General features: G+C 40.7%; 2 protein-coding genes and 1 long non-coding RNA gene across 3 annotated transcripts; 2 read left to right on the plus strand and 1 right to left on the minus strand.

Moving 5' to 3' along the window:
• Positions 1-24597: 24597 nt before the first annotated feature.
• LOC126988833 (uncharacterized) lies at positions 24598-25592 on the minus strand. Its single transcript, XR_007742568.1, has 3 exons — positions 25042-25592; positions 24877-24948; positions 24598-24787 (listed from the first exon to the last, which is right to left on the minus strand). It is a non-coding gene; the product is annotated as an uncharacterized LOC126988833 (long non-coding RNA).
• Positions 25593-26851: 1259 nt separating this feature from the next.
• On the plus strand, positions 26852-28364 carry LOC126988850 (uncharacterized). The gene is made up of 3 exons (XM_050847260.1): positions 26852-26930; positions 27616-27902; positions 28302-28364. Exons 1-3 carry the CDS (start codon positions 26852-26854, stop codon positions 28362-28364), a joined length of 429 nt encoding a protein of 142 aa, XP_050703217.1.
• A 242017-nt stretch (positions 28365-270381) lies between these two features.
• LOC126988859 (uncharacterized) lies at positions 270382-273176 on the plus strand. The gene is made up of 2 exons (XM_050847266.1): positions 270382-271222; positions 271651-273176. The coding sequence occupies exon 2, from the start codon at positions 271701-271703 to the stop codon at positions 272856-272858; it is 1158 nt and encodes a 385-aa protein (XP_050703223.1). The 5' UTR covers positions 270382-271222; positions 271651-271700; the 3' UTR covers positions 272859-273176.
• The last annotated feature ends 15182 nt before the right edge of the window (positions 273177-288358 follow it).

Below are 288358 nucleotides of genomic sequence, written 5' to 3' on the forward strand. Positions count from 1 at the left end.
ATATCACATAATCAGACGCTCAGTAATACTAAAACACACATTCACTTCGATAGAGTTTAGACAACATTCAAATGTCATCTAACCTTAACCGAAGTGAATGTGTGTTTTAGTCTTCTGGAGCTTCAGATTATGTTAACACTCCAATTAAGAATTGGATGCAACATAACAGAAAAACACACATTTGCCTTAAGGGATCGAAGTGAATGTGTGTTTTAGTCTTCCGGAGCTTCAGATTCTGTTAACACTCCCATTAAGAATTGGATGCAACATAGCAGAAAAACACACATTCGCCTTAAGGGATCAAAGTGAATGTGTGTTTTAGTCTTCCGGAGCTTCAGATTCTGTTCACACTCCAATTAAGAATTGGATGCATTATAACTGAAAAACACACATTCGCCTTAAGGGATCAAAGTGAATGTGTGTTTTAGTCTTCCGAAGCTTCAGATTCTGTTCACACTCCAATTAAGAATTGGATGCATCATAACTCAAAAACACACATTCGCCTTAAGGGATCAAAGTGAATGTGTGTTTTAGTCTTCCGAAGCTTCAGATATTGAAGGGTAAAAAAAAATTCATTAACAAATTGTGTATTTAATTTATAATAATAAAAAATCTATATCTATCTCTTAATATTATTTAAACTATGCTTTGGCTTTGTTTCATTTTGAACTATGTTTTGGTTTGGGTTTGAATTGTGGTTACACATGAATCGCCTCCACTCTTTACATGGTCATATTGCGTTCAGGAAGAGGCGGTGGTGTAATGCATGATGATGAAGCATTGGGTGCAGAACTGCTAATGTAATTATTCATGGACATGTAATGATCCTCCTCTTTATTCTCCTCATCCTCTTCTTCAAGGGTTACATTGTTGAATAAAACAGGTGGGGGTGGGTGACGGGGCAATTCGTAGACATGTGAGTGTGAGAGTATCTGCGGCTGCAGCTTACAAATTATGTGAGAATGACTGCTAGATGGAATTGACCATGAAACTCGTCCGGATTTCAGGTCGATGGTTGGATTTTTGAGTGGTTCTACAGGAATGTTCATAAGGGTGAATCTGGAACACTTCCCAACCCTTCTTTTTGAGGGACGGTGTAAGTGGAGAGTCTATGAGTGAATATGGATGTGGCAAAGTAGGAAATCACGTCTCTACTGCCTTCGACATGTGGATTGAACATCCCAACGTTCAGAGTCGAAGGAGACGTGCCTGTTGCGTTCTCCATCATATCGATTAGTCGACGAGAAACCGAACCGTCTTGACCATCCATAACCGCCTTATTGTGAATCTGGTCGACAAGATTGTCTCCTAGAGATGGATTGTAAATATCATTGATGCTATTTTTGTTATAGACTGATTTAGGAGGTATGTCTGCAGCGTGCCCGTTGTGTGCACCCATGGTCTTTGCGGACCTATTGAATCTCGTGGGCTTCCATAATTTCTCGTCGTTGAGATAATTAGCAGGTCTGTTGAGAAGTCGACACGAATAAGGAGTGAATGCCACGTTACTGCTTTTGGCGGACCACACATTAGCCGTGAACGGAACCTTCGTGTTGAGGTCCCAGCCCGTGTTGATGTTGAGATGATCGAGGTTGATCCGAGACCCTTGACGGTCGGTACGCCCAATGCTGTTCATAACATGTAAGTCACCAGCCTGTAACTTCAAGAGAGTGTATGTCAAACTGAGATCATTGACATGAGCAGAAATTGACTGTGTCTATTTCCGCGACTGGGTATGATGAAGCCGCGAGTGTAGTTGCTGATAGCTGATGCGTTAACGCGGGCCATGTATTCAATTTCTCCTTGAAAGTAACGTTCGATCCGTCTAGGTACTCTCATTGTGATGTTCGGAATTAATTCGAGGAAGACACTGTAAGACTCTGAAAGTTTGTTACTGGGTGCAATGGACTCGCACGATCTCATGAACGTATCGAAAAAGAGGACGGGTGTGTAATGTTCTAAATTGATTTTTTGAGCCGTCTGAGAGAAAATAATCTTGCCCGTTCTTATTTCTGAATTTAACGCGCCCTCGTTTGAAGCCAACAGACAACGATTTACATTCTGGTAATGTCTCATGACATGTTCTTGGACCAAGTTGCGTTCTTTAATTGTCTCCATATCTTCTTGTCCGGATCGTTGATTTCGGTATGTCTGTCACTTAACAAGTCTCGTATTTCGGATTCGATCACTTGACTCAATACTTGATTGTTCTTTGCTCTGTCGTAAGCTAAAGTTAAGACATTTGTTGGACTCTCTTCGTCATTCTCTGTTTCAGTTTGAGCGCCGCCTAGACTCGATTTCATTTTTTGGCGTTTGGTATTTTTACTTCGCGCAATAAAAAGGTCCTTGACATTGTTGTCATTTAATCTCCTCTTCAATAATTCAATAATTATATTTTGAAATTTCACTCTGTAGCGTTTATTCAAATGATTCTTAAATCTACCGGTGATGGGTGACGTTCCCTGTCCAACCTTGTTACAATATACACATCGCTCCAACGCATTGGAATTAACGGTTAAGTAGCTTTCGCCTGTACGGACATCCGAGCGTCTGCACTTGGTAGAAAGCCACTCTATTTTTTCGCAAGAACACATAACTAATTCTTTCATTGAAGCTAGAATATAAATTATTCTTTGGTAAAACATGATTACCTTTTTACCAACAGATGATACTTTAAATTTAGATTTCATCATTTCCAATAACGAAACCACAAAAGAATGCACTACGTTATGAACCAATATCATATTTTTTAAAATCCAAGATACAGAGTCAATCCCATACTTCATGAGTTTTCCCATGTCTTTCCTTCTGCTAGTGTCATCTACCAAGATTGTGAGTAACTCCACCGCTGGGTAAGAACCTAAGACACAACTGAGGTTATTCAGGTTACCATTGTCTTCGTTTATAGACGGAGTTTTATTTAACTTGGCATTTTTTAAGATTAAGGTTGTAGAGTATAAACTAGAGATGCGTTTATCATTTTCACTGATTAAGTTCTCCTGAGTAAGAACATCACTTTCGTACATAAAATATATTCCAGCTCGGTTGTAATCGATAGAAGCACCTATCACATCGACGTTGTCTGTTATCAATTTAGGGTTAGCTTTAAAACTCGGACGCAACAATTTTATTCTATCCTCCAATGATTTGGGTTGTTCAATTTCCATTTTTTCTTCGCTGGGTTGTTCAACTTCCATTTTTTCTTCCCGTAGTTCTTCTTCGCCTCTTGTAGCGCTAGTTGATAGTGGTGGTGGTGGAGGAGGCTCCTCTCGTGGGGGATCTTCTGGTGCACTATCTACCTCTGCATCTCCCACAATCATTGCTACCTCTGCATCTCCCACAATCATTGGTGCAGGCTCTTCTGGTGTTTGATATCCTGGTATTGTATCTACCACAATCATTGATGTAGGATCTAATGCTGCAGGTGTAGGCTCTCCTGGTGGTGAAAGTGGTGGTGGTGGTGGTAGCGGTGATAGTGGTGGTGGCGGTGGCATTGGTTGCAACGGTAGCGGTGGTGGTGATGGTGGCGGTGGTAGCGGTGGCATTGGTTGCAAAGGTAGCGGTGGTGGTGATGCTGGATCATTTAGGCTTTCTTCCATTTCCATTTGTATCGAATTATTTTCAACATTCGAGCTTTCTTCTATGGTGTCATTGCTAACCGGCTCATTTAAAATGGCTTCTTCTGTGCTTTCTGTTATTGAATCGCTCATTCAGGATGGAAAAGGACAACAACAACGACAGTAGCTTTAAGTCAGTTGCTTCTGCTACGTTGAAGGAATTGAATTATTATTATAAAACTTTAAAACAATGTATATCGTCACAACCAGAAATACGAAAACATCAGAATTGGACGCAATATAGTACAAAGTCACACATTCACCTCAATGGAGTTGAGACGACATTCAATGAAACTCTAAACTCTGTTAAGGTGAATGTGTGTTTGACTTATTAAGCGTCCGATTCTGATGTCTAATAAAGTTAGAATTGGACGCTACATAGTACAAAGTCACACATTCACCTCAATGGAGTTGAGACGACATTCAATGAGACTCTAAACTCTGTTAAGGTGAATGTGTGTTTTTGACTTACTGAGCGTTCGATTCTGATATCTATCAAAGTTAGAATTGGACGCTACATAGTACAAAGTCACACATTCACCTCAATGGAGTTGAGACGACATTCAATGAGAATCTAAACTCTGTTAAGGTGAATGTGTGTGTTTGACTTACTGAGCGTCCGATTCTGATGTCTATCAAAGTTAGAATTGGACGCTACATAGTACAAAGTCACACATTCACCTCAATGGAGTTGAGACGACATTCAATGAGACTCATTCACCTCAATGGAGTTGAGACGACATTCAATGAGAATCTAAACTCTGTTAAGGTGAATGTGTGTTTGACTTACTGAGCGTCCGATTCTGATGTATATCAAAGTTAGAATTGGACGCTACATAGTACAAAGTCACACATTCACCTCAATGGAGTTGAGACGACATTCAATGAGACTCATTCACCTCAATGGAGTTGAGACGACACTCAATGAGAATCTAAACTCTGTTAAGGTGAATGTGTGTTTGACTTACTGAGCGTCCGATTCTGATGTCTATCAAAGTTAGAATTGGACGCTACATAGTACAAAGTCACACATTCACCTCAATGGAGTTGAGACGACATTCTAAACTCTGTTAAGGTGAATGTGTGTATTTGACTTACTGAGCGTCCGATTCTGATATCTATCAAAGTTAGAATTGGACGCTACATAGTAAAAGTCACATTCACCTCAATGGAGTTGAGACGACATTCAATGAGAATCTAAACTCCATTAAGGTGAATGTGTGTTTGTCTGTTGTGATGCATCAAATTCTTAATACGAGTGTTAATAGAATCGGATGCTCTGGAAGACTAAAACACACATTCACCTCGGTTAAGGTTAGATGACATTTGAATGTCGTCTAAACTCCATTAAGGTGAATGTGTGTTTGTTCTGTGATGCATCCAATTCTTAATACGAGTGTTAACAGAATCGGAAGCTCTGGAAGACTAAAACACACATTCACCTCGGTTAAGGTTAGATGACATTTGAATGTCGTCTAAACTCCATTAATTAAGGTGAATGTGTGTTTGTCTGTTGTGATGCATCCAATTCTTAATACGAGTGTTAACAGAATCGGAAGCTCTGGAAGATTAAAACACACATTCACCTCGGTTAAGGTTAGATGACATTTGAATGTCGTCTAAACTCCATTAAGGTGAATGTGTGTTTTTCAGTTGTGATGCATCCAATTCTTAATACGAGTGTTAACAGAATCGGAAGCTCTGGAAGACTAAAACACACATTCACCTCGGTTAAGGTTAGATGACATTTGAATGTCGTCTAAACTCCATTAAGGTGAATGTGTGTTTGTCTGTTGTGATGCATCCAATTCTTAATACGAGTCTTAACAGAATCGGAAGCTCTGGAAGACTAAAACACACATTCACCTCGGTTAAGGTTAGATGACATTTGAATGTCGTCTAAACTCCATTAAGGTGAATGTGTGTTTGCCTGTTGTGATGTATCCAATTCTTAATACGAGTGTTAACAGAATCGGAAGCTCTGGAAGACTAAAACACACATTCATTGCGGTTAAGGTTAGATGACATTTGAATGTCGTCTAAACTCCATTAAGGTGAATGTGTGTTTGTCTGTTGTGATGCATCCAATTCTTAATACGAGTATTAACAGAATCGGAAGCTCTGGAAGACTAAATCTCGGTTAAGGTTAGATGACATTTGAATGTCGTCTAAACTCCATTAAGGTGAATGTGTGTTTGTCTGTTGTGATGCATCCAATTCTTAATTTGAGTGTTAAGCAACTATTACATAGTATGTAACATTATTGTCAAAATCGGAAGCTCCGGAAGACTAAAACACACATTCACTTCGATTCCTTAAGGCTAATGTGTGTTTTTCTGTTGTGATGCATCCAATTCTTAATTGGAGTGTTAACAGAATCAGAAGCTCCGAAAGATTAATACACACATTCACCTCGATCGAGGTTAGATGACATTTGCACTCTTGTACTTTGTGAGTCCTGGTGAATGTTATTTAAGCTTTTGTCTTGTGAACTTACAATATCGTCTTAACTCTATTGAGGTGAATGTGTGTTTTATCTTAGGAAGCTTACAATGTATAACTCAATCAGTGTTACTCATTTCGGGTGTTTAAAACCAAAGCTAAATCTACATTTTTATTGTTAACCTTTTTTTTTAAATGTACAAAATAATGTCTTACTCTTTCAAGTGCACTTGGTTATACATGACTTCCATTAATAACCAAATGTAATAAGAAAGTCACCAAGTTAGATTTAACAGCAGCAAGCATAGTGTCAAGTGTGTCTGCATCCTTGCAACGAATTCCGATTTTCTGCACTGTCAATGTAGCGCTAGTTATATCAGACGTCGTCTCGTTGATTGCTTTCCGGTCAAACGACGGAATGGTTACGGTGTGTCGTTACTTGCTTGTGATTTGTGTGAGTCGTTTTAAATGTGGATGTCGGACCTGTGTGAAGCACGACATGATGTGCTGACAAGTGTTCAGCGTCCTTGTCCGCTGCAACCACAAAAGCCGACACGTCACTAACGTTGGTGTTACCTATGCCGAAGACAAAATTTAATTTAATCGTTGGACAACCTTGTTTTTTCATCCTGGATAATATTTGATTTTCAACATCACTAGCTTTTAAACTCCTAAGGATGTTGCGGTCTGATCGTTGACCGGCTTCAACCTGAGCTAAGATGGACATAACCGCTGATACTAACACAGCACCTGAATACTGATCGAAATCGTAATACACTTGAAAGCAGAATCATTACATAAATTAAAAAGCAAGCAGTCAACGCTCTTAAGAGAAGTGGAACTCTTGTGTGACAAATATGAGAAAACCGACACTATGTGAAAACGGACAACAACGCTAGTGTTAGCGTGGACTATAGAGAAGAGTACATATTACGCGTCAAATTGGGTGTTTATTTCATACCTACTTTGGGTAAGGTGTACAAGTTCCTAGACAGTGCAGATAAATTCATCGAATACCTGACAGAGGTAAGCGTCGGATTGCGGTTGAAAGAATGCATACAGAGCGTTGTTGGTGTCGAACGTGTCTGTCCTGAGCATTTCTGTTACGAGTTGCAATATGTGGGACCGGGATTGGATGTGGTGCTCCAAGCAGATGAGAGTATTATTCTAGACACTAGATATCGAGAAATGTGTGTATACAACATGGTGATGTTAAAACATTGTATAGCTGTTGAGGATCAACATCTTTATGATGGATTGTGGTCTTTAGAAAACACCTGTGATTTAGCATGTGTTGATAAGAGATACTACGTCACCATTAGTAGTACGGTGTGGGTGTGTGTGTGGGTGTGGGTGTGTGGCCCTGCTAAACTGGGTCCAGATTTACCTGATATATTTGCATTTTATATACATTGTTGAAATTATTGCGGAACTAAACAGGGGTGTGTGGGGGTGTGGGTGGGTGGGTGGTCGTGGCGGCGGCGGCTTAGTAGTAGTAGTAGGAGGCTTAAGGCGGGTGTGAGTGAGTGAGTCACCACCTAAACCACCACCACCACCTAACCTAACCTAAACCACCACCACCTAAACCACCACCTACACAGCTGTCACAACCACCCTCTCCCCATTCTCGTGGCAAAATTAATTTCGGACGGATTACGAATCACTATATGTCATGACCCCCCTGCAGATCTGGACCCCACTTGGAAAACAAGAGGGAGGGGTGTGGGTGGTAGGGTGGCTCAAACTAGGAGGAGGAGGAGGGAGGGAGGCTACAGATTAGCAGCAGTGGGGTGGGGTGTTGTGGACAAGTTAAAGAACTACGATTATAATATCCGTCTGCGTTATTTTCACTTCAGTTGTCAACCATGTGAGAATTTAGAATCAACCCTTCTAGAACTTGGAAATGAAAGTATCAGACAAATTTGTAATTCTCCTTATGTTACAATTCTTCATGTGTCTACTAATAAGAAGAGGACCAGTCTTGTTGATTTCCATCAGTTTGTTAAGGTTAATTTACCTGCCTCCTTAAAATTATATTTTCTGTCAGCACTAGAAATCATATTTTAGTTTCATTAATAAAAGTTTTATCATTTCTTCGAATGTGTTCCATTGTGACATATTTCCATCCAATAGGGTACTTCCTGTGTTAGGTAAGAACGGAATAAATGAAGTTTTATTTGGATGTAATTGTGATAACGGGATACAAGGATAATAAAAAAGGAAGGAATATTGGTTATATATACAAAAATTAAATCAATGATTTTATTATTCTATAAAATACGGATGGGGGTTCACTTTGTACACTCTTGATGAGTTTCATCCAAGGTGGAAAGTAGTAAATGCCCATTTTATTAGGTATCTTCATCTTAATAAATCTAAAACCTAAAAATTCGGTGGTTATATTTGTACTCATGTTTTCTAATAGAAAACATGTCCACAACAACACTAAGAACAAGTCATCTAACAACATTCATCCATTTTTTAATTTAAAATTCGATAAATTAGAATTGTCTAAGTCAGTTCGTCGAAATAATTTTTTGAAGAATTACATTCAGGTTGTAAGAGATTTTAAATTGGGTATTCTACCTGCTGACATATCCAGAGAAATAGAAATCGTTTCTTTGAATGACTCGAATGTAGCTTGCGTCGTGACACCATTAGGTCTTCATGTCGCATTGGTGGCTAGTAAACTTATAGTTTACCCGCGTCAGTACCAATTCGAAAACGTGTTCTGTTCGGAGGGAAAACAACATAGCCTTGTTTTTAATCCTAGTACGTCCAAGTGGAGTAGCGGTAGCATCAACTTTAACATCTTTAAAATCCAACAGTCTTATGGCCGAAGAAAATTTCTATCGCTGAAGGACATATACATTGTAGGAGAAGATCCGACGTTATCTTTGATCAAATATCTCTTTGAGATCAAATGGACAGGACACGGGACGGAACAACACCCTTCACCTGCGGTGATTTTAAAGAGACACATGTTCTTTCTGAACGACGAGCTTTGAGTCTGGTGTTTCTCTTTGGTTTGATGATATTGTTTCTTTTGTTTTTAATAAGGCTAGATGTTGATGTCAAAGTAGATCATGTCAACAGGTACATGAAGATCGTTGAAAAAACACCTCCTGTTTTTTTTAAATATTGTCGGGAGTGCTTCAGATGGATTCAAAGACCTTCCTTTTTCCTCAAAGAGAAATATTGACGAATATGTCTACTACCAACAACATCCAGGGCAACTTCTACAGGTTTTGATGTAATTGGTATTTGTCTAATAAAATCATACTATATTCTAGTGTTATTTTTATTTTCCTTACAGCTTATGTTACATTTAATGTTGAAAATATCATCATAGTTTAACACGGTTTCTTCGGGTTAGAATTAATATTGAAAATATTATCATAATTCAACACGGTTTCTTCGGGAATGTAGTCACCCAACATAGAGTCGTAAACAATCTTCGATGCATTGTATACTTCAGGTTTGTAACTTTCCAAAGCTGCTGCATCCGATGTATTAAAAAAACTGCACAAATTCAGATTGCATTCCAAGATAAAATTGGAGAGTTAATCTGCAAACGTTAGCCTTTACCATTGAAAAGACACTAGGACAGAGCAACAACACATCGATATTCCATCCCTTCGATTTTAAAAAGTTCTTATACAGAATGTAAAACAAATACAGAGTCGAAAAGGTTGCATTCTCGTTAGTGTGGAAACTCTTATTTAAATTTAATTTGATTTGAGATAAATAATCATACATCAATATTGCATTAGTGGTAAATTTTTTGTAGTATCCTTTCCAAAGAAGAGATCGAGTACATTGTTTGGTTCAAGCGTTTCTAACCGATACATCGGATTAAATTTAGATTTCATCATTTCCAATAACGAAACCACAAAAGAATGCATTACGTTATGAACCGATATCATATTTTTTTAAATCCAAGATACAGAGTCAATCCCATACTTCATGAGTTTTCCCATGTCTTTCCTTCTGCTAGTGTCATCTACCAAGATTGTGAGTAACTCCACCGCTGGGTAAGAACCTAAGACACAACTGAGGTTATTCAGGTTACCATTGTCTTCGTTTATAGACGGAGTTTTATTTAACTTAGCATTTTTTTTAAATTAAGGTTGTAGAGTATAAACTAGAGATGCGTTTATCATTTTCACTGATTAAGTTCTCCTGAGTAAGAACATCACTTTCGTACATAAAATAATTTCCAGCTCGGTTGTATTCGATAGAAGCACCTATCACATCGACGTTGTCTGTTATCAATTTAGGGTTAGCTTTAAAACTCGGACGCAACAATTTTATTCTATCCTCCAATGATTTGGGTTGTTCAATTTCCATTTTTCTTCGCTGGGTTGTTCAACTTCCATTTTTCTTCCCGTAGTTCTTCTTCGCCTCTTGTAGCGCTAGTTGATAGTGGTGGTGGTGGAGGAGGCTCCTCTCGTGGGGATCTTCTGGTGCACTATCTACCTCTGCATCTCCCACAATCATTGCTACCTCTGCATCTCCCACAATCATTGGTGCAGGCTCTTCTGGTGTTTGATATCCTGGTATTGTATCTACCACAATCATTGATGTAGGATCTAATGCTGCAGGTGTAGGCTCTCTTGGTGGTGAAAGTGGTGGTGGTGGTGGTAGCGGTGATAGTGGTGGTGGCGGTGGCATTGGTTGCAAAGGTAGCGGTGGTGGTGATGGTGGCGGTGGTAGCGGTGGCATTGGTTGCAAAGGTAGCGGTGGTGGTGATGCTGGATCATTTAGGCTTTCTTCCATTTCCATTTGTATCGAATTATTTTCAACATTCGAGCTTTCTTCTATGGTGTCATTGCTAACCGGCTCATTTAAAAGGGCTTCTTCTGTGCTTTCTGTTATTGAATCGCTCATTCAGGATGGAAAAGGACAACAACAACGACAGTAGCTTTAAGTCAGTTGCTTCTGCTACGTTGAAGGAATTGAATTATTATAAAACTTTAAAACAATGTATATCGTCACAACCAGAAATACGAAAACATTGTTATAACAATCAGGTGAATCACAAAGGTCAGGTTCTCGGTTGTTCTCACTGTCAACAGAGTTACAATAGTCATCTGGATGATGAAGAAGATTCAGACCGCACGCAAGATATACTTACAACAGCTGCGTTCTATGGCTTGATTCTCTCTACTGGATCGCTAACCAATTCAAATTTAGTTTCTTTGTGTTCTAGGTTGCAGAAACACGATAGGAGTCTTGCGTCGTTAAATTACGACAGTTTTGTCGACGTTGTATATAGTGATTTTGATCCGCTCGAGGTGGATCTCTTGAATCAACATCAACAGCAACAACCACATCAGCAGCATCAAGACAACCGCAACGACAAGAAAAGGATGAATCCGTACTTGAGACAATTGAAGTCGGTGATGATTGCCCCTTACTCGGCGACACCTTCGTGAGAGAGAGTGTTGAACGACCAACTGTCGACTCTATACCACGCGTTAGAGTTGTACGATCAAAATCTCGACGGTGAGAAATATTTATCTTCAAATACAGCTTCGGATGCTAACATCATTACATGCACTATGTTTTCAGAAACACCCATGACCAGAGACATGTTACCCGGACAGTACAACTCTAACATGTTAAAGTTAGTCGCCTCAAGCGGATCTGTTGTACCAGTGCGAGGATTACACAGTCGTCCGGTCACTTGCAGTATAACTGCGACACCAGTGTTAATCAGCAACTCTTTCTTGTTAAAGTTTTTTGTGGACAAGGCTATGTATAATAGAATGTTAGTCTTCAATCTCGAAACTGACTTCACTACTGTTAATAAAAACATCAATGTGGAAATCGGAGAACGAATGATTGCGGCTTGGATGAAAGTGTGTCACGCTCGTCACATCATGCGTCTCTATCCTGAGTTGTCCTCATCCGTGTTGATGAACGATTGTGTTAATGATTGGATTTGCGTTTCTGGTCGTAAAGATGTCACCGACCCAGAACAAATCATTACTCTTTTTTCAACAGTATTTCTCAAGCATGTTAAAACTAAAAAAGTGCTCAAATTAAGTGAGAATAGTAATGTTGTTAAGTTAAACGAATCAGCTAATTCTTTCTTGCATGCTTACGGATCTCTTCTCTTGGCGTCTCGACCTAGTCCTGTTGTTGTTCAGAACGGACGACAATCGCTACCGAGATGTTCGCCAAGGTTGGTGGATTTTCGATCTAGTCCTGTTGTTATTCAGAATCGACGACAATCGATGACGAGAAGTAATAGCTGCTCACCATCTTCACCCAAAGTAGCGGCAAGTTCTCCTCTGGAGAGAGTCATCATATATTCGGTAGGTCAAGCCGTCTCACTTATTAATGTGTTCCTTAACATTGCACATTTTCTTCAGAAAACGGATGTCGATAACACTTTAGATGCATTGAAGAGTGAAATTGAGAAAGTTCGTTTACCGTATTTAGACTTGGCACAAATTAGAAATATTTTAGAAAAAACTGACATGTCTGTTCTTACTAATGATCCTCACGGATTCTTGAACACTGTGACGTAGTCTCTAGCAAAAATAGTAGTGATGTAACAATACTGTGACGTAGTCTAATAATAACACGAGGGTGATAATCACCTGCAAAAACACGAGGGTGTTAATTGCACATATAGTAGTGACGTAATAACACTGTGACGTAGTCTAATAATAACACGAGGGTGATAATCACCTGCAAAAAACACGAGGGTGGTGTGAACAACGTTCAAAACTTTTTTAATCAGGAAAGGAAACTAGTAAACAACAATGAAGCAGCAGCAGCAGCAGCGATCGACTTTACCAGTAAAGGACCGAAGGATCTTCCGATTTCGGATATCCTATCTTTTCTCAAAAACGATTTTGAAAATATTATGAAATGTATAATAAGTCGTTTAATGGTAGTGGTAAGCGAAAAAGAATTTGAAATTATTGCCGATCTTTGTAAAGAAATAATTAAAATTATGGTTGATAGTATACACGTGGCTGTCAATCCCCCCAAAAAATTTAGAGAATGTAAGCACTAAAGTTATACTCGAGAGCAATGCCACAGGGGTGTACATAGACGGGGATGGCTTGATCTCACATCTGTCCGATGTTCAAAGACCAGATCAAACCTTAAAGACATCAGACACAATTTGATAAGAAATCTACTTAACATTATCAAAGCCTATAAAATCAACACGTATCTCACCAATAATTCACTCAAAGAAACTATGTATGAAAATATCTTCACGGCTGCTATTCCGTTCTCTTCTGTGTTCGCAAGGTTCTTGTATGACGACATCGAAGGTTATGGTGCACACCTACAAGCTGTGTTAGCAGAATTAAAACTTTGATTCAATAAAATATATATTTATAACTAACATGTCTTAATAGCCAAAAGTGGGGTCCGGTATTTTACGTCTCCGTGCAAGACAAAAGCAATGACTTATGCTTTAATTTCGCAACATGTGGATGAGGATACACGAACTAAACTACATGGCATGTGAGGTAAACAAAGTGTATACACAAGGTATCGACAGGGTGGGGTCCGGATCTACATAGGGGTATACACAAGGTATCGACAGAGTGGGGTCCGGATCTACATAGGGGTATACACAAGCTTCTTTGACGACACTTCGCCCGAAGGCACTTCTCTGAGCGTAATCCGTTAACCCTACGCGAGGTAGATCATTGGGATGGTCAACACAACTTGAAATCAAATCGTCAATAGTGATGGAATCCGAGTTGATAGACTTCATGAAGACAATGTTACATAGACGTTGGATACAATCGCTCTTATCTTCCGTCAATAATCGTTTGATGAAAGCAGCAGGTCTAGAAGCGAGGAAAGCTCTTCGACCCAATAGAAAGGAGATGAAGTGTTTTTCGATAAACTCGTTCCAATTCCTTGTATCGAAACCATTGAAATCAAATCCTTCTGTTATGGTGGACATGATGTTTTCATAAAATTCATCGTTAGTACCCAACATCCCCAGCATGTAAGCTGTGTAAGTGTAGAAAAAGGTAGTGTCTTCTTCAATATCAAAGAAACGTCCTTCCCTCTCACATCTTGAGAAATAGGAATTGGATGTGGGTAATACTGCTGAAGATTTCCAAGACCGACTGACAATGTAGAGACTCGTGATGAACGGGAGTAGTCTCTTGGCGTCGTCTCCATTCGTCCCATTGAGTGCATAAATTTCACAATTTTCAATGCACAACCTGAACACAATACAAGACATTAACACTCTGGTAAAAGTAAAAGTCTCTCTGTTAGTGGCTTCCAGAGACATTAGAAATGTTACCCTCTCATCAACAGTGAGATCTGCTTCATCATTCCAACGCGAAAACCTTATGTTTTCATTTTGAGTTTCTTTCAAATTGATTTTAGAAGCTGTGTCGTTACTAGAGAGGAATTCGCTACAATTAATAAAGTTTTCGGTTGAACGCGAATCGTCGGCATTCATGATCGTTTCGTAAGCTCACAGTAGCTCAAGTGGGGTCTAAAATTTGTCAATTTTGTCTCATAAGTAGGTCCTACACATCACCTAAAAAATTGAAAGGTTGACTGAGGGGTAGAGAAAATGGGATTATAGAGTTTAGAAATATAAAAAAAAAAGCCTTTAATCTTTCATCTACTTTATTTGAATACAGAGGTGAGTAATTCTTCAACCAGTAGAGTTTGATTTATTCTTCAACCAGAAGAGATATGGGTTGAGTTAGAGACAAGACAGGTCTGTCAGGTATACCTAATAATTGTAGTTCGTCAAGATCTTCTTTACTTGCTTTATTCAATTTGTTTTTCAGAAACAACAGATAGGGAGTCACAACGTCTTCTATACTCTTCGCCAACAAAGATGGGACGGTGATTGATTGTTGTACATCTGATGCATCTCTCAAACGGTTGTAAGCGTTAGCAGCAGCGAAGTAGGCAAACTGCGTCCAGCCTGGAGTGTCTGTACACAAGCCGTGACGAAAACGTTGACATTGTTTCACCAAACCCGCGAACACCACATATTCATTGGGGGATAACCACATATCTCTGACTCTTCCCGTCTTTGGCTCCAAGAATGACACCGGTAGAAACTTTGAATTGAAATGTTGGTCGCTTTGCTTGTTGTATAATTTCATTCGAAATGTATGACGTATGGTCAAAGCAACCAGTAGAACGATTAACATTAAAATGCTGAACACACCCAACACGTGAGACCAATTTAAATAGCGCAATTCAGTCATTGTTTTGTTAATATGTCTCTGTTTTAGTTTCATGTTCCATGCCTCTTCAAGATTTTTCACAGACATTATTGATTCTGAAAACACTACTTCTGAATTGTCGATTTCATGCACATGTAAATAACCTTGTTTAATGAAATTGATATTAATTTCATATTTTTGAAGATTTTCATTGGTTTGGAATAAGTTATTATTTAACGTGGCATGAACTTTAAAATCGTCAATGATAGGTTTGTTGTTATTGATTGGAAGAGTCATGTTTTTACGAAAATTAAGAAATGCAAGGAGATCATTGTTGTTGAGTAAATCGATGAATCCGTGAGGATTATCGGTTATTTTGAAATTCATGCCTAACGCTCTCGGCATGACGTATTCAATGATTGTGTTCGTCTCATTGTTAAATTTAGAAGAGGGTGTGGCGAGAGCAACAGCGGCGGCGGCTTTGCGTTTACGGCGAAGTGCTGCCGCTGCCGCACTCGGATCTGTTATGATAATCTCTACCCCGCCATTCAATAGAGTGTTGGGTAGAGTCACCTTCATGACAGCGTCCATCTGCAATTCTGAATTTAATTTTTATAGTTAAAACAAAATGCGATATAAGTAACGTCATAATATGCACTGACACACTCACAACTGTAGAGTCAGAATTGGACACTCCATAAGACAAGGTTACACATTCACCTCAATACAGTTTAGTTGACATTCAGTGCGATTAGACATTGTGTATTGAATGTCGTCTACCTTTAATTGAAGTGAATGTGTGTCTTTGTCTTCCGATACTTCCGATTCTGAATTTAGTTTTTATAGTTAAAACAAAATGCGATGCAAGTAACGTCATAATATGCACAGACACACTCACAACTGTAGAGTCAGAATTGGACACTCCATAAGACAAGGTTACACATTCACCTCAATACAGTTTAGTTGACATTCAATGCGATTAGACATTAGTGTCTTTGTCTTCCGAAGCTTCCGATTCTGAATTTAGTTCGTACTGAATGTCGTCTAACCTTGAGTGAGGTGAATGTGTGTCTTTGTCTTCCTAAGCTTCCGATTCTGAATTTAGTTCGTACTGAATGTCGTCTAACCTTGTGTGAGGTGAATGTGTGTCTTTGTCTTCCGAAGCTTCCGATTCTGAATTTAGTTCGTACTGAATGTCGTCTAACCTTGTGTGAGGTGAATGTGTGTCTTTGTCTTCCGAAGCTTCCGATTCTGAATTTAGTTCGTACTGAATGTCGTCTAACCTTGTGTGAGGTGAATGTGTGTCTTTGTCTTCCGAAGCTTCCGATTCTGAATTTAGTTCGTACTGAATGTCGTCTAACCTTGTGTGAGGTGAATGTGTGTCTTTGTCTTCCGAAGCTTCCGATTCTGAATTTAGTTCGTACTGAATGTCGTCTAACCTTGTGTGAGGTGAATGTGTCTTTGTCTTCCGAAGCTTCCGATTCTGAATTTAGTTCGTACTGAATGTCGTCTAACCTTGTGTGAGGTGAATGTGTATCTTTGTCTTCCGAAGCTTCCGATTCTGAATTTAGTTCGTACTGAATGTCGTCTAACCTTGTGTGAGGTGAATGTGTGTCTTTGTCTTCCGAAGCTTCCGATTCTGAGTTTAGTTCGTACTGAATGTCGTCTAACCTTATGTGAGTTGAATGTGTGTCTTTATCTTCTGAAGCTTCCGATTCTGAATTTAGTTCGTACTGAATGTCGTCTAACCTTATGTGAGTTGAATGTGTGTCTTTATCTTCTGAAGCTTCCGATTCTGAATTTAGTTCGTACTGAATGTCGTCTAACCTTGTGTGAGTTGAATGTGTGTCTTTGTCTTCCGAAGTTTCCGATTCTGAATTTAGTTCGTACTGAATGTCGTCTAACCTTGTGTGAGTTGAATGTGTGTCTTTGTCTTCCGAAGCTTCCGATTCTGAATTTAGTTCGTACTGAATATCGTCTAACCTTATGTGAGGTGAATGTGTGTCTTTGTCTTCCGAAGCTGCGATTCTGATTTTTAGTTCGTACTGAATGTCGTCTACCTTTGATTGAAGTGAATGTGTGTTTTTATAGTTTTTATAGTTAAAACAAAATGCGATGCAAGTAACGTCATGGATTTTAAAGATGTTAAAGTTGATGCTACACCCGCTACTCCACTTGGACGTACTAGGATTAAAAACAAGGCTATGTTGTTTTCCCTCCGAACAGAACACGTTTTCGAATTGGTACTGACGCGGGTAAACTATAAGTTTACTAGCCACCAATGCGACATGAAGACCTAATGGTGTCACGACGCAAGCTACATTCGAGTCATTCAAAGAAACGATTTCTATTTCTCTGGATATGTCAGCAGGTAGAATACCCAATTTAAAATTTCTTACAACCTGAATGTAATTCTTCAAAAAATTATTTCGACGAACTGACTTAGACAATTCTAATTTATCGAATTTTAAATTCAAAAATGGATGAATGTTGTTAGATGACTTGTTCTTGGTGTTGTTGTGGAGAGACGCCACCGCCGTTACTCGTAACGGAAGGTCAGAGACGGTATCCAAATTATCTAATGATGTTGCTGCTGCTGTTGAAGTTTCATCAGAAGATCCTGTGAGAATGGGCACAGCAGGTTTTAACACCATCCCACCAAATTTTCTCGTTTCTAAATCGAGATGCTGTGAAATCAAACCGTTGATGTAATTTTGTCCTACTTGTGTAACCATCTCTCGCTAACACTTTATGATTAGCTTCAAAAAGAAACCTCTCGACGATCTTAACAATCAAATCAAATTCGTTCTGCAAGGTGGCAGGAGGATAGATGTTAACCATTTTGTCAATGTAGCATGTCACGTAACCCAAGAACCTACCATTGTCAACTCTATTAATTCCTTGTCCAAAAGTTGCTTCGTTCAACAGCGATTGACTACCAATCCCATTCGGTCCCAGCATTTCGAGTTTAGGAAATTCGGAGAATTTCAAAAGCGTTGCACGGTACTTTCATGTTACCCATGCGCGTTACAATTCGTTTGGTCGGACATCTCTCCACTCTTGAACCGTCCATCTGTACACCGCCATATGGTATATATTTCTCGTGGTTACGTACTGACCTCAAATTACTCAACCCTACTCCTCCACCTTTGCCTCCTTTGTTACACAATCTACTTCCACTGGAAAGCAGGTTCAATTTTGATTTCAATCTAGCTTCCATCTCGTTTAAAGATTGCCAAGAATAATTTTTGAAGTACGTATGATCAATCAAGGATAGGATGGGTATGATACTGCTGTTGTTACCATCGTTCTGTTCGACTCTCCAAGCTCTGAAGGCACACTCGGTCGTGAAGGGCGCGGACATTATGACCACGGGAGGTAACCCGTCACATATGCTGAGAATGCACCCTCATCGGATTGTGAAGCAGCGTTTTCAAACGGATAGAACATTAACTCGGCCGACTTGTAAAGAAAACGAATGATAAGCACGTAGATTATCAAATTAATCGGATCGGCAGACCTGTTAGTGTATCTTGAGAAAAAGAGAAAGCAGTATATCATGATGATCATACCGCGATCCTCTAACTGTAATTCAGATTCCTTGAACCTGCCTAGGACGTCTTTCAACGGAAAGCGGATCACATCCGAGCGCACTGGGTTCACCTGACGACGATACAGACCGTTTTTCAAAATCGACGGTGATTCATACACATTAAAAATAAAACGATAAGTTCAGTGGGTGACTGAGAAGTTAAGTTCATCTGCTTTAACGTGTGACACTTGCAGTTTGTCGTTTGACATTCAATTAACCAAACTTCATCGTCAAGAAACAAAGGATTGAAAGAATCTAACGTTTCGGGTATACGCATCAGACAAGCGTCCACGTTCTTCTGAATCAAAACCAAAATGAAAAAGAAGAATTGCAATCTGCTCTTAAAAATATTAAGGAAATACTTGCAAAAGAAAAAGAATCTTTTCGAATTTGTATGAGTAAGCAAGAAAAAATCAAAATGGAAAGAGATGAAATACATAGTCAATTAGAGTCACTTAAAGAAACTAGTAAAATGTCTTTATTGGATTTGAATGTCAAAACAACAGAATATGAGAAAAAAATATCAGAATATGAGAAAAAAATATCAGAACATGAGAAACAAATATCAGAATATGATGAAATAATCAAAAAAGAAAAATTAAAGATTGAAGAAAAGGACAAAATAATTCAAAGTTTAAGAAATGAACAAAGTTATTTAAAGAATATATTACAAGATAAAGAGCAAAAATTAAACACATGCAATGCTCAACCTTAATAGAGTTTATACGACATTCAAATGTCATCTAACCTTAACCGAGGTGAATGTGTGTTTTAGTCTTCCGGAGCTTCCGATTCTGTTAACACTCAAGTTAAGAATTGGATGCATCTCAAGAGAAAAACACACATTCACCTTAATAGAGTTTAGACGACATTCAAATGTCATCTAACCTTAACCGAGGTGAATGTGTGTTTTAGTCTTCCGGAGCTTCCGATTCTGTTAACACTCAAGTTAAGAATTGGATGCATCTCAAGAGAAAAACACACATTCACCTTAATAGAGTTTAGACGACATTCAAATGTCATCTAACCTTAACCGAGGTGAATGTGTGTTTTAGTCTTCCGGAGCTTCCGATTCTGTTAACACTCAAGTTAAGAATTGGATACATCTCAAGAGAAAAACACATTCACCTTAATAGAGTTTAGACGACATTCAAATGTCATCTAACCTTAGACGATATTGAAATGTCGTCTAACCTTAACCGAGGTACTGAATGTCGTCTAACCTTGTATGAGGTGAATGTGTATCTTTATCTTCCGAAGCTTTCGATTCTGAATCTAGTTCGTACTGAATGTCATCTAACCTTGTGTGAGGTGAATGTATATCTTTGTCTTCTGAAGCTTCCGATTCTGAATTTAGTTCGTACTGAATCCGGAGCTTCCGATTCTGTTAACACTCAAGTTAAGAATTGGATGCATCTCAAGAGAAAAACAAACATTCACCTTAATGGATTTTAGACGACATTCAAATGTCATCTAACCTTAGACGATATTCAAATGTTGTCTAACCTTAACTGAGGTGAATATGTGTTTTAGTCTTCCGGAGCTTCCGATTCTGTTTGAAAGTCTTTTTTCAACGGCGTACTTCATTTACTTGAACGGACAAGGTTCTACCTATAAAGTTTCCAAGACTGGAACATTGGTTTCTAACAGTCACGCCACATAAATCTTTGATACACAAAACGTGGGATACGTAGATGAAATTTTAGTATTAACCATGACTGTTATGAAATAAGAAGAAGAGATAGATAAGGAAGAGAAATATGTAGGTAAACAATAAAAATAATTGACCAAATATTTTTTTTCAAATCATCCTTAAAGTGTATGTGTTGCAATGTTGCAAGTAAAGAAGAGGCCCAACAACATACACACACACCACACACAACTTTACACGCACTGTAGTAGAGTCTATTACTCTTTGGAATTCGATAACTTAATTAAAAAGTTTATCTCTTGCACTATCTGTCAACACATCTACAGTTTTCTTAGTTTTACACTGAGAACAGGTGCAGCAGTTAATGCGAGAGTTGCTGCTGCTGCTGCTGCTGCTGCTGGTTAAGGTAGGCACACCTAACCGACGCCACGTGCCCACCATGGTTGACGGGTTCACACCCATGCCGTTGTAGGTGAACATGAGTGTCTTAGCTAGGGCGAGGGCTGCATCGTCATGGGGTTGTTTATCAAGACAGTCTCCGATCTTTGCAGCATCTTCCTAATGTGTTTTCACATAGTAAATTCAATAGAGACACGTGCCTAATATCTAAATAAAATACAATTTACAATGGTCTAAAATAGGAGGTTTGTAGTAAATTAATTATCCACCTAAATTAATTATCACCAAAAAAATTATGGAAGTAAGAAACGAACGATAACCGTCAACGATCAACATGTCACATAACCGTCAACGATCAACATGTCACCAGGTGAAAAATTCATATTAAGAATTGGATGCATCTCAAGAGAAAAACACACATTCACCTTAATGGAGTTTAGACGACATTCAAATGTCATCTAAACTTAAAAGAATTGAATGTGTGTTTTAGTCTTCATGAGCTTACGATTCTGTTCGTTTCTTACTTCCATAAATTTTTTGGTGATAATTAATTTAAGTGGATAAATCAACATGTCACCAGGTGAAAAATTCATATTAAGAATTGGATGCGTCTCAAGACAAAAACACACATTCACCTTAATGGAGTTTAGATGACATTCAAATGTCGTCTAACCTTAACCGAGGTGAATGTGTGTTTTAACCGAAGTGAATGTGTGTTTTAGTCTTCCGGAGCTTCCGATTCTGTTAACACTCAAATTAAGAATTGGATGCAGTTCAAGGAAAACACACATTCACCTTAATGGAGTTTAGATGACATTCAAATGTCGTCTAACCTTAACCGAAGTGAATGTGTGTTTTAGTCTTCCGAGGCTCTGTTAACACTCAAATTAAGAATTGGATGCATTTCAAGGGAAAACACACATTCACCTTAATGGAGTTTAGATGACATTCAAATGTCGTCTAACCTTAACCGAGGTGAATATGTGTTTTAGTCTTCGGAGCTTCAGATTTTAACAATACTGTTACATAGTATAATTGCATCACAAGAGAAAACACCTCAATAAAGTTTAGACAACATTCATTTATATTTACATGTACAAATTATAAATATCTTATTGTCAAAAAGAGGGGTCCATTATTTTACGTCTCCGTGCAAGACATCTTCACTGACTTGTGCATAAATTTCGCAACATGTGGGTGAGGGATACACGAACTAAACAGAACCGGGTCCGGATTTACATGGGGGTGTACACAAGAGTGCCAATATTATCTTACCTCGATCGAATTGAATGTGTGTGGATACACGATCTAAACAGAGTCGGGTCCGGATTTACATGGGGGTGTACACAAGAGTGCCAATATCATCTTACCTCGATCGAATTGAATGTGTGTGGATACACGATCTAAACAGAGTCGGGTCCGGATTTACATGGGGGTGTACTGCCAATATCATCTTACCTCGATCGAATTGAATGGATACACGAACTAAACAGAGTTGGGTTCGGATTTACATGGGTGTGTATACAGAGTGCCAATATCATCTTACCTCGATCGAATTGAATGTGTCCTAATCTTCCGGAACTTCCGATTTTGTTTAACCTTGTGTGAGGTGAATGTGTATTTGTTTTGCGAAGCTTCCAATTCTAAATCTAGTTCGTACTGAATGTCGTCTAACCTTGTGTGAGGTGAATGTGTGTATTTGTTTTGCGAGGCTTCCAATTCTGAATGTGTGAGGTGAATGTGTGTTTTTGTATTCCGATGCCTCCGATTCTGAATTTAGTTCGTACTGAATGTCGTCGTCTAACCTTATGTGAGGTGATACTGAATGTAGTCTAACCTTGTGTGAGGTGAATGTGTGTCTTTGTCTTGCGAAGCTTCCAATTCTGAATTTAGTTCGTACTAAATGTAGTTTAACCTTGTGTGAGGTGAATGTGTGTTTTTATCTTCCGATGCTTTCGATTCTGAAAATGTCACGATTCTGAATTCAGTTCGTACTAAATGTCGTCTAACCTTGATTGAGGTGAATATGTGTCTTTGTCTTGCGAAGTATTATGTTAACCACAGAGTGGAGTTAGGATCTACATAGAGATGTACAGATGAGGTATGCAAACCAGTAACACACTGACTTACAATTCTGACTTTAAAGTTCATACTGAATGTCGTCTAACCTTGTGTGAGGTGAATGCGTGTCTTTGTCTTCTGAAGCTTCCGATTCTGAATCTAGTTCGTACTGAATGTCGTCTAACCTTGTATGAGGTGAATGTGTGTCTTTGTCTTGCGAAGCTTCCAATTCTGAATTTAGTTCGTACTGAATGTTGTCTAACCTTGAATGAGGTGAATGTGTGTTTTTCTCTTCCGATGCTTCCGATTCTGAATTTAGTTCGTACTAAATGTGGTCTAACCTTGATTGAGGTGAATATGTGTCTTTGTCTTGCAAGCTTCAATTCTGAATTTAGTTCGTACTAACTGTAATCTAACCTTGTGTGAGGTGAATGTGTGTTTTTATCTTCCGATGCTTCCGATTCTGAATTTAATTCTTACTAAATGTGGTCTAACCTTGATTGAGGTGAATGTGTGTCTTTGTCTTGCAAAGCTTCCAATTCTGAATTTAGTTCGTACTGAATGTTGTCTAACCTTAAGTGAGGTGAATGTGTGTCTTTGTCTTTCGAAGCTTCCGATTCGTTAACACTCCAATTAAGTAAATTAAATGTCAAAGTGTGTCCGTGACTTGTAGTTGTAGTTCGAATTAACTTTTAGTTCTTGCAGTTGATTTGAAAGATCTCAGTGTGGACACGCTACATGTAATGCATAATTTACAATTGATCTGAATGTCGCTTCAAGACTAAAACACATATTCACCCGGAGCCTTCTTAGAAGGTTAAGAACGTGATAGCGTAAATGTCGTCTATACTAGAATGTGTTTCTGTGCACGATACTGACTTATTTCTACAAACTTTGATGAAGATCTTAAGTCACCATTATTCCTTGCTGTCAGTATTGTCTAGATATAGTTGAAGAAGAATTGAGATGCAGAACAACAGTATACTTTTTATTAACTAAAAATATCATAATTATATACATGTGTGTTATGAAACAAATTTAACAGGGACTAGTTAAACTGTGCAAATCTTGAACCCACCTGACAAACTCTGTGCAAATCCTGACCCCAGTTTCTTCTCCGGTTAAACTGTGTGTAGATCCTGCCTGTGACAAACTCTTTGCATATCCTGACCCCAGTTTCTTGCACAAACTATGTGCAAGTTTCATTTCCGTTTAACTTTGTTCAAACACATTTATTATATAACACTTTAAAAACGTTTCGAAAAATATATTTAAAATATTGGACCCTACTTTAGCTAAACCCTATTTACATACATGTGTTACTTAACTCAGAATTTCTTGAGAGTAACAAGAGGTTCTCGAGGTTCCCTTGTGACATGTACAAATGGAATGTGACGATATGGTTTGTTTCTTTTCACCGTACGTAATGATACAGGTTTGTTATCTTTGATTAGGTTTAGTGGCTCTTCTATAGGGTTGTTGTCTTTGATTAGGTTTAGTGGTTCTTCTATAGGATTGTTTTTTTTTTTTTTTTAGTGTTTCCTTTGTCTGTATTTTCTGGGCTTCCTGTTTTTCTTTTCTGAGTTTTCTGGGCTTTCTATTTCTATAATTTCGATGCTTTTCTGCTCACTCCCTGTTTGCTTTCTTCTCTCAAGTTCTTCAGCTTTTCTTTGAGCTTCTTCAGATTATTAGAATACATGTTTCTCATGAGCACATCCTGCTCTTGGTGTACCATCGTGTTTTCGTTTTGTTGACATGGAGCGTCAGGAATGTTCAGGTGGGTGCTGGAGTAAAACTGCATGATCTTCATCATGAACAAGTACAACTGACGTCCAACTACCTAGAATGGGAGATTATGATTAGATAAAATGTAAATGCAACTCGTATAGAAGCTATCTCCACTCCTACTTATTTTTTTTAAATCTTTACCTTAATGTTGTAAACTTCATTTAAGTTGGACACATGAGGCTCTGGGTCAACTAGTTTTGGTATTTTTGCGATCTGAAAATACAAGAAAGAAATTTGAAGATTCGTATAATAATAATAATGTTTCATCTCAATAAAATATAACATTTATCTAGTCTGGACATTTACCTGAGTCTCAGTTGAATATCTTTTGCGTTTTAATCTTCTCTTCTTAGAGTTAGCTTGTTCGTCTGTCTTTAAATCTCGTGTCGGACAAGCACAAATCCGCAAGTGAAACACGTCGCGTCCCAGTACTGTACCATCTGTAACACTAACACAAATACAAATGTACTCAAAGTTACAGGAAATCCTTGGATAACTTTTCCTTGATTCACTCCATGAAATCTTTTATCAGAAATAACATTGGTAATGTAATAGCTATATCCGATCACAAGACGATGAAAGCCAAATCAACGACTGATTGTCTGACGGCGGTGCAGTCTAAGAAGAGAAAATTAGACGAAGAAAATGTTGCAACTAACACAAATACTACGGCTACGGTCGTACCTCCTAGTCTTGTTAATGAACCTAGAACTGCATATTCTGAACAAGCTATGGATGAATTGTCAACATATTACGCTGTGTTACTCTCCAATGTTGACAGATTCAAGCACAAGCACGTAAGATTGGCTTCTCTCATCAAACTGTTAAGTTACTTGAAAAAGAGAATCAACATAACGGACACGCTCAACACCCTGATTCTAACCCCACCTGTAGAAGTGACGATTTCGGAAAACGGATCCATTCAAGAATCTGTGGCAAAACTGTTGACACGACAGAGCGATCGGTTGTACGTTGTTGCAGAAGATGATGATGGTGGTGTAGTAGATATCGATCAGCGTATGCGCGATGTTCTTAACACGCGTCGCAAACTCGAAGAATGTTTGTCGCGTCAACATCTATGCGATATCATGGTGATGGAACAACTCTCTACCCTTTTAGGTGCTATACCATGTTACAGTACCCCGCTGAGGGGAGTTCCTTGCCGTGGTAGCGGGGCTTGAAGCCTGGTCGGCAGCACCACCTACTTAGGTGGTCCGTCCACCTCTGTAGGGCTTGCTGTTTGTCGGCCAGAGTGGACTAAACACTCCCCCGTCACTACTGGTAATGGAGGCTTACCAGTGGTGACGTATGTGCCTGCCCGACTACCATCAAGGGCATGGCTGAGCCTCCCCACGTGTTTGCCGTGCGTGGCGTCCCGTACACTCCCCGCACCCTCTCGTCTGGGAGCTGAGTCCACCGCGGGGCAGGGTGTAGTTCCCTTCGGTGGACAACACGCTCCTTTGGCGGGAGGGTTGGGGTAAGACGGGTGGTCTTGTGTGGCCCCGCTCTATCAATCGGCTGGTCATGCGTTGGCTAGGGTCAAGTGGCTGTTGTCTGGTGGGCACCGCAATGGTCCCGCGGCTGCCGCCTCACACCAGGCAGCTGCCACGTATACTTCCCCCACTACCCCTGAGGCTGCTGTGAGCTCTTGCTCCAGCATTAGCCTCCCCATGTTGGGCTCCGTGGTGGGTGGGGGGGCCCCAAGTGAAATAATTGTCATCCTTTATGGCATCTAAATCCCCGAGTTTACCTCGGCCTACATCCCTACCTGACCTCCGACCGTCCCCGGAAACCTCTTCTCGGCCTTCCCTCATCGCCACCCTGGAGCCGTTTCAGGCTCCGAGTGGCACTAAAGGGGCATCTGCCTCTTCTTTCTTAATCCCCAGACCCGGTGGCTCCCGGACCAAGAGCCGGAAGCAGGGACCAAAGAATGTGCCAGTCTCGCAGAGTTCTCAAGTTGAGGTCCTGCCCGGTCTATTTGAATCTGTATCCTATGACAAATACATCACCGTAAAGTCCCTAGATGGTCGATCTGTTAATGATCTCGACATTTTCGAAGTCCACCGTGAACTTGTCAAGACTTGCGGCAGAGAGCCGAAGATGCTTCCGCAGGAAGATGGCAGCCTTCTTGTGGAAGTCTCTTCTCCTGAAGAGAGTGAAAGACTCCGTGCCCTCACCTCAGTTCCCGGGCTGCAGTATCATGTGCCCCCCATGCTATCATGAACCAATCGCGCGGCGTGGTATTTTCAAGAGACCTCCTTCGTTACTCGGAGGAGCGCCTGGTTAAGGAACTCGAGGAGTATGACGTTGTTGCGGTGAGACGTGTCCACAAGAAAGAAGAAGGAGCACTGACACCCACACCCACACTATTCATAACTTTTAATCGGCTAGAGCTCCCTAGAACTGTAAAATTGGCATGGTTAAACCTCCACGTGAAACCATATGTCCCAAACCCCAGACGTTGTTTCCATTGCCAGTTATATGGACATGTGACTCGGACATGCCGCCGCCTGCAGAATGGTCTCCCTAAAGTATGCGTCACCTGCGGTAGGGATGACCATGGTGAGGAGTGCCCGGGCCCTGTTCGGTGCTACCACTGTGCCGAGCCCCATCCAGCTTCATCGAAAGAGTGTGATCGCCTTAGATTTGAGAGAGAGGTGCTTACCATTCGAAATAAAGAGAAATTGTCTTTTGTAGAGGCAAAGCGACTCGCCCTTACCAGGCTGTCTAGTCCTGGTAGAACCTATCCCTCAGTTCTCCAGTCACACGCTCAACGCCGTCTCAAAACCTCCCAGGATATGTCGTGCCCTGCAGCTCCCGTCGTTTCTGTGTCGACGCCTTTACCTGAAATCACACCAAATCGTGTCCCGCTCCGAACAGAGCCACAACAACAGAAACGTTCACGCAGTGAGGAGTCTCTCGATGAGACTCCCCCTACCAAGCTGCAAACTCCGGCGCCAGTTGTAGGATCGCCGGAGGTACCCCGGGCGTCGGCTGCTGCCGCCGCCCCTGCGCCAGCTGCTCCGGCTGTCTGTGGGCCGGAGTCTGCTGGTGCTCAGGCTTGCGGTGCGTCGCTGCCGGCGCCCGTGGCCTCAACCTCCGGAGAGTCTTCTCCGGGGACCTCCTCTGCTTCCTCCTCCTCTGCTGCTACCTCAGAGTGGCGGACGGTTGGGAGAGGCGGGGGAGGGAAGACGCCGGCAGCAGTCGCGGGCAGGAGGGTAGTTGAATGCCCCCAGCCTGCCAATCGGTCTGCGGTACATATGGTATCGCAACCAGCTACAGCTCGGACCAAGGGTCCTTTAATGAAGGGTGATGGCCCCTTTAAAAGGAACCCAGTAGGTGCAGGGCGATTCCTCTCCGGAAGAGCCCCAAAGCACCTCACTGAGTACTCATCTTCAATATCGTGCAGTGGAACTGCCGTGGTCTGCGTGCCAATTGGGAAGAGTTGCTCAGTCTTATAGCCCGTTATTCCCCAGTATGCATTTGCATTCAGGAGACCATGGTAGGAGAAAGTACTCCTTTTGGGCCTCCTGGTTACCATATTTTATATTCTTATCCTCTACAAGACCAAGGGAATCGTGGCGGCAGTGCCATACTGGTCCGCCGTGATATCCCTTTCTCACGCGTAAGGCTGTCAGCTCCCTTCCAGGCGGTCAGCATCCAGCTCTTTCTCCCACGACAGTACACAGTTTGCAGCTTATACCTTCCTCCAAGCGCTCATGTAGAGAGGAGGGATCTTGATAACTTGATCGCTGATCTTCCTGCCCCTTTCCTCTTACTAGGCGATGTGAATGGCCGTCATCCACTGTGGGGAGACTGCACCACTAACCCTCGAGGCGTGATGCTGGCATCTGTGGTAGAAGATGAGGAACTGGGAGTTCTTAATTCTGGAGATATGACGCACTTCCATAGCCAAACGGGTATTTTTACGGCTATCGATGTGTCTTTGTGTTCCTTTAATATTATTTTAGATTTCAACTGGAAGGTTTTACCGAACTTGCATGGAAGTGACCACTTCCCCATTGTTTTATCGTCAGCCAAGGGCGAACCACGCACTCGCCTCCCACGCTGGCGTATAGATAAAGCAGACTGGCAACTCTTCAAACAGCTAAGTTCCACTGCACGGTCTTTAGATGACTTCAGCAGCACTGGCGAAGCGGTGGCATATTTTACTACCTTACTACACTCGGCAGCCATATTAGCAGTTCCAAAGACGTCTGGTCACTTTCCCAGACGTCCCATGCCTTGGTGGACCCCTGAGTGCGCCGCTTCTGTGAAGGCAAAACGAGCCGCTTTCTCACGCCTCTGCCGACATCGTGGAGATCCACATTACTTAGAAGCCTTCAAACGGGCGCGTGCCCATGCCCGACGGGTCCTTAAAGAGGCCCGTCGTGCTTCGTGGAAGGCATACGTATCCACCCTAAACAAGGAGACGTCCCTAGCGCAGGTATGGAAACGAGTGAGGAAAATCTCTGGGAAATATACCGTCCCTTCCCCTCCTGTCCTGTCAGAAGCAGGCAGGAACGTGGCCGAACCTATTGCAGTTGCTCAAGTCCTTGCCCAACATTTTACAAATGTATCTAGGAAAGACACTACATCTCCTTCGGGACGCCATCGTCGGCGCTTGGAGTCTGCTGGCCTCAGTTTTGCTTCTAATAACGGCGAGTCGTATAATGCCCCTTTTTCTAGTCTTGAACTCCGTTCAGCTCTAAACCAGTGCCATGACTCGTCACCAGGTCCCGATGACATCCCAGACTCTTTTTTACGTCATATTCCTGACGAATCACTTATGTTTTTATTGTCTCTTTTTAATAGAATTTGGTATACCGGTGATTATCCGTCTTCCTGGAGCGTTACCGTTATTATTGCAATCCCTAAGCCTGGAAAGGACCACCGGCAGGCAACAAATTACCGTCCCATATCACTCACTTCATGCCTTTGCAAGGTTATGGAGAAGATGGTGAATGGGCGGCTCATGTGGTACTTAGAGAAAGGGAATATTTTATCACAAGTACAATATGGTTTTCGCAAAATGCGATCCACCTCAGACGCCCTTCTATCTTTGGAGTCATCTATATGTGAGGCCTTCGCCTCCAACCAACACCAAGTTACAGTGTTCTTTGATTTGGAAAAAGCGTATGACACTGCCTGGCGTCATGGCATCTTACTTTCCCTCCATGAGTTTGGTCTTCGTGGCCGGCTCCCGATTTTTATCAAACAGTTTTTATCGAATCGTTTCTTGAGGGTGAGGGTTGGAGACATGCACTCTGATGCTCTTCTTTTAGAAGATGGTGTGCCGCAAGGGAGTATTCTCAGTGTTACTCTCTTCGCCGTGGCCATCAACAGCGTTATTAGTGTACTACCAGAAGGAGTCCGAGGGAGTTTGTATGTCGATGACCTGTCCATCTCAGTCTCTGGATCCAGGATGTCACTGATAGAACGAAAATTACAGCTGGCACTTAACAGGATATCCACGTGGGCTGAAACTCAAGGTTTTCGGTTCTCCCAAACTAAGACTGTGGCCATGCACTTCTGCCGTATTCATGGAGTCCACCCGGACCCAGACCTATACTTCTACGGTCGCAGAATCTCATGTGTGGAGGAGACCCGATTTCTTGGGCTGATATTCGATGCAAGGCTGACCTGGGTCCCTCACCTCCGGTATATCAAGGCAACTTGTTTGAAGGCAATTAACCTCCTTAGAGTTTTAGCCCATACCTCTTGGGGTGCGGATCGCCAGACCCTCCTCATGTTGCACAGATCACTTATACTTCCGAAACTGGAGTATGGGTGCGAGATATATTCATCTGCGTCGGATGCTCGTCTCCGTATGTTGGACTCTGTGCATCATGCTGGGGTCCGTCTTACAACAGGAGCCTTTAGGTCATGTCCGATTGCTAGTATGTTAGTGGATGCCGGCATGCATTCCTTGGACCTGCGCCGGAGGTCTTTAATGCTGAGATGCTGGTATCGGACTCACCGCCTTCCAGATTCTGTGCCTTGTGTTACCGCCTCCCAAGATTCTCGCTCTCGCGTGTATGACGCTCGGCCGAGTTTCCCTAAACCTTTTGGATATAGGGTGCAGTCACTTATGGCAGCCTGGGCAGTTCCTCCATTCACTGTTTGTCCCCACCGCATCCCGAGGGTGGGCTATTGGCAGTTTCCCAGCGTAGAAGTGTGTAGACCTATAACGGACCAAAAGAGCTCCCTCCCCTGTTACGCAGCACAGTCCTTATTTTTAGAGCACTTCTCTTCTCACGAGGGCTCTGTTCCCGTCTATACGGATGGGTCTAAGTCGGACACTGGAGCAGGCTTCAGTGTCGTCTTTCCCACCTTCTGCCGGGGCGTTAGCCTTCCTAGAGTGGCGTCAGTCTTTACGGCTGAAACTTCCGCTATCTTACTAGCTCTCAAAATTATGTTTAGTCTCCCCCAGAACTCCTTTACTGTTTATAGCGACTCTCGTAGCGCACTGGCTGCTATTTTATTTTATCGATTTTAGAATGGCTTTACTTATTAAACCGTCGAGGTAGTCGGGTGGCCTTTTGCTGGGTCCCGGCCCATGTAGGGGTTCAGGGGAACGAGCAGGCCGATCGGCTGGCCTGTCCCTGCTGCTGCACCTCACCTTCGCCCACTTCCCTGCAAAGACTTGTACCCTAACATCCGAGCCACCGCTGATAGCGTGTGCCAGGCCAGATGGGAGGATATGACTGCCACCACCAAGATGGGGGAAGTCACGACCAGGGCAAGACGTCCGTGGTCTTACTCCCACATAAAGTGTCGCAAAACGGAAACCGTTCTGGCCCGCCTGAGGACGGGTCACACACGCTACACACAAGGCTTCCTCATGTCTCGGGGTGTGCAGCCTTACTGCGACGACTGCTTGGTCCCCATGACTGTCCGGCACTTGCTGGTCGAGTGCCCCAGTCTGCAGGACCTGCGTGAGCAGTACCTCTCCCGGTGTCATGTAGATGGAAATTTTTCCCTCTCCCTAATGCTGGGGGAAAAGGTGCTCACCCCGGGATATGACGTCATGGGGTATTTGCGGGAGGTGGGCGTTCTCCATCTCCTGTAGTCTTTTAAACGCTGAAGTTATTCTAATGGACCATTTTAGAACACTTTTTAATACCCCTCAACATACTTTGGTCCATGGATAGATTTTTCTAAACTAAGATTATTTTACTAATTTGCTTTCCATTTTATTACGCACTCCGGCGCCATATGACCCAAGATGTTGCGGCGCCACGAAGGAAATCCCAAATCAATCAATTAATCAACCATGTTACAGTACATACTTACACAAAGCATTCGCGTGGCATTGTAAAGTTGTCATTCGTAACAGACTCGTCGACATGATGCTTTCAGGAGAATCAGACATCACCGACACAGCTAAAGAAATTTATGCTAGTCTGAATTTCTTTATTAACTTCCAAATTGATTCGAGATTGTTGTTTGACAGAAATGTTAACGATAATACTTTAGAGTCAATGTCGTTCCTGATAGACAGATTGAATCAAAGTGAATACGACCTCTGCTCGCCTGGTGCTAAACATGTTTGTTTCATTGACGTCCATTCAGACGCCAGTAAGTTTCCTTTGATGAACACCAAAGGTCATGCGGACTTGTAAGTAAGTGTGGTCAACGCCCCTGGCAGCTTACGTCACCAAAGGTCATGCGGACTTCGAGGTAAGTGTTATGTGCAATCAGCGCTATTGCTTACGTCATTGGTGTCATTATTAACCTTGTCAACAACAATATCCAAATTTGGCATGTGTTAACAACCATCCCTTATTATCAATTGATCGGAAAAATAACAACAAGACTAAAAATCACGCAATGCTTCCTGCCATTTTTAGCATGAGCATAACACTCCTTACGATTTACGTCATCTCAATCAATCGTGCCGAATCCAACAATGTCCAAATTTAGCTTGATTTGGCATACCTTTATTACATGCCAAAATTGGATAACCACGCTTACGTCATTAACAAGTGCGTGATATGCCAAACTACGACTACGTCACAGTATGTATCGATATGAGGTATTGCTTACGTCACTACATGTGTGCGATTATCACCCTCGTGTTAGATAATACGTCACAGTATTGATTGTTAGTGCAATTTATACCCTCGTGTTTTTTGCAGGTGATTATCACCCTTGTGACAACGTCACAGTATTGTTACGTCACTACTATTTTTGCAGGTGATTATCACCCTCGTTATTGTTATAGACTACGTCACAGTATTGTTACGTCACTACTACATGTGCAATTATCACCCTCGTGTTTTTACAGGTGATTATCACCCTCGTGTTATTGTTAGACTACGTCACAGTATTGTTACGTCACTACTATTTTTGCAGGTGAATATCACCCTCGTGACTACGTCACAGTATTGTTACAGGTGATTATCACCCTCGTTATTGTTAGAGACTATGTCACAGTATTGTTACGTCACTAATACATGTGCAATTATCACCCTCGTGTTTTTTTACTGGTGATTATCACCCTCGTGTTATTGTTAGACTACGTCACAGTATTGTTACGTCACTACTATTTTTGCAGGTGATTATCACCCTCGTGACTACGTCACAGTATTGTTACAGGTGATTATCACCCTCGTGTTATTGCTAGACTACGTCACAGTATTGTTACGTCACTACTACATGTGCAATTATCACCCTCGTGTTTTTTACAGGTGATTATCACCCTCGTGTTATTGTTAGACTACGTCAAATCCACTCAACGATTTGATTTGTTTAACAAACATAGCCAAAGATTTATGCAGTAAAATATCGACACCTAATACCACAGGTATGTTACGAGAGTAATCGTACGTGGGAGACACCCAGAAGCGAGTGAAATATATCCAGTATACTCTGAACGGCATTGACGATAAAGTTGCGAACGAATACGTGAATTGACTTAACACCTCTAAGAATACTAGTCAGTATATCGTTGTTGGTTTTGTCGTTGTATTCACTGTTATTGTTTTTACCGGCTATAAAATCAACAAAGGGTTTACTTGGATCGTTAGCCAATGACGACGAGGAGCGCATGATCGTGTCCGTTAAAATCAAACACTCTCTTTCGGTAGGTAATGGTGGTGGGGAAGAATGCTGCGATGGTCGCTTCACATCCCAAAGGAACTTCTTGTAAGCGATAACTAAACCTGCGAACCGCAAGGCAGTGCTAGTGTCACCATTGACACGCTTCAATTTGTCGTGACTCATTACTTCTTTCAAGACGTACGCTCTTATCTTATCGTCTGACAAATTTAAGAGTCAGCTTTCTCACACGATGTAGTTTGGAAAGCCTTGTTCATGACACTAACCCCGTTGAGAATCTCTATTAAATTTGGCTTCGTTTTTGGATACGATGCTGTTTTGGAATAGTATTTCTTTTCAAGAGAGGCGGTCCTCAATTGTTTGTAAGCACCGATGACAGTTTGTGCGATGGCCCAGTCCGCCTGTTGACTCAATTCATCAGGTTTCTCAGTTCCGTATAGTCGTTTAGCCTTGTTGTACCCCATTATATTGAAGTCGATCAGGTTAAACATTTTTTTTTTATCTGTTTCACTTAAAGATGAAATCTTGTTGTCTTTCGAGATACATCTAAAGAGAATGTTGTTCAACACGAACGACACGAATAACCCGCGTTGCATGAGACTCGAGTTTAAAAAGATTTCAATGGAATCGTTTTTAAGGAATTTGCACAATACATTCGCCGCTACGTGCAAATGGGACTTGATTCCATTCGCGGCCAGTAAATAATCGTATGTGATCGAATGAACACTCTTTTGGTTCATTTCTTTAATCGCTAAAAGTTTGGACGCTATGTAAAGATGTCTTTTATCGTATGAGTCTTTGTTTAACTCGTTCATGATTCCAATGTGCACGTCTGACTTACTGTGTTTGTGGGCTTACACTATGGCACGTAATCTCATGTGCTACTATCACAAGTATGATTGTGTGGTGTGCTCAAAGCCCTTCACCCACCGCGAATTGCAACATGGCAGGACCACATTGATCTTCAGACAACACCATCCCTTCGTCATCAGGGAATTCGCACTGTTGGACGATGACATGAACATCATGGATTCACACGTCATCAATAACAAAGCAGCTGCATTCAAAGAAGAGGTTTCACCTGGTGTCTTCAAGTTCATCGATAACAGGTATGATCCAGTCGTTATCAGTGAAAATGTCGATGAGGATGGGTACCCCTTGTACAGTCCGGTTGAAGACGATGACGTAGTCAACGAGGAGGAGGAGGAGGAGGATGACGATGACGACGACGAGGACGATAACGAAGAGGAAGAGGATGACGATAACGAAGAGGAAGAGGAGGAACAGGATGACGAAGAAGACGACAACAACAACGAGGAGGAGGAGGAGGAGGAGGAGGATAATGAGGTGGACATTCCAGTCTACGCACCTGGTGAAGAGGAGGAGGAGGAGGAGGATGTTCCAGAGGAGGAGTCGGTTCCAGTTCCAGAGGAGGAGTCGGTTCCAGTTCCAGAGGAGGAGTCGGTTCCAGTGAAGGAGGAGGAGTCGATTCCAATCGGTAATGAGCTTGTTCCCTTCGTTGAAGAGGAGACGACTGAAAATCAGCTATGGCGTGTTAAGACGAGTGTCCTCATCACCCGCAAATTGGTTGCAGTTCCTGGTAATAAGAAGGCGAATACCAAGCGTCATAATGAGGATACTGACGACTTGCCTGTGCTTGTTTTTGACGTTGCTGCTGCTGATTGTAAATACATTGTTCTTCCGCAAAATCACGAGGGTGTTAATTGCACATATAATAGTGACGTAACAATATTGCGACGTAGTCTCTAGATTCTGCAAACATAGTAGTGATGTAACAATACTGTGACGTAGTCTAGTAATATCATGAGGGTGATAATCACCTGCAAATTCACGAGGGTGTTAATTGCACATATAATAGTGACGTAACAATATTGTGACGTAGTCTCTAGATTCTGCAAAAATAGTAGTGATGTAACAATACTGTGACGTAGTCTAGTAATATCATGAGGGTGATAATCACCTGCAAAATCACGAGGGTGTTAATTGCACATATAGTAATGAAGTATACTGTGACGTAGTCTCTAAATTATCTGCAAAAATAGTAGTGATGTAACAATACTGTGACATAGTCTAGTAATAACACGAGGGTGATAATCACCTGCAAAAACACGAGGGTGTTAATTGCACATATAGTAGTGACATAATAACACTGTGACGTAGTCTAATAATAACACGAGGGTGATAATCACCTGCAAGAAACACGAGGGTGTTAATTACACATATAGTAGTGACGTAACAATATTGTGACGTAGTCAAAATATTGAGGCGAGCGTCCCGCTCGCCTCAAAATCGGGCTACTGGCCAGTCTAAAACACACATTCACTCTTTCGCTCTCAACCCAGCATTCAGCGTCCCGCTCGCCTCAGAATCGGGCTACTGGCGAGTCTAAAACACACATTCACCCTTCCGCTCTTAACTGAGCATTCAGCGTCCCGCTCGCCTCAGAATCGGGCTACTGGCGAGTCTAAAACACACATTCACCCTTCCGCTCTCAACCCAGCATTCAGCTTCCCGCTCGCCTCAGAATTGGGCTACTGGCCAGTCTAAAACACACATTCACTCTTTCGCTCTCAACCCAGTATTCAGCGTCCCGCTCGCCTCAGAATCGGGCTACTGGCGAGTCTAAAACACACATTCACCCTTCCGCTCTCAACCCAGCATTCAGCGTCCCGCTCGCCTCAGAATCGGGCTAGTGGCGAGTCTAAAACACACATTCACCCTTCCGCTCTCAACCCAGCATTCAGCGTCCCGCTCTCGTACATTCTCAACTATAAGAGAAAAAAATTGCTTAGTGTGAATGTAGTGTTTGTTTTCATGATGTGAATGTATATTTTCAGTCTTAACGGGCACCAATTCTACTCGCTTGTGCCGTCCATCTCTCTTCACTGACGTTGCGCGAATTGGTGACGAGTCTCCTTCTCCTCCCTCTTATTGACACATGCTAAATTACAGGGGTGTTAAAGACACACAGGAAGTAACGCGCGAATTGGTGACGTAGTCTCATTCTCCTCCCTCTTATTGACACGTGCTAAATTACAAGGGTGGTAACAGGAAGCAACGCACCAACGCGCGAATTGGTGACGTAGTCTTCTTCCCTCCTTTTATTAAAACATGCTAAATCACAAGGGTGGTAAAGACACACAGGAAACAACGCGCGAATTGGTGACGTAGTCTCCTTCTCCTCCCTCTTATTGACACACGCTAAATTACAGGGGTGTTAAAGACACACAGGAAGTAACACGCGAATTGGTGAGGAAGCAACGCGCGATTTTTAAAGACACACATTAAGCAACGCGCGAATTGGTGACGTAGTCTCCTCCTCCTCCCTCTTATTGACACATGTTAAATAACAGGGGTGTTAAAGACACACAGGAAGTAACGCGCGAATTGGTGACGTAGTCTCCTTCTCCTCCCTCTTATTGAGACATGCTAAATTACAAGGGTGTTAAAGACACAGGAAGCAACACGCGAATTTGTGGGTGGTAAAGATATACAGGAAGCAACGCGCGAATTGGTGACGTTAGTCTCCTCCTATCAATCAGTATCTCTTATTAACACATGCTAAATCACAACGCGAATTGGTGACGTTAGTCTCCTCCTATCAATCAGTATCTCTTATTAACACATGCTAAATCACAAGGGTGGTAAAGACATACAGGAAACAACGCGCGAATTGGTGACGTAGTCTCCTTCTCCTCCCTCTTATTGACACATGCTAAATTACAGGGGTGTTAAAGACACACAGGAAGTAACACGCGAATTGGTGAGGAAGCAACGCGCGATTTTTAAAGACACACATTAAGCAACGCGCGAATTGGTGACGTAGTCTCCTTCTCCTCCCTCTTATTGACACATGCTAAATTACAGGGGTGTTAAAGACACACAGGAAGTAACGCGCGAATTGGTGACGTAGTCTCCTTCTCCTCCCTCTTATTGACACATGCTAAATTACAAGGGTGTTAGGGGTGTTAAAGACACACAGGAAGTAACGCGCGAATTGGTGACGTAGTAGTCTCCTTCTCCTCCCTCTTATTGACACATGCTAAATTACAAGGGTGTTACATCGACACATGCTAAATTACAGGAAGTTAAAGACACAGGAAGCAACACGCGAATTGGTGACGTCTCCTCCCTCTTATCTACACATGCTAAATTACAGGGGTGTTAAACAAATAACGCGCGAATTGGTGTTGTCTCTCCTATCAATCACAGGGGTGTTACCTCCATGAGTTAGATCAGTTGAAGGAACACATCACCACTCTTTTCTGTCCGAGAATCTTAGACTTGTTGGACGATAGAGGCGGAGAGAAATACACCAGTGCCGATGCCATTCACGTGTTGAGTAGAGTGATGCGGTTCGTCCACGACAAGTACAGAGGTGATGGTCGATTACCTAGTATTCGAAACTTACTCATAGACGTCAATATTAACATCCTTGAAAATGCCATAGCCTTTGAGAAGAAGAGCAATAAGAAAGGAGAAGGACATAACAAAAATCAAACCATTGAATCTCAGCGTCGAGAATTAATCAAAGCTTTAAAATCTATCGTTGAACACAAAACGATGAACATGCCCATCCGAGACGAACAAACAGATGATATCGTCTATCTTCCCAATTCCGTTGATGTCTCTAAGTTACCAATAAGTCACGACAACCTGCTAATGTTGACTCGCTATCTCCATTCTATTTTATCACTTGAAAAAATGTCGTTTTTCACAACGGGTATGTTCCAGAGCGCTTATTACTTCATGATGCATTGTCTCTCTCCCACTGGTGGGCTGACTAATCTGCCCCGCAGGCAGCTGACTCGTTAAAAATCGATGGTGGAATTACACCAAGAAAACAGAGGTAGGAGGATTCGGAGACGAAGAACACCAGCGGCCGCGACGCCGGCATGATGACTCTTCAACTTCCGAAGAGGAGGAGGAGGAGGAGGAGAATGACGACGATGATGATGCTAATAGGTGAATGTGTGTCTTTGTCTTCCGAAGCTTCCGATTCTGAATCTAGTTCGTACTGAATGTCGTCTAACCTTGTGTGAGGTGAATGTGTGTCTTTGTCTTCTGAAGCTTCCGATTCTGAATCTAGTTCGTACTGAATGTCATCTAACCTTGTGTGAGTTGAATGTGTGTCTTTATCTTCTGAAGCTTCCGATTATGAATTTAGTTCGTTCGTACTGAATGTCGTCTAACCTTGTGTGAGTTGAATGTGTGTCTTTGTCTTCCGAAGCTTCCAATTCTGAATCTAGTTCGTACTGAATGTCGTCTAACCTTATGTGAGGTGAATGTGTGTCTTAGTCTTCCGAAGCTTCCAATTCTGAATCTAGTTCGTACTGAATGTCGTCTAACCTTGTGTGAGGTGAATGTGTGTCTTTGTCTTCCGAAGCTTCCAATTCTAAATCTAGTTCGTACTGAATGTCGTCAAACCTTGTGTGAGGTGAATGCGTGTCTTTGTCTTTCGAAGCTTCCGATTCTGAATCTAGTTCGTACTGAATGTCGTCTAACCTTGTGTGAGGTGAATGCGTGTCTTTGTCTTTCGAAGCTTCCGATTCTGAATCTAGTTCGTACTGAATGTCTTCTAACCTTGTGTGAGGTGAATGCGTGTCTTTGTCTTCCGAAGCTTTCGATTCTGAATCTAGTTCGTACTGAATGTCGTCTAACCTTGTGTGAGGTGAAGGTGTGTCTTTGTCTTTCGAAGCTTCCGATTCTGAATCTAGTTCGTAGTGAATGTCGTCTAACCTTGTGTGAGGTGAACATGTGTTTGAAAATGCCCGATTCTTAAAATTAAGAGATGCGGGGGGTGGAGGGTAAGCGGGGGTGTAAGGGCTATGCGGGTTTTTTGACGACGACCTCCCCAGCGTTACCAGTGACGGTCCTAAGTCACCTTAGTAGCGCATCTAGCGTGTAGCGAAGTGCCTTGAGCACACCTGTGAACATATAGGGTGACGAGCGCGACCGATTCTGCCTCCCGAATGGTCCAAATCGTCGACCGTCGTGACCGAAACCCATCCGTTAAAATAGTTCAGTTATCCCTACGCTCCAAATCGGGAGGAGGAAGCGTCGCATTCTGACTTTCAGTGGTAACTCACGATATCGGCGCGCTCGCGTCACGCATTTCATCCATAACAGGTGCAGAATCGGGCGGTCCGGTCGCCCGGTTTGAGCCGTAAGTGGACTTTTTAAGGGGGGGAACACCTCATCGGGTCACTCCCGGCCAGTTAGCCGAGAGTTTCTCGGCTCGGGTGTTGGGCGGTGGGGTTCAACACGGTGGGGGGTGAGCTGCTAGCGAGCTGCAGTGGCTCACAGGGTCTCGGCTGACTTTACTCGTTGCTGGCAACGGTGAATTGACAAGTAGCGAAACGCGGTAGCAAACTTCGCTAGATCAGAATCGGACGGAGACCTCGAGATATTTGACGATAACTGATTTCAGAATCGGAAGCTTCGCAAGACAAAGACATACATTCAACTCAATCAAGGTTAGACTACATTCAACTGTAACATAATACAAACTCTATAATGACTTTGTAGTTGATGTAGTTGATGATAATTTGATACAGATCCAGATGTAATAACGTAACTGAGAATAAACTCTATCGAGATGAATGTGTCTTTGACTTTTCTTATTGTCTTTCTCTGCGTTCGGCTTCCCATGGGTGTATTAAATTTATCAAATCAAATCTTCCAATTGGAGTGTTAACAGAATCGGAAGCTCCGGAAGACTAAAACACACATTCACTTCGATCCCTTAAGGCGAATGTGTGTTTTTCAGTTATGATGCATCCAATTCTTAATTGGAGTGTTAACAGAATCTGAAGCTCCGGAAGACTAAAACACACATTCACTTCGATCCCTTAAGGCGAATGTGTGTTTTTCAGTTATGATGCATCCAATTCTTAATTGAAGTGTAAACAGAATCTGAGGCTCCGGAAGACTAAAACACACATTCACTTCGATCCCTTAAGGCGAATGTGTGTTTTTGAGTTATGATGCATCCAATTCTTAATTGGAGTGTTAACAGAATCTGAAGCTCCGGAAGACTAAAACACACATTCACTTCGATCCCTTAAGGCGAATGTGTGTTTTTGAGTTATGATGCATCCAATTCTTAATTGGAGTGTGAACAGAATCTGAAGCTTTGGAAGACTAAAACACACATTCACTTTGATCCCTTAAGGCGAATGTGTGTTTTTGAGTTATGATGCATCCAATTCTTAATTGGAGTGTGAACAGAATCTGAAGCTTCGGAAGACTAAATTTGTTTCTGAGAAAATGATTTCAGAATGTCTCCGCAATACGGTACCTCTCATTCATCTCCGGAACATGCATATTGACATTGCCAAACACCACCATCAACAAGGTGGTGGCGGCGGCGGCGGCTTAGAAAATCTTAACGTGTTGAACGTTGTCAACCCTGAGCTGATCGACAAGGCAATTCTGAGTCGAGAGTTTCTGACCAGTGAATATGATGAGACTGGGTCTTTCACGACAAGTAAGTTCACCAACGGAGCAACGTTTAGCTTCACACCCGGTACAAGCATGGACCTCAGCGATTACCAAACGGATGATGGGTGTGTGACTGTGGACACAGACTATACCGGCCGAGAAGAAGTGTTAGAATTGGATTCAATCAACACGTGTTATGATGAACTGATACATGCATTAAAGTATGGTGTTTTCGACAGTGTGGTTTCCGATGAAGGTTGTGAAAGATCAATAAGATTATATGATAATGATTTAGTCATGAAAACTAGTGGTGATTCTATTCACGTTGTATCCAACAATAAAGGTAGCGAGAACACTATGAAGAACGCTAGAGAAGCATCTCTCAATGATCACAACCACTGTACTACCATTCTCCATTCCGTATACGGCACTCTCACCTCCGCTTACTCTCCCGTCAACGACAATTACAATGCCCGTCATATCCTCATGAACATGCAACATGTGCAACGGACCTCCTCCTCTTCCTCCTCATCTGATGAAGGAACGGTGACGACGACGGGACCGTCACCACCGCCTTTTCGAAAAAAAGTCAATGAATATTCTCTGAGATACCACATGGGTCTGGGAAGAGGTTACGTTATCTATGACGACGAATTCACAGAATGTAAAAACCAATCTTATCTTGTCACTCTCAAGTATTGTTTGAATGTACTGAAAGATAATCTGCCGTATAATATTCTGTTGACCGATTGGACATCGATTGTGTTTGCTTCTAAGATGGAAAAACAACAACAAGTAGACAAAAAGAAATCGCCTTATTCCTACTTGCATGTGTTCACCGAAAAAGAAAGAGAGAGCAAGAATGTCTCCAATGTCGTGCCGTACCTGGCTAACCCGGTCGTCTCTATGAAATGGTATTAAATCTGTGGGATCACCACCTAGTGGATTGACAGTGTCAAGGGTTGCAGTTATATCCTTTGTGGCCACGGAAACGGGTTGACTATCGGAAGCTACTAGCGGTTCTGATTTCAATGAACCTTTCAATTTACTTTTAACAGCGCTCATTTCTTCGGCATATTTTTCGATAGTGTTGACAAAACTATCTTTGAATGATCTGTAATATTTTAGGTCTTTAAAACTATCACTACTATATCTCTCATCTTGTTTCAATATTAGATTCAACGGAACTGGAAAGGAGGGTAGAAACGAATCGTCCATTACGTTGGGACGGACACGCACAGCGTTGCGTAAGGCCCACACTCCCAAAGAACATATTGTGTCTCTGTCTCTCGAAGCCAGACGTTCTTCTTCTTCATTGTTGTTGTTCGGTCTAGTGGAATATACAATTTTGGAAGATACAGTCCAAGTCTGTAACAGACGCATTATATCTTTATCTTCGATAGGGAGAGCATTCAACTGTATGCTGTATAACCGACAGTCCCAGAACCTCACTAGCGTAACGCATCGCGTTGTCTGAGAGGTGATGACTGTATAGATTGTAACTTACAACGCACCAAATATCGCTGTGTCTTGTCTCTTTGACGGTTTGACATGACTGCTGACCACTTCGGATTTCAATTCTAACTTTCGGAACAACGTGTGTAATACAAAGGGAAGTATTTCAATTTCTGGAAATCTACATTTATTTTTTTGGCAATTACATCGATGTTAAATACGACCAACAGGTGATTCCATCTTCGGTGTGAAGGTACGTATGAGTGAGCACCGAACACGCTTGCGCTTCCCGCCGCTCTTGCGATCGGAGGGATACAAGCTTGGCGATTCAGGAAATCAATGTAACGGGCTTCCACTAGACTTTGCATGTACCTGTTGGATGCATCATCATCATAATGCGGCGGTGGCGGGTATTGGATTGGACTGGATGATAAATTTTTGGTCGCCGTCGCGTGCCTTTGGCAGTCGCAACAATAACAGCAGTCTTCTTCTTTTTCCTTTTGTTCATTCTTAGTTTGACCACACGCACCATAATAACGATTCTCCAACTTGAGAACTGAATTCAATTTGATAAGCTGATTGTATTTCAAAGTATCAAGTTGTAAATATTTCATTACCTCTTTTTTTGAAAATTGGCGTTGGTGTATCCTATCATTCTTGCGTCGGTCATTGACTAAAGTCGTGATGACATCCAATGCCTCATTATTGTACATCATTATCATCTGCTGCTTTGGCTGCGAATAAGATTAATAAACGCTTGAAGTGTTTGACACAGTCTGCAAAAGGTCTTAGTTGATTTGAAGTATCTTTGCGAATGATGTTAAGGTAACGTCCTACTCTTTCCGATGAAGATAAACTAGGCCACTGCTCTTCATCTACTTGCATTGCAAAATGATCTTCTATGATCTTTGAATTGCGAAGTAAAGGATCAGTGTCTTGAAACCATTTTGATGTATCCAACAGTTCAGGAGAATGTATACTATACGGTATTTCTCCCATGGAGATTATACTGTTTAAACTCTTTTCTTTAGACATCTTAAAAATGACGGAACCTAAATTTAAATTACACCACGAGACTACTTGAGACATGCCACTTATAATATCAGGAAACTCATGATGTGGTTGTGGTAACGTTAATTCCTCATCATCATCGTCGTCGTCGTCATCATCATCATTGTTGTTATTGTTGTTATTATTAAGATTGGTGTTGTCGTGGTTATTACCAATTACTCGCTGAGACACTCGCGACCACAACCGATAGGCTACCATCCTATTGGCATCAGCAGTTACCCCTGCACCATCAACTGTAGCTTTGACTGTTTTTTTAGCATTGTTATGATTGTACGACCCCTGATACCCGACCTCTTCGATGACGAATATTTGTTTCTTGCCAGCCACATAAGCCAATTTAGCATTAGATGAAGAACAATCACCCTTTCCAACCAGCGCTTCTGCACCCATGTCGGTGTAGGAATCCCACAAAGTATGTTTGGCGATGTTGACAACAGATGATTTTAAGTTGTTTCCTAAACCAACTAAAACAACGACAGTTTTTGGAGTCATGTTTAACCCAATAGATGTTATGGTTTGGACCAGGTGATGAGCCATTTCTCCGTCGCCAGTGCACATATTGTTGATGAAACCCATGAAGTTCATCATGGATCTCAGAAAATACAGACTGTGAAGTCTAGGTAGCCCTGTTTTTTGATCAACTACTTCTCTGTGACGTTTTTGAACTGCTTTAGCAACATGTTTATCTACTTTACTTTTGTTGTTAAGATTTTTGGAGAGATCGAGTGCAAGAGCGTAGAAGATCTCCAGCGAGACGGCGTTCTCGTCGTCCACACAGTAACACACAGGTGCCATTAAGGCCGACGTTACTACGTCAACTTGTTGTCGCTTCTTCGGTGGTGGACCAATCCTGTCTTCTTCCTCCTCGTTAACACACATTGACCAGAAATTCTGTTCGTTGATATCATTGGAAGAGTAGTTCACCAATCTCGAAATGTGTTCAGCCATCATGAGTCCACGTGTTTCAGCGGTGCCTTCAATGCACATACTCAGGAAAGACGATTTTGTGTTAGGATCGAACATCGATTCGAGGACGATCTGTTTTTCAGTTGTTAATTTACCTGCCTCCTTAAAATTATATTTTTCTGTCAGCACTAGAAATCATATTTTTAGTTTCATTAATAAAAGTTTTATCATTTCTTCGAATGTGTTCCATTGTGACATATTTCTTTCCAATAGGGTACTTCCTGTGTTAGGTAAGAACGGAATAAATGAAGTTTTATTTGGATGTAATTGTGATAACGGGATACAAGGATAATAAAAAAGGAAGGAATATTGGGTATATATACAAAAAATTAAATCAATGATTTTATTATTCTATAAAATAGGGATGGGGGTTCACTTTGTACACTCTTGATGAGTTTCATCCAAGGTGGAAAGTAGTAAATGCCCATTTTATTAGATATCTTCATCTTAATAAATCTAAAACCTAAAAATTCGGTGGTTATATTTGTACTCATGTTTTCTAATAGAAAACATGTCCACAACAACACCAAGAACAAGTCATCTAACAACATTCATCCATTTTTGAATTTCAAATTCGATAAATTAGAATTGTCTAATCAGTTCGTCGAAATAATTTTTTGAAGAATTACATTCAGGTTGTAAGAGATTTTAAATTGGGTATTCTACCTGCTGACATATCCAGAGAAATATAAATCGTTTCTTTGAATGACTCGAATGTAGCTTGCGTCGTGACACCATTAGGTCTTCATGTCGCATTGGTGGCTAGTAAACTTATAGTTTACCCGCGTCAGTACCAATTCGAAAACGTGTTCTGTTCGGAGGGAAAACAACATAGCCTTGTTTTTAATCCTAGTACGTCCAAGTGGAGTAGCGGTGTAGCATCAACTTTAACATCTTTAAAATCCAACAGTCTTATGGCCGAAGAAAATTTTTATCGCTGAAGGACATATACATTGTAGGAGAAGATCCGACGTTATCTTTGATCAAATATCTCTTTGAGATCAAATGGACAGGACACGGGACGGAACAACACCCTTCACCTGCGGTGATTTTAAAGAGACACATGTTCTTTCTGAACGACGAGCTTTGAGTCTGGTGTTTCTCTTTGGTTTGATGATATTGTTTCTTTTGTTTTTAATAAGGCTAGATGTTGATGTCAAAGTAGATCATGTCAACAGGTACATGAAGATCGTTGAAAAAACACCTCCTGTTTTTTTAAATACTGTCGTGAGTGCTTTAGATGGATTCAAAGACCTTCCTTTTTCCTCAAAGAGAAATATTGACGAATATGTCTACTACCAACAACATCCAGGGCAACTTCTACAGGTTTTGATGTAATTGGTATTTGTCTAATAAAATCATACTATATTCTAGTGTTATTTTTATTTTCCTTACAGCTTATGTTACATTTAATGTTGAAAATATCATCATAGTTTAACACGGTTTCTTCGGGTTACAATTAATATTGAAAATATTATCATAGTTCAACACGGTTTCTTCGGGAATGTAATCACCCAACATAGAGTCGTAAACAATCTTCGATGCATTGTATACTTCAGGTTTGTAACTTTCCAAAGCTGCTGCATCCGATGTATTAAAAAACTGCACAAATTCAGATTGCATTCCAAGATAAAATTGGAGAGTTAATCTGCAAACGTTAGCCTTTACCATTGAAAAGACACTAGGACAGAGCAACAACACATCGATATTCTTATACAGAATGTAAAACAAATACAGAGTCGAAAAGGTTGCATTCTCGTTAGTGTGGAAACTCTTATTTAAATTTAATTTGATTTGAGATAAATAATCATACATCAATATTGCATTAGTGGTAGATTTTTTTGTAGTATCCTTTCCAAAGAAGAGATCGAGTACATTGTTTGGTTCAAGCGTTTCTAACCGATACATCGGATTAAATTTAGATTTCATCATTTCCAATAACGAAACCACAAAAGAATGCATTACGTTATGAACCGATATCATATTTTTTAAAATCCAAGATACAGAGTCAATCCCATACTTCATGAGTTTTCCCATGTCTTTCCTTCTGCTAGTGTCATCTACCAAGATTGTGAGTAACTCCACCGCTGGGTAAGAACCTAAGACACAACTGAGGTTATTCAGGTTACCATTGTCTTCGTTTATAGACGGAGTTTTATTTAACTTAGCATTTTTTTAAATTAAGGTTGTAGAGTATAAACTAGAGATGCGTTTATCATTTTCACTGATTAAGTTCTCCTGAGTAAGAACATCACTTTCGTACATAAAATAATTTCCAGCTCGGTTGTATTCGATAGAAGCACCTATCACATCGACGTTGTCTGTTATCAATTTAGGGTTAGCTTTAAAACTCGGACGCAACAATTTTATTCTATCCTCCAATGATTTGGGTTGTTCAATTTCCATTTTTTCTTCGCTGGGTTGTTCAACTTCCATTTTTTCTTCCCGTAGTTCTTCTTCGCCTCTTGTAGCGCTAGTTGATAGTGGTGGTGGTGGAGGCTCCTCTCGTGGGGATCTTCTGGTGCACTATCTACCTCTGCATCTCCCACAATCATTGCTACCTCTGCATCTCCCACAATCATTGGTGCAGGCTCTTCTGGTGTTTGATATCCTGGTATTGTATCTACCACAATCATTGATGTAGGATCTAATGCTGCAGGTGTAGGCTCTCCTGGTGGTGAAAGTGGTGGTGGTGGTGGTAGCGGTGATAGTGGTGGTGGCGGTGGCATTGGTTGCAAAGGTAGCGGTGGTGGTGATGGTGGCGGTGGTAGCGGTGGCATTGGTTGCAAAGGTAGCGGTGGTGGTGATGCTGGATCATTTAGGCTTTCTTCCATTTCCATTTGTATCGAATTATTTTCAACATTCGAGCTTTCTTCTATGGTGTCATTGCTAACCGGCTCATTTAAAAGGGCTTCTTCTGTGCTTTCTGTTATTGAATCGCTCATTCAGGATGGAAAAGGACAACAACAACGACAGTAGCTTTAAGTCAGTTGCTTCTGCTACGTTGAAGGAATTGAATTATTATTATAAAACTTTAAAACAATGTATATCGTCACAACCAGAAATACGAAAACATTGTTATAACAATCAGGTGAATCACAAAGGTCAGGTTCTCGGTTGTTCTCACTGTCAACAGAGTTACAATAGTCATCTGGATGATGAAGAAGATTCAGACCGCACGCAAGATATACTTACAACAGCTGCGTTCTATGGCTTGATTCTCTCTACTGGATCGCTAACCAATTCAAATTTAGTTTCTTTGTGTTCTAGGTTGCAGAAACACGATAGGAGTCTTGCGTCGTTAAATTACGACAGTTTTGTCGACGTTGTATATAGTGATTTTGATCCGCTCGAGGTGGATCTCTTGAATCAACATCAACAGCAACAACCACATCAGCAGCATCAAGACAACCGCAACGACAAGAAGAAGGATGAATCCGTACTTGAGACAATTGAAGTCGGTGATGATTGCCCCTTACTCGGCGACACCTTCGTGAGAGAGAGTGTTGAACGACCAACTGTCGACTCTATACCACGCGTTAGAGTTGTACGATCAAAATCTCGACGGTGAGAAATATTTATCTTCAAATACAGCTTCGGATGCTAACATCATTACATGCACTATGTTTTCAGAAACACCCATGACCAGAGACATGTTACCCGGACAGTACAACTCTAACATGTTAAAGTTAGTCGCCTCAAGCGGATCTGTTGTACCAGTGCGAGGATTACACAGTCGTCCGGTCACTTGCAGTATAACTGCGACACCAGTGTTAATCAGCAACTCTTTCTTGTTAAAGTTTTTTGTGGACAAGGCTATGTATAATAGAATGTTAGTCTTCAATCTCGAAACTGACTTCACTACTGTTAATAAAAACATCAATGTGGAAATCGGAGAACGAATGATTGCGGCTTGGATGAAAGTGTGTCACGCTCGTCACATCATGCGTCTCTATCCTGAGTTGTCCTCATCCGTGTTGATGAACGATTGTGTTAATGATTGGATTTGCGTTTCTGGTCGTAAAGATGTCACCGACCCAGAACAAATCATTACTCTTTTTTCAACAGTATTTCTCAAGCATGTTAAAACTAAAAAAGTGCTCAAATTAAGTGAGAATAGTAATGTTGTTAAGTTAAACGAATCAGCTAATTCTTTCTTGCATGCTTACGGATCTCTTCTCTTGGCGTCTCGACCTAGTCCTGTTGTTGTTCAGAACGGACGACAATCGCTACCGAGATGTTCGCCAAGGTTGGTGGATTTTCGACCTAGTCCTGTTGTTATTCAGAATCGACGACAATCGATGACGAGAAGTAATAGCTGCTCACCATCTTCACCCAAAGTAGCGGCAAGTTCTCCTCTGGAGAGAGTCATCATATAAAATTATTCGGTAGGTCAAGCCGTCTCACTTATTAATGTGTTCCTTAACATTGCACATTTTCTTCAGAAAACGGATGTCGATAACAGTTTAGATGCATTGAAGAGTGAAATTGAGAAAGTTCGTTTACCGTATATAGACTTGGCACAAATTAGAAATATTTTAGAAAAAAATGACTTGTCTGTTCTTACTAATCATCCTCACGGATTCTTGAACACTGTGACGTAGTCTCTAGCAAAAATAGTAGTGATGTAACAATACTGTGACGTAGTCTAATAATAACACGAGGATGATAATCACCTGCAAAAACACGAGGGTGTTAATTGCACATATAGTAGTGACGTAATAACACTGTGACGTAGTCTAATAATAACACGAGGGTGATAATCACCTGCAAAAAAACACGAGGGTGGTGTGAACAACGTTCAAAACTAGTAAACTAGTAAACAACAATGAAACAGCAGCAGCAGCAGCGATCGACTTTACCAGTAAAGGACCGAAGGATCTTCCGATTTCGGATATCCTATCTTTTCTCAAAAACGATTTTGAAAATATTATGAAATGTATAATAAGTCGTTTAATGGTATTGGTAAGCGAAAAAGAATTTGAAATTATTGCCGATCTTTGTAAAGAAATAATTAAAATGATGGTTGATAGTATACACGTGGCTGTCAATCCCAAATTTTTTTTAGAGAATGTAAGCACTAAAGTTATACTCGAGAGCAATGCCACAGGGGTGTACATAGACGGGGATGGCTTGATCTCACATCTGTCCGATGTTCAAAGACCAGATCAAACCTTAAAGACATCAGACACAATTTGATAAGAAATCTACTTAACATTATCAAAGCCTATAAAATCAACACGTATCTCACCAATAATTCACTCAAAGAAACTATGTATGAAAATATCTTCACGGCTGCTATTCCGTTCTCTTCTGTGTTTGCAAGGTTCTTGTATGACGACATCGAAGGTTATGGTGCACACCTACAAGCTGTGTTAGCATAATTAAAACTTTGATTCAATAAAATATATATTTATAACTAACATTTCTTAATAGCCAAAAAGTGGGGTCCGGAATTTTACGTCTCCGTGCAAGACAAAAGCAATGACTTATGCTTTAATTTCGCAACATGTGGATGAGGGATACACGAACTAAACTACATGGCATGTGAGGTAAACAAAGTGTATACACAAGGTATCGACAGAGTGGGGTCCGGATCTACATAGGGGTATACACAAGGTATCGACAGAGTGGGGTCCGGATCTACATAGGGGTATACACAAGATATCGACAGAGTGGGGTCCGGATCTACATAGGGGTATACACAAGATATCGACAGAGTGGGGTCCGGATCTACTCTCGTAATGAGAAGGTAAAAAATATTATATATGAATAAGTTTACTTGAGGTAAGTGATTACAGCTAAATCAAAATGTAACATTAACTTTTAAGTCAAAATGAATTTAAATATGATGATGTTGTAACCAAAACACACTACAATGATGTCATTTCCTTGGTATTTAAATGCTCATCAAATCAGTCCGTGTCTCTTAGTCTTACTCCGACACCATGCTCTCTAACTTCCGGAGTTTCGTCCCTACAGTGACTAGGTGCTGAGGTTGACAAATCTAAAGCCAATCGATCTTCGGGTCTCACGTCGCTCTCGTCTGATTTGTTTTTCTCGTATGACTTGTCGCCGCTTAGAAGATCAATCATAATTTCAGAAGATACACCGCGTGCATTGATGACTCGTTTTACACAAACGCTCGACTGTTTCTTAGTATTGTTTACCAGATCATAGGCGTCTTCCATTCCGTACTTAGTGGTGCTCAACACAATCTTGTTACTCTTGATGGTGTGACTCTTAGTACAGTTCATAACTTCCGTCTTAATTATTTTGCTGTTAGTAGGTAACGATTTTGAAAAGAGTAAAAATGACATTGGAATTAGTAGTGTCTTGTGCTTCTCAATGAACTCCAAACACTTTTCTTCGTGAAAGACTAGAAACGCTATATTCAAAACATCTAATTATTTTATGGCAATATCGACTTCTGCTCTTTTGGCCACCTTGTGTATCTGATTTCCAATAGCAGTAGAAGATACTTTGATTAAGTGTTCGTCGATTCCACTAAAATGTTGGTCCTTCACGGAAAAGATAGGACTTATCTCATTTCTTTTAATCACAAGGGTCGTGCGTGACATAATCGCTTCGGCCACCATGGATAATCCCTGTTGGATCTTCAGATCTGCTTGTTTAAGGTCGTCCAGCGGCGGCGGTGGTTCCGGAGTTAAACTCAGAGTAGTGGAAGTAACGCGATTTGTATCGGCTTCGTCGTCGTCATCACTATTTTCATAACAATCAGGGTACGGTTCATCAGGTTCGGGTGGTGGATGTTTAGATAGTTTTCTTGGTATGGTTGTAGGTGGTTCGTGTTTTCTTTTCAGATCATTTAAGCCAGCAAAAGAGGTAAAGTTTTCTCCAAAACACATAGCCATAACGACGTTCGTTTGTTGTGATACTGCCACTGCACGCTGTTCTTCTCATACATTAAAGTTTTCAAATATACTTTTAATATTTATGTAGTGACTCAATTGTAAATTTGATTTCATCGAATATTCGCAAGACTACAATGTCCTTTGTCAAAGGTATCAAACCGGTCATCGCCATCAAGATGTTACCCACACTACAGTTGTCGAAAGTCGAGAAGAAATCGGACAGAGCCAGTTCGAATACTTCCTGCATGGGATTAGCTAGTGAGAGATACGCCTTGATCGTCAACATTTTTGATTTGTTGCTTTCCTCAGGAGCTTATGTCATAGGAACGCTCAACCTAATGTTTTTTGACACTCGTCTTCCTGAGCGATCCTCTAACCGTAAGGCAAGCTGCCCGTTGCACGTGGATCTCATCAACTTGGCGGCGGAATGTTTGAGAAGAAAAACACTATCTAGACTTCAAGAGGGAGTTCCGGCCGATCGAATTATGAACGCAATCGTTGACAATTTCGTCAATGTTTCAAACAAGACCAGAAAAAAACATTCAGGTGCCTTTCGACAAGAACACCCACTGCAGTAGACAATTAATCGATAATTTAAATCAAAGAGGGGTACTAAGCACTTTCTCCAAATTCTGTAATTCAGTTAACAAAAGATTATCGGGTGGTAGTGATGGTAACGATAGTGGCTGCTTCATCGGTGATGATGTGCACACTACAGCAGCATTGCCCAACGGTGTTCGCACTGGATCATATCCGTATGTCACCACTCGCAACTCAGGCGAACATACTCTAGCTTCGTATGTGGTTGGCAGTATTTTAACAGTTCCTTCCCTAATCAAAGCTACCAGTTCGAAAGTCGAGCATGACATACAACCACCAGCAACAGGTTGAATGTGCAGAGGTGAAGGAAATCGATCGAGTGAAGGTGTTTAAGGAAGGGTTAATCGCAACCGGTCTTTTGGAAGATGCTGCAAAGATCGGAAAATGTCTTGATAAACAACCCCATGACGATGCAGCCCTCGCCCTAACTAAGACATTCATGTTCACCTACAACGGCATGGGTGTGAACCCGTCAACCATGGTCAATTATTATACATTATACAGATATTATAAAAACATATGAGTTTAACATATACAAGCTACAGCAACTGCAAAACACTAGAAACTAAAATTTATCAGAAACTACAAAACACTACTTTCATCATTGGTAACAGTCACATCATAAGTACGATTCCGTGATAACAATCGTCGTGTAGTTCTAAATACTACAAAGACAATAGAAGTAACATAAACCAGTAAACAAATAACAATGAAAAATGCCAAGATAGAATAAACGCTGACTCCAGCCTTTAATTCTTCTTTGACATAGACAGTCCTGTTGATGGTAATAACATTCAGTTCAGATTCAATCCTTTCGGATGAAATAGGTACAATGTTAAAACATACATATGCCAGTTAAAAAATAAATTAATAACAGTAGAATGATTGTAGACATTAACACAGATGAGATTGGTGATGCGGTCACGACTCAACACACTTGAAACTTGTTGAAGTGTGTTGTAATTGTGTGTGTCATACAAAGGATAAAACATTAAAGATGAATTCATGAATTTCATGTGACGTTCAGCGTTTGTAATGTACCAGTTAGAATACATCGGTGGAGCGGTCAGATTTTTAATACATCTCCTGTCAAAATTGTCAAATTCTTGAACATCGTACACGATTTTGGAATCGGCTCTTATATTTGCAGAATAATAAAAAAAAATGAAGCGTTTGTATTCAGGTCTAAAAATTGATTTTTGAAATCTTCCGATAAATGGTTCAATTCAATTCTCAAACTAAATCCATGTTCCAATAAGAGGCTAAATACTCCTTTGACACAACTACAATCCTTTTCAACTTCTTTATCAACGGTGAACCATGCGAGTGTATAATCACGAACATTGTCCTCATTGGTAAGTCGAACTGTAATAGTCATTGTATTTCTGGAGCCTTTCCAAAATAAGTCATCGGGTTCGGTTAAAATGATTGTAAACAGTTCTTTATCAAGATCTCTTTCACTTCTTAGTCCTCTTATTCCTCTTTCTTGTGAATCTATCTCTTCTCCGGAACCGTAATCATATGTAGTTGTATTCTCAAACTCTTCCGCGGGATTGGTGGTGACGTCATCTGGCTCTGGAGTAGTAATAGTGGTAGTAGTAGTTTGAATTATTGGACGAGGAGGCACTGTAGCTTCTAATGAAGGATAATTATTGGGTTCCAGAGGAGACTTGATCTGAGTTTCAAAATCCATTTTATCGATGAACTTTTTACAGTTACACGAATGAATCTCCCAGGTTAAAGGTACACTAGCTGGATACTTATCACTAAAGTAATTTTTGTCACTGGAGATATAAGGCAAGTTTTTTGATTCTTCAAAAGCGTTATTCAGAAATCCAACTGGTGTGAAGATGGTCGATGCCAGTATCTTGCCATTTTGAGAAAAGGCAATGGACGGATAAACAACTGAAGAGAACAAGGACAGCGGCGGGTCGCCACCATTGTCAGGGAATTGGACTGTGATGATGGCGAGTAGCAACATCAGCAACAGTTGAAAGATCCCACTTATTTTCATCTTGTCACGTTGTCTCTGTTCTTCTATTCTATCTTTGTCCTCTTCTACTCCAGAAGAAACCAACCGAGTCAGGACTGCCAAGTATGGTCACTCGCCAACACACAGATCCGAGTGTTTGGATGGAGGCCGTCCTCCTTTCTTTTATTAATGACTCGGTAGATGCCTGGCATCGTTAGACAGCTGATTAAAAATTTTAAAAAAATGGGTCCGATTTTTTTCTAAGAAGTGAACCAAGAAATTAAATGTCGTAATGAGTCACAAGACACCGCCCACTGCCGCTACTTCCAACCCAAAAATTGCATGTCATGATGTGTACTTTTAGATGATATATGCGTGACTGAAACACAATAAGATAAATGGACGTTCTTTGTGTTGGTATGTCTCTCACTTTAATGTTTTCTTGGTCAATTCAGATATGGTTGTTCTGTACTTTAATAACATTTTCATGTTTTCTTTATAGTGTTGAAACAGACTGATTGAAAATGGATAGATTCCATAGCCGGTAATAAAACACTCGGTCAGATACTGGTTCGATGGATTTTTGTCTGATTTGTTGTTGTTGTCCGATATAGCAGCAGCAGCAGCAGCAGCAATGTTTATATTCTTACAACCGTTGTGTGATTTCTTGACGATATGAATCAAATGATGGTTCAATTGTGTCTTTCGGTGCTTCCGATTCTGACTTTGTAATTGCTGAATGTGAAGTCTTTGGCTTCCAATTTAGGTAATTTAAAAATTAGTTAATACGCAATACTAAGAGAATTACCCATGTAAAAAAAGTAGATCTTATGAATTTTTTAAACTAAAATACCACATTCGTCCAATCTTGTTATTTAAAACATTGTGATATCTGCAACACAATGAAGAGTTGTTGTTGTTGTATCAATACTAAATTTTGGATAATAAAAATATAATGTCATGATGTTTTGTAATACGTTCATCTACTTCCTAATTCGTGACATTACATTTCTCCCAAGGATCTATATAGGGAGATGTACACATGAGGTATACAAACCAGTAACACACTGACTTAAAGCACCGATTCTGACTTTGTAGTTGCTGAATGTGAAGTCTTTGGCTTCCAATTTAGGTAATTTAAAAATTAGTTAATACACAATGTCAGTACAAACTTATATTGATACATGAATATTGTCTCAAACTGAGCGTAAGATTCTGATAGTACACAACCAACAATGTGGTATGTTACAACTGAATGTCGTCTAAACTCTATCGAGGTGAATGTGTGTCTTTGTCTTCCGAAGCTTCCGATTCTGAATCTAGTTCGTACTGAATGTCGTCTAACCTTGTGTGAGGTGAATGTGTGTCTTTGTCTTCTGAAGCTTCCGATTCTGAATCTAGTTCGTACTGAAAAAAACATCAGTCTTCTTTATTTATTATTATTTCAACTTTATTAGCTTAAAACACTAGAACACAATGTACCTAACAGATCATTCATATTTTTTAATTGCCGACCCAAATGAGAAGAATGGGCGATAATGGTAGCTGGGTACCAATCCTCATTCAAGATAATATTCCTCACTGTATCGTGAAGTTCCAGAGACGAGATGGCATTCGTTCCTGGAATATTATTATTTAGGTTTTCGCGTGCACCCTCTGCAAATCTCCTCTTCTGACTGCCACCGTCACTGGTGGTAGCTCCATCCCAAGCGCTAGCTTTATAGTTAACCCAAACCTAACGCACTTTGTCGTTTGCTGTGCCGTAAACTTTATTCACATCACCTGTATTCTTTAACATCCTTGATATTTCTTGGTCTTGATCGAAGAGTTCATCGTCTTCGTCCGATGATCCTTTAGATGACGGCATCTTACCGAGCATATTGATTGTCTCCTGACACAGTTGTGAAGCTACTCTTTCAATACAGAAATATATTTTAGTAATCAGAACAGCCCATTCTAGATCACGACTCATCAATAATTCCAATTGAGACGCACCCAGAGCATTGATATTCGAAGCTTCGATGTTTGGTCTCTGCCAAGGTAATACCAACATCCCATGTCGAACGGTCATCGCTTCTGTTGATGTCACATTTTGCCAATCATTTTTGGGTAAGTACGTTGTGTCAACCATATCTCTCGCTAACACTTTATGATTAGCTTCAAAAAGAAACCTCTCGACGATCTTAACAATCAAATCAAATTCGTTCTGCAAGGTGGCAGGAGGATAGATGTTAACCATTTTGTCAATGTAGCATGTCACGTAACCCAAGAACCTACCATTGTCAACTCTATTAATTCCTTGTCCAAAAGTTGCTTCGTTCAACAGCGATTGACTACCAATCCCATTCGGTCCCAGCATTTCGAGTTTAGGAAATTCGGAGAGAATTTCAAAAGCGTTGCACGGTACTTTCATGATACCCATGCGCGTTACAATTCGTTTGGTCGGACATCTCTCCACTCTTGAACCGTCCATCTGTACACCCCCATATGGTATATATTTCTCGTGGTTACGTACTGACCTCAAATTACTCAACCCTACTTCTCCACTTTTGCCTCCTTTGTTACACAATCTACTTCCACTGGAAAGCAGGTTCAATTTTGATTTCAATCTAGCTTCCATCTCGTTTAAAGATTGCCAAGAATAATTTTTGAAGTACGTATGATCAATCAAGGATAGGATGGGTATGATACTGCTGTTGTTACCATCGTTCTGTTCGACTCTCCAAGCTCTGAAGGCACACTCGGTCGTGAAGGGCGCGGACATTATGACCACGGGGAGGTAACCCGTCACATATGCTGAGAATGCACCCTCATCGGATTGTGAAGCAGCGTTTTCAAACGGATAGAACATTAACTCGGCCGACTTGTAAAGAAAACGAATGATAAGCACGTAGATTATCAAATTAATCGGATCGGCAGACCTGTTAGTGTATCTTGAGAAAAAGAGAAAGCAGTATATCATGATGATCATACCGCGATCCTCTAACTGTAATTCAGATTCCTTGAACCTCCCTAGGACGTCTTTCAACGGAAAGCGGATCACATCCGAGCGCACTGGGTTCACCTGACGACGATACAGACCGTTTTTCAAAAATCGACGGTGATTCATACACATTAAAAATAAAACGATAAGTTCAGTGGGTGACTGAGAAGTTAAGTTCATCTGCTTTAACGTGTGACACTTGCAGTTTGTCGTTTGACATTCAATTAACCAAACTTCATCGTCAAGAAACAAAGGATTGAAAGAATCTAACGTCTCGGGTATACGCATCAGACAAACGTCCACGTTCTTCTGATCAAAGAGAGTTTCCATTATTTTGGTTGGGTTGAAGGCAGCATTTGTTATTGTAGAGATCAAATTATTTTCGCTGTCAGCGTCAGGTGTATACTGGAAGGATTTAAATATAGTTTTTGAATCGGGATTCAGAATATCTTTAATGACCAAGTTGGTCAGTTCTAAACACTCAGACTTGGCATCGCGCAAGTCGGGTGTGTGTGCCAGTTGAGTAATGCACTTCAGAGCTCTGTGCGACCACTCTTCCACGACTCGTCGTTCGTCAGTATCCATTCTATCGATTCTCTGTTTAATTAAATCGAGGTTGGCGACACACATGCCTGTCTCATCCTTCACACAAGCGTAATTCTGTTCATGCATGATGATGGACAGACGGAAACTCGCGAGGTGGGGCGGGGTGTAAGTATGTTAATCAGATGCTTGATATCGGTCACTAGACGGACGTCGTCGGGTACTGTCCTGTTCACACAGCGAGTGCAGCGTCTTAATTTTTTACATACTGCTGCTCTAGCAACGGTTGCCTATGAAAATGAAACGACCAATGTATGTACTCAGCGACGCTAGTGACGCTAAATACCACTCCGCAGTTGCAAAATCAGAAGGTTTAATCACGGCTATTAGAATGCTGTTAAACGCTAACGATATTAATCCTCCCACCGTTACTGTATCATCTGTAGTTTTTGGCCCGTCGTGGTTCTTGCCTCCAATCAAAGCAGCTAAGGCAAACTTCCGTAACAATCTTAAACGCGGCGTGTCAGTTTACAGCCAATTAATGACACAACGTGCGATAGTAGAATTAAAGCCGACATACTTGCATCCAAAATGGCGTCTAACTGATGAGGCTAAACGACGTCTAACTGATTTCAACTTCTTAAGACAGTTTCCTGTTCTCAACATTCTCAATGGGTACGAGGTAGCCGTCAAGAGTTTTCTCCATTCCGCAACCGTGCTCGGTAATTCACCTCGTCCGTCTAAGCGATCTCTGATAGACACTCATCTAATGTACGAGAAATCTCTGGATACACCCACTCGACTCTTGATCGGTAGGTTAAAGAGGATATCGGCTCTTCTATGTTATGGTTTGATCGATGTACTAATCTGGAAACAAAACATGGTCAGACACAGTAAATTGAGTTTCACGAGCATCCCCGTTGATGTGGACTACCAGGGTATGATCCGACAGATTCACGCGAGATGCATCACCTTTATCAACAGCGAAGAGGTCACTGTGCTCGACCAACATGTCATTCCTTCTCTATCGACGTTCGTCGTTTTATTATCATTGGGTCTAATAGCTGTCGATGATGTGAGTATACTGGGGGTCTTTTATGAGGTCGTATTAGGATTGGATGTGTTAGATAAACTCCAAGTGGTGATTTCAGGCGAGTACAGGTTTTTATTGAACTCGATAAAAGACATGTCAATGAAAGAAAAATACATACGGCAGATTGAGCGCACACCGTCACACTTCACGGAAGAAATCTTGCAACGCTTGGCACAAGAGCGGAGTAGACGCGCATCGCGCACTCCCGAACAAACGGCCATGGAAGATGCGGTACCGTTCGCAATCGACGTGTCGTTATCCGATGAAGATGCCATTCAATATCTGTATCTTAGTCTTAGAGAGGAAGGTTTTCCACAAAATCAAGAAGAGTCAATCCAACGTCTCTTCACTCACTCAAGAAAAAAACAGGTGTTACACAGTAGTTTCGATATATCTTTTTCAAATCCTAATTACGGTTTTTACACCCTATGGAATTGGATGTTCATAACTTCGGGTGCTTTATTCAATTCTCCTACTAATCCCACCACTCGTAACCTAATGGTTAACGTAATGATCAAGGACATGCACGCATTACTCGTCTGTTCGGTGTGTCACAACGGCTTTGTGGCTAAACATAATGACACATACAATATGTTTCAACACGTCTCTGAAAATCAGACACATTTAATATCTGCTATGATCGATGCGTTGTACATGCTTTCGCAGGAGGAAGACGCAACCCGACTAAACCTCGACGAATCCCAACTCTTCGATCTGATAATATCTTATCGAGGTAACACACCTGTTTACGAGTTAGACGAGAAGGCCAACAATCTAAGTCTTAATGAGAAAAGAATTATGTCGATTCGAGGTAAATCTGCATCTCGAGCCTTCGCTGCAATCGGTCTCTACTCATTGTTATACAGCATACAGTTGATTGATATCCCTATCGAAGATAAATATATAATGCGTCTGTTACAGACTTGGACTGTATCTTCCAAAATTGTATATTCCACTAGACCGAACAACAACAATGAAGAAGAAGAACGTCTGGCTTCGAGAGACAGAGACACAATATGTTCTTTGGGAGTGGGCCTTACGCAACGCTGTGCGTGTCCGTCCCAACGTAATGGACGATTCGTTTCTACCCTCCTTTCCAGTTCCGTTGAATCTAATATTGAAACAAGATGAGAGATATAGTAGTGATAGTTTTAAAGACCTAAAATATTACAAATCATTCAAAGATAGTTTTGTCAACACTATCGAAAAATATGCCGAAGAAATGAGCGCTGTTAAAAGTAAATTGAAAGGTTCATTGAAATCAGAACCGCTAGTAGCTTCCGATAGTCAACCCGTACAGTATACTTCATTACTATATGTGCAATTAACACCCTCGTGATTTTGCAGGTGATTATCACCCTCATGATATTACTAGACTACGTCACAGTATTGTTACATCACTACTAATTTTGCAGAATCTAGAGACTACGTCACAATATTGTTACGTCACTATTATATGTGCAATTAACACCCTCGTGATTTTGCAGGTGATTATCACCCTCATGATATTACTAGACTACGTCACAGTATTGTTACATCACTACTATTTTTGCAGAATCTAGAGACTACGTCACAATATTGTTACGTCACTATTATATGTGCAATTAACACCCTCGTGATTTTGCAGGTGATTATCACCCTCATGATATTACTAGACTACGTCACAGTATTGTTACATCATTACTATTTTTGCAGAATCTAGAGACTACGTCACAATATTGTTACGTCACTACTACATGTGCAATTAACACCCTCGTGTTTTTTTGCAGGTGATTATCACCCTCGTGTTATTATTAGACTACGTCACAGTGTTGTTACGTCACTACTATATGTGCATTACTATTTTTGCAGAATCTAGAGACTACGTCACAATATTGTTACGTCACTACTACATGTGCAATTAACACCCTCGTGTTTTCTCACCCTCGTGTTATTATTAGACTACGTCACAGTGTTGTTACGTCACTACTATATGTGCATTACTATTTTTGCAGAATCTAGAGACTACGTCACAATATTGGTACGTCACTACTACATGTGCAATTAACACCCTCGTGTTTTTTTGCAGGTGATGTGTACACCCCTATGCAGATCTGGACCCCACTCTGCACTCTGTTTATTGATGTATACATCCTCATGCAGATCTGCACCCACTTTGTTTTTCATGCAGTTATATAATCTGAAGTTAGTGTGTCCCTCATCCACATGTTGCAAAATTAAAGCACAAGCCACTGAAGTTGTCTTGCACGGAGACGTAAAATATCGGACCCCACTTTTTGGCTTCTTACGGTTGCGGAGCGTTAGATTTTTCCTTCTCCAGTACTCGCTCTACAGACTGTGAGCAGTTTTGGTTTTTGGTTTTAGTCTGTATTTATTCAACATGTTATACTATAAATTATATTTAACGTTGATTTGTAGTTTCAAAAGTAAGTAGCGCAATTTGCGACTTGTAATTCTATTTCAATTTATAAATCTAGAATACACATTGCACATTGGGTACTCACCATTAACTTGAATTAACTTCAGACGGTTACCGCGTTCAGTAAACTATATAAAAAATCATGCTGATTTTAATATTGATAATTTGTTTACCTAAACTACATTTTTTAAGCAGTGAGAAATTGATAATTTTGGTACCTAAACTACATTTTTTAAGCAGTGAGAAATTGATAATTTTGGTACTTAAACTACATTTTTTAAGCAGTGAGAAATTGATAATTTTGTTGAGTATCTAATATTCAAACCTACAAAAAAGGTAGAAAACATTGAGATAACTGGTGAAATATAATCGTGTCCTTGTCTTTCAAAACTTCCAAAACAAAGAAAACTTCCGAAACATGTTAGAGGACGTCGTCTAACCTCTGTTGAGATGAATGTGTGTCTTTGTCTTACAAAGCTACCGGTTCTCAAACATGTGAAATAAAGATAGGGACACACACATTGAATGTCGTCTAACCTCTATTGAGGTGAATGTGTGTTTTTGTCTTGCAAAGCTTCCGATTTTCACATGTGAAATACAATTCAAAATTAGCTAGTAAAGAGTTGATTTGAAGTTTGGACGACATTTATATTACACATCCGAAACATGTTAGTAAGAGTTTGGAAGATAGATATAGTTACAGTTGAATGTCGTCTAACCTCTGTTGAGATGAATGTGTGTCTGTCACACATTGAATGTCGTCTAATCTCTGTTGAGGTGAATGTGTGTTTTTGTCTTGCAAAGCTTCCGTTTTTCACGTGAAATACAATTCAAAATTATCACGGTAGAGATTTGATTTTGAGTTGACGACATTTATTGGTACTATTGGGACACATATTCCTCAGTTAAAGATTACACAGAGTCTGACATAATTATGTCTCGAACTCTGTTTTGTTTCAGTGTATATTGGTGTCACCTGCAGCGATGCAGCGGATAACATTTTTTTTTATTTCGATGCTGTCGTCTAACAAACAATACTGTGTAACAGTATGTTACAGTTTTCGAATCAGAAGTCGCGTTAGTAGTTTTCAAAGACTCTTCAGTCTCTTGTTCATCGTTGATACAAGTGATGGTCTTTAGGATGTCGTGTTGAGCCGCTTCTGCATCAGATGTGTGCCTGGTGGTGAAGAGCGCATCGGATTCTGGAGTAGGTGGGTTGTTTACTTCCTCTAACAACACCGACCATAGTTTTTCGAGTTGAAGGTTTTCAAATTTCATATTGGAAACAATCACCTGGTTATTTGAAATTATAAGTCCTTTGTCTCTCTTGAGATATCTAAATACCATCTGAACGATACCTACGACTTGCAATTTTTTATTCGAGTCGGTGACATTATCGATGTACTTTATCACGTAAAGTATTTTGTTAAATTTTTCGACTAGTCGATTACGATCTTCACGTTTCTTCATTAAGAATATATCTTTGACATGCGAGAGACACCCGTCTATGTCTTTGAGGTAACCCATTGAGTCATCAACGATAAAACTCAAGTGGGATTGAAAGTGTTCATGTTGAATTATTTCGTTGTATAATTTTTTGATTCGGTCAGTTGATTTGTTCTTTATAGGCCGAGGCGGAGGTGGTGTCTGTTGGGACGACCGACCATCACCCACCACTGAGGTGGCTTCTTCTTCATTGTTGTTGATGACTGCGGCGGCAGTTTCGTGTTGGGTCAGAGTGTCGGTGCGAGTCTTGAATCGATCTGAGTTGTTGTTGTCGATAGACACTCCATAACCAGACGTTAGTACTTTGTAACACAATCCGCTGATGTAGTAATCAAAATCAACGAATTCGTGTCGGTTTCGAAATGGCATCTTAGAAGCTATTGGATGAAATAACAAACGTCTTTTCCACTCGTTTGAATCGATCGCGTTGGCGGGACCTTGCGACACACGGGCAGCGAGTTTCATCTTGCTATTGAATTCGTGAATGTAGTACAACCATTCCTTCAACCTCTCAGTTTTCACGACTCCTAAAGTAGTGGCAAGATACTCATTCGAGATTCTAATTTTATTCTCTATAACTTGTAGATGGTGATAAGGATAAGAGAAATCACCAGGTTTGGTGTTAGCAGGAAGACTTAAATTTCGACAACCTTTCGGATCGAGAACCAAATATTGCACCGGTGAGCTAACATTAGTTTTGGTGGTGGATTCTTGTACAGCCGCTACTATGAGAGGCATGTTCTTGATTAACAAGTCAGTCTGGATCGCTAACACCATCTCTAATCTGCCAATATGTTCAGCTTTCGATTCAGGACGCTGAGTTAACACAGTCGGATAGAAGATAACTTTCAATCCTGACATAGTGATATTGGTCTGAAAAGCAACATCAAACATAGGAGAGTTGGCTTGAGCTGACGGGAGCAACAATTTTTTGAGAATTGGATCAACGAAACACGTTCGCTCGTATCTGGAAGTTTCTTGTCTGTAGAGATTGACCAGAGTCACGAGTTCGGAGAATAGAGTCGACTGGGGTACAATCTTGCCGTTGTCCTTGTTAAACATGTTCACCTTATCGTTGATGAGTGACATCAAATCATCATAATCACTGCTGTCATCTGAAGGTTGAAAGGTTTCATTATTTTCACGATTAAATGTATTTGTTTTAATTTGCGAAGGGTTGTTCATAAAGAGGTAGTATGCTCCACTTTCACCTTTCTGTTTCAGATCGTACTCTACGACGAATCTTCCGCTCCAGAGTCGGTTGTGTTGATTAGAGCTAGAAACAGTTTTGTTACCCAGAGACAGAGACAGAGGATGTTTATTGAAAGACATAATAGAGGGATCATATAACCGATTATCAACGGTAAATACCGTCTTCATACCTTCCTCATTATCAATCCGTAACTCAATATTGGAATCAGGAAAAGCTTGGTAACGCATGATGTAGGGCCGCACATCTTGGTTGGCGTGGATGCCTCCATTCATGTCATAGACATCGGCGTTAAACAACGCGTTGTGTGTAAGGTTACTTTGTTTAGCAACATTGGATTCCATTGATGATACTGTGACGGAGGCAATTGTGTACTGTCTCTCTTGTCTTGCATATTTTCTTAAACGCTGCCACCGAACATTTCATCAGTACTTTATCTTCACTGCCTTTTCCAACGCTCATTATTTGAATGGGATCCATCATGTCAAAATTTGATTCTCCGTTATCACATTTCATGTTAGTCGATATCTCTTCTTCTCTGGTTTCCTTCATGTAATTTAAGAGAGTGTCCTGCATACTGCTACTGCTGCTGCTGCTGCTGCTTTTTCTCCTGTGGTCGAGGACCTCATCCTCGTGTGTAATGGGATCAGACAGAGGGAAGATTTCATCGATGCATCTCACAATGGACGACATGGGTGCTTCATCACCCGCATTAGCTGTCAATCTAGCTTCTTTGAAACTTCGTCCTTCGTAACCGTACATAACCATAGGTTGGGCTCCGATTAAATTTTCACGAAGTGTGTACAGACCAATGCAAGAGTCGATAATTTCAATTTCGACGGGAATTAGGTCTTGAAGGTAATTGTGCAGCATGATACCCGCATATGTTTTCTTGTAGTTGGTCTTCAAATAAGCCAAACATTTTTTCACGTTCTGAGAACCGGAGATAAAATATGAAAAGTCCATGTTAGTCCAGTGAACCTGATTAGTCGACGACTGATTCAAGCGAACATCTGCACTAGCATGTAGAGCGCAACTTATAGTGTGATATATCCACAACACCACCTACCTCTGGCAGGGTAATTTCATCTCTGGCCTGCTCAGATGAACATGTGTAACATGCAAACAATTAATGATGATTTTTGCATGTATCTACTAGCAGATCATACAAATCATGATGATGTAATAACCGTTCCTCTATTATGAATTATAATCATGAATTTTTGTTTATATTTTTTATTTATCAAATTATTAGTTTTTACTTTTGACTAATATATATCCTGTTTTTTTTTCAGATTATCAAGACTAAGAAAATTACCCATGTAAAAAAAGTAGATCTTATGAAAATAATTGCAGAAACACCAAATTATCTGATCGATAAATCATTTCAAAATGTGAAAGATTTTTTGGAACATTTAAACCAAAATACCACATTCATCCAATCTTGTTATTTAGAACATTGTATTATCTGCAAGTCAATGTAGAGTTGTTGTGTTGTATTAATACTAAATTTTGGATAATAAAAATCTAATGTGATGATTTTTTTTTTAATACGTTCATCTACTTCCTAATTCGTGACATTACATTTCTCCCAAGACTCAACAATTATTTTTTTTTCCTTTCGTATTTTCTTTTAGAAATAGTTTTAGCAATAGATGTTCTGTAATCCTTATCTCTCTTAATCACATTTCTCAGCGAAGGATTATACCCTAAAGCTTCGCTTAATACATTAGAACGAGCCACACGCCTCGTGTCGCTTTCGGAAGGTAAAATCGACAAAGCAGTTGTCTCCCAGTCACGTTGATGTGACGTACCGACAGGTTCGGTTACCTCATCTCTTTCATCGGCGACGCGGGGTGGGGGTCGTCTTGTGAGTCCCATGGGTATCGGACAGGTTATTTTCCTTGTTGTGCATTCATCGTCAACAGTGTATCCTACTGGTCCAAATCCGGACCCAACTTTACCTACATTTGTGTTGTGTAAGTGTGTGTGTGTGCGGGTGTGTGCGGGGTGGTGTACGAGAAGAGAGGGGATGGGGGTGGGGTGTTCGGCGGCGTTCGGCGGCGCGCGCCTCCTCGAAGATGATGAGCAAACTGACAGATGCCTCCTTTTGTTTACCATCCGTTTAAAAGAAGCGTGCAAGCTAATGTTTAATTTAGTAGGTTCCCAACCCGTACCAGATATTATTGTGTGTACATGACCCAATTATAGCGTCTGTTGGTCTCTCCCAAAGAAGTGCGTGCGTGATTACAAATATTTAAGCTTACATTACATTCTCGCATATGCATTAGCAAGAGTGCATGCACTTATTGTTGATCAGTGATTGTGATTATTATTTTTCTTTTTAATTTTTCAGACTTCAAAATGTGTGACGCAGCGAAAATTGTTTCCAGTCTTGGAACCGCATTTGCTTCTAAAAAACCGAAGAAGAAACCTCTGCGAAACATACTCGAAAAACAACTGGAGGAACACCAGCAGCAAATCTTATTATCAAGTGCCAAAAATATTTCTGTTTTTCAAAAAAAAACCATATGTGACAGAGCCCTGTTCAAATATCTGTTGAATGTCACACCGATTTGCAAAGATAAAAAAAATGCAGAGATGAAGAAATTGTTGACAAAGGCTATCCATAACAAGGCATACGCTGTCAATCTTTATTTCATAACGGTTCAGAGTCGTAATACATCAGCACGTACAAATCCGGACCCCACTCTAACTCTGACTCCTCACATGTATATGTCGTGACCCACGTCCAAATTCAGACTCCTTCTCCTCAATAGATTCCATTTGTTGACAAAACTAACTTATCAGTCTTGATAATCAAATTCAAATATATGCAACCCATATATACCACCCACATCCAAATTCAGATCCCAGTTGAAATTTACACAATTTATACATCTGTCATAATCCCGTCCAAATCCGGACCCAACTTTACCTACATTTGTGTTGTGTAAGTGTGTGTGTGTGGGTGTGTGCGGGTGGTGTACGAGAAGAGAGGGATGGGGTGGGGTGTCAACGGCGTTCGGCGGCGCGCGGCGCGCCCCTCCTCGAAGATGATGAACAAACTGACAGATGCCGCCTTTTGTTTACCATCCGTTTAAAAGAAGCGTGCAAGCTAATGTTTAATTTAGTAGGTTCCCAACCCGTACCAGATATTATTGTGTGTACATGACCCAATTATAGCGTCTGTTGGTCTCTCCCAAAGTTGTGCGTGCGTGATTACAAATATTTAAGCTTACAGTACAGTCTCGCATAAGCATTCACAAGACTGCATGCACTTATTGTTGATCAGTGATTGTGATTATTATTTTTCTTTTTAATTTTTCAGACTTCAAAATGTGTGACGCAGCGAAAATTGTTTCCAGTCTTGGAACCGCATTTGCTTCTAAAAAACCGAAGAAGAAACCTCTGCGAAACATACTCGAAAAACAACTGGAGGAATACCAGCAGCAAATCTTATTATGAAGTGCCAAAAATATTTGTTTTTCAAAAAAAAACCATATGTGACAGAGCCCTGTTCAAATATCTGTTGAATGTCACACCGATTTGCAAAGAGAAAAAAAATGCAGAGATGAAGAAATTGTTGACAAAGGCTATCCATAACAAGGCATACGCTGATACACCCAATGATCGCCTCTACTCCATGGGAGAATGCTACTACACATTGCTGAATTGCACAGACATGCGTAAGTTTTTTAACATTTTTTTTTTTTTTGATATGATTTTTTATTTTATTTAGCTTGTTGATTTTTTTTAAGATTTTAATTTTCTTAACCATTTTTTTTTTCATTTCAGTCGATGCAGGTTCCAAAGAAGGTCTTAAAACATCCATGAAATCAGCACTGAATATAGAATGGCAAAAATGCAAGTCCGCAACTGTCAACCAAGGTGATAGTATCATGAACTTCTGTCATAATGTGAATAACTACTTAAAAGTTTTGATTTGCAAAATTGTGATTTTCGAAATCTGATCCTGAATACGTTCATACGCGAAGATTTCATCCCAGTTCACCGGTTTAATCAGACGATTTCTGAGATGACCTTTGAAACTCTGAAGTCTATTAATATCGATTTACAATTTTGTCAACTGCACGACATCCCAGACAACGTAAAGAACAAACGCCAAATGGCAGACATCGAAAGATCGAACACCTGCAGCAAATGTCAAATGTCATTGAGTGTTATCCGCGCCAAGGAGTGGCTGACCCGAAACATGGACGTCCCCAATCCTAAATTACGATCGCTCTTCATCCAACATGCCTTTACTGAAAATTGGAACCTAAATCAAGAGACTATCCATGCGGCTATGCAGAAAGGAGTCAATGTTGTCATTCAAGAAGTTTTTTGTTCCATCATCAATTTCATGAAATACATGTCCATGATAAGCGAGTCTTCCTCCATGCTCCTGAAAAGCCATGTCAGACAGTAAGAGGGAAAACCAACAACAACAATTATTCTCCAAAGTGTTACATGAAGCGTTGTTACACTCGTACAATCTGGACATGCCCGTCAATGATTCAAAACCACCCCAAAGAAAGATCGAAGTAGTGGAAATATCAATTCCAGTACAGACCACTTCTAGAAAACGCTCCAAATTTTCGATGTCAGAAATTCGGTCCTCCCTATGGTGATCACAGTACCTGCCAAAATTTGATATCTAAAGATGGAGCAACAGCCTTAGGTGAAACGCTTCGCAAGCAATTCGAAGATACTCACGGATCAAACACATTCACCAAAAAGGGTGACCGAAAGAGTAACACCTATCCCAACTTCACCAAAATGTGAGAACACAGACGCCCAGTTGAACGCGCTACGGCACGCGATCATAGCCCAATATCGTTCATGGATGTCGGTAACATCTACTCCCCTTGCGAATCACCTGTATGGTTCCATCATGTCAGTGGATCAGCTCTTCATCAATCATCAGTTTGATAAAGATATCATTGATGTCGACTCGAAAACCATGACCGGTGGTATAATCACCAAGGCGCTGGATGACAGTGGTAAACCCAGTCCAACCTGTTTACCAATGCTACACCTTTTGAAATGTTTGTCCTGAACACCATCATGAACAACATAATACTAGTGGTTCCCTCATGTTTACTACGCATTGCTGTGAAAAACAAGTGCGCTGAAGCGACTCAACCATCACATGAGGTAGTGAGTAGCAACAACAAGAAAAACATATTGGGCAAGCACGAAACAGCGTTAATAAATCTCAACAAAGAAATCCACCTTGCTTTCTCTTTATTACAAGAAATGACAGGATAGTTTTGGAACAACGTCTTTACGTTTCTCAACAGTCACTTCACCCACAACGATTACAAGATCAAGTTGCATCATCTCAACCAAATGATCAGAAATGGAAACCATAAACTACATCTAGACGACTTCGTTCTCATGGGTATCGACATCACCTATTTGCTCTCCCGATTCATTTACATTCACCTGTGCATCAGTAACATGGAGACATCACACCATGAACCTGCACTTCCCTTCATCTGCTACGAACAAATGTATGTGTTCGTGCGCGAAATCGGTCTCGATAGGAGTGAGTTTCTGCAAGAGTTCTTCTTGCTGAACAAGGACGATGCCGCAGAACGGTGCTTAGAATGGGGCCTCTACCGTCTCGGATTTTTGTCGCCTTCTCGTGAGCTTCCACCCATCTTTGAATTAGATGTCAACAAACACCTCTACGGAGTCGATGCAAGCCAAATGACTATCAACAGCATTCCAAAAAACGTTGTCAAATCTGAACCCAGAAAAAAGAAGAAAACACCCGCTGATGTTCATGATAACACAAGTGATGATAATGATGATAAAAACAAGGATGTTCCTACAGTGATTAAAGTAGTCACACGTCCCGAAAAACCCATTCTGTGTGTACTGAATGATGATGATGATGTCTTTGATAAAGACATAGTAATCGGAACGATCGAATCCCAATCACAGCATGACAGGAGTTACAATTCTTCAGATGATGATGATCTGCCTATCAGAAGGATTCAAGATTCAGATCTGCGTGAATTGATCAAACCCAAAATTTCATGGCGTAAATTCATAGAAATATCCAATTCCGAAAAACGAAGTTGCAGCGATTCTTCTTCATCAAAGAGTAAGAGGATCAAAAAAGATTTGAGTGTAAGTCGTCACCGCTCAACTCACAGAGGTTCTAGTGTTAAAAAGGAGCGGTGTGCACATCCCAGTACAGCAGTGACGACGTCCAGAGATTCTGGTGAAAAAAGCGCGTGCATCCCAGTTCAGCAGCAACAGAGGCGACGACATCCAGGGGTTCTGGTGAAAAACAGGAGCGTGTGCATCCCACTTCAGCAGCAGAGGAGGAGGCGAAGACGTCTACATTGCAAGCTGAAGCATCTACATCCAGTACACCAACGCAGCAAGAGTCAGAATTTTTGAAAAATAAAGCCAAAGAATACGTCATGATGCGAGAAGCAATGATGGCGACGACGGTACCCTCCTCCGTTGATATGAGTGCACAGACATCTGAAATAAAAAAAACACACAAGAAAAGAATCATTAAAGAGATGATGATGATGACAACAGACCAAAAAGAAGAGTACATCAACACCACTAAGAAAACTCGAGAAGAGGACGATTACCTACCGGACCTCAATAAAATAATATTTAAACCAACTGAAGAAGATCACACTCGAAAATACAAGAAGAAAAAGAAAAAAGATAGAGACCGAGAAAACGGAGAGAGTGTCAAGGGAGAAAAAAAAGACGAAAAGAAGTAAATGGATATCAACGAGAGCGATCCCAGTCACAAGAGCGAGAGCAACGAAAGCGACCCAAGTCACAAGAGCGAGAGCAACGAGAGCGACCCAAGTCACAAGAGCGAGAGCAACGAGAGCGACCCAAGTCACAAGAGCGAGAGCAACGAGAGCGACCCAAGTCACAAGAGCGAGAGCAACGAGAGCGACCCAAGTCACAAGAGCAAGAGCAACGAAAGCGACCCAAGTCACAAGAGCGAGAGCAACGAGAGCGACCCAAGTCACAAGAGCAACGAGAGCGACCCAAGTCACAAGAGCGAGAGCAACGAAAGCGACCCAAGTCACAAGAGCAACGAGAGCGACCCAAGTCACAAGAGCGAGAGCAACGAAAGCGACCCAAGTCACAAGAGCGAGAGCAACGAAAGCGACCCAAGTCACAAGAGCGAGAGCAACGAGAGCGACCCAAGTCACAAGAGCGAGAGCAACGAGAGCGACCCAAGTCACAAGAGCGAGAGCAACGAAAGCGACCCAAGTCACAAGAGCGAGAGCAACGAAAGCGACCCAAGTCACAAGAGCAACGAGAGCGACCCAAGTCACAAGAGCGAGAGCAACGAGAGCGACCCAAGTCACAAGAGCGAGAGCAACGAGAGCGACCCAAGTCACAAGAGCGAGAGCAACGAGAGCGACCCAAGTCACAAAAGCGAGAGCAACGAGAGCGAAAGCTACGAGCGATCATCATCGACACAAGAGCCAAGCACAACAAGAGAGACAAAAAGACAAAAGTTAGAGCGACAAAAGTTAGAGGAACAAGAGCAACAAAAGTTAGAGGAACAAGCACAACAAGAGAGACAAAAGAGACAAGAGTTAGAGCGTCAAAAGTTAGAGGAACAAGCACAACAAGAGAGACAAAAGAGACAAGAGTTAGAGCGTCAAAAGTTAGAGGAACAAGCACAACAAGAGAGACAAAAGAGACAAGAGTTAGAGCGTCAAAAATTAGAGGAACAAGAGCGTCAAAAGTTAGAGGAACAAGAGCGTCAAAAGTTAGAGAAACAAGCACAACAAAAAAAAAAGTTAGAGGAACTAGAGCAACAAAAGAAACGAGATGAACTAGAGCAACAAAAAAAAAAGTTAGATAAACTAGAGCAACAAAAGAAACGAGATGATCTAGAGCAACAAAAGAAACGAGATGAACTAGAGCAACACAAGAAACGAGATGAACTAGAGCAACAAAAGAAACGAGATGAACTAGAGCAACAAAAGAAACAAGATGAACTAGAGCAACAAAAGAGACGAGATGAACTAGAGCAACAAAAGAGACGAGAGCAGCAAAAGAGACAAGATGAAGAAGAACGCCAAAATGAACAACGAAAAGAGCAAGAACAAGCTGTTAAAAATCTACAGTTAATAAACAGCCAACACAATGATTTTGAAACTATTGAAACACCACCACAACCACATTTCTTCAAAAGATCATCATTACAGCAGAATGAAATATATTCTGTTTGTTTCAACACACCGGGACCGGGTACTCCAATTGGCATCATACCCAGACAGTCATCACCCGTTTACGACGCTTACGATTGTGAATTGAACACACCTATGCCAGTCGAGAATCATACTCCAAAAACTATCTCATTCAGAAATGATGAAGTGATGGAGGAAGAAGACCAACAACTTTTCTCTCATCATTCACTCTCACCCATAGCAGCGTCTGTTGTTCCACCCTCATCGACATATAATACTAAACCTAACATCGACCCATTAGCGGCAGCGCAAGAATTAATATTCGGTTCACCGAACACAGCAGTGGCGCAAAACTTTATTGTAGATTCACCGAACACAAATGACAACAACATCATTCACCAGCAGCCATCGCCTTCCTCTGCAGCATCCAGCAGCGGCGGCGTTGGCGGAAATTGAGTGGTTGTAGTACGTCTCAACCCATCCAATCCGTGCAGGTTTCTCCTTACAATTCATCAGATGCCTCTTCATCATCTTACACTAGATTTAGTGGTGGTGGATCATCCCCTTCTTACACACAATTGACCAATATGTCAAACCAAGTTTATTATATTCCATTTCAACAACAAATAGGATTTATTCATCAACAATCTGTTTCTTCTCATCCTCCTCCTCTTCAACAAAACTCACCCCGTTCTTATTCAACTTTCAATAATACACAACAGCAGTCTCATTCCCCTTTTATTGCTATTGCTCATCAACAACAGTCCCATTCACCTTTTCTACTACTGCTGCTAAACAAAAACAATCTCTTTCACCTTTCAACACTCAACAACAATCACCTTATACCCAACCATCTCCTCCTTACACCCCCCCCCCCCCCCAACCATACTGATGCAGCAGCAGATGTCTCCTCCTACCCACAACAACATGAACATGACACACTCCCACCACTTCCCTACTGCCACCACTACTGCTGCTGCGTCATCAACGACGTCCCCACCGGTGATGCTGATTGCTACTGAACCACCCCCACCCTCATTCGCACCACCTTACCCGACTGAACCTTACATACAACAGCAGCAGCAGCACAATGAGCAAGTGTCTGAGATTGATATGTTAATAAAAAAATTCTTGTAAACCCAATATCATATATTTTGCATCCATGTACATCAATAACCTATGTCTGCCAAAGACATTTCAATATGTACAAATTATCCATGTATATCAATAACCTAAGTCTGCCAAAGGCATTTCAATATGTACAAATTATAATCAAAAGGACCTTTGTATCTATGTATATCAATAACCTAAGTCTGCCAAAGGCATTTCAATATGTACAAATTATAATCAAAAGGACCAAGTCTATTTTTGACACATATCAAAAGGTCCTTCATTTGTCTTAGGTTTAAGCAATGTACAACTATGTTATTAGATAAGAGAGAGAAAGAGTGAGTTTGATGATGAGCTTCCAGTTTACCTTGCTTAGGTGGACATGTTTTCTATTAGAAAACATGAGTATAAATATAACCAATGAATTTTTAGGTTTTAGATTTATTAAGATGAAGATACCTAATAAAATGGGCATTTACTACTTTCCACCTTGGATGAAACTCATCAAGAGTGTACAAAGTGAACCCCCATCCCTATTTTATAGAATAATAAAATCATTGATTTAATTTTTTGTATATATACCCAATATTCCTTCCTTTTTTATTATCCTTGTATCCCGTTATCACAATTACATCCAAATAAAACTTCATTTATTCCGTTCTTACCTAACACAGGAAGTACCCTATTGGATGGAAATATGTCACAATGGAACACATTCGAAGAAATGATAAAACTTTTATTAATGAAACTAAAAATATGATTTCTAGTGCTGACAGAAAAATATAATTTTAAGGAGGCAGGTAAATTAACAACTGAAAAACAGATCGTCCTCGATTCGATGTTCGATCCTAACACAAAATCGGCTTTCCTGAGTATGTGCATTGAAGGCACCGCTGAGACACGTGGACTCATGATGGCTGAACACATTTCGAGATTGGTGAACTACTCTTCCAATGATATCAACGAACATAATTTCTGGTCAATGTGTGTTAACGAGGAGGAAGAAGACAGGATTGGTCCACCACCGAAGAAGCGACAACAAGTTGACGTAGTAACGTCGGCCTTAATGGCACCTGTGTGTTACTGTGTGGACGACGAGAACGCCGTCTCGCTGGAGATCTTCTACGCTCTTGCACTCGATCTCTCCAAAAATCTTAACAACAAAAGTAAAGTAGATAAACATGTTGCTAAAGCAGTTCAAAAATGTTACAGAGAAGTAGTTGATCAAAAAACAGGGCTACCTAGACTTCACAGTCTGTATTTTCTGAGATCCATGATGAACTTCATGGGTTTCATCAACAATATGTGCACTGGCGACGGAGAAATGGCTCATCACCTGGTCCAAACCATAACATCTATTGGGTTAAACATGACTCCAAAAACTGTCGTTGTTTTAGTTGGTTTAGGAAACAACTTAAAATCATCTGTTGTCAACATCGCCAAACATACTTGGTGGGATTCCTACACCGACATGGGTGCAGAAGCGCTGGTTGGAAAGGGTGATTGTTCTTCATCTGATGCTAAATTGGCTTATGTGGCTGGCAAGAAACAAATATTCGTCATCGAAGAGGTCGGGTATCAGGGGTCGTACAATCATAACAATGCTAAAAAAACAGTCAAAGCTACAGTTGATGGTGCAGGGGTAACTGCTGATGCCAATAGGATGGTAGCCTATCGGTTGTGGTCGCGAGTGTCTCAGCGAGTAATTGGTAATAACCACGACAACACCAATCTTAATAATAACAACAATAACAACAATGACGATGATGACGACGACGACGATGATGATGAGGAATTAACGTTACCACAACCACATCATGAGTTTCCTGATATTATAAGTGGCATGTCTCAAGTAGTCATGTGGTGGAATTTAAATTTAGGTTCCGTCATTTTTAAGATGTCTAAAGAAAAGAGTTTAAACAGTATAATCTCCATGGGAGAAATACCGTATAGTATACATTCTCCTGAACTGTTGGATACATCAAAATGGTTTCAAGACACTGATCCTTTACTTCGCAATTCAAAGATCATAGAAGATCATTTTGCAATGCAAGTAGATGAAGAGCAGTGGCCTAGTTTATCTTCATCGGAAAGAGTAGGACGTTACCTTAACATCATTCGCAAAGATACTTCAAATCAACTAAGACCTTTTGCAGACTGTGTCAAACACTTCAAGCGTTTATTAATCTTATTCGCAGCCAAAGCAGCAGATGATAATGATGTACAATAATGAGGCATTGGATGTCATCACGACTTTAGTCAATGACCGACGCAAGAATGATAGGATACACCAACGCCAATTTTCAAAAGAAGAGGTAATGAAATATTTACAACTTGATACTTTGAAATACAATCAGCTAATCAAATTGAATTCAATTCTCAAGTTGGAGAATCGTTATTATGGTGCGTGTGGTCAAACTAAGAATGAACAAAAGGAAAAAGAAGAAGACTGCTGTTATTGTTGCGACTGCCAAAGCCACGCGACGGCGACCAAAAATTTATCATCCAGTCCAATCCAATACCCGCCACCGCCGCATTATGATGATGATGCATCCAACAGGTACATGCAAAGTCTAGTGGAAGCCCGTTACATTGATTTCCTGAATCGCCAAGCTTGTATCCCTCCGATCGCAAGAGCGGCGGAAAGCGCAAGCGTGTTCGGTGCTCACTCATACGTACCTCCACACCGAAGATGGAATCACCTGTTGCCGTTGGTCGTATTTAACATCGATGTAATTGCCAAAAAAAATAAATGTAGATTTCCAGAAATTGAAATACTTCCCTTTGTATTACACACGTTGTTCCGAAAGTTAGAATTGAAATCCGAAGTGGTCAGCAGTCATGTCAAACCGTCAAAGAGACAAGACACAGCGATATTTGGTGCGTTGTAAGTTACAATCTATACAGTCATCACCTCTCAGACAACGCGATGCGTTACGCTAGTGAGGTTCTGGGACTGTCGGTTATACAGCATACAGTTGAATGATCACCCTATCGAAGATAAAGATATAATGCGTCTGTTACAGACTTGGACTGTATCTTCCAAAATTGTATATTCCACTAGACCGAACAACAACAATGAAGAAGAAGAACGTCTGGCTTCGAGAGACAGAGACACAATATGTTCTTTGGGAGTGTGGGCCTTACGCAACGCTGTGCGTGTCCGTCCCAACGTAATGGACGATTCGTTTCTACCCTCCTTTCCAGTTCCGTTGAATCTAATATTGAAACAAGATGAGAGATATAGTAGTGATAGTTTTAAAGACCTAAAATATTACAAATCATTCAAAGATAGTTTTGTCAACACTATCGAAAAATATGCCGAAGAAATGAGCGCTGTTAAAAGTAAATTGAAAGGTTCATTGAAATCAGAACCGCTAGTAGCTTCCGATAGTCAACCCGTTTCCGTGGCCACAAAGGATATAACTGCAACCCTTGACACTGTCAATCCACTAGGTGGTGATCCCACAGATTTAATACTTCTCAGTAAATCCTACCTAAGTGATTTAAATAAACAATCGTATACAAATTTGTCGTATTTTCAGTTGACGTCATACGACAAAATTTAAAGACGTCCGTCAGTTACATCGTCTGAAACTGTGAACGGTTCATGTTAAAATCACGCGCTGAACATCTGAGAAATATAACCAATCATGGATTTTATGAATATGAATACTGTAACTATGTTGGTACTCGCATTGCTAGTAATTGTTGTTGCGGTCATGTTGGTGTCCGGCATGGCAACGAGGCAGACATACATCAAGAAAGCACACATTGATACTTCACCCATCGGGGTTCAAGTGTCCGTCTCCTTCAATGCTAAGGCACCAGTTGTCGTCAAGGATGTATTTGCTTCTCCATTGGGTGAAATCGCCATCCTGTCAACAGATGCTGAAGTCGAAGCTAATAAATCAGATGTTGTATTCCAATTTGTGCCTGTGACACCCGTATATGCTGACACTCTACCTCAAGAATTGTGCATGGTCAAGATTTACAACAGAACCAAACACGATCTTCACTTTTCAGGTGGATACACTGACTTGAACGTCAGCACTGTTGGAATAAATTCAGTTATATCTCCAGCCAATAGTTTGGACAATAACTCATCATTGTCTTCCACTGTCGTCGTCGCTGGAGAGTCAAAAGTAACTTACTTTGCTAGAATTAAGAACGAAACTTTGATCAGCAAACATATTATCGTAATGAACCATTTGTACGTCACTCGTCACATTCATTAACTGTAAAAAGAAAATAAAGAAATATGGATTTAATCTTTCATCTATTTTATTGGTGTGCCTTCAGGATGAGAAAGTAAAGTAGTCACATTTTTTTTTTAAGTTATTCTTTTTTAAAATTTTATTGTCAACATACCTAATATAAATTTCTCTGTGTAGATCCGAACCCCACTCTAAAGATACCTAATGTACATTCCCCTATGTAGATCTGGACCTACCTAATGTACATTACCCTATGTAGATCCGGACCCCACCCCATTCTGAAGTTAATGATCAGGTTGATACCATAGATTTATATCATTGGAAGAGTAGTTCACCAATCTCGAAATGTGTTCAGCCATCATGAGTCCACGTGTCTCAGCGGTGCCTTCAATGCACATACTCAAGAAAGCCGATTTTGTGTTAGGATCGAACATCGATTCGAGGACGATCTGTTTTTCAGTTTGAATCTTACACCTGACATACGTGTCTGATTTAAGATTGATATTTTCTAATCTGCCACCCAACAGAAAATTACCGTCGATAAGAAAAAATCTGTTGTTATCGACGCTTATACACGATGTTTTGGAATTCACCATTTTAAAAACACTTAACAGATTATTGGAAGAACGATGGTTGTTAAGCTGCCTGTGGAAGCGTGCACTCATGAACTTGGACAGACAGGCAACGCCGGTGTTGGTACATGACAATCGTAGATGATGGGCTCGCATGAGGAACCATTTCATAGAGACGACCGGGTTAGCCAGGTACGGCACGACATTGGAGACATTCTTGCTCTCTCTTTCTTTTTCGGTGAACACATGCAAGTAGGAATAAGGCGATTTCTTTTTGTCTACTTGTTGTTGTTTTTCCATCTTAGAAGCAAACACAATCGATGTCCAATCGGTCAACAGAATATTATACGGAAGATTATCTTTCAGTACATTCAAACAATACTTGAGAGTGACAAGATAATATATGAATTTACATTCTGAGAATACGTCGACATAGATCACGTAACATCTTCCCAGACCCAGGAGGTATCTCACAGAATATTCAATGACTTTTTTCGAAAAGGCGGTGGTGACGGTCCCGTCGTCGTCACCGTTCCTTCATCAGATGAGGAGGAAGAGGAGGAGGTCCGTTGCACATGTTGCATGTTCATGAGGATATGACGGGCATTGTAATTGTCGTTGACGGGAGAGTAAGCGGAGGTGAGAGTGCCGTATACGGAATGGAGAATGGTAGTACAGTGGTTGTGATCATTGAGAGATGCTTCTCTAGCGTTCTTCATAGTGTTCTCGCTACCTTTATTGTTGGATACAACGTGAATAGAATCACCACTAGTTTTCATGACTAAATCATTATCATATAATCTTATTGATCTTTCACAACCTTCATCGGAAACCACACTGTCGAAAACACCATACTTTAATGCATGTATCAGTTCATCATAACACGTGTTGATTGAATCCAATTCTAACACTTCTTCTCGGCCGGTATAGTCTGTGTCCACAGTCACACACCCATCATCCGTTTGGTAATCGCTGAGGTCCATGCTTGTACCGGGTGTGAAGCTAAACGTTGCTCCGTTGGTGAACTTACTTGTCGTGAAAGACCCAGTCTCATCATATTCACTGGTCAGAAACTCTCGACTCAGAATTGCCTTGTCGATCAGCTCAGGGTTGACAACGCTCAACACGTTAAGATTTTCTAAGCCGCCGCCGCCGCCACCACCTTGTTGATGGTGGTGTTTGGCAATGTCAATATGCATGTTCCGGAGATGAATGAGAGGTACCGTATTGCGGAGACACTCTGAAATCATTTTCTCAGAAACAAATTTAGTCTTCCGAAGCTTCAGATTCTGTTCACACTCCAATTAAGAATTGGATGCATCATAACTCAAAAACACACATTCGCCTTAAGGGATCAAAGTGAATGTGTGTTTTAGTCTTCCGAAGCTTCAGATTCTGTTCACACTACAATTAAGAATTGGATGCATCATAACTCAAAAACACACATTCGCCTTAAGGGATCGTAGTGAATGTGTGTTTTAGTCTTCCAGAGCCTCAGATTCTGTTAACACTCCAATTAAGAATTGGATGCATCATAACTCAAAAACACACATTCGCCTTAAGGGATCGAAGTGAATGTGTGTTTTAGTCTTCAGGCTTCAGATTCTGTTAACACTCCAATTAAGAATTGGATGCATCATAACTGAAAACACACATTCGCCTTAAGGGATCGAAGTGAATGTGTGTTTTATTCTTGAGTAGCTTCAAATTCTGTTCACACTTCAATTAAGAATTGGATGCATCATAACTGAAAAACACACATTCGCCTTAAGGGATCGAAGTGAATGTGTGTTTTAGTCTTCCGGAGCTTCAGATTCTGTTAACACTCCAATTGGAAGATTTGATTTGATAAATTTAATACACCCATGGGAAGCCGAACGCAGAGAAAGACAATAAGAAAAGTCAAAGACACATTCATCTCGATAGAGTTTATTCTCAGTTACGTTATTACATCTGGATCTGTATCAAATTATCATCAACTACATCAACTACAAAGTCATTATAGAGTTTGTATTATGTTACAGTTGAATGTAGTCTAACCTTGATTGAGTTGAATGTATGTCTTTGTCTTGCGAAGCTTCCGACTCTGAAATCAGTTATCGTCAAATATCTCGAGGTCTCCGTCCGATTCTGATCTAGCGAATTTTGCTACCGCGTTTCGCTACTTGTCAATTCACCGTTGCCAGCAACGAGTAAAGTCAGCCGAGACCCTGTGAGCCACTGCAGCTCGCTAGCAGCTCACCCCCCACCGTGTTGAACCCCACCGCCCAACACCCGAGCCGAGAAACTCTCGGCTAACTGGCCGGGAGTGACCCGATGAGGTGTTCCCCCCCCTAAAAAGTCCACTTACGGCTCAAACCGGGCGACCGGACCGCCCGATTCTGCACCTGTTATGGATGAAATGCGTGACGCGAGCGCGCCGATATCGTGAGTTACCACTGAAAGTCAGAATGCGACGCTTCCTCCTCCCGATTTGGAGCGTAGGGATAACTGAACTATTTTAACGGATGGGTTTCGGTCACGACGGTCGACGATTTGGACCATTCGGGAGGCAGAATCGGTCGCGCTCGTCACCCTATATGTTCACAGGTGTGCTCAAGGCACTTCGCTACACGCTAGATGCGCTACTAAGGTGACTTAGGACCGTCACTGGTAACGCTGGGGAGGTCGTCGTCAAAAAACCCCCATAGCCCTTACACCCCCGCTTACCCTCCACCCCCCGCATCTCTTAATTTTAAGAATCGGGCATTTTCAAACACATGTTCACCTCACACAAGGTTAGACGACATTCAGTACGAACTAGATTCAGAATCGGAAGATTCGGAAGACAAAGACACATTCACCTCACACAAGGTTAGACGACATTCAGTACGAACTAGATTCAGAATCGAAAGCTTCGGAAGACAAAGACACGCATTCACCTCACACAAGGTTAGAAGACATTCAGTACGAACTAGATTCAGAATCGGAAGCTTCGAAAGACAAAGACACGCATTCACCTCACACAAGGTTTGACGACATTCAGTACGAACTAGATTCAGAATTGGAAGCTTCGGAAGACAAAGACACACATTCACCTCACACAAGGTTAGACGACATTCAGTACGAACTAGATTCAGAATTGGAAGCTTCTGGAAGACTAAGACACACATTCACCTCACATAAGGTTAGACGACATTCAGTACGAACTAGATTCAGAATTGGAAGCTTCGGAGAAGACACACACACCACACCAAGCCTCAGGAGTCCTCCCCTGACTGGGGGACCACAATTCCCCAGGAGGATTCCCTTTCTGGCTGCCGACCCGAGAGGTGTCTTGATAACTCCTCGAACCTTTTTCTTCTCAATTTCTGCAACATTCGCGGTCTTCGCTCTAATTTTCATTCTGTGGAACATCATATCTCCTCCTCTAAACCTCACCTTCTCTTCCTTACCGAAACACAGGTTTCTGAGGCTACTGACAGCAATCTCTACTCTGTTCCCTCCTACTATCTCTATCCTAAATTTCAATCCAAAGCTGGATGTTGCGCCTACGTGCGCAACGACATCACTTGCTCTCGTGCCCACGACCTTGACTCTTCTGAATTTTCCACCATCTGGCTAAGACTTCATTGTCATTCTATTACTAAATACATCTGTGCTGTTTATCTATCACCTAACTCTACCAACTATGTAAAATTCTTTGACTATTTGAATTCTAAAGTGGAGCACATCTTGACCCACTCTCCCTTCGCTGAAATCTCCATCCTAGGAGATTTCAATGTTCACCACCAGCTTTGGCTTTCATCCTCTTTCACTGACCATCCTGGTGAACAAGCCTACAACTTTGCTATCCTCAACGACCTAGAGCAGTTGGTCCAGCACCCTACACGTATTCCCGACCGTCTTGGAGATCGGCCCAACATTCTAGACTTCTTCCTTACCTCAAACCCTTCTGCTTATTCTGTCAAACTGTTCTCTCCGTTGGGCTCCTCCGATCACAATCTTATTTCTGCATCCTGTCCTATCGCTCCTGTACACCCTCTGGACCCACCGAAGAGGCGATGCTTCTGGCATTTTGCTTCAGCTCGGTGGGACGACCTGAGGATGTACTTTTCCGATTTCCCGTGGAATGATTATTGCTTCCAGGATAGAGACCCCTCTGTGTGTGCTCAGCGCATCACAGAGGTGATTGTCTCTGGAATGGAGGCATACATTCCTCGTTCTTTCTCTACTCCTCACGCTAAAAAGCCTTGGTTTAATCATGCTTGTTCTCGTGCTGTCAATGATAGAGAGGTAGCTCACAAAAGGTACCAGAGCCTTCAAACTAATGCTAATTATGAACTTTACATTTCTGCCCGAAATCGTGCCAAATCTATTCTCCGACTAACCAAAATTCTTTCATTAATAGAAAATGTCAAAACCTTGCTTTCTCTAACTCTTCCCGTGACTTCTGGCATCTAGCCAAAACATCTCCTCCAACTTCACTTCTTCATCTTTCCCTCCACTCCTCAGTCCTGACGGCAACACTGCCGTCTCATCTATCTCTAAGGCTGAACTCTTCTCTCAAACTTTTTCTAAAAACTCCACTCTGGACGATTCTGGGCATATTCCTCCTACTCATCCCCCCTCTGACTCCTTTATGCCTGTTATAAAGATTCTTCAAAATGATGTTTTATATGCCCACTCTGGCCTCAATCCTTAGAAGGCTTATGAACCTGATGGAGTGCCTCCTATTGTTCTTTAAAACTGTGCCTCCGTGCTGTCACCCTGCCTGGTCAAACTCTTTCGCCTCTGCCTGTCAACATCTACCTTTCCTTCTTGCTGGAAGTATGCCTTCATACAGCCTGTACCTAAGAAGGGTGACCGCTCCAATCCCTCAAACTACCGTCCTATTGCTTTACTTTCTTGTCTATCTAAAGCTTTTGAATCAATCCTTAACCGGAAGATTCAAAAGCACCTTTCCACTTCTGACCTTCTATCTGATCGCCAGTATGGGTTCCGCAAGGGGCGTTCTACTGGTGATCTCCTAGCCTTCTTAACTGACTCTTGGTCATCCTCTCTTAGCCGTTTCGGTGAAACTTTTGCTATTGCGCTGGACATATCAAAAGCTTTTGATAGGGTCTGGCACAAATCTTTGCTTTCTAAACTACCCTCCTACGGTTTCTATCCTTCTCTCTGTACCTTTATCTCCAGTTTCCTTTCTGACCGTTCTATTTCTGCCGTGGTAGACGGTCACTGTTCTTCCCCTAAATCTATTAGCAGTGGTGTCCCACAGGGTTCTGTCCTATCTCCCACTCTTTTTCTGTTGTTCATTGATGATCTTTCCAAAACGAACTGTCCTATCCATTCCTACGCCGATGATTCCACTCTGCATTATTCAACTTCTTTTAATAGAAGACCCACCCTTCAGGAACTTAACGACTCAAGGCTGGAGGCTGCAGAACGCTTAGCCTCAGACCTTACTATTATTTCCGATTGGGGCAAGAAGAACCTGGTGTCCTTCAACGCCTCAAAAACACAGTTTCTCCACCTATCCACTCGACACAATCTTCCAAACAACTATCCCCTATTCTTTGACAACACCCAGCTATCACCTTCCTCAACACTAAACATCCTCGGTCTATCCTTAACTCAAAATCTTAACTGGAAACTTCATATCTCATCTCTTACTAAATCAGCTTCCTCGAGGCTGGGCGTTCTGTACCGTCTCCGCCAGTTCTTCTCCCCTGCACAGTTGCTGTCCATATACAGGGGCCTTGTCCGCCCTCGTATGGAGTATGCATCTCATGTGTGGGGGCTCCACTCACAGCTCTTCTGGACAGAGTGGAGGCTAAGGCTCTTCGTCTCATCAGCTCTCCTCCTCATACTGATAGTCTTCTACCTCTTAAATTCCGCCGCAATGTTGCCTCTCTTTCTATCTTCTATCGATATTTCCACGCTGACTGCTCTTCTGAACTTGCTAACTGCATGCCTCCCCCCCTCCCTCGGCCCCGCTGCACTCGATTTTCTACTCATGCTCATCCCTATACTGTCCAAACCCCTTATGCAAGAGTTAACCAGCATCTTCACTCTTTCATCCCTCACGCTGGTAAACTCTGGAACAATCTTCCTTCATCTGTATTTCCTCCTGCCTACGACTTGAACTCTTTCAAGAGGAGGGTATCAGGACACCTCTCCTCCCGAAATTAACCTCTGATTTTGGACACTCCTTTAACCTCTGTTCGGGAGCAGTGAGTAGCGGGCCTTTTTTTCTTTTTTTTTCTTTGCGCCCTTGAGCTGTCTCCTTAGCTGTAAAAAAAAAAAAAAAAAAAATTCAACTCACACAAGGTTAGACGACATTCAGTACGAACGAACTAAATTCAGAATCGGAAGCTTCAGAAGATAAAGACACACATTCAACTCACACAAGGTTAGATGATATTCAGTGCGAACTAGATTCAGAATCGGAAGCTTCAGAAGACAAAGACACACATTCACCTCACACAAGGTTAGACAACATTCAGTACGAACTAGATTCAGAATCGGAAGCTTCGGAAGACAAAGACACACATTCACCTATTAGCATCATCATCGTCGTCATTCTCCTCCTCCTCCTCCTCCTCTTCGGAAGTTGAAGAGTCATCATGCCGGCGTCGCCGCCGCTGGTGTTCTTCGTCTCCGAATCCTCCTACCTCTTTTTTCTTGGTGTAATTCCACCATCGATTTTTTAACGAGTCAGCTGCCTGCGGGGGCAGATTAGCCACCCCACCAGTGGGAGAGAGACAATGCATCATGAAGTAATAAGCGCTCTGGAACATACCCATTGTGAAAAACGACATTTTTTCAAGTGATAAAATAGAATGGAGATAGCGAGTCAACATTAGCAGGTTGTCGTGACTTATTGGTAACTTAGAGACATCAACGGAATTGGGAAGATAGACGATATCATCTGCTTGTTCGTCTCGGATGGGCATGTTCATCGTTTTGTGCTCAACGATAGATTTTAAAGCTTTGATTAATTCTCGACGCTGAGATTCAATGGTTTGATTTTTGTTATGTCCTTCTCCTTTCTTATTGCTCTTCTTCTCAAAGGCTATGGCATTTTCAAGGATGTTAATATTGACGTCTATGAGTAAGTTTCGAATACTAGGTAATCGACCATCACCTCTGTACTTGTCGTGGACGAACCGCATCACTCTACTCAACACGTGAATGGCATCGGCACTGGTGTATTTCTCTCCGCCTCTATCGTCCAACAAGTCTAAGATTCTCGGACAGAAAAGAGTGGTGATGTGTTCCTTCAACTGATCTAACTCATGGAGGTAACACCCCTGTGATTGATAGGAGAGACAACACCAATTCGCGCGTTATTTGTTTAACACCCCTGTAATTTAGCATGTGTAGATAAGAGGGAGGAGACGTCACCAATTCGCGTGTTACTTCCTGTGTCTTTAACTTCCTGTAATTTAGCATGTGTCGATGTAACACCCTTGTAATTTAGCATGTGTCAATAAGAGGGAGGAGAAGGAGACTACTACGTCACCAATTCGCGCGTTACTTCCTGTGTGTCTTTAACACCCTAACACCCTTGTAATTTAGCATGTGTCAATAAGAGGGAGGAGAAGAGACTACGTCACCAATTCGCGCGTTACTTCCTGTGTGTCTTTAACACCCTGTAATTTAGCATGTGTCAATAAGAGGGAGGAGAAGGAGACTACGTCACCAATTCGCGCGTTGTTTCCTGTATGTCTTTACCACCCTTGTGATTTAGCATGTGTTAATAAGAGATACTGATTGATAGGAGGAGACTAACGTCACCAATTCGCGTTGTGATTTAGCATGTGTTAATAAGAGATACTGATTGATAGGAGGAGACTAACGTCACCAATTCGCCCGTTGCTTCCTGTATATCTTTACCACCCACAAATTCGCGTGTTGCTTCCTGTGTCTTTAACACCCTTGTAATTTAGCATGTCTCAATAAGAGGGAGGAGGAGGAGACTACGTCACCAATTCGCGCGTTACTTCCTGTGTGTCTTTAACACCCCTGTTATTTAGCATGTGTCAATAAGAGGGAGGAGGAGGAGACTACGTCACCAATTCGCGCGTTGCTTAATGTGTGTCTTTAAAAAAATCGCGTTGCTTCCTCACCCATTCCCGTGTTTCTACCTGTGTGTCTTTAACACCCATGTAATTTAGCATGTGTCAATAAGAGGGAGGAGAAGGAGACTACGTCACCAATTCGCGCGTTGTTTCCTGTGTGTCTTTACCACCCTTGTGATTTAGCATGTTTTAATAAAAGGAGAGAAGAAGACTACGTCACCAATTCGCGCGTTGGTGCGTTGCTTCCTGTTACCACCCTTGTAATTTAGCACGTGTCAATAAGAGGGAGGAGAAGGAGACTACGTCACCAATTCGCGCGTTACTTCCTGTGTGTCTTTAACACCCCTGTAATTTAGCATGTGTCAATAAGAGGGAGGAGAAGGAGACTACGTCACCAAATCGCGCGTTACTTCCTGTGTGTCTTTAACACCCCTGTAATTTAGTATGTGTCAATAAGAGGGAGGAGAAGGAGACTCGTCACCAATTCGCGCAACGTCAGTGAAGAGAGATGGACGGCAGAAGCGAGTAGAATTGGTGCCCGTTAAGACTAAAAATATACATTCACATCATGAAAACAAACACTACATTCACACTAAGCAATTTTTTCTCTTATAGTTGAGAATGTACGAGGCAGGACGCTGAATGCTGGGTTGAGAGCGAAAGGGTGAATGTGTGTTTTAGACTCGCCACTAGCCAGATTCTGAGGCGAGCGGGACGCTGAATGCTGGGTTGAGAGCGGAAGGGTGAATGTGTGTTTTAGACTCGCCACTAGCCAGATTCTGAGGCGAGCGGGACGCTGAATGCTGGGTTGAGAGCGGAAGGGTGAATGTGTGTTTTAGACTCGCCAGTAGCCCGATTCTGAGGCGAGCGGGACGCTGAATACTGGGTTGAGAGCGGAAGGGTGAATTGGTGATTTAGACTCTCCAGTAGCCCGATTCGGAGTCGATCGGGACGCTGAATGCTCAGTTAAGAGCGGAAGGGAGAATATGTGTTTTAGACTCGCCAGTAGCCCGATTCTGAGGCGAGCGGGACGCTGAATGCTCAGTTAAGAGCGGAAGGGTGAATGTGTGTTTTAGACTCGCCAGTAGCCCGATTCTGAGGCGAGCGGGACGCTGAATGCTGGGTTGAGAGCGGAAGGGTGAATGTGTGTTTTAGACTCGCCAGTAGCCCGATTCTGAGGCGAGCGGGACGCTGAATGCTCAGTTGAGAGCGGAAGGGTGAATGTGTGTTTTAGACGATCCAGTAGCCCGATTCTGAGGCGAGCGGGACGCTGAATGCTGGGTTGAGAGCGAAAGAGTGAATGTGTGTTTTAGACTGGCCAGTAGCCCGATTCTGAGGCGAGCGGGACGCTCGCCTCAATATTGTGACTACGTCACAATATTGTTACGTCACTACTATATGTGTAATTAACACCCTCGTGTTTCTTGCAGGTGATTATCACCCTCGTGTTATTATTAGACTACGTCACAGTGTTATTATGTCACTACTATATGTGCAATTAACACCCTCGTGTTATTACTAGACTATGTCACAGTATTGTTACATCACTACTATTTTTGCAGATAATTTAGAGACTACGTCACAGTATACTTCATTACTATATGTGCAATTAACACCCTCGTGATTTTGCAAGTGATTATCACCCTCATGATATTACTAGACTACGTCACAGTATTGTTACATCACTACTATTTTTGCAGAATCTAGAGACTACGTCACAATATTGTTACGACACTATTATATGTGCAATTAACACCCTCGTGATTTTGCAGGTGATTATCACCCTCATGATATTACTAGACTACGTCACAGTATTGTTACATCACTACTATTTTTGCAGAATCTAGAGACTACGTCACAATATTGTTACGTCACTATTATATGTGCAATTAACACCCTCGTGATTTTGCGGAAGAACAATGTATTTACAATCAGCAGCAGCAACGTCAAAAACAAGCACAGGCAAGTCGTCAGTATCCTCATTATGACGCTTGGTATTCGCCTTCTTATTACCAGGAACTGCAACCAATTTGCGGGTGATGAGGACACTCGTCTTAACACGCCATAGCTGATTTTCAGTCGTCTCCTCTTCAACGAAGGGAACAAGCTCATTACCGATTGGAATCGACTCCTCCTCCTTCACTGGAACCGACTCCTCCTCTGGAACTGGAACCGACTCCTCCTCTGGAACTGGAACCATCTCCTCCTCTGGATCTGGAACCGACTCCTCCTCTGGAACATCCTCCTCCTCCTCCTCCTCTTCACCAGGTGCGTAGACTGGATTGTCCACCTCATTATCTTCCTCCTCCTCCTCCTCCTCCTCCTCGTTGTTGTTGTCGTATTCTTCGTCATCCTGTTCCTCCTCTTCTTCTTCGTTATCGTCATCCTCCTCCTCTTCGTTATCGTCCTCGTCGTCGTCATCGTCATCCTCCTCCTCCTCCTCCTCCTCGTTGACTACGTCATCGTCTTCAACCGGACTGTACAAGGGGTACCCATCCTCATCGACATTTTCACTGATAACGACTGGATCATACCTGTTATCGATGAACTTGAAGACACCAGGTGAAACCTCTTCTTTGAATGCAGCTGCTTTGTTATTGATGACGTGTGAATCCATGATGTTCATGTCATCGTCCAACAGTGCGAATTCCCTGATGACGAACGGATGGTGTTGTCTGAAGATCAATGTGGTCCTGCCATGTTGCAATTCGCGGTGGGTGAAGGGCTTTGAGCACACCACACAATCATACTTGTGATAGTAGTACATGAGATTACGTGCCATAGTGGAAGCCCACAAACACAGTAAGTCAGACGTGCACATTGGAATCATGAACGAGTTAAGCAAAGACTCATACGATAAAAGACATCTTTACATAGCGTCCAAACTTTTAGCGATTAAAGAAATGAACCAAAAGAGTGTTCATTCGATCACATACGATTATTTACTGGCCGCGAATGGAATCAAGTCCCATTTGCACGTAGCGGCGAATGTATTGTGCAAATTCCTTAACAACGATTCCATTGAAATCTTTTTAAACTCGAGTCTCATGCAACGCGGGTTATTCGTGTCGTTCGTGTTGAACAACATTCTCTTTAGATGTATCTCGAAAGACAACAAGACTTCATCTTTAAGTGAAACAGATAAAAAAATGTTTAACCTGATCGACTTCTGTGTTGAAATTAAAAGGCTTTCAATCTAATGGGGTACAACAAGGCTAAACGACTATACGGAACTGAGAAACCTGATGAATTGAGTCAACAGGCGGACTGGGCCATCGCACAAACTGTCATCGGTGCTTACAAACAATTGAGGACCGCCTCTCTTGAAAAGAAATACTATTCCAAAACAGCATCGTATCCAAAACGAAGCCAAATTTAATAGAGATTCTCAACGGGTTAGTGTCATGAACAAGTATTTCCAAACTACATCTATTGAGAAAGCTAACTCTTAAATTTGTCAGACGATAAGATAAGAGCGTACGTCTTGAAAGAAGTAATGAGTCACGACAAATTGAAGCGTGTCAATGGTGACACTAGCACTGCCTTGCGGTTCGCAGGTTTAGTTATCGCTTACAAGAAGTTCCTTTGGGATGTGAAGCGACCATCGCAGCATTCTTCCCCACCACCATTACCTACCGAAAGAGAGTGTTTGATTTTAACGGACACGATCATGCGCTCCTCGTCGTCATTGGCTAACGATCCAAGTAAACCCTTTGTTGATTTTATAGCCGGTAAAAACAATAACAGTGAATACAACGACAAAACCAACAACGATATACTGACTAGTATTCTTAGAGGTGTTAAGTCAATTCACGTATTCGTTCGCAACTTTATCGTCAATGCCGTTCAGAGTATACTGGATATATTTCACTCTCGCTTCTGGGTGTCTCCCACGTACGATTACTCTCGTAACATACCTGTGGTATTAGGTGTCGATATTTTACTGCATAAATCTTTGGCTATGTTTGTTAAAGAAATCAAATCGTTGAGTGGATTTGACGTAGTCTAACAATAACACGAGGGTGATAATCACCTGTAAAAAAACACGAGGGTGATAATTGCACATGTAGTAGTGACGTAACAATACTGTGACGTAGTCTAGCAATAACACGAGGGTGATAATCACCTGTAACAATACTGTGACGTAGTCACGAGGGTGATAATCACCTGCAAAAATAGTAGTGACGTAACAATAATATTATGTAGTCTAACAATAACACGAGGGTGATAATCACCTGTAAAAAAACACGAGGGTGATAATTGCACATGTATTAGTGACGTAACAATACTGTGACATAGTCTCTAACAATAACGAGGGTGATAATCACCTGTAACAATACTGTGACGTAGTCATGAAGGTGATATTCACCTGCAAAAATAGTAGTGACGTAACAATACTGTGACGTAGTCTAACAATAACACGAGGGTGATAATCACCGGTAAAAACACGAGGGTGATAATTGCACATGTAGTAGTGACGTAACAATACTGTGACGTAGTCTATAACAATAACGAGGGTGATAATCACCTGCAAAAATAGTAGTGACGTAACAATACTGTGACGTAGTCACAAGGGTGATAATCACCTGCAAAAACACGAGGGTATAAATTGCACTAACAATCAATACTGTGAAGTATTCTCTAACACGAGGGTGATAATCGCACACATGTAGTGACGTAAGCAATACCTCCTATCGATACATACTGTGACGTAGTCGTAGTTTGGCATATCACGCACTTGTTAATGACGTAAGCGTGGTTATCCAATTTTGGCATGTAATAAAGGTATGCCAAATCAAGCTAAATTTGGACATTGTTGGATTCGGCACGATTGATTGAGATGACGTAAATCGTAAGGAGTGTTATGCTCATGCTAAAAATGGCAGGAAGCATTGCGTGATTTTTAGTCTTGTTGTTATTTTTCCGATCAATTGATAATAAGGGATGGTTGTTAACACATGCCAAATTTGGATATTGTTGTTGACAAGGTTAATAATGACACCAATGACGTAAGCAATAGCGCTGATTGCACATAACACTTACCTCGAAGTCCGCATGACCTTTGGTGACGTAAGCTGCCAGGGGCGTTGACCACACTTACTTACAAGTCCGCATGACCTTTGGTGTTCATCAAAGGAAACTTACTGGCGTCTGAATGGACGTCAATGAAACAAACATGTTTAGCACCAGGCGAGCAGAGGTCGTATTCACTTTGATTCAATCTGTCTATCAGGAACGACATTGACTCTAAAGTATTATCGTTAACATTTCTGTCAAACAACAATCTCGAATCAATTTGGAAGTTAATAAAGAAATTCAGACTAGCATAAATTTCTTTAGCTGTGTCGGTGATGTCTGATTCTCCTGAAAGCATCATGTCGACGAGTCTGTTACGAATGACAACTTTACAATGCCACGCGAATGCTTTGTGTAAGTATGTACTGTAACATGGTATAGCACCTAAAAGGGTAGAGAGTTGTTCCATCACCATGATATCGCATAGATGTTGACGCGACAAACATTCTTCGAGTTTGCGACGCGTGTTAAGAACATCGCGCATACGCTGATCGATATCTACTACACCACCATCATCATCTTCTGCAACAACGTACAACCGATCGCTCTGACGTGTCAACAGTTTTGCCACATATTCTTGAATGGTTCCGTTTTCCGAAATCGTCACTTCTACAGGTGGGGTTAGAATCAGGGTGTTGAGCGTGTCCGTCCGAACTAAAAATCAGAATCGCAGCTTCGGAAGACAAAGACACACATTCACCTCACATAAGGTTAGACGATATTCAGTACGAACTAAATTCAGAATCGGAAGCTTCGGAAGACAAAGACACACATTCAACTCACACAAGGTTAGACGACATTCAGTACGAACTAAATTCAGAATCGGAAACTTCGGAAGACAAAGACACACATTCAACTCACACAAGGTTAGACGACATTCAGTACGAACTAAATTCAGAATCGGAAGCTTCAGAAGATAAAGACACACATTCAACTCACATAAGGTTAGACGACATTCAGTACGAACTAAATTCAGAATCGGAAGCTTCAGAAGATAAAGACACACATTCAGCTCACACAAGGTAGACGACATTCAGTACGAACTAAAAATCAGAATCGGAAGCTTCGGAAGACAAAGACACACATTCACCTCACACAAGGTTAGATGACATTCAGTACGAACTAAATTCAGAATCGGAAGCTTCGGAAGACAAAGATACACATTCACCTCACACAAGGTTAGACGACATTCAGTACGAACTAAATTCAGAATCGGAAGCTTCGGAAGACAAAGATACACATTCACCTCACACAAGGTTAGACGACATTCAGTACGAACTAAATTCAGAATCGGAAGCTTCGGAAGACAAAGACACACATTCACCTCACACAAGGTTAGACGACATTCAGTACGAACTAAATTCAGAATCGGAAGCTTCGGAAGACAAAGACACACATTCAACTCACACAAGGTTAGACGACATTCAGTACGAACTAAATTCAGAATCGGAAGCTTCGGAAGACAAAGACACTAATGTCTAATCGCATTGAATGTCAACTAAACTGTATTGAGGTGAATGTGTAACCTTGTCTTATGGAGTGTCCAATTCTGACTCTACAGTTGTGAGTGTGTCTGTGCATATTATGACGTTACTTGCATCGCATTTTGTTTTAACTATAAAAACTAAATTCAGAATCGGAAGTATCGGAAGACAAAGACACACATTCACTTCAATTAAAGGTAGACGACATTCAATATCGGAAGTATCGGAAGACAAAGACACACATTCACTTCAAAGGGTAGACGACATTCAGTACGAACTAAATTCAGAATCGGAAGCTTCGGAAGACAAAGATACACATTCAACTCACACAAGGTTAGACGACATTCAGTACGAACTAAATTCAGAATTGGAAGCTTCGGAAGATAAAGACACATTCAACTCACACAAGGTTAGACGACATTCAGTACGAACTAAATTCAGAATCGGAAGCTTCGGAAAATAAAGACACACATTCAACTCACACAAGGTTAGACGACATTCAGTACGAACTAAATTCAGAATCGGAAGCTTCAGAAGATAAAGACACACAATACATTGCAGATGGACGCTGTCATGAAGGTGACTCTACCCAACACTCTATTGAATGGCGGGGTAGAGATTATCATAACAGATCCGAGTGCGGCAGCGGCAGCACTTCGCCGTAAACGCAAAGCCGCCGCCGCTGTTGCTCTCGCCACACCCTCTTCTAAATTTAACAATGAGACGAACACAATCATTGAATACGTCATGCCGAGAGCGTTAGCCATGAATTTAAAAATAACCGATAATCCTCACGGATTCATCGATTTACTCAACAACAATGATCTCCTTGCATTTCTTAATTTTCGTAAAAACATGACTCTTCCAATCAATAACAACAAACCTATCATTGACGATTTTAAAGTTCATGCCACGTTAAATAATGATTTATTCCAAACCAATGAAAATCTTCAAAAATATGAAATTAATATCAATTTCATTAAACAAGGTTATTTACATGTGCATGAAATCGACAATTCAGAAGAAGTGTTTCCAGAATCAATAATGTCTGTGAAAAATCTTGAAGAGGCATGGAACATGAAACTAAAAACAGAGACATATTAACAAAACAATGACTGAATTGCGCTATTTAAATTGGTCTCACGTGTTGGGTGTGTTCAGCATTTTAATGTTAATCGTTCTACTGGTTGCTTTGACCATACGTCATACATTTCGAATGAAATTATACAACAAGCAAAGCGACCAACATTTCAATTCAAAGTTTCTACCGGTGTCATTCTTGGAGCCAAAGACGGGAAGAGTCAGAGATATGTGGTTATCCCGCAATGTATATGTGGTGTTCGCGGGTTTGGTGAAACAATGTCAACGTTTTCGTCACGGCTTGTGTACAGACACTCCAGGCTGGACGCAGTTTGCCTACTTCGCTGCTGCTAACGCTTACAACCGTTTGAGAGATGCATCAGATGTACAACAATCAATCACCGTCCCATCTTTGTTGGCGAAGAGTATAGAAGACGTTGTGACTCCCTATCTGTTGTTTCTGAAAAACAAATTGAATAAAACAAGTAAAGAAGATCTCGACGAACTACAATTATTAGGTATACCTGACAGACCTGTCTTGTCTCTAACTCAACCCATATCTCTTCTGGTTGAAGAATAAATCAAACTCTACTGGTTGAAGAATTACTCACCTCTGTATTCAAATAAAGTAGATGAAAGATTAAAGGCTTTTTTTTATATTTCTAAACTCTATAATCCCATTTTCTCTACCCCTCAGTCAACCTTTCAATTTTTTAGGTGATGTGTAGGACCTACTTATGAGACAAAATTGACAAATTTTAGACCCCACTTGAGCTACTGTGAGCTTACGAAACGATCATGAATGCCGACGATTCGCGTTCAACCGAAAACTTTATTAATTGTAGCGAATTCCTCTCTAGTAACGACACAGCTTCTAAAATCAATTTGAAAGAAACTCAAAATGAAAACATAAGGTTTTCGCGTTGGAATGATGAAGCAGATCTCACTGTTGATGAGAGGGTAACATTTCTAATGTCTCTGGAAGCCACTAACAGAGAGACTTTTACTTTTACCAGAGTGTTAATGTCTTGTATTGTGTTCAGGTTGTGCATTAAAAATTGTGAAATTTATGCACTCAATGGGACGAATGGAGACGACGCCAAGAGACTACTCCCGTTCATCAAGAGTCTCTACATTGTCAGTCGGTCTTGGAAATCTTCAGCAGTATTACCCACATCCAATTCCTATTTCTCAAGATGTGAGAGGAAGGACGTTTCTTTGATATTGAAGAAGACACTACCTTTTTCTACACTTACACAGCTTACATGCTGGGGATGTTGGGTACTAACGATGAATTTTATGAAAACATCATGTCCACCATAACAGAAGGATTTGATTTCAATGGTTTCGACACAAGGAATTGGAACGAGTTTATCGAAAAACACTTCATCTCCTTTCTATTGGGTCGAACAGCTTTCCTCGCTTCTAGACCTGCTGCTTTCATCAAACGATTATTGACGGAAGATAAGAGCGATTGTATCCAACGTCTATGTAACATTGTCTTCATGAAGTCTATCAACTCGGATTCCATCACTATTGACGATTTGATTTCAAGTTGTGTTGACCATCCCAATGATCTACCTCGCGTAGGGTTAACGGATTACGCTCAGAGAAGTGCCTTCGGGCGAAGTGTCGTCAAAGAAGCTTGTGTATACCCCTATGTAGATCCGGACCCCACTCTGTCGATACCTTGTGTATACCCCTATGTAGATCCGGACCCCACCCTGTCGATACCTTGTGTATACACTTTGTACCTCACATGCCATGTAGTTTAGTTCGTGTATCCCTCATCCACATGTTGCGAAATTAAAGCATAAGTCATTGCTTTTGTCTTGCACGGAGACGTAAAATACCGGACCCCACTTTTTGGCTATTAAGACATGTTAGTTATAAATATATATTTTATTGAATCAAAGTTTTAATTCTGCTAACACAGCTTGTAGGTGTGCACCATAACCTTCGATGTCGTCATACAAGAACCTTGCGAACACAGAAGAGAACGGAATAGCAGCCGTGAAGATATTTTCATACATAGTTTCTTTGAGTGAATTATTGGTGAGATACGTGTTGATTTTATAGGCTTTGATAATGTTAAGTAGATTTCTTATCAAATTGTGTCTGATGTCTTTAAGGTTTGATCTGGTCTTTGAACATCGGACAGATGTGAGATCAAGCCATCCCCGTCTATGTACACCCCTGTGGCATTGCTCTCGAGTATAACTTTAGTGCTTACATTCTCTAAATCTTTTTTGGGATTGACAGCCTCGTGTATACTATCAACCATAATTTTAATTATTTATTTACAATGATCGGCAATAATTTCAAATTCTTTCTCGCTTACCACTACCATTAAACGACTTATTATACATTTCATAATATTTTCAAAATCGTTTTTGAGAAAAGATAGGATATCCGAAATCGGAAGATCCTTCGGTCCTTTACTGGTAAAGTCGATCGCTGCTGCTGCTGCTGCTTCATTGTTGTTTACTAGTTTCCTTTCCTGATTAAAAAAGTTTTGAACGTTGTTCACACCACCCTCGTGTTTTTGCAGGTGATTATCACCCTCGTGTTATTATTAGACTACGTCACAGTGTTATTACGTCACTACTATATGTGCAATTAACACCCTCGTGTTTTTGCAGGTGATTATCACCCTCGTGTTATTATTAGACTACGTCACAGTATTGTTACATCACTACTATTTTTGCTAGAGACTACGTCACAGTGTTCAAGAATCCGTGAGGATCATTAGTAAGAACAGACATGTCATTTTGTTCTAAAATATTTCTAATTTGTGCCAAGTCTAAATACGGTAAACGAACTTTCTCAATTTCACTCTTCAATGCATCTAAAGTGTTATCGACATCCGTTTTCTGAAGAAAATGTGCAATGTTAAGGAACACATTAATAAGTGAGACGGCTTGACCTACCGAATATATGATGACTCTCTCAGAGGAGAACTTGCCGCTACTTTGGGTGAAGATGGTGAGCAGCTATTACTTCTCGTCATCGATTGTCGTCGATTCTGAATAACAACAGGACTAGATCGAAAATCCACCAACCTTGGCGAACATCTCGGTAGCGATTGTCGTCCGTTCTGAACAACAACAGGACTAGGTCGAGACGCCAAGAGAAGAGATCCGTAAGCATGCAAGAAAGAATTAGCTGATTCGTTTAACTTAACAACATTACTATTCTCACTTAATTTGAGCACTTTTTAGTTTTAACATGCTTGAGAAATACTGTTGAAAAAAGAGTAATGATTTGTTCTGGGTCGGTGACATCTTTACGACCAGAAACGCAAATCCAATCATTAACACAATCGTTCATCAACACGGATGAGGACAACTCAGGATAGAGACGCATGATGTGACGAGCGTGACACACTTTCATCAAGCCGCAATCATTCGTTCTCCGATTTCCACATTGATGTTTTTATTAACAGTAGTGAAGTCAGTTTCGAGATTGAAGACTAACATTCTATTATACATAGCCTTGTCCACAAAAACTTTAACAAGAAAGAGTTGCTGATTAACACTGGTGTCGCAGTTATACTGCAAGTGACCGGACGACTGTGTAATCCTCGCACTGGTACAACAGATCCGCTTGAGGCGACTAACTTTAACATGTTAGAGTTGTACTGTCCGGGTAACATGTCTCTGGTCATGGGTGTTTCTGAAAACATAGTGCATGTAATGATGTTAGCATCCGAAGCTGTATTTGAAGATAAATATTTCTCACCGTCGAGATTTTGATCGTACAACTCTAACGCGTGGTATAGAGTCGACAGTTGGTCGTTCAACACTCTCTCTCACGAAGGTGTCGCCGAGTAAGGGGCAATCATCACCGACTTCAATTGTCTCAAGTACGGATTCATCCTTTTCTTGTCGTTGCGGTTGTCTTGATGCTGCTGATGTGGTTGTTGCTGTTGATGTTGATTCAAGAGATCCACCTCGAGCGGATCAAAATCACTATATACAACGTCGACAAAACTGTCGTAATTTAACGACGCAAGACTCCTATCGTGTTTCTGCAACCTAGAACACAAAGAAACTAAATTTGAATTGGTTAGCGATCCAGTAGAGAGAATCAAGCCATAGAACGCAGCTGTTGTAAGTATATCTTGCGTGCGGTCTGAATCTTCTTCATCATCCAGATGACTATTGTAACTCTGTTGACAGTGAGAACAACCGAGAACCTGACCTTTGTGATTCACCTGATTGTTATAACAATGTTTTCGTATTTCTGGTTGTGACGATATACATTGTTTTAAAGTTTTATAATAATAATTCAATTCCTTCAACGTAGCAGAAGCAACTGACTTAAAGCTACTGTCGTTGTTGTTGTCCTTTTCCATCCTGAATGAGCGATTCAATAACAGAAAGCACAGAAGAAGCCCTTTAAATGAGCCGGTTAGCAATGACACCATAGAAGAAAGCTCGAATGTTGAAAATAATTCGATACAAATGGAAATGGAAGAAAGCCTAAATGATCCAGCATCACCACCACCGCTACCTTTGCAACCAATGCCACCGCTACCACCGCCACCATCACCACCACCGCTACCTTTGCAACCAATGCCACCGCCACCACCACTATCACCGCTACCACCACCACCACCACTTTCACCACCAGGAGAGCCTACACCTGCAGCATTAGATCCTACATCAATGATTGTGGTAGATACAATACCAGGATATCAAACACCAGAAGAGCCTGCACCAATGATTGTGGGAGATGCAGAGGTAGCAATGATTGTGGGAGATGCAGAGGTAGATAGTGCACCAGAAGATCCCCCACGAGAGGAGCCTCCTCCACCACCACCACTATCAACTAGCGCTACAAGAGGCGAAGAAGAACTACGGGAAGAAAAAATGGAAGTTGAGCAACCCAGCGAAGAAAAAATGGAAATTGAACAACCCAAATCATTGGAGGATAGAATAAAATTCTTGCGTCCGAGTTTTAAAGCTAACCCTAAATTGATAACAGACAACGTCGATGTGATAGGTGCTTCTATCGAATACAACCGAGCTGGAAATTATTTTATGTACGAAAGTGATGTTCTTACTCAGGAGAACTTAATCAGTGAAAATGATAAACGCATCTCTAGTTTATACTCTACAACCTTAATTTAAAAAAATGCTAAGTTAAATAAAACTCCGTCTATAAACGAAGACAATGGTAACCTGAATAACCTCAGTTGTGTCTTAGGTTCTTACCCAGCGGTGGAGTTACTCACAATCTTGGTAGATGACACTAGCAGAAGGAAAGACATGGGAAAACTCATGAAGTATGGGATTGACTCTGTATCTTGGATTTTAAAAAAATATGATATCGGTTCATAACGTAATGCATTCTTTTGTGGTTTCGTTATTGGAAATGATGAAATCTAAATTTAATCCGATGTATCGGTTAGAAACGCTTGAACCAAACAATGTACTCGATCTCTTCTTTGGAAAGGATACTAAAAATTTTTTTACCACTAATGCAATATTGATGTATGATTATTTATCTCAAATCAAATTAAATTTAAATAAGAGTTTCCACACTAACGAGAATGCAACCTTTTCGACTCTGTATTTGTTTTACATTCTGTATAAGAATATCGATGTGTTGTTGCTCTGTCCTAGTGTCTTTTCAATGGTAAAGGCTAACGTTTGCAGATTAACTCTCCAATTTTATCTTGGAATGCAATCTGAATTTGTGCAGTTTTTTAATACATCGGATGCAGCAGCTTTGGAAAGTTACAATCCTGAAGTATACAATGCATCGAAGATTGTTTACGACTCTATGTTGGGTGACTACATTCCCGAAGAAACCGTGTTGAACTATGATAATATTTTCAATATTAATTGTAACTCGAAGAAACCGTGTTAAACTATGATGATATTTTCAACATTAAATGTAACATAAGCTGTAAGGAAAATAAAAATAACACTAGAATATAGTATGATTTTATTAGACAAATACCAATTACATCAAAACCTGTAGAAGTTGCCCTGGATGTTGTTGGTAGTAGACATATTCGTCAATATTTTTCTCTGAGGAAAAAGGAAGGTCTTTGAATCCATCTTAAGCACTCACGACAGTATTTTAAAAAAACAGGAGATGTTTTTTCAACGATCTTCATGTACCTGTTGACATGATCTACTTTGACATCAACATCTAGGCTTATTAAAAACAAAAGAAACAATATCATCAAACCAAAGAGAAACACCAGACTCAAAGCTCGTCGTTCAGAAAGAACATGTGTCTCTTTAAAATCACCGCAGGTGAAGGTGTTGTTCCGTCCGTGTCCTGTCCATTTGATCTCATAGAGATATTTGATCAAAGATAACGTCGGATCTTCTCCTACAATGTATATGTCCTTCAGCGATAAAATTTTCTTCGGCCATAAGACTGTTGGATTTAAAGATGTTAAAGTTGATGCTACACCCGCTACTCCACTTGGACGTACTAGGATTAAAAACAAGGCTATGTTGTTTTCCCTCCGAACAGAACACGTTTTCGAATTGGTACTGACGCGGGTAAACTATAAGTTTACTAGCCACCAATGCGACATGAAGACCTAATGGTGTCACGACGCAAGCTACATTCGAGTCATTCAAAGAAACGATTTCTATTTCTCTGGATATGTCAGCAGGTAGAATACCCAATTTAAAATCTCTTACAACCTGAATGTAATTCTTCAAAAAATTATTTCGACGAACTGACTTAGACAATTCTAATTTATCGAATTTTAAATAAAAAAATGGATGAATGTTGTTAGATGACTTGTTCTTGGTGTTGTTGTGGACATGTTTTCTATTAGAAAACATGAGTACAAATATAACCACCGAATTTTTAGGTTTTAGATTTATTAAGATGAAGATACCTAATAAAATGGGCATTTACTACTTTCCACCTTGGATGAAACTCATCAAGAGTGTACAAAGTGAACCCCCATCCCTATTTTATAGAATAATAAAATCATTGATCTAATTTTTTGTATATATACCCAATATTCGTTCTTTTATATTATCCTTGTATCCCGTTATCACAATTACATCCAAATAAAACTTCATTTATTCCGTTCTTACCTAACACAGGAAGTACCCTATTGGATGGAAATATGTCACAATGGAACACATTCGAAGAAATGATAAAACTTTTATTAATGAAAATAAAAATATGATTTCTAGTGCTGACAGAAAATATATTTTTTAGGAGGCAGGTAAATTAACCTTAACAAACTGATGGAAATCAACAAGACTGGTCCTCTTCTTATTAGTAGACACATGAAGAATTGTAACATAAGGAGAATTACAAATTTGTCTGATACTTTCATTTCCAAGTTCTAGAAGGGTTGATTCTAAATTCTCACATGGTTGACAACTGAAGTGAAAATAACGCAGACGGATATTATAATCGTAGTTCTTTAACTTGTCCACAACACCCCACCACTGCTGCTAATCTGTAGCCTCCTCCTCCTCCTCCTCCTAGTTTGAGCCACCCTACCCCTCCCTCTTGTTTTCCAAGTGGGGTCCAGATCTGCAGGGGGTCATGACATATAGTGATTCGTAATCCGTCCGAAATTAATTTTGCCACGAGAATGGGGAGAGGTGGTTGTGACAGCTGTGTAGGTGGTGGTTTAGGTGGTGGTGGTGGTTTAGGTTAGGTTAGGTGGTGGTGGTGGTTTAGGTGGTGACTCACTCACTCACACCCGCCTTAAGCCTCCTACTACTACTACTAAGCCGCCGCCGCCACGACCACCCACCCACCCACACCCCACACACACCCCGGTTTAGTTCCAATAATTTCAACAATGTATATAAAATGCAAATATATCAGGTAAATCTGGACCCAGTTTAGCAGGGCCACACCCACACCCACCACACACCCACACCGTACTACTAATGGTGACGTAGTATCTCTTATCAACACATGCTAAATCACAGGTGTTTTCTAAAGACCACAATCCATCATAAAGATGTTGATCCTCAACAGCTATACAATGTTTTAACATCACCATGTTGTATACACACATTTCTCGATATCTAGTGTCTAGAATAATACTCTCATCTGCTTGGAGCACCACATCCAATCCCGGTCCCACATATTGCAACTCGTAACAGAAATGCTCAGGACAGACACGTTCGACACCAACAACGCTCTGTATGCATTCTTTCAACCGCAATCCGACGCTTACCTCTGTCAGGTATTCGATGAATTTATCTGCACTGTCTAGGAACCTGTACACCTTACCCAAAGTAGGTATGAAATAAACACCCAATTTGACGCGTAATATGTACTCTTCTCTATAGTCCACGCTAACACTAGCGTTGTTGTCCGTTTTCACATAGTGTCGGTTTTCTCATATTTGTCACACAAGAGTTCCACTTCTCTTAAGAGCGTTGACTGCTTGCTTTTTAATTTATGTAATGATTCTGCTTTCAAGTGTATTACGATTTCGATCAGTATTCAGGTGCTGTGTTAGTATCAGCGGTTATGTCCATCTTAGCTCAGGTTGAAGCCGGTCAACGATCAGACCGCAACATCCTTAGGAGTTTAAAAGCTAGTGATGTTGAAAATCAAATCTTATGCAGGATGAAAAAGCAAGGTTGTCCAACGATTAAATTAAATTTTGTCTTCGGCATAGGTAACACCAACGTGTGTTACGGTTTCTCGAGAGCCGATTCAAACGTTAGTGACGTGTCGGCTTTTGTGGTTGCAGCGGACAAGGACGCTGAACACTTGTCAGCACATCATGTCGTGCTTCACACAGGTCCGACATCCACATTTAAAACGACTCACACAAATCACAAGCAAGTAACGACACACACCGTAACCATTCCGTCGTTTGACCGGAAAGCAATCAACGAGACGACGTCTGATATAACTAGCGCTACATTGAAAATCGGAATTCGTTGCAAGGATGCAGACACACTTGACACTATGCTTGCTGCTGTTAAATCTAACTTGGTGACTTTCTTATTACATTTGGTTATTAATGGAAGTCATGTATAACCAAGTGCACTTGAAAGAGTAAGACATTATTTTGTACATTTAAAAAAAAAGGTTAACAATAAAAATGTAGACTTAGCTTTGGTTTTAAACACCCGAGTAACACTGATTGAGTTATACATTGTAAGCTTCCTAAGATAAAACACACATTCACCTCAATAGAGTTAAGACGATATTGTAAGTTCACAAGACAAAAACTTAAATAACATTCACCAGGACTCACAAAGTACAAGAGTGCAAATGTCATCTAACCTCGATCGAGGTGAATGTGTGTATTAATCTTTCGGAGCTTCTGATTCTGTTACCACTCCAATTAAGAATTGGATGCATCACAACAGAAAAAAAAAACATTAGCCTTAAGGAATCGAAGTGAATGTGTGTTTTAGTCTTCCGGAGCTTCCGATTTTGACAATACTGTTACATAGTATGTAATAGTTGCTTAACACTCAAATTAAGAATTGGATGCATCACAACAGACAAACACACATTCACCTTAATGGAGTTTAGACGACATTCAAATGTCATCTAACCTTAACCGAGATTTAGTCTTCCAGAGCTTCCGATTCTGTTAATACTCGTATTAAGAATTGGATGCATCACAACAGACAAACACACATTCACCTTAATGGAGTTTAGACGACATTCAAATGTCATCTAACCTTAACCGAGGTGAATGTGTGTTTTAGTCCTCCAGAGCTTCCGATTCTGTTAATACTCGTATTAAGAATTGGATGCATCACAACAGGCAAACACACATTCACCTTAATGGACTTTAGACGACATTCAAATGTCATGTAACCTTAACCGAGGTGAATGTGTGTTTTAGTCTTCCAGAGCTTCCGATTCTGTTAACACTCGTATTAAGAATTGGATGCATCACAACAGACAAACACACATTCACCTTAATGGAGTTTAGATTCTCATTGAATGTCGTCTCAACTCCATTGAGGTGAATGTGTGACTTTGTACTATGTAGCGTCCAATTCTAACTTTGATAGATATCAGAATCGGACGCTCAGTAAGTCAAATACACACATTCACCTTAACAGAGTTTAGAATGTCGTCTCAACTCCATTGAGGTGAATGAGTGACTTTGTACTATGTAGCGTCCAATTCTAACTTTGATAGACATCAGAATCGGACGCTAAGTAAGTCAAACACACACATTCACCTTAACAGAGTTTAGATTCTCATTGAATGTCGTCTCAACTCCATTGAGGTGAATGTGTGACTTTGTACTATGTAGCGTCCAATTCTAACTTTGATAGACATCAGAATCGGACGCTCAGTAAGTCAAACACACATTCACCTTAACAGAGTTTAGATTCTCATTGAATGTCGTCTTAACTCCATTGAGGTGAATGTGTGACTTTGTACTATGTAGCGTCCAATTCTAACTTTGATAGACATCAGAATCGGACGCTCAGTAAGTCAAACACACACATTCACCTTAACAGAGTTTAGAGTCTCATTGAATGTCGTCTCAACTCCATTGAGGTGAATGTGTGACTTTGTACTATGTAGCGTCCAATTCTAACTTTAATAGACATCAGAATCGGACGCTCAATAAGTCAAACACACACATTCACCTTAACAGAGTTTAGAGTTTCATTGAATGTCGTCTCAACTCCATTGAGGTGAATGTGTGACTTTGTACTATATTGCGTCCAATTCTGATGTCTGAATGTCGTCTAAACTTCATTGAGGTGAATATATGTCTTTGCCTTACTGAGCGTCCGATTCTACACATCCGAATCAGATACATTATATTTATAATTTATTAAACTGAACTATATTTCTTGAGCAGTGTGAATTTGAAATTTTTTTTGAAGTATCGAATTTTTAAACACTTCAAAACCAAAGAAATATAACTATTTTCATTTAAGAAAAGTTAAATGAAAGAAGATTCAAAGTGCAAGCCAAAGTCAGAATGGGACGCTATATGGCACACAGTACCTAGCAACGATACAATATTGGACCCCAGTCTTTCTGTTGTATAGGCAAAAGGTTGAATTATCCTAAGCTACCATTTTCATCTAAGAAAAGAAAATACTCAAGATCCAATGTCGATGTGTCCGTTTCGGATATACCAGAATCAGAATTGGACGCTACCCGCTTTCCCTGCTGCATGGGGATTGTGACACATGGCACATACTTAGTAACGATACAATATTGGACCCCAGTCTTTCTGTTATAAAGACAAAGGATAACACTAACAACAACAACAATACAATATTGGACCCCAGTCCTAAATTTGAAATATTGGATCAAACCTGGAGTGTTAACAGAATCAGGCTCGGAAGACTAAAACACACAGTCACCTCGATCCATTATGGCGATTGTGTGATTTTCAGTTCTGATGCATCCACTTCTTACGGACTACGTAAGACAAGGAAATACATTCACTTTTAGTTGGAGTAGACACTGCGGTGTGACAATTATCGAAACATATTTACGAGATGAGGAAGTTAAGAAATATTCACCTAACAAATTAATTTGAGTTTTAAGCAACATACACAGACAAACTCAAATTCTAAAGTCATAAGAAAAGTATCCACGCCGATACTGAATATCATCTAACCTTATGTGACTTCCGAAGCTTCCGATTCTGAATTTAGTTCGTATTGAATGTCGTCTAACCTTGTGTGAGGTGAATGTGTCTTTGTCTTCCGAAGCTTCCGATTCTGAATTTAGTTCGTACTGAATGTCGTCTAACCTTGTGTGAGGTGAATGTGTGTCTTTGTCTTCCGAAGCTTCCGATTCTGAATTTAGTTCGTACTGAATGTCGTCTAACGTTGTGTGAGGTGAATGTGTGTCTTTGTCTTCCGAAGCTTCCGATTCTGAATTTAATTCGTACTGAATGTCGTCTAACCTTGTGTGAGGTGAATGTGTCTTTATCTTCTGAAGCTTCCGATTATAAATTTAGTTCGTACTGAATGTCGTCTAACCTTGTGTGAGGTGAATGTGTATCTTTGTCTTCCGAAGCTTCCGATTCTGAATTTAGTTCGTACTGAATGTCGTCTAACCTTGTGTGAGGTGAATGTGTATCTTTGTCTTCCGAAGCTTCCGATTCTGAATTTAGTTCGTACTGAATGTCATCTAACCTTGTGTGAGGTGAATGTGTGTCTTTATCTTCCGAAGCTTCCGATTCTGAATTTAGTTCGTACTGAATGTCGTCTAACCTTGTGTGAGTTGAATGTGTGTCTTTGTCTTCCAAAGCTTCCGATTCTGAATTTAGTTCGTACTGAATGTCATCTAACCTTGTGTGAGGTGAATGTGTATCTTTGTCTTCCAAAGCGTCCGATTCTGAATTTAGTTCGTACTGAATGTCGTCTAACCTTGTGTGAGGTGAATGTGTATCTTTGTCTTCCAAAGCGTCCGATTCTGAATTTAGTTCGTACTGAATGTCGTCTACCTTTGATTGAAGTGAATGTGTGTCTTTGTCTTCCAAAGCTTCCGATTCTGAATTTAGTTCGTACTGAATGTCGTCTAACCTTGTGTGAGGTGAATGTGTATCTTTGTCTTCCAAAGCTTCCGATTCTGAATTTAGTTCGTACTGAATGTCGTCTACCTTTGATTGAAGTGAATGTGTGTCTTTGTCTTCCAAAGCTTCCGATTCTGAATTTAGTTCGTACTGAATGTCGTCTACCTTTGATTGAAGTGAATGTGTGTCTTTGTCTTCCGAAGCTTCCGATTCTGAATTTAGTTCGTACTGAATGTCGTCTAACCTTGTGTGAGGTGAATGTGTATCTTTGACTTCTAAAGCTTCCGATTCTGAATTTAGTTCGTACTGAATGTCGTCTACCTTTGATTGAAGTGAATGTGTTAGTTTGTCTTCAAAAGCTTCAGATTAAGTATTTAGTTCGTACTGAATGTCATCTAACCTTGTGTTAGGTGAATGTGTCTTTATCTTCTGAAGCTTCCGATTCTGAATTTAGTTCGTACTGAATGTCGTCTAACCTTGTGTGAGTTGAATGTGTCTTTATTTTCCGAAGCTTCCGATTCTGAATTTAGTTCGTACTGAATGTCGTCTAACCTTGTGTGAGTTGAATGTGTGTCTTTATCTTCCGAAGCTTCCAATTCTGAATTTAGTTCGAATTTGTTTAGTTCCATTTAATTCTTCCCTAATGGTGGTCGGACGTCTAATCGTCCTCGACCGAAATTTTCAAACCAATATGTTTATCGAAGATGAAAAAAATGATTCAAACCGTTACCAATACAGACTCTTATCTCTGGTCAAGAAGATTGCCATTGAGAACGTCAACAACATCAACATCAACGTTTCGTCAAAAACCACCGAAGATATCGTGACGCGATCTTCTTTAGAAAATACGAAAGTAACAATGTCAGAAAAATTACGGTCGATGATTATCAGCAAAGAAGACGAACTCAAAATTAAACAGTGGGGATTAGACACTCGCAGTTTGGTCAAAGTGAGTGTGTGTGTCCGTTGCGACAAACCGTCTCACCAGGACAGGCGACCGAGCATGCATGTTTCTCTAACGCCCTATTATTGGCGCACATTAGAGAATATCACTGATTGTGTCGATAAATTGATCACTCAAGCCTATGAATCGTACAACTTCAACGAGACACAGTTTGAAAGGATTGCTGATAACGCTGTAAGACATATTGAATCAAAACAAATTTATATTTTATACACTATCCGAAAAATATGTTACGTGTGTGATAAATAAATGCGGGATGACAGACAACACCTGGCATCAATAGTCAAGCATCCATCCGATGTAAGAAGGGTGGAGGCGGTCCTTCCCATCATGACTGTGACGCAAGAGAGGAAGGATAAGGATGGAGGAGGGGAGGGAAGGATCGGGTGGGATGCTCCTTGCGTACAAATACAAGCCCAGCACTTGAGTGTACCAGTAGTAAGAGCAGGCGGGCTTCGTTGAAGACAAAACCGTCAAATATTATTTACTATTTTAAGTAAAGTGACACGCGAAAATATTTTGTTGTTCAATAATAATAAGTTTTACGAATCTATTAACAAAATTGAGTCTTTTTATTCGTCCTTCAGATGTCTTGGAACGGCATCATCGCCGTCACATAGAAGAATGGAAGAGATGTTTTACCAGAATGGTCAACAATGGTAATATAGAACAATTCAACAGAGCCGTTGCCAATATAAAATGAACTGCCACTACAGTTGGCATGACCATAAGAACAGATACAGACTCTTACTTTACTTGTTTTGACAAATCAGGATTCGATTGCTTCAATCTGTTCAACAGTCATCAAGTATCTTTTGAAATTCACACCGATATTGATCTACTTCTCTTCCTAGCTGTTTTTTTGAAACACAACTGCTTATGGGATGTGATACCCATGGGTGTGCTCAATCACGACGTGCTAGATTACGTTACTCTATTCTTCAAGCAGGAGCAGGGCAGCAGCGAAGGAGGTTCGCGTTCATTCTATGTCTATGACACGTTTGCTGCTATCATCCCACGCTGTCGCGAACCAGTACCAACCGGCACCGCCGCCGCCGCTAGCAACGACAACAGCAGCAATATCAATAACGAAAAGAACTACACGGCCGCAAGACGTCTTCTCTCCATCAACACTCACAATCAGCATTGCATCCATGGACAAGAGAGTCAAATAAGATTGGGTGAGAAGGAGAAATGTCTTTCATGTTTCTGTCACCTTTTCTTCATGGTTAAGTCGAGTGTTGTAATCAAACGAAGAGATGAATTGCAGTCTTACATCGAAAACTGTATGGAAAAGTACGTTGATCAGCGGTTGATTATTCACTTGGATCGTTTGTCTGACCTTCGACCTGAAGACAAATTGGGACCTGATTTTAAATTTTGGAATCTGATTTTTAAGTTGCAAACATAACGATTTTGGGAAGATGGTGTTGATAGTGGTGCTCAACTGTTTCGTCTTCAACAACAAAGGAAGAGCAGAAGGATATTGGTTTGATGTCTTGTTCGTCGGACCTAACTCTTGGAGATTCCAAAATGCTTCTTTTGAGGAAAAGAAGTTTAAAGACTACAACAAACTGGCATGTCTGGAAACGCTGCGACGCTTGCCGATGCCCAACGAGGAGATAGTACTCCGTCTCGTCTTCGAGGCCCATTGCAGAGGAGAATCACTGACAGCTGCAGGCGAGGTGATATCAGATGTGTCAACTAGTTTACAAAATAAAATGGACATTGAAAACAGAAGATTCGAATTTGACGATAATAATGTTCTAAGAAGTTATGCAGATTTCTGTGACGAAACAATAGTTTATCTCGAGGTGACCGGTTTTCAATCCCTACGTGCTAAAGGCTACCTGAACAGCAATCGCATATCAGCCAAGGTAATGCGAACTCTAGGGTCAAGGGAAGGAGCGCGAGTCTGGTCGGCACATTTAGACGGACAGCAAGAACCTGTGTTGATATTCGAACGATTAACAGGAGACGCATCTTTTGACGCGATGGAGAGAATGGACAGGTTACATCGCGTCTTCTACTACGACATCGAAACTACCTCCAGTAAACTGAATGCTGATTCTTTCAATCCTATCATTACTTCGATAGGAGGAATCTCGAAAGATAGCAAGAAGATGAAGTTGGGAGCTGAAGATCAATACGAAGTCATTCAGATGACGTACTTGGACGGTACGAATCCAACCTGGGTTATACTACCCTGTCACCTTATTCAGTCAAATACAGAAAGAACCTCTTTCTAAATGCAAGATATACAATCCCATTCTCTTTCCGTTTATGTAAATGAAAAAGTAAGATTTTATATGAAACTTAAAAAATCAGTAACGTTGTTTTTATTCGCGTCTGGGTTATTTCGCTTCCCCGGTCAATTCAAATCGGGTTTGTGTGAGGTAATGAACAGACTGCTGACACAAGATAATACAAAGGTAGACGACGCATCCACATCATTGGCTTGTAGCACATCCAATCCATCTGCTTCACAATGGAGATACAGACTTGCGGATTACTCGCCGTTGGACAGGATCAAACACAGCGATGGAGCAATGTCATCCACCAATTCTATAACAACTATGAACACAATCAAGTTGAACATGCAGGAGCAGTCTTGTTAACCGCGATGGTAGAACATTACAGACGTCTGGGATCTAACCTGAGAGACGGAATGTTTATGATACTCACTCACAGTGTTAATGAGAAATGGTGGAGTCGATTGTTCGATTTCGATGACGATGTGATTCTTGCCAAAAGTATATTGATTCAACCCGAAACGATTTCGATGATGTTTGAAGTTTGCCACACGAATAAAAAATACAAGGCGGCTTGTATTCGACTGTTATCTTCCGTGGGATACGATATGAACTTTGTTCGACGCGAAGAAGATATAACCGTAGCAGGACTCATCGAAACCAATAGGAGTCTCCTGCGAATAGCCAAAAGTATGAAGGATTTTATTAGCGAATATTTCATGAGAGTAGATCTATTTTGCACACCCTCTAAAATTGAGACAATAAAGGAAGGCGGACCGAGTCGTGAGCGCTGAGACTTAGGTGTGTTAAACATAATTAGCTATTTAACAGACGTGTGATTACTTGGCAATTCTTCTGTCAAGATACAGAAGGACGGTGTAATAATTTTTCAATCTAGTTAAAGAATAATTATAATAACGATGAACGATTCGTCGATTTTGATATTGTTAATGGTCTTCGTAGCCATAAGCGTTACGTTAGTGGCTGTGTATCAGAATCGTTTGTTACATCGCGAACCCTTAATTGCAGAACAGGACGCAGACGTTAGTGAAATAGACGACGGATTGCTTTAGCAGCAGCACCGCAGGCAGCGATGGCTACTCTCTCTGACACCGTGAAGCAAAGAATTGAAGCCTTAGTTGACAAGAGGTTGGTTACACTTCAGAAAGAAATTCCGAATCAACCATTGACTTTGTACTTGTTATACGATTATTTGAAAAGATACATTGTTAGTAAAAATCTTGATACGTTTTATAACTTGTTTTTGAATAAATCTATGTTGGCTTTCTCAGATCAAGTGTTCAATTCAGAATCTTTAAAAACTAAGATTAGTGAAGTCATTAAAGTCAACTTAACCGAAACTGTGAGGAATCAACTGGCACGTATCGTGTCGAATGTCAACGAAGATATTATATTTGATTTAACAGTCGATGTTAAACAATTAATCGATGATCATCAATTGCTCAGTGAGAGTAATATGAACACACTTCTTCTTCAAGAATCCTCTTTGCAGAACAAACGACTTCACAAACAAAACCGGTTAAGTCTATTAAATTTTATTTCGATGATAATACGCAAACTACCTATGTTAACACAAACATACCTCAACAGCACGGAGCCTTCCCGATCCAATTAATTGATAATACTTTTTCAGAAAATGATATAGTGCCTAATGTCTTTTTGTATATTTGGATCGACAAAATATCTACTGGGGCCAATATAATTAATTTTAAAATTCGTTTTAAAAACACTGCAAACTTTAAAGTGTATGTTTCCATGTTTTCAACACGTAGTGACAACAGTGATGCAACACACATTTTTCCAGCCATCCATGAGCTTATGAGTGTAGCAGACAGTCAAGGCGAAGGCGTCTTTTTGGTTCAAGTTAATACAGAACAAATTCCTCAGGCTGTTCAATCGGTAGAATCAAAAACATTTTTCACCATGCTCGCCTACACTGAAGAAAACCTGTAAAAGTAAAATTATAAAAAAATAAGGTTGGAATAAATATAACATTGTATGAATGTCTTTTTATTAATTCGTCAACTCAAAATCAAATCTCTACCGTGATAATTTTGAATTGTATTTCACGTGAAAAACGGAAGCTTTGCAAGACAAAAACACACATTCACCTCAACAGAGATTAGACGACATTCAATGTGTGACAGACACATTCATCTCAACAGAGGTTAGACGACATTCAAATGTAACTATATCTATCTTCCAAACTCTTACTAACATGTTTCGGATGTGTAATATAAATGTCGTCCAAACTCCAACTCATATCTTTACTAGCTAATTTTGAATTGTATTTCACATGTGAAAATCGGAAGCTTTGCAAGACAAAAACACACATTCACCTCAATAGAGGTTAGACGACATTCAATGTGTGTGTCCCTATCTTTATTTCACATGTTTGAGAACCGGTAGCTTTGTAAGACAAAGACACACATTCATCTCAACAGAGGTTAGACGACGTCCTCTAACATGTCTCGGAAGTTTTGTTTGTTTTGGAAGTTTTGAAAGACAAGGACACGATTATATTTCACCAGTTATCTCAATGTTTTCTACCTTTTTTGTAGGTTTGAATATTAGATACTCACCAAAATTATCAATTTCTCACTGCTTAAAAAATGTAGTTTAAGTACCAAAATTATCAATTTCTCACTGCTTAAAAAATGTAGTTTAGGTACCAAAATTATCAATTTCTCACTGCTTAAAAAATGTAGTTTAGGTAAACAAATTATCAATATTAAAATCAGCATGATTTTTTATATAGTTTACTGAACGCAGTAACCGTCTGAAGTTAATTCAAGTTAATGGTGAGTACCCAATGTGCAATGTGTATTCTAGATTTATAAATTGAAATAGAATTACAAGTCGCAAATTGCGCTACTTACTTTTGAAACTACAAATCAACGTTAAATAGAATTTTTAGTATAACATGTTGAATAAATACAGACTAAAACCAAAAACCAAAACTGCTCACAGTCTGTAGAGCGAGTGCTGGAGAAGGAAAAATCTAACGCTCCGCAACCGTAAGAAGCCAAAAAGTGGGGTCCGATATTTTACGTCTACGTGCAAGACAACTTCAGTGGCTTGTGCTTTAATTTTGCAACATGTGGATGAGGGACACACGAACTTCAGATTATATAACTGCATGAAAAACAAAGTGGGTGCAGATCTGCATGAGGATGTATACATCGATAAACAGAGTGCAGAGTGGGGTCCAGATCTGCATAGGGGTGTACACATCGCTACACAGAGTAGGGTCCAGATCTGCATGGGGGTGTATACATCGATACAGAGAGTGCAGCCAGATCTGCATAGGGGTGTACACATCGCTACACAGAGTAGGGTCCAGATCTGCATGGGGGTGTACACATCGCTACACAGAGTGGGGTCTAGATTGAAATGTAGAGTCCGATAAGATAAAGGTAGGTTAGAAAATTTAATATATATATTATAATTTTATTGAAATAAGTATAATCTTCATCATAGTTACATTTTAATATATACATGGACAGTCAGAATTGGACACTCTATAGGACAAAGATACACATTCACCTCATGTTTGAATCTGAAGTCCAATAAAACTAAAACACACACATTTGTCAAGGTAGAATCGGACGCTCAAAAAGAAGAAAATACACATTCACCTCAATAGAGTATAAATGACATTCAGAACATAATTGGGATAGAGTTAGGACAAGATGAGCCTTAGACACCAACTCTTTCAGCACCGTTACTGGGACACTTTGATATAGAGAACTTTCATCAATTAATTACAAAGTCATAGAATTAACATAGAATTGGACACTCATGTTGGAATCGGAAGTCCAAAAAGACTAAAACACACATTTGTCAAGGTAAAATCGGATGCTCCAAGAAATCACATATTCACCTCAATAGAGTATAGATGATATTCAGAAGTTGTACAAAATTGTTCTACACAACAAATGAAAATATAATCTTCACAACTCGAAGCGGTACTGTATAAATTTACATCATAGTATTGGGATAGAGTTAGGACACAGAGGAGATGAGCCTTAGATACCAACTCTTTCAGCACCGTTACTGGGACACTTTATATCAGAGAACAGATGAACTTTTGCAGTCTTCATACCATGACTATCAAGTTTAGAATCTTTATATATTTAACTACAAAGTCATAGTTTTAACATGAAGTTGTAACTGGATCTGATCACTGGGACACTTTGATACAATAGAGGAAAGATGAGCCTTAGACACCAACTCTTTTAGCACCGTTGCATTCTTCATACACTCCATGACTATTGGATGATAAACTAGGTTGTCCATTACAGCTTGAGTCCTTGCATCTTTTAACATATTTTGGTTTTCTAATTCAAACGTTATTACATCTTCATTAAAATTCAAATCCATTTCACCTCTCCCTGCTATTAATTTCTCCTTTAATAGTTCCATTGGGTACATGATCTGATCTAACTCAGAATTTGAAATATCATTATCTGTTCTTAACAGAAGATGTTTAGGAACTAATTTATGCTGAGGTAGTTCTTGTAGTGTATTATCTAATATTTTAATGTTTGCCATTCTTCGTTCATCTTTACTGAACATAATAGCTTCCAACAGATCAATGAGAGGTAGACTATAAGCTAATACAAAATCAATTGACGCCTTCTTCAACTTTTCACATTTGTTTTGGAGTGTAACTGTGTCTTCACATTTTAGGAACAAATACAATAGATCGATCGCTTGTTCCGTTGGGTTAGTGAGAAGCTTCTTGTCACTCTTTTTGCATTTGACTTATGGCATGACGACGTCAAAATGATTTCATCGTCGGCAGTAGCTGTGATCTCCTGTTTTGAATTATCTTTTTTCGTCGATTAAGGAGAAATGATTGGCATTCATCATAAGAAGACTGTAGTTGATACTTCCAAGCGCGAACAACCGAAGAGAGGTTGTTATGTTCTTCGCTCTGCTGTTCCTCACCTGTCTGAGTTGTACTACTACTTGTCTGCTCTTTCTGTTTCTGAAATAATGTCTGCTCTTTCTGTTTCTGAAATAACAATTTCTCAAGATGATTTTTCAACACCTCAGGTAACAAATCGCTGTCAACGATAGCTTTGGTGTGAGTCATAGGAGTAAGGCCATCGAATGTTTGCCATCTTCGTTTATAGTTTTTCCCAAATTTAGGATTGAGATCTTGAGATGATGGTTGTTGTTGGTTTGTAATTGATTCATATTCTTCTACTGATTTGTTAACCACATTGTCAATCATTCTCTGCATGATCTCACAAGTTGCTTGAACACCCAGGTTCCAGTCTGGTATTCCAGTCTTCCAAAGATTCGACGTAGTCTCTAGATTCTGCAAAAATAGTAGTGATGTAACAATACTGTGACGTAGTCTAGTAATATCATGAGGGTGATAATCACCTGCAAAATCACGAGGGTGTTAATTGCACATATAATAGTGACGTAACAATATTGTGACGTAGTCTCTAGATTCTGCAAAAATAGTAGTGATGTAACAATACTGTGACGTAGTCTAATAATATCATGAGGGTGATAATCACCTGCAAGATCACGAGGGTGTTAATTGCACATATAGTAATGAAGTATACTGTGACGTAGTCTCTAAATTATCTGCAAAAATAGTAGTGGTGTAACAATACTGTGACGTAGTCTAATAATAACACGAGGGTGATAATCACCTGCAAAAAACACGAAGGTGTTAATTGCACATATAGTAGTGACATAATAACACTGTGACGTAGTCTAATAATAACACGAGTGTGATAATCACCTGCAAGAAACACGAGGGTGTTAATTACACATATAGTAGTGACGTAACAATATTGTGACGTAGTCTCTAGCAAAAATAGTAGTGGTGTAACAATACTGTGACGTAGTCTAGTAATAACACGAGGGTAATAATCACCTGCAAAAACACAAGGGTGTTAATTGCACATATAGTAGTGACGTAACAATATTGTGACGTAGTCTAGTAATAACACGAGGGTGATAATCACCTGCAAAAACACAAGGGTGTTAATTGCACATATAGTAGTGACGTAACAATATTGTGACGTAGTCTAATAATAACACGAGGGTGATAATCACCTGCAAAAACACGAGGGTGTTAATTGCACATATAGTAGTGATATAATAACACTGTGACGTAGTCTAATAATAACACGAGGGTAATAATCACCTGCAAAAACACGAGGGTGTTAATTGCACATATAGTAGTGACGTAATAACACTGTGACGTAGTCTAATAATAACACGAGGGTGATAATCACCTGCAAAAACACGAGGGTGTTAATTGCACATATAGTAGTGACGTAATAACACTGTGACGTAGTCTAATAATAACACGAGGGTGATAATCACCTGCAAAAACACGAGGGTGTTAATTGCACATATAGTAGTGATGTAACAATACTGTGACGTAGTCTAATAATAACACGAGGGTGATAATCACCTGCAAAAACACGAGGGTGTTAATTGCACATATAGTAGTGACGTAATAACACTGTGACGTAGTCTATATATTGATAGGAGGTTCACTACTGTGCAAATAACACCTTAGCAGGTGATTATTACCCTCGTGTTATAGCAGACTACGTCACAGTATTGATTGATAGGAGGACTTCCTGTGTGTATTTATACCTTCGTATTTTATCAGGCGTTATTAGGAGACTACCATTGCTTATATTATTGATTCATGTGTGCAATTATCACCCTTGTGATTAACACCCTCGTATTTGAACAGGTGTTATTAGGAGACAGACTACATCACAGTTTGTGCAAGGTGATTAACAGATAGCAAACTACGTCACAGTTGATAGGAGGACTTCCTGCTTCCTGTGTGTATTTACACCCTCGTGTTGAGATTTCCTGTATGTGAATAACACCCTTATGTTAGGAAGTAACGCGATTTGTATCGGCTTCGTCGTCGTCATCACTATTTTCATAACAATCAGGCTACGGTTCATCAGGTTCGGGTGGTGGATGTTTAGATAGTTTTCTTGGTATGGGTATAGGTGATTCGTGTTTTCTTTTCAGATCATTTAAGCCAGCAAAAGAGGTAAAGTTTTCGCCAAAACACATAGCCATAACGACGTTCGTTTGTTGTGATACACGCTGTTCTTTTCTTACATTAAAGTTTTCAAATATACTAATAATATTCATGTAGTGACTTATCATACTTAAGGGTCCGTGTGTGCTTAAAATAGATATTTAAGTGGACAGTTGAGTATACGTACAAAATTTCATGAACCACAAGTATACGTACGACGGGTGCATCACAAGCTCTCCTGAGCCCACCCAATGTGTATGCAACGCGGTCAGAACAAGTATGAACTTTTGTTGAAAGAGATATGTGTCATCAGGGTGGTACATGAAGACGGGGATCAACATAGATGACATGATTATAGAAATGAAAAGAGCTTATGATAGTTTTCAGACAGATAACCAGAAACAAGTATGTGTTGAAGTAGAACAGATCGTTCCGTTTCTCACCAATGAGCAGATACAGAACATTCTCGCTCGAATCGTTCAAGTTGAATCTGAAACTAAAAATGAACTCGTCCAAAAAAATTATTCACAGAAGAGTTTGTTTCCTTATCTCAAAGTCTTAAGTCTGAATGACCGCTTGCAATTTAAGAACGATGTGCAAAAATGTTTCATGGATGAAGAACAGCAAATGACTCTGAACGACCTCATTGCGACATCCCGGAAGAACCTTAGCTTGATGCGATCCTGTCAGGTATTCAGATCCCTTATGAAAATGTTGAAAAATGAGTTCTACGAACACATCTACAAGGCATTCGCTTCTTCCTTGCGATGCAGAGACACCTTCCATTGTCTAGAACTCGACCTGCAGAGACAACAGAGAATTAACGAAACGGCTTTAGCTGTAAAGAAAAATCAAGAGATGACGAACTATCAAGTATTGGAAGTCATGCAAACAACTACCCATGTGAATCCTCCTATTACATCAAACACAAACATACCAGTCATTACAACCGACATCAATGCAACTATGATCGGTTTCCATCCATTGACTATAGCCAAACATTTCAAGAATGTCGTCGTCCAGGAAAGTGATGATGATAAGCAACTAACGTACTACGATGGGCATGGTCTGGTCTCCACTCACGTTGACAGCATTCCCGATCCTTACGTCAATCTGACCGACACCGTCAGTATCGACCTGGCTGAAACCTTGATGTTAGAGACACCGTTCACCAGCAGTGTACTTCCAATTCGAAACAACGAAGACGGAGAGGATAGGGTTGCAGTTCCTAGATACATCACTAACATGTGGACTTTCATCAAAGATGATATTCACATGCTCTTACAACCTCCGATGTTCGCTTACAGTGACTTTAATAGTTTTAAGGATTACAAGAACTATGATTTCAGACAGTCCCCAAGTGAAGGCGAAGGTGGTTACGCCGACGGCGTCATGAGGATGACTCTGCGTGGAAATGTGTTCAATGCACTCACTGAAAGACAACGCCATGAGTATGGTACCAAAGATGCAAGTAGTGTCATTTTAGGACAAGTCATAGTTACTATGTTGTTGAAAACTCTGGACTCTCTACCCTTGTGTTTTCCACCATCACCGTCATCAACCCCTAGTGGTTTGAACATGCACGCCCGCGCTCTAGTCTTCACTATCCTAAGCTGTATGTGGTCGGGCACTTACAGCATGTTGGACACGGCACCTCTCATCATCTTTGGGGACTCTGTTAACATTAACAAGTTTGGAATAACTAATTTGAAAAATGCAGGATTGTTAGCGGCGAATCTTTGGAAGACTGGAATACCAGACTGGAACCTGGGTGTTCAAGCAACTTGTGAGGTCATGCAGAGAATGATTGACAATGTGGTTAACAAATCAGTAGAAGAATATGAATCAACTACAAACCAACAACAACCATCATCTCAAGATCTCAATCCTAAATTTGGGAAAAACTATAAACGAAGATGGCAAGCATTCGATGACCTTACTCCTATGACTCACACCAAAGCTATCGTTGACAGTGATTTGTTACCTGAGGTGTATAATCTCTGTACTCCGATAGAACAACCTTCTTGATTAATGATCTTGACAAAAAGATCTAATTTTTCAAACGGATCATGAAAATCGATTTCTCCGGCTACTGTCGCTAAGACAGTTTCTCTCTTTGCGTTGAATCGTTTTCTTCTGACAACGTTCGCTTCTTCATCATTTTGGGATCTCCGACATGTTTAAGAAATGTTTTAAAATCGAATATATTTCCTCTTTTGTTTGGAAAGAATTTCTAAATCAGAAACGACTCGTTGAGAGAGAAGTGTCAAACACTGTATGATTCAAAGCCGCATGACACATACTATCGGTAGCCGTGTCATCTCTGTAGGAAGGAGTAGCAACAGTTAATAGGTTAGCTACTACCTCGATGAGGCCAGCAAAGTTAACTTTAAGTTCTGCGTCATCCTCCGGATCCATTTCAATTATTATCAAGATATCCAATAAAAGTTAATCCATTCTCTATTTCCATATTACAATTAAAAAAGAAACAACATTTCATGTAAAATTATTTCTATTTATGTTAAATAAAACGTACTTGGTTTTTCAAATATGTTTGAAAAGTCAAAGATAAACTATATTGTAGAACTATGAAGTAGAATCTGACGTTCCGCAGAACCAACTTAGCGAACTACATCAAATACGAAAACCAAGACACGTAAAGGTGTATAAAACCAACCAACGCACGCACGCACGCACACACGCACATACGCACACACACAGGATGTGACGTAGCCACTGTTAAATACCATGCACCACTGGAGGAAACGAAGGAGTGGGCGGGGCATGGGAACAAACGTGTTTGCTACATGTGTATATCTCCCGCAGTTATTTAAAACAAGCGTTAGTGTGTGATGTGTCATTGACGGTGCAGGTCTGTGAGGTGGGAAGAAAGCAGCGGGTGGACCAGGTGGTGGTGGGGTTGACGAGGGAATATAGGCAGAAGGGTGGTTGTGATGCGGCTGGCGATATCTCATGTAGGGTTCGTGACGTTGTTCGTATTCGTACACATCCTCGTCACCGTAGAATTCTTCTCCTTCATAAGGGGCATGATGACCACCAACACGGTAAGAAGTGTTTGGGATAGCTTCTGTTGACCTGTAATGTGAATAACGATTATTACTGGATCCAGAGTCGTATCCACCCTCATAGTGATAAGGCTGACGGCTGACAGGAAGTGGAGAGAAGTGGTGGTGTTGTCGTTGATGATGATGTTGTGGTGGTCGATTACGAGGGCGGTGGTTGTTGATGGTGGTGATGATTTGGTTGTTCTCAGAGGACCCAGCTATGTCTTTTTTGCAAAGTACTGCTGCCTACGTCACTGCTGTCGTCGTATCTGCTACCACCACCGTTGTTAACCGTTTGACGTATGTCACCAATCTTTTTTTCTTGGACAGGGGCAGCCGATGTCGCTGTTTGATGTTCAAGATCTGATCTTTTAAATTTTGAAACTATTTTCTCGTCAATAGGTCTTGTTCATTTCTTGTCAACAAAAGGTATTAATGTAGTTGCGTCATCGACGACAGTAGTTGTTGAAAACATGATAGTGTTTCAGATTGAAAGTTTAACTGAATTAAGTTGTGTCTAGCTTTCTACACCGAACAATGACTGACGCCGTCCGTGCTTCCCATTTATACCAGGTGTTGTGTATACACGGCGGAGGGCGGGGGGGGGTGTACAAGTGATGTGTCATGTGTCATGTGGGCGGAGTAAATGAAAAAAATAACCAGAACTAACAACACGAATTAAGCGAGGCAGAGGGCGGGGTTGGGCGTGGATAACGGATAGGGGCGGAGCAACGTCAGTGAAGAGATGGACGGCACAAGCGAGTAGAATTGGTGCCCGTTAAGACTGAAAATATACATTCACATCATGAAAACAAACACTACATTCACACTAAGCAATTTTTTCTCTTATAGTTGAGAATGTACGAGAGCAGGACGCTGAATGCTGGGTTGAGAGCGGAAGGGTGAATGTGTGTTTTAGACTCGCCACTAGCCCGATTCTGAGGCGAGCGGGACGCTGAATACTGGGTTGAGAGCGGAAGAGTGAATGTGTGTTTTAGACTGGCCAGTAGCCCAATTCTGAGGCGAGCGGGACGCTGAATGCTGGGTTGAGAGCGGAAGAGTGAATGTGTGTTTTAGACTTGCCAGTAGCCCGATTCTGAGGCGAGCGGGACGCTCAGTTAAGAGCGGAAGGGAGAATATGTGTTTTAGACTCGCCAGTAGCCCGATTCTGAGGCGAGTGGGACGCTGAATGCTCAGTTAAGAGCGGAAGGGTGAATGTGTGTTTTAGACTCTCCAGTAGCCCGATTCTGAGGCGAGCGGGACGCTGAATGCTGGGTTGAGAGCGGAAGGGTGAATGTGTGTTTTAGACTCGCCAGTAGCCCGATTCTGAGGCGAGCGGGACGCTGAATGCTCAGTTGAGAGCGGAAGGGTGAATGTGTGTTTTAGACTCTCCAGTAGCCCGATTCTGAGGCGAGCGGGACGCTGAATGCTGGGTTGAGAGCGAAAGAGTGAATGTGTGTTTTAGACTGGCCAGTAGCCCGATTCTGAGGCGAGCGGGACGCTGAACTCTGGGTTGATTTGATTTGATTTGATTAATCTATTACGCCGTGAGCGTCAAACATGTATACAAAAGTTGTGGTATACAGTAATTATAGAGCGAAAGAGTGAATGTGTGTTTTAGACTGGCCATTAACCCGAGAGCGGGACGCTGACACTATACTAACTAAATTCAGAATCGGAAGCTTCGGAAGACAAAGACACACATTCACCTCATATAAGGTTAGATGACATTCAGTACGAACTAAATTCAGAATCGGAAGCTTTGGAAGACAAAGACACACATTCACCTCACATAAGGTTAGACGACATTCAGTACGAACTAAATTCAGAATCGGAAGCTTTGGAAGACAAAGACACACATTCACCTCATATAAGGTTAGATGACATTCAGTACGAACTAAATTCAGAATCGGAAGCTTTGGAAGACAAAGACACACATTCACCTCATATAAGGTTAGACGACATTCAGTACGAACTAAATTCAGAATCGGAAGCTTTGGAAGACAAAGACACACATTCACTTCAATCAAAGGTAGACGACATTCATTCAGTACGAACTAAATTCAGAATCGGAAGCTTTGGAAGACAAAGACACACATTCACTTCAATCAAAGGTAGACGACATTCATTCAGTACGAACTAAATTCAGAATCGGAAGCTTTGGAAGACAAAGACACACATTCACTTCAATCAAAGGTAGACGACATTCATTCAGTACGAACTAAATTCAGAATCGGAAGCTTCGGAAGACAAAGACACACATTCACCTCATATAAGGTTAGATGACATTCAGTACGAACTAAATTCAGAATCGGAAGCTTTGGAAGACAAAGACACATTCACTTTAATCAAAGGTAGACGACATTCATTCAGTATGAACTAAATTCAGAATCGGAAGCTTCGGAAGACAAAGACACACATTCACCTCACATAAGGTTAGATGACATTCAGTATGAACTAAATTCAGAATCGGAAGCTTCGGAAGACAAAGACACATTCACCTCACTACTGCCCAGTAGCCCGATTCTGAGGCGAGTTGAAGAGCGAGACGCTAAATGCCATACCATGTGTTTAATCTCGCGCGGTAAATGCAAGGTTGAGAGCGGAAGGGTGAATATGTGCTTTATTCTCGCAAGTAACCCGATTCTGAGAGCGGGACGACGCTGAATGAGAGCGGAAGGAAGGGACTTGCTTGCTGCTTCTTGACAACGCTAACGCGGCAGCGTGCGCTCCGGTTGTTGTTGCTACCACATGCTGTTGGTGACACACATGGCACATGCTGGTGGTGACACAATAGCATGGCAGCACCTGATTTTCCCCCCGTCCCCCCATGACAAATGAAGATATCTTTCTCTCTTATCATATAGTCTTTTTTTTTATAATTCTCAGTATTCAAGCTGCTTAGTTACGACGACGACGTCTTGAAGGTAATAGAAACAATATCACGCAAACTTTCTTCAAACCTTTTTTTATTTCTTATCTTATACAGAATCGCTTTAAGTAATCCTAGTTAGTGACAATGTGTTCCATTTATTTCGGCAGCAAGACCGCGAACTCAAAATCAAGAATAGTTAATGTGCATCCTTGACCCTGTACAGATCCGGACCCCACTCTAATTCTGATTCGTCACATGCATATGTCGTGACCCACAAAAAATTATCATATCAAATCAAACCACATCCAAATTCAGACTCCTATTCCCAAAACTCCGTTTGTTGACATCAATCTTCATTTCATAACGGTTCAGAGTCGTATTACATCAGCACGTACAAATCCGGACCCCACTCTAACTCTGACTCGTCACATGTATATGTCGTGAACCACGTCCACATACAGACATTTCATAACGGTTCAGAGTCCGTATTATCAGCACGTACAAAAATCCGGACCCCCTAACTCTGACTGTCACACGTATATGTCGACCCACACGTCAAATTCAGACCCTTCTCAGATTCCATTTGTTAACATCAATCTTCATTTCATAACGGTTCAGAGTCGTAATACATCAGCACGTACAAATCCGGACCCCACTCTAAATCTGACTCGTCACATGTATATGTCGTGACCCGCGTCCAAATTCAGACTCCTTCTCCTCAATAGATTCCATTTGTTGACAAAACTAACTTATCAGTCTTGATAATCAACTTCAAATATATGCAACCCATATATACCACCCACATCCAAATTCAGATCCCAGTTGAAATTTACACAATTTATTCATCTGTCATAATCCCGTCCAAATCCGGACCCAACTTTACCTACATTTGTGTTGTGTAAGTGTGTGTGTGTGTGCGGGTGTGTGCGGGGTGGTGTACGAGAAGAGAGGGCATGGAGGTGGGGTGTTCGGCGTTCGGCGCGTGGCGCGCGCCTCCTCGAAGATGATGAACAAACTGGCAGATGCCGCCTTTTGTTTACCATCCGTTTAAAAGAAGCGTGCAAGCTAATATTTAATTTAGTAGGTTCCCAACCCGTACCAGATATTATTGTGTGTACATGACCCAATTATAGCGTCTGTTGGTCTCTCCCAAAGTTGTGCGTGCGTGATTACAAATATTTAAGCTTACATTACATTCTCGCATATGCATTAGCAAGAGTGCATGCACTTATTGTTGATCAGTGATTGTGATTATTATTTTTCTTTTTAATTTTTCAGACTTCAAAATGTGTGACGCAGCGAAAATTGTTTCCAGTCTTGGAACCGCATTTGCTTCTAAAAAACCGAAGAAGAAACCTCTGCGAAACATACTCGAAAAACAACTGGAGGAATACCAGCAGCAAATCTTATTATCAAGTGCCAAAATATTTATGTTTTCAAAAACCCCATATGTGACAGAGCCCTGTTCAAATATCTGTTGAATGTCACACCGATTTGCAAAGAGAAAAAAAATGCAGAGATGAAGAAATTGTTGACAAAGGCTATCCATAACAAGGCATACGCTGATACACCCAATGATCGCCTCTACTCCATGGGAGAATGCTACTACACATTGCTGAATTGCACAGACATGCGTAAGTTTTAACATTTTTTTGTTATTGATATGATTTTTTTTATTTAGCTTGTTGATTTTTTTAAGATTTTAATTTTCTTAACCATTTTTTTTTCATTTCAGTCGATGCAGGTTCCAAAGAAGGTCTTAAAACATCCATGAAATCAGCACTGAATATAGAATGGCAAAATGCAAGTCCGCAACTGTCAACCAAGGTGATAGTATCATGAACTTCTGTCATAATGTGAATAACTTACTTAAAAGTTTTGATTTGCAAAATTGTGATTTTCGAAATCTGATCCTGAATATGTTCATACGCGAAGATTTCATCCCAGTTCACCGGTTTAATCAGACGATTTGTGAGATGACCTTTGAAACTCTGAAGTCTATTAATATCGATTTACAATTTTGTCAACTGCACGACATCCCAGACAACGTAAAGAACAAACGCCAAATGGCAGACATCGAAAGATCGAACACCTGCAGCAAATGTCAAATGTCATTGAGTGTTATCCGCGCCAAGGAGTGGCTGACCCGAAACATGGACGTCCCCAATCCTAAATTACGATCGCTCTTCATCCAACATGCCTTTACTGAAAATTGGAACCTAAATCAAGAGACTATCCATGCGGCTATGCAGAAAGGAGTCAATGTTGTCATTCAAGAAGTTTTTTGTTCCATCATCAATTTCATGAAATACATGTCCATGATAAGCGAGTCTTCCTCCATGCTCCTGAAAAAGCCATGTCAGACAGTAAGAGGGAAAAACCAACAACAACAATTATTCTCCAAAGTGTTACATGAAGCGTTGTTACACTCGTACAATCTGGACATGCCCGTCAATGATTCAAAACCACCCCAAAGAAAGATCGAAGTAGTGGAAATATCAATTCCAGTACAGACCACTTCTAGAAAACGCCCCAAATTTTCGATGTCAGAAATTCGGTCCTCCCCTATGGTGATCACAGTACCTGCCAAAAATTTGATATCTAAAGATGGAGCAACAGCCTTAGGTGAAACACTTCGCAAGCAATTCGAAGAAACTCACGGATCAAACACATTCACCAAAAAGGGTGACCGAAAGAGTAACACCTATCCCAAGTTCACCAAAATGTATGAGAACACAGACGCCCAGTTGAACGCGCTACGGCACGCGATCATAGCCCAATATCGTTCATGGATGTCGGTAACATCTACTCCCCTTGCGAATCACCTGTATGGTTCCATCATGTCAGTGGATCAGCTCTTCATCAATCATCAGTTTGATAAAGATATCATTGATGTCGACTCGAAAACCATGACCGGTGGTATAATCACCAAGGCGCTGGATGACTGTGGTAAAACCCAGTCCAACCTGTTTACCAATGCTACACCTTTTGAAATGTTTGTCCTGAACACCATCATGAACAACATAATACTAGTGGTTCCCTCATGTTTACTACGCATTGCTGTGAAAAACAAGTGCGCTGAAGCGACTCAACCATCACATGAGGTAGTGAGTAGCAACAACAAGAAAAACATATTGGGCAAGCACGAAACAGCGTTAAAAAATCTCAACAAAGAAATCCCCCTTGCTTTCTCTTTATTACAAGAAATGACAGGATAGTTTTGGAACAACGTCTTTACGTTTCTCAACAGTCACTTCACCCACAACGATTACAAGATCAAGTTGCATCATCTCAACCAAATGATCAGAAATGGAAACCATAAACTACATCTAGACGACTTCGTTCTCATGGGTATCGACATCACCTATTTGCTCTCCCGATTCATTTACATTCACCTGTGCATCAGTAACATGGTGACATCACACCATGAACCTGCACTTCCCTACATCTGCTACGAACAAATGTATGTGTTCGTGCGCGAAATCGGTCTCGATAGGAGTGAGTTTCTGCAAGAGTTCTTCTTGCTGAACAAGGACGATGCCGCAGAACGGTGCTTAGAATGGGGCCTCTACGGACGTCGTTGATTACGCAGCAGCAGTAGTGGTGGCAGTAGGGAAGTGGTGGGAGTGTGTCATGTTCATGTTGTTGTGGGTAGGAGGAGACATCTGCTGCTGCATCAGTATGGTTGGGGGTGTGTGTGTGTAAGGAGGAGATGGTTGGGTATAAGGTGATTGTTGTTGAGTGTTGAAAGGTGAATGAGATTGTTGTTGTTGAGCAGCAGCAGAAGTAGAAAAAGGTGAATGGGACTGTTGTTGATGAGCAATAGCAATAAAAGGGGAATGAGACTGCTGTTGTGTATTATTGAAAGTTGAATAAGAACGGGGTGAGTTTTGTTGAAGAGGAGGAGGATGAGAAGAAACAGATTGTTGATGAATAAATCCTATTTGTTGTTGAAATGGAATATAGTAAACCTGGTTTGCCATATTGGTCAATTGTGTGTAAGAAGGGGATGATCCACCACCACTAAATCTAGTGTAAGATGATGAAGAGGCATCTGATGAATTGTAAGGAGAAACCTGCACGGATTGGATGGGTTGAGACGTACTACAACCACTCCAATTTCCGCCAACGCCGCCGCTGCTGGATGCTGCAGAGGAAGGCGATGGCTGCTGGTGAATGATGTTGTTGTCATTTGTGTTCGGTGAATCTACAATAAAGTTTTGCGCCACTGCTGTGTTCGGTGAACCGAATATTAATTCTTGCGCTGCCGCTAATGGGTCGATGTTAGGTTTAGTATTATATGTCGATGAGGGTGGAACAACAGACGCTTGTTTGGGTTAGTTTTAATGATGAGAGAAAAGTCGTTGGTCTTCTTCCTCCATCACTTCATCATTTCTGAATGAGATAGTTTTTGGAGTATGATTCTCGACTGGCATAGGTGTGTTCAATTCACAATCGTAAGCGTCGTAAACGGGTGATGACTGTCTGGGTATGATGCCAATTGGAGTACCGGTCCGGTGTGTTGAAACAAACAGAATATATTTCATTCTGCTGTAATGATGATCTTTTGAAGAAATGTGGTTGTGGTGGTGTTTCAATAGTTTCAAAATCATTGTGTTGGCTGTTTATTAACTGTAGATTTTTAACAGCTTGTTCTTGCTCTTTTCGTTGTTCATTTTGGCGTTCTTCTTCATCTTGTCTCTTTTGCTGCTCTCGTCTCTTTTGTTGCTCTAGTTCATCTCGTCTCTTTTGTTGCTCTAGTTCATCTTGTTTATTTTGTTGCTCTAGTTCATCTTGTTTCTTTTGTTGCTCTAACTCTCGTCTCTTTTGTTGCTCTAGTTCATCTCGTTTCTTTTGTTGCTCTAGTTCATCTCGTTTCTTTTGTTGCTCTAGTTCATCTCGTTTCTTTTGTTGCTCTAGTTCATCTCGTTTCTTTTGTTGCTCTAGTTCATCTCGTTTCTTTTGTTGCTCTAGTTCCTCTAACTTTTTTTGTTGTTGTGCTTGTTCCTCTAACTTTTGACGCTCTTGTTCCTCTAACTTTTGACGCTCTTGTTCCTCTAATTTTTGACGCTCTAACTCTTGTCTCTTTTGTCTCTCTTGTTGTGCTTGTTCCTCTAACTTTTGACGCTCTAACTCTTGTCTCTTTTGTCTCTCTTGTTGTGCTTGTTCCTCTAACTTTTGTTGCTCTTGTTCCTCTAACTTTTGTCGCTCTAGCTTTTGTCTTTTTTGTCTCTCTTGTTGTGCTTGTTTCTCTAACTTTCGACGCTCTTGTTGTGCTTGTTCTTCTAACTTTTGACGCTCTTGATCTCGCTCTTGTGTCTTTCGCTTTGGCTCTTGTGTCGATGATGATCGCTCTCGTTGCTTTCGCTCTCGTTGCTCTCGCTTTTGTGACTTGAGTCGCTCTCGTTGCTCTCGCTCTTGTGACTTGGGTCGCTCTCGTTGCTCTCGCTCTTGTGACTTGGGTCGCTCTCGCTCTCGCTCTTGTGACTTGGGTCGCTCTCGTTGCTCTCGCTCTTGTGACTTGGGTCGCTCTCGTTGCTCTCGCTCTTGTGACTTGGGTCGCTCTCGTTGCTCTCGCTCTTGTGACTTGGGTCGCTTTCGTTGCTCTCGCTCTTGTGACTTGGTTCGCTCTCGTTGCTCTCGCTCTTGTGACTTGGGTCGCTCTCGTTGCTCTCGCTCTTGTGACTTGGGTCGCTCTCGTTGCTCTCGCTCTTGTGACTTGGGTCGCTTTCGTTGCTCTCGCTCTTGTGACTTGGGTCGCTCTCGTTGCTCTCGCTCTTGTGACTTGGGTCGCTCTCGTTGCTCTCGCTCTTGTGACTTGGGTCGCTTTCGTTGCTCTCGCTCTTGTGACTGGGATCGCTCTCGTTGATATCCATTTACTTCTTTTCGTCTTTTTTTTTCTCCCTTGACACTCTCTCCGTTTTCTCGGTCTCTATCTTTTTTCTTTTTCTTCTTGTATTTTCGAGTGTGATCTTCTTCAGTTGGTTTAAATATTATTTTATTGAGGTCCGGTAGGTAATCGTCCTCTTCTCGAGTTTTCTTAGTGGTGTTGATGTACTCTTCTTTTTGGTCTGTTGTCATCATCATCATCTCTTTAATGATTCTTTTCTTGTGTGGTTTTTTGATTTCAGATGTCTGTGCACTCATATCAACGGAGGAGGGTACCGTCGTCGCCATCATTGCTTCTCGCATCATGACGTATTCTTTGGCTTTATTTTTCAAAAATTCTGACTCTTGCTGCGTTGGTGTACTGGATGTAGATGCTTCAGCTTGCAATGTAGACGTCTTCGCCTCCTCCTCTGCTGCTGAAGTGGGATGCACACGCTCCTGTTTTTCACCAGAACCCCTGGATGTCGTCGCCTCTGTTGCTGCTGAAGTGGGATGCACACGCTCCTGTTTTTCACCAGAACCCCTGGATGTCGTCGCCTCTGTTGCTGCTGAACTGGGATGCACACGCTCCTTTTTTTCACCAGAATCTCTGGACGTCGTCACTGCTGTACTGGGATGTGCACACCGCTCCTTTTTAACACTAGAACCTCTGTGAGTTGAGCGGTGACGACTTACACTCAAATCTTTTTTGATCCTCTTACTCTTTGATGAAGAAGAATCGCTGCAACTTCGTTTTTCGGAATTGGATCTTTCTATGAATTTACGCCATGAAATTTTGGGTTTGATCAATTCACGCAGATCTGAATCTTGAATCCTTCTGATAGGCAGATCATCATCATCTGAAGAATTGTAACTCCTGTCATGCTGTGATTGGGATTCGATCGTTCCGATTACTATGTCTTTATCAAAGACATCATCATCATTCAGAACACACAGAATGGGTTTTTCGGGACGTGTGACTACTTTAATCACTGTAGGAACATCCTTGTTTTTATCATCATTGTCATCACTAGTGTTATCATGAACATCAGCGGGTGTTTTCTTCTTTTTTCTGCGTTCAGATTTGACAACGTTTTTTGGAATGCTGTTGATAGTCATTTGGCTTGCATCGACTCCGTAGAGGTGTTTGTTGACATCTAATTCAAAGATGGGTGGAAGCTCACGAGAAGGCGACAAAAATCCGAGACGGTAGTCCCCACCGGTGATGCTGATTGCTACTGAACCACCCCCACCCTCATTCGCACCACCTTACCCTACTGAACCTTACATACAACAGCAGCAGCAGCAGCACAATGAGCAAGTGTCTGAGATTGATATGTTAATAAAAAAATTCTTGTAAACCCAATATCATATATTTTGCATCCATGTACATCAATAACCTATGTCTGCCAAAGACATTTCAATATGTACAAATTATCCATGTATATCAATAACCTAAGTCTGCCAAAGGCATTTCAATATGTACAAATTATAATCAAAAGGACCAAGTCTATTTTTGACACATATCAAAAGGTCCTTCATTTGTCTTAGGTTTAAGCAATGTACAACTATGTTATTAGATAAGAGAGAGAAAGAGTGAGTTTGATGATGAGCTTCCAGTTTACCTTGCTTAGGTGGACAAGTTTTCTATTAGAAAACATGAGTACAAATATAACCACCGAATTTTTAGGTTTTAGATTTATTAAGATGAAGATACCTAATAAAATGGGCATTTACTACTTTCCACCTTGGATGAAACTCATCAAGAGTGTACAAAGTGAACCCCCATCCCTATTTTATAGAATAATAAAATCATTGATTGAATTTTTTGTATATATACCCAATATTCCTTCCTTTTATATTATCCTTGTATCCCGTTATCACAATTACATCCAAATAAAACTTCATTTATTCCGTTCTTACCTAACACAGGAAGTACCCTATTGGATGGAAATATGTCACAATGGAACACATTCGAAGAAATGATAAAACTTTTATTAATGAAACTACAAATATGATTTCTAGTGCTGACAGAAAAATATAATTTTAAGGAGGCAGGTAAATTAACAACTGAAATCAGATCGTCCTCGAATCGATGTTCGATCCTAACACAAAATCGGCTTTCTTGAGTATGTGCATTGAAGGCACCGCTGAGACACGTGGACTCATGATGGCTGAACACATTTCGAGATTGGTGAACTACTCTTCCAATGATATCAACGAACAGAATTTCTGGTCAATGTGTGTTAACGAGGAGGAAGAAGACAGGATTGGTCCACCACCGAAGAAGCGACAACAAGTTGACGTAGTAACGTCGGCCTTAATGGCACCTGTGTGTTACTGTGTGGACGACGAGAACGCCGTCTCGCTGGAGATCTTCTACGCTCTTGCACTCGATCTCTCCAAAATCTTAACAACAAAAGTAAAGTAGATAAACATGTTGCTAAAGCAGTTCAAAATGTTACAGAGAAGTAGTTGATCAAAAACAGTGCTACCTAGACTTCACAGTCTGTATTTTCTGAGATCCATGATGAACTTCATGGGTTTCATCAACAATATGTGCACTGGCGACGGAGAAATGTCTCATCACCTGGTCCAAACCATAACATCTATTGGGTTAAACATGACTCCAAAAACTGTCGTTGTTTTAGTTGGTTTAGGAAACAACTTAAAATCATCTGTTGTCAACATCGCCAAACATACTTGGTGGGATTCCTACACCGACATGGGTGCAGAAGCGCTGGTTGGAAAGGGTGATTGTTCTTCATCTGATGCTAAATTGGCTTATGTGGCTGGCAAGAAACAAATATTCGTCATCGAAGAGGTCGGGTATAAGGGTCCGTACAATCATAACAATGCTAAAAAAACAGTCAAAGCTACAGTTGATGGTGCAGGGGTAACTGCTGATGCCAATAGGATGGTAGCCTATCGGTTGTGGTCGCGAGTGTCTCAGCGAGTAATTGGTAATAACCACGACAACACCAATCTTAATAATAACAACAATAACAATAATGATGATGATGACGACGACGACGATGATGATGAGGAATTAACGTTACCACAACCACATCATGAGTTTCCTGATATTATAAGTGGCATGTCTCAAGTAGTCATGTGGTGGAATTTAAATTTAGGTTCCGTCATTTTAAGATGTCTAAAGAAAAGAGTTTAAACAGTATAATCTCCATGGGAGAAATACCGTATAGTATACATTCTCCTGAACTGTTGGATACATCAAAATGGTTTCAAGACACTGATCCTTTACTTCGCAATTCAAAGATCATAGAAGATCATTTTGCAATGCAAGTAGATGAAGAGCAGTGGCCTAGTTTATCTTCATCGGAAAGAGTAGGACGTTACCTTAACATCATTCGCAAAGATACTTCAAATCAACTAAGACCTTTTGCAGACTGTGTCAAACACTTCAAGCGTTTATTAATCTTATTCGCAGCCAAAGCAGCAGATGATAATGATGTACAATAATGAGGCATTGGATGTCATCACGACTTTAGTCAATGACCGACGCAAGAATGATAGGATACACCAACGCCAATTTTCAAAAGAAGAGGTAATGAAATATTTACAACTTGATACTTTGAAATACAATCAGCTAATCAAATTGAATTCAATTCTCAAGTTGGAGAATCGTTATTATGGTGCGTGTGGTCAAACTAAGAATGAACAAAAGGAAAAAGAAGAAGACTGCTGTTATTGTTGCGACTGCCAAAGCCACGCGACGGCGACCAAAAATTTATCATCCAGTCCAATCCAATACCCGCCACCGCCGCATTATGATGATGATGCATCCAACAGGTACATACAAAGTCTAGTGGAAGCCCGTTACATTGATTTCCTGAATCGCCAAGCTTGTATCCCTCCGATCGCAAGAGCGGCGGCGGCGGCGTCGGCGTCAGCGTCAACATCTGGAAGCGCAAGCGTGTTCGGTGCTCACTCATACGTACCTCCACACCGAAGATGGAATCACCTGTTGGTCGTATTTAACATCGATGTAATTGCCCCCCCAAAAAAAAAATTAGATTTCCAGAAATTGAAATACTTCCCTTTGTATTACACACGTTGTTCCGAAAGTTAGAATTAAAATCCGAAGTGGTCAGCAATCATGTCAAACCGTCAAAGAGACAAGACACAGCGATATTTGGTGCGTTGTAAGTTACAATCTATACAGTCATCACCTCTCAGACAACGCGATGCGTTACGCTAGTGAGGTTCTGGGACTGTCGGTTATACAGCATACAGTTGAATGATCTCCCTATCGAAGATAAAGATATAATGCGTCTGTTACAGACTTGGACTGTATCTTCCAAAATTGTATATTCCACTAGACCGAACAACAACAATGAAGAAGAAGAACGTCTGGCTTCGAGAGACAGAGACACAATATGTTCTTTGGGAGTGTGGGCCTTACGCAACGCTGTGCGTGTCCGTCCCAACGTAATGGACGATTCGTTTCTACCCTCCTTTCCAGTTCCGTTGAATCTAATATTGAAACAAGATGAGAGATATAGTAGTGATAGTTTTAAAGACCTAAAATATTACAAATCATTCAAAGATAGTTTTGTCAACACTATCGAAAAATATGCCGAAGAAATGAGCGCTGTTAAAAGTAAATTGAAAGGTTCATTGAAATCAGAACCGCTAGTAGCTTCCGATAGTCAACCCGTTTCCGTGGCCACAAAGGATATAACTGCAACCCTTGACACTGTCAATCCACTAGGTGGTGATCCCACAGATTTAATACTTCTCAGTAAATCTTACCTAAGTGATTTAAATAAACAATCGTATACAAATTTGTCGTATTTTCAGTTGACGTCATACGACAAAATTTAAAGACGTCCGTCAGTTACATCGTCTGAAACTGTGAACGGTTCATGTTAAAATCACGCGCTGAACATCTGAGAAATATAACCAATCATGGATTTTATGAATATGAATACTGTAACTATGTTGGTACTCGCATTGCTAGTAATTGTTGTTGCGGTCATGTTGGTGTCCGGCATGGCAACGAGGCAGACATACATCAAGAAAGCACACATTGATACTTCACCCATCAGGGTTCCCGTGTCCGTCTCCTTCAATGCTAAGGCACCAGTTGTCGTCAAGGATGTATTTGCTTCTCCATTGGGTGAAATCGCCATCCTGTCAACAGATGCTGAAGTCGAAGCTAATAAATCAGATGTTGTATTCCAATTTGTGCCTGTGACACCCGTATATGCTGACACTCTACCTCAAGAATTGTGCATGGTCAAGATTTACAACAGAACCAAACACGATCTTCACTTTTCAGGTGGATACACTGACTTGAACGTCAGCACTGTTGGAATAAATTCAGTTATATCTCCAGCCAATAGTTTGGACAATAACTCATCATTGTCTTCCACTGTCGTCGTCGCTGGAGAGTCAAAAGTAACTTACTTTGCTAGAATTAAGAACGAAACTTTGATCAGCAAACATATTATCGTAATGAACCATTTGTACGTCACTCGTCACATTCATTAACTGTAAAAAGAAAATAAAGAAATATGGATTTAATCTTTCATCTATTTTATTGGTGTGCCTTCAGGATGAGAAAGTAAAGTAGTCACATTTTTTTTTTAAGTTATTCTTTTTTAAAATTTTATTGTCAACATACCTAATATAAATTTCTCTGTGTAGATCCGAACCCCACTCTAAAGATACCTAATGTACATTCCCCTATGTAGATCTGGACCTACCTAATGTACATTACCCTATGTAGATCCGGACCCCACCCCATTCTGAAGTTAATGATCAGGTTGATACCATAGATTTATATCATTGGAAGAGTAGTTCACCAATCTCGAAATGTGTTCAGCCATCATGAGTCCACGTGTCTCAGCGGTGCCTTCAATGCACATACTCAAGAAAGCCGATTTTGTGTTAGGATCGAACATCGATTCGAGGACGATCTGTTTTTCAGTTTGAATCTTACACCTGACATACATGTCTGATTTAAGATTGATATTTTATAATCTGCCACCCAACAGAAAATTACCGTCGATAAGAAAAAATCTGTTGTTATCGACGCTTATACACGATGTTTTGGAATTCACCATTTTAAAAACACTTAACAGATTATTGGAAGAACGATGGTTGTTAAGCTGCCTGTGGAAGCGTGCACTCATGAACTTGGACAGACAGGCAACGCCGGTGTTGGTACATGACAATCGTAGATGATGGGCTCGCATGAGGAACCATTTCATAGAGACGACCGGGTTAGCCAGGTACGGCACGACATTGGAGACATTCTTGCTCTCTCTTTCTTTTTCGGTGAACACATGCAAGTAGGAATAAGGCGATTTCTTTTTGTCTACTTGTTGTTGTTTTTCCATCTTAGAAGCAAACACAATCGATGTCCAATCGGTCAACAGAATATTATACGGAAGATTATCTTTCAGTACATTCAAACAATACTTGAGAGTGACAAGATAAGATTGGTTTTTACATTCTGTGAATTCGTCGTCATAGATAACGTAACCTCTTCCCAGACCCATGTGGTATCTCAGAGAATATTCATTGACTTTTTTTTCGAAAAGGCGGTGGTGACGGTCCCGTCGTCGTCACCGTTCCTTCATCAGATGAGGAGGAAGAGGAGGAGGTCCGTTGCACATGTTGCATGTTCATGAGGATATGACGGGCATTGTAATTGTCGTTGACGGGAGAGTAAGCGGAGGTGAGAGTGCCGTATACGGAATGGAGAATGGTAGTACAGTGGTTGTGATCATTGAGAGATGCTTCTCTAGCGTTCTTCATAGTGTTCTCGCTACCTTTATTGTTGGATACAACGTGAATAGAATCACCACTAGTTTTCATGACTAAATCATTATCATATAATCTTATTGATCTTTCACAACCTTCATCGGAAACCACACTGTCGAAAACACCATACTTTAATGCATGTATCAGTTCATCATAACACGTGTTGATTGAATCCAATTCTAACACTTCTTCTCGGCCGGTATAGTCTGTGTCCACAGTCACACACCCATCATCCGTTTGGTAATCGCTGAGGTCCATGCTTGTACCGGGTGTGAAGCTAAACGTTGCTCCGTTGGTGAACTTACTTGTCGTGAAAGACCCAGTCTCATCATATTCACTGGTCAGAAACTCTCGACTCAGAATTGCCTTGTCGATCAGCTCAGGGTTGACAACGCTCAACACGTTAAGATTTTCTAAGCCGCCGCCGCCACCACCTTGTTGATGGTGGTGTTTGGCAATCAATATGCATGTTCCGGAGATGAATGAGAGGTACCGTATTGCGGAGACACTCTGAAATCATTTTCTCAGAAACAAATTTAGTCTTCCGAAGCTTCAGATTCTGTTCACACTCCAATTAAGAATTGGATGCATCATAACTCAAAAACACACATTCGCCTTAAGGGATCAAAGTGAATGTGTTTTAGTCTTCCAAGCTTCAGATTCTGTTCACACTCCAATTAAGAATTGGATGCATCATAACTCAAAACACACATTCGCCTTAAGGGATCAAAGTGAATGTGTGTTTTAGTCTTCCGAGCTTCAGATTCTGTTAACACTCCAATTAAGAATTGGATGCATCATAACTCAAAACACACATTCGCCTTAAGGGATCGAAGTGAATGTGTGTTTTAGTCTTCCAGCTTCAGATTCTGTTAACACTCCAATTAAGAATTGGATGCATCATAACTGAAAAACACACATTCGCCTTAAGGGATCGAAGTGAATGTGTGTTTTAGTCTTCAGAGCTTCCGATTCTGTTAACACTCCAATTGGAAGATTTGATTTGACAAATTTAATACACCCATGGGAAGCCGAACGCAGAGAAAGACAATAAGAAAAGTCAAAGACACATTCATCTCGATAGAGTTTATTCTCAGTTACGTTATTACATCTGGATCTGTATCAAATTATCATCAACTACATCAACTACAAAGTCATTATATAGTTTGTATTATGTAACAGTGTAATGTAGTCTAACCTTGATTGAGTTGCATGTATGTCTTTGTCTTGCGAAGCTTCCGATTCTGAAATCAGTTATCGTCAAATATCTCGAGGTCTCCGTCCGATTCTGATCTAGCGAAGTTTGCTACCGCGTTTCGCTACTTGTCAATTCACCGTTGCCAGCAACGAGTAAAGTCAGCCGAGACCCTGTGAGCCACTGCAGCTCGCTAGCAGCTCACCCCCCACCGTGTTGAACCCCACCGCCCAACACCCGAGCCGAGAAACTCTCGGCTAACTGGCCGGGAGTGACCCGATGAGGTGTTCCCCCCCCTAAAATGTCCACTTACGGCTCAAACCGGGCGACCGGACCGCCCGATTCTGCACCTGTTAGGGATGAAATGCGTGACGCGAGCGCGCCGATATCGTGAGTTACCACTGAAAGTCAGAATGCGACGCTTCCTCCGCCCGATTTGGAGCGTAGGGATAACTGAACTATTTTAACGGATGGGTTTCGGTCACGACGGTCGACGATTTGGACCATTCGGGAGGCAGAATCTGTCTCGCTCGTCACCCTATATGTTCACAGGTGTGCTCAAGGCACTTCGCTACACGCTAGATGCGCTACTAAGGTGACTTAGGACCGTCACTGGTAACGCTGGGGAGGTCGTCGTCAAAAACCCCGCATAGCCCTTACACCCCCGCTTACCCTCCAACCCCCGCATCTCTTAATTTTAAGAATCGGGCATTTTCAAACACATGTTCACCTCACACAAGGTTAGGCGACATTCAGTACGAACTAGATTCAGAATCGGAAGCTTCGAAAGACAAAGACACACATTCACCTCACACAAGGTTAGACGACATTCAGTACGAACTAGATTCAGAATCGAAAGCTTCGGAAGACAAAGACACGCATTCACCTCACACAAGGTTAGAAGACATTCAGTACGAACTAGATTCAGAATCGGAAGCTTCGAAAGACAAAGACACGCATTCACCTCACACAAGGTTAGACGACATTCAGTACGAACTAGATTCAGAATTGGAAGCTTCGGAAGACAAAGACACATTCACCTCACACAAGGTTAGACGACATTCAGTACGAACTAGATTCAGAATTGGAAGCTTCGGAAGACAAAGACACACATTCACCTCACACAAGGTTAGACGACATTCAGTACGAACTAGATTCAGAATTGGAAGCTTCGGAAGACAAAGACACACATTCAACTCACACAAGGTTAGACGACATTCAGTACGAACGAACTAAATTCAGAATCGGAAGCTTTAGAAGATAAAGACACACATTCAACTCACACAAGGTTAGATGACATTCAGTACGAACTAGATTCAGAATCGGAAGCTTCAGAAGACAAAGACACACATTCACCTCACACAAGGTTAGACGACATTCAGTACGAACTAGATTCAGAATCGGAAGCTTCGGAAGACAAAGACACACATTCACCTATTAGCATCATCATCGTCGTCATTCTCCTCCTCCTCCTCCTCCTCTTCGGAAGTTGAAGAGTCATCATGCCGGCGTCGCCGCCGCTGGTGTTCTTCGTCTCCGAATCCTCCTACCTCTTTTTTCTTGGTGTAATTCCACCATCGATTTTTTAACGAGTCAGCTGCCTGCGGGGCAGATTAGCCACCCACCAGTGGAGAGAGAAAATGCATCATGAAGTAATAAGCGCTCTGGAACATACCCGTTGTGAAAAACGACATTTTTTCAAGTGATAAAATAGAATGGAGATAGCGAGTCAACATTAGCAGGTTGTCGTGACTTATTGGTAACTTAGAGACATCAACGGAATTGGGAAGATAGACGATATCATCTGCTTGTTCGTCTCGGATGGGCATGTTCATCGTTTTGTGTTCAACGATAGATTTTAAAGCTTTGATTAATTCTCGACGCTGAGATTCAATGGTTTGATTTTTGTTATGTCCTTCTCCTTTCTTATTGCTCTTCTTCTCAAAGGCTATGGCATTTTCAAGGATGTTAATATTGACGTCTATGAGTAAGTTTCGAATACTAGGTAATCGACCATCACCTCTGTACTTGTCGTGGACGAACCGCATCACTCTACTCAACACGTGAATGGCATCGGCACTGGTGTATTTCCCTCCGCCTCTATCGTCCAACAAGTCTAAGATTCTCGGACAGAAAAGAGTGGTGATGTGTTCCTTCAACTGATCTAACTCATGGAGGTAACACCCCTGTGATTGATAGGAGAGACAACACCAATTCGCGCGTTATTTGTTTAACACCCCTGTAATTTAGCATGTGTAGATAAGAGGGAGGAGACGTCACCAATTCGCGTGTTGCTTCCTGTGTCTTTAACTTCCTGTAATTTAGCATGTGTCGATGTAACACCCTTGTAATTTAGCATGTGTCAATAAGAGGGAGGAGAAGGAGACTACTACGTCACCAATTCGCGCGTTACTTCCTGTGTGTCTTTAACACCTATAACACCCTTGTAATTTAGCATGTGTCAATAAGAGGGAGAAGAAGGAGACTACGTCACCAATTCGCGCGTTACTTCCTGTGTGTCTTTAACACCCCTGTAATTTAGCATGTGTCAATAAGAGGGAGGAGAAGGAGACTACGTCACCAATTCGCGCGTTGTTTCCTGTATGTCTTTACCACCCTTGTGATTTAGCATGTGTTAATAAGAGATACTGATTGATAGGAGGAGACTAACGTCACCAATTCGCGTTGTGATTTAGCATGTGTTAATAAGAGATACTGATTGATAGGAGGAAACTAACGTCACCAATTCGCGTTGTGATTTAGCATGTGTTAATAAGAGATACTGATTGATAGGAGGAGACTAACGTCACCAATTCGCGCGTTGCTTCCTGTATATCTTTACCACCCACAAATTCGCGTGTTGCTTCCTGTGTCTTTAACACCCTTGTAATTTAGCATGTCTCAATAAGAGGGAGAAGGAAGGAGACTACGTCACCAATTCGCGCGTTACTTCCTGTGTGTCTTTAACACACCTGTTATTTAGCATGTGTCAATAAGAGGGAGGAGGAGGAGACTACGTCACCAATTCGCGCGTTGCTTAATGTGTGTCTTTAAAAATCGCGCGTTGCTTCCTCACCAATTCGCGTGTTACTTCCTGTGTGTCTTTAACACCCTGTAATTTAGCATGTGTCAATAAGAGGAGGAGAAGGAGACTACGTCACCAATTCGCGCGTTGTTTCCTGTGTGTCTTTACCACCCTTGTGATTTAGCATGTTTTAATAAAAGAGAAGAAGACTACGTCACCAATTCGCGCGTTGGTGCGTTGCTTCCTGTTACCACCCTTGTAATTTAGCACGTGTCAATAAGAGGGAGGAGAAGGAGACTACGTCACCAATTCGCGCGTTACTTCCTGTGTGTCTTTAACACCCCTGTAATTTAGCATGTGTCAATAAGAGGGAGGAGAAGGAGACTCGTCACCAATTCGCGCAACGTCAGTGAAGAGAGATGGACGGCACAAGCGAGTAGAATTGGTGCCCGTTAAGACTGAAAATATACATTCACATCATGAAAACAAACACTACATTCACACTAAGCAATTTTTTTCTCTTATAGTTGAGAATGTACGAGAGCGGGACGCTGAATGCTGGGTTCAGAGCGGAAGGGTGAATGTGTGTTTTAGACTCGCCACTAGCCCGATTCTGAGGCGAGCGGGACGCTGAATGCTGGGTTGAGAGCGGAAGGGTGAATGTGTGTTTTAGACTCGCCAGTAGCCCGATTCTGAGGCGAGCGGGACGCTGAATGCTGGGTTGAGAGCGGAAGGGTGAATGTGTGTTTTAGACTCGCCAGTAGCCCGATTCTGAGGCGAGCGGGACGCTGAATGCTGGGTTGAGAGCGGAAGGGTGAATGTGTGTTTTAGACTCGCCAGTAGCCCGATTCTGAGGCGAGCGGGACGCTGAATACTGGGTTGAGAGCGGAAGGGTGAATGTGTGTTTTAGACTCGCCAGTAGCCCGATTCTGAGGCGAGCGGGACGCTGAATGCTCAGTTAAGAGCGGAAGGGAGAATATGTGTTTTAGACTCGCCAGTAGCCCGATTCTGAGGCGAGCGGGACGCTGAATGCTGGGTTGAGAGCGGAAGGGTGAATGTGTGTTTTAGACTCGCCAGTAGCCCGATTCTGAGGCGAGCGGGACGCTGAATGCTGGGTTGAGAGCGGAAGGGTGAATGTGTGTTTTAGACTCTCCAGTAGCCCGATTCTGAGGCGAGCGGGACGCTGAATGCTGGGTTGAGAGCGAAAGAGTGAATGTGTGTTTTAGACTGGCCAGTAGCCCGATTCTGAGGCGAGCGGGACGCTCGCCTCAATATTGTGACTACGTCACAATATTGTTACGTCACTACTATATGTGTAATTAACACCCTCGTGTTTTTGCAGGTGATTATCACCCTCGTGTTATTATTAGACTACGTCACAGTGTTATTATGTCACTACTATATGTGCAATTAACACCTTCGTGTTTTTTGCAGGTGATTATCACCCTCGTGTTATTACTAGACTATGTCACAGTATTGTTACATCACTACTATTTTTGCAGATAATTTAGAGACTACGTCACAGTATACTTCATTACTATATGTGCAATTAACACCCTCGTGATCTTGCAGGTGATTATCACCCTCATGATATTACTAGACTACGTCACAGTATTGTTACATCACTACTATTTTTGCAGAATCTAGAGACTACGTCACAATATTGTTACGTCACTATTATATGTGCAATTAACACCCTCGTGATTTTGCGGAAGAACAATGTATTTACAATCAGCAGCAGCAACGTCAAAAACAAGCACAGGCAAGTCGTCAGTATCCTCATTATGACGCTTGGTATTCGCCTTCTTATTACCAGGAACTGCAACCAATTTGCGGGTGATGAGGACACTCGTCTTAACACGCCATAGCTGATTTTCAGTCGTCTCCTCTTCAACGAAGGGAACAAGCTCATTACCGATTGGAATCGACTCCTCCTCCTTCACTGGAACCGACTCCTCCTCTGGAACTGGAACCGACTCCTCCTCTGGAACTGGAACCATCTCCTCCTCTGGAACTGGAACCGACTCCTCCTCTGGAACATCCTCCTCCTCCTCCTCCTCTTCACCAGGTGCGTAGACTGGAATGTCCACCTCATTATCCTCCTCCTCCTCCTCCTCCTCCTCGTTGTTGTTGTCGTCTTTTTCGTCATCCTGTTCCTCCTCTTCCTCTTCGTTATCGTCCTCGTCGTCGTCATCGTCATCCTCCTCCTCCTCCTCCTCCTCGTTGACTACGTCATCGTCTTCAACCGGACTGTACAAGGGGTACCCATCCTCATCGACATTTTCACTGATAACGACTGGATCATACCTGTTATCGATGAACTTGAAGACACCAGGTGAAACCTCTTCTTTGAATGCAGCTGCTTTGTTATTGATGACGTGTGAATCCATGATGTTCATGTCATCGTCCAACAGTGCGAATTCCCTGATGACGAACGGATGGTGTTGTCTGAAGATCAATGTGGTCCTGCCATGTTGCAATTCGCGGTGGGTGAAGGGCTTTGAGCACACCACACAATCATACTTGTGATAGTAGCACATGAGATTACGTGCCATAGTGTAAGCCCACAAACACAGTAAGTCAGACGTGCACATTGGAATCATGAACGAGTTAAGCAAAGACTCATACGATAAAAGACATCTTTACATAGCGTCCAAACTTTTAGCGATTAAAGAAATGAACCAAAAGAGTGTTCATTCGATCACATACGATTATTTACTGGCCGCGAATGGAATCAAGTCCCATTTGCACGTAGCGGCGAATGTATTGTGCAAATTCCTTAAAAACGATTCCATTGAAATCTTTTTAAACTCGAGTCTCATGCAACGCGGGTTATTCGTGTCGTTCGTGTTGAACAACATTCTCTTTAGATGTATCTCGAAAGACAACAAGACTTCATCTTTAAGTGAAACAGATAAAAAAAAAATGTTTAACCTGATCGACTTCTGTGTTGAAATTAAAAAGGCTTTCAATCTAATGGGGTACAACAAGGCTAAACGACTATACGGAACTGAGAAACCTGATGAATTGAGTCAACAGGCGGACTGGGCCATCGCACAAACTGTCATCGGTGCTTACAAACAATTGAGGACCGCCTCTCTTGAAAAGAAATACTATTCCAAAACAGCATCGTATCCAAAAACGAAGCCAAATTTAATAGAGATTCTCAACGGGGTTAGTGTCATGAACAAGGCTTTCCAAACTACATCGTGTGAGAAAGCTGACTCTTAAATTTGTCAGACGATAAGATAAGAGCGTACGTCTTGAAAGAAGTAATGAGTCACGACAAATTGAAGCGTGTCAATGGTGACACTAGCACTGCCTTGCGGTTCGCAGGTTTAGTTATCGCTTACAAGAAGTTCCTTTGGGATGTGAAGCGACCATCGCAGCATTCTTCCCCACCACCATTACCTACCGAAAGAGAGTGTTTGATTTTAACGGACACGATCATGCGCTCCTCGTCGTCATTGGCTAACGATCCAAGTAAACCCTTTGTTGATTTTATAGCCGGTAAAAACAATAACAGTGAATACAACGACAAAACCAACAACGATATACTGACTAGTATTCTTAGAGGTGTTAAGTCAATTCACGTATTCGTTCGCAACTTTATCGTCAATGCCGTTCAGAGTATACTGGATATATTTCACTCTCGCTTCTGGGTGTCTCCCACGTACGATTACTCTCGTAACATACCTGTGGTATTAGGTGTCGATATTTTACTGCATAAATCTTTGGCTATGTTTGTTAAACAAATCAAATCGTTGAGTGGATTTGACGTAGTCTAACAATAACACGAGGGTGATAATCACCTGTAAAAAAACACGAGGGTGATAATTGCACATGTAGTAGTGACGTAACAATACTGTGACGTAGTCTAGCAATAACACGAGGGTGATAATCACCTGTAACAATACTGTGACGTAGTCACGAGGGTGATAATCACCTGCAAAAATAGTAGTGACGTAACAATACTGTGACGTAGTCTAACAATAACACGAGGGTGATAATCACCTGTAAAAAAACACGAGGGTGATAATTGCACATGTAGTAGTGACGTAACAATACTGTGACGTAGTCTAACAATAACACGAGGGTGATAATCACCTGTAAAAACACGAGGGTGATAATTGCACATGTAGTAGTGACGTAACAATACTGTGACGTAGTCTATAACAATAACGAGGGTGATAATCACCTGCAAAAATAGTAGTGACGTAACAATACTGTGACGTAGTCACAAGGGTGATAATCACCTGCAAAAACACGAGGGTATAAATTGCACTAACAATCAATACTGTGACGTATTCTCTAACACGAGGGTGATAATCGCACACATGTAGTGACGTAAGCAATACCTCCTATCGATACATACTGTGACGTAGTCGTAGTTTGGCATATCACGCACTTGTTAATGACGTAAGCGTGGTTATCCAATTTTGGCATGTAATAAAGGTATGCCAAATCAAGCTAAATTTGGACATTGTTGGATTCGGCACGATTGATTGAGATGACGTAAATCGTAAGGAGTGTTATGCTCATGCTAAAAATGGCAGGAAGCATTGCGTGATTTTTAGTCTTGTTGTTATTATTCCGATCAATTGATAATAAGGGATGGTTGTTAACACATGCCAAATTTGGATATTGTTGTTGACAAGGTTAATAATGACACCAATGACGTAAGCAATAGCGCTGATTGCACATAACACTTACCTCGAAGTCCGCATGACCTTTGGTGACGTAAGCTGCCAGGGGCGTTGACCACACTTACTTACAAGTCCGCATGACCTTTGGTGTTCATCAAAGGAAACTTACTGGCGTCTGAATGGACGTCAATGAAACAAACATGTTTAGCACCAGGCGAGCAGAGGTCGTATTCACTTTGATTCAATCTGTCTATCAGGAACGACATTGACTCTAAAGTATTATCGTTAACATTTCTGTCAAACAACAATCTCGAATCAATTTGGAAGTTAATAAAGAAATTCAGACTAGCATAAATTTCTTTAGCTGTGTCGGTGATGTCTGATTCTCCTGAAAGCATCATGTCGACGAGTCTGTTACGAATGACAACTTTACAATGCCACGCGAATGCTTTGTGTAAGTATGTACTGTAACATGGTATAGCACCTAAAAGGGTAGAGAGTTGTTCCATCACCATGATATCGCATAGATGTTGACGCGACAAACATTCTTCGAGTTTGCGACGCGTGTTAAGAACATCGCGCATACGCTGATCGATATCTACTACACCACCATCATCATCTTCTGCAACAACGTACAACCGATCGCTCTGTCGTGTCAACAGTTTTGCCACAGATTCTTGAATGGTTCCGTTTTCCGAAATCGTCACTTCTACAGGTGGGGTTAGAATCAGGGTGTTGAGCGTGTCCGTTATGTTGATTCTCTTTTTCAAGTAACTTAACAGTTTGATGAGAGAAGCCAATCTTACGTGCTTGTGCTTGAATCTGTCAACATTGGAGAGTAACACAGCGTAATATGTTGACAATTCATCCATAGCTTGTTCAGAATATGCAGTTCTAGGTTCATTAACAAGACTAGGAGGTACGACCGTAGCCGTAGTATTTGTGTTAGTTGCAACATTTTCTTCGTCTAATTTTCTCTTCTTAGACTGCACCGCCGTCAGACAATCAGTCGTTGATTTGGCTTTCATCGTCTTGTGATCGGATATAGCTATTACATTACCAATGTTATTTCTGATAAAAGATTTCATGGAGTGAATCAAGGAAAAGTTATCCAAGGATTTCCTGTAACTTTGAGTACATTTGTATTTGTGTTAGTGTTACAGATGGTACAGTACTGGGACGCGACGTGTTTCACTTGCGGATTTGTGCTTGTCCGACACGAGATTTAAAGACAGACGAACAAGCTAACTCTAAGAAGAGAAGATTAAAACGCAAAAGATATTCAACTGAGACTCAGGTAAATGTCCAGACTAGATAAATGTTATATTTTATTGAGATGAAACATTATTATTATTATACGAATCTTCAAATTTCTTTCTTGTATTTTCAGATCGCAAAAATACCAAAACTAGTTGACCCAGAGCCTCATGTGTCCAACTTAAATGAAGTTTACAACATTAAGGTAAAGATTTAAAAAAAAAATAAGTAGGAGTGGAGATAGCTTCTATACGAGTTGCATTTACATTTTATCTAATCATAATCTCCCATTCTAGGTAGTTGGACGTCAGTTGTACTTGTTCATGATGAAGATCATGCAGTTTTACTCCAGCACCCACCTGAACATTCCTGACGCTCCATGTCAACAAAACGAAAACACGATGGTACACCAAGAGCAGGATGTGCTCATGAGAAACATGTATTCTAATAATCTGAAGAAGCTCAAAGAAAAGCTGAAGAACTTGAGAGAAGAAAGCAAACAGGGGAGTGAGCAGAAAAGCATCGAAATTATAGAAATAGAAAGCCCAGAAAACTCAGAAAAAGAAAAACAGGGAAGCCCAGAAAATACAGAAAAAGGAAACACTAAAAAAAAAAGAAGAACCACTAAACCTAATCAAAGACAACAACCCTATAGAAGAGCCACTAAACCTAATCAAAGATAACAAACCTGTATCATTACGTACGGTGAAAAGAAACAAACCATATCGTCACATTCCATTTGTACATGTCACAAGGGAACCTCGAGAACCTCTTGTTACTCTCAAGAAATTCTGAGTTAAGTAACACATGTATGTAAATAGGGTTTAGCTAAAGTAGGGTCCAATATTTTAAATATATTTTTCGAAACGTTTTTAAAGTGTTATATAATAAATGTGTTTGAACAAAGTTAAACGGAAAAGAAACTTGCACATAGTTTGTGCAAGAAACTGGGGTCAGGATATGCAAAGAGTTTGTCACAGGCAGGATCTACACACAGTTTAACCGGAGAAGAAACTGGGGTCAGGATTTGCACAGAGTTTGTCAGGTGGGTTCAAGATTTGCACAGTTTAACTAGTCCCTGTTAAATTTGTTTCATAACACACATGTATATAATTATGATATTTTTAGTTAATAAAAAAAGTATACTGTTGTTCTGCATCTCAATTCTTCTTCATCTATATCTAGACAATACTGACAGCAAGGAATAATGGTGACTTAAGATCTTCATCAAAGTTTGTAGAAATAAGTCAGTATCGTGCACAGAAACACGACATTTACGCTATCACGTTCTTAACCTTCTAAGAAGGCTCCGGGTGAATATGTGTTTTAGTCTTGAAGCGACATTCAGATCAATTGTAAATTATGCATTACATGTAGCGTGTCCACACTGAGATCTTTCAAATCAACTGCAAGAACTAAAAGTTAATTCGAACTACAACTACAAGTCACGGACACACTTTGACATTTAATTTACTTAATTGGAGTGTTAACGAATCGGAAGCTTCGAAAGACAAAGACACACATTCACCTCACTTAAGGTTAGACAACATTCAGTACGAACTAAATTCAGAATTGGAAGCTTCGCAAGACAAAGACACACATTCACCTCAATCAAGGTTAGACCACATTTAGTAAGAATTAAATTCAGAATCGGAAGCATCGGAAGATAAAAACACACATTCACCTCACACGAGTTAGATTACATTTAGTACGAACTAAATTCGGAATTGGAAGCTTCGCAAGACAAATACACATATTCACCTCAATCAAGGTTAGACCACATTTAGTACGAACTAAATTCAGAATCGGAAGCATCGGAAGATAAAAACACACATTCACCTCATTTAAGGTTAGACAACATTCAGTACGAACTAAATTCAGAATTGGAAGCTTCGCAAGACAAAGACACACATTCACCTCATACAAGGTTAGACCACATTCAGTACGAACTAAATTCAGAATTGGAAGCTTCGCAAGACAAAGACACACATTCACCTCATACAAGGTTAGACGACATTCAGTACGAACTAGATTCAGAATCGGAAGCTTCAGAAGACAAAGACACGCATTCACCTCACACAAGGTTAGACGACATTCAGTACGAACTTTAAAGTCAGAATTGTAAGTCAGTGTGTTACTGGTTTGCATACCTCATGTGTACATCTCTCTATGTAGATCCTAACTCCACTCTGTGGTTAACATAATACTTCGCAAGACAAAGACACATATTCACCTCAATCAAGGTTAGACGACATTTAGTACGAACTGAATTCAGAATCGTGACATTTTCAGAATCGAAAGCATCGGAAGATAAAAACACACATTCACTTCACTCAAGGTTAAACTACATTTAGTACGAACTAAATTCAGAATTGGAAGCTTCGCAAGACAAAGACACACATTCACCTCACACAAGGTTAGACTACATTCAGTATCACCTCACATAAGGTTAGACGACGACATTCAGTACGAACTAAATTCAGAATCGGAGGCATCGGAATACAAAAACACACATTCACCTCACACATTCAGAATTGGAAGCCTCTCAAAACAAATACACACATTCACCTCACACAAGGTTAGACGACATTCAGTACGAACTAGATTTAGAATTGGAAGCTTCGCAAAACAAATACACACATTCACCTCACACAAGGTTAAACAAAATCGGAAGTTCCGGAAGATTAGGACACACATTCAATTCGATCGAGGTAAGATGATATTGGCACTCTTGTATACACCCCCATGTAAATCCGAACCCAACTCTGTTTAGTTCGTGTATCCATTCAATTCGATCGAGGTAAGATGATATTGGCAGTACACCCCCATGTAAATCCGGACCCGACTCTGTTTAGATCGTGTATCCACACACATTCAATTCGATCGAGGTAAGATGATATTGGCACTCTTGTGTACACCCCCATGTAAATCCGGACCCGACTCTGTTTAGATCGTGTATCCACACACATTCAATTCGATCGAGGTAAGATAATATTGGCACTCTTGTGTACACCCCCATGTAAATCCGGACCCGGTTCTGTTTAGTTCGTGTATCCCTCATCCACATGTTGCGAAATTTATGCACAAGTCAGTGAAGATGTCTTGCACGGAGACGTAAAATAATGGACCCCACTTTTTGACAATAAGATATTTATAAAATGTACATGTAAATATAAATGAATGTTGTTTAAACTTTATTGAGGTGTTTTTCTCTTGTGATGCAATTATACTATGTAACAGTATTGTTAAAATCTGAAGCTCCGGAAGACTAAAACACATATTCACCTCGGTTAAGGTTAGACGACATTTGAATGTCATCTAAACTCCATTAAGGTGAATGTGTGTTTTTCCCTTGAAATGCATCCAATTCTTAATTTGAGTGTTAACAGAATCGGAAGCTCCGGAAGACTAAAACACACATTCACTTCGGATAAAACACACATTCACCTCGGTTAAGGTTAGACGACATTTGAATGTCATTTAAACTCCATTAAGGTGAATGTGTGTTTTTGTCTTGAGATGCATCCAATTCTTAATATGAATTTTTCACCTGGTGACATGTTGATTTATCCACTTAAATTAATTATCACCAAAAAATTTATGGAAGTAAGAAACGAACAGAATCGGAAGCTCCGGAAGACTAAAACACACATTCACTTCGGTTAAGGTTAGATGACATTTGAATGTCGTCTAAACTCTATTAAGGTTGAGCATTGCATGTGTTTAATTTTTGCTCTTTATCTTGTAATATATTCTTTAAATAACTTTGTTCATTTCTTAAACTTTGGATTATTTTGTCCTTTTCTTCAATCTTTAATTTTTCTTTTTTGATTATTTCATCATATTCTGATATTTGTTTCTCATGTTCTGATATTTTTTTCTCATATTCTGATATTTTTTTCTCATATTCTGTTGTTTTGAAATTCAAATCCAATACAGACATTTTACTAGTTTCTTTAAGTGACTCTAATTGACTATGTATTTCATCTCTTTCCATTTTGATTTTTTCTTGCTTACTCATACAAATTCGAAAAGATTATTTTTCTTTTGCAAGTATTTCCTTAATATTTTTAAGAGCAGATTGCAATTCTTCTTTTTCATTTTGGTTTTGATTCAGAAGAACGTGGACGCTTGTCTGATGCGTATACCCGAAACGTTAGATTCTTTCAATCCTTTGTTTCTTGACGATGAAGTTTGGTTAATTGAATGTCAAACGACAAACTGCAAGTGTCACACGTTAAAGCAGATGAACTTAACTTCTCAGTCACCCACTGAACTTATCGTTTTATTTTTAATGTGTATGAATCACCGTCGATTTTTGAAAAACGGTCTGTATCGTCGTCAGGTGAACCCAGTGCGCTCGGATGTGATCCGCTTTCCGTTGAAAGACGTCCTAGGCAGGTTCAAGGAATCTGAATTACAGTTAGAGGATCGCGGTATGATCATCATGATATACTGCTTTCTCTTTTTCTCAAGATACACTAACAGGTCTGCCGATCCGATTAATTTGATAATCTACGTGCTTATCATTCGTTTTCTTTACAAGTCGGCCGAGTTAATGTTCTATCCGTTTGAAAACGCTGCTTCACAATCCGATGAGGGTGCATTCTCAGCATATGTGACGGGTTACCTCCCCGTGGTCATAATGTCCGCGCCCTTCACGACCGAGTGTGCCTTCAGAGCTTGGAGAGTCGAACAGAACGATGGTAACAACAGCAGTATCATACCCATCCTATCCTTGATTGATCATACGTACTTCAAAAATTATTCTTGGCAATCTTTAAACGAGATGGAAGCTAGATTGAAATCAAAATTGAACCTGCTTTCCAGTGGAAGTAGATTGTGTAACAAAGGAGGCAAAGGTGGAGGAGTAGGGTTGAGTAATTTGAGGTCAGTACGTAACCACGAGAAATATATACCATATGGCGGTGTACAGATGGACGGTTCAAGAGTGGAGAGATGTCCGACCAAACGAATTGTAACGCGCATGGGTAACATGAAAGTACCGTGCAACGCTTTTGAAATTCTCTCGAATTTCCTAAACTCGAAATACTGGGACCGAATGGGATTGGTAGTCAATCGCTGTTGAACGAAGCAACTTTTGGACAAGGAATTAATAGAGTTGACAATGGTAGGTTCTTGGGTTACGTGACATGCTACATTGACAAAATGGTTAACATCTATCCTCCTGCCACCTTGCAGAACGAATTTGATTTGATTGTTAAGATCGTCGAGAGGTTTCTTTTTGAAGCTAATCATAAAGTGTTAGCGAGAGATATGGTTACACAAGTAGGACAAAATTACATCAACGGTTTGATTTCACAGCATCTCGATTTAGAAACGAGAAAATTTGGTGGGATGGTGTTAAAACCTGCTGTGCCCATTCTCACAGGATCTTCTGATGAAACTTCAACAGCAGCAGCAACATCATTAGAGAATTTGGATACCGTCTCTGACCTTCCGTTACGAGTAACGGCGGTGGCGTCTCTCCACAACAACACCAAGAACAAGTCATCTAACAACATTCATCCATTTTTGAATTTAAAATTCGATAAATTAGAATTGTCTAAGTCAGTTCGTCGAAATAATTTTTTGAAGAATTACATTCAGGTTGTAAGATTTTAAATTGGGTATTCTACCTGCTGACATATCCAGAGAAATAGAAATCGTTTCTTTGAATGACTCGAATGTAGCTTGCGTCGTGACACCATTAGGTCTTCATGTCGCATTGGTGGCTAGTAAACTTATAGTTTACCCGCGTCAGTACCAATTCGAAAACGTGTTCTGTTCGGAGGGAAAACAACATAGCCTTGTTTTTAATCCTAGTACGTCCAAGTGGAGTAGCGGGTGTAGCATCAACTTTAACATCTTTAAAATCCATGACGTTACTTGCATCGCATTTTGTTTTAACTATAAAAAACTAAATTCAGAATCGGAAGTATCGGAAAACAAAAACACACATTCACTTCAAACAAAGTTAGACGACATTCAGTACGAACTAAAATCCAGAATCGCAGCTTCGGAAGACAAAGACACACATTCACCTCACATAAGGTTAGACGATATTCAGTACGAACTAAATTCAGAATCGGAAGCTTCGGAAGACAAAGACACACATTCAACTCACACAAGGTTAGACGACATTCAGTACGAACTAAATTCAGAATCGGAAACTTCGGAAGACAAAGACACACATTCAACTCACACAAGGTTAGACGACATTCAGTACGAACTAAATTCAGAATCGGAAGCTTCGGAAGACAAAGACACACATTCAACTCACACAAGGTTAGACGACATTCAGTACGAACTAAATTCAGAATCGGAAGCTTCGGAAGACAAAGACACACATTCACCTCACACAAGGTTAGACGACATTCAGTACGAACTAAATTCAGAATCGGAAGCTTCGGAAGACAAAGACACATTCACCTCACACAAGGTTAGACGACATTAAGTACGAACTAAATTCAGAATCGGAAGCTTCGGAAGACAAAGACACACATTCACCTCACTCAAGGTTAGACGACATTCAGTACGAACTAAATTCAGAATCGGAAGCTTCGGAAGACAAAGATACACATTCACCTCACACAAGGTTAGACGACATTCAGTACGAACTAAATTCAGAATCGGAAGCTTCGGAAGACAAAGACACATTCACCTCACACAAGGTTAGACGACATTCAGTACGAACTAAATTCAGAATCGGAAGCTTCGGAAGACAAAGACACACATTCAACTCACACAAGGTTAGACGACATTCAGTACGAACTAAATTCAGAATCGGAAGCTTCGGAAGACAAAGACACTAATGTCTAATCGCATTGAATGTCAACTAAACTGTATTGAGGTGAATGTGTAACCTTGTCTTATGGAGTGTCCAATTCTGACTCTACAGTTGTGAGTGTGTCTGTGCATATTATGACGTTACTTATATCGCATTTTGTTTTAACTATAAAAATTAAATTCAGAATTGCAGATGGACGCTGTCATGAAGGTGACTCTACCCAACACTCTATTGAATGGCGGGGTAGAGATTATCATAACAGATCCGAGTGCGGCAGCGGCAGCACTTCGCCGTAAACGCAAAGCCGCCGCCGCTGTTGCTCTCGCCACACCCTCTTCTAAATTTAACAATGAGACGAACACAATCATTGAATACGTCATGCCGAGAGCGTTAGCCATGAATTTAAAAATAACCGATAATCCTCACGGATTCATCGATTTACTCAACAACAATGATCTCCTTGCATTTCTTAATTTTCGTAAAAACATGACTCTTCCAATCAATAACAACAAACCTATCATTGACGATTTTAAAGTTCATGCCACGTTAAATAATAACTTATTCCAAACCAATGAAAATCTTCAAAAATATGAAATTAATATCAATTTCATTAAACAAGGTTATTTACATGTGCATGAAATCGACAATTCAGAAGTAGTGTTTTCAGAATCAATAATGTCTGTGAAAAATCTTGAAGAGGCATGGAACATGAAACTAAAAACAGAGACATATTAACAAAACAATGACTGAATTGCGCTATTTAAATTGGTCTCACGTGTTGGGTGTGTTCAGCATTTTAATGTTAATCGTTCTACTGGTTGCTTTGACCATACGTCATACATTTCGAATGAAATTATACAACAAGCAAAGCGACCAACATTTCAATTCAAAGTTTCTACCGGTGTCATTCTTGGAGCCAAAGACGGGAAGAGTCAGAGATATGTGGTTATCCCCCAATGAATATGTGGTGTTCGCGGGTTTGGTGAAACAATGTCAACGTTTTCGTCACGGCTTGTGTACAGACACTCCAGGCTGGACGCAGTTTGCCTACTTCGCTGCTGCTAACGCTTACAACCGTTTGAGAGATGCATCAGATGTACAACAATCAATCACCGTCCCATCTTTGTTGGCGAAGAGTATAGAAGACGTTGTGACTCCCTATCTGTTGTTTCTGAAAAACAAATTGAATAAAGCAAGTAAAGAAGATCTCGACGAACTACAATTATTAGGTATACCTGACAGACCTGTCTTGTCTCTAACTCAACCCATATCTCTTCTGGTTGAAGAATAAATCAAACTCTACTGGTTGAAGAATTACTCACCCCTGTATTCAAATAAAGTAGATGAAAGATTAAAGGCTTTTTTTTTATATTTCTAAACTCTATAATCCCATTTTCTCTACCCCTCAGTCAACCTTTCAATTTTTTAGGTGATGTGTAGGACCTACTTATGAGACAAAATTGACAAATTTTAGACCCCACTTGAGCTACTGTGAGCTTACGAAACGATCATGAATGCCGACGATTCGCGTTCAACCGAAAACTTTATTAATTGTAGCGAATTCCTCTCTAGTAACGACACAGCTTCTAAAATCAATTTGAAAGAAACTCAAAATGAAAACATAAGGTTTTCGCGTTGGAATGATGAAGCAGATCTCACTGTTGATGAGAGAGTAACATTTCTAATGTCTCTGGAAGCCACTAACAGAGAGACTTTTACTTTTACCAGAGTGTTAATGTCTTGTATTGTGTTCAGGTTGTGCATTGAAAATTGTGAAATTTATGCACTCAATGGGACGAATGGAGACGACGCCAAGAGACTACTCCCGTTCATCACGAGTCTCTACATTGTCAGTCGGTCTTGGAAATCTTCAGCAGTATTACCCACATCCAATTCCTATTTCTCAAGATGTGAGAGGAAGGACGTTTCTTTGATATTGAAGAAGACACTACCTTTTCTACACTTACACAGCTTACATGCTGGGGATGTTGGGTACTAACGATGAATTTTATGAAAACATCATGTCCACCATAACAGAAGGATTTGATTTCAATGGTTTCGATACAAGGAATTGGAACGAGTTTATCGAAAAACACTTCATCTCCTTTCTATTGGGTCGAAGAGCTTTCCTCGCTTCTAGACCTGCTGCTTTCATCAAACGATTATTGACGGAAGATAAGAGCGATTGTATCCAACGTCTATGTAACATTGTCTTCATGAAGTCTATCAACTCGGATTCCATCACTATTGACGATTTGATTTCAAGTTGTGTTGACCATCCCAATGATCTACCTCGCGTAGGGTTAACGGATTACGCTCAGAGAAGTGCCTTCGGGCGAAGTGTCGTCAAAGAAGCTTGTGTATACCCCTATGTAGATCCGGACCCCACTCTGTCGATACCTTGTGTATACCCCTATGTAGATCCGGACCCCACTCTGTCGATACCTTGTGTATACCCCTATGTAGATCCGGACCCCACTCTGTCGATACCTTGTGTATACACTTTGTTTACCTCACATGCCATGTAGTTTAGTTCGTGTATCCCTCATCCACATGTTGCGAAATTAAAGCATAAGTCATTGCTTTTGTCTTGCATGGAGACGTAAAATACCGGACCCCACTTTTTGGCTATTAAGACATGTTAGTTATAAATATATATTTTATTGAATCAAAGTTTTCATTCTGCTAACACAGCTTGTAGGTGTGCACCATAACCTTCGATGTCGTCATACAAGAACCTTGCGAACACAGAAGAGAACGGAATAGCAGCCGTGAAGATATTTTCATACATAGTTTCTTTGAGTGAATTATTGGTGAGATACGTGTTGATTTTATAGGCTTTGATAATGTTAAGTAGATTTCTTATCAAATTGTGTCTGATGTCTTTAAGGTTTGATCTGGTCTTTGAACATCGGACAGATGTGAGATCAAGCCATCCCCGTCTATGTACACCCCTGTGGCATTGCTCTCAAGTATAACTTTAGTGCTTACATTCTCTAAATTTTTTTTGGGATTGACAGCCACGTGTATACTATCAACCATAATTTTAATTATTTCTTTACAAAGATCGGCAATAATTTCAAATTCTTTTTCGCTTACCACTACCATTAAACGACTTATTATACATTTCATAATATTTTCAAAATCGTTTTTGAGAAAAGATAGGATATCCGAAATCGGAAGATCCTTCGGTCCTTTACTGGTAAAGTCGATCGCTGCTGCTGCTGCTGCTTCATTGTTGTTTACTAGTTTCCTTTCATGATTAAAAAAGTTTTGAACGTTGTTCACACCACCCTCGTGTTTTTTGCAGGTGATTATCACCCTCGTGTTATTATTAGACTACGTCACAGTGTTATTACGTCACTACTATATGTGCAATTAACACCCTCGTGTTTTTGCAGGTGACTATCACCCTCGTGTTATTATTAGACTACGTCACAGTATTGTTACATCACTACTATTTTTGCTAGAGACTACGTCACAGTGTTCAAGAATCCGTGAGGATCATTAGTAAGAACAGACATGTCATTTTTTTCTAAAATATTTCTAATTTGTGCCAAGTCTAAATACGGTAAACGAACTTTCTCAATTTCACTCTTCAATGCATCTAAAGTGTTATCGACATCCGTTTTCTGAAGAAAATGTGCAATGTTAAGGAACACATTAATAAGTGAGACGGCTTGACCTACCGAATATATGATGACTCTCCAGAGGAGAACTTGCCGCTACTTTGGGTGAAGATGGTGAGCAGCTATTACTTCTCGTCATCGATTGTCGTCGATTCTGAATAACAACAGGACTAGATCGAAAATCCACCAACCTTGGCGAACATCTCGGTAGCGATTGTCGTCCGTTCTGAACAACAACAGGACTAGGTCGAGACGCCAAGAGAAGAGATCCGTAAGCATGCAAGAAAGAATTAGCTGATTCGTTTAACTTAACAACATTACTATTCTCACTTAATTTGAGCACTTTTTAGTTTTAACATGCTTGAGAAATACTGTTGAAAAAGAGTAATGATTTGTTCTGGGTCGGTGACATCTTTACGACCAGAAACGCAAATCCAATCATTAACACAATCGTTCATCAACACGGATGAGGACAACTCAGGATAGAGACGCATGATGTGACGAGCGTGACACACTTTCATCCAAGCCGCAATCATTCGTTCTCCGATTTCCACATTGATGTTTTTATTAACAGTAGTGAAGTCAGTTTCGAGATTGAAGACTAACATTCTATTATACATAGCCTTGTCCACAAAAACTTTAACAAGAAAGAGTTGCTGATTAACACTGGTGTCGCAGTTATACTGCAAGTGACCGGACGACTGTGTAATCCTCGCACTGGTACAACAGATCCGCTTGAGGCGACTAACTTTAACATGTTAGAGTTGTACTGTCCGGGTAACATGTCTCTGGTCATGGGTGTTTCTGAAAACATAGTGCATGTAATGATGTTAGCATCCGAAGCTGTATTTGAAGATAAATATTTCTCACCGTCGAGATTTTGATCGTACAACTCTAACGCGTGGTATAGAGTCGACAGTTGGTCGTTCAACACTCTCTCTCACGAAGGTGTCGCCGAGTAAGGGGCAATCATCACCGACTTCAATTGTCTCAAGTACGGATTCATCCTTTTCTTGTCGTTGCGGTTGTCTTGATGCTGCTGATGTGGTTGTTGCTGTTGATGTTGATTCAAGAGATCCACCTCGAGCGGATCAAAATCACTATATACAACGTCGACAAAACTGTCGTAATTTAACGACGCAAGACTCCTATCGTGTTTCTGCAACCTAGAACACAAAGAAACTAAATTTGAATTGGTTAGCGATCCAGTAGAGAGAATCAAGCCATAGAACGCAGCTGTTGTAAGTATATCTTGCGTGCGGTCTGAATCTTCTTCATCATCCAGATGACTATTGTAACTCTGTTGACAGTGAGAACAACCGAGAACCTGACCTTTGTGATTCACCTGATTGTTATAACAATGTTTTCGTATTTCTGGTTGTGACGATATACATTGTTTTAAAGTTTTATAATAATAATTCAATTCCTTCAACGTAGCAGAAGCAACTGACTTAAAGCTACTGTCGTTGTTGTTGTCCTTTTCCATCCTGAATGAGCGATTCAATAACAGAAAGCACAGAAGAAGCCCTTTAAATGAGCCGGTTAGCAATGACACCATAGAAGAAAGCTCGAATGTTGAAAATAATTCGATACAAATGGAAATGGAAGAAAGCCTAAATGATCCAGCATCACCACCACCGCTACCTTTGCAACCAATGCCACCGCTACCACCGCCACCATCACCACCACCGCTACCTTTGCAACCAATGCCACCGCCACCACCACTATCACCGCTACCACCACCACCACCACTTTCACCACCAGGAGAGCCTACACCTGCAGCATTAGATCCTACATCAATGATTGTGGTAGATACAATACCAGGATATCAAACACCAGAAGAGCCTGCACCAATGATTGTGGGAGATGCAGAGGTAGCAATGATTGTGGGAGATGCAGAGGTAGATAGTGCACCAGAAGATCCCCACGAGAGGAGCCTCCTCCACCACCACCACTATCAACTAGCGCTACAAGAGGCGAAGAAGAACTACGGGAAGAAAAATGGAAGTTGAACAACCCAGCGAAGAAAAATGGAAATTGTACACCCCAAATCATTGGAGGATAGAATAAAATTGTTGCGTCCGAGTTTTAAAGCTAACCCTAAATTGATAACAGACAACGTCGATGTGATAGGTGCTTCTATCGAATACAACCGAGCTGGAAATTATTTTATGTACGAAAGTGATGTTCTTACTCAGGAGAACATAATCAGTGAAAATGATAAACGCATCTCTAGTTTATACTCTACAACCTTAATTTTAAAAAATGCTAAGTTAAATAAAACTCCGTCTATAAACGAAGACAATGGTAACCTGAATAACCTCAGTTGTGTCTTAGGTTCTTACCCAGCGGTGGAGTTACTCACAATCTTGGTAGATGACACTAGCAGAAGGAAAGACATGGGAAAACTCATGAAGTATGGGATTGACTCTGTATCTTGGATTTAAAAAAAATATGATATCGGTTCATAACGTAATGCATTCTTTTGTGGTTTCGTTATTGGAAATGATGAAATCTAAATTTAATCCGATGTATCGGTTAGAAACGCTTGAACCAAACAATGTACTCGATCTCTTCTTTGGAAAGGATACTAAAAAAATTTTTACCACTAATGCAATATTGATGTATGATTATTTATCTCAAATCAAATTAAATTTAAATAAGAGTTTCCACACTAACGAGAATGCAACCTTTTCGACTCTGTATTTGTTTTACATTCTGTATAAGAACTTTTTAAAATCGAAGGGATGGAATATCGATGTGTTGTTGCTCTGTCCTAGTGTCTTTTCAATGGTAAAGGCTAACGTTTGCAGATTAACTCTCCAATTTTATCTTGGAATGCAATCTGAATTTGTGCAGTTTTTTTAATACATCGGATGCAGCAGCTTTGGAAAGTTACAAACCTGAAGTATACAATGCATCGAAGATTGTTTACGACTCTATGTTGGGTGACTACATTCCCGAAGAAACCGTGTTGAACTATGATAATATTTTCAATATTAATTGTAACCCGAAGAAACCGTGTTAAACTATGATGATATTTTCAACATTAAATGTAACATAAGCTGTAAGGAAAATAAAAATAACACTAGAATATAGTATGATTTTATTAGACAAATACCAATTACATCAAAACCTGTAGAAGTTGCCCTGGATGTTGTTGGTAGTAGACATATTCGTCAATATTTCTCTTTGAGGAAAAAGGAAGGTCTTTGAATCCATCTGAAGCACTCACGACAATATTTAAAAAACAGGAGGTGTTTTTTCAACGATCTTCATGTACCTGTTGACATGATCTACTTTGACATCAACATCTAGCCTTATTAAAAACAAAAGAAACAATATCATCAAACCAAAGAGAAACACCAGACTCAAAGCTCGTCGTTCAGAAAGAACATGTGTCTCTTTAAAATCACCGCAGGTGAAGGGTGTTGTTCCGTCCCGTGTCCTGTCCATTTGATCTCAAAGAGATATTTGATCAAAGATAACGTCGGATCTTCTCCTACAATGTATATGTCCTTCAGCGATAAAAATTTTCTTCGGCCATAAGACTGTTGGATTTTAAAGATGTTAAAGTTGATGCTACACCCGCTACTCCACTTGGACGTACTAGGATTAAAAACAAGGCTATGTTGTTTTCCCTCCGAACAGAACACGTTTTCGAATTGGTACTGACGCGGGTAAACTATAAGTTTACTAGCCACCAATGCGACATGAAGACCTAATGGTGTCACGACGCAAGCTACATTCGAGTCATTCAAAGAAACGATTTCTATTTCTCTGGATATGTCAGCAGGTAGAATACCCAATTTAAAATCTCTTACAACCTGAATGTAATTCTTCAAAAATTATTTCGACGAACTGACTTAGACAATTCTAATTTATCGAATTTTAAATTCAAAATGGATGAATGTTGTTAGATGACTTGTTCTTGGTGTTGTTGTGGACATGTTTTCTATTAGAAAACATGAGTACAAATATAACCACCGAATTTTTAGGTTTTAGATTTATTAAGATGAAGATACCTAATAAAATGGGCATTTACTACTTTCCACCTTGGATGAAACTCATCAAGAGTGTACAAAGTGAACCCCCATCCCTATTTTATAGAATAATAAAATCATTGATTTAATTTTTGTATATATAACCAATATTCCTTCGTTTTTATTATCCTTGTATCCCGTTATCACAATTACATCCAAATAAAACTTCATTTATTCCGTTCTTACCTAACACAGGAAGTACCCTATTGGATGGAAATATGTCACAATGGAACACATTCGAAGAAATGATAAAACTTTTATTAATGAAACTAAAATATGATTTCTAGTGCTGACAGAAAATATAATTTTAAGGAGGCAGGTAAATTAACCTTAACAAACTGATGGAAATCAACAAGACTGGTCCTCTTCTTATTAGTAGACACATGAAGAATTGTAACATAAGGAGAATTACAAATTTGTCTGATACTTTCATTTCCAAGTTCTAGAAGGGTTGATTCTAAATTCTCACATGGTTGACAACTGAAGTGAAAATAACGCAGACGGATATTATAATCGTAGTTCTTTAACTTGTCCACAACACCCCACCCCACTGCTGCTAATCTGTAGCCTCCCTCCCTCCTCCTCCTCCTAGTTTGAGCCACCCTACCACCCACCCACCCTTCCCTCTTGTTTTCCAAGTGGGGTCCAGATCTGCAGGGGGGTCATGACATATAGTGATTCGTAATCCGTCCGAAATTAATTTTGCCACGAGAATGGGGAGAGAGTGGTTGTGACAGCTGTGTAGGTGGTGGTTTAGGTGGTGGTGGTTTAGGTTAGGTTAGGTGGTGGTGGTGGTTTAGGTGGTGACTCACTCACTCACACCCGCCTTAAGCCTCCTACTACTACTACTAAGCCGCCGCCGCCGCCACGACCACCCACCCACCCACACCCCCACACACACCCCGGTTTAGTTCCGCAATAATTTCAACAATGTATATAAAATGCAAATATATCAGGTAAATCTGGACCCAGTTTAGCAGGGCCACACACCCACACCCACCACCCCCACCCACACCGTACTACTAATGGTGACGTAGTATCTCTTATCAACACATGCTAAATCACAGGTGTTTTCTAAAGACCACAATCCATCATAAAGATGTTGATCCTCAACAGCTATACAATGTTTTAACATCACCATGTTGTATACACACATTTCTCGATATCTAGTGTCTAGAATAATACTCTCATCTGCTTGGAGCACCACATCCAATCCCGGTCCCACATATTGCAACTCGTAACAGAAATGCTCAGGACAGACACGTTCGACACCAACAACGCTCTGTATGCATTCTTTCAACCGCAATCCGACGCTTACCTCTGTCAGGTATTCGATGAATTTATCTGCACTGTCTAGGAACTTGTACACCTTACCCAAAGTAGGTATGAAATAAACACCCAATTTGACGCGTAATATGTACTCTTCTCTATAGTCCACGCTAACACTAGCGTTGTTGTCCGTTTTCACATAGTGTCGGTTTTCTCATATTTGTCACACAAGAGTTCCACTTCTCTTAAGAGCGTTGACTGCTTGCTTTTTAATTTATGTAATGATTCTGCTTTCAAGTGTATTACGATTTCGATCAGTATTCAGGTGCTGTGTTAGTATCAGCGGTTATGTCCATCTTAGCTCAGGTTGAAGCCGGTCAACGATCAGACCGCAACATCCTTAGGAGTTTAAAAGCTAGTGATGTTGAAAATCAAATCTTATCCAGGATGAAAAACAAGGTTGTCCAACGATTAAATTAAATTTTGTCTTCGGCATAGGTAACACCAACGTGTGTTACGGTTTCTCGAGAGCGATTCAAACGTTAGTGACGTGTCGGCTTTTGTGGTTGCAGCGGACAAGGACGCTGAACACTTGTCAGCACATCATGTCGTGCTTCACACAGGTCCGACATCCACATTTAAAACGACTCACACAAATCACAAGCAAGTAACGACACACACCGTAACCATTCCGTCGTTTGACCGGAAAGCAATCAACGAGACGACGTCTGATATAACTAGCGCTACATTGACAGTGCAGAAAATCGGAATTCGTTGCAAGGATGCAGACACACTTGACACTATGCTTGCTGCTGTTAAATCTAACTTGGTGACTTTCTTATTACATTTGGTTATTAATGGAAGTCATGTATAACCAAGTGCACTTGAAAGAGTAAGACATTATTTTGTACATTTAAAAAAAAAGGTTAACAATAAAATGTAGATTTAGCTTTGGTTTTAAACACCCGAAATGAGTAACACTGATTGAGTTATACATTGTAAGCTTCCTAAGATAAAACACATTCACCTCAATAGAGTTAAGACGATATTGTAAGTTCACAAGACAAAAGCTTAAATAACATTCACCAGGACTCACAAAGTACAAGAGTGCAAATGTCATCTAACCTCGATCGAGGTGAATGTGTGTATTAATCTTTCGGAGCTTCTGATTCTGTTAACACTCCAATTAAGAATTGGATGCATCACAACAGAAAAACACACATTAGCCTTAAGGAATCGAAGTGAATGTGTGTTTTAGTCTTCCGGAGCCTCCGATTTTGACAATACTGTTACATAGTATGTAATAGTTGCTTAACACTCAAATTAAGAATTGGATGCATCACAACAGACAAACACACATTCACCTTAATGGAGTTTAGACGACATTAAAATGTCATCTAACCTTAACAGAGATTTAGTCTTCCAGAGCTTCCGATTCTGTTAATACTCGTATTAAGAATTGGATGCATCACAACAGACAAACACACATTCACCTTAATGGAGTTTAGACGACATTCAAATGTCATCTAACCTTAACCGAGGTGAATGTGTGTTTTAGTCTTCCAGAGCTTCCGATTCTGTTAACACTCGTATTAAGAATTTGATGCATCACAACAGACAAACACACATTCACCTTAATGGAGTTTAGATTCTCATTGAATGTCGTCTCAACTCCATTGAGGTGAATGTTTGACTTTGTACTATGTAGCGTCCAATTCTAACTTTGATAGATATCAGAATCGGACGCTCAGTAAGTCAAATACACACATTCACCTTAACAGAGTTTAGAATGTCGTCTCAACTCCATTGAGGTGAATGTGTGACTTTGTACTATGTAGCGTCCAATTCTAACTTTGATAGACATCAGAATCGGACGCTCAGTAAGTCAAACACACATTCACCTTAACAGAGTTTAGATTCTCATTGAATGTCGTCTCAACTCCATTGAGGTGAATGAGTCTCATTGAATGTCGTCTCAACTCCATTGAGGTGAATGTGTGACTTTGTACTATGTAGCGTCCAATTCTAACTTTGATAGACATCAGAATCGGACGCTCAGTAAGTCAAACACACACATTCACCTTAACAGAGTTTAGATTCTCATTGAATGTCGTCTCAACTCCATTGAGGTGAATGTGTGACTTTGTACTATGTAGCGTCCAATTCTAACTTTGATAGATATCAGAATCGGACGCTCAGTAAGTCAAACTAACACATTCACCTTAACAGAGTTTAGAGTCTCATTGAATGTCGTCTCAACTCCATTGAGGTGAATGTGTGACTTTGTACTATGTAGCGTCCAATTCTAACTTTAATAGACATCAGAATCGGACGCTCAATAAGTCAAACACACACATTCACCTTAACAGAGTTTAGAGTTTCATTGAATGTCGTCTCAACTCCATTGAGGTGAATGTGTGACTTTGTACTATATTGCGTCCAATTCTGATGTCTGAATGTCGTCTAAACTTCATTGAGGTGAATATATGTCTTTGCCTTACTGAGCGTCCGATTCTACACATCCGAATCAGATACATTATATTTATAATTTATTTAACCTGAACTATATTTTTGAGCAGTGTGAATTTGATAAATTTTTTGAAGTATCGAATTTTTAAACACTTCAAAACCAAAGAAATATAGCTATTTTCATCTAAGAAAAGTTAAATGAGAAAGAAGATTCAAAGTGCAAGCCAAAGTCAGAATTGGACGCTATATGGCACACAGTACCTAGCAACGATACAATATTGGACCCCAGTCTTTCTGTTGTATAGACAAAAGGTTGAATTATCCTAAGCTACCATTTTCATCTAAGAAAAGAGAAAAGACTCAAGATCCAATGTCGATGTGTCCGTTTCGGATATACCAGAATCAGAATTGGACGCTACCCGCTTTCCCTGCTGCATGGGGATTGTGACACATGGCACATACTTAGTAACGATACAATATTGGACCCCAGTCTTTCTGTTATAAAGACAAAAGGATAACACTAACAACAACAACAATACAATATTGGACCCCAGTCCTAAATTTGAAATATTGGATCAAACCAGTCTGTTTTAATACTAAATTTGAAATATTTAACTCCAGTCTTTCTTATCTGTGTCTAGATTGAATACGTTTTGATATTTTTAATTTCACAAATTGTGATTTATGTTCTATACCGCGATATCAAAGACCTTATTTTTTCACCTTTTTTTTATATTAAACAAATACAGAGTGTCATCCTGTCCGTTACGATGTCTAACGAACAACAATTAGTTTTCTCGAACGAACAACAATTAGTCTTATCCTTGATAGATGAATTGAAACAAGGAGTTGAAGATGGTTTGAAGAAAAGTTGCCTGTATGTCAAGAGTGTCTACCAGGCACATCTGCAACAGTTCGAACGCACACTAGAACACGATCAGTTTGCAGACACGAGTCTCTCCAAACTCGAAATGCAGTCAATAGACGAAATTCAGATGAACAAACCCGTTCATTGGGATTTTGCATTGAAGCTGTCTCACGCCTTGCGATCGAGTATACGTTTCATGTCCATCGCGTTGGATGATATTTTGTCCGAGTTCCGTATGGTGCTAGCGTTGCACCTCGAGAACCTCCACACGACGTACCAGGTCGCACCTTCGTTCGACTCCATACCTGTATTCAACAATAGAGTTCATGTGATGGGTGGTGTGCGTCCACCCAGCAACGAAGAGTTCGTTCCAATATATTTTTATTGGATGTTTCGAAATACTCGTATAGTTTTTTAATACCGTCTGTAATATATTTTTCGTTATTCATTTCTAGAGTTCGGGAACGGTTACACTTCCTTCCTTCCTCGAGTTCTAAATGGAAGTGTAGAGATGTGGTCCAGAGCCCAGAAGAACCCCCCCCATATCACTACAAGAGGAGGAGAAGGGTGGTTGCCAGCAACGACCATAACTAATATCATTTTATTCAATTACAGTTGACAGCAGTTGGTTGCAGTTGAATATCTATACCATGGCGAACGAGGGTTCCAGTCTACATGTAAACTTTTCTTTTCTCTATTTAATAAACTTTAACTTTAGTAGTGCCTGAGTTTTATTTTAAAACATGTGAGTTAGAAAAATATAGAAATGAATCCAAAGACAAAATATTATTATCAAAGTTATTTGATGACGACGGTGAAACAAATTGTATTAAGTTTCCAACCCCATCGTTTAAAATTTATCAAAGCGAAGCTTTAACATCGGTGCGCTTGTGTCAAGAAGTGGCATGTAACCTGTACCCTAAGAGTTTACCACGACCTTTTTCGATTAACCAAGTACAAGTACACGCCGTACGATTAGCTTTAATTCAATACTACAAACATGCTTGTTGGAGTCCTTCTTTGAGTGTTGAAACTCTGTTAAACGCAACATATGACTCGAGAATTCGTGAAGAGATACGAGTGAACAATTATGGAGGGGGTTTGGTCATTGGCGATGGAACAGGTATTGGCAAGACCAGGGAAATGGCTGCTTTTATCATCAGTGTCGTGTTGGCCGAGTCGAGCATTAAACAACTAGCCATTGATTCACATATGGATGTGTTAACACATACGTCAAGGCGGAATGTTTACGGGAACCCTTTCTTTATCTGGATAACGTGCTCGTAACTTGTTCAGAGATTGCCAAAATGATATATTACAGGTTCTCGTCAATAAAGATGATCGGTTCAATACTTGGACTAAGGTAGGGTTCGCAGACAGACCGAGTTTTGCAAACACGGATAGTGACAGTTCTTTGTCGAAAGACTATAGTATTCACACTCATGGTTACGACAACAAAAAAAATGATCGTTAAATTTTATAATTGGAAAACATAGTCTCGATGAATAAAGAAATGCGCACCCGTGAAACCGTAACGCTGACACCTGCGATCTTATCGACGATTCAAACACATATTCGACGAATAGGCTTTAAGAGAAAAACTTTTACTAATGCTCGTTATGTAATGTGTGGTACGTTTTCAACGAATGTCAACGATAAGGAAATGATGGTCTTACCAGGATCGGAGTATGCCGGGCCGTGTTGTTCGGAGGGAGATAACAGAATTCACATTTACAACGCTAGTAGAAGAAGTGTTCGTTATGCTAGATTAACTCGACCTTACATCGGTGTCCTTTAGACAAGTGTCCACTAGAATGGAAGGCAAACGTCTTTGTCGGTAACCCAATTCTCTCATGAAATCAATACATTGATTGCCGCGCTCTTGACTAACATCATGTACAGTCTGTATTTCATGATGCAAGACACTTAGAACATACAACAATAATTGCACATCGTCAGGTAACCTAAAATTTCTAGTGAAGTGTTTCAACTTGTTGGAAAATAAATTTCTCGTCGACGATCTTAAATTTCGAAGACAAGGAATAGAAGAGAGGAATGTGGGTGGATGTCTGACAGTGTTAAAATTAACTTGACTCGATCCACGATGTGGGTATGAGCACCCACATAAGCTATGTATTTGTGTGGAGACGTTCCATATAATCCGCATGGCTGATGTGTGGAATCGTCGTCATTTTGATTGTAGACTGTTTGAAGACTAGCTTGCTCCAAACTATCTCTTTCTCCAATGATGAATGATGGTTGCCTGTTAAGGTAGAGACGCAGTTAAGTATTTATAATCTTGTTGATGATACAAACACACACCCGCACATACAAGGCTAAGACACACACGCACACAAACACGACTACTACACACCTACCAATGAAATGACAGACGCCACCGCCGCTGTTGTCTCTTCGACACGCAGACTCAACTCAATGCGAGCACACACTAAATGTCGACTTAACTCTATTGAAGTGAATGGGTGTTTTTGTCTTACGGAGTGTCCAATTCTGAATTTGTAGCAGTTAGACTTTAATTCAAACATTAGACTTACAAAATCAGAATTGCACACTCCAAGACAAAGACACACATTCACCTCAATAGAGTTTAGTCGACATTCAAGCGAGTACACACACCAGAGATTCAAAGTTACGTATACTCTCACATGCGTAATAAAGATGAGAGAAAGTTAAGAATATTTTTTAAATGTTAACCGCTACAGGTGACACGCAGACTCAACTCAATGTCGACTTAACTCTATTGAAGTGAATGTGTGTTTTGTCTTACGGAGTGTCCAATTCTGAATTTGTAGCAGTAAGACTTTAACTCAAACATTAGACTTACAAAATCAGAATTGAACACTTCGTAAGACAAAGACACACATTCAGACCAAATTTTACTATCACTTGTTTTGAATGTTAAGCCGATCGCTATTGGTTCACCACCACTGATGCTGACTCTCTCATCATCGTCTTCTGGATCGCTATCGACAGTTGTCCAAGATAAATCATCAGATTTGATAACAGTATTCATTCTGCCTTGTGAACCTTCGGAGACGCATGCCTGTCACGAACCTTAAAACAAATTCATAATGACGTGGTTCTTGGTGGTGATTTTAGATGCTGTTTCCACAGGGCTGGTATATCAATTCGGTGAAACAGTCTCAAATTTGCTATCTGTTCTTTGTCGTATTCTGTTGTGAATTGCACATTATCCAAGACGATATTGCACTCAGTCGCGACTTGGAGAGGATTAACTTCATTGTACATTAATAGAGTCAGGTTTTTTCTCAATAGATCTATCTGATCTTTATTCTTTTCCGTGACCTGAATCCCATCGAGAATGATATTGCATCGATTCACGAGATCCGACTGAGCGTATGCCTCAACATCGATGGGGTGTTGGGTGTAGCACGATCCATGATTAGGCAACGAGAGGACATAATCTCTGTGTTCTTTGCCCTTGAACACTACACCTTCGCGGCGTTCGCGTCTGTCCAAGTTGTACTCCTCAGTGGATACGGTTTCATTCATCGTTACGGTGGTGTAGTTAGAGTTATCGCTTGAGTATGTGTTTAATTACCGTTAACCATATAGCCATTTATATGTGACGTGTCCAATTACGCTCGGGTTCAATCACGGATTATGGATAAGGTCATAGAAAACCACCTGTTATCAATTATTTGGCTTTAATCTCAAAATGAAGTGTAATGCAATGGTGCAAAAATTGATTGATCACACCCGTGTCATGCCAAATTACAAGGTCAAGTCAACAGACAGAATGACATGCGTGACTTGCGATGCTGCATTCAAGGAAGGTCAACGTGTCTTCCAATCAGCTTGTGGTCATTTGAATCACCGATTTTGCATCTCCACGCACATGGACTACTATCACAAGTATGATTGTGTGGTGTGCTCAAAACCCTTCACCCACCGCGAATTGCAACATGGCAGGACCACATTGATCTTCAGACAACACCATCCCTTCGTCATCAGGGAATTCGCACTGTTGGACGATGACATGAACATCATGGATTCACACATCATCAATAACAAAGCAGCTGCATTCAAAGAAGAGGTTTCACCTGGTGTCTTCAAGTTCATCGATAACAGGTATGATCCAGTCGTTATCAGTGAAAATGTCGATGAGGATGGGTACCCCTTGTACAGTCCGGTTGAAGACGATGACGTAGTCAACGAGGAGGAGGAGGAGGAGGATGACGATGACGACGACGAGGACGATAACGAAGAGGAAGAGGATGACGATAACGAAGAGGAAGAGGAGGAACAGGATGACGAAGAAGACGACAACAACAACGAGGAGGAGGAGGAGGAGGAGGAGGATAATGAGGTGGACATTCCAGTCTACGCACCTGGTGAAGAGGAGGAGGAGGAGGAGGATGTTCCAGAGGAGGAGTCGGTTCCAGTTCCAGAGGAGGAGATGGTTCCAGTTCCAGAGGAGGAGTCGGTTCCAGTTCCAGAGGAGGAGTCGGTTCCAGTGAAGGAGGAGGAGTCGATTCCAATCGGTAATGAGCTTTTTACCGTCGTTGAAGAGGAGACGACTGAAAATCAGCTATGGCGTGTTAAGACGAGTGTCCTCATCACCCGCAAATTGGTTGCAGTTCCTGGTAATAAGAAGGCGAATACCAAGCGTCATAATGAGGATACTGACGACTTGCCTGATGCCAAGAGAACCAGGATATTGTTGCCAAATGTGGCCATCGATGGTGAGAGATTAACGATGTGGAACGACGATGGGTATATCCACATTGTGTCACCAGGCTTCATGAATGAATCACAGCCCATGGAAATGATGTCATCGTTGACTAACCAGTCGCATAAATTGAAGATCAATCTGTATGAGAACTGCACTTATAAGTGCTAAATAGGTGTTGCTGATTGTGTATTGTTTATAGGAAATTCATGTCTTGTAAATATCGGTGTTTATAATGTTTAATCAATAAACCAATGTTCGTACACATGGCTACTGATTTTCCCAAATACGAGTCGATACAAACAAAACATGGCAAAAAAAAAAAACAGTGCCAATGACATGCAAAAAAATTGGCAATCAACACGCAATAATGACGTGTTTATAGTAAGTAAGTGTGGTCAACGCCCTGGCAGCTTACGTCACCAAAGGTCATGCGGACTTCGAGGTAAGTGTTATGTGCAATCAGCGCTATTGCTTACGTCATTGGTGTCATTATTAACCTTGTCAACAACAATATCCAAATTTGGCATGTGTTAACAACCATCCCTTATTATCAATTGATCGGAAAAATAACAACAAGACTAAAAATCACGCAATGCTTCCTGCCATTTTTAGCATGAGCATAACACTTACGATTTACGTCATCTCAATCAATCGTGCCGAATCCAACAATGTCCAAATTTAGCTTGATTTGGCATACCTTTATTACATGCCAAATTGGATAACCACGCTTACGTCATTAACAAGTGCGTGATATGCCAAACTACGACTACGTCACAGTATGTATCGATAGGAGGTATTGCTTACGTCACTACATGTGTGCGATTATCACCCTCGTGTTAGAGAATACGTCACAGTATTGATTGTTAGTGCAATTTATACCCTCGTGTTTTGCAGGTGATTATCACCTTGTGACTACGTCACAGTATTGTTACGTCACTACTATTTTGCAGGTGATTATCACCCTCGTTATTGTTATAGACTACGTCACAGTATTGTTACGTCACTACTACATGTGCAATTATCACCCTCGTGTTTTTACAGGTGATTATCACCCTCGTGTTATTGTTAGACTACGTCACAGTATTGTTACGTCACTACTATTTTTGCAGGTGATTATCACCCTCGTGACTACGTCACAGTATTGTTACAGGTGATTATCACCCTCGTTATTGTTAGACTACGTCACAGTATTGTTACGTATTATCCAAGACGATATTGCACTCAGTCGCGACTTGGAGAGGATTAACTTCATTGTACATTAATAGAGTCAGGTTTTTTCTCAATAGATCTATCTGATCTTTATTATTTTCCGTGACCTGAATCCCATCGAGAATGATATTGCATCGATTCACGAGATCCGACTGAGCGTATGCCTCAACATCGATGGGGTGTTGGGTGTAGCACGATCCATGATTATGCAACGAGAGGACATAATCTCTGTGTTCTTTGCCCTTGAACACTACACCTTCGCGGCGTTCGCGTCTGTCCAAGTTGTACTCCTCAGTGGATACGGTTTCATTCATCGTTACGGTGGTGTAGTTAGAGTTATCGCTTGAGTATGTGTTTAATTACCGTTAACCATATAGCCATTTATATGTGACGTGTCCAATTACGCTCGGGTTCAATCACGGATTATGGATAAGGTCATAGAAAACCACCTGTCTAACAACCTGGGAAGTGCTTACAAAGATCTCGCTGCCACTAAAGAGGAAGACAACGCTGCGCGGACTACTGACATCGTGCTGTTCGTCATATCAATTATTTGGCATTAATCTCAAAATGAAGTGTAATGCAATGGTGCAAAAATTGATTGATCACACCCGTGTCATGTCAAATTACAAGGTCAAGTCAACAGACAGAATGACATGCGTGACTTGCGATGCTGCATTCAAGGAAGGTCAACGTGTCTTCCAATCAGCTTGTGGTCATTTGAATCACCGATTTTGCATCTCCACGCACATGGACTACTATCACAAGTATGATTGTATGGTGTGCTCAAAACCCTTCACCCACCGCAATTGCAACATGGCAGGACCATTGATCTTCAGACAACACCATCCCTTCGTCATCAGGGAATTCGCACTGTTGGACGATGACATGAACATCATGGATTCACACATCATCAATAACAAAGCAGCTGCATTCAAAGAAGAGGTTTCACCTGGTGTCTTCAAGTTCATCGATAACAGGTATGATCCAGTCGTTATCAGTGAAAATGTCGATGAGGATGGGTACCCCTTGTACAGTCCGGTTGAAGACGATGACGTAGTCAACGAGGAGGAGGACGATGACGACGACGAGGACGATAACGAAGAGGAAGAGGATGACGATAACGAAGAGGAAGAGGAGGAACAGGATGACGAAGAAGACGACAACAACAACGAGGAGGAGGAGGAGGAGGAGGAGGATAATGAGGTGGACATTCCAGTCTACGCACCTGGTGAAGAGGAGGAGGAGGAGGAGGATGTTCCAGAGGAGGAGTCGGTTCCAGTTCCAGAGGAGGAGATGGTTCCAGTTCCAGAGGAGGAGTCGGTTCCAGTGAAGGAGGAGGAGTCGGTTCCAGTGAAGGAGGAGTCGATTCCAATCGGTAATGAGCTTGTTCACTTCTTTGAAGAGGAGACGACTGAAAATCAGCTATGGCGTGTTAAGACGAGTGTCCTCATCACCCGCAAATTGGTTGCAGTTCCTGGTAATAAGAAGGCGAATACCAAGCGTCATAATGAGGATACTGACGACTTGCCTGATGCCAAGAGAACCAGGATATTGTTGCCAAATGTGGCCATCGATGGTGAGAGATTAACGATGTGGAACGACGATGGGTATATCCACATTGTGTCACCAGGCTTCATGAATGAATCACAGCCCATGGAAATGATGTCATCGTTGACTAACCAGTCGCATAAATTGAAGATCAATCTGTATGAGAACTGCACTTATAAGTGCTAAATAGGTGTTGCTGATTGTGTATTGTTTATAGGAAATTCATGTCTTGTAAATATCGGTGTTTATAATGTTTAATCAATAAACCAATGTTCGTACACATGGCTACTGATTTTCCCAAATACGAGTCGATACAAACAAAACATGGCAAAAAAAAAAAAACAGTGCCAAAGACATGCAAAAAAAAATTGGCAATCAACACGCAATAATGACGTGTTTATAGTAAGTAAGTGTGGTCAACGCCCTGGCAGCTTACGTCACCAAAGGTCATGCGGACTTCGAGGTAAGTGTTATGTGCAATCAGCGCTATTGCTTACGTCATTGGTGTCATTATTAACCTTGTCAACAACAATATCCAAATTTGGCATGTGTTAACAACCATCCCTTATTATCAATTGATCGGAAAAATAACAACAAGACTAAAATCACGCAATGCTTCCTGCCATTTTAGCATGAGCATAACACTCCTTACGATTTACGTCATCTCAATCAATCGTGCCGAATCCAACAATGTCCAAATTTAGCTTGATTTGGCATACCTTTATTACATGCCAAAATTGGATAACCACGCTTACGTCATTAACAAGTGCGTGATATGCCAAACTACGACTACGTCACAGTATGTATCGATAGGAGGTATTGCTTACGTCACTACATGTGTGCGATTATCACCCTCGTGTTAGAGAATACGTCACAGTATTGATTGTTAGTGCAATTTATACCCTCGTGTTTTTGCAGGTGATTATCACTCTTGTGACTACGTCACAGTATTGTTACGTCACTACTATTTTTGCAGGTGATTATCACCCTCGTTATTGTTATAGACTACGTCACAGTATTGTTACGTCACTACTACATGTGCAATTATCACCCTCGTGTTTTTACAGGTGATTATCACCCTCGTGTTATTGTTAGACTACGTCACAGTATTGTTACGTCACTACTATTTTTGCAGGTGATTATCACCCTCGTGACTACGTCACAGTATTGTAACAATACCGTGACGTAGTTTAACACGGTGATAATCACCTCGTAACAATACTGATTGGAACGAGGGTGATAATCACCCGGTAGTGACGTAACAATACTGTGACGTAGTCTAACAATAACTATTTTTGCAGATAATTTAGAGACTACGTCACATTATTGTTACGTCACTACTATATGATATGTGCAATTAACACCCGTCATTTCCATATGTGGAATTAACACCCTCGTTTTTTGCAGGTGATTATCACCCTCGACACACATTCACCGATAGAGTCAGAATCTGTTCATGATCAACACTAGCTAGAGTGGGGTCCGATATTTGACGATTTCGTTTCATAACAGTCTCCTAAGCGTTAATCTAAAATTGAGTTTTTCTGAGGGGAAGGTTTAGAAATTATTAGAGAGGGAGAAAGTAGGAATCTGTAAAGTTATATTCTCGATTTTAGGTAGTTTGTCGCGACAAAGACAGAAATTGGACGCTCCGTAGTGCACAGACACACATTCATCTCAATTAAGTTTATAATCTGTATGCACCCCCATGAAGATTTGGACCCCACTTTGTACTATCGATGTACATATACCCATGCAAAGTTTATATTCTGAAGTTAGTGTATCCCTCATTCACATATTGTTAAATTAAAGCATAAGCCATTGAAGTTGTCTTGCATGGAGATGTAAAATATTGGACCCAACCTTTTTGCTTCTGATATTTTCAGAGTTGGTATTCTCAAAGTTAAATATTTACTTTACATGTGAATATATAGTGTATCCCTCATTCACATATTGTTAAATTAAAGCATAAGCCATTGAAGTTGTCTTGCATGGAGATGTAAAATATTGGACCCAACGTTTTTGCTTCTGATATTTTCAGAGTTGGTATTCTCAAAGTTAAATATTTACTCTACATGTGAATATAAGTTTATTAAGATGCGTCATACAAATATACACATTCACCTTGATAAATGTATAAGAATTGGACGCTTCGAAAACAAAACACACATTCACTTCGATAGAGTTTAGATGACATTCAGTTGCATTAAATGGGACGCAAAGAAAGACAAAAGAAAAGTCCCATGGGAAGACACCAGTTACAGTATATCACATAATCAGACGCTCAGTAATACTAAACACACATTCACTTCGATAGAGTTTAGACAACATTCAAATGTCATCTAACCTTAACCGAAGTGAATGTGTATTTTAATCTTCTGAAGCTTCAGATTATGTTAACACTCAATTAAGAATTGGATGCAACATAACAGAAAAACACAATTGCCTTAAGGGATCGAAGTGAATGTGTGTTTTAGTCTTCCGAGCTTCAGATTCTGTTAACACTCCCATTAAGAATTGGATGCAACATAGCAGAAAAACACATTCGCCTTAAGGGATCAAAGTGAATGTGTGTTTTAGTCTTCAGCTTCAGATTCTGTTCACACTCCAATTAAGAATTGGATGCATTATAACTGAAAAACACACATTCGCCTTAAGGGATCAAAGTGAATGTGTTTTAGTCTTCCGAAGCTTCAGATTCTGTTCACACTCCAATTAAGAATTGGATGCATCATAACTCAAAAACACACATTCGCCTTAAGGGATCAAAGTGAATGTGTGTTTTAGTCTTTCGAAGCTTCAGATATTGAAGGGTAAAAAAAAATTCATTAACAAATTGTGTATTTAATTTATAATAATAAAAAATCTATATCTATCTCTTAATATTATTTAAACTATGCTTTGGCTTTGTTTCATTTTGAACTATGTTTTGGTTTGGGTTTGAATTGTGGTTACACATGAATCGCCTCCACTCTTTACATGGTTATATTGCGTTCAGGAAGAGGCGGTGGTGTAATGCATGATGATGAAGCATTGGGTGCAGAACTGCTAATGTAATTATTCATGGACATGTAATGATCCTCCTCTTTATTCTCCTCATCCTCTTCTTCAAGGGTTACATTGTTGAATAAAACAGGTGGGGGTGGGTGACGGGGCAATTCGTGAACATGTGAGTGTGAGAGTATCTGCGGCTGCAGCTTACAAATTATGTGAGAATGACTGCTAGATGGAATTGACCATGAAACTCGTCCGGATTTCAGGTCGATGGTTGGATTTTTGAGTGGTTCTACAGGAATGTTCATAAGGGTGAATCTGGAACACTTCCCAACCCTTCTTTTTGAGGGACGGTGTAAGTGGAGAGTCTATGAGTGAATATGGATGTGGCAAAGTAGGAAATCACGTCTCTACTGCCATCGACATGTGGATTGAACATCCCAACGTTCAGAGTCGAAGGAGACGTGCCTGTTGCGTTCTCCATCATATCGATTAGTCGACGAGAAACCGAACCGTCTTGACCATCCATAACCGCCTTATTGTGAATCTGGTCGACAAGATTGTCTCCTAGAGATGGATTGTAAATATCATTGATGCTATTTTTGTTATAGACTGATTTAGGAGGTATGTCTGCAGCGTGCCCGTTGTGTGCACCCATGGTCTTTGCGGACCAATTGAATCTCGTGGGCTTCAATTATTTATCGTCGGTGAGATAATTAGCAGGTCTTTTTAGAAGTCGACACGAATAAGGAGTGAATGCCACGTTACTGCTTTTGGCGGACCACACATTAGCCGTGAACGGAACCTTCGTGTTGAGGTCCCAGCCCGTGTTGATGTTGAGATGATCGAGGTTGATCCGAGACCCTTGACGGTCGGTACGCCCAATGCTGTTCATAACATGTAAGTCACCAGCCTGTAACTTCAAGAGAGTGTATGTCAAACTGAGATCATTGACATGAGCAGAAATTGACTGTGTCTATTTCCGCGACTGGGTATGATGAAGCCGCGAGTGTAGTTGCTGATAGCTGATGCGTTAACGCGGGCCATGTATTCAATTTCTCCTTGAAAGTAACGTTCGATCCGTCTAGGTACTCTCATTGTGATGTTCGGAATTAATTCGAGGAAGACACTGTAAGACTCTGAAAGTTTGTTACTGGGTGCAATGGACTCGCACGATCTCATGAACGTATCGAAAAAGAGGACGGGTGTGTAATGTTCTAAATTGATTTTTTGAGCCGTCTGAGAGAAAATAATCTTGCCCGTTCTTATTTCTGAATTTAACGCGCCCTCGTTTGAAGCCAACAGACAACGATTTACATTCTGGTAATGTCTCATGACATGTTCTTGGACCAAGTTGCGTTCTTTTAATTGTCTCCATATCTTCTTGTCCGGATCGTTGATTTCGGTATGTCTGTCACTTAACAAGTCTCGTATTTCGGATTCGATCACTTGACTCAATACTTGATTGTTCTTTGCTCTGTCGTAAGCTAAAGTTAAGACATTTGTTGGACTCTCTTCGTCATTCTCTGTTTCAGTTTGAGCGCCGCCTAGACTCGATTTCATTTTTTGGCGTTTGGTATTTTTACTTCGCGCAATAAAAAGGTCCTTGACATTGTTGTCATTTAATCTCCTCTTCAATAATTCAATAATTATATTTTGAAATTTCACTCTGTAGCGTTTATTCAAATGATTCTTAAATCTACCGGTGATGGGTGACGTTCCTGTCAACCTTGTTACAATATACATCGCTCCAACGCATTGGAATTAACGGTTAAGTAGCTTTCGCCTGTACGGACATCCGAGCGTCTGCACTTGGTAGAAAGCCACTCTATTTTTTCGCAAGAACACATAACTAATTCTTTCATTGAAGCTAGAATATAAATTATTCTTTGGTAAAACATGATTACCTTTTTACCAACAGATGATACTTTAAATTTAGATTTCATCATTTCCAATAACGAAACCACAAAAGAATGCATTACGTTATCATATCATATTTTTTAAAATCCAAGATACAGAGTCAATCCCATACTTCATGAGTTTTCCCATGTCTTTCCTTCTGCTAGTGTCATCTACCAAGATTGTGAGTAACTCCACCGCTGGGTAAGAACCTAAGACACAACTGAGGTTATTCAGGTTACCATTGTCTTCGTTTATAGACGGAGTTTTATTTAACGGCATTTTTAAGATTAAGGTTGTAGAGTATAAACTAGAGATGCGTTTATCATTTTCACTGATTAAGTTCTCCTGAGTAAGAACATCACTTTCGTACATAAAATATATTCCAGCTCGGTTGTAATCGATAGAAGCACCTATCACATCGACGTTGTCTGTTATCAATTTAGGGTTAGCTTTAAAACTCGGACGCAACAATTTTATTCTATCCTCCAATGATTTGGGTTGTTCAATTTCCATTTTTTTCTTCGCTGGGTTGTTCAATTTCCATTTTTTCTTCCGTAGTTCTTCTTCGCCTCTTGTAGCGCTAGTTGATAGTGGTGGTGGTGGAGGAGGCTCCTCTCGTGGGGGATCTTCTGGTGCACTATCTACCTCTGCATCTCCCACAATCATTGCTACCTCTGCATCTCCCACAATCATTGGTGCAGGCTCTTCTGGTGTTTGATATCCTGGTATTGTATCTACCACAATCATTGATGTAGGATCTAATGCTGCAGGTGTAGGCTCTCCTGGTGGTGAAAGTGGTGGTGGTGGTGGTAGCGGTGATAGTGGTGGTGGCGGTGGCATTGGTTGCAACGGTAGCGGTGGTGGTGATGGTGGCGGTGGTAGCGGTGGCATTGGTTGCAAAGGTAGCGGTGGTGGTGATGCTGGATCATTTAGGCTTTCTTCCATTTCCATTTGTATCGAATTATTTTCAACATTCGAGCTTTCTTCTATGGTGTCATTGCTAACCGGCTCATTTAAAATGGCTTCTTCTGTGCTTTCTGTTATTGAATCGCTCATTCAGGATGGAAAAGGACAACAACAACGACAGTAGCTTTAAGTCAGTTGCTTCTGCTACGTTGAAGGAATTGAATTATTATTATAAAACTTTAAAACAATGTATATCGTCACAACCAGAAATACGAAAACATCAGAATTGGACGCAATATAGTACAAAGTCACACATTCACCTCAATGGAGTTGAGACGACATTCAATGAAACTCTAAACTCTGTTAAGGTGAATGTGTGTGTTTGACTTATTAAGCGTCCGATTCTGATGTCTAATAAAGTTAGAATTGGACGCTACATAGTACAAAGTCACACATTCACCTCAATGGAGTTGAGACGACATTCAATGAGACTCTAAACTCTGTTAAGGTGAATGTGTGTGTTTGACTTACTGAGCGTCCGATTCTGATATCTATCAAAGTTAGAATTGGACGCTACATAGTACAAAGTCACACATTCACCTCAATGGAGTTGAGACGACATTCAATGAGAATCTAAACTCTGTTAAGGTGACTGTGTGTTTGACTTACTGAGCGTCCGATTCTGATGTCTATCAAAGTTAGAATTGGACGCTACATAGTACAAAGTCACACATTCACCTCAATGGAGTTGAGACGACATTCAATGAGACTCATTCACCTCAATGGAGTTGAGACGACATTCAATGAGAATCTAAACTCTGTTAAGGTGAATGTGTGTTTGTGACTTACTGAGCGTCCGATTCTGATGTATATCAAAGTTAGAATTGGACGCTACATAGTACAAAGTCATTCATTCACCTCAATGGAGTTGAGACGACATTCAATGAGACTCATTCACCTCAATGGAGTTGAGACGACACTCAATGAGAATCTAAACTCTGTTAAGGTGAATGTGTGTGTTTGACTTACTGAGCGTCCGATTCTGATGTCTATCAAAGTTAGAATTGGACGCTACATAGTACAAAGTCACACATTCACCTCAATGGAGTTGAGACGACATTCTAAACTATGTTAAGGTGTTTGTGTGTATTTGACTCACTGAGCGTCCGATTCTGATATCTATCAAAGTTAGAATTGGACGCTACATAGTACAAAGTCACACATTCACCTCAATGGAGTTGAGACGACATTCAATGAGAATCTAAACTCCATTAAGGTGAATGTGTGTTTGTCTGTTGTGATGCATCAAATTCTTAATACGAGTGTTAACAGAATCGGATGCTCTGGAAGACTAAACACACATTCACCTCGGTTGAGTTAGATGACATTTGAATGTCGTCTAAACTCCATTAAGGTGAATGTGTGTTTGTCTGTTGTGATGCATCCAATTCTTAATACAGTGTTAACAGAATCAGAGCTCTGGAAGACTAAAACACACATTCACCTCGGTTAAGGTTAGATGACATTTGAATGTCGTCTAAACTCCATTAATTAAGGTGAATGTGTGTTTGTCTGTTGTGATGCATCAATTCTTAATACGAGTGTTAACAGAATCAGAGCTCTGGAAGACTAAAACACACATTCACCTCAGTTGGGTTAGATGACATTTGAATGTCGTCTAAACTCCATTAAGGTGAATGTGTGTTTGTCTGTTGTGATGCATCCAATTCTTAATACAGTGTTAACAGAATCAAGCTCTGGAAGACTAAAACACACATTCACCTCAGTTAAGGTTAGATGACATTTGAATGTCGTCTAAACTCCATTAAGGTGAATGTGTGTTTGTCTGTTGTGATGCATCCAATTCTTAATACGAGTGTTAACATAATCGGAAGCTCTGGAAGACTAAAACACACATTCACCTCGGTTAAGGTTAGATGACATTTGAATGTCGTCTAAACTCCATTAAGGTGAATGTGTGTTTGTCTGTTGTGATGCATCCAATTCTTAATACGAGTGTTAACAGAATCGGAAGCTCTGGAAGACTAATACACACATTCATTGCGGTTAAGGTTAGATGACATTTGAATGTCGTCTAAACTCCATTAAGGTGAATGTGTGTTTGTCTGTTGTGATGCATCCAATTCTTAATACGAGTATTAACAGAATCGGAAGCTCTGGAAGACTAAATCTCGGTTAAGGTTAGATGACATTTGAATGTCGTCTAAACTCCATTAAGGTGAATGTGTGTTTGTCTGTTGTGATGCATCCAATTCTTAATTTGAGTGTTAAGCAACTATTACATACTATGTAACATTATTGTCAAAATCAGGCTCGGAAGACTAAAACACACATTCACTTCGATTCCTTAAGGCTAATGTGTGTTTTTCTGTTGTGATGCATCCAATTCTTAATTGGAGTGTTAACAGAATCAGAAGCTCCGAAAGATTAATACACACATTCACCTCGATCGAGGTTAGATGACATTTGCACTCTTGTACTTTGTGAGTCCTGGTGAATGTTATTTAAGCTTTTGTCTTGTGAACTTACAATATCGTCTTAACTCTATTGAGGTGAATGTGTGTTTTATCTTAGGAAGCTTACAATGTATAACTCAATCAGTGTTACTCATTTCGGGTGTTTAAAACCAAAGCTAAATCTACATTTTATTGTTAACCTTTTTTTTAAATGTACAAATAATGTCTTACTCTTTCAAGTGCACTTGGTTATACATGACTTCCATTAATAACCAAATGTAATAAGAAAGTCACCAAGTTAGATTTAACAGCAGCAAGCATAGTGTCAAGTGTGTCTGCATCCTTGCAACGAATTCCGATTTTCTGCACTGTCAATGTAGCGCTAGTTATATCAGACGTCGTCTCGTTGATTGCTTTCCGGTCAAACGACGGAATGGTTACGGTGTGTGTCGTTACTTGCTTGTGATTTGTGTGAGTCGTTTTAAATGTGGATGTCGGACCTGTGAAGCACGACATGATGTGCTGACAAGTGTTCAGCGTCCTTGTCCGCTGCAACCACAAAAGCCGACACGTCACTAACGTTTGAATCGGCTCTCGAGAAACCGTAACACACGTTGGTGTTACCTATGCCGAAGACAAAATTTAATTTAATCGTTGGACAACCTTGTTTTTTCATCCTGGATAATATTTGATTTTCAACATCACTAGCTTTTAAACTCCTAAGGATGTTGCGGTCTGATCGTTGACCGGCTTCAACCTGAGCTAAGATGGACATAACCGCTGATACTAACACAGCACCTGAATACTGATCGAAATCGTAATACACTTGAAAGCAGAATCATTACATAAATTAAAAAGCAAGCAGTCAACGCTCTTAAGAGAAGTGGAACTCTTGTGTGACAAATATGAGAAACACCGACACTATGTGAAAACGGACAACAACGCTAGTGTTAGCGTGGACTATAGAGAAGAGTACATATTACGCGTCAAATTGGGTGTTTATTTCATACCTACTTTGGGTAAGGTGTACAAGTTCCTAGACAGTGCAGATAAATTCATCGAATACCTGACAGAGGTAAGCGTCGGATTGCGGTTGAAAGAATGCATACAGAGCGTTGTTGGTGTCGAACGTGTCTGTCCTGAGCATTTCTGTTACGAGTTGCAATATGTGGGACCGGGATTGGATGTGGTGCTCCAAGCAGATGAGAGTATTATTCTAGACACTAGATATCTAGAAATGTGTGTATACAACATGGTGATGTTAAAACATTGTATAGCTGTTGAGGATCAACATCTTTATGATGGATTGTGGTCTTTAGAAAACACCTGTGATTTAGCATGTGTTGATAAGAGATACTACGTCACCATTAGTAGTACGGTGTGGGTGTGTGTGGGTGTGTGTGTGTGGCCCTGCTAAACTGGGTCCAGATTTACCTGATATATTTGCATTTATATACATTGTTGAAATTATTGCGGAACTAAACCGGGGTGTGTGTGGGGGTGGGGGTGTGTGGGTGGTCGGGGCGGCGGCGGCTTAGTAGTAGTAGTAGTAGGAGGCTTAAGGCGGGTGTGAGTGGTGAGTCACCACCTAAACCACCACCACCACCTAACCTAACCTAAACCACCACCACCACCTAAACCACCACCTACACAGCTGTCACAACCACCCTCTCCCCATTCTCGTGGCAAAATTAATTTCGGACGGATTACGAATCACTATATGTCATGACCCCCCTGCAGATCTGGACCCCACTTGGAAAACAAGAGGGAGGGGTGTGTGGGTGGTAGGGTGGCTCAAACTAGGAGGAGGAGGAGGAGGGAGGGAGGCTACAGATTAGCAGCAGTGGGGTGGGGTGTTGTGGACAAGTTAAAGAACTACGATTATAATATCCGTCTGCGTTATTTTCACTTCAGTTGTCAACCATGTGAGAATTTAGAATCAACCCTTCTAGAACTTGGAAATGAAAGTATCAGACAAATTTGTAATTCTCCTTATGTTACAATTCTTCATGTGTCTACTAATAAGAAGAGGACCAGTCTTGTTGATTTCCATCAGTTTGTTAAGGTTAATTTACCTGCCTCCTTAAAATTATATTTTCTGTCAGCACTAGAAATCATATTTTAGTTCATTAATAAAAGTTTTATCATTTCTTCGAATGTGTTCCATTGTGACATATTTCCATCCAATAGGGTACTTCCTGTGTTAGGTAAGAACGGAATAAATGAAGTTTTATTTGGATGTAATTGTGATAACGGGATACAAGGATAATAAAAAAGGAAGGAATATTGGGTATATATACAAAAAATTAAATCAATGATTTTATTATTCTATAAAATACGGATGGGGGTTCACTTTGTACACTCTTGATGAGTTTCATCCAAGGTGGAAAGTAGTAAATGCCCATTTTATTAGGTATCTTCATCTTAATAAATCTAAAACCTAAAAATTCGGTGGTTATATTTGTACTCATGTTTTCTAATAGAAAACATGTCCACAACAACACTAAGAACAAGTCATCTAACAACATTCATCCATTTTTTAATTTAAAATTCGATAAATTAGAATTGTCTAAGTCAGTTCGTCGAAATAATTTTTTGAAGAATTACATTCAGGTTGTAAGAGATTTTTAAATTGGGTATTCTACCTGCTGACATATCCAGAGAAATAGAAATCGTTTCTTTGAATGACTCGAATGTAGCTTGCGTCGTGACACCATTAGGTCTTCATGTCGCATTGGTGGCTAGTAAACTTATAGTTTACCCGCGTCAGTACCAATTCGAAAACGTGTTCTGTTCGGAGGGAAAACAACATAGCCTTGTTTTTAATCCTAGTACGTCCAAGTGGAGTAGCGGGTGTAGCATCAACTTTAACATCTTTAAAATCCAACAGTCTTATGGCCGAAGAAAATTTCTATCGCTGAAGGACATATACATTGTAGGAGAAGATCCGACGTTATCTTTGATCAAATATCTCTTTGAGATCAAATGGACAGGACACGGGACGGAACAACACCCTTCACCTGCGGTGATTTTAAAGAGACACATGTTCTTTCTGAACGACGAGCTTTGAGTCTGGTGTTTCTCTTTGGTTTGATGATATTGTTTCTTTTGTTTTTAATAAGGCTAGATGTTGATGTCAAAGTAGATCATGTCAACAGGTACATGAAGATCGTTGAAAAACACCTCCTGTTTTTTTAAATATTGTCAGGAGTGCTTCAGATGGATTCAAAGACCTTCCTTTTCCTCAAAGAAATATTGACGAATATGTCTACTACCAACAACATCCAGGGCAACTTCTACAGGTTTTGATGTAATTGGTATTTGTCTAATAAAATCATACTATATTCTAGTGTTATTTTTATTTTCCTTACAGCTTATGTTACATTTAATGTTGAAAATATCATCATAGTTTAACACGGTTTCTTCGGGTTACAATTAATATTGAAAATATTATCATAATTCAACACGGTTTCTTCGGGAATGTAGTCACCCAACATAGAGTCGTAAACAATCTTCGATGCATTGTATACTTCAGGTTTGTAACTTTCCAAAGCTGCTGCATCCGATGTATTAAAAAACTGCACAAATTCAGATTGCATTCCAAGATAAAATTGGAGAGTTAATCTGCAAACGTTAGCCTTTACCATTGAAAAGACACTAGGACAGAGCAACAACACATCGATATTCCATCCCTTCGATTTTAAAAAGTTCTTATACAGAATGTAAAACAAATACAGAGTCGAAAAGGTTGCATTCTCGTTAGTGTGGAAACTCTTATTTAAATTTAATTTGATTTGAGATAAATAATCATACATCAATATTGCATTAGTGGTAATTTTTTTTGTAGTATCCTTTCCAAAGAAGAGATCGAGTACATTGTTTGGTTCAAGCGTTTCTAACCGATACATCGGATTAAATTTAGATTTCATCATTTCCAATAACGAAACCACAAAAGAATGCATTACGTTATGAACCGATATCATATTTTTTTTTAAATCCAAGATACAGAGTCAATCCCATACTTCATGAGTTTTCCCATGTCTTTCCTTCTGCTAGTGTCATCTACCAAGATTGTGAGTAACTCCACCGCTGGGTAAGAACCTAAGACACAACTGAGGTTATTCAGGTTACCATTGTCTTCGTTTATAGACGGAGTTTTATTTAACTTAGCATTTTTTTAAATTAAGGTTGTAGAGTATAAACTAGAGATGCGTTTATCATTTTCACTGATTAAGTTCTCCTGAGTAAGAACATCACTTTCGTACATAAAATATATTCCAGCTCGGTTGTAATCGATAGAAGCACCTATCACATCGACGTTGTCTGTTATCAATTTAGGGTTAGCTTTAAAACTCGGACGCAACAATTTTATTCTATCCTCCAATGATTTGGGTTGTTCAATTTCCATTTTTTCTTCGCTGGGTTGTTCAACTTCCATTTTTTCTTCCCGTAGTTCTTCTTCGCCTCTTGTAGCGCTAGTTGATAGTGGTGGTGGTGGAGGAGGCTCCTCTCGTGGGGGATCTTCTGGTGCACTATCTACCTCTGCATCTCCCACAATCATTGCTACCTCTGCATCTCCCACAATCATTGGTGCAGGCTCTTCTGGTGTTTGATATCCTGGTATTGTATCTACCACAATCATTGATGTAGGATCTAATGCTGCAGGTGTAGGCTCTCTTGGTGGTGAAAGTGGTGGTGGTGGTGGTGGTAGCGGTGATAGTGGTGGTGGCGTTGGCATTGGTTGCAAAGGTAGCGGTGGTGGTGATGGTCGCGGTGGTAGTGGTGGCATTGGTTGCAAAGGTAGCGGTGGTGGTGATGGTGGCGGTGGTAGCGGTGGCATTGGTTGCAAAGGTAGCGGTGGTGGTGATGCTGGATCATTTAGGCTTTCTTCCATTTCCATTTGTATCGAATTACTTTCAACATTCGAGCTTTCTTCTATGGTGTCATTGCTAACCGGCTCATTTAAAAGGGCTTCTTCTGTGCTTTCTGTTATTGAATCGCTCATTCAGGATGGAAAAGGACAACAACAACGACAGTAGCTTTAAGTCAGTTGCTTCTGCTACGTTGAAGGAATTGAATTATTATTATAAAACTTTAAAACAATGTATATCGTCACAACCAGAAATACGAAAACATTGTTATAACAATCAGGTGAATCACAAAGGTCAGGTTCTCGGTTGTTCTCACTGTCAACAGAGTTACAATAGTCATCTGGATGATGAAGAAGATTCAGACCGCACGCAAGATATACTTACAACAGCTGCGTTCTATGACGATTCTCTCTACTGGATCGCTAACCAATTCAAATTTAGTTTCTTTGTGTTCTAGGTTGCAGAAACACGATAGGAGTCTTGCGTCGTTAAATTACGACAGTTTTGTCGACGTTGTATATAGTGATTTTGATCCGCTCGAGGTGGATCTCTTGAATCAACATCAACAGCAACAACCACATCAGCAGCATCAAGACAACCGCAACGACAAGAAAAGGATGAATCCGTACTTGAGACAATTGAAGTCGGTGATGATTGCCCTTACTCGGCGACACCTTCGTGAGAGAGAGTGTTGAACGACCAACTATCGACTCTATACCACGCGTTAGAGTTGTACTATCAAAATCTAGACGGTGAGAAATATTTATCTTCAAATACAGCTTCGGATTCTAACATCATTACATGCAATATGTTTTCAGAAACACCCATGACCAGAGACAAGTTACCCGGACAGTACAACTCTAACATGTTAAAGATAGACGCCTCAAGCGGATCTGTTGTACCAGTGCGAGGATTACACAGTCGTCCGGTCACTTGCAGTATAACTGCGACACCAGTGTTAATCAGCAACTCTTTCTTGTTAAAGTTTTTTGTGGACAAGGCTATGTATAATAGAATGTTAGTCTTCAATCTCGAAACTGACTTCACTACTGTTAAAAAAACCATCAATTAGTAAATCGGAGAAAGAATGATTGAGGCTTGGATGAAAGTGTGTCACTCTCGTCATCATGCGTCTCTATCCTGAGTTGTCCTCATCCGTGTTGATGAACGATTGTGTTAATGATTGGATTTGCGTTTCTGGTCGTAAAGTGTCACCGACCCAGAACAAATCATTACTCTTTTTCAACAGTATTTCTCAAGCATGTTAAAACTAAAAAGTGCTCAAATTAAGTGAGAATAGTAATGTTGTTAAGTTAAACGAATCAGCTAATTCTTTCTTGCATGCTTACGGATCTCTTCTCTTGGCGTCTCGACCTAGTCCTGTTGTTGTTCAGAACGGACGACAATCGCTACCGAGATGTTCGCAAATGTTGGTGTATTTCGACCTAGTCCTGTTGTTATTAATAATAGACGACAATCGATGACTAGAAGTAATAGCTGATCACCTTATTCACCAATAGTAGCGGCAAGTTCTCCTCTGGAAGAGTCATCATATATTCGGTAGGTCAAGCCGTCTCACTTATTAATGTGTTCTTAACATTGCATTTTCTTCAGAAAACGGATGTCGATAACACTTTAGATGCATTGAAGAGTGAAATTGAGAAAGTTCGTTTACCGTATTTAGACTTGGCACAAATTAAATATTTTAGAAAAACTGACATGTCTGTTCTTACTAATGATCCTCACGGATTCTTGAACACTGTGACGTAGTCTCTAGCAAAAATAGTAGTGATGTAACAATACTGTGACGTAGTCTAATAATAACACGAGGTGATAATCACCTGCAAAAACACGAGGGTGTTAATTGCACATATAGTAGTGACGTAATAACACTGTGACGTAGTCTAATAATAACACGAGGTGATAATCACCTGCAAAAAACACGAGATTGGTGTGAACAACGTTCAAAACTTTTTTAATCATGAAAGGAAACTAGTAAACAACAATGAAGCAGCAGCAGCAGCAGCGATCGACTTTACCAGTAAAGGACCGAAGGATCTTCCGATTTCGGATATCTATCTTTTCTCAAAACGATTTTGAAATATTATGAAATGTATAATAAGTCGTTTAATGGTAGTGGTAAGCGAAAAGAATTTGAAATTATTGCCGATCTTTGTAAAGAAATAATTAAAATTATGGTTGATAGTATACACGTGGCTGTTAATCCCCAAAATTTAGAGAATGTAAGCACTAAGTTATACTCGAGAGCAATGCCACAGGTGTACATAGACAGGGATGGCAGATCTCACATCTGTCCGATGTTCAAAGACCAGATCAAACCTTAAAGACATCAGACACAATTTGATAAGAAATCTACCAAGATTATCAAAGCCTATAAAATCAACACGTATCTCATCAATAATTCACTCAAAGAAACTATGTATGAAAATATCTTCACGGCTGCTATTCCGTTCTCTTCTGTGTTCGCAAGGTTCTTGTATGACGACATCGAAGGTTATGGTGCACACCTACAAGCTGTGTTAGCAGAATTAAACTTTGATTCAATAAAATATATATTTATAACTAACACAGCATGTCTTAATAGCCAAAAGTGGGATCCCATTTTACGTCTCCGTGCAAGACAAAAGCTATGTCTTATGATTTAATTTCGCAACATGTGGATGAGGGATACACGAACTAAACTACATGACATGTGAGGTAAACAAAGTGTATACACAAGGTATCGACAGAGTGGGGTCCGGATCTACATAGGGGTATACACAAGGTATCGACAGAGTGGGGTCCGGATCTACATAGGTATACAGATATCAGTGGGGTCCGGATCACAAATTGGGGTCCAGGATCTACATGAGGTATACACAAAGATATCGACAGAGTGGAATTCGGATCTACATGAGGGGTATACACAAGATATCGACAAGTGGGGTCCGGATCTACTCTCGTAATGAAAGGTAAAAATATTATATATGAATAGAAAGTTTACTTGAAAGTAAGTGATTACAGCTAAATCAAAATGTTAACATTAACTTTTAAGTCAAAATGAATTTAAATATGATGATATTTGCAACCAAAACACACTATTGATGTCCCCATTTCCTTGGTATTTAAATGCTCATCAAATCAGTCCGTCAATCTCTTAGTGTTACTCCGACATATGCTCTCTAACTTCGGAGTTTCGTTTCCCTACAGTGACTAGGAGTGCTGAGGGTTGACAAATCTAAGCCAATCGATCTTCCGGGTCTCCACGTCGCTCTCGTCTGATTTGTTTTCTCCATCATATGACTTGTCGCCGCTTAGAAGATCAATCATCATTTCAGAAAGATACACCGCGATGCATTGATGACTCGTTTTACACAAACAACTCGACTGTTGTTCTTAGTATTGTTTACCAGATCATAGAAGCGTCTTCCAATTTCCGGTACTTAGTGGTGCTCAACACAATCTTGTTACTTTCTTGATGGTGTGACTCTTAGTACAGTTCATAACTTCCGTCTTAATTCTTTTGCTGTTAGTAGGTAACGATTTTGAAAAGAGTAAAATGACATTGGAATTAGTAAGGTGTCTTGTGCTTCTCCAATGAACTCCAAGCACTTTTCTTCGTGAAGACTAGAAACGCTTTATTCAAAACATCTAATTCTTTTATGGCAATATCGACTTCTGCTCTTTTGGCCACCTTGTGTATCTGATTTCAATAGCAGTAGAAGATGCTTTGATTAAGTGTTCGTCGATTCCACTAAAATGTTGGTCCTTCTACCGGAAAGATAGGACTTATCTCATTTCTTTTAATCACAAGGGTCGTGCGTGACATAATCGCTTTGGCACCATGGATAATCCTATTGGATCTTCAGATCTGCTGTGATTTAAGGTCGTCAGCAGCGGCGGTGGTTCCAGGAGTTAAGCTCAGAGTAGTGGAAGTAACGCGATTTGTATTGATACGCCCAAGCTGCGTCGTCGTCATCATTATTTTCATAACGAATCTGGGGTACGGTTCATCAGGTTCGGGTGGTGGATGTTTAGATAGTTTTCTTGGTATGGTATAGGTGGTTTTCGTGTTTTCTTTCAGATCATTTAAGCCAGCTTAAAAGAGGTAAGTTTCTCCAAACACATAGCCATAACGACATTCGTTTGTTGTGATACTGCCACTGCACGCTGTTCTTCTCATACATTAAAGGATTTTCAAATATACTTTTTAATATTTATGTAGTGACTCAATTTCAAAATTTGATTTCATCGAATATTCGCAAGACTACAATGTCCTTTGTCAAAGGTATCAAACCGGTCATCGCCATCAGATGTTACCCACACTACAGTTGTCGAAAGTCGAGAAGAAATCGGACAGAACCAGTTCGAATACTTCCTGCATGGGATTAGCTAGTGAGAGATACGCCTTGATCTATCCAACATTTTTTGATTTGTTACTTTCCTCAAGCTTATGTCATAGGAACGCTCAACCTAATGTTTTTGGCACTCGTCTTCCTGAGCGATCACTCTAACCGTGAATGGTCAAGCTGCCGTTGCACCGTGGATCTCATCAACTTGGCGGCGGAATGTTTGAGAAGAAAAACTACTTTTATCTAGACTTCAAGAGGAGTTTCGATCGAATTATGAACGCAATCGTTGACAATTTCGTCAATGTTTCAAACAAGACCAGAAAAAAACATTCAGGTGCCTTTCGACAGAACACCCACTGCAGTGAACAATTAATCGATAATTTAAATCAAAGAGGGGTACTAGCACTTTCTCCAAATTCTGTAATTCAGTTAACAAAAGATTATCGGGTGGTAGTGATGGTAACGATAGTGGCTGCTTCATCGGTGATGATGTACACTACAGCAGCATTGCCCAACGGTGTTCGCACTGGATCATATCCGTATGTCACCACTCGCAACTCAGGCGAACATACTCTAGCTTCGTATGTGGTTGGCAGTATTTTAACAGTTCGCTTCCTAAGAAAATCAAAGCTACCAGTTCGAAAGTCGAGCATGACATACAACCACCAGCAACAGGTTGAATGTGCAGAGGTGAAGGAAATCGATCGAGGCAGTGAAGGTGTTTAAGGAAGGGTTAATCGCAACCGGTCTTTTGGAAGATTGCAAAGATCGGAAAATGCCCGATAAACAACCCCATGACGATGCAGCCCTCGCCCTAACTAAGACACTCATGTTCACCTACAACGGCATGGGTGTGAACCCGTCAACCATGGTCAATTATTATACATTATACAGATATTATAAAACATATGGTTTAACATATACAAGCTACAGCAACTGCAAAACACTAGAAACTAAAATTTATCAGAAACTACAAAACACTACTTTCATCATTGGTAACAGTCACATCATAAGTACGATTCCGTGATAACAATCGTCGTGTAGTTCTAAATACTACAAAGACAATAGAAGTAACATAAACCAGTAAACAAATAACAATGAAAAATGCCAAGATAGAATAAACGCTGACTCCAGCCTTTAATTCTTCTTTGACATAGACAGTCCTGTTGATGGTAATAACATTCAGTTCAGATTCAATCCTTTCGGATGAAATAGGTTTAATGTTAACATACATATGCCAGTTAAAAAGAAATTAATAACAGTAGAATGATTGTAGACATTAACACAGATGAGATTGGTGATGCGGTCACGACTCAACACACGTGAAACTTGTTGAAGTGTGTTGTATGTGTGTGTCATACAAAGGATAAAACATTAAAGATGAATTCATGAATTTCATGTGACGTTCAGCGTTTTTAATGTATCATTTAGAATAAATCTGATGAGCTGTCAGATTTTTAATAAATCTCATGTCTAAATTGTCAATTTATTGAACATCGTAATCGTTTTTGGAATCTGCAATTATATTTTCAGAATAATAAAAAAATGAAGCGTTTGTATTCAGGTCTAAAAAATTGATTTTGAAATCTTCCGATAAATGGTTCAATTCAATTCTCAAACTAAATCCATGTTCAATAAGAGACTAAATACTCCTTTGACACAACGACAATCCTTTTCAACTTCTTTATCAACGGTGAACCATGCAGTGTATAATCACGAACATTGTCCTCATTAGTAAGAATCGAACTGTAATAGTCATTGTATTTCTGGAGCCTTTCAAAATAAGTCATCAGGTTCGGTTAAAATGATTGTAAACAGTTCTTTATCAAGATCTCTTTCACTTCTTAGTCCTCTTATTCCTCTTTCTTGTGAATCAATCTCTTCTCCGGAACCGTAATCATATGTAGTTGTATTCTCAAACTCTTCCACAGGATTGGTGGTGACGTCATCTGGCTCTGGAGTAGTAATAGTGGTAGTAGTAGTTTGAATTATTGGACGAGGCACTGTGGCTTCTAATGAAGGATAATTATTGGGTTCCAGAGGAGACTTGATCTGAGTTTCAAAATCATTTATCGATGAACTTTTACAGTTACACGAATGAATCTCCCAGGTTAAAGGTACACTAACTGGATACTTATCACTAAAGTAATTTTGTCACTGGAGATATAAGGCAAGTTTTGATTCTTCAAAAGCGTTATTCAGAAACCAACTGGTGTGAAGATGGTCGATGCCAGTATCTTGCCATTTTGAGAAAAGGCAATGGACGGATAAACAACTGAAGAGAACAGGACAGCGGCGGGTCGCCACCATTGTCAGGAATTGGACTGTGATGATGGCGAGTAGCAACATCAGCAACAGTTGAAAGATCCCACTTATTTTCATCTTGTCAAGTTGTCTCTGTTCTTCTATTCTATCTTTGTCCTCTTCTACTCCAGAAGAAACCAACCGAGTCAGGACTGCCAAGTATGGTCACTCGCCAACACACAGATCCGAGTGTTTGGATGGAGGCCGTCCTCCTTTCTTTTATTAATGACTCGGTAGATGCCTGGCATCGTTAGACAGATGATTAAAAATTTTTAAAAATGGTTCCGATTTTTTCTAAGAAGTGAACCAAGAAATTAAATGTCGTAATGAGTCACAAGACACCGCCCACTGCCGCTACTTCAGCCCAAAATTGCATGTCATGATGTGTGCTTTTAGATGATATATGCGTGACTGAAACACAATAAGATAAATGGACGTTCTTTTGTTTGGTATGTCTCTCACTTTAATGTTTTCTTGGTCAATTCAGATATGGTTGTTCTGTACTTTAATAACATTTTCATGTTTTTCTTTATAGTGTTGAAACAGACTGATTGAAAATGGATAGATTCCATAACCGGTAATAAAACACTCGGTCAGATACTGGTTCGATGGATTTTTTGTCTGATTTGTTGTTGTTGTCCGATATAGCAGCAGCAGCAGCAGCAGCAATGTTTATATTCTTACAACCGTTGTGTGATTTCTTGACGATATGAATCAAATGATGGTTCAATTGTGTCTTTCGGTGCTTCCGATTCTGACTGTGTAATTGCTGAATGTGAAGTCTTTGGCTAATTTAGGTAATTTAAAATTAGTTAATACGCAATACTAAGAGAATTACCCATGTAAAAAAGTAGATCTTATGAATTTTTAAACTAAATACCATTCGTCCAATCTTGTTATTTAAAACATTGTGATATCTGCAACACAATGAAGAGTTGTTGTTGTATCAATACTAAATTTTGGATAATAAAATCTAATGTAATGATGTTTTTTTTAATACGTTCATCTACTTCCTAATTCGTGACATTACATTTCTCCCAAGGATCTATATAGGGAGATGTACACATGAGGTATACAAACCAGTAACACACTGACTTAAAGCACCGATTCTGACTTTGTAGTTGCTGAATGTGAAGTCTTTGGCTTCCAATTTAGGTAATTTAAAAATTAGTTAATACACAATGTCAGTACAAACTTATATTGATACATGAATATTGTCTCAAACTGAGCGTAAGATTCTGATAGTACACAACCAACAATGTGGTATGTTACAACTGAATGTCGTCTAAACTCTATCGAGGTGAATGTGTGTCTTTGTCTTCCGAAGCTTCCGATTCTGAATCTAGCTCGTACTGAATGTCGTCTAACCTTGTGTGAGGTGAATGTGTGTCTTTATCTTCTGAAGCTTCCGATTCTGAATCTAGTTCGTACTGAAAAAAAACATCAGTCTTCTTTATTTATTATTATTTCAACTTTATTAGCTTAAAACACTAGAACACAATGTACCTAACAGATCATTCATATTTTTTAATTGCCGACCCAAATGAGAAGAATGGGCGATAATGGTAGCTGGGTACCAATCCTCATTCAAGATAATATTCCTCACTGTATCGTGAAGTTCTAGAGACGAGATGGCATTCGTTCCTGGAATATTATTATTTAGGTTTTCGCGTGCACCCTCTGCAAATCTCCTCTTCTGACTGCCACCGTCACTGGTGGTAGCTCCATCCCAAGCGCTAGCTTTATAGTTAACCCACACCGAACGCACTTTGTCGTTTGCTGTGCCGTAAACTTTATTCACATCACCTGTATTCTTTAACATCCTTGATATTTCTTGGTCTTGATCGAAGAGTTCATCGTCTTCGTCCGATGATCCTTTAGATGACGGCATCTTACCGAGCATATTGATTGTTTCCTGACACAGTTGTGAAGCTACTCTTTCAATACAGAAATATATTTTAGTAATCAGAACAGCCCATTCTAGATCACGACTCATCAATAATTCCAATTGAGACGCACCCAGAGCATTGATATTCGAAGCTTCGATGTTTGGTCTCTGCCAAGGTAATACCAACATCCCATGTCGAACGGTCATCGCTTCTGTTGATGTCACATTTTGCCAATCATTTTTGGGTAAGTACGTTGTGTCAACCATATCTCTCGCTAACACTTTATGATTAGCTTCAAAAAGAAACCTCTCGACGATCTTAACAATCAAATCAAATTCGTTCTGCAAGGTGGCAGGAGGATAGATGTTAACCATTTTGTCAATGTAGCATGTCACGTAACCCAAGAACCTACCATTGTCAACTCTATTAATTCCTTGTCCAAAAGTTGCTTCGTTCAACAGCGATTGATTACCAATCCCATTCGGTCCCAGTATTTCGAGTTTAGGAAATTCGGAGAGAATTTCAAAAGCGTTGCACGGTACTTTCATGTTACCCATGCGCGTTACAATTCGTTTGGTCGGACATCTCTCCACTCTTGAACCGTCCATCTGTACACCGCCATATGGTATATATTTCTCGTGGTTACGTACTGACCTCAAATTACTCAACCCTACTCCTCCACCTTTGCCTCCTTTGTTACACAATCTACTTCCACTGGAAAGCAGGTTCAATTTTGATTTCAATCTAGCTTCCATCTCGTTTAAAAAGATTGCCAAGAATAATTTTTTGAAGTACGTATGATCAATCAAGGATAGGATGGGTATGATACTGCTGTTGTTACCATCGTTCTGTTCGACTCTCCAAGCTCTGAAGGCACACTCGGTCGTGAAGGGCGCGGACATTATGACCACGGGAGGTAACCCGTCACATATGCTGAGAATGCACCCTCATCGGATTGTGAAGCAGCGTTTTCAAACGGATAGAACGTTAACTCGGCCGACTTGTAAAGAAAACGAATGATAAGCACGTAGATTATCAAATTAATCGGATCAGCAGACCTGTTGGTGTATCTTGAGAAAAAGAAAGCAGTATATCATGATGATCATACCGCGATCCTCTAACTGTAATTCAGATTCCTTGAACCTGCCTGGGACGTCTTTCAACGGAAAGCGGATCACATCCGAAGCGCACTGGGTTCACCTGACGACGATACAGACCGTTTTTCAAAAATCGACGGTGATTCATACACATTAAAAATAAAACGATAAGTTCAGTGGGTGACTGAGAAGTTAAGTTCATCTGCTTTAACGTGTGACACTTGCAGTTTGTCGTTTGACATTCAATTAACCAAACTTCATCGTCAAGAAACAAAGTTGAAAAGAATCTAACGTTTCGGGTATACGCATCAGACAAGCGTCCACGTTCTTCTGATCAAGAGTTTCCATTATTTTGGTTGGGTTGAAGGCAGCATTTGTTATTGTAGAGATGAGATTCTTTTCGCTGTCAGCGTCAGGTGTATACTGGAAGGATTTAAATATAGTTTTTGAATCAGGTTCAGAATATCTTTAATGACCAAGTTGGTCAGTTCTAAACACTCAGACTTGGCATCGCGCAAGTCGGGGGTGTGTGCCAGTTGAGTAATGCACTTCAGAGCTCTGTGCGACCACTCTTCCACGACTCGTCGTTCGTCAGTATCCATTCTATCGATTCTCTGTCTAATTAAATCGAGGTTGGAGACACACATGCCTGTCTCATCCTTCACACAAGCGTAATTCTGTTCATGCATGATGATGGACAGACGGAGACTCGCGAGGTGGGGCGGGGTGTAAGTATGTTAATCAGATGCGATATCGGTCACCAGACGGACGTCGTCGGGTACTGTCCTGTTCACACAGCGAGTGCAGCGTCTTAATTTTTTACATACTGCTGCTCTAGCAACGGTTGCCAATGAAAATGAAACGACCAATGTATGTACTCAGCGACGCTAGTGACGCTAAATACCACTCCGAAGTTGCAAAATCAGAAGGTTTAATCACGGCTATTAAAATGCTGTTAAACGCTAACGATATTAATCCTCCCACCGTTACTGTATCATCTGTAGTTTTGGCCCGTCGTGGTTCTTGCCTCCAATCAAAGCAGCTAAAGGCAAACTTCCGTAACAATCTTAAACGCGGCGTGTCAGTTTACAGCCAATTAATGACACAACGTGCGATAGTAAATTAAAGCCGACATATTGCCATCAAATGGCGTCTAACTGATGAGGCTAAACGACGTCTAACTGATTTCAACTTCTTAAGACAGTTTCCTGTTCTCAACATTCTCAATGGGTACGAGGTAGCCGTCAAGAGTTTTCTCCATTCCGCAACCGTGCTCGGTAATTCACCTCGTCCGTCTAAGCGATCTCTGATAGACACTCATCTAATGTACGAGAAATCTCTGGATACACCCACTCGACTCTTGAGCGGTGGGTTAAAGAGGATATCGGCTCTTCTATGTTATGGTTTGATCGATGTACTAATCTGGAAACAAAACATGGTCAGACACAGTAAATTGAGTTTCACGAGCATCCCCGTTGATGTGGACTACCAGGGTATGATCCGACAGATTCACGCGAGATGCATCAATTCCTTTATCAACAGCGAAGAGGTCATCGTGCTTCGATCTCAACGCTGTCATTTCCTTCTCCTATCGACGTTCAGTCGTTTTATTATCATTGTGGTCTAATAGCTGACGATGATGTGAAGGTATACTGGGGGTCTTTTATGAGGTCAGTAATAGGATTGGATATTGTTAGATAAACTCAAGTGGTGATTTCAGGCGAGTACAGGTTTTATTGAACTCGATAAAAGACTATGTCAATGAAGAAAATACATACGGCAGATTGAGCGCCCACCGTCACACTTCACGGAAGAAATCTTGCAACGCTTGGCACTGAAGAGCGGAGTAGACGCGCATCGCGCACTCCCGAACAAACGGCCATGGAAGATGCGGTACCGTTTGCAATCGACGTGTCGTTATCCGATGAAGATGCCATTCAATATCTGTATCTTAGTCTTAGAGAGGAAGGCTTTCCACAAAATCAAGAAGAGTCAATCCAACGTCTCTTCACTCACTCAAGAAAAAAACAGGTGTTACACAGTAATTTCGATATATCTTTTTCAAATCCTAATTACGTTTTTTACACCCACTACTGGAATTGGATGTTCATAACTTCGCGTGCTTTATTCAATTCTCCTACTAATCCCACCACTCGTAACCCAATGGCTAACGTAATGATCAAGGACATGCACGCATTACTCGTCTGTTCGGTGTGTCACCCAACGGCTTTGTGGCTAAACATAATGACACTTTGCTACAATATGTTCCAACACGTCTCTGAAAATCGAGGACACATTTAATATCTGCTATCGATCGATGCGTTGTACCACTTTTCGCAGGAGTGGTAGAAGACGCTTAACCCGACTAAACCTCGACGAATCCTAACTCTTCGATCTGATAATATCTTATCGAGGTAATACACCTGTTTACGAGTTAGACGAGAAGGCCAACAATCTAGATCTTAACGAGAAAAGAATTGTAAGTGTCGATTCGAGAGTAAATTCTGCATCTCGAGCCTTCGCTACAATCGGTCTTTCTACTTCATTGTTATACAGCATACAAAGTTGAGTGATCTCCTCCCTATCGAAGATAAAGATATAATGCGTCTGTTACAGACTTGGACTGTATCTTCAAAATTGTATATTCCCACTAGACCGAACAACAACAATGAAAGTTACAGAAAACGTTCGGGCTTCGCTAGAAGACAGACAATATGTTCTTGGGAGTGTGGGCCTTACGCAACGCTGTGCGTGTCCGTCCCATTGTATAATGGACCATTTATCTGTTTCTACCCTCCTTTCCAGTTCCGTTGAATCTAATATATTGAAACAAGATGGAGAGATATAGTAGTGATAGTTTTAAAGACCTAAAATATTATTAAATCATTCAAAGATAGTTTTGTCAACACTGTCGAAAAATATGCCGAATAAAATGAGGCGCTATTCAAAAGTAAGAAATTGAAAGGTTCATTGAAATCAGAATCATAGTAGCTTTCCGATAGTCAACCTGCACAGTATACTTCATTACTATATGTGCAATTAATTTCGTGATTTTGCAGGCATTATCACCTCATGATATTACTAGACTACGTCACAGTATTGTTACATCACTACTATTTTTGCAGAATCTAGAGACTACGTCACAATATTGATACGTCACTATTATATGTGCAATTAACACCTCGTGATTTCAGGTGATTATCACCTCATGATATTGACCTCAGATTCAAACATGAGGTGAATGTGCATTTTTGTCCATAGAGTGTCCAATTCTGGATCGTCCATGTATATATTAAAATGTAACTATGGTGAAGATTATATTTATTTCAATAAAATTATAATATATATATTAAATTTTCTAACTTACCTTATCTTTATCGGACTCTCTACATTTCAATCTAGACTCCCCACTCTGTGTAGCGATGTACACTTCATGCAGATCTGGACCTCACTCTGTGTAGCGATGTGGTATAATTTCATGTGCAGATCTGGCTGCACTCTCTGTATCGATGTATACACCCCTACGCAGATCTGGACCTCACTGTGTAGCGATGTACACCCCTATGATCTGGTTGCACTTCTGTATCGATGTATACACCCCATGCAGATCTGGACCCCACTCTGCATATGTGTAAGCAATTCTATGCAGATCTGGACCCCACTCTGCACTCTGTTTATCGATGTATAACATCCTCATGCAGATCTGCACCCACTTTGTTTTTCTGCTATGCAGTTATATAATCTGGAAGTCTCGGTGTGCCCTCATCCACATGTTGTAAAAAATTAAAAGCACAAAGCCACTGAAGTTGTCTTTGCACGGAGACGTAAAAATAACGGACCCCCACTTTTTGGCTTTTCTACGGTTGGGTGGAGCGTTAGATTTTTCCTTCTCCAGCACTCGCTCTGCACAGACTGTGAGCAGTTTTGGTTTTGGTTTTGTCTGTAGCTTATTCAACATGTTATATTATAAATTCTATTTAACGTTGATTTGTAGTTTCAAAAGTAAGAAAGCGCAATTTGCGGTGACTTGTAATTCTATTTCAATTTATAAATCTAGAAACACACGTGCACATTGGGGTACTCTACCATTAACTTGAATTAATTTCAGACGGTTACTGCGTTCAGTAAATTATATAAAAATCATGTTGATTTAATATTGATAATTTGTTTACCTAACCATTTTTTAAGCAGTGAGAAATTGATAATTTTGGTACCTAAACTACATTTTTTAAGCAGTGAGAAATTGATAATTTTGGTACTAAATCATTTTTTAAGCAGTGAGAAATTGATAATTTTGGTGAGTATCTAATATTCAAACCTACAAAAAGGTAGAAAACATTGAGATAACTAGTGAAATATAATCGTGTCCTTGTCTTTCCAAAACTTCCAAAACAAACAAAAACTTCCAAAAGAAACATGTTAGAGGACGTCGTCTAACCTCTGTTGAGATGAATGTGTGTCTTTGTCTTACAAAGCTACCAGTTCTCAAACATGGAAAATAAAAGATAGGGACACACACATTGAATGTCGTCTAACCTCTATTGAGGTGAATGTGTGTTTTTGTCTTGCAAAGCTTCCGATTTTCAACATGTGAAATACAATTCAAATTAGCTAGTAAAGATATGAGTTGGAGTTTGGACGACATTTATATTACATCCGAAAACATGTTAGTAAGAGTTTGGAGAGACATAGTTACAGTTGAATGTCGTCTAACCTCTGTTGAGATGAATGTGTGTCTGTCACACATTGAATGTCGTCTAATCTCTGTTGAGGTGAATGTGTGTTTTGTCTTGCAAAGCTTCCGTTTTCACGTGAAATACAATTCAAAATTATCACGGTAGAGATTTGATTTGAGTTGACGAATTAATAAAAGACATTCATACAATGTTATATTTATTCCAACCTTATTTTTTTATAATTTTACTTTTACAGGTTTCTTCAGTGTAGGCGAGCATGGTGAAAAATGTTTTGATTCTACCGATTGAACAGCCTGAGGAGTTTGTTCTGTATTAACTTGAACCAAAAGACGCCTTCGCCTTGACTGTCTGCTACACTCTATAAGCTCATGGATGGCTGGAAAATGTATGTTGCATCACTGTTGTCACTACGTGTTGAAAACATGGAAACATACACTTTAAAGTTTGCAGTGTTTTTAAAACGAATTTTAAAATTAATTATATTGGCCCCAGTAGATATTTTGTCGATCCAAATATACAAAAGACATTAGGCACTATATCATTTTCTGAAAAGTATTATCAATTAATTGGATCGAAGGCCCGTGCTGTTGAGGTATGTTTGTGTTAATATAGGTAGTTTGCGTATTATCATCGAAATAAAAATTTAATAGACTTAACTGGTTTTGTTTGTGAAGTCGTTTGTTCTGCAAAGAGGATTCTTTGAAGAAGAAGTGTTCATATTACTCTCACTGAGCAATTGATGATCATCGATTAATTGTTTAACATCGACTGTTAAATCAAATATAATATCTTCGTTGACATTCGACACGATACGTGCCAGTTGATTCCTCACAGTTTCGGTTGTTGACTTTAATGACTTCACTAATCTTAGTTTTAAAGATTCTGAATTGAACACTTGATCTGAGAAAGCCAACATAGATTTATTCAAAAACAAGTTATAAAACGTATCAAGATTTTACTAACAATGTATCTTTCAAATAATCGTATAACAAGTACAAAGTCAATGGTTGATTCGAATTTCTTTCTGAAGTGTAACCAACCTCTGTCAACTAAGGCTTCAATTTTTGCTTCACGGTGTCAGAGAGTAGCTATCGCCGCTGCGGTGCTGCTGCTAAAGCAATCCGTCGTCTATTTCACTAACGTCTGCGTCCTGTTCTGCAATTAAGGGTTCGCGATGTAACAAACGATTCTGATACACAGCCACTAACGTAACGCTTATGGCTACGAAGACCATTAACAATATCAAAATCGACGAATCGTTCATCGTTATTATAATTATTCTTTAACTAGATTGAAAAATTATTACACCGTCCTTCTGTATCTTGACAGAAGAATTGCTGGTAATCACACGTCTGTTAAATAGCTAATTATGTTTAACACACCTAAGTCTCAGCGCTCACGACTCGGTCCGCCTTCCTTATTGTCTCAATTTTAGAGGGTGTGCAAAACAGATCTACTCATGAAATATTCGCTAATAAAATCCTTCATACTTTTGGCTATTCGCAGGAGACCCTATTGGTTTCGATGAGTCCTGCTACGGTTATATCTTCTTCGCGTCGAACAAAGTTCATATCGTATCCCACGGAAGATAACAGTCGAATACAAGCCGCCTTGTATTTTTATTCGTGGCAAACTTCAAACATCGTCGAAATCGTTTCGGTTGAATCAATATACTTTGGCAAGAATCACATCGTCATCGAAATCGAACAATCGACTCACCATTTCTCATTAACACTGTGAGTGAGTATCATAAACATTCCGTCTCTCAGGTTAGATCCCAGACGTCTGTAATGTTCTACCATCGCGGTTAACAAGACTGCTCCTGCATGTTCAACTTGAGTGTGTTCATAGTTGTTATAGAATTGGTGGATGACATTGCTCCATCGCTGTGTTTGATCCTGTCCAACGGCGAGTAATCCGCAAGTCTGTATCTCCATTGTGAAGCAGATGATTGGATGTGCTACAAGCCAATGATGCGGATGCGTCGTCTACCTTGTATTATCTTGTGTCAGCAGTCTGTTCATTACCTCACACAAACCCGATTTGAATTGACCGGGGAAGGAAATAACCCAGACGCGAATAAAACAACGTTACTGATTTTAAGTTTCATATAAAATCTTACTTTTCATTTACATAAACGGGAAAGAGAATGGGATTGTATATCTTGCATTTAGAAAGAGGTTCTTTTCTGTATTTGACTGAATAAGGTGACAGGGTAGTATAACCCAGGTTGGATTCGTCCCAGTCCAATTAAGTCATCTGAATGACTTCGTATTGATCTTCAGCTCCCAACTTCATCTTCTTGCTATCTTTCGAGATTCCTCCTATCGAAGTAATGATAGGATTGAAAGAATCAGCATTCAGTTTACTGGAGGTAGTTTCGATGTCGTAGTAGAAGACGCGATGTAAACTGTCCAAACTCTCAATCGCGTCAAAAGATGCGTCTCCTGATAATCGTTCGAATATAAAAACAGGTTCTTGCTGTCCGTCTAAATGTGCCGACCAGACTCGCGCTCCTTCCATTGACCCTAGAGTTCGCATTACCTTGGCTGATATGCGATTGCTGTTCAGGTAGCCTTTAGCACGTAGGGATTGAAAACCGGTCACCTCGAGATAAACTATTGTTTCGTCACAGAAATCTGCATAACTTCTTAGAACATTATTATCGTCAAATTCGAATCTTCTGTTTTCAATGTCCATTTTTATTTTGTAAACTAGTTGAAACACATCTGATATCACCTCGCCTGCAGCTGTCAGTGATTCTCCTCTGCAATGGGCCTCGAAGACGAGACGGAGTACTATCTCCTCGTTGGGCATCGGCAAGCGTCGCAGCGTTTCCAGACATGCCAGTTCGTTGTAGTCTTTAAACTTCTTTTCCTCAAAAGAAGCATTTTGGAATCTCCAAGAGTTAGGTCCGACGAACAAGACATCAAACCAATATCCTTCTGCTCTTCCTTTGTTGTTGAAGACGAAACAGTTGAGCACCACTATCAACACCATCTTCCCAAAATCGTTATGTTTGCAACTAAAAAATCAGATTCCAAAATTTAAAATCAGGTCCCAATTTGTCTTCAGGTCGAAGGTCAGACAAACGATCCAAGTGAATAATCAACCGCTGATCAACGTACTTTTCCATACAGTTTTCGATGTAAGACTGCAATTCATCTCTTCGTTTGATTACAACACTCGACTTAACCATGAAGAAAAGGTGACAGAAACATGAAAGACATTTCTCCTTCTCACCCAATCTTATTTGACTCTCTTGTCCATGGATGCAATGCTGATTGTGAGTGTTGATGGAGAGAAGACGTCTTGCGGCCGTGTAGTTCTTTTTGTTATTGATATTGCTGCTGTTGTCGTTGTTAGCGGCGGCGGCGGTGCCGGTTGGTACTGGTTCGCGACAGCGGGATGCTAGCAGCACACGTGTCATAGACATAGAATGAACGCGAACCTCCTTCGCTGCTGCCCTGCTCCTGCTTGAAGAATAGAGTAACGTAATCTAGCACGTCGTGATTGAGCACACCCATGGGTATCACATCCCATAAGCAGTTGTGTTTCAAAAAACAGCTAGAAGAGAAGTAGATCAATATCGGTGTGAATTTCAAAAGATACTTGATGACTGTTGAACAGATTGAAGCAATCGAATCCTGATTTGTCAAAACAAGTAAAGTAAGAGTCTGTATCTGTTCTTATGGTCATGCCAACTGTAGTGGCAGTTGATTTTATATTGGCAACGGCTCTGTTGAATTGTTCTATATTACCATTGTTGACCAATCTGGTAAAACATCTCTTCCATTCTTCTATGTGACGGCGATGATACCGTTCCAAGACATATGAAGGACGAATAAAAGACTCAATTTTGTTAATAGATTCGTAAAACTTATTATTATTGAACAACAAAATATTTTCGCGTGTCACTTTACTTAAAATAGTAAATAATATTTGACGGTTTTGTCTTCAACGAAGCCCGCCTGCTCTTACTATTGGTACACCCAAGTGCTGGGCTTGTATTTGTACGCAAGGAGCATCCCACCCGATCCTTCCTCCCTCCTCCATCCTTATCCTTCCTCTCTTGCGTCACAGTCATGATACGGGAAGGACCGCCTCCACCCTTCTTACATCGGATGGATGCTTGACTATTGATGCCAGGTGTTGTCTGTCATCCCGCATTTATTTATCACACACGTAACATATTTTCGGATAGTGTATAAAATATAAATTTGTTTTGATTCAATATGTCTTACAGCGTTATCAGCAATCCTTTCAAACTGTGTCTCGTTGAAGTTGTACGATTCATAGGCTTGAGGATCAATTTATCGACACAATCAGTGATATTCTCTAATGTGCGCCAATAATAGGGCGTTAGAGAAACATGCATGCTCGGTCGCCTGTCCTGGTGAGACGGTTTGTCGCAACGGACACACACACTCACTTTGACCAAACTGCGAGTGTCTAATCCCCACTGTTTAATTTTGAGTTCGTCTTCTTTGCTGATAATCATCGACCGTAATTTTTCTGACATTGTTACTTTCGTATTTTCTAAAGAAGATCGCGTCACGATATCTTCGGTGGTTTTTGACGAAACGTTGATGTTGATGTTGTTGACGTTCTCAATGGCAATCTTCTTGACCAGAGATAAGAGTCTGTATTGGTAACGGTTTGAATCATTTTTTTCATCTTCGATAAACATATTGGTTTGAAAATTTCGGTCGAGGACGATTAGACGTCCGACCACCATTAGGGAAGAATTAAATGGAACTAAACAAATTCGAACTAAATTCAGAATTGGAAGCTTCGGAAGATAAAGACACACATTCAACTCACACAAGGTTAGACGACATTCAGTACGAACTAAATTCAGAATCGGAAGCTTCGGAAAATAAAGACACACATTCAACTCACACAAGGTTAGACGACATTCAGTACGAACTAAATTCAGAATCGGAAGCTTCAGAAGATAAAGACACACATTCAACTCACACAAGGTTAGACGACATTCAGTACGAACTAAATTCAGAATCGGAAGCTTCGGAAGACAAAGACACACATTCACTTCAATCAAAGGTAGACGACATTCAGTACGAACTAAATTCAGAATCGGAAGCTTTAGAAGTCAAAGATACATTCACCTCACAAAGGTTAGACGACATTCAGTACGAACTAAATTCAGAATCGGAAGCTTCGGAAGACAAAGACACACATTCATTTCAATCAATGGTAGACGACATTCAGTACGAACTAAATTCAGAATCGGAAGCTTTGGAAGACAAAGACACACATTCACTTCAATCAATGGTAGACGACATTCAGTACGAACTAAATTCAGAATCGGAAGCTTTGGAAGACAAAGATACACATTCACTTCAATCAAAGGTAGACGACATTCAGTACGAACTAAATTCAGAATCGGAAGCTTTGGAAGACAAAGACACATTCACTTCAATCAAAGGTAGACGACATTCATTACGAACTAAATTCATAATAGGAAGCTTTGGAATACAAAGACACACATTCACTTCAATAAAAGGTAGACGACATTCAGTACGAACTAAATTCAGAATCTGACGATTTGGAAGACAAAGATACAAATTCACCTCACAAGGTTAGATGACATTCAGTACGAACTAAATTCAGAATCGGAAGCTTCTGAAGATAGTGACACACATTCACCTCACACAAGGTTAGATGACATTCAGTACGAACTAAATTCAGAATCGGAAGCTTTGGAAGACAAAGACACACATTCAACTCACACAAGGTTAGACGACATTGTTAGACGACATTCAGTACGAACTAAATTCAGAATCGGAAGCTTCGAAGATAAAGATACACATTCACCTCACACAAGGTTAGATGACATTCAGTACGAAATAAATTTAGAATCGGAAGATTCAGAATATAAAGAAACATACACCTCACACAAGGTTAGACGACATTCAGTACGAACTAAATTCAGAATCGGAAGCTTCAGACAAAGATACATTCACCTCACACAAGGTTAGACGACATTCAGTACGAACTAAATTTAGAATCGGAAGCTTCAAGATAAAGACATTCACCTCACACAAGGTTAGACGACATTCAGTACGAACTAAATTCAGAATCGGAAGCTTCGGAAGACAAAGACACACATTCACCTCACACAAAGTTAGACGACATTCAGTACGAACTAAATTCAGAATCGAAGCTTCAAGACAAAGACACACATTCACCTCACACAAGGTTAGACGACATTCAGTACGAACTAAATTCAGAATCGGAAGCTTCTGGAAGACAAAGACACACATTCACCTCACACAAGGTTAGACGACATTCAATACGAACTAAATTCAGAATCGGAAGCTTCGGAAGTCACATAAGGTTAGATGATATTCAGTATCGGCGTGGATACTTTTCTTATGACTTTAGAATTTGAGTTTGTCTGTATGTTGCTTAAACTCAAATTAATTTGTTAGGTGAATATTTCTTAACTTCCTCATCTCGTAAATATGTTTCGATAATTGTCACACCGCAGTGTCTACTCCAACTAAAAGTGAATGTATTTCCTTGTCTTACGTAGTCCGTAAGAAGTGGATGCATCAGAACTAAAAATCACACAATCGCCATAATGGATCGAGGTGAATGTGTGTTTTAGTCTTCCGGAGCCTGATTCTGTTAACACTCCAGGTTTGATCCAATATTTCAAATTTAGGACTGGGGTCCAATATTGTATTGTTGTTGTTGTTAGTGTTATCCTTTGTCTTTATAACAGAAAGACTGGGGTCCAATATTGTATCGTTACTAAGTATGTGCCATGTGTCACAATCCCCATGCAGCAGGGAAAGCGGGTAGCGTCCAATTTGATTCTGGTATATCCGAAACGGACACATCGACATTGGATCTTGAGTATTTTCTTTTCTTAGATGAAAATGGTAGCTTAGGATAATTCAACCTTTGCCTATACAACAGAAAGACTGAGGTCCAATATTGTATCGTTGCTAGGTACTGTGTGCCATATAGCGTCCAATTCTGACTTTGGCTTGTACTTTGAATCTTCTTTCTCATTTAACTTTTCTTAGATGAAAATAGTTATATTTCTTTGGTTTTGAAGTGTTTAAAATTCGATACTTCAAAAAATTTCAAATTCACACTGCTCAAAAAATATAGTTCAGTTTAATAAATTATAAATATAATGTATCTGATTCGGATGTAGAATCGGACGCTCAGTAAGGCAAAGACATATATTCACCTCAATGAAGTTTAGACGACATTCAGACATCAGAATTGACGCAATATAGTAAAGTCAGTCACATTCACCTCAATGGAGTTGAGACGACATTCAATGAAACTCTAAACTCTGTTAAGGTGAATGTGTGTTTGACTTATTGAGCGTCCGATTCTGATGTCTATTAAAGAATTGGACGCTACATAGTACAAAGTCACACATTCACCTCAATGGAGTTGAAACGACATTCAATGAGACTCTAAACTCTGTTAAGGTGAATGTGTGTTTGACTTACTGAGCGTCCGATTCTGATATCTATCAAAGTTAGAATTGGACGCTACATAGTACAAAGTCACACATTCACCTCAATGGAGTTGAGACGACATTCAATGAGAATCTAAACTCGGTTAAGGTGAATGTGTGTTTGACTTACTGAGCGTCCGATTCTGATGTCTATCAAAGTTAGAATTGGACGCTACATAGTACAAAGTCACACATTCACCTCAATGGAGTTGAGACGACATTCAATGAGAATCAGTCACCTCAAGAGAGTTGAGACGACAAGCAATGAGAATCTAAACTCTGTTAAGTTGACTGTGTGTTTGACTTACTTAGCGTCCGATTCTGATTTCTATCAAAGTTAGAATTGGACGCTACATAGTACAAAGTCACACATTCACCTCAATGGAGTTGAGACGACATTCAATGAGAATCTAAACTCTATTAAGGTGAATGTGTGTGTATGACTTACTTAGCGTCCGATTCTGATGTCTATCAAAGTTAGAATTGACGCTACATAGTACAAAGTCACACATTCACCTCAATGGAGTTGAGACGACATTCTAAACTCTGTTAAGGTGAATGTGTGTATTTGACTTACTGAGCGTCCGATTCTGATATCTATCAAAGTTAGAATTGACGCTACATAGTAAAGTCACACATTCACCTCAATGGAGTTGAGACGACATTCAATGAGAATCTAAACTCCATTAAGGTGAATGTGTGTTTGTCTGTTGTGATGCATCCAATTAATACGAGTGTTAACAGAATCGGAAGCTTTGAAGACTAAAACACACATTCACCTCGGTTAGGTTAGATGACATTTGAATGTCGTCTGAACTCCATTAAGGTGAATGTGTGTTTGTTGTGATGCACCCAATTCTTAATACGAGTGTTAACAGAATCGGAAGCTTTGAAGATTAAAACACACATTCACCTCGGTTAAGGTTAGATGACATTTGAATGTCGTCTAAACTCCATTAAGGTGAATGTGTGTTTGTCTGTTGTGATGCATCCAATTCTTAATACGAGTATTAACAGAATCGGAAGCTCTGGAAGACTAAATCTCGGTTAAGGTTAGATGACATTTGAATGTCGTCTAAACTCCATTAAGGTGAATGTGTGTTTGTCGGTTGTGATGCATCCAATTTTAATTTGAGTGTTACAACTATTACATACTATGTAACAGTATTGTCAAAATCGAAGCTCTGAATACTAAAACACACATTCACTTCGATTCCTTAAGGCTAATGTGTGTTTTTCTGTTGTGATGCATCCAATTCTTAATTGGAGTGGTAACAGAATCAGAAGCTCAGAAAGATTAATACACACCTTCACATCGATCTAGGATAGATGACATTTGCAATTTTGTACTTTGTGAGTCCTGGTGAATGTTATTTAAGTTTTGTCTTGTGAACTTACAATATCGTCTTAACTCTATTGAGGTGAATGTGTGTTTTATCTTAGGAAGCTTACAATGTATAACTCAATCAGTGTTACTCATTTCGTTTGTTTAAAAACAAAGCTAAGTCTACATTTTTATTGTTAACCTTTTTTTTTTAATGTACAAAATAATGTCTTAATCTTTCAAGTGCACTTGGTTATACATGACTTCCATTAATAACCAAATGTAATAAGAAAGTCACCAAGTTAGATTTAACAGCAGCAAGCATAGTGTCAAGTGTGTCTGCATCCTGCAACGAATTCCGATTTTCTGCACTGTCAATGTAGCGCTAGTTATATCAGACGTCGTCTCGTTGATTGCTTTCCGGTCAAACGACGGAATGGTTACGGTGTGTCGTTACTTGCTTGTGATTTGTGTGAGTCGTTTTAAATGTGGATGTCGGACCTGTGTGAAGCACGACATGATGTGCTGACAAGTGTTCAGCGTCCTTGTCCGCTGCAACCACAAAAGCCGACACGTCACTAACGTTTGAATCGGATCTCGAGAAACCGTAACACACGTTGGTGTTACCTATCCCGAAGACAAAATTTAATTTAATCGTTGGACAACCTTGCTTTTTCATCCTGGATAAGATTTGATTTTCAACATCACTAGCTTTTAAACTCCTAAGGATGTTGCGGTCTGATCGTTGACCGGCTTCAACCTGAGCTAAGATGGACATAACCGCTGATACTAACACAGCACCTGAATACTGATCGAAATCGTAATACACTTGAAAGCAGAATCATTACATAAATTAAAAAGCAAGCAGTCAACGCTCTTAAGAGAAGTGGAACTCTTGTGTGACAAATATGAGAAAACCGACACTATGTGAAAACGGACAACAACGCTAGTGTTAGCGTGGACTATAGAGAAGAGTACATATTACGCGTCAAATTGGGTGTTTATTTCATACCTACTTTGGGTAAGGTGTACAGGTTCCTAGACAGTGCAGATAAATTCATCGAATACCTGACAGAGGTAAGCGTCGGATTGCGGTTGAAAGAATGCATACAGATCGTTGTTGGTGTCGAACGTGTCTGTCCTGAGCATTTCTGTTACGAGTTGCAATATGTGGGACCGATTGGATGTGGTGCTCCAAGCAGATGAGAGTGTTATTCTAGACACTAGATATCGAGAAATGTGTGTATACAACATGGTGATGTTAAAACATTGTATAGCTGTTGAGGATCAACATCTTTATGATGGATTGTGGTCTTTAGAAAACACCTGTGATTTAGCATGTGTTGATAAGAGATACTACGTCACCATTAGTAGTACGGTGTGGTGTGTGTGGGTGTGGGTGTGTGGCCCTGCTAAACTGGGTCCAGATTTACCTGATATATTTGCATTTTATATACATTGTTGAAATTATTGGTGAACTAAACCGGGGTGTGTGGGGTGGGTGGGTGGTCGTGGCGGCGGCGGCTTAGTAGTAGTAGTAGTAGGAGGCTTAAGGCGGGTGCGAGTGAGAGAGACACCACCCAACCCACCACCACCACCTAACCTAACCTAAACCACCACCACCACCTAAACCTACACCTACACAGCTGTCACAACCACCCTCTCCCCATTCTCGTGGCAAAATTAATTTCGGACGTATTACGAATCACTATATGTCATGAACCTCCTGCAGATCTGGACCCCACTTGGAAAACAAGAGGGAGGTGGGTGGTAGGGTGGCTCAAACTAGGAGGAGGAGGAGGAGGGAGGCTACAGATTAGCAGCAGTGGGTGGGGTGTTGTGGACAAGTTAAAGAACTACGATTATAATATCCGTCTGCGTTATTTTCACTTCAGTTGTCAACCATGTGAGAATTTAGAATCAACCTTCTAGAACTTGGAAATGAAAGTATCAGACAAATTTGTAATTCTCCTTATGTTACAATTCTTCATGTGTCTACTAATAAGAAGAGGACCAGTCTTGTTGATTTACATCAGTTTGTTAAGGTTAATTTACCTGCCTCCTTAAAATTATATTTTTCTGTCAGCACTAGAAATCATATTTTAGTTTCATTAATAAAAGTTTTATCATTTCTTCGAATGTGTTCCATTGTGACATATTTCCATCCAATAGGGTACTTCCTGTGTTAGGTAAGAACAGAATAAATGAAGTTTTATTTGGATGTAATTGTGATAACGGGATACAAGGATAATAAAAAGGAAGGAATATTGGGTATATATACAAAAATTAAATCAATGATTTTATTATTCTATAAAATAGGGATGGGGTTCACTTTGTACACTCTTGATGAGTTTCATCCAAGGTGGAAAGTAGTAAATGCCCATTTTATTAGATATCTACATCTTAATAAATCTAAAACCTAAAATTCGGTGGTTATATTTGTACTCATGTTTTCTAATAGAAAACATGTCCACAACAACACCAAGAACAAGTCATCTAACAACATTCATCCATTTTTAATTTAAAATTGATAAATTAGAATTGTCTAAGTCAGTTCGTCGAAATAATTTTTGAAGAATTACATTCAGGTTGTAAGAAATTTTAAATTGGGTATTCTACCTGCTGACATATCCAGAGAAATAGAAATCGTTTCTTTGAATGACTCGAATGTAGCTTGCGTCGTGACACCATTAGGTCTTCATGTCGCATTGGTGGCTAGTAAACTTATAGTTTACCCGCGTCAGTACCAATTCGAAAACGTGTTCTGTTCGGGGGGAAAACAACATAGCCTTGTTTTTAATCCTAGTACGTCCAAGTGGAGTAGCGGGTGTAGCATCAACTTTAACATCTTTAAAATCCATGACGTTACTTGCATCGCATTTTGTTTTAACTATAAAAACTAAATTCAGAATCGGAAGTATCGGAAGACAAAGACACACATTCACTTCAATCAAAGGTAGACGACATTCAGTACGAACTAAAAATCAGAATCGCAGCTTCGGAAGACAAAGATACACATTCACCTCACATAAGGTTAGACGATATTCAGTACGAACTAAATTCAGAATCGAAGCTTAAATTCAGAATCGAAGCTTCGGAAGACAAAGATACACATTCACCTCACACAAGGTTAGACGACATTCAGTACGAACTAATTTCAGAATCGGAAGCTTAAGACAAAGACACACATTCAACTCGACATTCAGTACGAACTAAATTCAGAATCGGAAGTATCGGAAGACAAAGATACACATTCAACTCACATAAGGTTAGACGACATTCAGTACGAACTAAATTCAGAATCGAAGCTTCGGAAGACAAAGACACATTCAACTCACACAAGGTTAGACGACATTCAGTACGAACTAAATTCAGAATCGGAAGCTTCGGAAGATAAAGACACACATTCAACTCACACAAGGTTAGACGACATTCAGTACGAACTAAATTCAGAATCGGAAGCTTCGGAAAATAAAGACACACATTCAACTCACACAAGGTTAGACGACATTCAGTACGAACTAAATTCAGAATCGGAAGCTTCAGAAGATAAAGACACAGTACATTGCAGATGGACGCTGTCATGAAGGTGACTCTACCCAACACTCTATTGAATGGCGGGGTAGAGATTATCATAACAGATCCGAGGCGGCAGCGGCAGCACTTCGCCGTAAACGCAAAGCTGCCGCCGCTGTTGCTCGCCACACCCTCTTCTAAATTTAACAATGAGACGAACACAATCATTGAATACGTCATGCCGAGAGCGTTAGCCATGAATTTAAAATAACCGATAATCCTCACGGATTCATCGATTTACTCAACAACAATGATCTCCTTGCATTTCTTAATTTTCGTAAAACATGACTCTTCCAATCAATAACAACAAACCTATCATTGACGATTTTAAAGTTCATGCCACGTTAAATAATAACTTATTCCAAACCAATGAAAATCTTCAAAATATGAAATTAATATCAATTTCATTAAACAAGGTTATTTACATGTGCATGAAATCGACAATTCAGAAGTAGTGTTTTCAGAATCAATAATGTCTGTGAAAAATCTTGAAGAGGCATGGAACATGAAACTAAAACAGAGACATATTAACAAAACAATGACTGAATTGCGCTATTTAAATTGGTCTCACGTGTTGGGTGTGTTCAGCATTTTAATGTTAATCGTTCTACTGGTTGCTTTGACCATACGTCATACATTTCGAATGAAATTATACAACAAGCAAAGCGACCAACATTTCAATTCAAAGTTTCTACCGGTGTCATTCTTGGAGCCAAAGACGGGAAGAGTCAGAGATATGTGGTTATCCCCCAATGAATATGTGGTGTTCGCGGGTTTGGTGAAACAATGTCAACGTTTTCGTCACGGCTTGTGTACAGACACTCCAGGCTGGACGCAGTTTGCCTACTTCGCTGCTGCTAACGCTTACAACCGTTTGAGAGATGCATCAGATGTACAACAATCAATCACCGTCCCATCTTTGTTGGCGAAGAGTATAGAAGACGTTGTGACTCTATCTGTTGTTTCTGAAAACAAATTGAATAAAGCAAGTAAAGAAGATCTCGACGAACTACAATTATTAGGTATACCTGACAGACCTGTCTTGTCTCTAACTCAACCCATATCTCTTCTGGTTGAAGAATAAATCAAACTCTACTGGTTGAAGAATTACTCACCTCTGTATTCAAATAAAGTAGATGAAAGATTAAAGGCTTTTTTATATTTCTAAACTCTATAATCCCATTTTCTCTACCCTCAGTCAACCTTTCAATTTTTAGGTGATGTGTATGACCTAATTATGAGTCAAAATTGACAAATTTTTGGCCCCACGTTAGCTACTGTGATCTTACGAAACGATCATGAATGCCGACGATTCGCTTTCAACCGAAAACTTTATTAATTGTAGCTAATTCCTATCTAGTAACGACACAGCTTCTAAAATCAATTTGAAAGAAACTCAAAATGAAAACATAAGGTTTTCGCGTTGGAATGATGAAGCAGATCTCACTGTTGATGAGAGGGTAACATTTCTAATGTCTCTGGAAGCCACTAACAGAGAGACTTTTACTTTTACCAGAGTGTTAATGTCTTGTATTGTGTTCAGGTTGTGCATTGAAAATTGGGAAATTTATGCACTCAATGGGACGAATGGAGACGACGCCAAGAGACTACTCCTGTTCATCACGAGTCTCTACATTGTCAGTCGGTCTTGGAAATCTTCAGCAGTATTACCCACATCCAATTCCTATTTCTCAAGATGTGAGAGGGAAGGACGTTTCTTTGATATTGAAGAGGACACTACCTTTTTCTACACTTACACAGCTTACATGCTGGGGATGTTGGGTACTAACGATGAATTTTATGAAAACATCATGTCCACCATAACAGAAGGATTTGATTTCAATGGTTTCGATACAAGGAATTGGAACGAGTTTATCGAAAAACACTTCATCTCCTTTCTATTGGGTCGAAGAGCTTTCCTCGCTTCTAGACCTGCTGCTTTCATCAAACGATTATTGACGGAAGATAAGAGCGATTGTATCCAACGTCTATGTAACATTGTCTTCATGAAGTCTATCAACTCGGATTCCATCACTATTGACGATTTGATATCAAGTTGTGTTGACCATCCCAATGATCTACCTCGCGTAGGGTTAACGGATTACGCTCAGAGAAGTGCCTTCGGGCGAAGTGTCGTCAAAGAAGCTTGTGTATACCCCTATGTAGATCCGGACCCCACTCTGTCGATACCTTGTGTATACCCCTATGTAGATCCGGACCCCACTCTGTCGATACCTTGTGTAGTCCCCTAGGTTGATCCGGACCCCACTCTGTCGATACCTTGTGTATACCCCTATGTAGATCCGGACCCCACTCTGTCGATAACTTGTCTATAATGTAGATCCGGACCCCACTCTGTCGATACCTTGTGTATACCCCTATGTAGATCCGGACCCCACTCTGTCGATACCTTGTGTATACCCCTATGTAGATCCGGACCCCACTCTGTCGATACCTTGTGTATACCCCTATGTAGATCCGGACCCCACTCTGTCGATATCTTGTGTATACCCCTATGTAGATCCGGACCCCACTCTGTCGATACCTTGTGTATACCCCTATGTAGATCCGGACCCCACTCTGTCGATATCTTGTGTATACCCCTATGTAGATCCGGACCCCACTCTGTCGATACCTTGTGTATACCCCTATGTAGATCCGGACCCCACTCTGTCGATACCTTGTGTATACCCTATGTAGATCCGGACCCCACTCTGTCGATACCTTGTGTATACACTTTGTTTACCTCACATGCCATGTAGTTTAGTTCGTGTATCCCTCATCCACATGTTGCGAAATTAAAGCATAAGTCATTGCTTTTGTCTTGCACGGAGACGTAAAATACCGGACCCCACTTTTTGGCTATTAAGACATGTTAGTTATAAATATATATTTTATTGAATCAAAGTTTTAATTCTGCTAACACAGCTTGTAGGTGTGCACCATAACCTTCGATGTCGTCATACAAGAACCTTGCGAACACAGAAGAGAACGGAATAGCAGCCGTGAACATATTTTCATACATAGTTTCTTTGAGTGAGTTATTGGTGAGATACGTGTTGATTTTATAGGCTTTGATAATGTTAAGTAGATTTCTTATCAAATTGTGTCCGATGTCTTTAAGGTTTGATCTGGTCTTTGAACATCGGACAGATGTGAGATCAAGCCATCCCCGTCTATGTACACCCCTGTGGCATTGCTCTCGAGTATAACTTTAGTGCTTACATTCTCTAAATTTTTTTTGGGATTGACAGCCACGTGTTTACTATCAACCATCATTTTAATTATTTCTTTACAAAGATCGGCAATAATTTCAAATTCTTTTTCGCTTACCACTACCATTAAACGACTTATTATACATTTCATAATATTTTCAAAATCGTTTTTGAGAAAAGATAGGATATCCGAAATCGGAAGATCCTTCGGTCCTTTACTGGTAAAGTCGATCGCTGCTGCTGCTGCTGCTTCATTGTTGTTTACTAGTTTCCTTTCATGATTAAAAAAGTTTTGAACGTTGTTCACACCACCCTCGTGTTTTTTGCAGGTGATTATCACCCTCGTGTTATTATTAGACTACGTCACAGTGTTATTACGTCACTACTATATGTGCAATTAACACCTCGTGTTTTTGCAGGTGATTATCACCCTCGTGTTATTATTAGACTACGTCACAGTATTGTTACATCACTACTATTTTTGCTAGAGACTACGTCACAGTGTTCAAGAATCCGTGAGGATCATTAGTAAGAACAGACATGTCAGTTTTTCTAAAATATTTCTAATTTGTGCCAAGTCTAAATACGGTAAACGAACTTTCTCAATTTCACTCTTCAATGCATCTAAAGTGTTATCGACATCCGTTTTCTGAAGAAAATGTGCAATGTTAAGGAACACATTAATAAGTGAGACGGCTTGACCTACCGAATATATGATGACTCTCTCCAGAGGAGAACTTGCCGCTACTTTGGGTGAAGATGGTGAGCAGCTATTACTTCTCGTCATCGATTGTCGTCGATTCTGAATAACAACAGGACTAGATCGAAAATCCACCAACCTTGGCGAACATCTCGGTAGCGATTGTCGTCCGTTCTGAACAACAACAGGACTAGGTCGAGACGCCAAGAGAAGAGATCCGTAAGCATGCAAGAAAGAATTAGCTGATTCGTTTAACTTAACAACATTACTATTCTCACTTAATTTGAGCACTTTTTAGTTTTAACATGCTTGAGAAATACTGTTGAAAAAAGAGTAATGATTTGTTCTGGGTCGGTGACATCTTTACGACCAGAAACGCAAATCCAATCATTAACACAATCGTTCATCAACACGGATGAGGACAACTCAGGATAGAGACGCATGATGTGACGAGCGTGACACACTTTCATCCAAGCCGCAATCATTCGTTCTCCGATTTCCACATTGATGTTTTATTAACAGTAGTGAAGTCAGTTTCGAGATTGAAGACTAACATTCTATTATACATAGCCTTGTCCACAAAAACTTTAACAAGAAAGAGTTGCTGATTAACACTGGTGTCGCAGTTATACTGCAAGTGACCGGACGACTGTGTAATCCTCGCACTGGTACAACAGATCCGCTTGAGGCGACTAACTTTAACATGTTAGAGTTGTACTGTCCGGGTAACATGTCTCTGGTCATGGGTGTTTCTGAAAACATAGTGCATGTAATGATGTTGGCATCCGAAGCTGTATTTGAAGATAAATATTTCTCACCGTCGAGATTTTGATCGTACAACTCTAACGCGTGGTATAGAGTCGACAGTTGGTCGTTCAACACTCTCTCACGAAGGTGTCGCCGAGTAAGGGGCAATCATCACCGACTTCAATTGTCTCAAGTACGGATTCATCCTTTTCTTGTCGTTGCGGTTGTCTTGATGCTGCTGATGTGGTTGTTGCTGTTGATGTTGATTCAAGAGATCCACCTCGAGCGGATCAAAATCACTATATACAACGTCGACAAAACTGTCGTAATTTAACGACGCAAGACTCCTATCGTGTTTCTGCAACCTAGAACACAAAGAAACTAAATTTGAATTGGTTAGCGATCCAGTAGAGAGAATCGCCATAGAACGCAGCTGTTGTAAGTATATCTTGCGTGCGGTCTGAATCTTCTTCATCATCCAGATGACTATTGTAACTCTGTTGACAGTGAGAACAACCGAGAACCTGACCTTTGTGATTCACCTGATTGTTATAACAATGTTTTCGTATTTCTGGTTGTGACGATATACATTGTTTTAAAGTTTTATAATAATAATTCAATTCCTTCAACGTAGCAGAAGCAACTGACTTAAAGCTACTGTCGTTGTTGTTGTCCTTTTCCATCCTGAATGAGCGATTCAATAACAGAAAGCACAGAAGAAGCCCTTTTAAATGAGCCGGTTAGCAATGACACCATAGAAGAAAGCTCGAATGTTGAAAATAATTCGATACAAATGGAAATGGAAGAAAGCCTAAATGATCCAGCATCACCACCACCGCTACCTTTGCAACCAATGCCACCGCTACCACCGCCACCATCACCACCACCGCTACCTTTGCAACCAATGCCACCGCCACCACCACTATCACCGCTACCACCACCACCACCACTTTCACCACCAGGAGAGCCTACACCTGCAGCATTAGATCCTACATCAAGGATTGTGGTAGATACAATACCAGGATATCAAACACCAGAAGAGCCTGCACCAATGATTGTGGGAGATGCAGAGGTAGCAATGATTGTGGGAGATGCAGAGGTAGATAGTGCACCAGAAGATCCCCCACGAGAGGAGCCTCCTCCACCACCACCACTATCAACTAGCGCTACAAGAGGCGAAGAAGAACTACGGGAAGAAAAAATGGAAGTTGAACAACCCAGCGAAGAAAAATGGAAATTGAACAACCCAAATCATTGGAGGATAGAATAAAATTGTTGCGTCCGAGTTTTAAAGCTAACCCTAAATTGATAACAGACAACGTCGATGTGATAGGTGCTTCTATCGAATACAACCGAGCTGGAAATTATTTTATGTACGAAAGTGATGTTCTTACTCAGGAGAACTTAATCAGTGAAAATGATAAACGCATCTCTAGTTTATACTCTACAACCTTAATTTAAAAAAATGCTAAGTTAAATAAAACTCCGTCTATAAACGAAGACAATGGTAACCTGAATAACCTCAGTTGTGTCTTAGGTTCTTACCCAGCGGTGGAGTTACTCACAATCTTGGTAGATGACACTAGCAGAAGGAAAGACATGGGAAAACTCATGAAGTATGGGATTGACTCTGTATCTTGGATTTTAAAAATATGATATCGGTTCATAACGTAATGCATTCTTTTGTGGTTTCGTTATTGGAAATGATGAAATCTAAATTTAATCCGATGTATCGGTTAGAAACGCTTGAACCAAACAATATACTCGATCTCTTCTTTGGAAAGGATACTACAAAAAAATTTACCACTAATGCAATATTGATGTATGATTATTTATCTCAAATCAAATTAAATTTAAATAAGAGTTTCCACACTAACGAGAATGCAACCTTTTCGACTCTGTATTTGTTTTACATTCTGTATAAGAACTTTTTAAAATCGAAGGGATGGAATATCGATGTGTTGTTGCTCTGTCCTAGTGTCTTTCAATGGTAAAGGCTAACGTTTGCAGATTAACTCCAATTTTATCTTGGAATGCAATCTGAATTTGTGCAGTTTTTTTAATACATCGGATGCAGCAACTTTGGAAAGTTACAAACCTGAAGTATACAATGCATCGAAGATTGTTTACGACTCTATGTTGGGTGACTACGTTCCCGAAGAAACCGTGTTGAACTATGATGATATTTTCAATATTAATTGTAACCCGAAGAAACCGTGTTAAACTATGATGATATTTTCAACATTTAATGTAACATAAGCTGTAAGGAAAATAAAAATAACACTAGAATATAGTATGATTTTATTAGACAAATACCAATTACATCAAAACCTGTAGAAGTTGCCCTGGATGTTGTTGGTAGTAGACATATTCGTCAATATTTCTCTTTGAGGAAAAAGGAAGGTCTTTGAATCCATCTAAAGCACTCACGACATAATTTAAAAAACAGGAGGTGTTTTTTCAACGATCTTCATGTATCTGTTGACATGATCTACTTTGACATCAACATCTAGGCTTATTAAAAACAAAAGAAACAATATCATCAAACCAAAGAGAAACACCAGACTCAAAGCTCGGCGTTCAGAAAGAACATGTGTCTCTTTAAAATCACCGTAGGTGAAGGGTGTTGTTCCGTCCCGTGTCCTGTCCATTTGATCTCAAAGAGATATTTGATCAAAGATAACGTCGGATCTTCTCCTACAATGTATATGTCCTTCAGCGATAAAAATTTTCTTCGGCCATAAGACTGTTGGATTTTAAAGATGTTAAAGTTGATGCTACACCCGCTACTCCACTTGGACGTACTAGGATTAAAAACAAGGCTATGTTGTTTTCCCTCCGAACATAACACGTTTTCGAATTGGTACTGACGCGGGTAAACTATAAGTTTACTAGCCACCAATGCGACATGAAGACCTAATGGTGTCACGACGCAAGCTACATTCGAGTCATTCAAAGAAACGATTTCTATTTCTCTGGATATGTCAGCAGGTAGAATACCCAATTTAAAATATCTTACAACCTGAATGTAATTCTTCAAAAAATTATTTCGACGAACTGACTTAGACAATTCTAATTTATCGAATTTTAAATTCAAAAATGGATGAATGTTGTTAGATGACTTGTTCTTGGTGTTGTTGTGGACATGTTTTCTATTAGAAAACATGAGTACAAATATAACCACCGAATTTTTAGGTTTTAGATTTATTAAGATGAAGATATCTAATAAAATGGGCATTTACTACTTTCCACCTTGGATGAAACTCATCAAGAGTGTACAAAGTGGACCCCCATCCCTATTTTATAGAATAATAAAATCATTGATTTAATTTTTTGTATATATACCCAATATTCCTTCCTTTTTTATTATCCTTGTATCCCGTTATCACAATTACATCCAAATAAAACTTCATTTATTCCGTTCTTACCTAACACAGGAAGTACCCTATTGGATGGAAATATGTCACAATGGAACACATTCGAAGAAATGATAAAACTTTTATTAATGAAACTAAAAATATGATTTCTAGTGCTGACAGAAAAATATAATTTTAAGGAGGCAGGTAAATTAAAACTGATGGAAATCAACAAGACTGGTCCTCTTCTTATTAGTAGACACATGAAGAATTGTAACATAAGGAGAATTACAAATTTGTCTGATACTTTCATTTCCAAGTTCTAGAAGGGTTGATTCTAAATTCTAACATGGTAGACAACTGAAGTGAAAATAACGCAGACGGATATTATAATCGTAGTTCTTTAACTTGTCCACAACACCCCACCCCACTGCTGCTAATCTGTAGCCTCCCTCCCTCCTCCTCCTCCTAGTTTGAGCCACCCTACCACCCACACACCCCTCCCTCTTGTTTTCCAAGTGGGGTCCAGATCTGCAGGGGGGTCATGACATATAGTGATTCGTAATCCTTCCGAAATTAATTTTGCCACGAGAATGGGGAGAGGGTGGTTGTGACAGCTGTGTAGGTGGTGGTTTAGGTGGTGGTGGTGGTTTAGGTTAGGTTAGGTGGTGGTGGTGGTTTAGGTGGTGACTCACTCACTCACACCCGCCTTAAGCCTCCTACTACTACTACTACTAAGCCGCCGCCGCCGCCACGACCACCCACCCACCCCCACCCCCACACACACCCCGGTTTAGTTCCGCAATAATTTCAACAATGTATATAAAATGCAAATATATCAGGTAAATCTGGACCCAGTTTAGCAGGGCCACATACCCACACCCACACACACCCACACCGTACTACTAATGGTGACGTAGTATCTCTTATCAACACATGCTAAATCACAGGTGTTTTCTAAAGACCACAATCCATCATAAAGATGTTGATCCTCAACAGCTATACAATGTTTTAACATCACCATGTTGTATACACACATTTCTCGATATCTAGTGTCTAGAATAATACTCTCATCTGCTTGGAGCACCACATCCAATCCCGGTCCCACATATTGCAACTCGTAACAGAAATGCTCAGGACAGACACGTTCGACACCAACAACGCTCTGTATGCATTCTCTCAACCGCAATCCGACGCTTACCTCTGTCAGGTATTCGATGAATTTATCTGCACTGTCTAGGAACTTGTACACCTTACCCAAAGTAGGTATGAAATAAACACCCAATTTGACGCGTAATATGTACTCTTCTCTATAGTCCACGCTAACACTAGCGTTGTTGTCCGTTTTCACATAGTGTCGGTTTTTCTCATATTTGTCACACAAGAGTTCCTCTTCTCTTAAGAGCGTTGACTGCTTGCTTTTTAATTTATGTAATCATTCTGCTTTCAAGTGTATTACGATTTCGATCAGTATTCAGGTGCTGTGTTAGTATCAGCGGTTATGTCCATCTTAGCTCAGGTTGAAGCCGGTCAACGATCAGACCGCAACATCCTTAGGAGTTTAAAAGCTAGTGATGTTGAAAATCAAATCTTATCCAGGATGAAAAAACAAGGTTGTCCAACGATTAAATTAAATTTTGTCTTCGGCATAGGTAACACCAACGTGTGTTACGGTTTCTCGAGAGACGATTCAAACGTTAGTGACGTGTCGGCTTTTGTGGTTGCAGCGGACAAGGACGCTGAACACTTGTCAGCACATCATGTCGTGCTTCACACAGGTCCGACATCCACATTTAAAACGACTCACACAAATCACAAGCAAGTAACGACACACACCGTAACCATTCCGTCGTTTGACCGGAAAGCAATCAACGAGACGACGTCTGATATAACTAGCGCTACATTGACAGTGCAGAAAATCGGAATTCGTTGCAAGGATGCAGACACACTTGACACTATGCTTGCTGCTGTTAAATCTAACTTGGTGACTTTCTTATTACATTTGGTTATTAATGGAAGTCATGTATAACCAAGTGCACTTGAAAGAGTAAAACATTATTTTGTACATTTAAAAAAAAAGGTTAACAATAAAAATGTAGACTTAGCTTTGGTTTTAAACACCCGAAATGAGTAACACTGATTGAATTATACATTGTAAGCTTCCTAAGATAAAACACACATTCACCTCAATAGAGTTAAGACGATAGTGTAAGTTCACAAGACAAAAACTTAAATAACATTCACCAGGACTCACAAAGTACAAGAGTGCAAATGTCATCTAACCTCGATCGAGGTGAATGTGTGTATTAATCTTTCGGAGCTTCTGATTCTGTTAACACTCCAATTAAGAATTGGATGCATCACAACAGAAAAACACACATTAGCCTTAAGGAATCGAAGTGAATGTGTGTTTTAGTCTTCCGGAGCTTCCGATTTTGACAATACTGTTACATAGTATGTAATAGTTGCTTAACACTCAAATTAAGAATTGGATGCATCACAACAGACAAACACACATTCACCTTAATGGAGTTTAGACGACATTCAAATGTCATCTAACCTTAACCGAGATTTAGTCTTCCAGAGCTTCCGATTCTGTTAATACTCGTATTAAGAATTGGATGCATCACAACAGACAAACACACATTCACCTTAACCCTGGAACACTGAACCTGTTTCCCTGTTACACGGCCACTGAACGTGGGTAGTTTATACCCGATTTTGGAAAATTAAAGAAAAATAGTAAATATACAAATTTATTAATCCCCCCCGTACACACTAATATATATCTCTTTACTAATGAATGAAACTAATAAATTAGAAAACTTACTTTAAGAAACTTAAATTAAAAAAAAAAAGAAAGGAATGTAAAAAAGTTTTGAATTTTTTGCAAAAAAATAATGAAAAAGCCAAACCAACCCTCAAAATGCTCAGATGCCTTCACTTCCCAAGGATGTCAGGCTCTCATCTCTCGGGGTCTCATCAATACAGGCGATGCCAGGGAACCGTGGGAAGAAACACCCTTTTTAGTTTTTTAATTACCAGAAATAACAAAATGTGGAAATATGTTTGCTTTTAAAAACCCAACCCATTGAAACCTAAAATAAAAACTAGAAAACATACAAAGGCTTAGCATGATGATCACCACATGCATCTCCACAACCATCTATCCCCTACAACCCTCTTCCCTGTTGATGTTGGGCTCTCACTTTTTGAAGTACTTATTGAAATGGCTTATTATATTTTTTTTTTACATAACTTTAAACATCATCCACACTCAAACACATAATTTTATTTTTAATCTATACCTTAGCCTTAGAGGCAATCCCAGCATAGGAGGCAAGATGGCTCAGGCAGACAGGTTGGAGACAGGTTGGCACACCTGAAACATTGAGTGCTCTTGTCTTTCATGCAACGGACTCACACTTTCTCATCTCGGCTTCCTCATCTCATTCTCCGATGCTCCGCCCAGCACAGCTGCAAGGAGCAGGAGGTTGAGGAAGCCAGCTGTCTTATGCTGTCTTATGTCCAGGTTATTCTGCCATTCACCTTCGTTGTTCCGCATGAGGCCAATCATGGGGGCTTGATTTGTTGTGCAATTCCATGCGTCTAGCGTTTTCTGTGCTGCCTTTGGCGTTGCGAGTTGGCGACATATTATATGCCAAGAATACACACTTACATTGACCATCCCAAAACCATACATATCAAAACACCTTAACAGGTACTGTTTTCACTATACGAAAATCCAGGGTAGTGAGTGGGCGACGTCTTCCTATAAACCCATAGCGCAAAATCCAGGTAGAGGAGTCAGCGATTCCCCTAGACCACCCAAGAAGTAGAAGCAATAGATGACGAGCTATACGGCGCTGGCTTATTACGGGGGAAGTTCAACACGAATGACGTCACTCACCCCGCCATCTTCCCCCACGTTCATGTTCATTAACCCTGGAACACTGAACCTGTTTCCCTGTTACACGGCCTGAACACGGGTAGTTTATACCCGATTTTGGAAAATTAAAGTAAAAAATACAAATTTATTAATCCTATCCTGCACACACTAAATATAATCCTCTCTTTTACTTAAATGAAACTAATTTAAAAAGACTTTAAGAAACTTAAATTAAAAGCAAAAGAAAGGAAAAGAAATGTAAAAAGTGAATAAATTTTTTTGCAAAAAAAAAAAAAAAAAGAAAGAAACCCATAAATAAAATCCAGATGCTCCCATTAATGCTTCCAAGGATGTCAGGCCTCATCCCAGTAAATAATGACAGGCGATGCGGGTCAGAAGAGAGTAGGAAAACACCTTTTTAGTGCACAAAATAATAAATTGTGGAATATAACTGTTTTTGTCAATAAACCCATGTTTACTGTAAAGGTAAAAGGAAAGATACAATAAAGGCTTAGATAATATATCGCCCACACCAAGCATCTCCATCAGTCATCTTGCAACTCCCGTGTCCTGTCAGTCCTCACTTTTTTTATGTGTTGAAACTTCTACTTTTATTATATTTTTTTATTATAACATGAAAACACTTTTTTTTTTTTTAACATAAAAATCACTATTTCACAATTTATTACCTACCTCAGCCTTAGAGGCAATACTAGTAGGGGGAAGTAGTGGTTGGCAGACAGGTTATGTGCTAGTGGTCAATTAAATGTGTTGCGGCCTCTGTCTGTGAATACACTTCTCAGTTGACGGGACCATAGGTTCTCATCTCGGCTGCCGATGCTCCAGCACCTGCAGCTAAAGCAGAGGGGAGGTTGAGGCAGCTGTGCCAGAGGGGAGGCGCTCACCTGGCGATGCTGAGACGGCGATGCTTCACGTTCCGCGCTGAGGGTTGATTGGTTGCAGGGCCAGTCCATGCATGAATTTTCTTAGGCCAATTCCTTGGTGTCCAAAGCGTTGCTCCTGTTGCCTTGTATATAATCCAGGAGTTAATGATACTTGTACGACCATCCTAAAAGAAAACACACATGGCCACCATCCCAAAAATTCTATATACACTTATCACTTTTTCTGGGTAAACGGTACCCGAAATACGGTAAACAAGGCAAAATCGTCTGTAAGGAGTGAGCACGGAGAGGAGTATAAACCCGACTTCCCCCATAAACTATACGGAGTCCCAGCGTTACTTTGTGGAAGAGGGTGAACTTGTGGGGAAGAGGGTGGAACACGTAATTCATACCCACTACCGCAATTCCAGGTTATGGAGTTTAGACGACATTCAAATGTCATCTAACCCAACCGAGGTGAATGTGTTTTGGTCTTCCAGAGCTTCCGATTCTGTTAACACTCGTATTAAGAATTGGATGCATCACAACAGACAAACACACATTCACCTTAATGGAGTTTAGATTCTCATTGAATGTCGTCTCAACTCCATTGAGGTGAATGTGTGACTTTGTACTATGTAGCGTCCAATTCTAACTTTGATATATATCAGAATCGGACGCTCCGCAAGTCAAATACACACATTCACCTTAACAGAGTTTAGAATGTCGTCTCAACTCCATTGAGGTGAATGTGTGACTTTGTACTATGTAGCGTCCAATTCTAACTTTGATAGACATCAGAATCGGACGCTCAGTAAGTCAAACACACACATTCACCTTAACAGAGTTTAGATTCTCATTGAATGTCGTCTCAACTCCATTGAGGTGAATGAGTCTCATTGAATGTCGTCTCAACTCCATTGAGGTGAATGTGTGACTTTGTACTATGTAGCGTCCAATTCTAACTTTGATAGACATCAGAATCGGACGCTCAGTAAGTCAAACACACACATTCACCTTAACAGAGTTTAGAGTTTCATTGAATGTCGTCTCAACTCCATTGAGGTGAATGTGTGACTTTGTACTATGTAGCGTCCAATTCTAACTTTGATAGATATCAGAATCGGACGCTCAGTAAGTCAAACACACACATTCACCTTAACAGAGTTTAGAGTCTCATTGAATGTCGTCTCAACTCCATTGAGGTGAATGTGTGACTTTGTACTATGTAGCGTCCAATTCTAACTTTAATAGACATCAGAATCGGACGCTCAATAAGTCAAACACACACATTCTCCTTAACAGAGTTTAGAGTTTCATTGAATGTCGTCTCAACTCCATTGAGGTGAATGTGTGACTTTGTACTATATTGCGTCCAATTCTGATGTCTGAATGTCGTCTAAACTTCATTGAGGTGAATTATGTCTTTGCCTTACTGAGCGTCCGATTCTACACATCCGAATCAGATACATTATATTTATAATTTATTTACCCTGAACTATATTTTTTGAGCAGTGTGAATTTGATACATTTTTTGAAGTATAGAATTTTTAAACACTTCAAAACCAAAGAAATATAGCTATTTTCATCTAAAAAAAGTTAAATGAGAAAGAAGATTCAAAGTGCAAGCCAAAGTCAGAATTGGACGCTATATGGCACACAGTACCTAGCAACGATACAATATTGGACCCCGGTCTTTCTGTTGTATAGACAAAAGGTTGAATTATCCTAAGCTACCATTTTCATCTAAGAAAAGAGAAAAGACTCAAGATCTAATGTCGATGTGTCCGTTTCGGATATACCAGAATCAGAATTGGACGCTACCCGCTTTCCCTGCTGCATGGGGATTGTAACACATGGCACATACTTAGTAACGATACAATATTGGACCCCAGTCTTTCTGTTATAAAGACAAAAGGATAACACTAACAACAACAATCCAATATTGGACCCCAGTCCTAAATTTGAAATATTGTATAAAACCATTCTGTTTTAATAATAAATTTGAAATATTTAACTCCAGTATTTCTTATCTGTGTCTAGATTGAATACGTTTTGATATTTTAATTTCACAAATTGTGATTTATGTTCTATACCGCGATATCAAAGACCTTATTTTTTCACCTTTTTTTATATTAAACAAATACAGAGTGTCATCCTGTCCGTTACGATGTCTAACGAACAACAATTAGTTTTCTCGAACGAACAACAATTAGTCTTATCCTTGATAGATGAATTGAAACAAGGAGTTGAAGATGGTTTGAAGAAAAGTTGCCTGTATGTCAAGAGTGTCTACCAGGCACATCTGCAACAGTTCGAACGCACACTAGAACACGATCAGTTTGCAGACACGAGTCTCTCCAAACTCGAAATGCAGTCAATAGACGAAATTCAGATGAACAAACCCGTTCATTGGGATTTTGCATTGAAGCTGTCTCACGCCTTGCGATCGAGTATACGTTTCATGTCCATCGCGTTGGATGATATTTTGTCCGAGTTCCGTATGGTGCTAGCGTTGCACCTCGAGAACCTCCACACGACGTACCAGGTCGCACCTTCGTTCGACTCCATACCTGTATTCAACAATAGAGTTCATGTGATGGGTGGTGTGCGTCCACCCAGCAACGAAGAGTTCGTTCCAATATATTTTTATTGGATATTTCGAAATACTCGTATAGTTTTTTAATACCGTCTGTAATATATTTTTCGTTATTCATTTCTAGAGTTCGGGAACGGTTACACTTCCTTCCTTCCTCGAGTTCTAAATGGAAGTGTAGAGATGTGGTCCAGAGCCCAGAAGAACCCCCCCCATATCACTACAAGAGGAGGAGAAGGGAAGTGGTTGCCAGCAACGACCATAACTAATATCATTTCATTCAATTACAGTTGACAGCAGTTGGTTGCAGTTGAATATCTATACCATGGCGAACGAGGGTTCCAGTCTACATGTAAACTTTAACTTTAGTAGTGCCTGAGTTTTATTTTAAAACATGTGAGTTAGAAAAATATAGAAATGAATCCAAAGACAAAAATATTATTATCAAAGTTATTTGATGACGACGGTGAAACAAATTGTATTAAGTTTCCAACCCCATCGTTTAAAATTTATCAAAGCGAAGCTTTAACATCGGTGCGCTTGTGTCAAGGAGTGGCATGTAACCTGTACCCTAAGAGTTTACCACGACCTTTTTCGATTAACCAAGTACAAGTACACGCCGTACGATTAGCTTTAATTCAATACTACAAACATGCTTGTTGGAGTCCTTCCTTGAGTGTTGAAACTCTGTTAAACGCAACATATGACTCGAGAATTCGTGAAGAGATACGAGTGAACAATTATGGAGGGGGTTTTGTCATTGGCGATGGAACAGGTATTGGCAAGACCAGGGAAATGGCTGCTTTTATCATCAGTGTCGTGTTGGCCGAGTCGAGCATTAAACAACTAGCCATTGATTCACATATGGATGTGTTAACACATACGTCAAGGCGGAATGTTTACGGGAACCCTTTCTTTATCTGGATAACGTGCTCTCGTAACTTGTTCAGAGATTGCCAAAATGATATATTACAGGTTCTCGTCAATAAAGATGATCGGTTCAATACTTGGACTAAGGTAGGGTTCGCAGACAGACCGAGTTTTGCAAACACGGATAGTGACAGTTCTTTGTCGAAAGACTATAGTATTCACACTCATGGTTACGACAACAAAAAAAATGATCGTTAAATTTTATAATTGGAAAACATAGTCTCGATGAATAAAGAAATGCGCACCCGTGAAACCGTAACGCTGACACCTGCGATCTTATCGACGATTCAAACACATATTCGACGAATAGGCTTTAAGAGAAAAACTTTACTAATGCTCGTTATGTAATGTGTGGTACGTTTTCAACGAATGTCAACGATAAGGAAATGATGGTCTTACCAGGATCGGAGTATGCCGGGCCGTGTTGTTCGGAGGGAGATAACAGAATTCACATTTACAACGCTAGTAGAAGAAGTGTTCGTTATGCTAGATTAACTCGACCTTACATCGGTGTCCTTTAGACAAGTTTCCAATAGAATGGAAGGCAAACGTCTTTGTCGGTAACCCAATTCTCTCATGAAATCAATACATTGATTGCCGCGCTCTTGACTAACATCATGTACAGTCTGTATTTCATGATGCAAGACACTTAGAACATACAACAATAATTGCACATCGTCAGGTAACCTAAAAGTTCTAGTGAAGTGTTTCAACTTGTTGGAAACTAAATTTCTCGTCGACGATCTTAAATTTCGAAGACAAGGAATAGAAGAGAGGAATGTGGGTGGATGTCTGACAGTGTTAAAAATTAACTTGACTCGATCCACGATGTGGGTATGAGCACCCACATAAGCTATGTATTTTGTGTGGAGACGTTCCATATAATCCGCATGGCTGATGTGTGGAATCGTCGTCATTTTGATTGTAGACTGTTTGAAGACTAGCTTGCTCCAAACTATCTCTTTCCCCAATGATGAATGATGGTTGCCTGTTAAGGTAGAGACGCAGTTAAGTATTTATAATCTTGTTGATGATACAAACACACACACGCACATACAAGGCTAAGACACACACGCACACAAACACGACTACTACACACCTACCAATGAAATGACAGACGCCACCGCCGCTGTTGTCTCTTCGACACGCAGACTCAACTCAATGCGAGCACACACTAAATGTCGACTTAACTCTATTGAAGTGAATGTGTGTTTTTGTCTTACGGAGTGTCCAATTCTGAATTTGTAGCAGTTAGACTTTAATTCAAACATTAGACTTACAAAATCAGAATTGCACATTCCGTAAGACAAAGACACACATTCACCTCAATAGAGTTTAGTCGACATTCAAGCGAGTACACAAACCAGAGATTCAAAGTTACGTATACTCTCTCACATGCGTAATAAAGATGAGAGAAAGTTAATAATATTTTTTTTTAAATGTTAACCGCTACAGGTGACACGCAGACTCAACTCAATGTCGACTTAACTCTATTGAAATGAATGTGTGTTTTCTTACGGAGTGTCCAATTCTGAATTTGTAGCAGTAAGACTTTAACTCAAACATTAGACTTACAAAATCAGAATTGAACACTTCGTAAGACAAAGACACACATTCAGACCAAATTTTACTATCACTTGTTTTGAATGTTAAGCCGATCGCTATTGGTTCACCACCACTGATGTTGACTCTCTCATCATCGTCTTCTGGATCGCTATCGACAGTTGTACAAGATAAATCATCAGATTTGATAACAGTATTCATTCTGCCTTGTGAACCTTCGGAGACGCATGCCTGTCACGAACCTTAAAACAAATTCATAATGACGTGGTTCTTGGTGGTGATTTTAGATGCTGTTTCCACAGGGCTGGTATATCAATTCGGTGAAACAGTCTCTCAAATTTGCTATCTGTTCTTTGTCGTATTCTGTTGTGAATTGCACATTATCCAAGACGATATTGCACTCAGTCGCGACTTGGAGAGGATTAACTTCATTGTACATTAATAGAGTCAGGTTTTTTCTCAATAGATCTATCTGATCTTTATTCTTTCCGTGACCTGAATCCCATCGAGAATGATATTGCATCGATTCACGAGATCCGACTGAGCGTATGCCTCAACATCGATGGGGTGTTGGGTGTAGCACGATCCATGATTAGGCAACGAGAGGACATAATCTCTGTGTTCTTTGCCCTTGAACAGTACACCTTCGCGGCGTTCGCGTCTGTCCAAGTTGTACTCCTCAGTGGATACGGTTTCATTCATCGTTACGGTGGTGTAGTTAGAGTTATCGCTTGAGTATGTGTTTAATTACCGTTAACCATATAGCCATTTATATGTGACGTGTCCAATTACGCTCGGGTTCAATCACGGATTATGGATAAGGTCATAGAAAACCACCTGTCTAACAACCTGGGAAGTGCTTACAAAGATCTCGCTGCCACTAAAGAGGAAGACAACGCTGCGCGGACTACTGACATCGTGCTGTTCGTCATATCAATTATTTGGCATTAATCTCAAAATGAAGTGTAATGCAATGGTGCAAAAATTGATTGATCACACCCGTGTCATGCCAAATTACAAGGTCAAGTCAACAGACAGAATGACATGCGTGACATGCGATGCTGCATTCAAGGAAGGTCTACGTGTCTTCCAATCAGCTTGTGGTCATTTTACTCACCGATTTTGCATTTCCACGCACATGGACTACTATCACAAGTATGATTGTGTGGTGTGCTCAAAGCCCTTCACCCACCGCGAATTGCAACATGGCAGGACCACATTGATCTTCAGACAACACCATCCCTTCGTCATCAGGGAATTCGCACTGTTGGACGATTACATGAACATCATGGATTCACACGTCATCAATAACAAAGCAGCTGCATTCAAAGAAGAGGTTTCACCTGGTGTCTTCAAGTTCATCGATAACAGGTATGATCCAGTCGTTATCAGTGAAAATGTCGATGAGGATGAGTACCCCTTGTACAGTCCGGTTGAAGACGATGACGTAGTCAACGAGGAGGAGGAGGAGGAGGATGACGATGACGACGACGAGGACGATAACGAAGAGGAAGAGGATGACGATAACGAAGAGGAAGAGGAGGAACAGGATGACGAAGAAGACGACAACAACAACGAGGAGGAGGAGGAGGAGGAGGAGGATAATGAGGTGGACATTCCAGTCTACGCACCTGGTGAAGAGGAGGAGGAGGAGGAGGATGTTCCAGAGGAGGAGTCGGTTCCAGTTCCAGAGGAGGAGATGGTTCCAGTTCCAGAGGAGGAGTCGGTTCCAGTTCCAGAGGAGGAGATGGTTCCAGTTCCAGAGGAGGAGTCGGTTCCAGTTCCAGAGGAGGAGTCGGTTCCAGTGAAGGAGGAGGAGTCGATTCCAATCGGTAATGAGCTTGTTCCCTTCGTTGAAGAGGAGACGACTGAAAATCAGCTATGGCGTGTTAAGACGAGTGTCCTCATCACCCGCAAATTGGTTGCAGTTCCTGGTAATAAGAAGGCGAATACCAAGCGTCATAATGAGGATACTGACGACTTGCCTGATGCCAAGAGAACCAGGATATTGTTGCCAAATGTGGCCATCGATGGTGAGAGATTAACGATGTGGAACGACGATGGGTATATCCACATTGTGTCACCAGCCTTCATGAATGAATCACAGCCCATGGAAATGATGTCATCGTTGACTAACCAGTCGCATAAATTGAAGATCAATCTGTATGAGAACTGCACTTATAAGTGCTAAATAGGTGTTGCTGATTGTGTATTGTTTATAGGAAATTCATGTCTTGTAAATATCGGTGTTTATAATGTTTAATCAATAAACCAAGGTTAGTACACATGGCTACTGATTTTCCCAAATACGAGTCGATACAAACAAAACATGGCAAAAAAAAAAAAAACAGTGCCAAAGACATGCAAAAAAAAATTGGCAATCAACACGCAATAATGACGTGTTTATAGTAAGTAAGTGTGGTCAACGCCCCTGGCAGCTTACGTCACCAAAGGTCATGCGGACCTCGAGGTAAGTGTTATGTGCAATCAGCGCTATTGCTTACGTCATTGGTGTAATTATTAACCTTGTCAACAACATTATCCAAATTTGGCATGTGTTAACAACCATCCCTTATTATCAATTGATCGGAAAAATAACAACAAGACTAAAAATCACGCAATGCTTCCTGCCATTTTTAGCATGAGCATAACACTCCTTACGATTTACGTCATCTCAATCAATCGTGCCGAATCCAACAATGTCCAAATTTAGCTTGATTTGGCATACCTTTATTACATGCCAAAATTGGATAACCACGCTTACGTCATTAACAAGTGCGTGATATGCCAAACTACGACTACGTCACAGTATGTATCGATAAGAGGTATTGCTTACGTCACTACATGTGTGCGATTATCACCCTCGTGTTAGAGAATACGTCACAGTATTGATTGTTAGTGCAATTTATACCCTCGTGTTTTTGCAGGTGATTATCACCCTTGTGACTACGTCACAGTATTGTTACGTCACTACTATTTTTGCAGGTGATTATCACCCTCGTTATTGTTATAGACTACGTGCAAGTATTGTTACGTCACTACTACATGTGCAATTATCACCCTCGTGTTTTTACAGGTGATTATCACCCTCGTGTTATTGTTAGACTACGTCACAGTATTGTTACGTCACTACTATTTTTGCTGGTGAATATCACCCTCGTGACTACGTCACAGTATTGTTACAGGTGATTATCACCCTCGTGTTATTGTTAGACTACGTCACAGTGATGTTACTTCACTACTATTTTTGCAGGTGAATATCACCCTCGTGACTACGTCACAGTATTGTTACAGGTGATTATCACCCTCGTTATTGTTAGAGACTATGTCACAGTATTGTTACGTCACTAATACATGTGGAATTATCACCCTCGTGTTTTTTTACAGGTGATTATCACCCTCGTGTTATTGTTAGACTACGTCACAGTATTGTTACGTCACTACTATTTTTGCAGGTGATTATCACCCTCGTGACTACGTCACAGTATTGTTACAGGTGATTATCACCCTCGTGTTATTGCTAGACTACGTCACAGTATTGTTACGTCACTACTACATGTGCAATTATCACCCTCGTGTTTTTTTACAGGTGATTATCACCCTCGTGTTATTGTTAGACTACGTCAAATCCACTCAACGATTTGATTTGTTTAACAAACATAGCCAAAGATTTATGCAGTAAAATATCGACACCTAATACCACAGGTATGTTACGAGAGTAATCGTACGTGGGAGACACCCAGAAGCGAGAGTGAAATATATCCAGTATACTCTGAACGGCATTGACGATAAAGTTGCGAACGAATACGTGAATTGACTTAACACCTCTAAGAATACTAGTCAGTATATCGTTGTTGGTTTTGTCGTTGTATTCACTGTTATTGTTTTACCGGCTATAAAATCAACAAAGGGTTTACTTGGATCGTTAGCCAATGACGACGAGGAGCGCATGATCGTGTCCGTTAAAATCAAACACTCTCTTTCGGTAGGTAATGGTGGTGGGGAAGAATGCTGCGATGGTCGCTTCACATCCCAAAGGAACTTCTTGTAAGCGATAACTAAACCTGCGAACCGCAAGGCAGTGCTAGTGTCACCATTGACACGCTTCAATTTGTCGTGACTCATTACTTCTTTCAAGATGTACGCTCTTATCTTATCGTCTGACAAATTTAAGAGTTAGCTTTCACACGATGTAGTTTGGAAAGCCTTGTTCATGACACTAACCCCGTTGAGAATCTCTATTAAATTTGGCTTCGTTTTGGATACGATGCTGTTTTGGAATAGTATTTCTTTTCAAGAGAGGCGGTCCTCAATTGTTTGTAAGCACCGATGACAGTTTGTGCGATGGCCCAGTCCGCCTGTTGACTCAATTCATCAGGTTTCTCAGTTCCGTATAGTCGTTTAGCCTTGTTGTACCCCATTAGATTGAAAGCCTTTTAATTTCAACACAGAAGTCGATCAGGTTAAAAATTTTTTTATCTGTTTCACTTAAAGATGAAGTCTTGTTGTCTTTCGAGATACATCTAAAGAGAATGTTGTTCAACACGAACGACACGAATAACCCGCGGTGCATGAGACTCGAGTTTAAAAAGATTTCAATGGAATCGTTTTAAGGAATTTGCAATACATTCGCCGCTACGTGCAAATGGGACTTGATTCCATTCGCGGCCAGTAAATAATCGTATGTGATCGAATGAACACTCTTTTGGTTCATTTCTTTAATCGCTAAAAGTTTGGACGCTATGTAAAGATGTCTTTTATCGTATGAGTCTTTGCTTAACTCGTTCATGATTCCAATGTGCACGTCTGACTTACTGTGTTTGTGGGCTTACACTATGGCACGTAATCTCATGTGCTACTATCACAAGTATGATTGTGTGGTGTGCTCAAAGCCCTTCACCCACCGCGAATTGCAACATGGCAGGACCACATTGATCTTCAGACAACACCATCCCTTCGTCATCAGGGAATTCGCTCTGTTGGACGATGACATGAACATCATGGATTCACACGTCATCAATAACAAAGCAGCTGCATTCAAAGAAGAGGTTTCACCTGGTGTCTTCAAGTTCATCGATAACAGGTATGATCCAGTCGTTATCAGTGAAAATGTCGATGAGGATGGGTACCCCTTGTACAGTCCGGTTGAAGACGATGACGTAGTCAACGAGGAGGAGTAGGAGGAGGAGGATGACGATGACGACGACGAGGACGATAACGAAGAGGAAGAGGATGACGATAACGAAGAGGAAGAGGAGGAACAGGATGACGAAGAAGACGACAACAACAACGAGGAGGAGGAGGAGGATAATGAGGTGGACATTCCAGTCTACGCACCTGGTGAAGAGGAGGAGGAGGAGGAGGATGTTCCACAGGAGAAGTCGGTTCCAGTTCCAGAGGAGGAGATGGTTCCAGTTCCAGAGGAGGAGTCGGTTCCAGTTCCAGAGGAGAAGTCGGTTCCAGTTCCAGAGGAGGAGATGGTTCCAGTTCTAGAGGAGGAGTCGGTTCCAGTTCCAGAGGAGGAGATGGTTCCAGTTCCAGAGGAGGAGTCGGTTCCAGTTCCAGAGGAGGAGTCGGTTCCAGTGAAGGAGGAGGAGTCGATTCCAATCGGTAATGAGCTTGTTCCCTTCGTTGAAGAGGAGACGACTGAAAATCAGCTATGGCGTGTTAAGACGAGTGTCCTCATCACCCGCAAATTGGTTGCAGTTCCTGGTAATAGGAAGGCGAATACCAAGCGTCATAATGAGGATACTGACGACTTGCCTGTGCTTGTTTTTGACGTTGCTGCTGCTGATTGTAAATACATTGTTTTTCCGCAAAATCACGAGGGTGTTAATTGCACATATAATAGTGACGTAACAATATTGTGACGTAGTCTCTAGATTCTGCAAAAATAGTAGTGATGTAACAATACTGTGACGTAGTCTAGTAATATCATGAGGGTGATAATCACCTGCAAAATCACGAGGGTGTTAATTGCACATATAGTAATGAAGTATACTGTGACGTATATTCTCTAAATTATCTGCAAAAATAGTAGTGATGTAACAATACTGTGACATAGTCTAGTAATAACACGAGGGTGATAATCACCTGCAAAAAACACGAGGGTGTTAATTGCACATATAGTAGTGACATAATAACAATGTGACGTAGTCTAATAATAACACGAGGGTGATAATCACCTGCAAGAAACACGAGGGTGTTAATTACACATATAGTAGTGACGTAATAATATTGTGACGTAGTCACAATATTGAGGCGAGCGTCCCGCTCGCCTCAGAATCGGGCTACTGGCCAGTCTAAAACACACATTCACTCTTTCGCTCTCAACCCAGCATTCAGCGTCCCGCTCGCCTCAGAATCGGGCTACTGGAGAGTCTAAAACACACATTCACCCTTCCGCTCTTAACTGAGCATTCAGCGTCCCGCTCGCCTCAGAATCGGGCTACTGGCGAGTCTAAAACACATATTCTCCATTCCGCTCTTAACTGAGCATTCAGCGTCCCGCTCGCCTCAGAATCGGGCTACTGGCGAGTCTAAAACACACATTCACCCTTCCGCTCTCAACCCAGCATTCAGCGTCAAAGACTTGAATGAGATTGCTGCTGTCTGCTGCATTGACCCTGAGTGGCACGTCTCCAGGAAGAATAGAAAGATGACCCACGTCTACTATTTCCAACTTGGCCTTTTTGAAGTATCGTCCACTCTCTCCCTTAGGTTTGGTTCCTATTCCCGAGAGGAACAAAAGCTCGCTGTGTTTGTAATCGAACACAAGTACGCTGGAATAGGGTCCTGAAACCATATTGATGTTTTCGGTGTTGATTTGATTCAGTAAGCGATTCTGATAAGCTTTCTTGCTTTCCTTATCTTTGATCTGCAAAATCTCATCAGGTGCAATCAGAAAAACACCATTGACACGCACAAGTAGTGGATCGATTGGGATTCCTTTGATGTTGGACATGATGTACAATCCTCCTTGACTACGATTAAGCAAGTCAAGGTAGTTGGCTCCAGATGGTTTTCTGCCACATTGTAAATACGAGCTACCAGTCAGAGGACACATGGGTTGCAGTAATAAAGCGTAGCGGGGACTTTGTAGGTTTTGCAAAACATCGTGTATAAGCGTCGATAACAACAGATTTTTTCTTATCGACGGTAATTTTCTGTTGGGTGGCAGATTAGAAAATATCAATCTTAAATCAGACATGTATGTCAGGTGTAAGATTCAAACTGAAAAACAGATCGTCCTCGAATCGATGTTCGATCCTAACACAAAATCGGCTTTCTTGAGTATGTGCATTGAAGGCACCGCTGAGACACGTGGACTCATGATGGCTGAACACATTTCGAGATTGGTGAACTACTCATTCAATGATATCAACGAACAGAATTTCTGGTCAATGTGTGTTAACGAGGAGGAAGAAGACAGGATTGGTCCACCACCGAAGAAGCGACAACAAGTTGACGTAGTAACGTCGGCCTTAATGGCACCTGTGTGTTACTGTGTGGACGACGAGAACGCCGTCTCGCTGGAGATCTTCTACGCTCTTGCACTCGATCTCTCCAAAAATCTTAACAACAAAAGTAAAGTAGATAAACATGTTGCTAAAGCAGTTCAAAAATGTTACAGAGAAGTAGTTGATCAAAAAACAGGGCTACCTAGACTTCACAGTCTGTATTTTCTGAGATCCATGATGAACTTCATGGGTTTCATCAACAATATGTGCACTGGCGACGGAGAAATGGCTCATCACCTGGTCCAAACCATAACATCTATTGGGTTAAACATGACTCAAAACTGTCGTTGTTTTAGTTGGTTTAGGAAACAACTTAAAATCATCTGTTGTCAACATCGCCAAACATACTTGGTGGGATTCCTACACCGACATGGGTGCAGAAGCGCTGGTTGAAAGGGTGATTGTTCTTCATCTGATGCTAAATTGGCTTATGTGGCTGGCAAGAAACAAATATTCGTCATCGAAGAGGTCGGGTATCAGGGCCGCACAATCATAACAATGCTAAAAAACAGTCAAAGCTACAGTTGATGGTGCAGGGGTAACTGCTGATGCCAATAGGATGGTAGCCTATCGGTTGTGGTCGCGAGTGTCTCAGCGAGTAATTGGTAATAACCACGACAACACCAATCTTAATAATAACAACAATAACAACAATGACGATGATGACGACGACGACGATGATGATGAGGAATTAACGTTACCACAACCACATCATGAGTTTCCTGATATTATAAGTGGCATGTCTCAAGTAGTCATGTGGTGGAATTTAAATTTAGGTTCCGTCATTTTTAAGATGTCTAAATAAAAGAGTTTAAACAGTATAATCTCCATGGGAGAAATACCGTATAGTATACATTCTCCTGAACTGTTGGATACATCAAAATGGTTTCAAGACACTGATCCTTTACTTCGCAATTCAAAGATCATAGAAGATCATTTTGCAATGCAAGTAGATGAAGAGCAGTGGCCTAGTTTATCTTCATCGGAAAGAGTAGGACGTTACCTTAACATCATTCGCAAAGATACTTCAAATCAACTAAGACCTTTTGCAGACTGTGTCAAACACTTCAAGCGTTTTTGTGGGTTGAATGAGTGGACTATCAATAGTAAATCATCACTTGTACCCATTTCTAATGACACTGAAGATGAACACTAAACCTAATCAAAGACAACAACCCTATAGAAGAACCACTAAACCTAATCAAAGATAACAAACCTGTATCATTACGTACGGTGAAAAGAAACAAACCATATCGTCACATTCCATTTGTACATGTCACAAGGGAACCTCGAGAACCTCTTGTTACTCTCAAGAAATTCTGAGTTAAGTAACACATGTATGTAAATAGGGTTTAGCTAAAGTAGGGTCCAATATTTTAAATATATTTTTCGAAACGTTTTAAATAAATGTGTTTGAACAAAGTTAAACGGAAAAGAAACTTGCACATAGTTTGTGCAAGAAACTGGGGTCAGGATATGCAAAGAGTTTGTCACAGGCAGGATCTACACACAGTTTAACCGGAGAAGAAACTGGGGTCAGGATTTGCACAGAGTTTGTCAGGTGGGTTCAAGATTTGCACAGTTTAACTAGTCCCTGTTAAATTTGTTTCATAACACACATGTATATAATTATGATATTTTTAGTTAATAAAAAAGTATACTGTTGTTCTGCATCTCAATTCTTCTTCAACTATATCCAGACAATACTGACAGCAAGGAATAATGGTGACTTAAGATCTTCATCAAAGTTTGTAGAAATAAGTCAGTATCGTGCACAGAAACACATTCGAGTATAGACGACATTTACGCTATCACGTTCTTAACCTTCTAAGAAGGCTCCGGGTGAATATGTGTTTTAGTCTTGAAGCGACATTCAGATCAATTGTAAATTATGCATTACATGTAGCGTGTCCAAACTGAGATCTTTCAAATCAACTGCAAGAACTAAAAGTTAATTCGAACTACAACTACAAGTCACGGACACACTTTGACATTTAATTTACTTAATTGGAGTGTTAACGAATCGGAAGCTTCGAAAGACAAAGACACACATTCACCTCACTTAAGGTTAGACAACATTCAGTACGAACTAAATTCAGAATTGGAATGCGAAGCCACCACCAACTCCCACACCTCCATATTCTCTACGGGTAGAGGAAGAGTCTATAATCTTGTGGGTCTTGCATCTGAGCGCCAGACATCCGTATATTGAATTCATAGAGAGTTTGGTCGTCTTCTCCCACTCGGTTGAGATCTGCTTTCCTCGGATCGAGCTTAGCGTAAATCTTGACAGCTTGTTGCATAACGGTTCGCTCTTTCTTGTACGTCGCCTGAAGTTGGGGAATGATACCTTTCATAGATCCGAAAGTGGGATTCCACGACCGCACGAATGCACCGACATTCAACATGCGGCTTGCCCACTTCTGCAAATCAACATCCTGTCCCGAATTGTAAGCGTTAACTCTCCTTATTATCTTGTCTAACAGACAAATCAACTTATCGTTTTTGAGGGTGTTAATCACAAGGGTGATAATTGCACACATGAATCAATAATATAAGCAATGGTAGTCTCCTAATAACGCCTGATAAAATACGAAGGTATAAATACACACAGGAAGTCCTCCTATCAATCAATACTGTGACGTAGTCTGCTATAACACGAGGGTAATAATCACCTGCTAAGGTGTTATTTGCACACATGAATCAATAGTAGTGAACCTCCTATCAATATATACTGTGACGTAGTCTCCTGATAACACCTGTTAGAACACGAGGGTATTAATACACACTTCCTGTCCTCCTATCAATCAATACTGTAACGTAGTCTGCCATAACATGAGGGTGATAATCACCTGATAAAACACGAGGGTGTTATTTGCACATATGAATCAAGAGTAGTGAACCTCCTTTCACTATATACTGTGACGTAGGCTTCTGATAACACACCTGATAAAACACGAGGGTGTTAATTGCACACCTAAAATAATATCAATAATTAATTACTCACAGGAAGCAATCTCGAAGAGTAGTGACATAAGCTATCCTCAATCAATACTGTGACGTAGTCTGCTAAAACACGAGAGTGATAATTACCGCAACACCAAAGAGAAGTGATTAGTCTGCTTAAATACGAATTGCACACATAAATCAATAGTAGTGACGTCCAATCAATAATACATAATGTGCAAACCCAAACCTCAACATCAAAAAAACATAGGTCGTGCACTCTACAGTAAGTTCACCGCTATACAGTTCAGTCCACTTCTGCCATGTGTGAATGTATAATGTGAGACCTGAAGCACATCATACACATGCATGAAGTAAATATGGTCTTATTGATGAACAAAGCCCTTTGAATGAAATAGATATGTTCTTTGAAATCCATGATCGTGATTGGATCAGCAATGCTGTTGAATATGAAGTAATTGAGAGCAAAGAACTCCGTTGTTTTCAGAAAGTCACTTACAATTCTGACTTTAAAGTTCGTACTGAATGTCGTCTAACCTTGTGTGAGGTGAATGCGTGTCTTTGTCTTCTGAAGCTTCCGATTCTGAATCTAGTTCGTACTGAATGTCGTCTAACCTTGTATGAGGTGAATGTGTGTCTTTGTCTTGCGAAGCTTCCAATTCTGAATTTAGTTCGTACTGAGTGTTGTCTAACCTTAAATGAGGTGAATGTGTGTTTTTATCTTGGACAACTGTCGATAGCGATCCAGAAGACGATGATGAGAGAGTCAGCATCAGTGGTGGTGAACCAATAGCGATCGGCTTAACATTCAAAACAAGTGATAGTAAAATTTGGTCTGATGAAGAAGAGATGAATGTCATAGTCATCGACGACCACGAACAGGAGGAGAAGACAGAAGAGGACCAGGAAAATACAGAAGAGGACCAGGAAAATACAGAAGAGGACCAGGAGAATACAGAAGAGAAAAATATAGAAGAGGTAAATAATGACGATGATGATGATGATGATGAAGTGTTGAGTTGTTCTAGTAAATTTTAAAAAATATTCTGTATAGTGGCCAATGTCTTGTTAAGCATAGTACCTATGATCATTGGTGTGTTCAAGCATACACATCCTGATACCATCACACCCACAGTTGAGGAAAATATTATTGAAGTTATAGATAAGTTAGCAGACTTGTGTGAGGGATGTAACGAAGACGAGGAAAAAAGTCTAAACCTGGATTATGAAGAAAGAAAAAAAAGTACAATAACAAGTCTTGATATTGAAGGGTAAAAAAAATTCATTAACAAATTGTGTATTTAATTTATAATAATAAAAAATCTATATCTATCTCTTAATATTATTTAAACTATGCTTTGGCTTTGTTTCATTTTGAACTATGTTTTGGTTTGGGTTTGAATTGTGGTTACACATGAATCGCCTCCACTCTTTACATGGTCATATTGCGTTGAGGAAGAGGCGGTGGTGTAATGCATGATGATGAAGCATTGGGTGCAGAACTGCTAATGTAATTATTCATGGACATGTAATGATCCTCCTCTTTATTCTCCTCATCCTCTTCTTCAAGGGTTACATTGTTGAATAAAACAGGTGGGGGTGGGTGACGGGGCAATCCGTAGACATGTGAGTGTGAGGGTATCTGCGGCTGCAGCTTACAAATTATGTGAGAATGACTGCTAGATGGAATTGACCATGAAACTCGTCCGGATTTCAAGTCGATGGTTGGATTTTTGAGTGGTTCTACAGGAGTGTTCATAGGGGTGAATCTGGATTCCATGTCAATGCTGACCATTCGTGTTGGGTTCCCGTGGTTCCCGTGGTTCCCGTGGTTGTCGTGGTTCCCGTGGTTCCCGTGGTTGCCGTGGTCGATCAATGATCTTTTTTCAGAATGTTCATCGTGTTTTACGGAGTTGAGAAGAACATTTTCAATAAATGCTAATTTGTTAAAAGAATGTTTAATTATCATAAAAATGATCAACATCATGAAAGAATTGATGATCAAGATCATGGTTATGAGTGATGCAAATATAAATGAATCGTTTGATGCTGGGTCAGCCATTTGAGTGCAGGTGGGTGGGTTAGCTGGTCGCTATATTAGCAGGTTGCACGTAGTCCGTAGTCAAGACCTTCCTTGACACAGGAAGGACCGGATCACAGCTCTACTCCCTGCGCTGTGTTTCTTTTATACCCTCCCTTCTTGAGAGGTTCTTTGTTATCAGTGACGTGTGAGGATGACTTTCATCATGCCGATGGTTAAGAAAGATAAAGAAAAGGATTTCCTATCTTTAGATGAAAGTCTGAAACTTGTTCAGAAACTGCAGAACCGAACGAAGAATATTTTCAACCGAAATCCTTCCGATCCTATTCTGTGTGAACTTTGGGCAAGTGATTTTGATATGATTGAAAAGAAGACGGAGCGGGAGGCAATGCTTCTGATCTTCTGATGGACGTCAGTATTGGTGGCGGCGGTGGTAGTACTTCTAGCAACGTTATTCGTGTGACCTGCAACACTGGCAAATTGATTAAGAAAGAAAATGAAAGTATCGAGATCATGTTAAAGGCTTTGCTGTCGTCCCATAGAAGCACCACCACTCATTCTGGCGGTGAGATGCCAGCATCGCCTGTAACGGGTTCGTCAGTGCCTTGGTCTCCCGTTGATGAATCTTTTCTTGAATTATGTTTTGCGGAAGGAGTTTCTATTGTCGAACAGAACAACATTTTGGTGATTCGTTTTCACCTACGACAATTGGCGTGTCTACAGTTGAATATCTTTTGGTTTCTTTATAGACTGATCAAAGAGATGAAATTATTGGGTTTGAATATCAAAGCTAGTGCAGATGTTCGCTTGAATCAGTCGTCGACTAATCAGGTTCACTGGACTAACATGGACTTTTCATATTTTATCTCCGGTTCTCAGAACGTAGAAAAATGTTTGGCTTATTTGAAGACCAACTACAAGAAAACATATGAGGGTATCATGCTGCACAATTACCGTCAAGACCTCATTCCCGTCGAAATTGAAATTATCGACTCTTGCATTGGTCTGTACACACTTCGTGAAAATTTAATCGGAGCCCAACCTATGGTTATGTACGGTTACGAAGGACGAAGTTTCAAAGAAGCTAGATTGACAGCTAATGCGGGTGATGAAGCACCCATGTCGTCCATTGTGAGATGCATCGATGAAATCTTCCCTCTGTCTGATCCCATTACACACGAGGATGAGGTCCTCGACCACAGGAGAAAAAGCAGCAGCAGCAGCAGCAGTAGCAGTATGCAGGACACTCTTAAATTACATGAAGGAAACCAGAGAAGAAGAGATATCCGCATGGCTGATGTGTGGAATCGTCGTCATTTTGATTGTAGACTGTTTGAAGACTAGCTTGCTCCAAACTATCTCTTTCTCCAATGATGAATGATGGTTGCCTGTTAAGGTAGAGACGCAGTTAAGTATTTATAATCTTGTTGATGATACAAACACACACACGCACATACAAGGCTAAGACACACACACACACAAACACGACTACTACACACCTACCAATGAAATGACAGACGCCACCGCCGCAGGATCGAGTACATCTCCTTTTGCAGCAAAAAGGAGATACAGATCACAAATGTGTAGGGAGAAGACTGTTGATGTATTTTCGAAAAAACGTATGTCTTTCGAAGAATTCTCTTGAAGCAGGTTGAAAGACATTAATCTCATCATATGTTTTTGGCGGTAATGTGCCGAAACATCCGATACCTTGCACTTCAGAATTATAAATAGATACTTTACCGACTGCATCGACAGTTTCTCTGGCAAGTTCTACTAGAGTTTGAGTAGGTTTGTTTACTATCGGAAAGATTACGTTGTAACCACCGTCAACTTGTGTTGTGTTCTCTCGAAAACCAAGAGTGTAACCTATTATGTGAAAGTCAATAGGGGGGTTTACCGGATGGAGGGCAACATAAACTCTATCCGGTCTTCCAGGATCGTTCAGAGTTGATACGGTGGCCCCGACAACTTTGTATGAATCATTATTTGCAGTTTTGTTTTTTATGTTGTTAAATAGTTCACGAGTTAGAGTTACATCAGCAGCAGTCGCCGCCGCGGCGTACAAGAAAACCGTGGAAGGTTTCTGCAAATCGTAGTCACTGCTGCTACTGGCAATTCCGCCACCGCTATTGTGACTCAAATGTAACATCCGCAGCTTGTACGCTTCCGCTCCATGAGAAAGCGTGGGCATGTACTTCGGATATTCCTTCTCAACTTCTCTTTGATGTTCTTTTGCTTCTTCACTTCTTTGTGCTTTAAGTCTTGTAAAATCCGGTGGAGATCCTTCTCAAAAGCTATGGAATCATAATTAAACCTATGCAAGGTGTCTCGCAGGATCGAGTACATCTCCTTTTGCAGCAAAAAGGAAATACAGATCACAAATGTGTAGGGAGAAGACTGTTGATGTATTTTCGAAAATACGGTTCTGAAAAATTCTTCATCATCTGTAAAGAGAAAAAAATAAGCCAAATATTATTATAGTAATCAATTTCTTCAATTTCTAAAATCAAACTTCAATTTCTAAAATATTCAATTTATATTTATAAAGCAGCTACTCACCTGTTTTGTTATCCTTTCTGTGTCGAATGCGTGGGCGGTAAGGTATGGGTTGTTCCTGATGTTGCGGCCTGTTGTCGTAGTAGTGTTTGTTGTAATGCCTGTGCGGCATCGTTGAATGGTGGTGATGTTGCAGGTTGAAGGAAGGCGGAGGTGGGAAGAAAGCAGCGGGTGGGCCAGGTGGTGGTGGGGTTGACGAGGGAATATAGGCAGAAGGGTGGTTGTGATGCGGCTGGCGATATCTCATGTAGGGTTCGTGACGTTGTTCGTATTCGTACACATCCTCGTCACCGTAGAATTCTTCTCCTTCATAAGTGGCATGATGACCACCAACACGGTAAGAAGTGTTTGGGATAGCTTCTGTTGACCTGTAATGTGAATAACGATTATTACTGGATCCAGAGTCGTATCCACCCTCATAGTGATAAGGCTGACGGTTGACAGGAAGTGGAGAGAAGTGGTGGTGTTGTCGTTGATGATGATGTTGTGGTGGTCGATTACGAGGGCGGTGGTTGTTGATGGTGGTGATGATTTGGTTGTTCTCAGAGGACCCAGCTATGTCTTTTTTGCAAGTACTGCTGCCTACGTCAGTGCTGTCGTCGTATCTGCTACCACCACCGTTGTTAACCGTTTTACGTATGTCACCAATCTTTTTTTCTTGGACAGGTGCAGCAGATTTCGCTGTTTGATGTTCAAGATCTGATCTTTTAAATTTTGAAACTATTTTCTCGTCAATAGGTTTTTTCGTTTCTTGTCAACAAAAGGTATTAATGTAGTTGCGTCATCGACGACAGTAGTTGTTGAAAACATGATAGTGTTTCAGATTGAAAGTTTAACTGAATTAAGTTGTGTCTAGCTTTCTACACCGAACAATGACTGACGCCGTCCGTGCTTCCCATTTATACCAGGTGTTGTGTATACAAGGAGGAGGGAGGGGGTGTACAAGTGATGTGTCATGTGTCATGTGGGCGGAGTAAATGAAAAAAATAACCAGAACTAACAACACGAATTAAGCGAGGCAGAGGGCGGGGTTGGGCGTGGATAACGGATAGGGGCGGAGCAACGTCAGTGAAGAGAGATGGACGGCACAAGCGAGTAGAATTGGTGCCCGTTAAGACTGAAAATATACATTCACATCATGAAAACAAACACTACATTCACACTAAGCAATTTTTTTCTCTTATAGTTGAGAATGTACGAGAGCGGGACGCTGAATGCTGGGTTGAGAGCGGAAGGGTGAATGTGTGTTTTAGACTCGCCACTAGCCCGATTCTGAGGCGAGGGACGCTGAATGCTGGGTTGAGAGCGGAAGGGTGAATGTGTGTTTAGACTCGCCAGTAGCCCGATTCTGAGGCGAGCAGGACGCTGAATACTGGGTTGAGAGCGAAAGAGTGAATGTGTTTTAGACTGGCCAGTAGCCCAATTCTGAGGCGAGCAGGACGCTGAATGCTGGGTTGAGAGCGGAAGGGTGAATGTGTGTTTTAGACTCGCCAGTAGCCCGATTCTGAGGCGAGCGGGACGCTGAATGCTCAGTTAAGAGCGTAAGGGAGAATATGTGTTTTAGACTCGCCAGTAGCCCGATTCTGAGGCGAGCGGGACGCTGAATGCTCAGTTAAGAGCGGAAGGGTGAATGTGTTTTAGACTCTCCAGTAGCCCGATTATGAGGCGAGCAGGACGCTGAATGCTGGGTATACAAGGAGGAGGAGGGGGGGTGTACAAGTGATGTGTCATGTGTCATGTGGGCGGAGTAAATGAAAAAAATAACCAGAACTAACAACACGAATTAAGCGAGGCAGAGGGCGGGGTTGGGCGTGGATAACGGATAGGGGCGGAGCAACGTCAGTGAAGTGAGATGGACGGCACAAGCGAGTAGAATTGGTGCCCGTTAAGGTAGAGACGCAGTTAAGTATTTATAATCTTGTTGATGATACAAACACACACACGCACATACAAGGCTAAGACGTTGGGTAGGCGGTGGCGTAGGTGGTATCGTACTGGGCTCACATTCACCGCGTGATGGACGACGCGGGTTCGAATCATCACGCTACCACTCGGATTTTTCAGTCACCGCCGAGTGGCTTAAAACTACCCACATGCTGTCCTGAAGACCACCCATCAACCCGGACTCTAGAGGAAGCCGTCCAAGCGAATCAAGAACGAGTTCCGGGGGGGCAGCATGAGCCAATGCAAGATGGCGCCACTATAAACACTCGCCTGCGCCAGAACGGGCTGGGCCGACCATCAGGCCCCACCTGGAAGAAGCCTTGGGCCGACCATCAGGCCCCACCGGGAAGATGCCTACCGGCGCAATAGGCAACAATGTAAAAAAAAAAAACACACACACACACAAACACGACTACTACACACCTACCAATGAAATGACAGACGCCACCGCCGCTGTTGTCTCTTCGCTGACCCACGCTGATACCGTAGCTGCGTTTAGGTACGCTAGTGAGAAACTCCGTCAAACTGAACTGGTGAGATAAAAACGTCAGGATCCACACCGGTATGCGTTCATCACCGTGAAAGACTTGGGAGTCAAGGATGGAAAAACATTCCCGGAATATTGGTAGAACGTCACCAAAATTAGCAACGTATTATGACATTCAGTTTGATTCCTCCAAGTTGGAGTGTGATGTCTTTTCCTGTATCCCGGTGGATGTATCTGTTGCTGGTGGAGCGACTGCTTGTTCTTTCTCTGAGTCCTACGCCTCCGAGTTTCCTTTATACGACGAGACGGGCAAGGTATTGAGAAAGATGACGGCGTGTGGCAAGGGTTGTTACGCATTCCGGAAGTCACGCAATCCGACAACCGGTGAACCAGTGGCCGTAGGCAACATGTTGACGCCCACAGTCGGTAAGAAGGGAGAAAAAATGTGCGGTTACTTGAACCAGCGCCTGATTTTATGGGCTGGTGTTCCTAACACTCGGCAACCTCAAGGAACGGTCGACGACAAGGGCGACGTCGTCAACAATCGACCTTACGAATTATCAGACATCCCTCCTTTTGCATTCAAAGCATTAAACCGTTTACTACAGATATCAAAAGTTCGTCTTGAGCTTCGTCCATCATCATTAATTTAAAAGCTTCTTTAGAATTAAAAGAATCGATGTTGGATCTCATCGATGTAAGTTTCTTAGACTGTAAGGTTTTTTCGACTAAATTGGTCCATCTCATTGTCGTTTCGAATTTGTTGGGTTGATCGATCAATGAAGAGGAAGGATGGATCAGAGATTGATCTGAAATGTCGATGATGGCTACTATGCGACCCATCAAGAATCCGTGAGGATCATTAGTAAGAACAGACATGTCAGTTTTTTCTAAAATATTTCTAATTTGTGCCAAGTCTAAATACGGTAAACGAACTTTCTCAATTTCACTCTTCAATGCATCTAAAGTGTTATCGACATCCGTTTTCTGAAGAAAATGTGCAATGTTAAGGAACACATTAATAAGTGAGACTGCTTGACCTACCGAATATATGATGACTCTCCAAGTCGGGTTGAACATCGTAAGGATCAGCATTTGCCGTGATAATGGTCGGGTCTGCTGCAGATAACCATCAGCATAATCTGATCCTCCGTTAGTTAAATCGACATCTTCGTATATCGATTTTAAACGAACATGCAAAGCTGGGTCACTAAGACAACCTTCCTTTCCTCTATTTCAAAGATTACTGGACATCCGAATAATGTTTTGGAATCGTCATGCCACAGTGTCGAAGAACTTACACGTTTACAATTCGGGATGTTGGTAACGTCGTCTTTCACGGCTTGATATCCAGGTTGGCACCTACAATTCATTGAGGAGGCCAGAGCTGCAATATCAAAGTCTATGTCGTCCACGTTGTAGAGCGGTTGGTTAGTGTACGGATGCAACGGTACACCGTTCTCACCGCACATGACGATGTCGGTGCAACCTGCTACTGGACGCGCATTATTACTCAACAGAATTTGGAGAAAGTGCTTAGTACCCCTCTTTGATTTAAATTATCGATTAATTGTCTACTGCAGTGGGTGTTCTTGTCGAAAGGCACCTGAATGTTTTTTTCTGGTCTTGTTTGAAACATTGACGAAATTGTCAACGATTGCGTTCATAATTCGATCGGCCGGAACTCCCTCTTGAAGTCTAGATAGTGTTTTTCTTCTCAAACATTCCGCCGCCAAGTTGATGAGATCCACGTGCAACGGGCAGCTTGACTTACGGTTAGAGGATCGCTCAGGAAGATGAGTGTCAAAAAACATTAGGTTGAGCGTTCCTATGACATAAGCTCCTGAGGAAAGCAACAAATCAAAAATGTTGACGATCAAGGCGTATCTCTCACTAGCTAATCCCATGCAGGAGTCGTCAAAGTAACGGCCTCGTGTTCAGGAGGACGCGAGTTCAATCCCCGCCCGGTGCCACCAAGCTGGGATTTTTCAGCCGCCGCCGAGTGGCTTAAAACTACCCACATGCTGTCCAGAAGACCACCTATCAACCCGGACTCTAGATTCTAGGATCAAAGATGAGCTCTGGGAGGGCAGCATGAGCCAATGCAAGATGGCGCCACTATAAACACTCGCCTGCGCCAGAACGGGCTGGGCCGACCATCAGGACCTACCGGAAAGAAGCCTTGGACCGACCATCAGGATCCACCGGGAAGAAGCCTACCGGCGCAATAGGCTGCAATGTAAAAAAAAAAAAAAAAAATTCGAACTGGCTCTGTCCGATTTCTTCTCGACTTTCGACAACTGTAGTGTGGGTAACATCTTGATGGCGATGACCGGTTTGATACCTTTGACAAAGGACATTGTAGTCTTGGAATTACCAAAAGCCGTGTTAAGTTTTGCTTTGGGCTCGATGGACATGAAGAAATTAAAGGCTTTTAAGTTACGCAGGGCTACAGCTATCATGACAGGTGTGGCTCCATCTAGGGCACGTCTGTGTTCAATAGCCCTGGCGAATTCTTCTTTCCGACATTCGATGAGCGTGTTCCACTGGCGGGTTAGCTTGGTGTTGGTCTCAGGCCATTCACCATACCTTGCCAAGAAATGAAAGATGTTCTCACCGGTCTCTGAAATAGTGTCCGGAAAGACGTTGTTGTACATCAGCGTGTTGAGCACATACTCTGAATAAGTGTGGAAGGCGTCATTGCAAAAACCCAAGAAGAAAACAGGAACTCCGAAAGTCACGTTAGTCATTTCCATGTTGATGGCCACATTAGGAATTCTGGCGATGTTGATGATGGCTCGTGCGTTTAATCTGAGTGCAGTGTTGAAGACGTTGAACATGTGATTCTCCATGTGACAATACTGGGGGAAGGTGCTCACAATGTAGGAGAATCCTACGGAAGGAATAGGGAACTGTTGTAGAAAGTAGATCGCTTTCTTGTACTCTCTAACATCATCATAGGCCCGTATTTGACAAACTGTTTTCTCTACAACATGAATGAATAGCTTCTCTGCTATTTCTTGACCATGATACTTTTAAAATATGAATCAACCAACAAATGGCGTGGAAACCGTTTCTGATTTGACACAATGTATTCACTAAACTGTAGACGTTATCCAATCTGATGTCGAGATTTTGACAATACACAAATACATGTTGGACGACAGTGCGTCCAGATTCGATTCAATGGACTTGACGAGGTGTCCAATTTCCATTTTCAGATAAACTTCTTGCTTGATCTTTCCAAGATCGATGATGAACAATCAGGAATCTTTAAGATATTTCTGACTTTATGGAAACACTCATGATATTCATCAAGTAGACTGATGATGTTCGATGTAATGGGTCTGTCTAGAATTTCCATCAAACGAAGATACCTGCATTCGTCTTCACCAAACACAGCATTGCCTATGGACTTGGACATGATAAACATCGGTTGAGCGGTCTCTGACGATCCTAGTGTGAAACCAATTTGGTTAACGTTAACTAACAAACTTTGGTTCTTGAAGTTCACCGTCAAGTTAACTGCTGTGTTTTGGTTGATGTTGGAGAGAGAATGGAAGTATAAACTCTTGTTGTTGAGTGGAACAGGTAATTTCTTTTTTCCTTTGCTTTCTTCTTCATCTGCAAAATGATTAAAACTCATCCAATTTCTCAAAAGAGGCACTTCCTCGATAAGTTGAATGAAGTTGGGAACTGTATCAAATGTTAGGAACTCAACATCCAGACTTATATCACTGCTCTTGTTAACAATTGTCATGATTTTCATATAGGAGTTGCAGATGTCGTAGATGATATGATTCTGTATAGGTAAGCATTTGTTCAATTTGATTATATTTTGAATCACCGTAGCATGTGTCAGGTTGTACGTCATGTTTTCTTTGATCAATGAAAATCCTCTTAACGCTGAATGGGAAAACGCTAACCTTAACAGAAAGTAGATGCGACTACTGTTCAACGTGAAGATACTGTATCTGAACAAATCATAACTGTTCTCGTCACTCATCTTGGTCAACAGATCTGAGAATTCAAAGGAAGTATTCTTCAACAACAATGTTATCGTCTCAATTTTGAACATGTCCATGAAGTGAAACAAGTACATTGTAATGGGTACGGCGTTGTGCACACCGCAATCCTGGCGATATGCTTCCAACGTCAAACGTCTTTGTCGGTAACCCAATTATCTCATGAAATCAATACATTGATTGCCGCGCTCTTGACTAACATCATGTACAGTCTGTATTTCATGACACTTAGAACATACAACAATAATTGCACGTCGTCAGGGAGAGCTTTACCTTTTCCCAGACATATCAAAAAATATTTTTATTCCCAAAACACTCTTTAAAGAAGGACTGTTACATAGTTAGCTTAACACTCTAAGTAAGAATTTCAGAATCGGAAGTTCCGGAAGATTAGAACACACATTCACCTCGATTGAGGTAAGATGACATTTGCACTCTTGTGTACACCCCTATGTCAATCCGGACCCGACTCTGTAGTTCGTCTTAATTTGACTGTTTAGGTTACTACTATGTAACAGTATTGTCAGAATCGGAAGTTCCGAAATATTAGAACACACATTCAATTCGATCGAGGTAAGACGATATTGGCACTCTTGTGTACACCCCCATGTAATTCCGGACCCGACTCTGTTTAGTTCGTGTATCCCTCATCCACATGTTGCGAAATTTAAGCACAAGTCAGTGAAGTTGTCTTGCACGGAAACGTAAAATGACTGACCCCACTTTTTGGCAAAAAGACATTTGTAATTTGTACATCGGAGTCGAAAGCTACGGAAGATTACAACACTTTGTGGTGTGGCCTTGCCAACCATCTCCAGATGTAAATATGATTGTCGCCCATGTAGTAAAATTATCAAATCAAATATTTGTCTTGTGATGTATCCACTTCTTACTTTACATTCTGTACACTCGAGTCAATGAATGTTGTCTAAACTATATTAAGGTGTTTTTCTCTTGTGATGCAATTTGAGTGTTAAGCAACTATTACATAGTATGTAACAGTATTGTTAAAATGTGAAGCTCCGGAAGACTAAAACACACATTCACCTCGGTTAAGATTAGATGACATTTGAATGTCGTCTAAACTCCATTAAGGTGAATGTGTGTTTTTCTCTTGAGATGCATCCAATTCTTAATTTAAGTGTTGACAGAATCGGAAGCTTCGGAAGACTAAAACATATATTCACCTCAGTTAAGGTTAGACAACATTTGAATATCGTCTAAGGTTAGATGACATTTGAATGTCGTCTAAACTCCATTAAGGTGAATGTGTTTTTCTCTTGAGATGCATCCAATTCTTAACTTGAGTGTTAACAGAATCGGAAGCTCCGGATTCAGTACGAACTAAATTCAGAATCGGAAGCTTCAGAAGACAAAGATATACATTCACCTCACACAAGGTTAGATGACATTCAGTACGAACTAGATTCAGAATCGAAAGCTTCGGAAGATAAAGATACACATTCACCTCATACAAGGTTAGACGACATTCAGTACCTCGGTTAAGGTTAGACGACATTTGAATATCGTCTAAGGTTAGATGACATTTGAATGTCGTCTAAACTCTATTAAGGTGAATGTGTGTTTTTCTCTTGAGATGTATCCAATTCTTAACTTGAGTGTTAACAGAATCGGAAGCTCCGGAAGACTAAAACACACATTCACCTCGGTTAAGGTTAGATGACATTTGAATGTCGTCTAAACTCTATTAAGGTGAATGTGTGTTTTTCTCTTGAGATGCATCCAATTCTTAACTTGAGTGTTAACAGAATCGGAAGCTCCGGAAGACTAAAACACACATTCACCTCGGTTAAGGTTAGATGACATTTGAATGTCGTCTAAACTCTATTAAGGTGAATGTGTGTTTTTCTCTTGAGATGCATCCAATTCTTAACTTGAGTGTTAACAGAATCGGAAGACTAAAACACACATTCACCTCGGTTAAGGTTAGATGACATTGAAATGTCGAGGTGTCATCTAAACTCTTTCGAGGTGAATGTGTGTTCTTGTCTTTCGGATCGTCCGATTCTGATAGTACACAATACTGTTTTTGTCTTTCATAGCGTCCGATTCTGATAGTATATATATATATATATATATATATATATATATATATATATATATATATATATATATATATATATATCTATATATATATATATATATATATATATATATATATATATATATATATATATATATATATATATATAAAGTAAATGTGTGTTTGAGAACGTCCGATTCCTAAAATTAAGAGATGTAGGGGTTGGAGGGTCAGCGGGGGTGTACAGGCTATGGGGGGTTTTTGACGACGACCTCCCCAGCGTTACCAGCGACGGTTCTAAGTCACCTTAGTAGTGCATCTAGCGTGTAGCGAAGTGCTTTAAGCAATATTGGATGACGAGCGCGATCGATTTTCCCTCCCGAATGGTCCAAATCGTCGACCGTCGTGACCGAAACCCATCTGTAAAAATAGTTCAGTCACCCCTACGCTCGGAATCGGTAGGAGGTAGCGTCGCATTCTGACTTTCAGTGGTAACTCACGATAACTCAGCGCTCGAGAAACGCATATCATCCCTAACAGCTCCAGAATCGGGCGGTCCGGTCGCCCGGTTTGAGCCGTAAGTGGACTTTAGGGGGAACACCTCATCGGGTCACTCCCGGCCAGTTAGCCGAGAGTTTCTCGGCTCGGGTGTTGGGCGGTGGGGTTCAACACGGTGGGGGGTGAGCTGCTTGCGAGGTGCAGTGGCTCACAGGGTCTCGGCTGACTTTACTCGTTGCTGGCAACGGTGAATTGACAAGTAGCGAAACAGTAGCAAACTTCGCTAGATCAAATTGGACGGAGTCCTCGACACATTGACGGCATTTGACGGTCCTTTTTTTCAATTGTGTCTTTCGGTGCTTCCGATTCTCACGTGCCACCAGATTGTACTTGCAACCATACGTAGAGATGTGGTAGAGGCGATCAACAGTTTTCAGATCCAACAAGAAATTTTGGAGTTCACCTTCTTTCCAGAGACTTGACTCGTAAGGTGGTGTACAACACCGCCAATATCGGTATTGAATCGGTATGTTGAGAATTTTCATCAAACCTTCAGCGTCTGTCACTGTAGGGACGAAACTCCGGAAGTTAGAGAGCGTGGTGTCGGAGTAACACTAAGAGAAACGGACTGATTTGATGAGCATTTAAATACCAAGGAAATTACATCATTGTAGTGTGTTTTGGTTGCAACATCATCATATTTAAATTCATTTTGACTTAAAAGTTAATGTTACATTTTGATTTAGCTGTAATCACTTACCTCAAGTAAACTTATTCATATATAATATTTTTTACCTTCTCATTACGAGAGTAGATCCGGACCCCACTCTGTCGATATCTTGTGTATCACCCTAGGTAGATCCGGACCCCACTCTGTCGATATCTTGTGTATACCCCTATGTAGATCCGGACCCCACTCTGTCGATACCTTGTGTATACCCCTATGTAGATCCGGACCCCACTCTGTCGATACCTTGTGTATACACTTTGTTTACCTCACATGCCATGTAGTTTAGTTCGTGTATCCCTCATCCACATGTTGCGAAATTAAAGCATAAGTCATTGCTTTTGTCTTGCATGGAGACGTAAAATACCGGACCCCACTTTTTGGCTATTAAGACATGTTAGTTATAAATATATATTTTATTGAATCAAAGTTTTAATTCTGCTAACACAGCTTGTAGGTGTGCACCATAACCTTCGATGTCGTCATACAAGAACCTTGCGAACACAGAAGAGAACGGAATAGCAGCCGTGAAGATATTTTCATACATAGTTTCTTTGAGTGAATTATTGGTGAGATAAGTGTTGATTTTATAGGCTTTGATAATGTTAAGTAGATTTCTTATCAAATTGTGTCTGATGTCTTGCAACTTAAGTATCATCCTGGTGAATTCACCTGGTGTTTTATTTTGTTTCTTTTCTTCTAGCAGTATCTTCTTGACACTTGGTACGACAGAATCTTCTTCTGTTGTCTTGTCGCTGATGTTTATTAGTTGTTGCACTGCTGAACGCTTGTTAGAGATTAACATTTTTAACGGTTCTCGAAGATCGGTTATGATTACAAATCCGACTTTCCTGTGGTTGTTTGCATGGATGTGCGGTAGAGCAACCGCGAATATCATCTATTAACAAAGTTAAGAATTAGGTACGGGACTAACAACAAAATGGAAATTAAAGGAATGTACAATGATTCTTCGACAAACCGATTTAATAGTTATCCTACTAAAAGGTTTTACATTAGTGAAATTAAGAAAAGGTGCAAACCCTCTAATGAAAAGTTAGAATGGGCATCTACCCTGTTCGGTGAGACCATGAAATCAACATTTTTAGAATTCATTCAATCTGTCGACAACAACACTTTGAACAACATGTACGTCAACCAGAAACGTAAAGGATCCCTGAAGACAACAATGGAGCAGATGCATCCGTGCTTCGGCACTCTACAACCTAGAAAATCGAGTTACGATAAGATTAAAAAAGAGTACTTGACAAGATCGATGGTCGATAAACATATCAACAGACTACAATGAAAGATTTCCCATGGCAGCGAACGTGGCGGCTAATGTATTAGCTATGTTAACTCTTAGTTGCTACAATCAAAAGATGTTTGGAACTGTCAACACCAGACATGCTAACACTTCCATACATGATTGCGTGCGGCGTTCCAAACACATCTATTTTTCGGAACATACTTTGGGTGGGATTCCACTTAATAATTCATTAAGGTTAGAGCGTGAGTTGAAAAATGTTTTTGGGATTACAAGAAATCCAAAAACCGAGGAAGCATGTTCCAGTTCACGAGAATTACCCATCACAGAATCCAAAGAAGAACAACAAACCACAAAATTTGAAATTGGGGACATAGATGTTGTGGATATGTTACGAAACACTCAACCCGCTCCCCTGAGTTGTAAGAAGAGCGAGGTGGATTCTCCTTCCGTACGTTCTTTGATTAGTAACATAGATGACGAGGCTGTGGCGGAAGCTATCCTGTTTTTTAATAAGTCGAAAGTATCACCGTCGGTTGCCTCGGACACCACAACAGCTGAAAAGATTAATGAGTCGTCGTCGTCGTCGTCTTCATGTCTCGCTGTAACTGAATCCTGTTCTACTTCCTCGACTTACGGTCAAAATATCTTAAAATGTATTGACAGTTTAAACGGAGCGTTGAATAGATGGGACTTTAATCATAAAATTTCTAAAAATAACGACATGGGATCTATTAATGATACAATAATGACTATTCTAACAGGTTTATTAAAATCGAATGGAAGGATGCAACAACAAACAATAATGGGTTTGGACGATATGAGAAATATGAGTTACTGCGCCAAAGTAATGGATCTGTTTATTATCTTGTACCTCAACTTATGCGGGCAACAAGATCCCAGTGTTACGGACGAACAATTCTTCCCCGTTATTCACAGCGAACTCATAGCACAACAGTGCACATCTAAGAGTCTTAAGTCCTATTTTAATGCTGCAATGTTAGAGATCTCAATCGAAGTGAATGTGTGTTTTAGTTTTCCGGAGACTCCGATTCTGTTAACACTCTAAAGGGGATGATTCCAAAAAAAAATTCAAACTCAAATATTTTTAGAAATGAAACATTGTTAGGTTATTCCATTTATTAGAGACATTGTTACAAGAATCCATTCATTAGAAACATTGTTAAGATAATCCATCCATTTATAAGAGATATTGTTATATATTTATTAGACATTGGTATGATAATCCATTTATTAGATCTCACTCACACAGGTATCTAGCAGTTAGCTTTTTGAAAAATGAAAATTGACCAATCAAATATTTGATCATGCGGTCGAACTGGAAAATTCTTAAACCGCGTTCTGTTAAAGCCAAAAGATCATTATGATTGTTTAAGTCAGGAGTCACTCCATCACACACCTCCGAAGCTAACAATTGCTTGTATTCGATGGTCTTGTCGATTTGCTTTTCTAACTCAGAAATGATGTGTTTAGCATCAGATAATGAATTAACAAACATTTTCTTGTTACCTTTTAAATGGAATTGATACAAAGGATCATCATTAGTTCCGTTGTTAGATCCGGTTGATCCAGTGAAGAATAAACACTTATCTAATATTTCTTTCGACATCATTTTCCATTCGTCATTAGATAAGGTTAAAAGTGAATCTTTTTCAAATTTAGTTTGACGTTGTAACATATCGACAGACATTTTGGTGTACAGAGAAGATAGACATTGGTTAAGATCATCTTCGTGTATGGTTCTATTACCACTAAAAATTAATTATAGATGAAGCGTCTGCGAACTCGCTGACCCATATGGAGTTTGAGAAGAAGAGCAATAAGAAAGGAGAAGGACATAACAAAAATCAAACCATTGAATCTCAGCGTCGAGAATTAATCAAAGCTTTAAAATCTATCGTTGAACACAAAACGATGAACATGCCCATCCGAGACGAACAAGCAGATGATATCGTCTATCTTCCCAATTCCGTTGATGTCTCTAAGTTACCAATAAGTCACGACAACCTGCTAATGTTGACTCGCTATCTCCATTCTATTTTATCACTTGAAAAATGTCGTTTTCACAACGGGTATGTTCCAGAGCGCTTATTACTTCATGATGCATTGTCTCTCTCCACTGGTGGGTGGCTAATCTGCCCCGCAGGCAGCTGACTCGTTAAAAATCGATGGTGGAATTACACCAAGAAAAAAGAGGTAGGAGGATTCGGAGACGAAGAACACCAGCGGCGGCGACGCCGGCATGATGACTCTTCAACTTCCGAAGAGGAGGAGGAGGAGGAGAATGACGACGATGATGATGCTAATAATGATGATGATACCACCACCACCACTAGTATTAAAGACGTTGACGCATGGAATAATGGGTCGGTGATAAGTCGCACGATACGAGCGTTAGTGAAGGGTAAAATTATAAAGATGTCACATCGTTCATCGATCGAACACTACGAGCTTCAGCCGATAACACTGTTGAGAGACACATCATTCGCGTGCTATTGGATCTTATGCTTCAAGCGTCTGAATCTAATGATGATTTTGAAAGATTCTTTAGGAAGCAGAGGTGGTCTCCGAATGACGGAGTTAACGAAGTTTATTTATTAGACAGATATCAAGCCGCTAAATCTGATATTCCAGATGTGACATCGAACAAGAGCAATGTGATACGATTCATTTTTTTATTCGATGTTATCTGCTACAGGTGATGAGAGAAAGTTAATAATATTTTTTTTTTAAATGTTAACCGCTACTGGTGACACGCAGACTCAACTCAATGCGAGCACACACTAAATGTCGACTTAACTCTATTGAAGTGAATGTGTGTTTTTGTCTTACGGAGTGTCCAATTCTGAATTTGTAGCAGTAAGACTTTAACTCAAACATTAGACTTACAAAATCAGAATTGAACACTTCGTAAGACAAAGACACTTATTCACCTCAATAGAGTTTAGTCGACATTCAAGCGAGTACAAAGATGAGAGAAAGTTATAAAATTTTTTTAAATGTTAACCGCTACAGGTGACACGCAGACTCAACTCAATGTCGACTTAACTCTATTGAAGTGAATGTGTGTTTTTATCTTACGGAGTGTCCAATTCTGAATTTGTAGCAGTAAGACTTTAACTCAAACATTAGACTTACAAAATCAGAATTGAACACTACCTTATACAAAGACACACATTCACCTCAATAGAGTTTAGTCGACATTCAAGCGAGTACACACACCAGAGATTCAAAGTTACGTATACTCTCTCACATGCGTAATAAAGATGAGAGAAAGACAAAGACACACATTCAGACTCGACTCAAGCGAATGCGATGCAGGTAACGTCACATTGTGCACAACACACAACATACACTCGAGATCCAGACTCATCTGCGTGACAATTGTCGAAACAGATTTAAGAGATGAGTTGATGTGTGGACCCTGATACCCACTCCTGCCCTGAAGTACGATGGGTACGATCGCATATACAGCCTGTTGGATTACTACGACGAGGTCGACTCTCGCAGGAGTGATATTTTCATTACCGCCATCAGCCTCCTGTGTGGCTTGGCTATTCAATTATTATATGGCACTAGTGGACGTTTGGTGTATGCTCCTCTTCATCAGTATGTCTACATAGCAGAAAAAGATTACCCTGACGCTATGCATCCGATGGTTGCATTAATAATTAACGATCCTTTAGGGGATGGATGGCACATCTTAAATCAAAAGATTAACAATATGACTGAACTTATGGAATTGAGTGTTAAGTCAATCGTTCATTTCCTATTTCCTATTTTAGAATCAAGAGTGGTTTTAAAGAGTTCAGGATCTGTAACAACAGAGGGTGTAGGAAATCTAACGGATGAAGATATACGACTCTCGGAAGGTTACATTCACATTAGTAAACTCTCACGAGATACAATTAATGTAGAAGTTAAACCGATGATAAACAATACTAACATGGGTCTGTTGTTTAACCATACTCATCCACCTTCCATATTCTCATGGTTTGATATCAAGTCAAACGGAAAACTGAGAAACGACAACCAAACCAATTTTACACCGCTGATTTTCACCAGACGTCTCGTTAAAACCAAGATAAGAACTAACAAAATCTTGGGCGAGTGGCAAGACAAACTAATTCGCCTAGATAATTTTATACTTAATAGCCAAGGCATTACAACGTACATTGAAAAGAAATTAAACAACATATCTTACATGATCGGTTCCTACGGTAAATTCATTCGGAGAATCGCTGAAGTCAAATCATCAGCCTGTGTTGAAGACCAACAGTTATTACAGAACGTGGCTCTATCTTTGATGGATATCAATTATGACGACAACAAATTTCTGTCCCTGCTAGAATTCCAAAAAAACATTGTTTTGACGATTATGGGAAACACTCCCAATGGTTTATCGGTAAGAGTCATACGAGTGTTGAAGAAAATGATGTCGGAGATCAAACCCACGACGGTAGAAAAAATAGACTGTTATTGGAAAGGAAAGTCACCAACAGCTATTTTTACTCCTGGTGACAGTTCGGATGATATTGACCCTACAAAAAATAAAACATTTAAACCGATGTTCTTGTTCACACCAAAATGTATTTATCATTGTTCTACATGAAGTGTTCACATGTACTGTGATGGCGAAGGGAAAATTGAAAACATCGGTATCGATGAAGTTGAGGGTGGTTGTTTTGAAAACAGAGAAAGGAACACACGTCTCTAAGATCCAAAACCATTAATAGTTGCTGCAGCGACATCTACTCTTCAGAAAAGTCTTTGTGTCTTTCGAAGCTTCCGATTCGTTAACACTCCAATTAAGTAAATTAAATGTCAAAGTGTGTCCGTGACTTGTAGTTGTAGTTCGAATTAACTTTTAGTTCTTGCAGTTGATTTGAAAGATCTCAGTGTGGACACGCTACATGTAATGCATAATTTACAATTGATCTGAATGTCGCTTCAAGACTAAAACACATATTCACCCGGAGCCTTCTTAGAAGGTTAAGAACGTGATAGCGTAAATGTCGTCTATACTCGAATGTGTTTCTGTGCACGATACTGACTTATTTCTACAAACTTTGATGAAGATCTTAAGTCACCATTATTCCTTGCTGTCAGTATTGTCTAGATATAGTTGAAGAAGAATTGAGATGCAGAACAACAGTATACTTTTTTATTAACTAAAAATATCATAATTATATACATGTGTGTTATGAAACAAATTTAACAGGGACTAGTTAAACTGTGCAAATCTTGAACCCACCTGACAAACTCTGTGCAAATCCTGACCCCAGTTTCTTCTCCGGTTAAACTGTGTGTAGATCCTGCCTGTGACAAACTCTTTGCATATCCTGACCCCAGTTTCTTGCACAAACTATGTGCAAGTTTCTTTTCCGTTTAACTTTGTTCAAACACATTTATTATATAACACTTTAAAAACGTTTCGAAAAATATATTTAAAATATTGGACCCTACTTTAGCTAAACCCTATTTACATACATGTGTTACTTAACTCAGAATTTCTTACAAAAGTTAGAGGAACAAGAGCAACAAAAGTTAGAGGAACAAGCACAACAAGAGAGACAAAAGAGACAAGAGTTAGAGCGTCAAAAGTTAGAGGAACAAGCACAACAAGAGAGACAAAGAGACAAGAGTTAGAGCGTCAAAATTAGAGGAACAAGAGCGTCAAAAGTTAGAGGAACAAGAGCGTCAAAAGTTGAAGAACACAGCACAAAAAAAAGTTAGAGGAACTAGAGCAACAAAAGAAACGAGATGAACTAGAGCAACAAAAAAAAAGTTAGATGAACTAGAGCAACAAAAGAAACGAGATGAACTAGAGCAACAAAAGAAACGAGATGAACTAGAGCAACAAAAGAAACGAGATGAACTAGAGCAACAAAAGAAACGAGATGAACTAGAGCAACAAAAGAAACGAGATGAACTAGAGCAACAAAAGAAACGAGATGAACTAGAGCAACAAAAGAAACGAGATGAACTAGAGCAACAAAAGAGACGAGAGTTAGAGCAACAAAAGAAACAAGATGAACTAAAGCAACAAAAGAAACAAGATGAACTAGAGCAACAAAAGAGACGAGATGAACTAGAGCAACAAAAGAGACGAGAGCAGCAAAAGAGACAAGATGAAGAAGAACGCCAAAATGAACAACGAAAAGAGCAAGAACAAGCTGTTAAAAATCTACAGTTAATAAACAGCCAACACAATGATTTTGAAACTATTGAAACACCACCACAACCACATTTCTTCAAAAGATCATCATTACAGCAGAATGAAATATATTCTGTTTGTTTCAACACACCGGGACCGGGTACTCCAATTGGCATCATACCCAGACAGTCATCACCCGTTTACGACGCTTACGATTGTGAATTGAACACACCTATGCCAGTCGAGAATCATACTCCAACCACTATCTCATTCAGAAATGATGAAGTGATGGAGGAAGAAGACCAACGACTTTTCTCTCATCATTCACTCTCACCCATAGCAGCGTCTGTTGTTCCACCCTCATCGACATATAATACTAAACCTAACATCGACCCATTAGCGGCAGCGCAAGAATTAATATTCGGTTCACCGAACACAGCAGTGGCGCAAAACTTTATTGTAGATTCACCGAACACAAATGACAACAACATCATTCACCAGCAGCCATCGCCTTCCTCTGCAGCATCCAGCAGCGGCGGCGTTGGCGGAAATTGTAGTGGTTGTAGTACGTCTCAACCCATCCAATCCGTGCAGGTTTCTCCTTACAATTCATCAGATGCCTCTTCATCATCTTACACTAGATTTAGTGGTGGTGGATCATCCCCTTCTTACACACAATTGACCAATATGTCAAACCAGGTTTATTATATTCCATTTCAACAACAAATAGGATTTATTCATCAACAATCTGTTTCTTCTCATCCTCCTCCTCTTCAACAAAACTCACCCCGTTCTTATTCAACTTTCAATAATACACAACAGCAGTCTCATTCCCTTTCATTGCTATTGCTCATCAACAACAGTCCCATTCACCTTTTTCTACTACTGCTGCTGCTCAACAACAACAATCTCATTCACCTTTCAACACTCAACAACAATCACCTTATACCCAACCATCTCCTCCTTACACACACACACACCCAACCATACTGATGCAGCAGCAGATGTCTCCTCCTACCCACAACAACATGAACATGACACACTCCCACCACTTCCCTACTGCCACCACTACTGCTGCTGCGTCATCAACGACGTCCCCACCGGTGATGCTGATTGCTACTGAACCACCACCACCCTCATTCGCACCACCTTACCCTACTGAACCTTACATACAACAGCAGCAGCAGCAGCACAATGAGCAAGTGTCTGAGATTGATATGTTAATAAAAAAATTCTTGTAAACCCAATATCATATATTTTGCATCCATGTACATCAATAACCTATGTCTGCCAAAGACATTTCAATATGTACAAATTATCCATGTATATCAATAACCTAAGTCTGCCAAAGGCATTTCAATATGTACAAATTATAATCAAAAGGACCTTTGTATCTATGTATATCAATAACCTAAGTCTGCCAAAGGCATTTCAATATGTACAAATTATAATCAAAAGGACCAAGTCTATTTTTGACACATATCAAAAGGTCCTTCATTTGTCTTAGGTTTAAGCAATGTACAACTATGTTATTAGATAAGAGAGAGAAAGAGTGAGTTTGATGATGAGCTTCCAGTTTACCTTGCTTAGGTGGACATGTTTTCTGTTAGAAAACATGAGTACAAATATAACCACCGAATTTTTAGGTTTTAGATTTATTAAGATGAAGATACCTAATAAAATGGGCATTTACTACTTTCCACCTTGGATGAAACTCATCAAGAGTGTACAAAGTGAACCCCCATCCCTATTTTATAGAATAATAAAATCATTGATCTAATTTTTCGTATATATACCCAATATTCCTTCCTTTTTATTATCCTTGTATCCCGTTATCACAATTACATCCAAATAAAACTTCATTTATTCCGTTCTTACCTAACACAGGAAGTACCCTATTGGATGGAAATATGTCACAATGGAACACATTCGAAGAAATGATAAAACTTTTATTAATGAAACTAAAAATATGATTTCTAGTGCTGACAGAAAATATAATTTTAAGGAGGCAGGTAAATTAACAACTGAAAAACAGATCGTCCTCGAATCGATGTTCGATCCTAACACAAAATCGGCTTTCTTGAGTATGTGCATTGAAGGCACCGCTGAGACACGTGGACTCATGATGGCTGAACACATTTCGAGATTGGTGAACTACTCTTCCAATGATATCAACGAACAGAATTTCTGGTCAATGTGTGTTAACGAGGAGGAAGAAGACAGGATTGGTCCACCACCGAAGAAGCGACAACAAGTTGACGTAGTAACGTCGGCCTTAATGGCACCTGTGTGTTACTGTGTGGACGACGAGAACGCCGTCTCGCTGGAGATCTTCTACGCTCTTGCACTCGATCTCTCCAAAAATCTTAACAACAAAAGTAAAGTAGATAAACATGTTGCTAAAGCAGTTCAAAATGTTACAGAGAAGTAGTTGATCAAAAACAGGGCTACCTAGACTTCACAGTCTGTATTTTCTGAGATCCATGATGAACTTCATGGGTTTCATCAACAATATGTGCACTGGCGACGGAGAAATGGCTCATCACCTGGTCCAAACCATAACATCTATTGGGTTAAACATGACTCCAAAACTGTCGTTGTTTTAGTTGGTTTAGGAAACAACTTAAAATCATCTGTTGTCAACATCGCCAAACATACTTGGTGGGATTCCTACACCGACATGGGTGCAGAAGCGCTGGTTGAAAGGGTGATTGTTCTTCATCTGATGCTAAATTGGCTTATGTGGCTGGCAAGAAACAAATATTCGTCATCGAAGAGGTCGGGTATCAGGGATCGTACAATCATAACAATGCTAAAAAAACAGTCAAAGCTACAGTTGATGGTGCAGGGTTAACTGCTGATGCCAATAGGATGGTAGCCTATCGGTTGTGGTCGCGAGTGTCTCAGCGAGTAATTGGTAATAACCACGACAACACCAATCTTAATAATAACAACAATAACAACAATGATGATGATGACGACGACGACGATGATGATGAGGAATTAACGTTACCACAACCACATCATGAGTTTCCTGATATTATAAGTGGCATGTCTCAAGTAGTCTGGTGGTGGAATTTAAATTTAGGTTCCGTCATTTTTAAGATGTCTAAAGAAAAGAGTTTAAACAGTATAATCTCCATGGGAGAAATACCGTATAGTATACATTCTCCTGAACTGTTGGATACATCAAAATGGTTTCAAGACACTGATCCTTTACTTCGCAATTCAAAGATCATAGAAGATCATCTTGCAATGCAAGTAGATGAAGAGCAGTGGCCTAGTTTATCTTCATCGGAAAGAGTAGGACGTTACCTTAACATCATTCGCAAAGATACTTCAAATCAACTAAGACCTTTTGCAGACTGTGTCAAACACTTCAAGCGTTTATTAATCTTATTCGCAGCCAAAGCAGCAGATGATAATGATGTACAATAATGAGGCATTGGATGTCATCACGACTTTAGTCAATGACCGACGCAAGAATGATAGGATACACCAACGCCAATTTTCAAAAGAAGAGGTAATGAAATATTTACAACTTGATACTTTGAAATACAATCAGCTAATCAAATTGAATTCAATTCTCAAGTTGGAGAATCGTTATTATGGTGCGTGTGGTCAAACTAAGAATGAACAAAAGGAAAAAGAAGACTGCTGTTATTGTTGCGACTGCCAAAGCCACGCGACGGCGACCAAAAATTTATCATCCAGTCCAATCCAATACCCGCCACCGCCGCATTATGATGATGATGCATCCAACAGGTACATGCAAAGTCTAGTGGAAGCCCGTTACATTGATTTCCTGAATCGCCAAGCTTGTATCCCTCCGATCGCAAGAGCGGCGGCGGCGGCGTCGGCGTCAGCGTCAACATCTGGAAGCGCAAGCGTGTTCGGTGCTCACTCATACGTACCTCCACACCGAAGATGGAATCACCTGTTGGTCGTATTTAACATCGATGTAATTGCCAAAAAAAAAAATGTAGATTTCCAGAAATTGAAATACTTCCCTTTGTATTACACACGTTGTTCCGAAAGTTAGAATTGAAATCCGAAGTGGTCAGCAATCATGTCAAACCGTCAAAGAGACAAGACAACAGCGATATTTGGTGCGTTGTAAGTTACAATCTATACAGTCATCACCTCTCAGACAACGCGATGCGTTACGCTAGTGAGGTTCTGGGACTGTCGGTTATACAGCATACAGTTGAATGATCTCCCTATCGAAGATAAAGATATAATGCGTCTGTTACAGACTTGGACTGTATCTTCCAAAATTGTATATTCCACTAGACCGAACAACAACAATGAAGAAGAAGAACGTCTGGCTTCGAGAGACAGAGACACAATATGTTCTTTGGGAGTGTGGGCCTTACGCAACGCTGTGCGTGTCCGTCCCAACGTAATGGACGATTCGTTTCTACCCTCCTTTCCAGTTCCGTTGAATCTAATATTGAAACAAGATGAGAGATATAGTAGTGATAGTTTTAAAGACCTAAAATATTACAAATCATTCAAAGATAGTTTTGTCAACACTATCGAAAAATATGCCGAAGAAATGAGCGCTGTTAAAAGTAAATTGAAAGGTTCATTGAAATCAGAACCGCTAGTAGCTTCCGATAGTCAACCCGTTTCCGTGGCCACAAAGGATATAACTGCAACCCTTGACACTGTCAGTCCACTAGGTGGTGATCCCACAGATTTAATACTTATCAGTAAATCTTACCTAAGTGATTTAAATAAACAATCGTATACAAATTTGTCGTATTTTCAGTTGACGTCATACGACAAAATTTAAAGACGTCCGTCAGTTACATCGTCTGAAACTGTGAACGGTTCATGTTAAAATCACGCGCTGAACATCTGAGAAATATAACCAATCATGGATTTTATGAATATGAATACTGTAACTATGTTGGTACTCGCATTGCTAGTAATTGTTGTTGCGGTCATGTTGGTGTCCGGCATGGCAACGAGGCAGACATACATCAAGAAAGCACACATTGATACTTCACCCATCGGGGTTCCCGTGTCCGTCTCCTTCAATGCTAAGGCACCAGTTGTCGTCAAGGATGTATTTGCTTCTCCATTGGGTGAAATCGCCATCCTGTCAACAGATGCTGAAGTCGAAGCTAATAAATCAGATGTTGTATTCCAATTTGTGCCTGTGACACCCGTATATGCTGACACTCTACCTCAAGAATTGTGCATGGTCAAGATTTACAACAGAACCAAACACGATCTTCACTTTTCAGGTGGATACACTGACTTGAACGTCAGCACTGTTGGAATAAATTCAGTTATATCTCCAGCCAATAGTTTGGACAATAACTCATCATTGTCTTCCACTGTCGTCGTCGCTGGAGAGTCAAAAGTAACTTACTTTGCTAGAATTAAGAACGAAACTTTGATCAGCAAACATATTATCGTAATGAACCATTTGTACGTCACTCGTCACATTCATTAACTGTAAAAAGAAAATAAGGAAATATGGATTTAATCTTTCATCTATTTTATTGGTGTGCCTTCAGGATGAGAAAGTAAAGTAGTCACATTTTTTTTTTAAGTTATTCTTTTTTAAAATTTTATTGTCAACATACCTAATATAAATTTCTCTGTGTAGATCCGAGCCCCACTCTAAAGATACCTAATGTACATTCCCCTATGTAGATCTGGACCTACCTAATGTACATTACCCTATGTAGATCCGGACCCCACCCCATTCTGAAGTTAATGATCAGGTTGATACCATAGATTTATATCATTGGAAGAGTAGTTCACCAATCTCGAAATGTGTTCAGCCATCATGAGTCCACGTGTCTCAGCGGTGCCTTCAATGCACATACTCAAGAAAGCCGATTTTGTGTTAGGATCGAACATCGATTCGAGGACGATCTGTTTTTCAGTTTGAATCTTACACCTGACATACATGTCTGATTTAAGATTGATATTTTCTAATCTGCCACCCAACAGAAAATTACCGTCGATAAGAAAAAATCTGTTGTTATCGACGCTTATACACGATGTTTTGGAATTCACCATTTTAAAAACACTTAACAGATTATTGGAAGAACGATGGTTGTTAAGCTGCCTGTGGAAGCGTGCACTCATGAACTTGGACAGACAGGCAACGCCGGTGTTGGTACATGACAATCGTAGATGATGGGCTCGCATGAGGAACCATTTCATAGAGACGACGGGTTAGCCAGGTACGGCACGACATTGGAGACATTCTTGCTCTCTTTCTTTTCGGTGAACACATGCAAGTAGGAATAAGGCGATTTCTTTTGTCTACTTGTTGTTGTTTTTCCATCTTAGAAGCAAACACAATCGATGTCCAATCGGTCAACAGAATATTATACGGAAGATTATCTTTCAGTACATTCAAACAATACTTGAGAGTGACAAGATAAGATTGGTTTTTACATTCTGTGAATTCGTCGTCATAGATAACGTAACCTCTTCCCAGACCCATGTGGTATCTCAGAGAATATTCATTGGCTTTTTTTCGAAAAGGCGGTGGTGACGGTCCCGTCGTCGTCACCGTTCCTTCATCAGATGAGGAGGAAGAGGAGGAGGTCCGTTGCACATGTTGCATGTTCATGAGGATATGACGGGCATTGTAATTGTCGTTGACGGGAGAGTAAGCGGAGGTGAGAGTGCCGTATACGGAATGGAGAATGGTAGTACAGTGGTTGTGATCATTGAGAGATGCTTCTCTAGCGTTCTTCATAGTGTTCTCGCTACCTTTATTGTTGGATACAACGTGAATAGAATCACCACTAGTTTTCATGACTAAATCATTATCATATAATCTTATTGATCTTTCACAACCTTCATCGGAAACCACACTGTCGAAAACACCATACTTTAATGCATGTATCAGTTCATCATAACACGTGTTGATTGAATCCAATTCTAACACTTCTTCTCGGCCGGTATAGTCTGTGTCCACAGTCACACACCCATCATCCGTTTGGTAATCGCTGAGGTCCATGCTTGTACCGGGTGTGAAGCTAAACGTTGCTCCGTTGGTGAACTTACTTGTCGTGAAAGACCCAGTCTCATCATATTCACTGGTCAGAAACTCTCGACTCAGAATTGCCTTGTCGATCAGCTCAGGGTTGACAACGCTCAACACGTTAAGATTTTCTAAGCCGCCGCCGCCGCCACCACCTTGTTGATGGTGGTGTTTGGCAATGTCAATATGCATGTTCCGGAGATGAATGAGAGGTACCGTATTGCGGAGACACTCTGAAATCATTTTCTCAGAAACAAATATAGCATGGTGAACCATAGTTGGAGCACTGTAGTCGTGAATCTGTGACACAGTATGATTAAACTTAACAGAAAAGAAGGACTGATCAACAGAAGAAGGTGTCAGAACACACCATTTTCGAAATACTTCAATAGCCCTTGCAAACATGAGCAACCATAACTTGTTATAATTTCTGAAAGTTATTTGATGGATCCGAACATCTCTTCCTCTTCATGGTGGTTAAAGTTACTATCCATCATTGGCTTGCGCAGAGGCACTAGTATATCTTCTGATATAAATAAGTCATCTACGTTTTGCTGTTCGTGAGATTGGTTATCGTACAAAGCTTTTAATTTTCTGTTGTTGAAATTGGAACACTGTTGACTTCTGGTTAGGTTTGAGACTGCAGTTCGAATGTGCCGCAGCAGGTTTTCATTTTAATACCCAAACGATCTTAAACCACTTGGAAGAAATATTTACAGGAGTATCATCTTTCACAATTTTGTTTGACAAGTACAACTTCAAACCCACGGAATGTTCCATGCGAGCCTACGGTCTTGTGCGAATCTTACCCACGGTTGAGGTCAAAAGCGAACATGAGTGTAAGGTTGAACCATTTGAAGAAATGCAAGATAATGAATTATTGTTTCAACAGACATTGGCAACGTCTGTTGGTAACAACAACCGGACGCTGCCACCACCACATTCTTTCCTAGAAGAATTTCAAGCTAGCAGTGTCCGCTCGTCTACACACAAGGAGGAACGTTACAACGAAGCACCCGCTACAAATTTCAATACCACTTCTTCGTTGGTCACGAATCAATCTCCCTCTCTTGACGACAACAATCGAACGCTGTCATCGGAAGAACCTCAAGCTGGAACCAGTACCCAATACGACAAACTACTATCTACAAGTTTCATTAACACTTCGTTCTCTCATCATGACGGTGACGAACATCAACCGCAGACAACCCAGTATGGTTCCATTGCTGCTGCTGTTGATACTGTTGGTGATCGTGTTGATACATCTCGTCTCGTATCGTCTGTGGAATGCCTTCAATCACTTGCAAGCAACTGTCTGCCCTGTAATGTGTATATTATAAAAAATGTGAATGTGTGAATGTATGTCGTATCGCCATGGCCCAGTGGCGCCAGGACGTTACACACAGACGCTACGTTGTGCTTAGGAGGTGCTCCTTGCCGTGGGAACGGTGCTGATTCAGCAAACATGCTATCCGCTGGCCGCTCCTGTACCAAGAGAAGCCGGCAGATCAGAGCGGGCGGCGGACGAGGGCACAGGACTTCTCGGAGTGTGCGTACGACTTACGACTCGTCCACAAAATACTGTAACTATTCTGTGAATATATTTAAAAAGCCAATACAACCATTTAATCAACCAGAGAGAGAGAGAGTAAATTAAGTGAACTCAAAGTGAACTTAACGGCTCCGCTCGGCCAACACATAACCCACATCACTTAACTAAAAGGCTATTGTGTTGTCTCACGACTTCTATCAACTGGAGAAAGCAGGCAACGGTACACCGGACCTCACGTGAGATAACAGTTCGCGCCTTAATCAAAAACACAAAAAAACAGCTAACAAAAAGGCTAACAAAAGTGGTGAACAGCGGCTTCCGGACCTTCTCCGAAGTGTTCTGTGTGTTATCTCTCTCTCTTTTACCACTTAACACTTAACGGTGGCAAGTGTCGTCAAGGGGCAGACAGGAAAGTGTGCAGGAAAGCTGACACAAGCAACGCCATTCCCCCTTGGCCCGTCCGAGTCGAGTCAGCACACTCCACCACACCGCCCCGCGCGCCCCGCCCCGCGCGCCCCGCCCCGACGCGCCCCGCGCGCCCACATCGCCCACTGTCGGGATCCCGCTTCCCAATTCTGGGACGCCCACTTGTCTGCCTACGACACAGTCATTCGTGGGTGGGCGCTCACCTTCGCCTTGGTGGAGATCTTGGTGGAGCGTGGTCGCTCCTCCGCCCCTTCCTCACCGCTGCCAGCCGCTGCCGGGCACTGCGGCGGTCTCTCTGGCCGCTCCAAGGACGCGGGGACAGCCAGCCAAGGACGAGGGCGAGCCAGCCGAGGACGAAGGAGTGCCACGGGCACAATCTTCACACTTTTTTTATGGTATTCACATGCATGTAGCTGACACACCACTAATTATATTAATACACCACTTGTTGATGACATTTCAGGTGATTTTTTTTTTTACGTGCTTTGTGTGTCTCCGTGTGGAGCCGTATCTAGTTTCTCTTAGGCTGTTGAATTTTATTCAGGTGTAGAGGGATGTTTAATATTTTTCCTGATTTGTGAACATTGTTTGTATTTTATATATAATCCTTCATTTTTTTTTCTCCTTTCTTTTGTGTGTTTTCTTGCACAGTGGGGAAGTTTTTATCATGCTAAGTATTCACTCATTGTTCTTTTCCCTCTTTTTAATGCGTTTTGGAAGCATCTGAGGCGAGTGAGCACACACTTAGCGGTGATACTTTTTCTTTTCCCATATTTTTCCTCATGAAGCCATATTTTCCTAATGCCTTTTTTTTAAATGGCAGGTCAGTCTGATAAAGAGATAGACATTTTGGCCAAGGAGTTCCAGAAGTTGATGCAGGATTCGGAAGCGCCCGCCGAGGATGTCAATTCCCGTGTCCTAAGGAGCGGGTCAACTCATGACAGAGTTCCTCCTCCTCCTCCTCCTTCTTCTCTCCCGCATGATAACAAAGGTAATATCTTGACTAACCAAGAATTAACAATGGCTACTAACACTATTAAACTTCTGCCGACTACGGCATCAGTCAGAGCTTTCGCAGGCAATGAACCGGATTACAGTGCGAGAGACTTCATCCTGCAATGCGAGGATGTTATGAACAACTCATTTGTGTCAGAACCGGGTGATAAAATCTCCTTCATTAGGTCTAGATTAAAGCCGGGGTCAGAAGCATCAGCTATTATGTACACCAGCGCGTTCATGGAACCGCAACAAACCAAGGATTGTGCCCAGTTTCGGTCACATTTTCTGGAGTCTTTTGGGGAAGATGTTAGGCACAGCCTCGTCAAAGGTGTTAATGTAGCTGTGACCAAATTGATTTCAGCTGTGGAGAGTAAAGAGCTTTTAGCCGGACAAGTAGACGCCTATCGGTTGTCTACTGATATGGGCGTCTATCTGAAAGCTGGTGGCTGGACTGAGGGAGAGAATATGTCTCTATCCAATGTTCTCAATTTTTTTGAATTTTTTGTATACATGGCTGTCATCAAGGGCCAGTTTCGAAAAGGTTCTTTATCCCTAGCCTACGGCCCCACTGACAAGTTGCACGACTTCATGCTTAAAATAAAAACTAAGATGGAGGAGAAAGACGGAGCGCCAGTCCCCGCTGTAGCCTCTGTCGACCAGAAGGCCGCTAATGTTAGCGCGTCCTCATCAGTGGTGGCGGCCACCACCGAAAAGCCTAAGCGCCACTGTTCGTACTGTCAGCGCGATGGTCATACGGTTGACTATTGTCTAAAACGTCAGCGGGATCGCAAGGCTACTAGGGAGAAGGGAGGCTCGCCGATGTCAGGCAAATCTGCTTCTCAGAAGACCCCGGCCGCTTCAAAAAGTCGAGCCGCGGGCTACCACACTGGCAAGTTCTGTTTTGTTCACGGTGCTGGTAGACACACCACAGATGAGTGTTTCTCTGTGCTCCAGTTAAAGAAAGAGCGAGCAGGAAAGTTCGTGAAGGGGTCGGGGGAAGCCGAGCGCCCCCCCAAAACCGACCCAGGGTAGCAACCCGGGGGGGGGAGGATACCGAGACTGCAGTGCAGGCTGACAAAAGTAGCTTGTATGAATCTGTTGTGGCCGCGTGCAGTCAACCTGAAATAATGGCGCTTAAAGTCAAGCTGGGTCCGGTACAAGCGTCATTTGCGGTCGACACCGGCGCGGCGGTTAATGTGTTGTCTGAAAGGACATACTTAGCTTTGAAACGCGCGTCGCGGGGAGGCCGCTACCAGCTACGACCCTCGGACCTGAGCCTTTGCGGTGTCACCGCCGACAGGCTTAACATCCTTGGGTTGGTGAGTTTGCCAGTGAGTTTGGGACGAAACACCCCTGTCATGCGTTTGGATTTTACGTGACGTCAAACTTTTCCCTGCCGTCTGACGGTCTTCTTGGGTTGTCGTCACTGAGGTCTAACCGCATGGTAATACATCCAGATAGTAATACAGTGAGGTTTCAAGGGAGATGTTTCAAGGCCATGGATCAACCTGTGCGCCTCGCTTCTCCCTGGGAAAGAGAAATACCCAGTAAGGGTCGGGAAAGTGTTTCTCCTGAGTCGGTCGTGCATACCGTGCCGACTCTTTCCACGGTGCCGGTGCATGGCGCGGGCACCACTTCACTTCATGGTCAACCACCAACACCAGCTGACGTTTGTGGGGATGGAAAATGTCAATGCGATAGTCGTGGGGAATCACGAAATCCCTCAGCGAACCGCAATGCACGTCCCTGTGTCAGTCCCTAACGCCACCGTAGGTTGTGACATCTGCCTAGAAGGGCCTAGTCGTGTCAACACGCTAGCGATAGAGTCCACCCTTAACACGGTGCGCGAGGGAGGTAGGACCGTAGTTTTAGTGGTTAATGCCACTGGCGGTCCAGTTAAACTCAGAAATGGAGTCATTTTGGGTCGCGCTTTAGCGTTCGACGGACAGGTGTCCCCAGACCCTTTAGAGTTACAGCGGCCTTGTGTCGGTGCAGTGGGTCAACCCGCCGCCGGCGACACATCTTGTCAGGCCTCATCTGTCGATTCTTTAGTCAAAGTGGTCGATTATCCCGAGCTTAAGGGCCCGCTTCTGAAACTTTTACATCAGTATCGTGATGTCATTGCCCTGCCCGGTGAACCTTTAGGTGCGACTGCTGCGACAGAACACAACATTAGGGTTAAACCCGACACCAAACCGGTGTACATTCCTGCGTACAGACTCCCACACAGTCAAAGGCAGGTTGTAGATGAACAGGTTAAAGATATGTTGGACCAGGGTGTTATTCAGCATTCCCGGTCTCCGTGGAACTCGCCCTTGTTTCTAGTCCCTAAAAAGGACGGGAGTTTCAGGCCTGTCATCGATTTTAGGAAAGTAAATGAGGTGACTGAGGATGATCGGTACCCTCTGCCTGTTTTAGGTGACTTGTTAATGTCCCTGGGGCAAGGGAATAATATTTTCAGTAGTCTTGACCTTTTAAGTGGGTACTGGCAGGTGCCGATGGCAGCTGAATCCAGAGAGATTACAGCCTTCAGTACCCCTAGCGGTCATTTTGAATGGTTAAGGATGCCATTCGGCCTCAAAACCGCACCCATTACTTTTCAGAGGATGATCAACACATTGTTCTCAGACATGATAGGCAAAGAAGTCTACGCATATTTAGATGATTTAATCATCTGCAGCAAGGATGGCGCCAGTCACCTAGCTAAACTAGAAGCGGTTCTGCTTAAACTCAGAGGCGCTGGCCTTAAGGCCAAGCTGACTAAATGTGAATTTTTAAAGGCGAAAATCACCTTTTTAGGCCACACTGTTGATGGAGATGGTATCCACACGATGGACGATAAAATATCGGCCATAAAGAATTTTCCGCAACCCAAGACCGTCGAAAACGTTCGGTCTTTCCTTGGGTTGTCCGGCTACTATAGGCCTTTCATACAAGGTTTTGCCAAAATTGCTTCGCCTCTAACACAACTCTTAAAGAAAGAGGTCCCTTTTCATTGGAATGCCCCACAACACAAGAGTTTTACAGACTTGAAGTCAGCGTTAATCAACGCTCCAGCCTTGGCATTCCCGGACTACAACGTCCCTTTTACACTTTTTACAGATGCCTCAGCCCTGGGTCTTGGTGCTGTTTTGATGCAACCGGACGCTCGCGGTAAAAATCGCGCTATTGCGTACGCAAGTCGTACTTTAAACCAGGCTGAGTCGAACTATTCAGTGACCCACCAGGAAACCCTAGCGGTTGTTTGGGCTCTTAAACATTTTAGGGATATTATCCTTGGCTATCCTATCACTGTCTTTACGGACCACGCGCCAGTCACCGAGCTTTTTAAAGGTAGAAACCTCACCGGTCGCCTCGCACGGTGGTACCTGACTATCCAGGAGTTTGGGCCAACCTTTAAGTATTTACCTGGCCGCGCGAATGTCGTCGCGGATTCACTGTCTAGGAACGTACCTGTTGGCTCAGTGGCAGAAGCGCTTACTGAAATTCAAAATTTCAGTCTTAAGGATTTAGCAGCAGCCCAGCGTCGCCATGACGTTTGGGGTAAGGTAATATACGCTCTGGAGTCGGGTGACGAAACAAGTCTCCCGCCACTACCTGTGTCTTTTTCACAATTCTTCTTGTCACAGGACGGTGTCCTGTGCCGCTACTGGCCCCGCAAAAAGGAGTCTGTTGCACAGTTTGTGATACCGGAGTGTTATGTACCGGCGGTGCTGAACTTAGTTCATGACGCGATCATTGCTGGTCACCCGGGGAGGGAGCGCACATTAACAGCGGCCCGAGCGGTCTATTTTTGGCCAACTATGCGTGTAGATATTGACGCGTATGTGGCTAAGTGTGTCAAGTGTGCCCAACATAAAGGGACGGTGCCTAGGCCTGCGCCGATCCTAGAATACCCGCCCCCTGCCCGGCCTTGGGATGTAGTTTCTATTGACTTGCTACAGCTTCCCGCCAGCCACCAGGGCTCTAGGTACCTCTTAGTTTGTGTAGATCACTTGTCTCGGTACGTTGTTTTAGCCCCAGTGCAAGATAAATCTGCTAAGTCCATTGCTCATGCCCTGATAACTCATCTCATTTGTCCGTATTCCACACCTAGAGTGTTGTTAAGTGATAATGGAACCGAGTTTCGAAATCAACTTTTAGCAGAAATATGCAAACAGTTTGCCATTACCCAATCTTTTACAGTCAGTTATCACCCAGCCAGCAACGGCCTTGTTGAGCGCGCGAATAGGAAGATTTTAGATGTCTTGCGCCCGGTCGTTAGCGGACTTCAGCATACATGGGAGGACTGGCTGGCATATGTTGCAGCAAGCATAAACAGCAGTGTTTGTGAGTCAACGGGACGATCTCCCCACTACATAATTTTTGGGGTTGAGAAGAGACTCCCGTATGACCTGCTTGGTAGTTCTCATTCACCTGTATATAATGTAGATGATTATTCTAAGGTTCAACTCAAGGTTTTCACAGACATTCATAGAGAAGTCAGAAAGAGACTACTGGCTACATCTGAGGCTATGTGCTTGCAGCAACACAAGCGTGCCGCCCCTGTTTCCTTGAAAGTGGGTGACTTTGTTATGATTCGAGTCCCAGAGAGACATTCGAAGTTGTCCCCTAAATTCGTGGGCCCACGCCAGATAGTTAGGCAACTAGATGGTCACAAATTTGAGCTTTATGATCTCATTTTTAATTCATACGAAATTGTGCATAGTGATCGCCTCAAAAAGACAGACGCCCAGCCTGAGGTCATCGATTCGACTTTAGTTGAACCAGCGAGAACCGCCTGTTTGCCTCAGCCTGACGATGCTTTGTCTATCTTTCCAACACACGACTATAACCTGCGTCCTCGCCAATAAGGGTTTTCTGCTTGGTTCCAGGAAATGTTGTCCCTCACCTTCTACTTCCTTCTGCGCTCCGTTCTGGCTGCAGACCCTGCGCACCTCAAGCCGGGGGCCCTCTCTGCTCATTTGGGCCGGTTTTCTCTGGTCGAGGATGTCCTGTGGGTCCAGTACCCGTTTACTGCTCTGGTGGAAATACCAGGCACACTGAGGACAATAACGGAACAAGTGACTGGGGTTGTGTTGCAGATGGATATCAATGCTCCTGAAGACGGTCTCCTGCGTCTGATGCATGACCGCATAAAGTACTTGAATGATACTCTAACCCTGGCTTTGGAGAACTACGCAGCTCTTTCGTTTCCTAACCGTACTAAACGGGGCTTGATTGATGGGATTGGGCAACTTTCCCGCATGTTGTTTGGAACCGCAATGGATGAGGATGTGGAGGAACTGGGATAGGTATAACCGTTTGGCTTCACTTGCTGCTACTCAACACAAAACCATTAGGATGAATTCCTTCCACATTTCCAGACTTGAGCATGCAGTCCAGGATATTGCTTCTTATTCCCGAACCTTAGGCTCTTCCATTAATGAGTTGTGGACCGGCATGGCTAATATGTACCAAATGGAACTTGTTCTACAAACCTTGCCTGCCTTGGAGTGCAGTCAACTCTATCCTCCATACTAATGCTCTGGTAATACAGAATGTAGTGGATGCAGATTGTGGTAGGGTTACCTCTTCTCTTTTCCTGTCAGGGATTTGCAAAGGCTTTGAAAATAGGAGTAGAGAACCACCAACTAACACCTTTGTTTGACATGCATGCCATACACCACTACTATCCCTTGCTTGAGTCATTCCTGACGTCGGAAGCTATAGTAATTCACGTTCCCTTCAGGTCAAAGGATGTGTTTGAGGTTTATCAGCTGGAACCTTTCCCTTTCTCAGTCAATAACTCGGTGATGGTGCTGGACTTACCTGCCACAGTGGTCTTAATTCGTAATGATCTATCGCTTTATGCAACGGGCCAGCCGTCAGACCTAGGGTCCTGCAAAACAGAGTATCACAATCTCTATTTTTGCTCAGCGTCACTCTTTGCATTCCTCCCGTTGACAGGTGGTATCTGCGAGGTGGTGCTGACCCAGTCGGATGCTTCTAAAGCTCTAGAGACTTGCCCCTATCGTCACGTCGTCCCTAAATCGCTTTTCCACAGGAGGTTCTCCGGATTTCACTACTTCTTTTTCACACTACCAGTGTTTGTGACAGTGGTCTGTCCCGAAGGTTCAACTTATAGAGAGGTTGCAGGTCACCTGGCGGTACGGGTGGCTTGTTCCCTACGTTCTGTCAATTTGACAACCTTTCCGGAGACGCTCCATCATGGATTTGCGGCCACAAATGCCATCCCAATCTATCCTATTGACAGTTTAGTGAATCTCACCTTTTCTAGAATGAAGTATGTGACAAATAGCCTTTCCGAGCTAACCTTTTCAGATTTCTCGGAATTGGAGTCAGCTGTCCATGACTCTCTACCGGTTTACCTTGCCCCATATGTACATTACCCATCACTGCTCTTGCCGGTGGTTCTTTTTATCATCATTGTCATCCCCCTGTTCTGCCTTGTTAAGCGGGCTCTGACTTTGTACAACCATCTTCAGGCAAGACTTGCCCCACCGCGCTGAGTTCGTACGCATTGTGACTCGAAGATTCAGTTTGTATCAAATCTTCTTCACGGATTTTTTTTTTCTTTTCTTATTACTATTCCACATAGCTCCGTTACCATGTATCCTAATGACAATTTAGTCAATTTGTTTTTTTTTAGGATGTATTTTGTAAATAACTATTCGAGCTATTGTTTGTTGGGGAGCACGGACTCCCCAACTATGATTCTTCAAACATTTCATTGTTGTTATCCTAACGCACCATTGATGACTAAATCAATGACTCGTCATCCTATAGAAATTTAATTTACTGACGAACAAAATCTTTGTCAGGATAATGCCAAATTACTTTACCAATTGATTTCAAACATCAACAAAAAAAAGAACACACAGTATATGTTTTACACTACCTTTGCTTATTTTACCAAATGTACCAACAAACCATGTAATTCAATTTGCAATCTCTTGAAGATAATTCTCACACATGTGCTTGACAAACACACTTGTCCCATAACCAATTTCGAGTCGACATCAATGATATCTTTATCAAACTGATGATTGATGAAGAGCTGATCCACTGACATGATGGAACCATACAGGTGATTCGCAAGGGGAGTAGATGTTACCGACATCCATGAACGATATTGGGCTATGATCGCGTGCCGTAGCGCGTTCAACTGGGCGTCTGTGTTCTCATACATTTTGGTGAAGTTGGGATAGGTGTTACTCTTTCGGTCACCCTTTTTGGTGAATGTGTTTGATCCGTGAGTATCTTCGAATTGCTTGCGAAGCGTTTCACCTAAGGCTGTTGCTCCATCTTTAGATATCAAATTTTTGGCAGGTACTGTGATCACCATAGGGGAGGACCGAATTTCTGACATCGAAAATTTGGAGCGTTTTCTAGAAGTGGTCTGTACTGGAATTGATATTTCCACTACTTCGATCTTTCTTTGGGGTGGTTTTGAATCATTGTACGGGCATGTCCAGATTGTATTTCATGAAATTGATGATGGAACAAAAAACTTCTTGAATGACAACATTGACTCCTTTCTGCATAGCCGCATGGATAGTCTCTTGATTTAGGTTCCAATTTTCAGTAAAGGCATGTTGGATGAAGAGCGATCGTAATTTAGGATTGGGGACGTCCATGTTTCGGGTCAGCCACTCCTTGGCGCGGATAACACTCAATGACATTTGACATTTGCTGCAGGTGTTCGATCTTTCGATGTCTGCCATTTGGCGTTTGTTCTTTACGTTGTCTGGGATGTCGTGCAGTTGACAAAATTGTAAATCGATATTAATAGACTTCAGAGTTTCAAAGGTCATCTCACAAATCGTCTGATTAAACCGGTGAACTGGGATGAAATCTTCGCGTATGAACGTATTCAGGATCAGATTTCGAAAATCACAATTTTGCAAATCAAAACTTTTAAGTAAGTTATTCACATTATGACAGAAGTTCATGATACTATCACCTTGGTTGACAGTTGCGGACTTGCATTATTGCCATTCTATATTCAGTGCTGATTTCATGGATGTTTTAAGACCTTCTTTGGAACCTGCATCGACTGAAATGAAAAAAAAATGGTTAAGAAAATTAAAATCTTAAAAAAAATCAACAAGCTAAAAAAAAAAAAAAATCATATCAATAACAAAAAAAAAATGTTAAAAACTTACGCATGTCTGTGCAATTCAGCAATGTGTAGTAGCAGTCTCCCATGGAGTAGAGGCGATCATTGGGTGTATCAGCGTATGCCTTGTTATGGATAGCCTTTGTCAACAATTTCTTCATCTCTGCATTTTTTTTCTCTTTGCAAATCGGTGTGACATTCAACAGATATTTGAACAGGGCTCTGTCACATATGGGTTTTTTTTGAAAAACATAAATATTTTTGGCACTTGATAATAAGATTTGCTGCTGGTATTCCTCCAGTTGTTTTTCGAGTATGTTTCGCAGAGGTTTCTTCTTCGGTTTTTTAGAAGCAAATGCGGTTCCAAGACTGGAAACAATTTTCGCTGCGTCACACATTTTGAAGTCTGAAAAATTAAAAAGAAAAATAATAATCACAATCACTGATCAACAATAAGTGCATGCACTCTTGCTAATGCATATGCGAGAATGTAATGTAAGCTTAAATATTTGTAATCACGCACGCACAACTTTGGGAGAGACCAACAGACGCTATAATTGGGTCATGTACACACAATAATATCTGGTACGGGTTGGGAACCTACTAAATTAAACATTAGCTTGCACGCTTCTTTTAAACGGATGGTAAACAAAGGCGGCATCTGCCAGTTTGCTCATCATCTTCGAGGAGGCGCGCGCCGCCGAACGCCGCCCAACACCCCACCCCATCCCTCTCTTCTCGTACACCACCCGCACACACCACACACACTTACACAACACAAATGTAGGTAAAGTTGGGTCCGGATTTGGACCAGTAGGATACACTGTTGACGATGAATGCACAACAAGGAAAATAACCTGTCCGATACCCATGGGACTCACAAGACGACCCCCACCCCGCGTCGCCGATGAAAGAGATGAGGTAACCGAACCTGTCGGTACGTCACATCAACGTGACTGGGAGACAACTGCTTTGTCGATTTTACCTTCCGAAAGCGACACGAGGCGTGTGGCTCGTTCTAATGTATTAAGCGAAGCTTTAGGGTATAATCCTTCGCTGAGAAATGTGATTAAGAGAGATAAGGATTACAGAACATCTATTGCTAAAACTATTTTTAAAAGAAAATACGAAAGGAAAAAAAATAATTGTTGAGTCTTGGGAGAAATGTAATGTCACGAATTAGGAAGTAGATGAACGTATTAAAAAAAAAAATCATCCCATTAGATTTTTATTATCCAAAATTTAGTATTAATACAACACAACAACACTACATTGACTTGCAGATAATACAATGTTCTAAATAACAAGATTGGATGAATGTGGTATTTTGGTTTAAATGTTCCAAAAAATCTTTCACATTTTGAAATGATTTATCAATCAGATAATTTGGTGTTTCTGCAATTATTTTCATAAGATCTACTTTTTTTACATGGGAAATTTTCTTAGTCTTGATAATCTGAAAAAAAAACCAGGATATATATTAGTCAAAAGTAAAAACTAATAATTTGATAAATAAAAAATATAAACAAAAATTCATGATTATAATTCATAATAGAGGAACGGTTATTACATCATCATGATTTGTATGATCTGCTAGTAGATACATGCAAAAATCATCATTAATTGTTTGCATGTTACACATGTTCATCTGAGCAGGCCAGAGATGAAATTACCCTGCCAGAGGTAGGTGGTGTTGTGGATATATCACACTATAAGTTGCGCTCTACATGCTAGTGCAGATGTTCGCTTGAATCAGTCGTCGACTAATCAGGTTCACTGGACTAACATGGACTTTTCATATTTTATCTCCGGTTCTCAGAACGTGAAAAAATGTTTGGCTTATTTGAAGACCAACTACAAGAAAACATATGAGGGTATCATGCTGCACAATTACCGTCAAGACCTCATTCCCGTCGAAATTGAAATTATCGACTCTTGCATTGGTCTGTACACACTTCGTGAAAATTTAATCGGAGCCCAACCTATGGTTATGTACGGTTACGAAGGACGAAGTTTCAAAGAAGCTAGATTGACAGCTAATGCGGGTGATGAAGCACCCATGTCGTCCATTGTGAGATGCATCGATGAAATCTTCCCTCTGTCTGATCCCATTACACACGAGGATGAGGTCCTCGACCACAGGAGAAAAAGCAGCAGCAGCAGCAGCAGTAGCAGTATGCAGGACACTCTCTTAAATTACATGAAGGAAACCAGAGAAGAAGAGATATCGACTAACATGAAATGTGATAACGGAGAATCAAATTTTGACTTTTTTTTTTTTTTTTTTTTTTTTTTTTTACAGCAAAGGAGACAGCTCAAGGGCACAAAAAAGTAAACATTAATAAAAAAAAAAGCCCGCTACTCGCTGCTCCTAAAAAGAATCCAAAGAGGTGGCCGAAAGATAAGTCAGTTTCGGGAGGAGAGGTGTCCTGATACCCTCCTCTTGAAAGAGTTCAAGTCGTAGGCAGGAGGAAATACAGATGAAGGAAGATTGTTCCAGAGTTTACCAGCGTGAGGGATGAAAGAGTGAAGATGCTGGTTAACTCTTGCATAAGGGGTTTGGACAGTATAGGGATGAGCATGAGTAGAAAGTCGAGTGCAGCGGGGCCGCGGGAGGGGGGGAGGCATGCAGTTAGCAAGTTCAGAAGAGCAGTCAGCGTGGAAATATCGATAGAAGATAGAAAGAGAGGCAACATTGCGGCGGAATTTAAGAGGTAGAAGACTATCAGTATGAGGAGGAGAGCTGATGAGACGAAGAGCCTTTGCCTCCACTCTGTCCAGAAGAGCTGTGTGAGTGGAGCCCCCCCACACATGAGATGCATACTCCATACGAGGGCGGACAAGGCCCCTGTATATGATCAGCAACTGTGCAGGGGAGAAGAACTGGCGGAGGCGGTACAGAACGCCCAGCCTCGAGGAAGCTGATTTAGTAAGAGATGAGATATGAAGTTTCCAGTTGAGATTTTGAGTTAAGGATAGACCGAGGATGTTTAGTGTTGAGGAAGGTGATAGCTGGGTGTTGTCAAAGAATAGGGGATAGTTGTTTGGAAGATTGTGTCGAGTGGATAGGTGGAGAAACTGTGTTTTTGAGGCGTTGAAGGACACCAGGTTCTTCTTGCCCCAATCGGAAATAATAGTAAGGTCTGAGGCTAAGCGTTCTGCAGCCTCCAGCCTTGAGTCGTTAAGTTCCTGAAGGGTGGGTCTTCTATTAAAAGAAGTTGAATAATGCAGAGTGGAATCATCGGCGTAGGAATGGATAGGACAGTTCGTTTTGGAAAGAAGATCATCAATGAACAACAGAAAAAGAGTGGGAGATAGGACAGAACCCTGTGGGACACCACTGTTAATAGATTTAGGGGAAGAACAGTGACCGTCTACCACGGCAGAAATAGAACGGTCAGAAAGGAAACTGGAGATAAAGGTACAGAGAGAAGGATAGAAACCGTAGGAGGGTAGTTTAGAAAGCAAAGATTTGTGCCAGACCCTATCAAAAGCTTTTGATATGTCCAGCGCAATAGCAAAAGTTTCACCGAAACGGCTAAGAGAGGATGACCAAGAGTCAGTTAAGAAGGCTAGGAGATCACCAGTAGAACGCCCCTTGCGGAACCCATACTGGCGATCAGATAGAAGGTCAGAAGTGGAAAGGTGCTTTTGAATCTTACGGTTAAGGATTGATTCAAAAGCTTTAGATAGACAAGAAAGTAAAGCAATAGGACGGTAGTTTGAGGGATTGGAGCGGTCACCCTTCTTAGGTACAGGCTGTGTGAAGGCATACTTCCAGCAAGAAGGAAAGGTAGATGTTGACAGGCAGAGGCGAAAGAGTTTGACCAGGCAGGCTGACAGCACGGAGGCACAGTTTTTAAGGACAATAGGAGGCACTCCATCAGGTCCATAAGCCTTCTGAGGTTTGAGGCCAGAGAGGGCATAGAAAACATCATTTTGAAGAATCTTTATAACAGGCATAAAGGAGTCAGAGGGGGGATGAGTAGGAGGAATATGCCCAGAATCGTCCAGAGTGGAGTTTTTATAAAAAAGTTTGAGAGAAGAGTTCAGCCTTAGAGATAGATGAGACGGCAGTGTTGCCGTCAGGACTGAGGAGTGGAGGGAAAGATGAAGAAGTAAAGTTGGAGTAGATGTTTTTGGCTAGATGCCAGAAGTCACGGGAAGAGTTAGAGAAAGCAAGGTTTTGACATTTTCTATTAATGAAAGAATTTTTGGTTAGTCGGAGAATAGATTTGGCACGATTTCGGGCAGAAATGTAAAGTTCATAATTAGCATTAGTTTGAAGGCTCTGGTATCTTTTGTGAGCTACCTCTCTATCATTTACAGCACGAGAACAAGCGTGATTAAACCAAGGCTTTTTAGCGTGAGGAGTAGAGAAAGAACGAGGAATGTATGCCTCCATTCCAGAGACAATCACCTCTGTGATGCGCTGAGCACACACAGAGGGGTCTCTATCCTGGAAGCAATAATAATTCCAAGGGAAATCGGAAAAGTACATCCTCAGGTCGTCCCACCGAGCTGAAGCAAAATGCCAGAAGCATCGCCTCTTCGGTGGGTCCAGAGGATGTACAGGAGCGATAGGACAGGATGCAGAAATAAGATTGTGATCGGAGGAGCCCAACGGAGAGAACAGTTTGACAGAATAAGCAGAAGGGTTTGAGGTAAGGAAGAGGTCTAGAATGTTGGGCCGATCGCCAAGACGGTCAGGAATACGTGTAGGGTGCTGGACCAACTGCTCTAGGTCGTTGAGGATAGCAAAGTTGTAGGCTTGTTCACCAGGATGGTCAGTGAAAGAGGATGAAAGCCAAAGCTGGTGGTGAACATTGAAATCTCATAGGTTGGAGATTTCAGCGAAGGAGAGGGTCAAGATGTGCTCCACTTTAGAATTCAAATAGTCAAAGAATTTTACATAGTTGGTAGAGTTAGGTGAGAGATAAACAGCACAGATGTATTTAGTAATAGAATGACAGTGAAGTCTTAACCAGATGGTGGAAAATTCAGAAGAGTCAAGGTCGTGGGCACGAGAGCAGTGATGTCTTTGCGCACGTAGGCGAAACATCCAGCTTTGGATTGAAATTTAGGATAGAGATAGTAGGAGGGAACAGAGTAGAGATTGCTGTCAGTAGCCTCAGAAACCTGTGTTTCGGTAAGGAAGAGAAGGTGAGGTTTAGAGGAGGAGAGATGATGTTCCACAGAATGAAAATTAGAGCGAAGACCGCGAATGTTGCAGAAATTGAGAAGAAAGAGGTTCGAGGAGTTATCAAGACACCTCTCGGGTCGGCAGCCAGAAGAATTTGTGGTCCCCCCCCCAGGCGGGGACTCCGAGGCATTGCTTAATTGAGCCATTTTGAATTTTGAATTTTGGAAAAAGGTGTATATGTTATGTGAATGTAGTGTGGTGTGGATAAAGAGAGGATCTGTCTTTAGAGAGCATGCTGAACTACTCTCCGGTGTTGGTGAGACAATAGGGAAACGGTTAGTGAGGACATGGGAAGGGTCTTTGTAGGGCTTCAGCTCCCTTCTCACCTCCCATATATACCTCACCGGGAGTGGCTTGCGCCCGTTCGGTAGGTGTCTTCCTACCTACTCCAGACATGATGGATCCCATTCAAATAATGAGCGTTGGAAAAGGCAGTGAAGATAAAGTACTGATGAAATGTTCGGTGGCAGCGTTTAAGAAAATATGCAAGACAAGAGAGACAGTACACAATTGCCTCCGTCACAGTATCATCAATGGAATCCAATGTTGCTAAACAAAGTAACCTTACACACAACGCGTTGTTTAACGCCGATGTCTATGACATGAATGGAGGCATCCACGCCAACCAAGATGTGCGGCCCTACATCATGCGTTACCAAGCTTTTCCTGATTCCAATATTGAGTTACGGATTGATAATGAGGAAGGTATGAAGACGGTATTTACCGTTGATAATCGGTTATATGATCCCTCTATTATGTCTTTCAATAAACATCCTCTGTCTCTGTCTCTGGGTAACAAAACTGTTTCTAGCTCTAATCAACACAACCGACTCTGGAGCGGAAGATTCGTCGTAGAGTACGATCTGAAACAGAAAGATGAAAGTGGATCATACTACCTCTTTATGAACAACCCTTCGCAAATTAACAAATACATTTAATCGTGAAAATAATGAAACCTTTCAACCTTCAGATGACAGCAGTGATTATGATGATTTGATGTCACTCATCAACGATAAGGTGAACATGTTTAACAAGGACAAAGGCAAGATTGTACCCCAGTCGACTCTATTCTCCGAACTCGTGACTCTGGTCAATCTCTACAGACAAGAAACTTCCAGATACGAGCGAACGTGTTTCGTTGATCCAATTCTCAAAAAATTGTTGCTCCGTCAGCTCAAGCCAACTCTCCTATGTTTGATGTTGCTTTTCAGACCAATATCACTATGTCAGGATTGAAAGTTATCTTCTATCCGACTGTGTTAACTCAGCGTCCTGAATCGAAAGCTGAACATATTGGCAGATTAGAGATGGTGTTAGCGATCCAGACTGACTTGTTAATCAAGAACATGCCTCTCATAGTAGCGGCTGTACAAGAATCCACCACCAAAACTAATGTTAGCTCACCGGTGCAATATTTGGTTCTCGATCCGAAAGGTTGTCGAAATTTAAGTCTTCCTGCTAACACCAAACCTGGTGATTTCTCTTATCCTTATCACCATCTACAAGTTATAGAGAATAAAATTAGAATCTCGAATGAGTATCTTGCCACTACTTTAGGAGTCGTGAAAACTGAGAGGTTGAAGGAATGGTTGTACTACATTCACGAATTCAATAGCAAGATGAAATTCGCTGCCCGTGTGTCGCAAGGTCCCGCCAACGCGATCGATTCAAACGAGTGGAAAAGACGTTTGTTATTTCATCCAATAGCTTCTAAGATGCCATTTCGAAACCGACACGAATTCGTTGATTTTGATTACTACATCAGCGGATTGTGTTGCAAAGTACTAACGTCTGGTTATGGAGTGTCTATCGACAACAACAACTCAGATCGATTCAAGACTCGCACCGACACTCTGACCCAACACGAAACTGCCGCCGCAGTCATCAACAACAATGAAGAAGAAGCCACCTCAGTGGTGGGTGATGGTCGGTCGTCCCAACAGACACCACCTCCGCCTTGGCCTCTAAAGAACAAATCAACTGACCGAATCAAAAAATTATACAACGAAATAATTCAACATGAACACTTTCAATCCCACTTGAGTTTTATCGTTGATGACTCAATGGGTTACCTCAAAGACATAGACGGGTGTCTCTCGCATGTCAAAGATATATTCTTAATGAAGAAACGTGAAGATCGTAATCGACTAGTCGAAAAATTTAACAAAATACTTTACGTGATAAAGTACATCGATAATGTCACCGAGTCGAATATAAAATTGCAAGTCGTAGGTATCGTTCAGATGGTATTTAGATATCTCAAGAGAGACAAAGGACTTATAATTTCAAATAACCAGGTGATTGTTTCCAATATGAAATTTGAAAACCTTCAACTCGAAAAACTATGGTCGGTGTTGTTAGAGGAAGTAAACAACCCACCTACTCCAGAATCCGATGCGCTCTTCACCACCAGGCACACATCTGATGCAGAAGCGGCTCAACACATCCTAAAGACCATCACTTGTATCAACGATGAACAAGAGACTGAAGAGTCTTTGAAAACTACTAACGCGACTTCTGATTCGAAAACTGTAACATACTGTTACACAGTATTGTTTGTTAGACGACAGCATCGAAATAAAAAAAAATGTTATCCGCTGCATCGCTGCAGGTGACACCAATGTACACTGAAACAAAACAGAGTTCGAGACATAATTATGTCAGACTCTGTGTAATCTTTAACTGAGGAATATGTGTCCCAATAGTACCAATAAATGTCGTCAACTCAAAATCAAATCTCTACCGTGATAATTTTGAATTGTATTTCACGTGAAAAACGGAAGCTTTGCAAGACAAAAACACACATTCACCTCAACAGAGATTAGACGACATTCAATGTGTGACAGACACATTCATCTCAACAGAGGTTAGACGACATTCAACTGTAACTATATCTATCTTCCAAACTCTTACTAACATGTTTCGGATGTGTAATATAAATGTCGTCCAAACTCCAAATCAACTCTTTACTAGCTAATTTTGAATTGTATTTCACATGTGAAAATCGGAAGCTTTGCAAGACAAAAACACACATTCACCTCAATAGAGGTTAGACGACATTCAATGTGTGTGTCCCTATCTTTATTTCACATGTTTGAGAACCGGTAGCTTTGTAAGACAAAGACACACATTCATCTCAACAGAGGTTAGACGACGTCCTCTAACATGTTTCGGAAGTTTTGTTTGTTTTGGAAGTTTTGAAAGCCA

Source organism: Eriocheir sinensis, unplaced genomic scaffold, assembly GCF_024679095.1.
Source record: "Eriocheir sinensis breed Jianghai 21 unplaced genomic scaffold, ASM2467909v1 Scaffold1, whole genome shotgun sequence".
NCBI lineage: Eukaryota > Metazoa > Arthropoda > Malacostraca > Decapoda > Varunidae > Eriocheir > Eriocheir sinensis.

What these genes read in the sequence shown, in the direction of transcription:
- LOC126988859 (XM_050847266.1), top strand. Translation starts at nt 271,701, where the DNA reads ATGCAGGATTCGGAAGCGCCCGCCGAGGATGTCAATTCCCGTGTCCTA.
- LOC126988850 (XM_050847260.1), top strand. Translation starts at nt 26,852, where the DNA reads ATGGCAGCCTTCTTGTGGAAGTCTCTTCTCCTGAAGAGAGTGAAAGAC. An exon ending in ACCTCAGTTCCCGGGCTGCA is followed by an intron (nt 26,931 to 27,615) that starts GTATCATGTGCC and finishes CGCTCCGAACAG; the next exon opens with AGCCACAACAACAGAAACGT. An exon ending in CTACCTCAGAGTGGCGGACG is followed by an intron (nt 27,903 to 28,301) that starts GTTGGGAGAGGC and finishes ATCCTCTACAAG; the next exon opens with ACCAAGGGAATCGTGGCGGC.